The sequence below is a fragment of the Xenopus laevis genome, chromosome 8L, assembly GCF_017654675.1.
Source record: "Xenopus laevis strain J_2021 chromosome 8L, Xenopus_laevis_v10.1, whole genome shotgun sequence".
Taxonomy (NCBI): Eukaryota; Metazoa; Chordata; class Amphibia; order Anura; family Pipidae; genus Xenopus; species Xenopus laevis.
This window is the reverse complement of record NC_054385.1, coordinates 129,308,514-129,596,871: the sequence shown is the minus strand read 5'-3', so window position 1 is coordinate 129,596,871 and position 288,358 is coordinate 129,308,514. Positions and strand designations below refer to the sequence as shown.

Genomic DNA, 288,358 nt, shown 5'->3' with positions numbered 1-288,358 from the left:
TAATAGGCAGTTTACCTAAAAATAAAATTAGTATTTGTCTTCCTTTATTCTTTCATAAATTGGCAATTTTTTAGTTAGCTCTCTAGGTTGGAATCCAATTGCTAGGGTCCAATTTAGACTAGAAATCAGAAAACAGCAAAATACTTAAAATGACAGAGAGGGAAAATGTTATGCATAAAATAAATAATAATAAATAAAACAAATATTAAAGGGGGCCCATTACGCTAAGAAATGAGTCTAAATCCTATTGAATTGTGCCGGTTAGGCAAAATATATGTAACTTACAATAAAAAATTAATTTCATTTTGTTTCCTTTCTTCTTTTGGAATCCACAGTCACCGCAAACAGGCAGCAGCCATATTGGGGAAGCTGTTATGTAGTGAAGATTTGGAACAGCCCAAAATCATGAGTATGTGCCAGAAAGGATCACTATGTCCATGCACAGGCTACAAACTTATAAACAGTGAGCAGGGAGGGTAGTGGTGTAACTGGATGTTAATGGGCCCCACAGCAAATTCAGTTTAGGGCCCAAAAAAAGTTTAGTTGATCTATTCTACCAGTTTTAAGTTTAGTTGATCTATTCTTCAGTTTTAAATCAGAATTTTAGTGCATTAATGCCATAGCCAAGTGCTGTCCAACTTCTGTGGTACCTAGGGCCAACATTTTACTGGCCTATGTGATGGAGGGCCTATAATAGAAGTCAGTGTTGGCCACCCCCCCTTTTAAACCACACCCACTGCAAACCACACCCATATTACCACAAGAACTTTTAAGATCATATCCACATTAATATAAACCAAATGGTTGGTGCTCACTGCAGGGAAATCCCTCATCTCTCATATGTGAAAAATTGAAGTCATGTTAAAATATACCCTTAAATCCATATGCCTCATCCTCCTCTGTGGATAATACAACAACCCCCAACACATGATTAAACACCTTAGGGGCCCTTAACAACAATTTCCAAATGCTAATAACCCCAAGAACAAACCCCTAACAGTCTTATATTCCATGGGTAGCGTAGGGCAAGCAGAAAATGGCACACACAAGCAGCACTGGGCAAGCAGAGAATGGCACACACAAGCAGCACTGGGCAAGCAGGGATTGGCACACACAAGCAGCACTGGGCAAGCAGGGATTGGCACTATAGAGATTAACTGTAAAACAATAAATCCAGCAGCATTTCGATATGTGATCTAATTGTTTATTCGTGCCATTAGCAAAGCGACGTTTTGGGCTATTCCAGCCCTTGATAAAGGGATGTAATATCCTGAAACAGGAACATGTATCATTTATACCAGGGGTGTTCAAACTTTTGGCTCGCCGGGCCACATTGGAAAAAGAAAAATTGTCTGGGGCCACACATGAAATACACAAACACGTTTGATTTGTAAAAGTTTTTGCCAGTTGGATAACCAGATGGAGCTATACACTGGAATATGGGACAACTGGATATTAAATAGACTTATTGTTATATTATTATTACTAACTGGGCAATGGGCAGAGTCCCTCCTCCTCCTATATCCTTTGCGACATGACGTTCCCCCCGCAACCAAGCCGGGCCGCATTCATATGCATCCTGGGCCGCATTTGGCCCTCGGGCCGCAGTTTGGACACCCCTGATACCAACATATTCTACAAAAGATATGTTGAAACCATCAAGAAACATGGACACAAAAAGACACATGGAACAATATGATACTGATCATGAGGTCCCTCTTTGCATAATCTTGATTTTACAGAGTCCTTGCATTCTGAAGATCAAAAATACTGTCTAATTTATAGATTCTAAATTCTGTCAATGGAAGGTATTGATTTAACAGAAAGTTTTCAGAGATGTTCAGTTTTGATTTTTACTTGGGTGTCGCAAAGTCTAAACTAGTCCCCACTTAGCTGGCCAAAACCTTAGAGGAAAAGTTTAAAGGCTCCAGTCTGGGTTAAGGGGATTTGAGGATAAGGATTATTAATAAGGATTATAAAACTGTAAATCTAGGTGCGAAAAAAAGCTTCAACTGTAACGAGAGATATAAGACTTTACAGCCTGCAACACAAAGGTGTGTTATTGGAACTGGATCCCATTGTTTTCACCAGTAGAGGGGATCTTGATTAGTAGATGGGTAGATGTTGGCATTCTACTTGAGAATCTGAAGATAGAGTGCAAAAAGGTTGTGATCTTCTTGACTCTTGTGAGTATCAAAATTGTATACAATATTAAGTACCAAAGGGTTTAATTGTCTTGGTTTCATAATGGTCCCATTGGTTTAAGAACCTTTGGAGCAGAACAAAGATTCAACAAGAAAATTAGTGCCTGACACCAGTCATAACACATAACACATAGTGACAATGCTAGCCTAGGACTAAACTGTATGGAAGTGTCATAAGTCTTTCTCCATATAAAGTATAGGAAATGTTAACGAGGAAAGACTATTTAAGGATTTAGAATGATTTACACTGGAGAGCAGGAGCTGGAGGAGGAATGTTTCAATTTATGTATATATAATACTTCAATGGCATGTCAGGAGAACTGTTGTACCAATCATTATGTTTTTTGAGTGCAAGAGACCATTTATGATGTAAGAGACTTGTTTGAACCACAATAACTAGGAACCGTATTGCTCAAATTCTAATAAGCGTAATGTTTGAACAAATAGAATGGGGGTTCTGTGGACACATGCAATCTGTCTGAGATGGAGCCATCCATTTATTTAATTACAAGTGGAGCAAACTATATTGGTGCAGTGAAACATAACGCTCTTTTCTATTTTACAATTGGTGTCCCAGTGCAATATGTTTCCATGTTTATCCACAATGACCTTGGCTTGACTTAGACTTGGACGTGGAGGTTCTTTCTTCACTTTAACTGGGCATACTGTATTTATAAGTACACTAACCTATATACACATATGATTGTTTCAGAACAGAAAACAGAAATGAAGGTTGATGGAGTCATACACTTTCAACCCATTCCAAGCATGGGGTTAAAAGGAATGTTCCGGGCTGTTATATGGACAAGAAAAGCAAAAAGTCAAAGGTCAAACAATTAAAAACTTTCCAACTGAAAACAATTGGTAGCAATACAGATGAACCATGTCCTACATGTGGTTCTGGTGCTGCCCACAAGTAATAATGGTTTATTAATAACAGACAATACTGGGGACTTGACTCACTCCAAAATTACATTCACTTTCCTCTATTTAGTATCCTCGGCTAGATTTTACCTAACAATTAAGACAGAGCTAGTTTGGGCTATTGACCCATCTCACATAGTTAATAGCGTAATTCTCCTGATAACAAATGTTACTAGAAGTGAGAACATGATTTTCAGTTACTCTGAAACTTTGAGATCATTTTTTTAAAAATAAAGATATACTGATATTGTCAGTGCAATTACACTCCATGTACATCTTGCCCCCCCTCCCCCTGCATCTACCTCTATAATTATGGCCCTGACCCTGATACAGCTGACTCAAGGCAATAAGAAAAAAATGACCAAGATATGGAGGCCATTCAGGGAGTTACAGCTTCTCTGTGGAAGTTGTAACTAAAAGGCAGTCATACACAAACAGATGTAACCTGCTGAATTGGTCCCTTAATACTAAATCAGTAGCTAATTGGCTGATGTATGATGCAAAACTGGTGACCTACTGTACCTGATCAACATTTAGCTTAAAATCATTATCATTTGATTATTGGCAAAGGGGTCATATGATCTGATGAGCCTCGTGTGGGTGGGCAAATTATGGAAAGATCCACTCAGATCTGTGCATTATTACTAATATTATTAACATGCATTTATAAAGTGCCAACATTTTCCGCAGTGCTGTACAGTAAATTGGTGAGTACATTGAACATACAGATTTACATGCAAAGCAGCCAATAACCAATACGAGAGGTGCTCTGCCAAAAAGAGCTTACATGTACTGTATTCCCTACCTTCTTTTTGAATAATATATGCATTCCAGATCAGGTGGCAAATTCAATATATAGTATTAGTCATGGGAATGTACCAAATAGAGAATTTGGTTTGGTATTTGGCTAGTATTCATCCTTTTCCAGCAGGATTTGTAAGAATCCTTGTGCCTGGTGGAACCGAATCCGTAAAAATGTACCCCCATGCTTAGTGCGTGGTTTTCTTGACTGATATGGAAATGAAGAAGACATGGTAGGTTTTTCTCTCCCTATGGTATTACGGGATAGGGAAGTTGAGGCTGTGGTTCTTCCTATTCTTTTTTATGGAAGGGGGTAATCTATAATAGGCAAGGGGCTATGTTGTTTGACAGGCAGTCTTTGACATGAATTGGAAAGTCCTCTTGTGATTGGTCAACTTTGACTGATATGGAAATGAAGAAGACTTTGCTAGGTTGTTCTCTCCCTATGGTATTACGGGATATGGAAGTTGAGGCTTACTAGGCACTGCTCAACACATGGCAATTTCTTGGAATGTCAGATTTGTATCATGGGGCTGCTTGGGCAATGGCTTATTGCTATAGAGGCAAGGTGAAGGGCTGTGTGACTGACAGCTCTTGTGCTAGAAGGCTTTGGGTCTGCCTATTCTTTTTTTATGGAAGGGGGTAATCTATAATAGGCAAGGGGCAATGTTGTTTGACAGGCAGTCTTTGACATGGATTGGAAAGTCCTCTTGTGATTGGTCAACTTTGACTGATATGGAAATGAAGACGACTTGGTAGGTTTTTCTCTCCCTATGGTATTATGGGATAGGGAAGTTGAGGCTTACTAGGCACTGCTCAACACATGGCAATTGGTTGGAATGTCAGATTTTTATCATGGGAGTTCTTGGGCAATGGTTAATTGCCATAGAGGCTAGGCAAAGGGCTTTGTGACTGACAGCTCTTGTGCTAGAAGGCTGGGGGTCTTCCTATTCTTTTTTATGGAAGGGGGTAATCTATAATAGGCAAAGGGCTATGTTGTTTGACAGGCAGTCTTTGACATGACAAGAATTCGGGGGTTTGGCCGAACTCAAAAATAGTGGATTCAGTGCATCTCTAGTTACTTATGTTCTGTACTGTAAATATTCCCAGGACCATTGTAATTATTTTGCCATTGTTGTACTCGGAGGACCCACATACACTCATAACAACTTGAATTTAAAAAAATGGCAACCGCTGCCATAAATGCAGATTTATTAATTTAATGATCAAAATTTGAAAAAAATGTTTGTTTAAATGTATAAATTTGAGATCACAATCCTGCAAGTTTTTTCTTTTAAAGACAGTATAGCTGCCTGAAAAATGAACAAATATCTTCATTTCCTCTAAAAATAGGCCTTGTGCTTTGTGGCTACTATTAGTTGTTGATACATCGTGCAAGTGTGAAGTTTTGTATTGTTTTTAAAAAACCTGTGAAACTAAAGACGAACGTACACAGGCTCTGAGCTCAGTTCTCTGAAAAGAAAGAACTGGAAGAATTATGGCCACTTTCTGTTAAAGTGTACTGTCGGTATAAACGTAGAGATGGAGGAGATGCATTCAAAGTTGCAATGACTTGGTCCCATTGGATGCAGCAGAAAACCCAAAGCACCCGTTGTACCTGTTCATGTGAATGGTACTGCACATCTGTAACTAACCATTTGCAGATCAGCTTTGAGTATTGTTCCCAAATACGCTTCATTTTATATCAAAACAAAGCATTTTGGGGGAAAATTTGTATTTTCCACTTTGCATAGGTTAGTAAATGAGACCTTGGGAGCTTGTAGACTAGGGGGCAGATTTATCAAGGGTCACATTTCGAAGTAATTTGAGTTTTTTTTAACTCCCATAACTTCGAAATTCAAAGAAAAAAGACCAACCAAAATTTATTTTAAAAAATAAAAGTTTTTTTTCTACAGGTGAATAGGCTGTATTCGAATTGTTTGAATCTAAGTAAGATCGTATTCCATCTACTTCGATTAGAAATTTAAAAAAAAAAAACTTTCATATTTCAAAGTGCACTAAATGGCTCCAAATAGGTTCTAGGAAGTCCCCCATAGGCTAAAACAGCAATTCGGCAAGTATTAGATGGTGAATGGTCGACCCTTAATAAATCTGCCCCTAGATATATGTAATGAAATTAAGTTTAGTTTTATTTTAGTAAGAAAAAAAACCAGGAAGCTCAATAACAATTTCTTTTTTATTAATAAGACATTGCTCAGTCTGTGTTGGGCATCAAACACCATGGCAGCCCTCGTACTGATGCCTTTACTCTGTAAGTACCATTCATTCCATTAGTCTCTTATCAGCTGAAGCTTCTGTACCACAATATGTTCCTATAATGATATATTTATCCAGTATAAGGGATCCCAGACACACATGTACAGGTAGAGCAGGAGCTAATGGAAATAACTGGCAGCTGTGGGAACCTATTTATTGCCATTTCATATCACACTCAGATGCCTCCCTCCATTGTAGCCACTGGCATTATGGGGTAAAAAAGTGAGAATATCTGCTCTGTGGTACAATGAGTGGGTTGTGGGATAATATAGAGTAACTGAGAGCTGTCCACATGTGTATTTTAATGATACAAGAAGGCAGGTAGATAGGGGTAAGGAACAGATATTGGAGGGACTGGGGTCACTGAGAGAGAAAGAAGAAGGAATATTATTATTAATATTACTATTATTATTATTATAAGTATTATTATTTACATGTATTATAGAGCCAACATATTGCCCAGTGCTGTAAAATAAATGTATATAAAAGGTGAGGACGGCCCTGTGAAAAGAGATTACAATCTAAAGGGGAAGAGAATTAGACACAAGGTTTGGGTTGTGGGTAAGATCAGAAATAAGCAGGTGAGACATGTAGCATATGGTATTACAATTAGTAGTTAAGCAGAGTGAGGGGAGGCTTCTCTAACTAAGTTTGTTTTCAGAGATCTCTTGAAAGCAGAAAGGTTGGGAGAAAGTCGGACAGACCGTGGGAGAGAGTTCCAGAGGAGGGGTGCAGCCCTTGCAACGTCTTGAATGCGAGCATGTGAGGAGGTAATGAGAGAAGAGTTAAGGAGCAGGACAGTAGAGGAGCGTAGTAAGCGGTTGGGTGAGTATATAGAGATGAGTTCAGAGATGTAGGGTGGGGCAGAGTTATGAAGTGCTTTGAATGTGAGGGTCATTAATTTGAATTTCATTCTGAAAGGTAGTGGAAACCAGTGTAGGGATTGGCAGAGTGGCAGAGGATTATGAGGGTTATGAGAATAGGGAACAACTGAGGATCCCCAAGCAATTCCTGTGCACTGACTGGAGACCACCTACAGAATACAAATAGAGCGGTATCAGACATTTAGAAAGACTCTAAAAGGGCTGCCAAAAATAAAGATAAAATTGTAATATTTAATGTAGATTCAGTAAAAAAGGAACAGTATCTCCACTGGCCCTTCACTTTTTATGCCCCCCAGGGCACTTAATCATGACTAACCCCATGACTAAGTGCCCTGGGGGGCATGAAACGAGTGGGCATTCATGTCTACTGAAATTCAAAATCACGATTTTGCCACAATTGTAAAAAAAATCACAGTTTAGTATTTTTCAATTACTATGGAAAAGCGGCCAATTTTCCTTGTAGATTAATGGGTAAGTGCAACATTTTTAAAATTAGTATTCAATAAAGCAGTAGAGATGTACAGCCTTGTTAAAAGATGTATCATACTGTGACTTAAAGGGCATATAAAGGCAAAAAAATAAAATCCCATTTTTACTTTCTTTAATGAAAAAGAAACCTATCAACAATATACTTTAATTAAAAAATGTGTACCGTTTTTATAAGAAACCTGACTGTATGCAGTGAAATTCTCCCTTCATTTACTGCTGTGGATAGGAATTGTCAGACGGTCCCTAACTGCTGATCAGGGAAACAATCATACTTATGAACAGCAGGGGGAGCCCCCGTCTTACTTCCCAGCCATGCAGAACTCAAGCAGCTTTGTTTATAACGATCCGTAAGCAGCCCAGGCCACAGTGAGAATGTGCACAGTCTTAGTCTTGCAAAGATGTATAACAAAGTTACAAGATGGTGACCCCCTGTGGCCAACTTTGAAAGCATAAATTATTTGTTTGATTAGGCTTGTGGTGCAGTAAGATCAAGTTTATATTTAGTATACAAAATACAGCATTTCTAGCCTTATTCTATTGTAGACCTTACATGCCCTTTAAAGAAGCAATGAACATTTTTGGCACAATATAAAGTGCTGGAAATAACAAATATTCAAGGCATTTTTAGTACTCCAACCCCGTTATAAAGCAAAACTCAGAGAGAAGGCAATTCAAAAATAAGTGAGGTAATTTATTAGACAAAGAAAAATAATACAAGTGTTTTGCCTAGGAAGTTGTCACAATCACCCCACAGTGTAACACTTAAGTGTGACAGGAGGACTTCCCAAAAACACTCCTCTTACAACAAGCTTTTATACCTTTTACCATAAATAAGAACAAAGGATACACGGATATACCCTACATGGTCAAAGCCCTCCTTCTATATTGGAAGGCATGTCAGCTTACTATAGTTAATATTGCAATACCTATTGCACCATCTTATGGTTCCTTGATTCCAACATACACAAACCATAAAATCTATGTCTGCTAGTTTGAGACCGGATGGGCGTCTGTAGTTCTGAAGCAACACTTCTGTCTTGATCTTTAATTTATATTAGAAGTCCTGAATACCAGCCATTGCCAGTCATGGAATAGGGTGTTATCATTATTCTATTGTCAATATCATTATTTTATGGTCAACATACAGGTTGACAACGTTGAAAAGATTTTAAAGTAATAGTATTAATTAGTAGAGTAGTAAACACAATTCAATACAAATTACACAGATGTCAAAAGTTATCCATACATGTAGTAAGAAAGTAACGTTTGACTGGTCAGTGTAATGTCAAATTATTTTTAAGACATTTCTTATTGTATTTTCTAATCATTTTGTCTTATCTATGCTATTCTCTTTCATTACACACACTATAAGGGGCACATTTACTTAGCTCGAGTGAAGGAATAGAATAAAAAATACTTCGAATTGGCTACTTCGACCATTCGATAGTCGAAGTACTGTCTCTTTAAAAAAAACTTCTTCCACCTACTTCGCCACCTAAAACCTACCGAGCATCAATATTAGCCTATGGGGAAGGTCCCCATAGGTTTCCCTAGCTTTTTTTGATCAAGGGAAAATCGTTTGATCGATGGATTAAAAAAAAAGATTGATCATACGAACGAAGGAAATGCGGTAAATCCTTCGACTTCGATATTTGAAGTCGAAGGATTTTACTTTGACGGTCGAATATCGAGGGTTAATTAAGCCTCGATATTCGACCCTAATTAAATGTGCCCTCTATGTCTATGTCCTAAACAGTAATGTCATGTTGTCAACAATTTACAAACTAAAAAATGGATTGTTGACCTTCTGCCCTCAGAGATTCCATAATATAATAACCAGATGTCCAAGTGAAAAGCTTTTGAGGCTTCTAGTTTATTGTTTACCACTTATTTTTTTCATTTCATGGTTATAAGCAGTGGAAAAGCTTCTGGAAGATCCTACTGGAAAGAAGGGAGTATGTAAGTTCAAAGGTCCCAGTCTGGGTTAAGGGGATTTGAGAATAAGGATTATTAAACCATAACTCTCTTGAACCACAATAACAGCTTTAACTCTAATGATAGATATAAGACTTTACAGCCTACAACACAGAGGTGTTACATTAGGACTGGATCCCACTGTTTTCACCAGTAGAGGAGATCTACAGATTGGTAGATGTTGGCATTCTACTTGAGAATCTGAAGATAGAGTGCCCAAAAGTAGTGATCTTCTTGTATACAGCAAAGTTTGGATACTCACAAGTCAAGAAGTTCTTGACTTGTGAGTATCTAAACTTTGCTGTATACAAGTCTTTCTCCATATAAAGTATAGGGAATATTAACAAGGAAAGACTATTTTAGGATTTAGAACTGTTTACACTGGAGAGCAGGAGCTGGAGGAGGAATGTGTCAATTTATATATATTTATGTCAGGGGAACTGTTATACCAATCATTATGTTTTTTGAGTGCAAGAGATCATTTATGATGCAAGAGACTTGTTTGAACCACAATAACTAGGAACTGTATTGCTCAGATTATAATAAGTGGAATGCTTGAACAAATAGAATGGGATTTCAGGGGCTGCATGCAATCTGTCTGGGAAGGAGCCATCCATTTATTTACACATAGATGGAGCAAACTGTATTGGTGTAATATTTGTCCATGTTTATCCCCAATGACTTTGACTTGACTTTTGACTTGAAGGTTCTTTCTTCACTTGAACTGAGCATATGTACAGTAACCTATACATGCATGTGATTGTTTCAGAACAGAAACAAACAGAAATGAAGGTTGACAGAGTCATAAACTTTAAACCAGTTCCAAGCATGGGGTTAATGTTAATGTTCTGGGCTGTTATATAGACAAGAAATGCAAAAAGTCAATGGTGAAAACATTTAAAAACTTTCCATCAGTATGTGTTGCCCATAAAACTGAAAACAATTGGTAGCAAAACAGATGGACCATGTCCTACATGTGGTTCCTCTCTGTTGAGTTTTCTTCATAAGATCTGGTGCGGCCCACAAGTAATAACGGTTTAGTAATAATAGTTGATACTGGGGACTTGACTCTCTCCAAAATTACATTCACTTTCCTCTATTTAGTATCCTCAACTAGATTTTACCTAACAATTAAGACAGAGCTAGTTTGGGCTATTGACCCATCTCCCTCCATGTACATCTTGCCCCCCTCCCCCTGCATCTACCTCTATAATTATGGCCCTGACCCTGATACAGCTGACTCAAGGCAATAAGAAAAAAATGACCAAGATATGGAGGCCATTCAGGGAGTTACAGTTGTAACTAAAAGGCAGTCATACACAAACAGATACAACCTGCTGAATTGGTCCCAACAAAGAAGAACAAAGAAGTAAAAAAAATATACCCGTGTGCTTAGTGCATGGTTCTCTTTCACCCTTTCTGTACATATTATGCATATGCAAATTAGGAAAGCAATTGGTTCAGTATTCGGTCAAATCTTTTACAAAAGATTCGGGTGTTTGGCCGAACCCCAAAATAGTGGATTCGGTGCATCCCTAGTTACTTATGTTCTGTACTAAGTATTCCTAGCTCCATTATAATTTTTTTGCCATTGTACTGGAAGGTCCCACATATACTCATAACAACTTGAATAAAAAAAAATGACAATCACTGCCTTAGATGCAGATTTATTAATTTCATGATCAAAATTTAAAATAAAAAATGTTTTTTTAAATGTATATATTTGAGATCACAATTTTTTTCCTGCTAGTTTTTCCTTTTAAAGACAGTATAGCTACATGAACAAATCTGGCCCTTAGTGTAACCAAAGGCAAATCTTCATTTCCTCCAATCATTGTGCCTTGTACTGTCTGGTTACTATTGCTTGTTGTCACATTGTGCAAGTTTTGAAACTAAACAGGAACTTACACAGGCTCTGAGCTCAGTTCTCTGAAAAGAAAGAACTTGGTACCATTGGATGCAGCAGAAACCCCAAAGCACCCATTGCACCTGTTCATGTAAATGACGCTGCACATCTGCCATTGACCAGTTGCAGATCAGCCTTGAGAATTGCACCCATATGCTTAAAAAATATCAGGAAGCTCAATAACAACTTCTCCTTATTCAATAATAAGACATTGCTCAGTCTGTGCCGGCAGCAAACCCCATGGCAGCCCTTGTACTGATGCCTTTACTCTGTAAGTACCATTCATTCCATTAGTCTCTTATCAGCTGAAGCTTCTGTACCACAATATGTGGTATATATATATTTATCCAGTATAAGATGTAGCAGGTGGTATTGCATTTGGTAGTTAAGCAGAGTGAGGGTACGCTTCTCTAAATAAGTGTGTTTTAAGTGAAAGTGGGACAGACCGGAGTAGACAATTCCAGAGCAGGGGTGCAGCTGTTGTGAAGTCATGAATGTGAGCATGTGAGGAGGTAATGAGAGAAGAGTTGAGGACCAGGTCAGTAGAGCAGCATAGTAAGTGGATGGGTGAGTATATAGAGATGAGTTCAGAGATGTAGGGAGGGGCAGAGATTTGAATTGCTTTGAATGTCAGGGTCATTAAAGGGATCCTGTCATCGGAAAACATGTTTTTTTCAAAACACATCAGTTAATAGTGCTACTCCAGCAGAATTCTGCACTGAAATCCATTTCTCAAAAGAGCAAACAGATTTTTTTATATTGAATTTTGAAATCTGACATGGGGCTAGACATTTTGTCAATTTCAAGCTGCCCCTGGTCATGTGACTTGTGTCTGCACTTTAGGAGAGAAATGCTTTCTGGCAGGCTGCTGTTTTTCCTTCTCAATGTAACTGAATGTGTCTCAGTGGGACATGGGCTTTTACTATTGAGTGTTGTTCTTAGATCTACCAGGCAGCTGTTATCTTGTGTTTGGGAGCTGCTATCTGGTTACCTTCCCATTGTTCTTTTGTTTGGCTGCTGGCAGGGAAAAGAGAGGGGGTGATATCACTCCAACTTGCAGTACAGCAGTAAAGAGTAATTGAAGTTCATCAGAGCACAAGTCACATGTCTTGGGGCAGCTGGGAAATTGACAATATGTCTAGCCCCATGTCAGATTTCAATTTGAATATAAAAAAATCTGTTTGCTCTTTTGAGAAATTGATTTCAGTGCAGAAATTTTTCCCATGACAGTATCCCTTTAATTTGAATTTTAATCTGATAGGTAGCGGAAGCCAGTGTAGGGATTGGCAGAATGGCAGAGGGTTATGAGAATGGGGAACAACTGAGGATCCCCAAGCAATTCCTGTGCGCTGACTGGTGACCACCTACAGAATACAAAAAAGAGGGGTATCAGACACACAGAAAGACTCCACAATGGGCCGCCAAAAATAAAGTTAAAATTGTAATATTTATTGTAGATTCATTAAAAAAGGAACAGTATCTCCCCTGGCCCTATGCTTTTCATGCCCCCCAGGGCACTAAATCATGACTACGCCTATGCCTATGATAAGTGCCCTGGGGGCATGAAACGAGTGGGCCTTCATGCTTAGTTTATTGCACAAAACCCTCACATTTGAGGCTTGTGCTTACACTTAGAAGTCAGACAGTACAGGGCAGCATTTTTGAGGGAAATGGTAAAATAATTGCCTCTGATTATTGTGAGGGACATAGCTACTGAAATTCAAAATCACAATTTTGCCACAAATATAAAAAAAAAATCACCGGATATATTTTTCAAATATTATGGAAAAGCAGCCAATTTTCCTTGTAGATCAATGGGTAAGTGCATTTTTTTTAAATGAGTATTCAATAAAGGAAACACATTCTTTGTTGGCGATCGCAATGAGCCGTTTCATGCCATTTGTGGGCATGTATCCCCTTTAGCTGTGTGCGCTTCTGACCCGGCATCTGTAAAAATAACCGCCTACTGTTTTTTAATTGGTGGGTGGGCGGGTCAGGCAGATGAGACAGCCGCTGGCCGTGATGGATTTCTGTACAAGTGAACTGAGCAGATTGTGGGGGAATACACTGACAGGCAAAGTAACGGCTAGTAGAGCATCAAAACCATTAAAAAATTTCATTGCAAATTACAAATAGCATTATAATCATTCCCCAAATCCTAGGAAAGATTATAGATTCCGACCATAGATCCCCTTTAATCCTTATTGGGGTTTATTTAACGTTTATATGATTTTCTAGTAGACTTAAAGCATGAAGATCCATATTACAGAAAGATCAGCTATCCAGAGTCCAGAGCATTTTGGATAACAAGTCCCATACCTGTATTTAGAAAACTTCTTATTGCAGAATATTATAAAAAAGCTTATATTCAATTTTCATTTTTGCAATAGCTCCCGTTTAAGTATTTATATTTGGGCTTTGTAGTATATATATTTAATAATTACAGCTAATCCAATTTTCAGTTTTCTGCAGGATTCTGTTTGTATTTATATACAGTTTAAACTGCATCAAACCTTTCAATGTTCTCTCTGTTTCTATTTCCAGTTATTGGCATGGACACTGCAGGTAAGAACTGTTACTGTATCATTAGTATTTTGTAACCTGCCAACAGGGCAGGCAGTTTTGATCCGGACGACCCTCTCGAAAACCGTAATGTCCGGGTCAATTCCAGACAGGTGGCAACCCTAATAATCTGCTTTACAGCAAAAATGAAATGATGTTCTTTACCCTGCCTGTGTTTGTCCACGTGAATGCAGTGCTGTCTGTCCCCTGATTTACATATCAATAGTGATGGGCGAATTTGCGCCGTTTCGCCGAAAAATTTGCGAATTTCTCGCGAAATTTGCGAAACGGCGAAAAATTTGCGAAACGCCGTCAGCGTCTCGTTTTTGACACCGGCGCCCGTAAATAAATTCGCCCATCACTACATGTCAATCAATGAGACACACAAATTAGGCAGCAGAGGAGACCACAATGGGACTGGCCTGTACCCGCTGAAGCTGCTCTCTACTCCTCACTCCAAGTTTTATATCTGGTGCTAAGTGTAACCAGTCCCCTGGGCAGAAGAGCTTGTGCATGAGGAATAACATCCCCTCTCCTGCGCTTCTTCCCAAGGGAATAGTAAATGGCCCAGCTGCCATTCTGCTTAAGATATGAGATAACTAGGGATGGGCGAATTTTTTTGCCTTGTTTCGCCGCAAAAATGCCGCCCATAGACTTGTATATTGTCATGTATCAAAATAATTTAGACACCCATAGACTTTGATGGGCGTCGGCGACATTTCGCTGGCGGCAAATTTTTGGTGAAACAAAACGGGTCGAATTCACCCAAGCCTAACGATAACCAGTAGATCAATCTCACGTGAGCCTGCAGCTTTCTTTACACAGAGGAGAAACTGCACATAGACACCATGCTTCTCTTGCTTCAAGAAAATAAAACGTTATTAAAGGGATACTGTCATGGGAAAAAAAATGAATCAGTTAATAGTGCTGCTCCAGCAGAATTCTGCACTGAAATCCATTTCTCAAAAGAGCAAACAGATCTTTTTATATTCAATTTTGAAATCTGACATGGGGCTAGACATATTGTCAATTTCCCAGCTGCCCCAAGTCATGTGACTTCTATCATAACTCTGCCCCACCCTACATCTCTGAACTCATCTCTATATACACACCCAACCGCTTACTACGCTCCTCTACTGACCTGCTACTCAACTCTTCTCTCATTACCTCCTCACATGCTCGCATTCAAGACTTTGCAAGGGCTGCACCCCTCCTCTGGAACTCTCTCCCACGGTCTGTCCGACTTTCTCCCAACCTTTCTGCTTTCAAGAAATCTCTTAGAACACACTTCTTCCGAGAAGCCTCCCCTCACTCTGCTTAACTACCAAACGCAACACCACATACAGTACCACATTTCTCACCCACTTAATTCGATCTTGCCCACTCCCACACCTTGTGTGTTACTCCCTTTCCTTTAGACTGTATGCCTATGCATAGGGCCTTCCTTACCTTGTTGTACCTGTATTGATTGTAATGTTTGTTACTCCATATGTTCTATGTATATAATTCATGTGATTTAGTTGTATAATCACATTTACTTTACAGTGCTACGCAATATGTTGGCGCTATATAAATACATGTTAATAATAATAAAAATAATAACACTTCTGCATTAGCAGACAAAGATCATGTCACATGACACTGTATCAGTATCAGATTACTATGGGGTCTGTATGAGAGCACACACATTAATCCATATCTTTACAGTCACCCCATAAACACAACACATACAGTGCCCTGACTGCAATGGAACTGAGTATAAATAGTATAAACACAGTTATTTAAATGCTTTACCGTATATACTTGAGTATAAGCCGAGTTTTTCAGCATCCAAAATGTGCTGAAAAAGTTTACCTCCGCTTATACTCGGGTCAGCGGGCAGTAGCCGAGATTGCAGTCACTTTTAATCATTCCTATACCAACAGTACACTTGGGAAGAGACTGCAATATCCCACAATGCCCTCTGTTGGTTTTATGAAAGAATAACAGTGCGCCCTCTGTTGGTTATATCAAAGAATAACAGTGACTGCAATATCACACAGCGCCATCTGTTGGTTGTATCAAAGAATAACAGTGACTGCAATATCACACAGCGCCATCTGTTGGTTATATCAAAGAATAACAGTAACTGCAATATCACACAGCGCCATCTGTTGGTTGTATCAAAGAATAACAGTGACTGCAATATCACACAGCACCATCTGTTGGTTATATCAAAGAATAACAGTGACTGCAATATCACACAGCGCCATCTGTTGGTTGTATCAAAGAATAACAGTGACTGCAATATCACACAGCGCCATCTGTTGGTTGTATCAAAGAATAACAGTGACTGCAATATCACACAGCGCCATCTGTTGGTTATATCAAAGAATAACAGTGACTGCAATATCACACAGCACCATCTGTTGGTTGTATCAAAGAATAACAGTGACTGCAATATCACACAGCGCCATCTGTTGGTTATATCAAAGAAGAACAGTAACTGCAATATCAAACAGCGCCATCTGTTGGTTGAATAAAGGATTAACAGTGATGGCAATATCACACAGCGCCATCTGTTGGTTATACGAAAGATCAGGTTTTATGACACACAGCACTCTCTGCACAATTCTCTGTCACCATCAACTTTGCAAAGAAGTCCGGTCGATCGCTGGGGGAGTCTCTTTGGCGGAAGGTGCGCTGCTGGGAGACAGGGCTGTAGTTGTGTCTAGGCTTATACTAGAGTCAATAAGTTTTCCCAGTTTTCGTAGGTAAAATTAGGTACCTCGGCTTATACTCGGATCGGCTTATACTCGAGTATATACGGTAAGTATTTTGTGATTTAGATACTTCGGGGCACATTTATCAAGGTTCGAATACCAAGGGTTAATTAACCCTCGAATTCGACCCTCGAAGTTAAATCCTTCGAATTCGAATATTGAATTCGAAGGATTTAGCGCAAATACTTCGGTCGATCGATCGAAGTAAAAATCGTTCGAACAATTTTAATCGATCGATCAAAGGATTTGGAAAAGGTCCCCATAGGCTAACATTGTACCTCGGTAGGTTTAAACTGCCGAAGTATGTAGTCGAAGTATTTTTTAAAGAGACAGTACTTAGACTATCGAATGGTGGAATAGTCGAACGATTTTTAGTTTAAATCGAAAGTCGTAGTAGTCTACGTAGTAGAAGTACCCAAAAAATTACTTTCGAATTTCGAAGTTTTTTGTATTCGAATTCTTCACTCGAGCTTAGTAAATGTGCCCCTTATTATACCAGGTCTGTACATATAAATCTGTATAACTATTGTGTGTCTGTAGGAGCTGCTGTGAGACCTGTGATTTCTCTCTCCCCAAACTGGAACCCAATATTCCCAGGAGAATCTGTAACTCTGACTTGTAATGTGGCTCCTACTGCCCAAGGGATCCTGGAATATTCCTGGTACAGGGATGGACACTGGATACCTGGGGATCAGCAGAGACTTGTCATTGAGTCTGCCGCACACACAGACAGTGGGAATTACCAGTGCCAGGCTGGTCCCAATGAGAGAAGTGATCCTGTTAGACTGGATGTGTTTTATGGTGAGTTCATCATCTCTGATCTGTTCCTACAGACTCCCCCAGTCCCTTCCCTGTAACCAATCGTATCAATAAGGGACACGAGGAGGCCCATTTACTAGGTACAATTTTATAGCTTCTTGAAACCACAATTAAACTCTGTTTCTCTAAAATCACAAGTACCATGAACGTTATGAAAGAATCAGAATAAAAAAATAGTACAAAAGAAATTAGCTGTTGGAAAAATTCTACCTGCTGATTGGTGGCTATGGGTTACTGCTCCTTTTATCACATAACCCCTCTTATTTCATGTACCACTTTTGCCCTTGATGAAGGGCTGAAACATTAGACACAAGTGGTGCCTGTTATCCATTTATTATTACAGATAAAAAGTAAATCATTTGGGATTATCTGGATAAAATGGAGTCAATAGGAGATGACCTTTCCGTAATTCAAAGCTTTCTGGATAGGGGTTTTCTGGATAACGGATCCCATACCTGTATGTCGTTTATATACTCATAGGTCGTGTGAAACAAAAAAAATGGTGTTTATTCAACGTTTTGGCGTGAGCCGTCATCGGGTAGAGCAGGCCAAATACAAACACACATATTTATACACATAGATCTTGGGGGAAAGGCGCCAAAAAACTCAAATGTCGTAAGAAGTGGGCGTGTGTGAGCTAATTGTGTCATCACCCAATGGGAAAAATAGTAACTAATATACTCCATAATAAAACACAAATTGGATAAGTTTAATAGAAAATCATAGGTTAAGGGGCACATTTACTAAGCTCCAGTGAAGGATTCGAAGTAAAAAAACTTCGAATTTCGAAGGGTTTTTATGGATACTTCGACCAGCGAATAGGCTACTTCGACCTTCGACTACGACTTAGATTCGATTCGACCTAAAAGTCGTTTGACTATTCGACCATTCGATAGTCAAAGTACTGTCTCTTTAAAAAAAACTTTGACCACCTACTTCGCCACTTTAAACCTACCGAGCATCAATATTAGCCTATGGGGACCTACCCCATAAGGTTTGTAAGCTTTTTCTGATCGAAGGAAAGTCCTTCGATCGATGGATTAAATCGTTTGATCAAAGGATTTGCAGTAAATCCTTTAACTTTGATATTCGAAGTCGAAGGATTTGACTTCGAGGGTCGAATATCGAGGGTTAATTAACCCTCGATATTCGACCCTTAGTAAATGTGCTCCTTGGTGTATAAGTGAATACAGGGACAGGTACCCTGCAGAAGTGAGAGTTAAAAACAAGAGACCCCCGAAGGAAGGTCGTTCAGCTGATATGTGTCTGTGGTATGAATATCGAAGTCGAAGGATTTACCGCAAATACTTCTATCGATCGATCGAAGTAAAAATTCGAAGGATTTTAATCGATCGGTCGACCGATTTTTCTTCGATCTGAAATAGCTTAGAAAACGTATGGGGAAGGTCCCCATAGGCTAACATTGTAGCTCGGTAGGTTTAAAGTGGCGAAGTATGTAGTCAAAGTTTTTTTTAAAGAGACAGTACTTCGTTCGAATCGAAGTCGAAGGTTGAAGTAGCCTATTCGATGGTCGAAGTACCCCAAAAAAAACTTCGAAATTCTAATTTTTTTTTCACTTCGAATCCTTCACTCGAGCTTAGTAAATGTGCCCCCTAACCTACGATTTCTATTAAACTTATGCAATTTGTGTTTTATTATGGGGTATATTAGTTACTATTTTTCCCGTTGGGTGATCAGCACTGATGACACAATTACCTCACACACGCCCACTACTTATGACATTTGAGTTTTTTGGTGCCTTTCCCCCTAGATCTATGTGTATAAATACGTATGTTTGTATTTGGTCTGCACTTCCTGATAATGGCTGACATCTAAGAGCCGAAACGTTGAAATTTTGTTTCACAGGACCTATGAGTGCGGAATCTTGCTGTTTGTATACTATGATTAAATGCTCCAGCACCCAGGCATTTATTTTTTTGTGTTCTGTGTGCACCGGTCCAGTTGTTTGTACTATATGTATATATATAGTCACAAAGAAGTTGCAGTCACACAAAAATATATTGTCTGCTTTTATCTGGTAACAAATAGTGTCCTGCAAAGTACAGCACTCAGTTGGTCTAATATACACAATAATAATTATAATTTCCTTTATAAACCCAGTTTGTAAATTAAATGCAAAAAACACCTTTATTTTTGTTTGCACGAGACCTGTTGAGTACTGCTCTCCATGGCAATATACTGTGTGTGTATATATATATATATATATATATATATATATATATATTTTTTTTTTTTTTTTAAGATCTCCATTTTGTGATTTAATCCAAAAGGTCCAATGTACCCTATCAAGCAGGAAGCTTGAATAGGTTGATTGACAGAATGAAAGATAAATAAGAAATTCAAATACTGTACATTGATGACCAAGTGCAAATTGTCTCAGAAGCTTTTCTGTTAATGTGAAATGTTCCTTGTACATGATCTTTAACTTATTCAGTAATTTAACTTTTATTTCAGATCTGCTCATCCTGCAGGCTCCCCCTGATGTTCATGAAGGAGACTCCCTGTCTCTCAGGTGTCACAGTCGGACTGGATATAGAACAATGACTCCAGTATTTTACAAGGATAATGAGATCATTGAGTCTCCAGTCAGTGAGTGTCAGGGAGCCGGGAGCCCCCTCTGGGGAGTAGTCCGGATCTAGGAGGAAGCCCCTCAGGAGGGATCAGGGTCGTGGTATCTAGGGGTTAGGCAAGAGAATAATCAAAGTCCAAGCACAGGTCAGAAGGCAGGCGGAATACAACAAAGTCCAGGGCAAGGCACGGGGTCAAAGGCAGGCAGAGTAACAGCGAAGTCCAAATCCAGGCAAGGGGTCACAACAAGGAATCAGGCAGATATAAGCAGGGAAAAACAGCAAGGGAACCCAGGAATCTCTCAGTGAACAGGATCCTATTTTCGGGCGCCATCTTGGCGTCTCAGGCGTCCTTTTATCTTTGAATTTGGCGCCCTTGCGCCAGCGTCAGCGCGCCTGCGACCATCGCGCCGTGCTGGCGTCACAACGCCGGCGTCGGAACCCACGTGGGTTCCCTGGGCGCCGCCATCTTGGATTCTTCGCCGCCGGGAGCGGACGCGACTCCTCGCGCTCCCGGCGGTCTTGACAGTACCCCCCCCCTCACGGGGGGCCTCAGGACCACCGGGACTTGGTTTCTGGGGAAACTTGGAGTGGAAGTCTCTTACCAAACGAGGAGCATGCACATCACGGTGTCCCTCCCAAGAGCATTCTTCGGGGCCAAAGCCCTTCCAATGGATGAGGTATTGAAGGGACCCTCTGGAGATTCTGGAATCAAGGATTCTCTCCACCTCGAATTCTTGTTGACCCTCCACAGAGACAGCAGGAGGAGGAGATTGGACACCAGAGAAACGGTTGGAGACGGTGGGCTTCACCAGGGAGACGTGGAACACGTTGGGGATTCTCATCTCTGGTGGGAGTTGAAGTCTGATGGCTACAGGGTTAATTATCTCCAAGATGGGGAACGGACCCAGGAACTTCGGACCCAACTTGGGAGATGGCACCTTCAAGCGAATATTCCTGGAAGAGAGCCAGACACAATCACCCACCTTGTAGGGAGGAGAGGGCCTTCTACGGCGATCCGCGAAAGTCTTGTGGACTAGAGCACACTTCTCTAGATTAGACTTGGTTGCAGCCCAAATAGCAAGCATATGGGCTGCCAGATCATCTGCAGCCGGGACGTCCGACAACACGAAGTCCTGAGGAAAGGCTTGAGGATGCTGTCCATACACCACCATAAATGGGGACCTTCCTGTGGAGGAATGACATGCATTATTATGAGCAAACTCTGCCCACGGGAGGAGGTCAGACCAATCGTCCTGGCAAAGAGACACATGGTTCCTCAGGAACTGTTCTAAGGCTTGGTTCACACGTTCAGCTGCCCCATTCGTCTGCCTACCACCCAGGTAGGCAGACGAAAATTTAAGTGTTATTCCCAAGTCTTTACATAGAGAACGCCAGAACTTGGCGGTAAACTGGGTGCCTCTGTCGGAGACGATCTCCACCGGGAAACCATGCAGGCGGAAGATGTACTTAATAAAGAGTTGGGATAATTCCACCGCAGAGGGTAACTTCTTCAAAGGGATGAAATGGGCCATTTTGCTGAAGCGGTCAATGACAACCCAGATCACAGTATTCCCACCGGAGGGAAGAAGTTCGACAATAAAGTCCATAGAGAGGTGCGTCCACGGACGAGAGGGAACCGGCAAAGGCTGTAACAACCCGCTGGGGCGGGAATGGCTAGGCTTAGAAGTGGCACAGACATTACAAGCAGCCACAAAGTCCTTTACATCCTTGCGGATATCAGGCCACCAGACTAGGCGCCTCAAGAGTTCAAGGGTCTTGGCCGGACCAGGATGTCCAGCTTGCCTGGAGCAGTGGGTTTGTTGCAGGATGGCCAGGCGAAGTTCTGGAGGGACGAAGGCCATGCCAATCGGAGTATCTTGAGGAGCCGAAGACTGCCCAGCCAGAATCTGGTCGGCAAATTGGGGATACAGAGAGGCAATGATCTTGACTGGTGGAATGATTGGTTCCTGCCTCTCAGGGTCACGGTCCACCGGAGTGAAGCTACGAGACAAGGCATCGGCCTTCAGATTCTTGGAACCTGGGCGATAAGTCAAAACAAAGTTAAATCGGGAAAAGAAAAGGGCCCACCTGGCTTGTCTGGGATTTAGCCTCTTGAGGGACTGTATAAACTCCAGATTCTTGTGATCTGTGAAAATCTGGACAGGAATTTCAGAGCCCTCCAGGAGGTGACGCCATTCTTCAAGGGCAAGCTTGACTGCTAAGAGTTCTCGATTTCCGACATCATAGTTCTGCTCTGCGGATGAGAACTTCTTGGAGAAAAACGCACAGGGGTGCAATTTTCCATCAGTGGAGTGTCTCTGAGACAGGATAGCTCCGGCTCCGACTTCAGAAGCATCAACTTCGATGCAGAAGGGTAGTGCAGGATTGGGATGTCGGAGAACAGGAGCGGACGTGAAAGCCTCTTTCAAGGACTGAAAGGCTTCTATGGCAGATGGAGGCCACAGGCTGGGTTTACCCCCTTTCCGGATGAGGGCCAGGATAGGTGCAATGCGGGAAGAGAACCCCCGGATGAACTGTCGATAATAATTAGCAAATCCGATGAATCTCTGGATTGCCTTGGTACTCAGTGGGAGAGGCCACTCCTGGATGGCCGACACTTTCACGGGGTCCATCTCAAATCCCTCTGGAGAGATAATGTATCCTAGGAAGGGGATCTTGGATACCTCGAAGACACACTTCTCCAACTTGGCGAAGAGAGAGTTCTTCCTCAAACGAGAGAGTACCTCCTTCACCTGGGAGCGATGACTTTCAAGGTCCTTGGAAAAGATCAGGATGTCGTCCAAGTATACGACTACGAACCTTCCTAGGAGATCTCGGAACACATCATTAACAAACTCCTGGAAGACGGCAGGGGCATTGCAAAGGCCGAAGGGCATAACAAGATATTCATAGTGCCCATCCCGAGTGTTGAATGCCGTCTTCCATTCGTCACCCTCCCGGATGCGAATGAGGTTGTAGGCCCCCCGGAGATCCAACTTGGAGAAAATCTTTGCCCCTTTCAGCTGGTCAAAGAGCTCGGCAATCAAGGGCAGGGGGTACCTGTTTTTCACGGTGATCTTATTCAGACCCCGATAGTCTATACAAGGCCGAAGGCCTCCGTCCTTCTTCTCCACGAAGAAGAACCCAGCCCCTGCAGGAGAGGTAGAAGGGCGGATAAACCCCCGCTGGAGATTTTCTTGGATGTACTCCTTCATAGCGGTAGTCTCTGCAGGAGAGAGAGGGTAGGTGCGCCCTCTGGGGGGCATAGCTCCTGGCAGGAGTTCAACCGGACAGTTGTAGGAGCGATGTGGGGGAAGGAACTCTGCAGACTTTTTACAAAACACATCAGAAAACCCCTGGTAAGTGGAGGGCAAAGTCTTTAGTTCCGCAGTGGAGACATTCACCTTCTCGAGGGGTTTTGGCGGAAGGCAATGTTGCAGGCAAAATAAACTCCAACGAGAGATCTGCCCAGTGGACCAGTCTATGGTGGGGTTATGCAGACGTAACCACGGAAGACCCAATATTACTGGAGTAGAAGGGCAGGGAATGATGAAGAAAGAAAGTTTTTCTTGATGCAGCGCCCCAACTTGTACGGATAGTTCCGCCGTGAACATTGTGACGAATTCAAACTCCAGGGGTTTGTCATCTATGGCGGTAATTCGCAGGGGTGAAGACAATGGAAGCAGGGGAATCTTCATGCGTTCGGCAAAGAAGGCGTCCATGAAATTGCCATCCGCTCCGGAGTCGAGGAAGGCCCTTTCGAAGATAGATTTACTTGCCAGGTGAATCTGCAAAGGAAGGAGAAGTCTGCGTGAATTTTCTTGATACTTCTCCTGAGGCCCTCGAGTGATGCCCCCTACATGAGAAACCTGAGACATACCTCGGGGTACAAAACTCTTGGCTTTGGCAGGACAGGCGTTGGCAAAATGGGAATGCCCACCACAGTACAAACAGAGACCTGCCATACGTCTTCGGAGTCTTTCCTGCTCGGAGAGGCGAGCCTTTCCTACTTGCATGGGTTCCTCCAGGGGAGACATGGACACATGAGTCACAGGGACAGCGGATGCTTGCAGAATCGGCCTTTGAAAGCGAGGGGCCAACATGGGAGAAAATCGTCTGCTGCGCTCTCTCTCCACCTGGTGTTCTCTGAGACGGGTGTCAACCTTAATGGATAGAGCGATCAGCCCTTCCAGGGTGTCAGGAGTCTCTCTGGAGACGAGATCATCTTTGATGCGGATGGATAGGCCTTGGTAGTATACGGCCTTGTAAGCGTCATCACACCAGGAAGTCTCCGCCATCAGAGTTCGGAAGTCTATAGCGTACTCATTGACACTGCGGCTTCCCTGCCGGAGCTGCAAGAGACGGGCAGGAGCGTTCGTAACCCGACCTGGAGCATCAAAGACTATGCGAAAAGCTTGGAGAAATTCTTTAACATCATAAGTCACCGGGGAATTCTTCTCCCAAAGAGACGTTGCCCACTCCAGTGGCTTGCCTTCCAATCGAGACATCACATACCCCACCTTGGAACGCTCACTTGGAAACTGTGTGGGTTGGAACTCAAATTGAATTTGGCATTGTGTGGCAAATCCCCTACAGGCTTGTGGGTCCCCACTGAAGCGAGGGGGAGGTGGAATGCGAGGCTCACCTGTCGGGTAGCTTGCGTTCGTAGAGGCTGCCGCCATGGGGGGATCTCCAGTAGGTGGAGCAGCGGAGGGCGCAGAAGGCACTTGAGCTAGCAGGACATCGAGTGCTTGCCCAATGCGAACCTGCTGGTTTTCGTAGTCCTCCATGCGGGATGCCAGTCCGCGGAGCGCTCGTCCGACATGAGGTGTGGCTTCCTCAGAAGGATCCATGGCCCGAAAATAATGTCAGGGAGCCGGGAGCCCCCTCTGGGGAGTAGTCCGGATCTAGGAGGAAGCCCCTCAGGAGGGATCAGGGTCGTGGTATCCAGGGGTTAGGCAAGAGAATAATCAAAGTCCAAGCACAGGTCAGAAGGCAGGCGGAATACAACAAAGTCCAGGGCAAGGCACGGGGTCAAAGGCAGGCAGAGTAACAGCGAAGTCCAAATCCAGGCAAGGGGTCACAACAAGGAATCAGGCAGATATAAGCAGGGAAAAACAGCAAGGGAACCCAGGAATCTCTCAGGGAACAGGATCCTATTTTCGGGCGCCATCTTGGCGTCTCAGGCGTCCTTTTATCTTTGAATTTGGCGCCCTTGCGCCAGCGTCAGCGCGCCTGCGACCGTCGCGCCGTGCTGGCGTCACAACGCCGGCGTCGGAACCCACGTGGGTTCCCTGGGCGCCGCCATCTTGGATTCTTCGCCGCCGGGAGCGGACACGACTCCTCGCGCTCCCGGCGGTCTTGACAGTGAGTCTGAGTTACACATAGGAAGAGTGGATGTTACTGCGTCTGGTACATACAAGTGTGAAAAGGAAATACGTTATTATACACAAACAACTTATGAAATCCATACAGTTGATTGGTACATCTCAGTCTCAGGTAAGATCTGGTGGAACAGAATGGGACACTGAGGGCAGTTGGACAGGAGTGAGGGACAGAATGTCCAACATGATCCCATTTATTCTCATGATAATTAACAAAAGTTTAGAAAACACAACAAACCCCTAAAGTTCTTTTTTTTATTGAAAGGAAATGGAAATTACACCAGAAATGCTACTCCTTATGATTATGTGCTTCTTTAATAGCCCAATGCAACCACATTCCTTCACTAATAATGATCACATACTCTTGGCAACTGTCAGTTTTCTGGTTTCAACTGCCAACATACAATACATACACAATATAAAAGTCACAATACTCATGTAATCAATTATTCATTTATATTAACACTACATGGCAGCTCATAAACCAGTACATTCTGCATCAGCACTACAGTATTCTTTCACAAATTCTTCATTTTCTACAACAGACTGTCCTCAATTTCTGCTTGATCTTTACTGCCCCCCCCCATCTGCTGTACAGATATGGGACCTGGGGTTTTCTAGATAACAGATCTTTCTGTAATTTGGATCTTCATACCATAAGTCTACTAGAAATTCATTTAAACATTAAATAAACCCAATAGGTTGGGTTTGCTTCCAATAAGAATTAATTATATCTTAGTTGGGATCAAGTACAAGCTACTGTTTTATTATTTTTCATTTTTAAAAATTATATTTAACAATTTGGATTATTTGGAAAAAATAAACTCTATGGGAGATGGCCTTTCTATAATTCTGAGCTTTCTGGATAAAGGGTTTCCAGATAACAGATCTCCTACCTGTAGTTATGCCACTGAACATGGAGGAGATACAGAACACATTAAATAACACTCACACTGGTTCAACTCTTTCCTCATCCAGTTCTTTAGTCTCTTTTTCCCCAATCCAAGTGATAAGATGACATCAGTGGTGTAACTATATAGGAAGCAGACCCCACTGGGGGTTTCGGGGGAGCAGGGGAGAAGGGCAGCCCAGATAGTGGGGTCACTTCCTCTATACAGTAGTATGCAATTCGGTATTCAAATTTGATTCGAGTTATCAGATCATTTAAATTCATCTGCGTATCAAACATTTAATTGTATGAATACATTTAGACTAGTCGAATTTCGAATTTATGGGAATTTGAAAAAATTTGATAAATGTGCCTTCCCATGTTCAGTAATTACTCAATGTGATTCAATCTGATTTTTATTTTCATGTTACAGAACTGTTCAGTCCCCCACAAATAAATGTGAGTTCAGATCAGGTGACAAAAGGAGGTCACATGACCATAACATGTGACACAAAGCTCAGCCCACACAGAGAGACTACAGAGCTACAGTTTGTTTTCTACAGAAATGGGCACAATGTGCAGGGATTCAGTTTATCCAACCAATATGGAGTCGCCTCAGCTCAGCTGGAGGATTCTGGGAATTATACCTGTGAGGTACAAACTCTAACCGGCAGTGTGAGGAAGAGGAGTAACATAGTACATATCTACATACAGGGTGAGTAGGAATAATTTAAAAGAATATTTAATTGGTACTATGATTAAATGTTCACCTGGCAGTGTGAGAAAGAATGAATTTCCAGATACAGGTCAAGCAATAGTAGTGTATTTGGAAATATTTAGCTGACTGTTCCTATAATGACCTCACGAGTGCAGAAAAAAATCTGCATGGGGGGGAATTATAAATGCGCCGTTTTGTGTTGGCAGGAAAAATATATATTTTGAAGTCACTGCTTTGGTGTTGTACAATTCCTTCATAGGGAATTAAATGAATGTTTACACCTGTCTTGATCCTTCATATATTTTAGAACGATGGGGTAAGCCTTTAACATATTCTTTTCTATATATTTGGAGATAGGAGCATTGTTCACTGAAGGCACATATGAACAGGGGTCCAACTGTCCCCTGGGATCCTCCTGTTCCTGGGAGATGATCATACAGATAAAATATGCAAAATACACACAGTAAACATTCAATTTACAGGTTATTTGCCATATGCTGCCAATGACATGTGTTTGACTTGCATACAATTTGTAAAGGGAACTATATCAGCTTGGTGAGAACTATACACATTTTATTAAGCAATAGTTCTATTATTACAGTGGTTCCAAGTGAATCTGGATTCAGGAGAATATTTTTTATACAGTAGGTTCCCTTGTAGTAGTCTCAAAATACTGTTGTAGGAGCACCAGGTCTCTGTAGCTAAAATAATCCCAATGTTCCCAATTGCCAATGTTCTTTCAGCAAATAATAAAGATAGAGAACCAGCGTACAGAGTGATAATCTATTTTTTATATGAACACATTTATATGACAACAGCCTATTCCAATGACGGGCAAATGGTTATGTGTCAGAGTGTAAGAATAATAAAATCTAATAACAAATGCCCCTATCATTCTGACGCAACAATAACCACATGCCCAAGGCAGGAAAGGTGAAGGGAGGGGTGATGTTCCCCCATTTATTATTTCTCTTATAAATGACACCCCGTGATGAGAGTCCACTTTGTAAGTTACTGATAGAATTCAGAGTATCAGCAGATGTTGGATGAGGCCCCTGTACAGAAGTGTTTTCTTCATTTACTGATTCCTCCCTGTGTCTGCTTTTCACAGATAAAGAACTGCAAGGCTGAGGGACAGTTGTAAGTGGGAAACTATTTTCAGTTAAAATATCTGTAGATAAGAACATTCAGTTCTCTTCCAACATTTACGTATGTATGTGTACTCCCATTTTAATCTATAAAAGTTGTGAGAAGGGGAGTGTTCTTTGGCAAAGCCTCGGTGTCACATGAATGCTTTCCCAAAGCAAAACCATTAAATGGTCTTTGCTAAACTCAATAAACCTCATTCTATTTGAAATAGCCTTATCTCTGAGTTTTGCTTTCCATATAACAAGGTCATAGCAATAAAAATAGCAACAAGAGTACATTAAGGGGCCGATTCATCAAGCTCGAGGGAAGGATTCGAAGTAAAAAAACTTCGAATTTCGAAGTGTTTTTTGGGCTACTTCGACCATCGAATGGGCTACTTCGACCTTCGACTACTACTTCGACTATTCGACCATTCGATAGTCGAAGTACTGTCTCTTTAAAAAAAAACTTTGACCCCCTAGTTCGGCAGATAAAAGCTACCGAAGTCAATGTTAGCCTATGGGGAAGGTCCCCATAGGCTTGCCTAAGTTTTTTTGATCGAAGGATATTCCTTCGATCGTTGGATTCAAATCCTTCGAATCGTTCGATTCGAAGGATTTAATCGTTCGATCGAAGGAATAATCCTTCGATCGTACGATCGAATTTTCTGCGCTAAATCCTTCGAGTGAAGGATTTGAAGGTAAAAAACTTCGAATTTCGAAGTTTTTTTGGGCTACTTCGACCATCGAATGGGCTAATTCGACCTTCGACTACGAATCGAACTATTCGAAGTAAAAATCGTTCGACTATTCGACCATTCGATAGTCGAAGTACTGTCTCTTTAAAAAAAACTTCGACCCCCTAGTTCGCCATCTAAAAGCTACCGAAGTCAATGTTAGCCTATGGGGAAGGTCCCCATAGGCTTGGCTAACTTTTTTTGATCTAAGGATATTCGATCGAACTATCTGCGCTAAATCCTTCGACTTCGATATTCGAAGTCGAAGGATTTCAATTCCTAGTCGAATATCGAGGGTTAATTAACCCTCGATATTCGACCCTTGATAAATCTGCCCCTAAGTACATTAAGAGAGGCTTACCACTGTACAAAGTGGGCCCAAGTGCACACGCCCCAGACCTTCAGCAAAGGGTCAAACACCAGGAAACATCAAAGGAGGCCGGCACAAGCCTGGAGTCGGTCAGATGATAAAAGTTAAAATTTTACATTTTATTTTCCATAATTAAGAACCAAGGCCTGACATATTTTGTTTTACCAAGGACACTTAGTCATAGGCTATGACTAAGTGTCCTTGGTAGACACAAAACGCGTCAGGCTTAACTATACTGGAATTCTGGGGGAAGCAAATGATGGTGTTTAATTTAAAACATTGCATTTTTTTTATTTTGCACAGGTTGAGCCCCTGCTACCTTTCCATTAAATAAATGTAACAAAATAAAGTTTATTTTTATTTCAATAAGAAAAATAAGAGGAAGTTCAATATCAACTTCTCATTTTTTAATAATAAGACATTGGTCAGTCTGTGCCGGCATCAAACCCCATGGCAGCCCTCATACTGATGCCTTTACTCTGTAAGTACCATTCATTCCATTAGTCTCTTATCAGCTGAAGCTTCTGTACCACAATATGTTCCTATAATGATATATTTATCCAGTATAAGGGATCCCAGACACACATGTACGGATAGAGCAGGAGCTACTGCAAATAACTGGCAGCTGTGGGGACCTATTTATTGTCATTTCTTATCACACTCAGGTGACTCCCTAAATTGTAGCCATTGGCATTAGAGGGTGTAACATTTAGAATATCTGCTCTGTGGTACAATGAGTGGGTTGTGGGATAACATGGAGTATTTCCCATGAATATTTCCTATGGACTTTATCTTTCCTTGTCATGTTTATGTGCCGTGTGGCAATGGGAAGAGAGGAGGAAGCAGCCACTGAGGAATCTTATCTCACAGGTACATAAGCCCAGAGATCTTTGTCTGAAGCACCAATCAGATGGCAGGTAAGGGGATGGGTGGGGTATGAGAGAGGGGCACACCCCTGAGGATCTCTGAGTTACTCCTGTGCTCTATAATATTATATAGAAACAGAATATACACAAAATACTTTGATACAAAATAGTTTATATTAAAAAAAAAAAACAGTTTTGACCCACACTAATTTGGGGGGGTCTTCATCAGGGGAACAGTAAAAAAAACCAGGCCATTTGTATCAAAGTATATTTGAGTTCATTGCTGTTTCTATATCATTTTCTATTTCCGTGGGGATCTGCTTTGGGAGTCTGCAGTGAGCACAGCCTGAGACTGGAGACCCCCTGCCCCATCCATACTTATACTCACACTGTCACAGCTGTAACACTCAGTACAGTAGAAAAGAGACTGATGCCATGATGTCAGTGGGTGGATGAATGTGAATATATATACAAGAATACATGAGTAACAAGAACATTATTAACACAAAGTATAGACTATATAGTGAATAAAGTACCCCCTCTTGTAAAATATAAGGATATTATAAGTTACCGAGGAGTTTCATGAGTTTTTATACAGGTCATGGAACTCAGAGGTAACTTCTAATATCCTCATATTTCACAACTGGGGGTACTTTATTTATTATAATACACATGTTTCAGTGAGTCATGTGAAAGAAATGACATCAGAACTCACCGTTTATAACTGATGACATCAGAACTCACCGTTTATAACTGATGACATCAGAACTCACCGTTTATAAGGATATAATTTACAAGATATTCATGGCTTTTGTGTATTAGATATATATATATATATACTACTCCTTCTGTGTATGGTTTCTTACTCTATTCTATGTGATTATCAGAACAAAATAATATCTAGTCGCTGTCATTTGCACCGACCCCAGAAACGTTTCCTAGATTTAAACCTACAATATTTCCCCCTTTAGTAGAAAAACAAAAAAGAAATTATACAAAACCCTCACATAATGTGCCGACTATTTATAGTGATGGGCAACACAAGGCACAACTTCTGAAGGAGCATAAAATGCCTTTAATTAAAATAGCGGGCATATGTATTAATATTTGGGATTTTGCCACATCATGGCACAAAATGCCATTTCAGATAGATTTTTCAAACACAGCAGGTTTCAGGTGGCAAATATTCGAATTAGAACTGTTTCCATGGTCGAGGTGTGATAAATCTCACATTCAAATTTACATTTGAGTTGGTACTTTTAAATTGGAATTTGTGAGTTTTGACACAAAAAAAAGTCAAAAATTCGAATTCAATTTCTAATTTACCCATCGAACCTTAATAAATCTGCCTCTTAAAGTTAATGAAAAGTCTCATGCAAAATGAAGGAAATTATTCAATTTTTGTTTGCCATCACCATGTTACCGGAAATTAAATATGAAAGCAATGAACCAAGTCAAATGTGGTTTGAAATTCGTATTTGTGTGTTTTGACACACAAAAAGTTAAAACATTCAAATTCAATTTTGAATTTACCATTCAGATCTTAATAAATCTGCCCCTTAAAGTTAATGAAAAGTCTAATGGAAAATAACAGAAATTATAAAACTTTTATTTGCCATCAACTTGTTTCCTTTTTTTTTATTTTTTATTATTTGGTGCTTTAGATGTTGCCTATAAGGTTTCCACAACAATTCTGTATAACTATTGTGTGTCTGTAGGAGCTGCTGTGAGACCTAAGATTTCTCTCTCCCCAAACTGGACCCCAATATTGACTGATGAATCTGTAATTTTGACCTGTAATGTGGCTCCTACTGCCCAAGGGAACCTGGACTATTCCTGGTACAGGGGTGAACGCCAGATACAAGATGGGGATCATCAGAATCTTGTCATTCGGTCTGCCAGTATGTCAGACAGTGGGAATTACCAGTGCCAGGCTGGTGCCAGTGAGAGAAGTGACTCTGTTATACTGGATGTGAGAGATGGTGAGTTAATCAGATCTGATCTGTTCCTACAATCTCCCCCTGTACCTTCCCTGTAACAATCTTTTCCAATAAGGGGCATGTTGACTACAGTTGCAATGACCATCTTCAGCTACCGCTAAGTAGATCAAAAAGTGCTCTAAATGACCTACTTGAGCAGGGTTCACGTTGACAATAAAGTTTGTTATGGCAGAGAAGCTTTCAAAGGGGAAATTTACCTTGAAATAAACTGGTTGTATGCTACAAATAGAAGCATTTGAAAACATTGCAAATTAGTCTTCATTTATGTGTTCTTTGTAAATTTAAAATTATATTTTTGCTTTGTTGTTCTCCACTTTGGTATGTAATCTGCTATCAGGCTGTTAGTGTCCATCCCTTGCAATGGGGAAGTGGTTACAATGACAGATGGGAAGGTGAATTAAAGGATAAGTAAACCTTTAAAATAAATGAATGTAAAATTGATGAGGGTGCTACTCTAAGGGGCATATTTATCAAGGGTCGAATTTCGAATTGAAAGAACGTCTAAATTCGAATTCAAAAAGACCAACCAAAGTCAAAGTTTTTTTTTTTGGTCGAATAGATCCGTTTTCAATCGAATAGGTCCGTATTCGCCAAATTCGAATTGTAAGAATTGAAAGAATAGCGCATTCGATTGAATTCGATTCAAAGTTTTTCCCAAAAAAAACTTAGATTTTTCAAAGTCCACCAATTGACTCCAAATAGGTTCTAGGAGGTCCCTTATAGGCTAAAACAGACATTCAGCAGATTTTAGATGGTGAATTATCCGAAGTCAAATTTTTAAAGAGACAGTATATGATAAATTTCGATATTCGATTTTTCGTTTTCTTTTTCAAATTTGTCGAATTAGGACTATTCGAAGTACACAAAAAATATCTTGAAATTAAAAAAAAAAAATTTCATTCGAAAATTCACCTCAAGCTTTGATAAATCTGCCCCTAAGCATTTTTGTAATTTACATTCATTATTTATTTTTGTTTAATTCCAAGATATTAAGGGATACATGTACTGTTAATATAAATGCATTTTGTTACAACAGCGCCACCTGCTGGTCAGTTTCCCACCAGTCTGACCAGCAAGTAGTCAAGGAAGTTGTCAGGAGAAAGAAAACGGCTGCTCTGATGCTCTTCTGCTTAGGAAAGATGTGAGAAAGGTTTATAATTTATTTACTAAGCAGAAGAACATCATATCAGCCTTTTTCTTTCGCCTGCCAACTTCCTTGACTACTTGGTGATAAGAATAGAAAACTAACCAGAAGATGGCACTGTTGTAAGAAAATTCATTCATATTAAAGTACATGTATCCTTTAATATATTGGAAAATAAAAAAATGAATAATGAATGTAAATGACAAGCGTGCTTAGAATAGAAACTCGTTGATTTTGCATTCACTTATTTTAAAGGCTTACTTACCCTTTAAAGGTTCTGTATAGAAATCTCAAATCTTAAGGTAAAATATCCCTTAAAATAGTAACACAGTAACATAGTAAATAAGGTTGAAAACGACACACGTCCGTCAAGTTCAACCTTTTAACTCTTTTTTTTTTTTATCTGCCTAACTGCCAGTTGATCTAGAGGAAGGCAAAAAAAAAAAACATCTGAAGCCTCTACAATTTGCCTCAGAGGGGGAAAAAAATCCTTCCTGACTCCAAAATGGCAATGGGACCAGTCCCTGGATCAACTTGTACTATGAGCTATCTCCCATAACCCTGTATTCTCTCACTTGCTAAACACCATCCAACCCCTTCTTATACCTATCTAATGTATCAGCCTGTACCACTGATTCAGGGAGACAATTCCACATCTTCACAGCTCTCACTGTAACAAACCCCTTCCCAATTTTTAGGCGGAACCTCTTTTCTTCTAATCGGAATGGGTGACCTTGTGTCAGCTGGAAAGACCTAATGGTAAATAAATCATTAGAGAGATTATTATATGATCCCCTTATATATTTATACATAGTTATCATATCACCCCTTAAGCACCTCTTCTCCAGCGTGAACATCCCCAATTTGGCCAGTCTTTCCTCATAGCTAAAATTTTCCCTTTACCAGCTTAGTTGCCCTTCTCTGGACCTTCTCTAATACAATAATGTCCTGTTTGAAAGATGGAGACAAAAACTGTCATTCACAAAATTTTGAATGTGATCCCTTAACAAGCCTTCAAATAATTTGTCCACCACAGATGTCAAATTTACAGGCCTTTAATTGCCAGACTGAGATCGTAATCCCTTTTTAAATACTGGAATGACATCAGCTTTTCTCTAATCAATAGGTACCATACCAAATGAAAGTGAATCTGAGAAAATCATAAATACGGGGCTGATCTAAAACTGAACTAAGCTCGCTTAGAACCCGAGGGTGTATGCCATCAGGCCCTGGAGCCTTGTTTACATTCATTTTTATTAAAGCTTTATGGATCATATACTGAGTCAGCCACTGACTAGATTGAGCTGAGCCATCAGTGCAGCTACAAAGTGAGCCTGGGAACTCAGACTCCTCTATTGTATACACTGAAGAAAAGAACTGATTTAGCACATTTGCCTTTTCTGTATCTGTTACAATCATACTGGTACCATTATTTAATGGAGCAACTCTCTTAACCTGCATCTTTTTACTATTAATATATTTAACTTTTTGAGGTTAGTCTTAGCCTCCGCCGCAATGCACTCTTCATTTCCTTTCTTTGCCTTCCTGATTGCTGATTTACAACATTTATTATAGTATTTATATTCATGAAATGCAGCTTCTGCCCCAACAGACTTGTAGTTTTTAAAAGCTTTTCTCTTCTTTCCTATTAACTTCTTTCCTTCTATATTAAGCCTCATAGGGTGATTCTTAGAGATTCCAAGATAGAGTGTCTGTGTGTTAGTCAGTTTCATACCTCCCCTTAGCCTCACACAGTAATGCTTTCCCTTATCTTGTTCTAATGTGAAGTGATGGTGGACTAGAATTGTATACTGGTTTCCATACTGGGCAGAGCATTGATTCTCTGGAAAGCAGATAGACATCAAGCCCCAGAATCCATCACTTTACAATAATACAAGGTAGGGGAGGAGTTGCATTACACTGTGAGCTTAAGGGATGATGGGGAATTATTTGTCCAAGTAACAATGGTTAAGGGTTTAGTTTCAATCTTTGGAATTAAATAGATTTGTATTCATATCTGGAGGTTCAGATTGTGTATGCACCTTTTCTATATAAGCTCAACTGAATGAGTTTATTTCCAAAAAGGCAGCATATTTTTTCTTTTGCATTTCCTTTACTTCATTCAGGAGAAGATTTTTTAAGGTTCGAATGGTAAATTCGAATTTTAACATTTATTTTTTGGTCAAAATTCATAAATTTTAATTTTAATTCACCAACTCGAATTCAAATGTGAGAATAATCCACCTCGACCCTGGAAACATTTAAAAATTTTAAAATTTGGCACCTAAAACCTGCCGAGTTCATGTACAAGTCAATGGCAGAGGTCAATTGAATCATTTGAAGATTTTAATTGCCCTCGTGTTATTCAAGGTTTTTTTGTCAGAGGAAAACTCAATTCAAATACAATTCATATTCGACCAAATGTGTATTTGATCGACGTTCAAGTTTTTTCACAAAGAACCTCCCATTCGAGTTGTGAGTACATTGGAATATTAGAATTAAAAAATTTTCACAAAACTTCAAAATTCGACCTTTGATAAATCTGTCCCTAAGTGTTTCTTCTTTTATTTCAGATCAGCTCATCCTGCAGGCACCCCCTGCTGTTCATGAAGGAGACTCCCTGTCTCTCAGGTGTCACAGTCGGCCTAAATATAAAACAAGGAACTCAGTATTTTACAAGAACAATGAGATAATTGAGTCCCCAGTCAGTGAGTCTGAGTTACACATAGGAAGAGTGGATGTTACTGCGTCTGGTACTTACAGATGTGAAAGTGAAATACTTTATTATGGAGACACAACTTATAGAGCCCATACAGCTTATCGTATCATTTCTGTCGAAGGTAAGATCTGATGGAAGAGAATGGGGCCCCCAATGCAGTTGGACAGGAGTGAGGGATACAATGTGCAACATGATTTCATTCACATCAAAAACCCATTAAGTAATTTTTTTGGAAAGCTAAATACATACAGAAGACTGACAGCATCAGAAACACACAATCACAGATACAGAGCTTGGGATAATCAGTCGTAAAGGGCAACGTTTTTTTCTCCGTTTCCATATAAAACCAGTTCTATATAAACCCAGTGCATGGGCATTACAGAAAAGGTCAACATATTCACAACTATTCCAGGACCTATCCATACAAATTCATTAGAATTAGAACTAATTTGAATGAATTCAATTAGAACATAAGAGATGGAGAAATTCACAAAAATTTTGCTTTTTAAAGCAAACCCCATGGCAACCAATCAGATTGTAGATTGGTTGATATGGGTCAGAACATTGGTCTAAAATTCTTGCAGATTTGTGACTTATCCCTTTAGAAATGGAACCTTCAGTAACTGGTATAACTGATATAGTCTGCAATATTGCATGTTTAAGCTATCAGTCTGTAGCATAAAATAATACAGGTATATCCAATTGTAGGGAGTCCCAAACCCTCAGCTTCTTCTCATTGGAACACAATTGCTCTTACTACCTAACACCATCTATCTCACACTCCAGGAGCCAGATACCACTTACTACAAACCTGTATTCTCTTATTCCCCAAAATCCAGTAAGATGATGACCAAAAATATGATAGGGAACTCTTCCACTCCACCATCATCCACCTCCTTTGTAGAGTAGCATCCAAAGAGGTACAACATGATACCAAAGATTTACCCATAACACACCTGGCTCAATAGGAACACATCCCTCCCTTAGGGCATAGGTTACACTTTACACAGTAGGGAAAGTTTACTTTTCTGGTAAATATATCTACAGACCAAAAATGGCACTTGATGCAAATATAATTATATGGGGAATAAAGATAACAGACAGAATGGCTGGGCATTTTTTTTCGGTCAGAGAACATTATAATTTGGTCATTCCCATGGGCACAGAGAAAGAACAAATCTGTGGATACAGTGTTTCCATTCAATAGGTGAACTTATGTAAGTAACAACTGAATATGCAGTTTCTATACATGGCAGTAATACTGGGGCTTATTTACTTAAATACCATGAAGCACACATGTACAATATAATAAGTGCCAATAATACATATAAATGTGTTGATATTTGAGCTGAGACATAGGGGCCCATTTACTTAGCTTGAGTGAAGGAATAGAGGAAAAAAAAATTCAAATTTCGAATGTTTTTTTGGCTACTTCGGCCATCAAATGGGCTACTTCGACCTTCGACTACAACTTCGAATCAAACGTTTCGAACTAAAAATCGTTCGGCTATTTGACCATTCGAAAGACGAAGTACTGTCTCTTTTAAAAAAAACTTTGACCCCCTAGTTCGCCACCTAAAACCTACCGAAGTCAATGTACATACTGTATGTACCCCTTAGCTATTCGAAGAACTTTTGTAATTTATATTCATTATTTTTTTTTTAATTCCAAGATATTAAGGGATACATGTACTTTAATATGAATGAATTTTGTTACAACAGCGCCACCTGCTGGTCATTTTCTCACCAGTCTGACCACCAAGTAGTCAAGGAAGTTGTCAGGAGAAAGATAGAGGCTGATGTTCTTCTGCTTAGGAAAAGAATAGAAAACTTTCTCAAATCTTTCCTAAGCAGAAGACATGAGATATGTCTGACACACATGTATTAGAGCATGTGCAATATGTTATTCCAATGCTCATTAGTGTTGGACAAATAAATACACATAAGCTTTCCATATGGGTTTTCAGATATAAATATTATGTTCAAAATATTTTTTCTAATAGATTTATATTACACCTAATTCTTCCTGCACAAAACTATAGGGTAAGGGTAGGGGAATAAGGGCTCACACACTAATATAATAATTACATAGTATCTTTCATAACCCTGTGTTCCACTGCAATCTTATGTGTCCCACCTGCCATACTGTGTGACTGCTATCTGCCCCACTGCCATTTTATTATATTTTCCTATTTCATGTTACAGAACTGTTCACCCTCCCACAAATAAAGGTGATTCCAGATCAGGTGACAGAAGGAGATCACATGACCATAACATGTGACACAGAGCTCAGCCCACACAGAGAGACTACAGAGCTACAGTTTGTTTTCTACAGAAATGGGCACAATGTGCAGGGATTCAGTTTATCCAACCAATATGGAGTCCCCTCAGCTCAGCTGGAGGATTCTGGGAATTATACCTGTGAGGTACAAACTACAACCGGCAGTGTGAGGAAGAGGAGCAATAGGATGATCTACAAGATACAGGGTGAGAAAAGACAAATGTGAAAAGTTATAAATGTTTTTCTTATTATTACATTTACAGTACTGTCTTTGGGATTTGTCTGTTTGTCTTACCTTATAATATAATATAAACATAAGAGAAGTGATCGATGAGTCTAACCCATTTTACCATCGCTACTCTTCTACCATCTACCCCACTAAAAATGTGTCGCTCCTCGCTACATAAGAGTATTTTTGTATCTAGTACTTTTCATGAATAAAATGTGAATAAAGTTGCAGCTTCCTAAATATTCACCTCCATGTAGGAATCCAAACCCAAAGCAGATGTAGTAAAATTACAAGGAAGTGCACATATCACATATAAACTATATAAAACCCTGTATGGTGCAATACGTTTATTAAAGGGGACCCGTCACCCAAAAAAATTATTCAAAATCCTATTTTATCACATTAGTCAAGCAAAATGAACTTTAATTACACAATATAAATTATTTGAATCTTGTTTCCTCCAGTCTGTGATTTCATAATTATAACAAGCAGGCAGGAGCCATTTTGTGGACACTGTTATTAAGACAAGTCTTGTATCATCTCAGAATCTTGTTTGTGCACCAGAATGGGGGACCTGATGTCCATCCCCATGTCCTGGTTACACAATTAAATGGTGAAGAGAACGGGGGAATGTGGGGAGAGCAGTGAAATGTAGGAAGTGCTGAATGGAAAGTGAAAGTAATTGCCTAAGACATAGAGGCGGGGCAGACAATATTTGATTGACAGCTGAGATTTTTAAATGAGCTTACAACAGCTATGAATGCTTTAATAAAACATAGATATTGGATTCCATGTTGAATTTGAAAAGGACTTTTATTATCGCGCCGTTTCACAAATTTTTCGCCGTTTCGCGAATTTCGCTGGAAATTCGTGAACTGTTCGGCAAAGCGAAATGCCCCAAATTTGCCCATCACTATTGGTAGGTAGTACTTATCTTCAGCTCTGGTTTAGAAATATAAATAGTTATTTCCCTTTTGTACTTTCTTTGTATGTAACTGTTATATGGTACCCTATAAACGACCAGGCATCTAGGCCTTACTCTTTCACAGATGCTATCCACCTTATGTGTATTTAGTTATTTAGTTAGTTATGCATATTTAGCCAACTGCAATTTTTTTCACCAAACTTTGGCAAAAATCACTGAGATATCTTCTCAGTATTACTGATAAAAACTGTCCAGGGGAAAATTACCCCTTTAGGCATGGTTCTCAAAGTATCACTGGAATCTTACGAACAGTGTCCATAAATTAATTCATTTGTTCATATTTAGAAGATTTACCTAATTTCTTAAATTATTTTGAATATTTAAGCATTTTTCTTCAAGGCCTTGGTACCAATAATTTTCCTTAATATCTATTTGTTCACCATAAGGATTTTAATTCACATTATCTTTCGCCAGATGGAAACCAAACAGGAGCTGTGCAAAATACAGTGAGACTGGTATTGTCTGGAGTTATATTCATCATTATATTGTGTCTTCTCTTCTACCACAAAAAGACAATGGCAGTGACATATTCCCAGGAGACAGAGGAGAATGGAGGAGAGATCAGGAATGAGGGAGAATGTTCTATATAATGGCTGCTATGCCTGAATCTTACTTGTAAAGGTTCCGTCTATGATGATATCAGTGTCCGTCAGGCCATGAAGATGCTCCTCAGCAAATACTCACGTTGAATAGAAACAGGAAAGCTCATTATTATTAATATTTTCATTATTATTAATAAGGCATATTTATAAAAGTGGCAACATTCTGCTGAAGATTTGTTCAAACCATTTCTCTGTATATAAAACCTAAATTACTTTTTGGATTCCCCAGATAGAAATAAAGTTATTCCCTCTGGTTCTTTAGATGGTATCACATTTGGATCTGTAGGATGCTTGGAACTGAGTGTCTATCTCTGTGTTTCTCTATGATTAAGTTGAGGGATGATGAAAATAAAGGATTCAACTTTGACCTGCAGATATTTTAGCCTCACATACAGTTGCAGTTGTGTTACAGTTAATGACACAGGTTAGAGCAGTGATCCCCAACCAGTAGCTCGTGAGTAACATGTTGCTCCCCAACCCCTTGGATGTTGATCCTAGTGGCCTCAAAGCAGGTGCTTATTTTTGAATTCCAGGCTTGAAGTCTTGGCTGTATAAAAAACAGATGTACTGCCAAACAGAGCCTATGTAGATTGACAATCCACATAGGGGCTACAAAATGGCCAATCACAGCACTTATTTGGCACCCAAGAACATTTTTCATGCTTGTTTTGCTCCCCAACTAATTTTTCTTCTGAATGTTGCTCACGGGCTCAAAAGGATGGGGATCCCTGGGTTAGAGTGTGAGACAGGCAGTAAGAACCAGCTCAGGACACATTTCAAGATTGTTTGTGTAACCTCTGAATAGTCTGATAACTGCGGCAGATGTTGATGCATTTTGTTTCTGAGCATTTATCCCTTGATGCACCCATAGACAGCTTAAAGAGTTTGTAACCCCTAAAATCAAATGATGTCTACGCAATATGTTGGCGCTATATAAATACATGTTAATAATAATAATAAATAAAGACTGGACCCCGGTATTCCCAGGGGAATCTAAGACGATGACTAGTGATGCACAAATTTGTCCCGTTTCGATTCGCCACGAGTTTTCGAGAATTTCCCACGAAACTGGCGAAAAATTCATGAAACTTAGATTTTGACGCCGGCAACAATTCGCCAATGTCAAAATGGGCGCCAGCGTCAAAGTTGACACTGGCGCCCATTAAAGTCAATGGGCGTCTATATGGGTGTCTGAACTGTCATCGGCGTCAAAAAAACTTTCAATTTTCACGGCAAATTCGCAAATTTATTAGCCGCCGGCAAAACGGGCAAATTTTCGCCTGCCGAATAAATTCGCCCATCACTAACGATGACCTGTAATATGACTCCTACTGCCCAAAGGAATGTATCATGTATCATGTACTTTCAATCATTCGCCATCATTTGCTGTTTTAGACTATGGGGGACCTCCTAGAACCTTTTTGGAGTCAATTGGTGGATTTTGAAAAATCTAAGGGTTTTTTTTTGTGGAAACTTTGAATCGAATTCTATCGAATGCGATGTTACTTTGATTCGTACGATTTAGATTCGAACGAAAAACACCCTATTCACCCGAAAAAAAACCTTAGATTTTTTGATAAATTTTGGTTGGTCTTTTTTATTTGAATTTTGAAGTTATGGAAGTTCAATAAAACTCCCATTTCTTCGAAATTCGACCCTTGATAAATCTGCCCCTAAGAGTCCTTGCTTGCTGAAGATCAAAGATACTGGATACATTGGGTTAGGATTAGGATTAGGTTTATGCTCTGGCAAAGGTTGATTAAACAGAACATGTCCAGGGAAGGGTAACTAATAAGACTTATATTTTATTAAAAACCCTGACCAACCTCCCATACAAAATTTGAGCTTATTTAATAATACATGTAATTTATTATTGTTTAATAATAATAAAAAAACTAAATTTAATCGGTAATCGAGCGAAAACCCATTGCTCAAATTTTTCTGCCTTTTTTCCAGAATCCCTCTAATTTTTCGAGGTTTTGAAAACGTCTAATTGAGATGCCTCTTCCATTGGCTTAAACAGAACCTTGACAGGTCTGACATGTCGGATTTTTGGATTTGAGCTTTTTGCAGTATTAGGGGTACAATAAATCTCGAAAAATTAGAGGGTTTTTTTCCTAGAGTTTTCTAGAATTTTTACACATTTTAACATTCAGATTTTAATAAATAACCAGTTGTGTTATTTTCCTTATTTTGTAACCCCATAAACTCACATTATGGGTTAGACCATTTCTGAAAACTACAGTTCAGTGATGTGATCTATATGATCTGGTCCTACCCACAAGTTTAGCGATATTGTTCTTAAATTATATTATGTCCACTTTGCTTTGTCTTTAAAGTATGCTTGACAAACTTTTACATAATACTAGTGCATTAGTCATCTTCACCCATCTGGGGCTCCTGGATTCACATAGTGAAAAGGGAAATACCCCTGATCAGAGGTGTAAGTAGAATATTGTTTTGTTCCACTTAAACTTTGAGAATAAAATTTTTTTCATAAAGATGTATTGATGTTCCTCCAAGAATAGCCACTCACTGACACTGGAAGTCCAAGAATATGCAATATAGGTCTCATTGGATACAACAGAAAACCCAATACGGGCACAAGGGATCCCTGTACATCTGCCACTGATCACTTGCAAACCATGTTTGAACAATGCGCCCACACATTTCTTTCTTTAGTTTCCAAGCAATTACGTTCCATTTACTAATCAACAAACTTTTTTATTCTCAAAAATAACTATGCTGGAGTTCTAGGAAAAAACAGAAATCAGGAAGCTCAGTATCAACTTCCCATTTTGTTAATAATAAGACATTGCTCAGTCTGTGCCGGCAGCAAACACCATGGCAGCCCTCGTACTGATGCCTTTACTCTGTAAGTACCATTCATTCCATTAGTCTCTTATCAGCTGAAGCTTCTGTACCACAATATGTTCCTATAATGATATATTTATCCAGTATAAGGGATCCCAGACACACATGTACGGATAGAGCAGGAGCTACTGCAAATAACTGGCAGCTGTGGGGACCTATTTATTGCGATTTCTTATCAAACTCAGATGCCTCCTCCATTGTAGGGATGAAAAATTGGGAATATCTGCACTTTGGTCCAATGAATGAGTTGTGAGAAAATATGGAGTAACTCCTGCTCATTCTACAATCTACTCTATTTGGGCAGAAAACAACTCACATGTGAATATTAATGATAAGAGAAGGCAGGTAGATAGGGGTAACGAGCGAATATCTTGGGGGACTGTGGGTCAGTGAGAGAGAAAGAAGAAGGACATGGAGTGAATAAGTTTATGAATATTTCCCATGAACTGTATGTTTCCTTGTCATGTTTATGTGCCGTGTGGCAATGGGAAGAGAGGAGGAAGCAGCCACTGAGGAATCTTATCTCACAGGTACATAAGCCCAGAGATCTCTGTCTGAAGCACCAATCAGATGGTGGGTAAGGGGATTAAGGGGATGGGGAGGAATTAGAGAGGGGCACACACCTGAGGATCTCTGAGCTCTGATACCTGTGCACTATAATATAATAGAGAAACAACTGGCTGCACAAAAATACTTTGATACAAAATGGTTTTTTACATGAAAAAAAAGTGTATAAATTGGAGGGTCTTCGTCATGGGCACACTGAAGAAAAACAGGCCATTTTATATCTAAGTATATTTCTAAATATATATATTTCCACATACATTTTTATTTCCTTTGGACTTTTCCAGGGACCCTGCCATGAGCATCACGTGTAAAACTTGAGAATTAATAGGGAGGGCATCACCAATCCTACATCTTATTCCCTGTGCTCTGACTGGAGGCTCCAGCCCATCCATACTTAAGTCAGCCATAGACGCCCCACTTTAGCAGAATATAAAAATACAACTTACAGAATCTTGTCTGATACGTCAACTTCTGCAGAACTTGATTTACTTCCCTTCCAGAGAACTGAGCTCAGAACTTGCCTTTAATGAAACATGGGGACATATTTATAAATATTTCTGATTTGGCCACACTTCAAAAAATCATGGATAAGTCATGGGCATTTCAAATACATTTTTCAAACACAAATTTCCAGCTTTATCAAGCAAATAATTGGAATGAAAAACTTCAGCAACTAAAATCTTTTTTTATTATTTATCATTGTTATTATTTATATTTATTTTTTTAAAGTGAAAAGTCTCATTGAAAATGATGGAAACAATATAATGTTTGTTTGGAATCAACTTGTTTCCTGAGATTGAATATGAATGCAATGAACCAAGTCAAATTAGTAAAATACGCGTGATATTCAATAACATTTACAAAACCCAGCCAGTGAGTATAATCTGTTTATGGGTCTTTCTGAGGCCCATTTTTCAAAGGTCACATTTTAGTGGTATTAAAGCTTTAAGTAAACTCTATGGGGGGAATGTAATATATTTCGTTAGCATGAAAAAAGATGCAAAGTTGCGTCTCAGCAGCCAAATGCTGGCGAAGTTTCACTAGTGTTAATTCATCAGTGTGAAATTCAAGATAATAAATCTTGAATTTTTAGAGCTCTACAGAAATGATAAAAAAAAAAACTCTTAGAGAAACAATACGACTTGTGAAAAAAAGGGATATCTGAATGTTAGTAAATCAGCTCTTAGTGTAACAGCCCTGGTGTGACAATACTCATGACACACTTGTATTAACTGAAACTCACAGAGGTGTAACAGACTGTGATCAAGTCCCACTTTTCATTGAGACAAGTGTTTATTTTGCAATGTACAAGACTGGAAGTGTGAATTATAGTGAAACCACTGGGGTAAGGATGTCAAAGCGGCATTGTATATTGATAACAAGCAGTGTCACAAGCCCCCTCCTCTGATAAGATGCCCAGTGTAATTAAGATTGGACAAATCTATACTTTGGAGAAACCAACTAACTACTCAGTTAGAGAATGGCCTAACACTGGAGGGCTAATTCCTCAGGACAAGACTCAGCAGTTTATCTAAATCTAAAGGAAAATGGACACTCCATTAGGGACAGTAATGGACACATTTTGGACCAAGAAGACAGATGCTTATGGTGATTCTCATTCATCCAGGTCATGATATACAGTATCTAGTAGAGTTAAGTCTAAAGCAACTGGACTGAATAAGTTCAATGGAACCATTGTGATTGGATGGCTGTGACTTTACTACCCTTACTAAGGGTATAAATTCCACATGCATTTAATGCACAAGGGTTTTAAAAATATAAAACTTTTACAGTGGGCTCTGAGCAGCAGTTGAGAAGCTAATCTTAGGGGTTGTCACTAATTATCCATCAGAAAATGAGGTTGGTCTGTAATATAAGCTGATGCTACAGGGCTGATTTTTAAATATTGACGCTAATTATGCTGGTTTCTGTGCTGCCATGTGTCATAAATTACTTACAAATCAGACTCAGCCTTAAATTGTCAGGTTCTTGAACAACATTTCTAGACTATGTCTTGCCAGTAACACAAAACAAGAGGCTTCAGAAATGAACGTGCAACTGCAGCCTCTCTTTCCCTTTGCCTCGAAACCTCATTCTCATTCTTATCCTGATGTGACCTTACCTTGCCCCTGCTTAACCCCCAGCACCTCCATTATGCACTATGGTCCCCAAGCCCCAGATACGTTTAATGGTAATTTGCCACAGAATTAAGTTCTGGTCTCCAGCACACACAAAGGACATAATTGATTGTAACCCTAATTTTTTAGTAGTAATTTATTTATTTTTTTAAGTAGTATGGAGTGAATGTAAAGAGGGTATAACTGTACCTCTCAGATGCTCAATACATTTTTTGGACGCCAGGAGTTCCTAACCAAAATAACAATTTATAATCAGTAACAGGGTACTCACACAGTACAGGCTTCATTGAGGCAAAGTGATCAAGGGACATTCAGTAACAGAGTGTATCACACACTGACAGATCCTCTAAGCTGATTCCCTATTCACTATTATCCCTACACTAACAGATAGTATCACCTGGGGACAATACCTCCAATCTATCCTCCTATGATGGAGTGCAGAACTGCTCTTTATACTGTAGCTCAACCTATCTGACTTACACTCCTAGAGTGGTACTGTGGCAGGAGCTACACCTATCACTACCTAATACCTGTAAGGAACACTCACCAGCTCTCCTTACTCCTTTGGCGTTGCCCGGCAAGATGGTGGCGCCCAGGGGAGCTGTGATGTTCTTACGCTGATGTGTCAAAACGTGCAGCATCAACACACATTGACATTGCCCAATAATAGGTTCAACTGTGTGTTTCTGGGTGCGCTATATTGCTAATTCTACTGATTCTGATCCTGACCTTGGCCTGTTATATCGTGTATTGAACCCTTGCTGCCTGAACCGACCCTTTTACCTGGACTTGACTTTGTTATTCTCTTAACCCCTTGGATACCTCAAACTGTGTTTGGTGCCCACTGCTTCCTCCTTGGTCTGTAATCTCTACCTGAAGCCTTCGGGCCCTGACAATACCTCACTCACTCGACCCTGTTCCCCAACTTCTCCAGAGTTTACCTCCCTTGGTTGGGGCCTAAGTTCCAGTCAGACATTCACCTTCCTGATGTGGAAGCCAAAGAGGAAGAGCCCAATGATGTGTCTCCTTTATAAACACTTACGTAATACTGACACCTCCTGGCCATATCTGCAACTGCCTGTGGAACACTTTAAATTGGAATAGTAAATACTCCCCCTCCCATCTCTAAATTAGGCCCAACTCTTAGGTGGCCAGGGAATTGCCAACTATTAGGGGATTTCCAGAACACAGGGGAATTTAACCAAATGGACCCCTACATGATATAAACAAAACTCCAAAATATGAGTTTATATCTTATTTTTATGTCTTATAAGAACCTTTTCTATCATTAAAGAAATTAGATTTCATATAAGAGATTATGAAGCTGTGAAATTCTGGCAAATATAATTGTTGGTTTCCACAGGACTGCTAGTAAATATTTCCGTAATAATTACATCTAATCCTCTGCCATTGTTATACAAGTATCTGGAATAACCTGTTTGTTTTTATATAACGTTTACAATGAATCAAACCTTTCAACTCTCTGTCTGTTTCTATTTCCAGTTATTGGCATGGACACTGCAGGTAAGGATTGTTACTGTCAGTATCATTAGTATTTTGTAACCTGCCAACAGAATATTGAGCAATGTATAGAAATGATGCTAAAAACTAAGTGCAAAGTAGAAGATGTTGGTTTTAGCGTGTTAGTATTAGTATTATTATTATTATGGTACCAACATCTGATGCAGAATTTTACCTGCTCTAATCATTCACATTAGTCCCCCCAGTGGAAATGACAATGTACAATGTTGCAGGGATGAAGCAGAAGATGTAACATTAGAGTCAGGATATAGTAAATATGTATTTCCATGGTAACCAGTGATGTCACATGTGGGTCTCACTCACGCCATGTTCCCTGCAGCCATATGGGGTTATGGGACTGTGTATGTGGAGTCTGATATTTTATTATAAAACTCTAGTAATTTGTATCCCCCCCCGATAATCTCTTTCACCAAAAGTGTTGATGCTCAGAACTCCCAGTTTCATCCTAAAATGGTATAATAATGTGAGAAATTGTCATAAATGATTTATAAATTTAAATATGCTGAGCTCTCCATGGTGCCTATATCAGATCTGTACATATAAATCTGTATAACTATTGTGTGTCTGTAGGAGCTGCTGTGAGACCTGAGATTTCTTTCTCCCCAAACTGGACCCCAATATTCACAGGAGAACCTGTAACTCTGACCTGTAATGTGGCTCCTACTGCCCAAGGGAACCTGGAATATTCCTGGTACAGGAATGGACACTGGATATCTGGGGATCAGCAGAGACTTGAAGGAGTGATTTATAAAGGGAAATACCAGTGCCAGGCTGGTGCCAGTGAGAGAAGTGAATCTGTTAGACTGGATGTGAGTTATGGTGAGTCAATCAGATCTGATCTGTTCCTACAGACTCTGTCACACACACACACCACAGATTCAGCTGTAAAGTTTAACATGTCAGACATACAGTCCCTCACTTACCTGTACAGTCACAGTCACAGCAGCAACAAGACAAGACTAGTCACACTATGGGGCACATTAAATAAGGGTCGAATTTTGAAGTTAAAAAACTTTGAAATTCGACCGTCGAATTTGATACTTAGATAATCAAAGTCTTTTTTCGAAGTTTTCAAACGTTTTAGAGCGAAGTAAAAATCGTTCGATTCGAAGGATCGTACAAAAAAAAGTGTGACTTCTAAAAACGTAACGGATGTTGGGAAATGGTCAGTAGTAATAATGGTTTGCTCTTAATAAGTGGAATTAAGTATATTTGTGTAAAACATACATTAGTATTTATATCTGGAAGATCAGACAGTGGATGTACCTTTTCTATAGAAGCCCAACTGAATGAGTTCATGTCAAAAAGGCAATATATTTTCTCTTTAGTGTTTTCTTTACTTCATTCAGTGTCTCTTCTTTTATTTCAGCTTGGCTCATCCTGCAGGCGCCCCCTGATGTTCATGAAGGAGACTCCCTGTCTCTCAGGTGTCACAGTCAGACTCCATATTACACAAGGAACACAGTATTTTACAAGAACAATAAGATCATTGAGTCCCCAGTCAGTGAGTCTGAGTTACACATAGGAAGAGTGGATGTTACTGCGTCTGGTACTTACAAGTGTGAAAGTGAAATAATTTATTATGGAAACACAACTTATAGAGATTATAAAAGAGCCAGTCGTTACATCTCAGTCTCAGGTAAGATCTGATGGAACAGAATGGGACACTGAGGGCAGTTGGACAGGAGTGAGGGACAGAATGTACAATATGATCCTATTCATTCTCATGATGGGAGAAAAACCCATAAACACAATGGGGGGAATCAATCAAAAGTGGAAGAAACATTTGTGGGGAGTAAAATTGGTGTTAAAACTTGTTTAAATAAAATCTCCACCTTCACAAGCAGAAATCTGCCACTCAACTTTTCATATTCTGGCAAAAGAAAGAACAGTTTACAGACACGTTTGTGAATATGACATTACAATGAACAAACATGTTCTCCCGCAATTTTTAAAATTGACTCAGCTCTGTATTGTTTCCTTCAGTCTCCATTCACCCCACATTTAGGTGCAGTATTGGGGACTAATTATCATATTCATGGAGACAAGCAGCCTATTGTCAGGGTAAAAACCTTGTTTTCTGTTTAATCACTAAATGAACAACAATAGGTTTCTAAACAAGAAAAACTATAAATATTATTTTTATATGTTAATGTAGTTTATTGCCAACATAAAATATATGACAAAAATATGTTTTTTTTAACCTCACATTTGCATTATTCTTGCTAATTGAGGCAATGTTAACATTTTGAGTAAATATATAAATATGACAGATCTTTATTTAAATATAAAGTAACGGCACCTTGGGAAATGTTAGTTTTTGTATCAGTAGACAGTCCCCCCCCATCATGTCCAGAACTAGAGCTGCCCAGTAGTGTTGGCCCCAGCTTTGTTCCTTCCAGCCTCCATCTTGCTGATCAGTGAGCAGCACATACACACTGGAAGCTAAAATGGGCCCATGGACTACTGAACACATTCCTATGTGAGATAAATAATGGGACTGGATATATAATAAAGTGTGTGTTCTGTATTATTGGCAAAGTGGCAGGGAATGTCTATCCTGGAGTAGAGATGTCGCGAACTGTTCGCCGGCGAACTTGTTCGCGCGAACATCGGGTGTTCGCGCTCGCCGGAAGTTCGCGAACGTCGCGCGACGTTCGCCATTTTGGGTTCGCCATTGTTGGCGCTTTTTTTTGCCCTCTCACCCCAGACCAGCAGGTACATGGCAGCCAATCAGGAAGCTCTCCCCTGGACCACTCCCCTTCCCTATAAAAACCGAAGCCCTGCAGCGTTTTTTCACTCTGCCTGTGTGTGCTGAAGAGATAGTGTAGGGAGAGAGCTGCTGCCTGTTAGTGATTTCAGGGACAGTTGAAAGTTTGCTGGCTAGTAATCGTTTTGATACTGCTCTGTTATTGGAGGGACAGAAGTCTGCAGGGGTTTGAGGGACATTTAAGCTTAGGTAGCTTTGCTGGCTAGTAATCTACCTTCTACTGCAGTGCTCTGTATGTAGCTGCAGTGGGCAGCTGTCCTGCTTCTGATCTCATCTGCTGACTGCTGCAATAACAGTAGTCCTTGTAAGGACTGCTTTTATTTATTTTTTTGTTGTTTTACTACTACTACTACTACTACTATAAGAGCCCAGTGCTATTAGTCTAGCAGTGTTGGGGAGTGGGACTGGTGTGCTAATCTGCTGCTCCTAGTAGTTCAGCAGCACCAACTTTAATTTTTTTTTTTAATATTCATTTTTTTTTTATTTTACTTTTTTTTATTTTACTACCGCTGTAGTAGTGTATAAGTTGACCTTTTAGGCATTATTTGCCCTGTAGGCATTATTTGCACACTGTTTTCTTCAACCTGCCATCTAGCTGTGTGACCTTGTTCACATTCTGTCTAAATATCCATAATATTACCGTCTCCAGAAAAAACACCGGAGTGACTTTTTTCAAGCAGCCATAATATATTTTACGTAATCCGTATCCACCGCTGTAGTAGTGTATACGTTGACCTTGTAGGCATTATTTGCACACTGTTTTCTTCAACCCGCCATCTAGCTGTGTGAGCTTGTTCACATTTTGTCTAAATATTGATAATATTATCGTCTCTAGAAAAACCACTTGAGTTACTTTTTTTCAAGCAGCATTCATATATTTTACGTAATCCGTATCCACCGCTGTAGTAGTGTATACGTTGACCTTGTAGGCATTATTTGCACAGTGTTTTCTTCAACCCGCCATCTAGCTGTGTGACCTTGTTCACATTCTGTCTAAATATCCATAATATTACCGTCTCCAGAAAAAACACCGGAGTGACTTTTTTCAAGCAGCCATAATATATTTTACGTAATCCGTATCCACCGCTGTAGTAGTGTATACGTTGACCTTGTAGGCATTATTTGCACACTGTTTTCTTCAACCCGCCATCTAGCTGTGTGAGCTTGTTCACATTTTGTCTAAATATTGATAATATTATCGTCTCTAGAAAAACCACTTGAGTTACTTTTTTTCAAGCAGCATTCATATATTTTACGTAATCCGTATCCACCGCTGTAGTAGTGTATACGTTGACCTTGTAGGCATTATTTGCACAGTGTTTTCTTCAACCCGCCATCTAGCTGTGTGACCTTGTTCACATTCTGTCTAAATATCCATAATATTACCGTCTCCAGAAAAAACACCGGAGTGACTTTTTTCAAGCAGCCATAATATATTTTACGTAATCCGTATCCACCGCTGTAGTAGTGTATACGTTGACCTTGTAGGCATTATTTGCACACTGTTTTCTTCAACCCGCCATCTAGCTGTGTGACCTTGTTCACATTCTGTCTAAATATCCATAATATTACCGTCTCCAGAAAAAACACCGGAGTGACTTTTTTCAAGCAGCCATAATATATTTTACGTAATCCGTATCCACCGCTGTAGTAGTGTATACGTTGACCTTGTAGGCATTATTTGCACACTGTTTTCTTCAACCCGCCATCTAGCTGTGTGTATTATCGTTTCCAGAAAAACCAACTGAGTTTTTGTTGTTGTTGTTGTTTTTTTAAAAATAATGCCAGGCAAAGGCAGGCCGCCACGCAGAGGCCGTGCTAGGGGCCGTGCTGCTATGCAATCCTGTGGCCCTAGCAAATTGCCCAGTTTTAAAAAGCCAATGACCCTGAACTCCCAAAATGCTGAAGAGGTAGTTGACTGGCTTACACAGCACACCCCATCCTCTACCGTTTCTAACTTTACCACAACATCCTCCTCATCCTCCACTGCTATGGCCACCCCACGTAACACTTCCTCCACCACCGGTGCCCCTTCTTCACTGGGGTCAGAGGAGTTATTTTCCCATGAGTTTCTTGAACTGAGTAATGCGCAACCATTATTGCCAGAAGAAGATGAAGGAGATGAGGACCTTACACCAGATTTAATTCTGGCAGAGAACACGATAGAGATGGACATAATGAGTGATGAGGAGTAGGTCCCCGCTGCTGCTTCCTTCTGTGATGTGTCAGAAGAAATTGATGCATCTGAGGAGAATGATGATGAGGAGATTGATGTTTTGTGGGTGCCTAGTAGAAGAGAGCAAGAGGAGGGTAGTTCAGATGGAGAGACGGAGAGTCAGAGAGGCAGTAGGAGAATAAGACTTAGAAGAAGCAGGGAGGACAGCCCGCAGGGATCAGTAGGGCAACAACATGTATCGGCACCTGTGTTCAGCCGGCCAACGCACCCGCCATTGCCGCCAATGCCGCCAACTTCTACTGTTACCGCCAGATCGCACACTTCCAAAAAGTCAGCAGTGTGGGATTTTTTTAATGTGTGTGCCTCTGACAAAAGCATTGTAATTTGCAATGAGTGCAGTCAGAAACTGAGCCTTGGTAAGCCCAACAGCCACATAGGTACAACTTCTATGCGAAGGCACATGAGCGGCAAGCACAAAGCACTTTGGGAGCAACACCTCAAAGGCAACAGGCAAACTAAAAGCCACACTCCTTCTGGTCCAGCATCTTACTGCTCTACCTCTGCTCTCCTTGACCCGTCTGAACCACCCTCCACTCCGCCTTCCACCTTGACCACCTGTTCCCATTCCCAGTCATCTGCCACCAGCCAAGTTTCTGTGAAGGCCATGTTTGAGCGTAAGAAGCCAATGTCTGACTGTCACCCCCTTGCCCGGCGTCTGACAGCTGGCTTGTCTGCACTCTTAGCCCGCCAGCTTTTACCATACCAGCTGGTGGACTCTGAGGCCTTCCGCAAATTTGTAGCAATTGGGACACCGCAGTGGAAGGTACCCAGCCGCAATTTTTTTGCTAAAAAGGGAATACCACACCTGTACCAACATGTGCAGAGCCAAGTTACCGCATCTCTGTCACTTAGTGTTGGGCCAAAGGTCCATATGACTACTGACGCATGGTCCTCCAAGCATGGTCAGGGCAGGTATGTCACCTACACTGCCCACTGGGTGAACTTGGTAATGGCTGGGAAGCAGGGAATGGGTAGCTCAACAACAACAGTGGAGTTGGTGTCACCGCCACGGATTGCACGCGGTTCTGCCACCACCTCTACTCCTCCATCGCTCTCTACCTCGTCTTCTTCTTCTTCTTACTCTGCTGCTGGGTCCTCCTTCTCCTCCTCCACACCTGTGCACCCCCAGCTCCCCCTAGGCTATTCGACGTGCCAGGTACGCCGTTGTCACGCTGTCTTGGGGATGACGTGCCTGGAAAGCAAAAACCATACCGGATCTGTACTCCTGTCATCTCTGCAGTCACAGGCCGATCGGTGGCTGACCCCACACCAACTGCAGATCGGAAAAGTGGTGTGTGACAATGGAAGCAATCTGTTGGCAGCGTTGAGACTAGGCAATTTAACACATGTGCCCTGCATGGCACATGTGTTAAATTTAATAGTCCAACGTTTTGTCTCCAAGTACCCAGGATTCCAGGACGTTCTCACCCAGTCCAGAAAGGTGTCGGCCCATTTCAGACGTTCCTACACAGCCATGGCACGCCTTGCTGACATTCAGCAGCGCTACAACATGCCAGTCAGGCGTTTGATTTCTGACAGCCAGACTCGCTGGAATTCAACGCTCCTTATGTTGGAACGTCTGCTGCAACAACAAAGGGCCGTCAACGAGTACCTTTTTGAACTGGGTGGTAGGACTGGATCTGCACAGCTGGGGATTTTTTTCCCCCGTTACTGGGTGCTTATGCGCGATGCCTGCAGGCTCATGCGACCTTTTGAAGAGGTGACAAATATGGTCAGTCGCACCGAAGGCACCATCAGCGACCTAATACCCTTCGCTTTATTCCTGGAGCGTGCCGTGCGACGAGTGACAGATGAGGCTGTAGACCAGCGTGACGAGGAGCTGGAAGCGCACGATTTCTGGTCGGAATCACCAGAACGAACCCAGGCACCTGCTGCAACGCAGGGAGAGGTGCCAGAAGTGGAGTCAGAGGAGGAAGGTGGCTTTGTGGAGGAGGAGGAGGACCAACAGGAGCAGGCTTCCCAGGGGGCTAGTGGTGACCTTTTGGGGACCCCTGGTCTTGTACGTGGCTGGGGGGAGGAGACCGTGGATGATGCAGTCCTTGATAATGAGGAAGCGGAGATGGATAGCTCTGCATCCAACCTTGTGAGAATGGGGTCTTTCATGCTGTCATGCCTGTTGAAGGACCCCCGTATCAAGAGGCTTAAGGAGAAGGACCTGTACTGGGTCGCAACGCTACTAGACCCTCGGTACAAGCATAAAGTGTCAGAAATGTTACCAACATACCACATGTCCGAAAAGATGCGGCATTTACAAACCAGCCTGCAAAACATGTTGTACAATGCTTTTAAGGGTGATGTCACTTCAGGAACTCATCAACATTCCAGGGGCAGAGGTGCCAGTAATCCTGCCACGAGCACACCTGCAAGGACAAAGCCCTTTGTAACGTCAGACATGCAAATGTTTTTCTGTCCAAGGCAGCGCCACAACCCTTCTGGATCCACCCTCAAAGAACGCCTCGACCGGCAGGTAGCGGACTACCTGGCATTAACTGCAGATATCGACACTCTGAGGAGCGATGAACCCCTGGACTACTGGGTGCGCAGGCTTGATCTGTGGCCAGAGCTGTCACAATTTGCCATGAACCTCTTGTCTTGCCCAGCCTCAAGTGTGCTCTCAGAAAGGACCTTCAGTGCAGCAGGAGGGATTGTAACTGAGAAGAGAACTCGCCTAGGTCACAAAAGTGTCGATTACCTGACCTTTATTAAAATGAATGAGGGGTGGATCTCGGAGGGTTACTGCACGCCGGAAGACTTGTTCTGACTTCTATGCAGCTGTCCTTCTCTTCAAGCCTCATGACTCCACACACAGCTGTCCTTTAGCGTCCTCCTCCTCCCTCCGCCACCGTTACAAACTAGGGTGCAAACCCTTCTGGTTTAATTTTTTCTGGCCTCTGTGCTTCAGTGGCTGCAACCAAAAAAACTGGGCAAACAATGTCTACAAGGTCAACGTATGGCAAAAAATGACTATTTTCAGCATTTATATGGCATATTTTTTCTGGCAACTGTGCTTCAGTGGCTGCGTCCAAAAAAATGCATATTTTCTGCATTTATATGGCATAATTTTTCTGGCCTCTGTGCTTCAGTGGCTGCAACCAAAAAAATGCATATTTTCAGCATTTATATGGCATAATTTTTCTGGCCTCTGTGCTTCAGTGGCTGCAACCAAAAAAATTTATATTTTCAGCATTTATATGGCATAATTTTTCTGGCCTCTGTGCTTCAGTGGCTGCAACCAAAAAAATGCATATTTTCAGCATTTATATGGCATAATTTTTCTGGCAACTGTGCTTCAGTGGCTGCGACCAAAAAAATGACTATTTTCAGCATTTATATGGCATATTTTTTCTGGCCTCTGTGCTTCAGTGGCTGCGGCCAAAAAAACTGGGCAAACAATGCCTACAAGGTCAACGACGTTGACCTTGTAGGCATTGTTTGCCCAGTTTTTTTGGCCGCAGCCACTGAAGCACAGAGGCCAGAAAAAATATGCCATATAAATGCTGAAAATAGTCATTTTTTGCCATACGTTGACTCAACGTATATGGCAAAAAATGACTATTTTCAGCATTTATATGGCATATTTTTTCTGGCAACTGTGCTTCAGTGGCTGCGACCAAAAAAACTGGGCAAACAATGCCTACAAGGTCAACGTATGGCAAAAAATGACTATTTTCAGCATTTATATGGCATATTTTTTCTGGCAACTGTGCTTCAGTGGCTGCAACCAAAAAAACTGGGCAAACAATGTCTACAAGGTCAACGTATGGCGAAAAATTACTATTTTCAGCATTTATATGGCATATTTTTTATGGCAACTGTGCTTCAGTGGCTGCGTCCAAAAAAACTGGGCAAACAATGCCTACAAGGTCAACGTATGGCAGTTGTTTAAAGAGAACAGTAGATTACTAGCCAGCAAAGCTACCTAAGCTAAAATGTCCCTCAAATCCCTGCAGACTTCTGTCCCTCCAATACAGAGCAGTATCAAGCAGATTACTAGCCAGCAAACTTACTATCATCTGTCCCTGAAATCACTAACAGCTCTCCCCCTACACTATCTCTTCCAAGCACACACAGGCAGATTTTTCAGATACATTTTTGCCCTTGATCCCCCTCTGGCATGCCACTGTCCAGGTCGTTGCACCCTTTAAACAACTTTAAAATCATTTTTCTGGCCAGAAATGTCTTTTCTAGATGTTAAAGTTCGCCTTCCCATTGAAGTCTATGGGGTTCGCGAACCGTTCGCGAACCGCTCGCGTTTTTGCGCAAGTTCGCGAATATGTTCGCGAACTTTTTTTCCGACGTTCGCTACATCCCTATCCTGGAGGGCACAATCATTAGTTTGAGGCAAATGTAGAGCTGAGAGTTACTGACAGCTAATGGGGTTACGAAGAACTAAATACAAATTTAGCAAAAATGTTGTTTAAAATTTGTGAAAAATCTGGAAACTATTCTGTTTAAAAGACAAATTCCCAGAAGTGGAGATAGAGGTTTGTGAATATAGCGGGAAATCCGACAATTCTGTCTCTACTTATTTTGTTTCAATATCAGCACTTTTATGATTTCTCCCCACATTGTCATTTATTTCATGTCATACAGTAACAACCAAAACATGTGTGTACAGTATAATGGTCAGGCCTCCAGCAACCTCATGGTCTAACTCTAGACAGTGTGACTAGTGATGGGCGAATTTACGTGATTCGCCGCCAGCAAATAAATTCGTGAAACGGCCACGAAAATTCGCTTGTGAAAATTCACCGGTGTCAATAAAATGTTGCCGGCGTCAAAAAAAACGAGACGCAGACCCCATTTTGCGAATTTTTCGCAGTTTCGCGCATTTTGCAGGATATTCACGAATTTTTCGGCAAATCGAAATGGTGCAAATTCGCCCATCACTAAGTGTGACTTCTTATATTTTGTATATAAACTCATATTAATGTAGGGGACTACATTCTAATATAAAAGCTGAACACATGTGCTCAGGGTCCATTTTGCCAATCCCCTTACCTGAGCAGGCAGGAAGGGTTGTGCTTGGAACTTAGACAGGTCAGGTCTAGCTAGTGATCGGCTACTCACTTTCATAGATCACTCTACTAAGCATTAGAGTTCACTCCTTTAAGGGAAAAGGCTGAACGCTCAGATTCTTCATCGTCATCATCCTCCTTTGTAGAGTAGCATCCAAGAGAGAAGAGCATGATACCAAAGATTTACCCATAACACACTTGAGCCAATAGGAACACATTCCTTCCTCAGGGCATAGCATGTGGTAAATATATTATCAGACCAAAAATGGTGATTGGTGCGCATATAATTATATGGGGAAGAAAGATAAAAGATAGAAAGGCTGGGGATATTTTCCAACTGTACCTGTCACAGAATATTGCAATATGGTGGGCTTTACCCACTTGTGATTCCCATGGACCCAGAGAAAGAACAAATCTGTGGATACAGTGTTTCCTCTAATTGGGCTGAGACTCAATGGAAACATATCTATTTGCTTCTAAAGGAGTCACACTGAGGGTTGCAGAGAAATGTTTGACCTTGTGTGTCTCTGGGAAACACTGCCAGTCCCCTGCTGGTGTAATTGTATCAGAGGAAATGTGTGCACCCCATAATTACCATTGTGTTTGTATCTATCTGTCCTTCCATGGTAATGCTCACTGAAACCACTGGCAAAGGAAAACAATGAACTTGATATTAAATGCACTTAATAGTTCAGTGTTATTTCATTCAACATGTTTATAGATTTTTTATATATATTTATTTTATTTTCCTAAGGGCTGTGGCACATGGGCATTTTGTCACTTGTACTTAATCTCCTTCAGTGTGTGATCTCTTTACATCAATGTAAATTATTGGTGGGAATACAAATACATCACATAGTAGCCTGAAGTTGTGATTTACATTAATGTCAGTGTGAAGGGAACATCCAACAATTTGTCGCCTGCACTAGAGGAGATTAAACATCAACAAAAAATCCAATGTAACAAAGCCAGATATGCTACTACATATATACTAGTGCGTGTGCAAGATATTAGTCTCATTAGTGTCGGACAAATGAATATATACATAAAGGTATTTTTTTTTGAATTTTGTTATATTTTCCTATTCTCTTTTTCATGTTACAGAGCTGTTCAGTACCCCCCAAATAACTGTGGATCCATACCCTTGGACAGAAGGAGATCACATGACCATAACATGTGACACAAAGCTCAGCCCACACAGAGAGACTACAGAGCTACAGTTTGTTTTCTACAGAAATGGGCACAATGTGCAGGGATTCAGTTTATCCAACCAATATGGAGTCCCCTCAGCTCAGCTGGAGGATTCTGGGAAATATACCTGTGAGGTACAAACTACAACCGGCAGTGTGAGGAAGAAGAGCGGTGTTATAAATGTTGAGATACAGGGTGAGCAAGGATCATTATTATTTTATTTGCAAACTAATCAAATTGAAATATTATTGCCAATATTTAAATGTCACTCCATTCCTATAATATGGCTGCAGATAAAACGTATAGTTGTTCACTTAAACTGATTAAATGATGTGAGCTCTGTAAGGCCTAAATCATTCAGATGGGGCCAGTGGCAAAAAAAAATAATAATCATGATTTATTAACAGTTACAATAGCAATATAAGTGACACAGTGTTTTTAAGCAACCAGAAATAATTGCTTAAAGTAACCAGTATTTTGTAGCAGAACATGAGAATTCTGACCATTGTTGTTGATCACATTGGATAATGAAAAAGCATTTGACTCTGTTGAATGGAATTTATTTTGGGCCACTTTAACAAAAATAGCCATTGTAACCAATTTCAGAAAATGGGTCCCTGCTTTATATCATAATCCAATGGCCCATATAATAAAGTTACTCCAGTTTGACACTAAACTGCAATAAATCTCTGATCTTCCCTATTGACTCCTTTCATGGAGATGCACATCATTTTCAGGCAGATTTACAGTGATCCTCCACTTTTAAATAACTTGGAGTTTACAGTTCACCAAATCCTTTTTAGAGAAATGAAAAGGAACCCACTTGTAACCAGTTATCACATTTAAAGAGTTACTTTTAAAACTATTTCTCTTCTATTTGTAAGTAACACATCAATTAATTCTTAGTTGTAATGACACTAATTACCCCACCATAATGGTGTACAAAATGCAAATGCTTATAATTCAACTGTATATCTAAGTGCAGAGCAATCATACCAATTCATTGATTGAGATAATTGATAATTCTAATTAAAAAGACATCTATTGATTTCTTCCAAGGCTTAATAGATAATAATTCATTAATTGTGAACCTAAAGTGCATAAATCAATTCATTAAAATTCATCAACTAATTTGATAATAATCAATCTAAAGTGCAGTTCAATAGGAAATTAGTAGGATTTACTTCCCAAATTGATTCTAATAAATAAGCAGAAGAGGAATCAGTAACCGTTTATATATATATATATTAGGATAAATTATTCAACCAACTTGCTCAAGTTCATGAGAAAAAGGAGAGCAAATTTAATTAAAAATGGTGGAATTGTCCCAAAACTGCTGCCTAATGTTTTTTTTTTATCCCTGGGACACTACAAAGCTGGAGAAGACAGGGTAACCGGGACTGTGGTCTCATATGATAACATAAGCTGTGAAGGAACTGACTTTGCCTAAAAAAACACAAATCAACGGCCCCTTAGAGTTTGTATAGGACAGATGTAATAGGGACAAGTATGAGAATGAACTTGAGCAATTAGACCCTTAATCGCCACCATAACATAACCACATTGAATAAAAAAGAAAGAAAAAACACTTCAAAAGGCAGTAGCCTTAAAAGTTAAAAGTTCACCAAAACCTATACAAATACCTGGAGCTAAACGTTGTCCTCTTATTGACTCTTCTAGAGACTAAGCGGTAAGTTTGGAGCAATCTCGCACTAACAACACTTGATAGAATCAACTAATATAAAATGAGTATGCTTGCCAAATGTGTTTACCACCCTCTACTGATCCACCTTTACACCTTCAATATATTTACTCTCTCTGCAATACACAGTGGATGGAGGTTGTTTGGCAGCACCCAATATATATTTTCATTATCTGGCCACTAAATTTGTGAATGTATGGAGGTGAGCTTTCCCTTCCACCCATAATACCCTCTTCCTAAAGAAATCCAAGGTGGAACAACTACCTGATACTCTGATACCAAACTTCTATTTACCCTTTGGTACATGATCTCATGATCTACTGTACATCAAGGGTCCCCAACCTTTTTTACCTATGAGCCACATTCAAAAATAAAAAGAATTGGGGAGCAACATATTCATGCAAAAAGTTCCTGGGTGCCAAATAAGGGCTGTGATTGGCTATTTGGTGATTGGACTGGCAGACTACAGGAGGCTCTATTTGGAAGTACATCAGGTTTTTATACAACCAAAACTTGCCTCCAAACCTGGAATTTAAAAGAAAGCACTGGGAGCAACATACAAGGGGTTGGTGAGCAACATGTTGCTCGTGAGCTACTGGTTAGGGATCACTGATCTATATGATACACTGTCACCCACAGGGGCTACACTACCTCTCCCACAATTACATAATTCCAGCCTCCTAGTCTCACTAAGGGGCAAATTCACTAAGATTCGAAGTTGCGCCAGGCGCAACTTCGCCTCGCTTCGCCACACTTCGCCAGGCGTAGTTTCGCCAGCGCTCCGCAAATTCACTAAAATCCGAAGTTGCGCTCAGGGGTAGCGTAAGATTGTGAAGTTGCGCTAGCGTTGATTCGCTAAGTAAAGCTAAGTTACGCTAGCGAAGGCTAATTTGCATACGGTGCCAAATTCAAATTTCAATGGAGGAATACGTATCAGCACTACAAATGGCTAGAAAACCTTCAAAACATCAAATAAAAATTTTATTTTGCCCTACACATTTCAGCCTATCACCCATAATGTAGAAAACACGCCAGCGTTTTTTGGGGCTTATAAAACATTTGCGCTTCGCCTGGTCTGAGGTGGTGAAGGAAGTCTAGCGTAAAAGGTAGCGTTCAGTACACTGCGCGTTAGTGAATTTGCGTAGTTACGTCGCTAGTGAAAATTCGCCAGGCGTAAGGGTGCGAAGTAACACTAGCGAAACTACGCCAGCGTTCGTTAGTGAATTTGCACAGTAACGAAAATGCCAAACGCTAGCGAATTAACGCTAGCGTTCGGCGCTTAGTGAATATGCCCCTAAGTTGGATCAATACTTTATGGGTAGTGATGGTCGAATCTGTCCCATATTGCTTTACTTAAAAATTCATGAAATGGCGAAAAAATCCACGAAAGAGTGAAAAATTTGCAAAAAAGGCATTGAAGTCAATGGGTGACAAAATAATTTTAAAACTTTTTATACGTGCGACTATTTTGTCCGAATGCATTAAAGTCAATGGGCATCTGAATAATTTTGATACGTCGTTGAATTTTCACAGCAGTTTTGCAAAAAATATTTGCGGTCAGCGAAACTTGGAAATTCGCTCCAAATACATGCCTGGTGAATAAATTCACTCATCACTATCTATGGGCAATAAATATCATCGTGGTTTTCTACAGAAATGGGCACAATTTGCAGAGATTCAGTTTATCCAACCAATATGGAGTCCCCTCAGCTCACCTATAGGAATCCTATAGGATTCTTGGAATTATACCTGTGAGGTACAAAATCCAGCTGGTAGTGTTACAAAGATGTACCCACTAATGGTAAAGCTGCTGTTCCAAAGTTATAAGGGTTCACAGACTGACATGAAAAACATTTATTATTTATTTAGTTACAGAGCTGTTTAGAACCCCACAAGTACTTCTGAATTAATACCCTTGGACAGAAGGAGATCACATGACCATAACATGTGACAGAGCTCAGCCCACACATGGAGACTACAGAGCTGCAGTGGTTCAGCCTACTCACAAAATTTCAACCAAAAACAGGGCAATTTAAAAAAATATGGGGAAACACGGTGCTCTGATTCACTCCATCATCATATGTGTGTGAATGTTCAAATACTCCTCCATGAAGTCACATATCACATAAAGGGAGTTATAAATTATTAGTATTTATTAGTGACCAAATGTATAAACTCAAGGTTTTTTTTACTATAAAATTCAATTTTAAGTGGAAGAAAAATCAATTTTTTTGAGGTTTATTATACCGCGAGGCTGCAAAAAGTCAGAATCTGAAAATACTCCATCTTCAACCTGTTGAGGTCCTGTAGAAGTCAATGGCAGAGGTCCTATTTGCAATTTGAAGATATTATTGTCTGTGCTGGGTTTTGTATGATGATATGATACATAAGGGTAAATTGTGGATTTCAGTTTGGTCAGATTTTAGTACATAACCCCTATAAACTATATAAAGCCCCATAAGGTGTAATTTGTTTATTAAGAGGTCAAAAGAAACCAAAAAAGGCCACTCACAAACATCCAGTTATGTACAACATGTAAGGAATAGAAGTTCAATGAGCTTCATGTGGTTAATTGCAACATATGGACAACACAAAGTGGCAAGATACATATTTTTTATTCATATTAGCACATTTACACTTGTCATTTAGACCAAATGACCTTCAGTCTTGCAATTTCTTGCCCATATTACAGGGGGACAGCATGTTCTTCAAAGTTCTTGTTTTTTATAAATTGACGTATTCATCTAACATGGGATCAGTACTCAAAGTGTGCCTTATATAAGATTGTTATGCCCCCAGCAGTGGTTGATTGTTTGCATAGCACCACCTACTGGTTTAACTAGTGGTTTATATTTATTGTTATGAAAATTCTTTTTCTTTACTTTCCATACCCCCACCATATGACCATGTATAATTCAGGAAATGATTAGTATTGCTCTCATCTTCATACTGTTAACAGCCCAGGTATTATTCCTTCTACACTATTTCTATCCTTCCAGACTCATGGTAGCATCGTTGGTAGGTAGTACTTATCCTCAGCTCTGGTTTAGAAATATAAATAGTTATTTCCCTTTTGTACTTTCTTTGTATGTAACTGTTATATGGCACCCTATAAACGACCAGGCATCTAGGCCTTACTCTTTCACAGATGCTTTCCACCTTATGTGTATTTAGTTATTTAGTTAGTTTTGCATATTTAGCCAACCACACATTTTTTAATGAAACTGCCGCAACAAAAAAAGTTGCAGAGACAAAAAAAGTGGCCACAGCAATAACGCCCATTGACTTTAATGCATTTGGAGTGAGAAAAAAAATTGCACGCGTAAAAATTTGTCAGGACAGATTCGCTCATCACTATTCAATGTACTTTATACAGTGTTTACTGTATTTTCTGAAGCTATGCCATACTGTACAGCTTCACTAAACCCTGTTTTTTATTTTCTTCAGCCTCACACCTTCCCCTTTGTTGATTAAACTGAATCTCATTAATCTGTCTCGGTGAATTCATGAAGGAAGGAAATTGGCTGAATATCAAGCTGCACACAACCCCAGGGTAACACGTAGTGAGGACAGAACAAAGATGTTTTAACCCTATTTGAGTTATCATTATGTTTCATATGAAAACAGGGTGGTTTATCCCTACCAGAGTTGCTTTAAAGTTGATCTGATTTGTCTTGCCCATAGCTAGGACCTTAGCTTCCTTCACCCAACAGGTAACATTGTCTTTTTCTTTGAATCTATCTTCCAAGATCTCACATTCCCTAAGGAAACCACTGTCTCATGTACAATTTCTTCTTGCTCTTAAAGGAAAACTATACCATGAAATGAATAGTTGTGCAAGAGAGTTTATATCATAGTAAGTGGTATATTAACAAATCTTCCAAAACTGGAATATATATTTAAGTTAATATTGCCCTTTTACATCTCTTACCCTGAGCTGACATTTTGTGATGGTCTGGGTGCTGCCTCAGAGATCACCTGACCAGAAATACTGCAGCTCTTACTGTAACAGGAAGAGATCACCTGACCATAAATACTGCAGCTCTAACTGTAACAGGAAGAGATCATCTGACCAGAAATACTGCAGCTCTAACTGCAACAGGAAGAGATCACCTGACCAGAAATACTGCAGCTCTAACTATAACAGGAAGAGATCACCTGACCAGAAATACTGCAGCTCTAACTGTAACAGGAAGACATCACCTGACCAGAAATACTGCAGCTCTAACTGTAACAGGAAGAGATCACCTGACCATAAATACTGCAGCTCTAACTGTAACAGGAAGAGATCACCTGACCATAAATACTGCAGCTCTAACTGTAACAGGAAGAGATCATCTGACCAGAAATACTGCAGCTCTAACTGCAACAGGAAGAGATCACCTGACCAGAAATACTGCAGCTCTAACTATAACAGGAAGAGATCACCTGACCAGAAATACTGCAGCTCTAACTGTAACAGGAAGACATCACCTGACCAGAAATACTGCAGCTCTAACTGTAACAGGAAGAGATCACCTGACCAGAAATACTGCAGCTCTAACTGTAACAGGAAGAGATCACCTGACCATAAATACTGCAGCTCTAACTGTAACAGGAAGAGATCACCTGACCAGAAATACTGCAGCTCCTGAAGGGAATTCCACACAAAAGTAGAGTGCTACACCTGTTGTTTAAATTACTTTTCAGGTGTCAGGTGCTAAACAGCTTCAATATTTTCCATATAGTAGGTTAACTTGTAGTAGTTGATTCTAGTTTAATATGTTGTTGTAAGAACTCCAGCAAGAGACAGGTCTCTGTAGCTAAACAAGCGCCTCTAACTGTAAGTAAACAAGTGTTTAATCAGAAATATCCATATGTTTAACTAAAGCAGAATCAGACTTTATTGACAAAGTTGTTGCACACAAGGAACACAAATCATTCATTTCATTCTTTATTGGGGAAATAATGTGGCTGCTTGTGCCAGATGCTTCACTCAAACCCACTGCACATTAATGTTTATATTGGGCTCTTACAGTAACAAGTGATATCCCTGAGCTACAATTCCTACTGGGGCAGAAATGTCATGCCAAGATTGTGTGCTGGGTGTCTTTTTGCCTGAAACTGCTGTTTTATTGGGGTTGGAGCAAACCATTCCCCTTTGGAATACTAAACTCAGGAGCAGATTTATTCATTTTCTATGTTGTGCTTCTTCCATGATTCACAATACAATAAATAGCATTTAGGCATGGTTCTCAACGGATCACTGGAATCATATGGGCATCGTGTCCATACATTTATTTATTTGTTAATATGTTCTCAAAGAAGATTTACCTAATTCTTTAAGTTATTTGGAATACCTCAGCATCTTCAAGGCCTTGGTACCGATAATTTTCCTTAATATCAGTTTGTTCACCATAAGGATATTAATTCATATTATCTTTCCCCAGATGGAAACCAAACAGGAGCTGTGCAAAATACAGTGAGACTGGTATTGTCTGGAGTTATATTCATCATTATATTGTGTCTTCTCTTCTACCACAAAAAGACAATGGCAGTGACATATTCCCAGGAGACAGAGGAGAATGGAGGAGAGATCAGGAATGAGGGAGAATGTTCTATATAATGGCTGCTATGTCTGAATCTTACTTGTAAAGGTTCCGTCTATGATGATATCAGTGTCCGTCAGGCCATGAAGATGTTCCTCACCAAATACTCACATGGAATAGAAACAGGAATGTTCATTATTATTATAATTTCATTGTTATTGGTGATTGGTGAATGTATTCACCGGGCATGGATTAGCGGCAAATTTCTTTTCTTTGCACTTTGCCACCTGCGAATTTTTCTGTGAAACTATTGCAGAAATTTGCTACAAAAAAAAGTTGCGCGCCTAAAAATGCTAATTTTTTTTTTGATGCCCATTGACTTTAATTCATTTGGACATAAAAATTGTGCATGTAAAAAAAAATGATTACGCTTCAAAATAATTTTGACGTCCCTTAACATTAGGACAAAAATGTGCATAAAAATTGTTGCACGTCAAAATTATTTTGACACCCCATGATGTCAATGCGTTTCACAAATTTTTTTGGAGATTTGCAAATTTTTTCAGCGAAGCAAAATGGGACAGATTCACTCATTGCTAGTTATTATTAATAACATGTATTTATAAAAGTGGCAACTCTGTATATAAAACCTAAATTACTTTTTGGTTTCCCCAGATAAAAATAAAGTTATTCCCTCTGGTTCTTTGGAAAGTATCACATTTGGATCTGTAGGATGAGTCGCACTGTATGTTTAGAGTCTTTTCTCTGTGTTTCTCTAGGATTAAGGTTAGGGATGATGACGATAAAAAGTGTTTATTTAAAATTCCAGCTGTGATTCCACCGGGGTATTCCAGACTTCTGTTAAGTTCAGCAAAAGGTATTAATTTGAATCTGCCCATTATTAGTTTTAAAGGTTTTACCTGCAAAATATTAACAGGAAAGGTGTTTACAGAATTTTCTGGTAAAAACTTATATAGCTGCGTCCTGGTGGACATGATTGTTACACAGGAATTCGAAAAAGTTAGTGTAACTTAAAATAAGTGAATTCAAATAAGGATGACTATTTTTTTAATTGAAAGATATTAAAGAATACATGTGCTGTTAATGTAAATGAATGTTGTTACAACAGCGCCACCTGCTGGTCAGTTTCCCACCAGTCTGACCAACAAGTAACGATGACTTGTTTCACCTGCATGGAGAGCACCTTTGACCCCATGTTGTCTGTTCAAAGCAAAATCTTCTACATAAAAGCTCCCCCCCCCAAATCAACTCCAGGACTATTATCTGCTTCATTGATAATGACATAATGAAGGAATTGCCCCCACCTGCCCATGAAATAGCCTTTGAGTCAATTGTCCACTTTTACTTTTGAGCCCCTGAAATGAAGTGATTGTGTTAAAAAAAGGCTTTAGTTCCTCACATGTTTATACAATCTTTTTGTTCAACCCACGGAATTAAAGCTGAAAGTCTGTAGTTCAACTGCATCTGAGATGTTTTATTTAAAATTCATTGTGGTCATGTACAGAACCAGAATTAAAAAAAAAGTGGTCTCTGTCCAAAGATTTATGGACCTAACTGTATACCACAAAAAGATGATGGAAGTAACAGATGTTCTACACAGTGTGTGTCATGAAGTGGTTCCTCCATTCTATAATGTTATCAGTGTTCTCCAGGCCAACTGCACTATTCACATGAAGATGCTCCTCACCAAATGCTCATTTATAATAGAAGCAGAGCAATATGATATTCTTGTAATCAGGGTCATATTTTATGTTATCGTTAGTGATGGGTGAATTTATTTGCCCGGTGCGAATTTGCAGCGAATTTGCGCGATTCACCGCCGGCGAATAAATTTGCAAAACGGACGCGAAATTGGCGAATGTGCGCCTGCGTCCAAAAAACGGATGCCGCCATCCAAAAAATTAGACATCGGGACAGTTTCTCAAATTTTTCGCCGTTTTGCGAATTTCGCGGGAGATTCGCAAATTTTCCGGCGAAGCAAAACGACGCAAATTCACCCATCACTAGTAATCTTGACAGAGGCATTGCAGCATGCTGAAAATCAATGATACTGATTGTAGATTTTAATTTCAATATGGAGTGTTAGGATTAGGGTTATAGTTAGGATAAACTCTGCCAAAGGTTCATTAAACAGAACATGTCCAGAGAAGGGTGACTACATTAATATGGCTTATGGTCTATATAAGAGAGTATGTCAAGAAGGATTCCAGTGTTTAACATGTACAGTTTTAATTCCAAGTTAACTATGTGACTATGAGAATGGAAAAGCCTGCAGGTGAGGTGGGAAATAATTCATTAAAGAAGGGAAGAGATACAAAACAACTTATAAAACTTTGTTTAGTCAGTTTGATACTCCAAGGGCCTTTTCTTCAGTGTTTTATTTAGTATTATTGTGTTACCCCATACAACCACATTCTGGGCTAGACCTTTGCTCAAAACTACAGTTCAGTGATCCGATCTATATGATCTGGTCCTACCCACAAGTTTAGCAAAACTGTTATAAAATTATATCAAGGAACCTGGATCTCTCCAAAATGATGTCGCTTCCCTTTGTCTTTTAAGTATTCTTGACCAGCTTTTAACTGATACAAGTGCATTGGATGAGACCATCTTCACCCTTCTGGGGCTCCTGGATTTAAACACTTAAATAGGAAATACCCCTGATCAGAGGTGTAACTAGAAGTTACTGTAACCCACAGAAAAATATTTTTTTGTTCCACTTGAACGTTGAGAATATAAAGTTTTTCATAAAGATATAATGAACATACTTATCAGTCAGTGCCATGGAACTCTCTGTACCTATGGCCCCTCACCCAGGATCTGCAGGGTCTTCTACCTTTATAATTATGGCCTTGACCCAGATAAAGCAGACATGGAGTCTGTGTTGGGATTAGGGTTGGGGTTATCGATCTGTGGAAGTTAGAACTAAAGCCAGTTCTACACAGGCAAACTGCTGAATTGGTCCCTGAGAGCAAATCAGTATCTTATTGGCCCATGTATGGTGCAAAACTATTGGCCTACCTGACCCATATCTGCCTGGAAATAGTCAGTTTGGTTATAATCCAATTACTGGCCTAGGGTAAAATAATCAGACGAGTCTTGTTTTAACCTTTCCTTCTCCTTTATTGGTTAATGATGTGTGCAGTCCAGCTCAGATGTCATCTTCAATATATAGTAAGTGTTACTTACGGTATGTTCTGTTTTGCCAGTATTTACTGTTACCATTTGTGTGATCAGTGTTGCATATTATTAGTGTGAGATATTGTTACTCTGGTCCTTTTTACTCAACCGGCACTTATTGACAACATTATTGTGTTATAGACTTGATGTCCCTGAATGAGCAGTAAAGGTCCCATTGGATACAGCAGAAAACCCAAACAGCCCATTGCACTTAGTAATGTGAATAAGGATCTATATATAATGAGTGATGCCCAGAGGCACAAGGGATCCCTGTACATTTGCTACTGACCACTTGTAAACCATGTTTGATCAATGCAGACACACATTTCTTTCTTTACTTCCCATAAAGCCAAACAATTGTATTCCATTTACTAATCAGCACACTATGTTATTCCTAAAAAAACGTAACTGTGCTGGAGTTCTGGGAAAAACAGAAACTTGCACAGATATTTTACACTATGCAGAGGTTAGTACACTTAGGGGCCGATTCACTAAGGGTCGAATATCGAGGGTTAATTAACCCTCGATATTCGACTAGGGATTAAAATCCTTCAACTTCGAATATTGAAGTCGAAGGATTTAGCGCAAATAGTTCGATCGAACGATCGAAAGATAATTCCTTCGATCGAACGATTAAATCCTTCGAATCAAACAATTCGAAGGATTTAAATCCAACGATCGAAGGAATATCCTTCGATCAAAAAAAGTTAGCCAAGCCTATGGGGACCTTCCCCATAGGCTAACACTGACTTCGGTAGCTTTTAGATGGCGAACTCGGGGGTCGAAGTTTTTTTAAAGACATAGTACTTCGACTATCGAATGGTCGAACGATTTTTAGTTCGAATCGAAGGTCGAAGTCGTAGTCGAAGTAGCCCATTCGATGGTTGAAGTAGCCCAAAAAAAACTTCGAAATTTGAAGTTTTTTAACTTCGAATCCTTCACTCGAAGTTAGTGAATCGGCCCCTTAAAATATGGAATAAAAACATTTAGTTTCATTTTTAATCAGAAAACAGGAAGCTCGGTATCAACTTCTCCTTTTTTAATAATAAGACATTGCTCAGTCTGTGCCGGCAGCAAACACCATGGCAGCCCTCGTACTGATGCCTTTACTCTGTAAGTACCATTCATTCCATTAGTCTCTTATCAGCTGAAGCTTCTGTACCACAATATGTTCCTATAATGATATATTTATCCAGTATAAGGGATCCCAGACACACATGTACGGATAGAGCAGGAGCTACTGCAAATAACTGGCAGCTGTGGGAACCTATTTATTGTCATTTCTTATCAAACTGAGATGCCTCCTCCATTGTAGGGATGAACACTTGGAAATATCTGCACTGTGGTTGTGGGATATTATAGAGTAACTCCTGCTCCTTCTATAATTGACTCTATTTGGGCAGAAAACAACTCACATGTGAATATTAATGATAAGAGAAGGCAGGTAGATAGGGGTAAGGAGGGGGGGACTGTGGGTCAGTGAGAGAGAAAGAAGAGGGACATGGAGTGAATAAGTTTATGAATATTTCCCATGAACTGTATGTTTCCTTGTCATGTTTATGTGCCGTGTGGCAATGGGAAGAGAGGAGGAAGCAGCCACTGAGGAATCTTATCTCACAGGTACATAAGCCCAGAGATCTCTGTCTGAAGCACCAATCAGATGGTGGGTAAGGGGATTATGGGGATGGGGAGGTATTAGAGAGGGGCACACACCTGAGGATCTCTGAGCTCTGATACCTGTGCTCTATAATATAATAGAGAAACAACTGGCTGCACAAAAATACTTTGATATGAAATGGTTTATTTACATGAAAAAAAAACGTGTATAAATTGGAGGGTCTTCATCAGGGACACACTGAAAAAAGCAGGCGATTTTGTATTAAAGTATATTTGAGTTCTCTGCTGTTTCTACATAAATTTGTATTTCCTTTGGACTTTTCCAGGGACCCTGCCGTGAGCATCACATGTAAAACTTGAGAATTAATAGGGAGGGCATCACCAATCCTACGTCTTCTTTCCCTGTGCTCTGACTGGAGGCTCCAGCCCATCCATACTTAAGTTAGCCATAGACGCCCCACTTTAGCAGAATATAAAAATACAACTTACAGAATCTTGTCTGATCCGTCAACTTCTGCGGAACTTGATTTACTTCCCTTCCAGAGAACTGAGCTCAGAGCCTGTAAGAATTAAACTCTGATTTATTGTGCAAAACCCTCCCACTTGCACAATGTGCCGACTATTTATACTGATCTGACAGCACAAGGGACAGTTTCTGAAGGAACATGAAAAACTTGCCTTTGTTGATTTGGCCACACTTCGAAAAAAATCATGAATAAGTCATGGGCGTTTCAAATAGATATTTATAATGCAAATTTCCAGCTTTATCAAGCAAAACATTTGAATGAAAAACTTCAGCAACTAAAATCTGCAAAATAGTGCAACTTTTTTTTTTTTTTTATTAGAGTTAAAGTGAAAAGTCTCATTGAAAATGAAGGAAACAATAAAATTTTTGTTTGCAATCAACTTGCTCCCTGAGATTAAGTATGAATGTAATGAACCAAGTCAAATTAGTCAAATATGCTTAATATTCAATAAAATTAAAACCCAGCCAGTGAGTATAGTCTGTTTATGGGTCTTTCGGAGGCTCATTTATCAAAGGTCAAATTTTAGTGGCATTAAAACTTTAAATAAACTCTATTGGGGAATGTAATATATTTTGTTAGCACAAAAAAAGTTTGCAAAGGCCATTGCTAATGTTAGTGGCCAAGATTTTTATTGTTTTAGTCCTGTTTGACTGATTTCAGACCTCAACAACTTCCTCTCAAAGTTTGCGGGCAAATGGGTTTTGCAAACATGTGCAGTGTATCTGTGTATCTAATAAATCAAATAAATTGGCACCAGGCCCGGATTTTTGGTGAGGCAGCGGAAATTTAGGGGAGGGCATTAGGACTGAGCAGCCTCACGGCATCACCGAAGGGAAATCCAGCCTTGATTGCCACAATCACAAAATTCTTCACCAAAATACTTAATGAAACTTCAGAGCAGGTGTCAATGCTAACCTTTGCTTGGTATATAATATAACAAATTATTTTACATTGTGAGCAGTGCTAAACGTTTGCAAAAATTTAATTTTAAACAACACTTGCAATTTTAATTACTTTCCCCCTTATTTCTCAAATGCTTGAAAAAAAATGTTAATGTTAAATATTATCACAAAAATTTCTAATAGTTTTAACTTTTGAAGCAATCCCACTTTAAAATATGAAAAAACACTGGCGGTTTTTAGAACTTTAATGACTTTCCGGCATACAGGATATGATGTCACTGATATAACATTGAGGAGGATGTAGCTCCATCTTATCAGTAAGGAAGGAAACTCTGGTGAAATAGGGTGTAAAATAAACAATGTTGCATGATTTTAGAGTCAAATTGAAAAATTGCACTATTTGATTTTATGCACGATTTTGTTGCAGCTTTTTTCCAACCTGACTTTTTCGATCTGATTTTTTTATAAATTACCTAAATTCATGGATGGGAGTCAGGTCGAGTTTGTTTTAATAAAATAATGGGAAAAATTCATAGTATGGGAAAAAACACCCCCCTAAAAGTTTGAATGGTTAAAATAAAAAGTTACAATAGGATCACAGCTCCCATTTACTTCTACTGGGCCTCAAATGCTTTTAATTGGAGAAGTTTAGTGTTTTGTGTGGATGTATTTACACTTAATAAATCTTGAATTTTTAGAGCTTTACAGAAATTAGAAAAAAAAAACGAATTCTTAGAGAAAAAATACAACATGTGCAAAAAAGGGAAATCTGAATGTTAATAAATCAGCTCTTAGCGTCACCGCCCTGGTGTGATAATACACATGACATACTTAACACATATATTAACTGAAACTCACAGAGGTGTGACATACTGTGATCCAGTCACAATGGTACCATGATTTTCATTGAGTCAATGATCATTTTTCAATGTACAAGACTGGAAGTGTGAATTATAGTGAAACCACTGGGGTAAGGATGTCAAAGCAGCATTGTATATTGATAACAAGCAGTGTCACAAGCCCCCTCCTCTGCTAAGATGCCCAGTGTAATGAAGATTGCACAAATCTATACTTTGGAGAAACCAAATAACTACTCAATTAGAGAATGGCCTAACACTGGAGGGCTAATTCATTTGACGTGTGTCTACATCATCGCGCATGGTGCAAAGATTCAAATATTTAAAGGTGTACTTTTTGTCATTGCCCAATGTAGGTCTATCTTGATAGTTCCTGGGTGCTATTTCTAGTTGTTTTTTCCATGTTTGACCTTGCCTGGCCCTGATTCTTGTTCTGATTGCTGCCTGTCCCGACTCCTGCCTGTATTTAGACTATTCTCCTGTATCCTTTTTGTAATGCTGATTTAGTGTTCTGACTCGGCTCATGACCCAGACTACGCTCCTGCCTCACGATTGTGTACTGCACTGCCAGCTTGGTATTGACTCGGCATGTCCTTTGACTATGCTTCTATTCTCTGTTTAAGTAGTACTTACAGTTCCCATGCTTGCCCAGAGTTTTCTCTTTGGTCCTCTTACATTAAGACCTGGCGGCATCCAAGTAGTGGAGGGCTCCTCCAGAAATGAAAGGCAGTTGTTAAAGGCAGAACAGTGAGCCGTAACCAGGACCTTGTGGTTTGCTCTGGGTTTGGAAGACCAAACGTAACAGCGGGCTTTGAGGGAACCGTAGAACTAGTGTCTGGTCTGGAGGTAGAGATAGCTCCACAGTTCCCTGAATTAAGAGGTGCAACAGCTCTCAAGTTGGAAAGGATACATAATTCTGCCTCTTTATAGAATCCCTGGTGAGGCCTCATCTGGAGTATGGGGGCAGTTTTGGACTCCAGTCCTTCAGATGGAAATAAATGAGCTGGAGAGAGTGCATACACAGTTCTTCACAGTCAGGTTGTGGAATGCAGATGATGTTGTGATGATGATTCTGTATGCCTTTAAGAAGAGTTTGGATAATTTCTTGGGGAAGCATAATAACAAAGGCTATCATGATACTAAAATTTGCAATAAGTATAAATTCTGATAAATATTGTTTATATACAGTATGTGAGTGATAGACAGGCCATTATGAGTGTGTACTTATATATACAGTAAATATGCACTGAGGGTTGAGCTTGATGGACTTGATGGTCACATTAACTAAAAATCTACTGTATGTTACTAAGTTGCATGACTTCATATTGGGAAATAAACAATCCTACTGGGTTTATTTAATGGATGACTAAACCCTAATTATTATTATTATTGGACCAGCAGCGTAATGATCCAGGCCTGTCACAGGAGCTTCCCATTTTGGATTTAGTTAGGAGTATCTGTGACACTCACATGCTCGGTAGTTTTGAGCAGCTGTTGAGATTGAGAAGCTAAGTTTAGGGGTCGAATGAGATTTGTCTGTAATATAAGTTGGGTTTATCAGACTCAGCCTTAAATTGTCAGTATCTTGCACTACTTTCTTGCCAGTAACACAAAACAAAAGACTTCAGAAATGAAAGTGTAACTGCAGCCTCTCTTTCCCTCTGCTCTAACCCTCGTTCTTATCCTGATGTGACCTTAGGACCTTGCCCCTGCTTAACCCCCCGCACCTCCACTATGCACTATGGTCCCCAAGCCCCAGATACGTTTAATTTGCCCATTTTTCCCTATATTTTTTTTTAGTAGTAATTTATTTATTTTTTTAAGTAGTATGGCTTGAAAGTATAGAGGATATTGCAGAACTGTACCTCTCAGCTGCTCAAAACAAGAATTTTTTTGGATGCCAGGAGTTCCTAACCAAAATAACAATTTATTATCAGTAACAGGGCACTCACACAGTACAGGCTTCTTTGAGGCAAAGTGATCAATGGACATTCAGTAACAGAGTGTATCACACACTGACAAATCCTCTAAGCTGATTCCCTATTCACTATTATCCCTACACTAACAGATAGTATCACCTGGGGACAATACCTCCAATCTATCCTCCTATGATGGAGTGCAGGACTGCTCTATATAACTGTAGCTCAACCTATCTGACTTACACTCCTAGAGTGGTACTGTGGCAGGAGCTACACCTATCACTACCTAATACCTCACTCACTCGACCCTGTTCCCCAACGTTTACCTTGGGGTTGGGGCCTAAGTTCCTGTCAGACATCCACCTTCCTGATGTGGAAACCAAAGAGGAAGAGCACAAACTGGTTTTTATACAACCAAAACCTGTCTCCAAGCCTGGAATTTAAAATAATCACCTGCTTTGAGGCCACTGAGAGCAACATCCAAGGGGTTGGAGAGCAACATGTTACTCACGAGCTACTGGTTGGGGATCACTGGGCTAGAGTCTCATTATATCAATGAATTCAGCCTTGATTTCAACTCTGATTTATATTTTGGGGGTTGTTCATAAATATTTCCGTAATAACTACATCTAATCCTCTGCCATTGTTCTACAAGTATTTGGAATAACCTGATTGTTTTTATATAAAGTTTACAATGAATCAAACCTTTCAACTCTCTCTCTGTTTCTATTTCCAGTTATTGGCATGGACACTGCAGGTAAGGATTGTTACTGTCAGTATCATTAGTATTTTATAACCTGCCAACAGAATATTGAGCAATGTATAGAAATGATGCTAAAAACTAAGTGCAAAGTAGAAGATGCTGGTTTTAGCGTGTTAGTATTATTATTATTATGGTACCAACATATGATGCAGCCACTTTGGTTTGTGTGTTTGACACAGAATAACTAAACACAGATATTCCACTTCTCCCATTTAACACAGAAAATTGCGTCACAACATCCCATCTAATTAAAGCATTCCCCATTGTGAACAACCATGCTTTGGTATGCTAATGAAAAGGTTAAATGCATTAAATGAGTTAAGATGACTTTAGATAACACAGTTTCTTCAATTAACCCTGAGTCATGACGCAATTAACTCACAAATCCAAGTGGCTTCATCTGTATGATGCAGAACTTTACCTGCTTTAATCATTCACATTAGTCCCCCCAGTGGAAATGACAATGTATAATGTTGCAGGGATGAAGCAGAAGATGTAACATTAAAGTCAGTATATAGTAAATATGTATTTCCATGGTAACCAGTGATGTCACATGTGGGTCTCATGCCATGTTCCCTGCAGCCATATGGGGTTATGGGACTGTGTATGTGGAGTCTGATATTTTATTATAAAACTCTAGTAATTTGTATCCCCCCCCCCCGATAATCTCTTTCACCAAAAGTGTTGATGCTCAGAATTTCCAGTCTCAACCTAAAATGGTATAATAATGTGAGAAATTGTCATAAATGATTTATAAATTGTCATTTAAATATGCTGAGCTCTCCATGGTGCCTATATCAGGTCTGTACATATAAATCTGTATAACTATTGTGTGTCTGTAGGAGCTGCTGTGAGACCTGTGATTTCTCTCTCCCCAAACTGGACCCCAATATTCACAGGAGAATCTGTAACTCTGACCTGTAATGTGGCTCCTACTGCCCAAGGGAACCTGGAATATTCCTGGTACAGTGATGGACTCTGGATACCTGGGAATCAGCAGAGACTTGAAGGAGAGATTCATAGTGGGAATTACCAGTGCCAGGCTGGTGCCAGTGAGAGAAGTGAATATATTAGACTGGATGAGAGTTCTGGTGAGTCAATCAGATCTGATCTGTTCCTACAGACTCTGTCACACACACACACCACAGATTCAGCTGTAAAGTTTAACATGTCAGACATACAATTCCTCACTTACCTGTACAGTCACAGTCACAGCAGCAACAACACAAGACTAGTCACACTATGATTTCTAGCGAATCCCTCTAACACTCACTGACAGGTCTAATCAATAAACCTACAAAATCCCCCCACAAACAGACAAAGGACTAAACAGACTCAGCTTTCCTTCTAATTAGCAAAAGGGATTAAGAGACATTTAAGATACAGACATCCCTTCAGATAAAAGGTTCATTTAGAGCAGTGCTGTCCACTTTATATGGTACAGAGGGCCGGAATTTTTCTAATCTACATGGTGGAGGGCCTATAATGAAAGCCAGTGTTAGCCACTCCCTATTTTAGACCACACCCACTTTAAACCACACCCATGTTACTGCAAGACCATGTCCACATTAATAGCACACCAAAAAACCAGATGGTTGGTGCTCACTGCAGGGATCAGGGCTGGAACTAGGGGTAGACAGATTAGGCGGCTGTCTAGGACGCCATCATTGAGGGAGCACTTTTTATGGGGGTTTTTTGTTTTCATTTTTTTCAAGCGTTTATTTAATTATTTGTTTCAGTAATGATGGTCACTCAGTTGGGTGGAATCCCCCTCCTTCCCCTTCTCCCTCTTGCCGGCAAGTAATAGCTCCTTCTGTGCGGTGCAGCGCGACGTGCGTATACGTGTCAATGACATCACTGATGTGTTGGGTGAGAGAGAGAGGCAGAGAGCTGGGGGGCTGCTTGGTGTGACTCTCGCTGCTCTCAGACTTGCACAGTTACACTGAACTGAATACTTTCTTTCTATTACTGTAAAGTGTGAAGCTTCCTCTGGCACAGCCACGTACAGATTTGGGGGCCATATGTTGCTGCTGGGCACTGGCACAGGTACATAAATACTTGGGGGCAACATGATGTGATCAGATTTATTTTTGGCTGCTGCTGACACAGGTAAAGATTGGGGGCAATATGATGGCTGCAGGAGGGCTGTATGATGGAGGGCTGCTGAGCTTGCTGGTACAGGTACAGGGGGCAGTAATATAAATGAAAATGTGTTGTACACTTTCTTGCTTTCTTTATTTAAAAAACCATCATGGTAAGGAGGGAAATGGTAATGCAGGACAGGGGGACACTGATTGAAGCTTTTGCCTAGGGTGCGGAGCTACCTTGTGTCTGTCCTGCCACTCATATGTGAAAACAGTTAAGTCATATAAGACATACTCATAAATCCACATGCCTCCTCCTCCCCTGTGTATAATACAGTACCCCAGCATATGAGTAATCACTTTAGGGTGAACAGGTGAACAATGTGGCAGTTTCAGTCTGGGTCTCAGGTAGAACAGTACAGGGCTTTAGGGTGTGAACAATAAAAGTGTCACAAGTGTGAACAATACAGGGGGATTACATGTGTGAATTTGAGGTTTAGACAATGCAGGGGCCATATGACTATGAAGATTTTCATTCATCCAGGTCATGTTATATCTAGTATAGGTCAATCTAAAAACAACTGGACTTGCTGAGTAATCAATGAAGACGTTTCACTACTCATCCGAGCAGCTTCTTCAGTTCAACTGACTGGTGTGGGAAATTCTCGGCATATAAACTCTTCCACTAATCCAATCACAATGGCCCATTGTAACTCTTCAAGGAGGTGACATCTGAAGAAATTCACAGAGGTGTAGATTCTGTGTAGTTACTGTGATAGGATTATCCAATGTGTCATGCAACTCCTAGATACAGGCGTTACTTGTGAGATGAAAGGATGTGTGAAGTGTTCTGAAACCGCCGGGGTACAGATGTTAGAACAGCATTGTATGTAGCAGACAGGTGGTGTCGAAGGCCCCCGCCTCTGTTCAGGGATAGTTTCTCCACCTTGACATGAATCGCCTCTTTCGCGCATAAGTTTCAGAAAATTATCTTTGTATGACATCAGTGCAGGAGATCAGGAGTTGTGTTTATTGACTTGGCCCCGTCTGAATAATCACACCTTACAGTCCCAGAGTCACACTGTCTGTCCTCACAGTCTTTAAGGGGCTATTTGTGAATTTGTGTGAGGGGTTCATGGAGGATACAGTTGTACTGACCACCTTCATTCAAGATCCCTGTAAAGTAATACTTTCTGTCACTTAGTGGGTCACAAGGGGCCCCAAATATCCTGTTTATCTAAGGGCCACATTGCCAATAAAATATGTGATGGCAGAGAAGCTCTTAAAGGGACAGTTTAGCTTGAAATATACTTTTATAATGCAGGCATAATGAACAATGCAACTAGTCTTCTCTTTATTATTCTTTGTGAAATTACAATTTTATTTTTGCTTTGTTGTTCTCCACTTTGGTATTTAATCTGCTGTTGTTAGGTAGTTAGTGTGCATTTTACCCTAGCAACCAGAATGTGCTAAACTGACTGATGGGAAGATGAATAAAATGTGATAACAGACACTAAAAACAATATATGACAACCTCAGGTTTAATCTGGTTGCCAAATTGCCCCAGTAATCAAACTCCAGCATCTGAAATTTTAAGATTAAGGTATATTAATGTTCCTTAAAGGGAAATATATCCCCATTTTTGACATGAGCTACAGCTACAGCAATTCAGTTGAGGGTTATATACAAAAGTGCATAAAAACTGTCTGAACTACCAGAACTAATTACACATTTTATTTTACACAGACAAATCTGATATACAACATAAACCATGACAGAGTGTCTGTGTGTTAGTCAGTTTCATACCTCCCCTTAGTCTCACACACTAATGATTTCCCTCATCTTGTTCCAATGTGAAGTGATGGATTCTTGGACTCCCCTCTGGTTTCCATATTGGGTGCGGCACTGATTCTCTAATAAACAGATGGACTTCAGGTACCAGAATCCATCACTTCACAATGGAAATGGAACAAAGTGAGTAAGTGTTTGCATTACACTGTGAGCCTAAGGGATGTTGGGAAATGGTCAGTAGTAATAATGGTTTGCTATTAATAAGTGGAATTAAGTATATTTGTGTAAAACATACATTAGTATTTATATCTGGAAGATCAGACAGTGGATGTACCTTTATTTAAGAAACCCAACTGAATGAGTTCAGGTCAAAAAGGGCAGTATATTTACTCTTTAGTGTTTTCTTTACCTCATGTGTTTCTTCTTTTATTTCAGATGATCTCATCCTGCAGGCGCCCCCTGATGTTTATGAAGGAGACTCCCTGTCTCTCAGGTGTCACTGTCGGACTGGATATAAGACAAGGAACACAGTATTTTACATGGACAATAAGATCATTGAGTCCCCAGTCAGTGAGTCTGAGTTACACATAGGAAGAGTGGATGTTTCTGCGTCTGGTACTTACAAGTGTGAAAGTGAAATACTTAATGGAGACACAACTTATGGAAATTATAAAACAACCAGTCGTTACATCTCAGTCTCAGGTAAGATCTGATGGAACAGAATGGGACACTGAGGGCAGTTGGACAGGAGTGAGGGACAGAATGTACAACATGATCCTATTCATTCTCATGATGGGAGAAAAACCCATAAACACAATGGGGGGAATCAATCAAAAGTGGAGGAAGGATTTTAGGAAAGTGGTGTTAAAACTTGTGTAAATACAATCTCCATATTCCCAAGCAGAAATCTGCCACTCAACTGCTACTTTTCATATTCTGGCAAAAGAAAGAACAGTTTACAGACACGTTTGCGAATATGACATTACAATGACAAAAATGAAGAAGAAAAATACAATTTTTAACAACATTTTCTCCAGCAATTTTTAAAATGGACTAAAGCTCAGTGTAAGTCTTCATTCTGCCCTCAGCTCTGCATTGTTTCCTTCAGTCTCCATTCACCCCACATTTAGGTGCAGTATTGGGGACTAATTATCATATTCATGGGGATCAGCAGCCTATTGTTTTCTGTATAATCACAAAATGAATAACAATAGATTTATAAACAAGAAAAACAATATATATTATAAGACTGAGAGCATCAGAAACTGCTAACCACAGATACAGAGATTTAGTTACTCCAGTGCCAAGGGCATTGCCTTTCCTCTGGGTTACAAGATAGTCACAACTTCTATATTTCCAGGACATATACATAAAAATGCATTGCTAGTTTATTTGACCAGTCAGATATCACTGTATATGTAGTGTTAGCAGGGCCGGACTGGGAGTAAAAAGCAGCCCCGGCAAAAAAATCAAAGCAGCCCACACATAAATGCATGCTTGTGTTTAACGTATATGCACGCATATTTTATACAGTATATTTATATTTTGATATCCTTATCATTTACAGTAGGGGGTACATTATCCCTTATAATACATGAGTGATACTCAGAGTTCCCTGTATAACTCAGCCTGCAGCCTTGTGCCTTTATATGGTCACAGAACAATCCCTCAGTGACTTCTAATATCCTTATCATTTACAGTAGGGGGTACATTATCCCTTATAATACATGAGTGATACTCAGAGTTCCCTGTATAACTCAGCCTGCAGCCTTGTGCCTTTATATGGTCACAGAACAACCCCTCAGTGACTTCTAATATCCTTATCATTTACAGTAGGGGGTACATTATCCCTTATAATACATGAGTGATACTCAGAGTTCCCTGTATAACTCAGCCTGCAGCCTTGTGCCTTTATATGGTCACAGAACAACCTCTCAGTGACTTCTAATATCCTTATCATTTACAGTAGGGGGTACATTATCCCTTATAATACATGAGTGATACTCAGAGTTCCCTGTATAACTCAGCCTGTAGCCTTGTGCCTTTATATGGTCACAGAACAACCCCTCAGTGACTTCTAATATCCTTATCATTTACAGTAGGGGGTACATTATCCCTTATAATACATGAGTGATACTCAGAGTTCCCTGTATAACTCAGCCTGCAGCCTTGTGCCTTTATATGGTCACAGAACCCCTCAGTGACTTCTAATATCCTTATCATTTACAGTAGGGGGTACATTATCCCTTATAATAAACGAGTGATACTCAGAGTTCCCTGTATAACTCAGCCTGCAGCCTTGTGCCTTTATATGGTCACAGAACAACCCCTCAATGACTTCTAATATCCTTATCATTTACAGTAGGGGGTACATTATCCCTTATAATAAACGAGTGATACTCAGAGTTCCCTGCAGCCTTGTGTCTTTATATGGTACACTGTAGTGACATTTTTAATTAATGTAATTAAGTGCAAATTCTCAGTCTTCTAAACCAGTATGTGGTGAGGTGATAAAAATTCCCACCGACAAATTCAAAGTTTGTGCAGCCCTGTCCTTCTCTCTCTCTCTCTGCTCGAACTTTACATTAGTGAGTGTCATGCCAGAGAGTGGGGGAGGATGACAGGTTTATGTGAAGCACGTCAAGGGTCAGGGATTCTTTTAAAGATAGTATAATTAGGTGACCCCACAGTGTATGCTGGTGTCAGTGATTAAAGGAGAAGAAAGAAAGAAAAAAAATCTCTAATTATTGCCCATATAATGTAAATATATTTACATAATTTTTTCCTGCAATTTGTGAGTTATTTCTGCCAAGTGTACCTTTGCTGCAGGCCATAAAATCTTCTTAGGGCACACGCATGCGCACTTCTTTTCTGTGGAGCACTGATCATGCGCACTACTGCTTAAGCTTTCCACGGCGTAGCGCGGATGTTTGGGTCATGTGACTGACAAGCGTCATCGCTGACCTTTCTGCTCCTGCCTGCTGTAGCTCATGCTGTTCCGTTGTTATGGAGATGCCCCAGGAGAAGGGAAGCTTTGAAGCTCCTATACTTGCTCGCTTCATTAGCAATGTAGGAGCTGGTGGACACTGCTAGCACACAACTTTCTCAGCAGCGTTCTGGTCTGTCTGTCTGACTGAGGTCTGTATTAATAAAGCATTTATTTTTACAGAAAAAAACGCTTGCTTTTTTTTACTTGTACGTGCGCCTGATTTATTACATCCCAGGGTCTTAGGGAGGCTCATGTGCAGTATCGATGAGGTGCTGGGGGGGGGGAAGTGACGCAGCGAGTTTAAAATGGCGGCGGTGGCAAAGTCTCAGATGTGGCCAAAGTTGCTAACAATAGTGTGCGAAAACAATAATTATATCACTCTTTTAAATGCAGCGTTTCAAGAGGGGAGTAATGGTGAAGTGTTTGAGTAAGTTTCTTTATTTAAAATTTCACGCAGGCAAGAGCACCTAGCACCGGATCTAATTAGGCAGGGGCGGCCCACTTGAAAGCAGGGTAGAGCGGCCCCTCGGGCAATTGCCCGAATTGACAGATTACCAGTCCGGGCCTGAGTGTTAGGGATTAGGACTTTGGAGTAAAATGATAGCAGATATGTGAATTAGACCTTAAAAAATGGAACCTGCAGTAACCAATATGTCTGAAATAGTCTGCGATCTATGGTAATTATAAATCTATGTTGAGCTAACACTCCAGGGCTTTCTGCTATCATTCTGTAGAATAAAATAATATAACCAATTGTACAGTCATACAGTAACAACCAAAACAAGCATGTATAATTGTCCGGCCTCCAGCAACCTCATGGTCTTGACAGTGTGACTTTTTCTAGTTTTGTATATAAACTCATATTAATGTAGGGAACTGATAAATGTATTCCCCATTTATATTGCATTTCCCTAAAGTTTGGCCACATAAGGGCCCAATCGTTTATACAGGAGCTAAATTCAATTTCCTGGTTCAAAGCATGACCCCTAATTATCCTGAGTTTAGCCATTAGAGGGCACTTTGTTCTAATATAAAAGCTGAACACAGCTGCTCAGGGTCCATTTTGCCAATCCCCTCACCTGAGCAGGCAGGAAGGGTTGTACTTGGAATTTAGTCCGGTCAGGTCTAGCTAGTGACAGGTTACTCACTTTTATAGATCACTCTAGGAGTGACAGATAGTTGGGCTATTTATCTGAGCAGCTGAGGCTCCACCGAGGAGTGTTGAGTGGAATTCGAATCCCGAGTACTAATTGCCCAGAAGTCAGTACTAAGCATTAGAGTTCATTCCATTAAGGGAAAAGGCTGAAAGCTCAGACTCTTCACCATCATCCACCTCCTTTGTGACGTAGCATCCAAAGAGAAAAGAGCATGATACCAAAGATTTACCCATAACACACTTGGGCCAATTGGAACACATTCCTTCCTCCGGACATAGGTTACACTTTACACAGTAGGGGACTTTTATTTTTGTGGTAAATATATTATCAGAACAAAAATGGTGTTTGGTGCGAATATAATTATATGGGGAAGAAAGATAAAAGAAAGAAAGGCTGTGGATATTTTTTTTTATAATATTTATATTTCATGGAATTTGACCTTTGTTCAACTTGGATGTTGCTCCCATTGTCCCATCTTCAATGCAGAACCTTAAGTCATCGACTATGACTGCAGTTAACATATTGTCTTGGAATGTCAGGGGATCTGGTTATCCAGTAAAACAAGTCTAGTATTTAGAGCCATTAGATGAGTGAAACCACATATATTGATTTTCTCTATAAGAGACAACAGCAACCCATCAAGGGTAAGTTAACCATAATATACAATGTGCCATTTACAATACAATGTGTAACTATAAAACAACCCTCCGAATCTGTAATACTTTTTTTAAGCACAAATTAACAATTTCTCGTATTAAGCATCAACAATCCCTCTAGCAAAGGAAGAGTAAGTTGAGTGATATAAAGCAGATATCCATGGCATCTTAGAAGTGAGCAATTTACTCCCATCAGGATGAGTTTACTGGAGCTTGTCCTTACTCTTTGTCCCTCATGGGGGACTGTGATACTGTTGTGATGTCAGAAACAATGGACAGACTACACCCTAATAGCAGGTCTTCCATTGTATTTACAGAATTGGTCATCCACTCTTAACCTAGTAATCTATCAAATCATACAGTTACAAGCAAAACAAGCATGTATAATGGTCAGGCATTCAGCAACCTCATGTCTTGACAGTGTGACTTCTTATAGTTTTGTATATAAACTCATATTAATGTATGGGATTGAAAAAAGTATTCCCCATTTATATTGCATTCCCCTACAGTTTGGACACTTAAGGGCCCCTTCTTTTATACGTGAGCTAGATTTCATTTCCCGACTCAAAGCATGACCCCTAATTATCCTGGGTTTAGCCATTAAATGGCACTGTGTTCTAATATAAAAGCTGAACACACATGTTCAGGGTCCATTTTGCCAATCCCCTCACCTGAGCAGGCAGGAAGAGTTGTACTTGGAAGTAAGACAGGCTGCTCACTTTCAAAGATCACTCTACGAGTGACAGATAGTTGGGCTATTTATCCGAGCAGCTGAGGCTCCACCGAGGAGTGTTGAGTTTAATTAGAATCAAGTATTAATTGCCCAGAAGTAGGGACTAAGCATTAGAGTTCACTCCGTTTAGGGAAATGGCTGAAAGCTCAGCTCTTCACCATCATCCACCTCCTTTGTAGAGTAGCATCCAAAGAGGAACAACATGACACCAAAGATTTACCCATAACACATTTGGACCAATAGAAACACATCCCTCCCACAGCGCATCAGTTACACTTTACAGAGTAGGGAATGTTTATTGTCATTTATCAGACCAAAAATGGTGCTTGGTGCGAATATAATTATATGGGGAAGAAAGATAAAAGGTAGAAAGGCTGGGGATATTTTCCAACTGTACCTGTCACAGAATATTGCAATATGGTGGGCTTTACCCATTTGGGATTCCCATGGACCCAGAGAAAGAACAAATCTGTGGGTACAGTGTTTCCTCTAATTGGTCTGAGACTCAATGGAAACACATCTATTTGCTTCTAAAGGAGTCATCAAACCTCTGTTACCGTTGCGGAGCGCTGATCAAAGCATTCTTGGAGTCTGGTAAGGTTAATATCAATGTGTCGGCTATATTTATGCACTTTTAAAATTACAAAGGAGGGGATTTACATTAGATGTAAACTTCAACAAAACATCCAATGTAACAAAGCCAGATATGCTACTACATATATACTAGTGCATGTGCAAGATATTATTCTAATGCTCATTAGTGTCGGACAAATGAATATATACACAAACGTATTTTTTATTGAATTTTGTTATATTTTCCTATTCTCTTTTTCATGTTACAGAGCTGTTCAGTACCCCCCAAATAACTGTGGATCTATACTCTTGGACAGAAGGAAATCAAATAAACATAACATGTGACACAAAGCTCAGCCCACACAGAGAGACTACAGAGCTGCAGTTTGTTTTCTACAGAAATGGGCACAATGTGCAGGGATTCAGTTTATCCAACCAATATGGAGTCCCCTCAGCTCAGCTGGAGGATTCTGGGAATTATACCTGTGAGGTACAAACTCCAACCGGCAGTGTGAGGAAGAGGAGTAATGTTATGACTGTTGAGATACAGGGTGAGCAAGGATCATTATTATTTTATTTGCAAACTAATCAAATTGAAATATTATTGCCAATATTTGAATGTTACTCCATTCCTATAATATGGCTGCAGATAAAACGTTTAGTTGTTCACTTAAACTGATTAAATGATGTGAGCTCTGTAAGGCCTAAATCATTCAGATGGGGCCAGTGGCAAAAAAAAATAATCATGATTTATTAACAGTTACAATAGCAATATAAGTGACACAGTGTTTTTAAGCAACCAGAAATAATTGCTTAAAGCAACCAGTATTTTGTAGCAGAACATGAGAATTCTGACCATTGATATTGATCACATTGGATAATGAAAAAGCATTTGACTCTGTTGAATGGAATTTATTTTGGGCCACTTTAACAAAAATAGTCATTGTAACCAATTTCAGAAAATGGGTCCCTGCCTTATATCATAATCCAATGGCCCATATAATAAGGTTACTCCAGTTTGACACTAAACTGCAATAAATCTCTGATCTTCCCTATTGACTCCTTTCATGGAGATGCACATCATTTTCAGGCAGATTTACAGTGATCCTCCACTTTTAAATAACTTTTGTTTACAGTTCACCAAATCCTTTTTAGAGAAATGAAAAGGAACCCACTTGTAACCAGTTTTCACATTTAAAGAGTTACTTAAAAACTATTTCTCTTCTATTTGTAAGTAACACATCAATTAATTCTTAGTTGTAATGACACTAATTACCCCACCATAATGGTGTACAAAATGCAAATGCTTATAATTCAATTATATATCTAAAGTGCAGTGCAATCATACCAATTCATTGATTGAGATAATTGATAATTCTAATTAAAAAGACAATCTATTGATTTCTTCCAAGGCTTAATAGATAATAATTCCTTAATTGTGAACCTAAAGTGCATAAATCAATTCATTAAAATTCATCAACTAATTTGATAATAATCAATCTAAAGTGCAGTTCAATAGGAAATTAATAGGATTTACTTCCCAAATTGATTCTAATAAATAAGTAGAAGAGGAATCAGTAACCGTTTATATATATATATTTATATATATTAGGATAAATTATTCAACCAATTTGCTCAAGTTCATGAGAAAAAGGAGAGAAAATTTAATTAAAAATGGTGGAATTGTCCCAAAACTGCTGCCTAATGTTTTATATCCCTGGGACACCACAAAGCTGGAGAAGACAGGGTAACCAGGACTGTGGTCTTGTATGTTAACAATGCCCTAAACTGTGAAGGAACTGACTTTGCCTAAAAAAACACAAATCAACGGCCCCTTAGAGTTTGTATAGAACAGATGTAATAGGGACAAGTATGAGAATGAACTTGAGCAATTAGACCCTTAATCGCCACCATAACATAACCACATTGATTAAAAAAGAAAGAAAAACCACTTCAAAAGGCAGTAGCCTTTAGGGCTAGTCCACACGGGGAGATAGCCACGCGTTTGCGGTCGCGGCGACAAAGCGCCGCGCCAGTCGCTGCGACCGGCGCAGGCGACAGTTTTGTATGGGCGCCTATGTAAAAACGCCTGTGCTAACCACACGAGGCGATGCGCTTTTCAACAGTCGCCTGAAAAAGCCTGGCGAGGCATTTTCAGGCGACTGTTGAAAAGCGCATCGCCTCGTGTGGTTAGCACAGGCGTTTTTACATAGGCGCCCATACAAAACTGTCGCCTGCGCCGGTCGCGGCGACTGGCGCGGCGCTTTGTCGCCGCGACCGCAAACGCGTGGCTATCTCCCCGTGTGGAATAGCCCTAAAAGTTAAAAGTTCTCCAAAACCCATACAAATACCTGGAGCTAAACATTGTCCTCTTATTGACCCTTCTAGAGACTAAGCCGTAAGTTTGGAGCAATCTCCCACTAACAACACTTGATAGAATCAACTTATATAAAATGATTACGCTTGCCAAATGTGTTTACTTGTTTAGACAGCCCCCAGTTTTGATACCCCGAGGGTTTTTCTCTTAGTTCATTGGTTACCACCCTCTACTGATCCACCTTTGCACCTTCAATATATTTACTCTCTCTGCAATACACAGTGGATGGAGGTTGTTTGGCAGCACCCAATATATATTTTTATTATCTGGCCACTAAATTTGTGAATGTATGGAGGTGAGCTTTCCCTTCCACCCACAATACCCTCTTCCTAAAGAAATCCAAGGTGGAACAACTACCTGATACTCTGATACCAAACTTCTATTTACCCTTTGGTACATGATCTCATGATCTATAGGGATGTAGCGAACCGCCGATAATGTGTTCGCGAACGCCGTTCGCGAACACCGGCAAAAAATGCGAACAGTTCGCGAACTTCGAACATCCGAAAATCGTTCGATTCGAACGATCGAAGGATTTTAATCGTTCGATCGAACGATTTTCGTTCGAATCGAACGAAAATCGTTCGATTTTAGCGATCGAATGGTCGAATGGTCGAACGATTTTGACGCGAACGCCTATTGGCGAACGTCGCGCGCCGTTCGCGAACTTGCGGCGGACGCGAACAGCCGATGTTCGCGCGAACAAGTTCGCCGCCGAACAGTCCGCGACATCCCTAATGATCTACTGTACATCAAGGGTCCCCAACCTTTTTTACCTATGAGCCACATTCAAAAATAAAAAGAATTGGGGAGCAACATATTCATGCAAAAAGTTCCTGGGTGCCAAATAAGGGCTGTGATTGGCTATTTGGTGATTGGACTGGCAGACTACAGGAGGCTCTATTTGGAAGTACACCAGGTTTTTATACAACCAAAACTTGCCTCCAAACCTGGAATTTAAAAGAAAGCACTGGGAGCAACATACAAGGGGTTGGTGAGCAACATGTTGCTCGTGAGCTACTGGTTAGGGATCACTGATCTACATGATACACTGTCACCCACAGGGGCTACACTACCTCTCCCACAATTACATAATTTCAGCCTCCTAGTCTCACTAAGGGGCAAATTCACTAAGATTCGAAGTTGCGCCACACTTCGCCAGGCGTAGTTTCGCCAGCGCTCCGCAAATTCACTAAAATCCGAAGTTGCGCTCAGGGGTAGCGTAAGATTGCGAAGTTGCGCTAGCGTTGATTCGCTAAGTAAAGCGAAGTTACGCTAGTGAAGGCTAATTTGCATACGGTGCCAAATTCAAATTTCAATGGAGGAATACGTATCAGCACTACAAATGGCTAGAAAAGCTTCAAAACATCAAATAAAAATGTTATTTTGCCCTACGCATGTGCCCACTGTCTAGGTAAGTTGCCATGAGTCAGGAAATGTAGGGGGGAAGGAGGGGAGCCCCAAAAAATTTTTCGATCTTTTTCAGCCTATCACCCATAATGTAGAAAACACGCCAGCGTTTTTTGGGGCTTATAAAACATTTTGCCTTTTTTTGAAACAATCCCTATCTACTCTATTGCGCTTCGCCTGGTCTGAGGTGATGAAGGAAGTCTAGCGTAAAAGGTAGCGTTCAGTACACTGCGCGTTAGTGAATTTGCGTAGTTACGTCGCTAGTGAAAATTCGCCAGGCGTAAGGGTGCGAAGTAACACTAGCGAAACTACGCCAGCGTTCGTTAGTGAATTTGCGCAGTAACGAAAATGCCAAACGCTAGGGAATTAACGCTAGCGTTCGGCGCTTAGGCACTTAGTGAATTTGCCCCTAAGTTGGATCAATACTTTATGGGTAGTGATGGTCGAATCTGTCCCATATTGCTTTACTTAAAAATTCATGAAATGGCGAAAAAATCCACGAAAGAGTGAAAAATTTGCAAAAAAGGCATTGAAGTCAATGGGTGACAAAATTTTAAAACTTTTTATACGTGCGACTATTTTGTCCAAATGCATTAAAGTCAATGGGCATCTGAATAATTTTGATGCGTCGTTGAATTTTCACAGCAGTTTTGCAAAAACATTTGCGGTCAGTGAAACTTTGAAATTCGCTCCAAATACATGCCTGGTGAATAAATTCACTCATCACTGTCTATGGGCAATAAATATCATCGGGGTTTTCTACAGAAATGGGCACAATTTGCAGAGATTCAGTTTATCCAACCAATATGGAGTCCCCTCAGCTCAGCTATAGGAATCCTATAGGATTCTTGGAATTATACCTGTGAGGTACAAAATCCAGCTGGTAGTGTTACAAAGATGTACCCACTAATGGTAAAGCTGCTGTTCCAAAGATATAAGAGTTCACAGACTGACATGAAAAACATTTATTATTTATTTAGTTACAGAGCTGTTTAGCACCCCACAAGTACCTCTGAATCAATACCCTTGGACAGAAGGAGATCACATGACCATAACATGTGACACAGAGCTCAGCTCACACAGGGAGACTACAGAGCTGCAGTGGTTCAGCCTACTCACAAAATTTCAACCAAAAACAGGGCAATTTAAAAAAATATGGGGAAACACGGTGCTCTGATTCACTCCATCATCATATGCGTGGGAATGTTCAAATACTCCACCATGAAGTCACATATCACATATAGGGAGTTATAAATTATTAGTATTTATTAGTGACCAAATGTATAAACTCAAGGTTTTTTTTACTATACAATTCAATTTTAAGTGGAAGAAAAATCAATTTTTTTGAGGTTTATTATACCGCGAGGCTGCAAAAAGTCAGAATCTGAAAATACTCCATCTTCAACCTGTTGAGGTCCTGTAGAAGTCAATGGCAGAGGTCCTATTTGCAATTTGAAGATATTATTGTCTGTGCTGGGTTTTGTATGATGATATGATACATAAGGGTAAATTGTGGATTTCAGTTTGGTCAGATTTTAGTACATAACCCCTATAAACTATATAAAGCCCCATAAGGTGTAATTTGTTTATTAAGAGGTCAAAAGAAACCAAAAAGGCCACTCACAAACATCCAGTTATGTACAACATGTAAGGAATAGAAGTTCAATGAGCTTCATGTGGTTAATTGCAACATATGGACAACACAAAGTGGCAAGATACATAATTTTTATTCATATTAGCACATTTACACTTGTCATTTAGACCAAATGACCTTCAGTCTTGCAATTTCTTGCCCATATTACAGGGGGACAGCATGTTCTTCAAAGTTCTTGTTTTTTATAAATTGACGTATTCATCTAACATGGGATCAGTACTCAAAGTGTGCCTTATATAAGATTGTTATGCCCCCAGCAGTGGTTGATTGTTTGCATAGCACCACCTACTGGTTTAACTAGTGGTTTATATTTATTGTTATGAAAATTCTTTTTCTTTACTTTCCATACCCCCACCATATGACCATGTATAATTCAGGAAATGATTAGTATTGCTCTCATCTTCATACTGTTAACAGCCCAGGTATTATTCCTTCTACACTATTTCTATCCTTCCAGACTCATGGTAGCATCGTTGGTAGGTAGTACTTATCCTCAGCTCTGGTTTAGAAATATAAATAGTTATTTCCCTTTTGTACTTTCTTTGTATGTAACTGTTATATGGCACCCTATAAACGACCAGGCATCTAGGCCTTACTCTTTCACAGATGCTTTCCACCTTATGTGTATTTAGTTATTTAGTTAGTTTTGCATATTTAGCCAACCACACATTTTTTTAATGAAACTGCCGCAACAAAAAAAGTTGCAGAGACAAAAAAAGTGGCCACAGCAATAACGCCCATTGACTTTAATGCATTTGGAGTGAGAAAAAAAATTGCACGCGTAAAAATTTGTCAGGACAGATTCGCTCATCACTATTCAATGTACTTTATACAGTGTTTACTGTATTTTCTGAAGCTATGCCATACTGTACAGCTTCACTAAACCCTGTTTTTTATTTTCTTCAGCCTCACACCTTCCCCTTTGTTGATTAAACTGAATCTCATTAATCTGTCTCGGTGAATTCATGAAGGAAGGAAATTGGCTGAATATCAAGCTGCACACAACCCCAGGGTAACACGTAGTGAGGACAGAACAAAGATGTTTTAACCCTATTTGAGTTATCATTATGTTTCATATGAAAACAGGGTGGTTTATCCCTACCAGAGTTGCTTTAAAGTTGATCTGATTTGTCTTGCCCATAGCTAGGACCTTAGCTTCCTTCACCCAACAGGTAACATTGTCTTTTTCTTTGAATCTATCTTCCAAGATCTCACATTCCCTAAGGAAACCACTGTCTCATGTACAATTTCTTCTTGCTCTTAAAGGAAAACTATACCATGAAAATGAATAGTTGTGCAAGAGAGTTTATATCATAGTAAGTGGTATATTAACAAATCTTCCAAAACTGGAATATATATTTAAGTTAATATTGCCCTTTTACATCTCTTACCCTGAGCTGACATTTTGTGATGGTCTGGGTGCTGCCTCAGAGATCACCTGACCAGAAATACTGCAGCTCTTACTGTAACAGGAAGAGATCACCTGACCATAAATACTGCAGCTCTAACTGTAACAGGAAGAGATCATCTGACCAGAAATACTGCAGCTCTAACTGCAACAGGAAGAGATCACCTGACCAGAAATACTGCAGCTCTAACTATAACAGGAAGAGATCACCTGACCAGAAATACTGCAGCTCTAACTGTAACAGGAAGACATCACCTGACCAGAAATACTGCAGCTCTAACTGTAACAGGAAGAGATCACCTGACCATAAATACTGCAGCTCTAACTGTAACAGGAAGAGATCACCTGACCATAAATACTGCAGCTCTAACTGTAACAGGAAGAGATCATCTGACCAGAAATACTGCAGCTCTAACTGCAACAGGAAGAGATCACCTGACCAGAAATACTGCAGCTCTAACTATAACAGGAAGAGATCACCTGACCAGAAATACTGCAGCTCTAACTGTAACAGGAAGACATCACCTGACCAGAAATACTGCAGCTCTAACTGTAACAGGAAGAGATCACCTGACCAGAAATACTGCAGCTCTAACTGTAACAGGAAGAGATCACCTGACCATAAATACTGCAGCTCTAACTGTAACAGGAAGAGATCACCTGACCAGAAATACTGCAGCTCCTGAAGGGAATTCCACACAAAAGTAGAGTGCTACACCTGTTGTTTAAATTACTTTTCAGGTGTCAGGTGCTAAACAGCTTCAATATTTTCCATATAGTAGGTTAACTTGTAGTAGTTGATTCTAGTTTAATATGTTGTTGTAAGAACTCCAGCAAGAGACAGGTCTCTGTAGCTAAACAAGCGCCTCTAACTGTAAGTAAACAAGTGTTTAATCAGAAATATCCATATGTTTAACTAAAGCAGAATCAGACTTTATTGACAAAGTTGTTGCACACAAGGAACACAAATCATTCATTTCATTCTTTATTGGGGAAATAATGTGGCTGCTTGTGCCAGATGCTTCACTCAAACCCACTGCACATTAATGTTTATATTGGGCTCTTACAGTAACAAGTGATATCCCTGAGCTACAATTCCTACTGGGGCAGAAATGTCATGCCAAGATTGTGTGCTGGGTGTCTTTTTGCCTGAAACTGCTGTTTTATTGGGGTTGGAGCAAACCATTCCCCTTTGGAATACTAAACTCAGGAGCAGATTTATTCATTTTCTATGTTGTGCTTCTTCCATGATTCACAATACAATAAATAGCATTTAGGCATGGTTCTCAACGGATCACTGGAATCATATGGGCATCGTGTCCATACATTTATTTATTTGTTAATATGTTCTCAAAGAAGATTTACCTAATTCTTTAAGTTATTTGGAATACCTCAGCATCTTCAAGGCCTTGGTACCGATAATTTTCCTTAATATCAGTTTGTTCACCATAAGGATATTAATTCATATTATCTTTCCCCAGATGGAAACCAAACAGGAGCTGTGCAAAATACAGTGAGACTGGTATTGTCTGGAGTTATATTCATCATTATATTGTGTCTTCTCTTCTACCACAAAAAGACAATGGCAGTGACATATTCCCAGGAGACAGAGGAGAATGGAGGAGAGATCAGGAATGAGGGAGAATGTTCTATATAATGGCTGCTATGTCTGAATCTTACTTGTAAAGGTTCCGTCTATGATGATATCAGTGTCCGTCAGGCCATGAAGATGTTCCTCACCAAATACTCACATGGAATAGAAACAGGAATGTTCATTATTATTATAATTTCATTGTTATTGGTGATTGGTGAATGTATTCACCGGGCATGGATTAGCGGCAAATTTCTTTTCTTTGCACTTTGCCACCTGCGAATTTTTCTGTGAAACTATTGCAGAAATTTGCTACAAAAAAAAGTTGCGCGCCTAAAAATGCTAATTTTTTTTTTGATGCCCATTGACTTTAATTCATTTGGACATAAAAATTGTGCATGTAAAAAAAAATGATTACGCTTCAAAATAATTTTGACGTCCCTTAACATTAGGACAAAAATGTGCATAAAAATTGTTGCACGTCAAAATTATTTTGACACCCCATGATGTCAATGCGTTTCACAAATTTTTTTGGAGATTTGCAAATTTTTTCAGCGAAGCAAAATGGGACAGATTCACTCATCACTAGTTATTATTAATAACATGTATTTATAAAAGTGGCAACTCTGTATATAAAACCTAAATGACTTTTTGGTTTCCCCAGATAAAAATAAAGTTATTCCCTCTGGTTCTTTGGAAAGTATCACATTTGGATCTGTAGGATGAGTCGCACTGTGTGTTTAGAGTCTTTTCTCTGTGTTTCTCTAGGATTAAGGTGAGGGATGATGACGATAAAAAGTGTTTATTTAAAATTCCAGCTGTGATTCCACCGGGGTATTCCAGACTTCTGTTAAGTTCAGCAAAAGGTATTAATTTGAATCTGGCCATTATTAGTTTTAAAGGTTTTACCTGCAAAATATTAACAGGAAAGGTGTTTACAGAATTTTCTGGTAAAAAACTTTTATAGCTGCGTCCTGGTGGACATGATTGTTACACAGGAATTTGAAGAAGTTAGTGTAACTTATCCAAAGGCAATTTAGCTGGATCATGATGGGATTTGGCTTAAAGCAGCATTCCCTGGTTAATATGGCTTCTATTAGATCCATAGCCCTACTGTCACACTCACTGTATTTATCTCCTCCTCTTGCTTTTAAAGGATAAGTAAACCTTTAAAATAAGTGAATGCAAAAAGGATGACTATTTTTTTAATTGAAAGATATTAAAGAATACATGTGCTGTTAATGTAAATGAATGTTGTTACAACTCCGCCACCTGCTGGTCAGTTTCCCACCAGTCTGACCGACAGGTAACGATGACTTGTTTCACCTGCATGGAGAGCTCCATTGATCTCGCATGTTGTCTGTTCACAGCAAAATCTTCCACATAAAAGCACTCAAATCAACTCCAGGACTTTTATCTGCTTCATTGATAATGACATAAGGAAAGAATTGCCCCCCCCTGCCCATGAAGTAGCCTTTGAGTCAATTCTCCAATTACTTTTGAGCTCCTGAAATGAAGTGATTCTGTTAAAAAAAGGCTTTAGTTCCTCACATATTTATGAAATCTTTTTGTTCAACCCACTGAATTAAAGCTGAAAGTCTGCAGTTCAACTGCATCTGAGTTGTTTCATTTAAAATTCATTGTGGTCCTGTACAGAACCTAAATTATAAAAAAAGTTGTCTCTGTCCAAATATTTATGGACCTAACTATATACCACAAAAAAATGATGGAAGTAACATATTCCCAGGAGACAGAAAAACATGAAGGAGAGATCAGGAAAGAAACTGTCATCTTAACTCATTTAATGCATTTAACATTTTCATTAGCATACCAAAGCACCATTGTTCACAATAGTAAATGCTTTAATTAGATGGCATGCTGTGATGCAATTTTCTCTGTTAAATGGGATAAGTGGGATATCTGGGTTTAGTTATTCTGTGTCAAACAGACAAACCAAAGTGGCTTCATCTGTATGTTATGGTGCATAATACACCACATGAAGTTGAAAGGGGAAAAGCCGACGAGGACAAATACTTTTTAATTGACACTGTATATGGTGGTGGGATCATACAAAAGGGATGCACTCAGGGCCGGAACTAGGGGTAAGGAGAGTAGGCACGTGCCTAGGGTGCAAAACTGTGGTGGCGACAGGCACGTAACTTTTCTGCCGCCTACCCCTAGTCCGCCTACCACTAGTCTAGACCCCTCTCTCTCCATCCATTCGCACTAATGTCGATTTGCGCATGAACACGAGCAGTAATTCATGCATGCACGTGAGCGTAAATTCACATATATAACATGGGGTGTCTGGCCGGACTGGCCGGCTCTGGTTGTACTTGATGGACAGTTGTTGTTTTTTAATTCCAAGTTAACTATGTGACTATGAGAATGGAATAGCCTGCAGGTGAGGTGGGAAATAATTCATTAAAGAAGGGAAGAGATACAAAACAACTTATAAAACAATAAGTCAGTTTGATACTCAAATTCAAGGGCCTTTTTTCAATGATTTATTTAGTATTATTGTGTTACCCCATACAACCACATTCTGGACTAGACCTTTGCTCAAAACTACAGTTCAGTGATCCGATCTATATGATTTGGTCCTACCCACAAGTTTAGCAAAACTGTTATAAAATTATATCAAGGAACCTGGATCTCTCCAAAATGATGTCGCTTCCCTTTGTCTTTTAAGTATTCTTGACCAGCTTTTACCTGATACAAGTGCATTGGATGAGACCATCTTCACCCTTCTGGGACTCCTGGATTTAAACACTTAAATAGGAAATACCCCTGATCAGAGGTGTAATTAGAAGTTACTGGAACCCACAGAAAAATATTTTTTTGTTCCACTTGAACTTTGAGAATATGACGTTTTTCATAAAGATATAATGAACATACTTATCAGTCAGTGCCATGGAACTCTCTTCTACCTTTATAATTATGGCCTTGACCCAGATAAAGCAGACATGGAGTCTGTGTTGGGATTAGGGTTGGGGTTATCTATCTGTGGAAGTTAGAACTAAAGCCAGTTCTACACAGGCAAACTGTTGAATTGGTCCCTGAAAGCAAATTAGTATCTTATTGGCCCATGTATGGTGCAAAACTATTGGCCTACCTGACTCATATCTGCCTGGAAATAGTCAGTTTGGTTATAATCCAATTACTGGCCTAGGGTAAAATAATCAGATGAGTCTTCTTTGGCTCTCTATGTGGGGGACCAAATCAGGAAAAGACCCTTTCAGATTTTTACATGTATTTTATGCCCAGCTTAATGGTTATGATGTGTGCAGTCCAGCTCAGATGTCATCTTCAATATTCAGTGTTACTTACAGTATGTTCTGTCTTGCCAGTATTTACTGTTACCATTTGTGTGATCAGTGTTGCATATTATTAGTGTGAGATATTGTTACTCTGGTCCTTTTTACTCAACCGGCACTTATTGACAACATTATTGTGTTATAGACTTGATGTCCCTGAATGAGCAGTAAAGGTCCCATTGGATACAGCAGAAAAACCAAACAGCCCATTGCACTTAGTAATGTGAATAAGGATCTATATATAATGAGTGATGCTCAGAGGCACAAGGGATCCCTGTACATTTGCTACTGACCACTTGTAAACCATGTTTGAGCAATGCAGCCACACATTTCTTTCTTTACTTCCCATAAAGCCAAACAATTGTATTCCATTTACCATGAACACTATGTTATTCCTAAAAAAACTTAACTATGCTGGAGTTCTGGGAAAAACAGAGCACTGTGGGAAAAAATAGAAACTTGCACATAAATCTTGCACTTTGCAGAAGTTAGTACACTTAAAATATGGAATAAAAATATTTAGTTTCATTTTTAATAAGAAAACAGGAAGCTCAGTATCAACTCCTCCTTATTTAATAATAAGACATTGGTCAGTCTGTGCCGGCAGCAAACACCATGGCAGCCCTCGTACTGATGCCTTTACTCTGTAAGTACCATTCATTCCATTAGTCTCTTATCAGCTGAAGCTTCTGTACCACAATATGTTCCTATAATGATATATTTATCCAGTATAAGGGATCCCAGACACACATGTACGGATAGAGCAGGAGCTACTGCAAATAACTGGCAGCTGTGGGGACCTATTTATTGCCATTTCATATCACACTCCATTGCCTCCTCCATTGTAGGGATGAACACTTGGAAATATCTGCACTTTGGTTGTGGGATATTATATAGTAACTTCTGCTCCTTCTGTAATTGACTCTATTTGGGCAGAAAACAACTCACTTGTGTATATTTATGATAAGAGAAGGCAGGTAGATAGGGGTAATGAGCGAATATCTTGGGGGACTGTGGGTCAGTGAGAGAGAAAGAAGAAGGACATGGAGTGAATAAGTTTATGAATATTTCCCATGAACTGTATGTTTCCTTGTCATGTTTATGTGCCGTGTGGCAATGGGAAGAGAGGAGGAAGCAGCCACTGAGGAATCTTATCTCACAGGTACATAAGCCCAGAGATCTCTGTCTGAAGCACCAATCAGATGGTGGGTAAGGGGATTAAGGGGATGGGGAGGTATTAGAGAGGGGCACACACCTGAGGATCTCTGAGTTCTGATACCTGTGCACTATAATATAATAGAGAAACAACAGGCTGCACAAAAATACTTTGATATGAAATGGTTTATTTACATGAAAAAAAACCTGTATAAATTGGAGGGTCTTCGTCAGGGGCACACTGAAAAAAGCAGGCCATTTTGTATCAAAGTATATTTGAGTTCTCTGATGTTTCCACATAAATTTGTATTTCCTTTGGACTTTTCCAGGGACCCTGCCGTGAGCATCACATGTAAAACTTGAGAATTAATAGGGAGGGCATCACCAATCCTACATCTTATTCCCTGTGCTCTGACTGGAGGCTCCTGCCCATCCATACTTAAGTTAGCCATAGACGCCCCACTTTAGCAGAATATAAAAATACAACTTACAGAATCTTGTCTGATACGTCAACTTCTGCGAAACTTGATGTACTTCCCTTCCAGAGAACTGAGCTCAGAGTCTGTAAGAATTAAACTCTGATTTATTGTAAAACCCTCACACTTGCACAATGTGCCGACTATTTATAGTGATCTGACAGCACAAGGGACAGTTTCTGAAGGAACATGAAAAACTTGCCTTTGTTGATTTGGCCACACTTCAAAAAAAATCATGAATAAGTCATGGGCGTTTCAAATAGATATTTATAACGCAAAATTCCAGCTTTATCAAGCAAAACATTTGAATGAAAAACTTCAGCAACTAAAATCTGCAAAATAGTGCAACTTTTTTTTTTTTTTATTAGAGTTAAAGTGAAAAGTCTCATTGAAAATGAAGGAAACAATAAATTTTTGTTTGCAATCAACTTGCTCCCTGAGATTAAGTATGAATGTAATGAACCAAGTCAAATTAGTCAAATATGCTTAATATTCAATAAAATTAAAACCCAGCCAGTGAGTATAGTCTGTTTATGGGTCTTTCGGAGGCTCATTTATCAAAGGTCAAATTTTAGTGGCATTAAAACTTTAAATAAACTCTATTGGGGAATGTAATATATTTTGTTAGCACAAAAAAAGTTTGCAAAGGCCATTGCTAATGTTAGTGGCCAAGATTTTTATTGTTTTAGTCCTGTTTGACTGATTTCAGACCTCAACAACTTCCTCTCAAAGTTTGCGGGCAAATGGGTTTTGCAAACATGTGCAGTGTATCTGTGTATCTAATAAATCAAATAAATTGGCACCAGGCCCGGATTTTTGGTGAGGCAGCGGAAATTTAGGGGAGGGCATTAGGACTGAGCAGCCTCACGGCATCACCGAAGGGAAATCCAGCCTTGATTGCCACAATCACAAAATTCTTCACCAAAATACTTAATGAAACTTCAGAGCAGGTGTCAATGCTAACCTTTGCTTGGTATATAATATAACAAATTATTTTACATTGTGAGCAGTGCTAAACGTTTGCAAAAATTTAATTTTAAACAACACTTGCAATTTTAATTACTTTCCCCCTTATTTCTCAAATGCTTGAAAAAAAACTGTTAATGTTAAATATTATCACAAAAATTTCTAATAGTTTTAACTTTTGAAGCAATCCCACTTTAAAATATGAAAAAACACTGGCGGTTTTTAGAACTTTAATGACTTTCCGGCATAAAGGATATGATGTCACTGATATAACATTGAGGAGGATGTAGCTTCATCTTATCAGTAAGGAAGGAAACTCTGGTGAAATAGGGTGTAAAATAAACAATGTTGCATGATTTTAGAGTCAAATTGAAAAATTGCACTATTTGATTTTATGCACGATTTTGTTGCAGCTTTTTTCCAACCTGACTTTTTCGATCTGATTTTTTTATAAATTACCTAAATTCATGCATGGGAGTTAGGTCGAGTTTGTTTTAAAAAATTATGGGAAAAAACACCCCCCTAAAAGTTTGAATGGTTAAAATAAAAAGTTACAATAGGATCACAGCTCCCATTTACTTCTGCTGGGCCTCAAATGCTTTTAATTGGAGAAGTTTAGTGTTTTGTGTGGATGTATTTACACTTAATAAATCTTGAATTTTTAGAGCTTTACAGAAATTAGAAAAAAAAAACGAATTCTTAGAGAAAAAATACAACATGTGCAAAAAAGGGAAATCTGAATGTTAATAAATCAGCTCTTAGCGTCACCGCCCTGGTGTGATAATACACATGACATACTTAACACATATATTAACTGAAACTCACAGAGGTGTGACATACTGTGATCCAGTCACAATGGTACCATGATTTTCATTGAGTCAATGATCATTTTTCAATGTACAAGACTGGAAGTGTGAATTATAATGAAACCACTGGGGTAAGGATGTCAAAGCAGCATTGTATATTGATAACAAGCAGTGTCACAAGCCCCCTCCTCTGCTAAGATGCCCAGTGTAATGAAGATTGCACAAATCTATACTTTGGAGAAACCAAATAACTACTCAATTAGAGAATGGCCTAACACTGGAGGGCTAATTCATTTGACGTGTGTCTACATCATCGCGCATGGTGCAAAGATTCAAATATTTAAAGGTGTACTTTTTGTCATTGCCCAATGTAGGTCTATCTTGATAGTTCCTGGGTGCTATTTCTAGTTGTTTTTTCCATGTTTGACCTTGCCTGGCCCTGATTCTTGTTCTGATTGCTGCCTGTCCCGACTCCTGCCTGTATTTAGACTATTCTCCTGTATCCTTTTTGTAATGCTGATTTAGTGTTCTGACTCGGCTCATGACCCAGACTACGCTCCTGCCTCACGATTGTGTACTGCACTGCCAGCTTGGTATTGACTCGGCATGTCCTTTGACTATGCTTCTATTCTCTGTTTAAGTAGTACTTACAGTTCCCATGCTTGCCCAGAGTTTTCTCTTTGGTCCTCTTACATTAAGACCTGGCGGCATCCAAGTAGTGGAGGGCTCCTCCAGAAATGAAAGGCAGTTGTTAAAGGCAGAACAGTGAGCCGTAACCAGGACCTTGTGGTTTGCTCTGGGTTTGGAAGACCAAACGTAACAGCGGGCTTTGAGGGAACCGTAGAACTAGTGTCTGGTCTGGAGGTAGAGATAGCTCCACAGTTCCCTGAATTAAGAGGTGCAACAGCTCTCAAGTTGGAAAGGATAGCAGGAAGGAGTGAACAGGGCAAATATAGGGATGTGCAAGGAGTTAATTTAATTAAACTGGTTGTGAAGGATCTGGGGATTTTTGTAGATAACACGTTGTCTAATTCCAGGCAGTGTCATTCAGTGGCCACTAAAGCAAATAAAGTTCTGTCTTGTATAAAAAAGGGCATTAACTCAAGGGATGAAAACATAATTCTGCCTCTTTATAGAATCCCTGGTGAGGCCTCATCTGGAGTATGGGGGCAGTTTTGGACTCCAGTCCTTCAGATGGAAATAAATGAGCTGGAGAGAGTGCATACACAGTTCTTCACAGTCAGGTTGTGGAATGCAGATGATGTTGTGATGATGATTCTGTATGCCTTTAAGAAGAGTTTGGATAATTTCTTGGGGAAGCATAATAACAAAGGCTATCATGATACTAAAATTTGCAATAAGTATAAATTCTGATAAATATTGTTTATATACAGTATGTGAGTGATAGACAGGCCATTATGAGTGTGTACTTATATATACAGTAAATATGCACTGAGGGTTGAGCTTGATGGACTTGATGGTCACATTAACTAAAAATCTACTGTATGTTACTAAGTTGCATGACTTCATATTGGGAAATAAACAATCCTACTGGGTTTATTTAATGGATGACTAAACCCTAATTATTATTATTATTGGACCAGCAGCGTAATGATCCAGGCCTGTCACAGGAGCTTCCCATTTTGGATTTAGTTAGGAGTATCTGTGACACTCACATGCTCGGTAGTTTTGAGCAGCTGTTGAGATTGAGAAGCTAAGTTTAGGGGTCGAATGAGATTTGTCTGTAATATAAGTTGGGTTTATCAGACTCAGCCTTAAATTGTCAGTATCTTGCACTACTTTCTTGCCAGTAACACAAAACAAAAGACTTCAGAAATGAAAGTGTAACTGCAGCCTCTCTTTCCCTCTGCTCTAACCCTCGTTCTTATCCTGATGTGACCTTAGGACCTTGCCCCTGCTTAACCCCCCGCACCTCCACTATGCACTATGGTCCCCAAGCCCCAGATACGTTTAATTTGCCCATTTTTCCCTATATTTTTTTTTAGTAGTAATTTATTTATTTTTTTAAGTAGTATGGCTTGAAAGTATAGAGGATATTGCAGAACTGTACCTCTCAGCTGCTCAAAACAAGAATTTTTTTGGATGCCAGGAGTTCCTAACCAAAATAACAATTTATAATCAGTAACAGGGTACTCACACAGTACAGGCTTCATTGAGGCAAAGTGATCAATGGACATTCAGTAACAGAGTGTATCACACACTGACAAATCCTCTAAGCTGATTCCCTATTCACTATTATCCCTACACTAACAGATAGTATCACCTGGGGACAATACCTCCAATCTATCCTCCTATGATGGAGTGCAGAACTGCTCTATATAACTGTAGCTCAACCTATCTGACTTACACTCCTAGAGTGGTACTGTGGCAGGAGCTACACCTATCACTACCTAATACCTCACTCACTCGACCCTGTTCCCCAACGTTTACCTTGGGGTTGGGGCCTAAGTTCCTGTCAGACATCCACCTTCCTGATGTGGAAACCAAAGAGGAAGAGCACAAACTGGTTTTTATACAACCAAAACCTGTCTCCAAGCCTGGAATTTAAAATAATCACCTGCTTTGAGGCCACTGAGAGCAACATCCAAGGGGTTGGAGAGCAACATGTTACTCACGAGCTACTGGTTGGGGATCACTGGGCTAGAGTCTCATTATATCAATGAATTCAGCCTTGATTTCAACTCTGATTTATATTTTGGGGGTTGTTCATAAATATTTCCGTAATAACTACATCTAATCCTCTGCCATTGTTCTACAAGTATCTGGAATAACCTGATTGTTTTTATATAAAGTTTACAATGAATCAAACCTTTCAACTCTCTCTCTGTTTCTATTTCCAGTTATTGGCATGGACACTGCAGGTAAGGATTGTTACTGTCAGTATCATTAGTATTTTATAACCTGCCAACAGAATATTGAGCAATGTATAGAAATGATGCTAAAAACAAAGTGCAAAGTAGAAGATGCTGGTTTTAGCGTGTTAGTATTATTATTATTATGGTACCAACATATGATGCAGCCACTTTGGTTTGTGTGTTTGACACAGAATAACTAAACACAGATATTCCACTTCTCCCATTTAACACAGAAAATTGCGTCACAACATCCCATCTAATTAAAGCATTCCCCATTGTGAACAACCATGCTTTGGTATGCTAATGAAAAGGTTACATGCATTAAATGAGTTAAGATGACTTTAGATAACACAGTTTCTTCAATTAACCCTGAGTCATGACGCAATTAACTCACAAATCCAAGTGGCTTCATCTGTATGATGCAGAACTTTACCTGCTTTAATCATTCACATTAGTCCCCCCCCCAGTGGAAATGACAATGTACAATGTTGCAGGGATGAAGCAGAAGATGTAACATTAGAGTCAGTATATAGTAAATATGTATTTCCATGGTAACCAGTGATGTCACATGTGGGTCTCACACCATGTTCCCTGCAGCCATATGGGGTTATGGGACTGTGTATGTGGAGTCTGATATTTTATTATAAAACTCTAGTAATTTGTATCCCCCCCCGATAATCTCTTTCACCAAAAGTGTTGATGCTCAGAATTTCCAGTCTCAACCTAAAATGGTATAATAATGTGAGAAATTGTCATAAATGATTTATAAATTGTCATTTAAATATGCTGAGCTCTCCATGGTGCCTATATCAGGTCTGTACATATAAATCTGTATAACTATTGTGTGTCTGTAGGAGCTGCTGTGAGACCTGTGATTTCTCTCTCCCCAAACTGGACCCCAATATTCATAGGAGAATCTGTAACTCTGACCTGTAATGTGGCTCCTACTGCCCAAGGGAACCTGGAATATTCCTGGTACAGTGATGGACTCTGGATACCTGGGGATCAGCAGAGACTTGAAGGAGAGATTCATAGTGGGAATTACCAGTGCCAGGCTGGTGCCAGTGAGAGAAGTGAATATATTAGACTGGATGTGAGTTCTGGTGAGTCAATCAGATCTGATCTGTTCCTACAGACTCTGTCACACACACACACCACAGATTCAGCTGTAAAGTTTAACATGTCAGACATACAATTCCTCACTTACCTGTACAGTCACAGTCACAGCAGCAACAACACAAGACTAGTCACATGATGCTTTCTAGCGAATCCCTCTAACACTCACTGACAGGTCTAATCAATAAACCTACAAAATCCCCCCACAAACAGACAAAGGACTAAACAGACTCAGCTTTCCTTCTAATTAGCAAAAGGGATTAAGAGACATTTAAGATACAGACATCCCTTCAGATAAAAGGTTCATTTAGAGCAGTGCTGTCCACTTTATATGGTACAGAGGGCCGGAATTTTTCTAATCTACATGGTGGAGGGCCGATAATGAAAGCCAGTGTTAGCCACTCCCTATTTTAGACCACACCCACTTTAAACCACACCCATGTTACTGCAAGACCATGTCCACATTAATAGCACACCAAAAAACCAGATGGTTGGTGCTCACTGCAGGGATCAGGGCTGGAACTAGGGGTAGACAGATTAGGCGGCTGTCTAGGACGCCATCATTGAGGGAGCACTTTTTATGGGGGTTTTTTGTTTTCATTTTTTTCAAGCGTTTATTTAATAATTTGTTTCAGTAATGATGGTCACTCAGTTGGGTGGAATCCCCCATCCTTCCCCTTCTCCCTCTTGCCGGCAAGTAATGGCTCCTTCTGTGCGGTGCAGCTCGATGTGCGTATACGTGTCAATGACATCACTGATGTGTTGGGTGACAGAGAGAGGCAGAGAGCTGGGGGGCTGCTTGGTGTGACTCTCGCTGCTCTCAGACTTGCACAGTTACACTGAACTGAATACTTTCTTTCTATTACTGTAAAGTGTGAAGCTTCCTCTGGCACAGCCAGGTACAGATTTGGGGGCCATATGTTGCTGCTGGGCACTGGCACAGGTACATAAATACTTGGGGGCAACATGATGTGATCAGATTTATTTTTGGCTGCTGCTGACACAGGTAAAGATTGGGGGCAATATGATGGCTGCAGGAGGGCTGTATGATGGAGGGCTGCTGAGCTTGCTGGTACAGGTACAGGGGGCAGTAATATAAATGAAAATGTGTTGTACACTTTCTTGCTTTCTTTATTTAAAAACCATCATGGTAAGGAGGGAAATGGTAATGCAGGACAGGGGGACACTGATTGAAGCTTTTGCCTAGGGTGCGGAGCTACCTTGTGTCTGTCCTGCCACTCATATGTGAAAACAGTTAAGTCATATAAGACATACCCATAAATCCACATGCCTCCTCCTCCCCTGTGTATAATACAGTACCCCAGCATATGAGTAATCACTTTAGGGTGAACAGGTGAACAATGTGGCAGTTTCAGTCTGGGTCTCAGGTAGAACAGTACAGGGCTTTAGGGTGTGAACAATAAAAGTGTCACAAGTGTGAACAATACAGGGGGATTACATGTGTGAATTTGAGGTTTAGACAATGCAGGGGCCATATGACTATGAAGATTTTCATTCATCCAGGTCATGTTATATCTAGTATAGGTCAATCTAAAAACAACTGGACTTGCTGAGTAATCAATGAAGACGTTTCACTACTCATCCGAGCAGCTTCTTCAGTTCAACTGACTGGTGTGGGAAATTCTCGGCATATAAACTCTTCCACTAATCCAATCACAATGGCCCATTGTAACTCTTCAAGGAGGTGACATCTGAAGAAACTCACAGAGGTGTAGATTCTGTGTAGTTACTGTGATAGGATTATCCAATGTGTCATGCAACTCCTAGATACAGGCGTTACTTGTGAGATGAAAGGATGTGTGAAGTGTTCTGAAACCGCCGGGGTACAGATGTTAGAACAGCATTGTATGTAGCAGACAGGTGGTGTCGAAGGCCCCCGCCTCTGTTCAGGGATGGTTTCTCCACCTTGACATGAATCGCCTCTTTCGCGCCTCGTTCAAACCAGCGGTCTTCTTTATCCAAGATTTGGACCTTGCTATCTTCAAAGGAGTGTCTTTTAGGTGTAGAAAGACAGCTGAGTTTTACCCTGTAGAGTTCTCCCTCCTATGCTGAGCCATTCGCTTGGAGAGCAGTTGTTTTGTCTCCCCAATGTATAGATCTGTGCATTCCTCGCTACACTGGACTCCGCTGGTTTGAACGAGGCGTGAAAGAGGCGATTCATGTCAAGGTGGAGAGACCATCTCTGAACAGAGGCGGGGGCCTGCGACACCACCTGTCTGCTACATACAATGCTGTTCTACCATCTGTACCCCGGCGGATTCAGAACACTTCACACGTCCATTCATGCAACGCTCACAAGTAACACCTGTATCTAGGAGTCACATGACACATTGGATAATCCTATCACAGTAACTACACAGAATCTACACCTCTGTGAATTTCTTCAGATGTCACCTCTTTGAAGAGTTACAATGGGCCATTGTGATTGGATTAGTGGAAGAGTTTATATGACGAGAATTTCCCACCCCAGTCAGTTGTACTGAAGAAGCTGCTCGGATGAGTAGTGAAACGTCTTCTTTGATTACTCAGCAAGTCCAGTTGTTTTTAGATTGACCTATACTAGATATAAATGCAGGGGCCAGTTAATCTCTGTAGTGATACCTTTTAAGGCTTACATATGGTAAACAGACACAGCAGTCAGACTTTGTGGAGGGCCACATAAGGGGGGGTGGTCACCAGTTGGACAGCCCTGATTTAGAGCATCACAGACAAACTTGTTCAGTTTTATATTTAATAATCCAAAGTGCATAAATTATATAAAAAAGAAAAAGCGGAGTAGGGATGCACTGAATCCATTATATTCAATTCAGCAAATCCCCAAATCCTTTGTGAATGATTCAGCAGAATACAAAACCGAATCCTAATTATACAAATTATGGGGGGAAAGGAAAAAGTGGGGGAAAATGTTTTTACTTCCTTGTTTTGTGAAATATAAGGCACGTGATTTCCCTTCCTTTCCCTGATTTAAATAATTTTTGATTTTACCATACTCATGTTATGGCCACACCCTCTAATTACCATGCCCATTTATGGCCACACCCTCTAATTACCATGTTCATGTATGGCCCCACCCTCTAATTACCATGTCCATTTTATGGCCCCACCCTCTGGGAGGTTTAGGGTCATGTTTTATGTGTTATTACAGTTTTGCTAATGAAGGTAAAATTGCCCTTTAAGCTGTGAGTCTCAGTTTTCTCAAGAGACCTGCTTATCTTAGTTACAATTGTATCTTTGCTTATCTTAAATTGTTACACATGTATCTAAGTGCAGTTGCTGAGTGTTTTGGGCTCTCTGCCAAAAAAACCTCATATTTAATTAAGTTTCAGAAAATTATCTTTGTATGACATCAGTGCAGGAGATCAGGAGTTGTGTTTATTGACTTGGCCCCGTCTGAATAATCACACCTTACAGTCCCAGAGTCACACTGTCTGGCCTCACAGTCTTTAAGGGGCTATTTGTGAATTTGTGTGAGGGGTTCATGGAGGATACAGTTGTACTGACCACCTTCATTCAAGATCCCTGTAAAGTAATACTTTCTGTCACTTAGTGGGTCACAAGGGGCCCCCAAATATCCTGTTTATCTAAGGGCCACATTGCCAATAAAATATGTGATGGCAGAGAAGCTCTTAAATGGACAGTTCAGCTTGAAATATACATTTATAATGCAGGCATAATAAACAATGCAACTAGTCTTCTCTTTATTCTTCTTTGTGAAATTACAATTTTATTTTTGCTTTGTTGTTCTCCACTTGGTATTTAATCTGCTGTTGTTAGGTAGTTAGTGTGCAGCTTACCCTAGCAACCAGAATGTGCTAAACTGACTGATGGGAGGATGAATAAAATGTGATAACAGAAATTAAAAACAATATAATCCACCCTTGGGTTTAATTTGGTTGCCAAATTGCCCCAGTAATCAAACTCCAGCATCTGAAATTTTAAGATTAAGGTATATTAATGTTCCTTAAAGGGAAATATATCCCCATTTTTGACATGAGCTACAGCAATTCAGTTGAGGTTATAAACAAAAGTGCATAAAAACTGTCTGAACTACCAGAAATAATTACACATTTTATTTTACACAGACAAATCTGATTCCTGAGATACAACATAAACCATGACAGTGTGTCTGTGTGTTAGTCAGTTTCATACCTCCCCTTAGTCTCACACACTAATGATTTCCCTCATCTTGTTCCAATGTGAAGTGATGGATTCTTGGACTCCCCTCTGGTTTCCATATTGGGTGCGGCACTGATTCTCTAATAAACAGATGGACTTCAGGTACCAGAATCCATCACTTCACAATGGAAATGGAACAAAGTGAGTAAGTGTTTGTATTACACTGTGAGCCTAAGGGATGTTGGGAAATGGTCAGTAGTAATAATGGTTTGCTCTTAATCTGTGGAATTTGTGTAAATCATACATTAGTATTTATATCTGGAAGATCAGACAGTGGATGTACCTTTTCTATAGAAGCCCAACTGAATAAGTTCAGATCAAAAAACGCCAGTATATTTTCTCTTTACTGTTATATTTACTTCATTCAGTGTTTCTTCTTTTATTGCAGATGTGCTCATCCTGCAGGCGCCCCCTGATGTTCATGAAGGAGACTCCCTGTCTCTCAGGTGTCACAGTCGGACTGGATATGAGACAAGGAACACAGTATTTTACAAGAACAATAAGATCATTGAGTCTCCAGTCAGTGAGTCTGAGTTACACATAGGAAGAGTGGATGTTACTGCGTCTGGTACATACAAGTGTGACAGTAAAATACTTTATAATGGAGACACAACTTATAGAAATGATAAAACAACCAGTCGTTACATCTCAGTCTCAGGTAAGATCTGATGGAACAGAATGGGACACTGAGTGCAGTTGGACAGGAGTGAGGGACAGAATGTACAATATGATCCTATTCATTCTCATGATGGGAGAAAAACCCATAAACACAATGGGGGGAATCAATCAAAAGTGGAGGAAGGATTTATGGGGAGTAAAAGTGGTGTTAAAACTTGTTTAAATACAATCTCCATATTCACAAGCAGAAATCTGCCACTCAACTGCCACTTTTCATATTCTGGCAAAAGAAAGAACAGTTTACAGACACATTTGTGAATAGGACATTACAATGACAAAAATGGAGAAGAAAAATTAAATTTTTTAACAACATTTTCTCCCGCAATTTTTAAAATTGACTAAAACTCAGTGTAAGTCTTCATTCTGCCCTCAGCTCTGCATTGTTTCCTTCAGTCTCCATTCACCCCACATTTAGGTGCAGTATTGGGGACTAATTATCATATTCATGGGGATCAGCAGCCTGTTGTCAGGTTAAAAGCCCTGTTTTCTGTTTAATCACAAAATGAACAACAATAGGTTTCTAAACAAGAAAAACCATATATATTATTTTTATATGTAAACGTAGTTTATTGCCAACATAAAATATATGACAAAAACATGTTTTTTTAACCTCACATTTGCATTATTCTTGCTAATTGAATGAGGCAATGTTAACATTTTGAGTAAATATATAAATATGACAGATCTTTATTTAAATAAAAAGTAACGGCACCTTGGGAAATGTTAGTTTTTGTACCAGTAGACAGTCCCTCCCCATCATGCCCAGAACTAGAGCTGCCCAGTAGTGTTGGCCCCAGCTTTGTTCCTTCCAGCCTCCATCTTGCTGATCAGTGAGCAGCACATACACACTGGAAGCTAAAATGGGACCATGGACTACTGAACACATTCCTATGTGAGATAAATGTGAGATAAATAAATTTTTCGCAGTGTCACGCATTTCCCGGGATATTCACGCATTTTTCAGTGAAGCAAAACGGTGCAAATTCGCCCATCACTAAGTGTGACTTCTTCTATTTTGTATATAAACTCATATTAATGTAGGGGACTGATAAATGTATTCCCCATTTATATTGCATTTCCCTAAAGTTTGGACACTTTAGGGCCCCTTAGTTCATGGAGCTAGATATTGTTTCCTGGGTCAAAGAATGACCCATAATTATTCTGGGTTTAGCCATTAGAGGACACTGTGTTCTAATATAAAAGCTGAACACATGTGCTCAGGGTCCATTTTGCCAATCCCCTCACCTGAGCAGGCAGGAAGGGTTGTACTTGGAACTTAGACAGGTCAGGTCTAGCTAGTGATAGGCTACTCACTTTCATAGATCACTCTACTAAGCATTAGAGTTCACTCCTTTAAGGGAAAAGGCTGAACACTCAGATTCTTCACCATCATCATCCTCCTCCTTTGTAGAGTAGCATCCAAGAGAGAAGAGCATGATACCAAAGATTTAGCCATAACACACTTGGGCCAATAGGAACACATTCCTCCCTCAGGGCATAGGTTACATTTTACACAGTAGGGGACTTTTATTTTCGTGGTAAATATATTATCAGAACAAAAATGGTGATTGGTGCAAATATAATTATATGGGGAAGAAAGATAAAAGATAGAAAGGCTGGGGATATTTTCCAACTGTATCTGTCACAGTATATTGCAATATGGTGGGCTTTACCCATTTGTGATTCCCATGGACCCAGAGAAAGAACAAATCTGTGGATACAGTGTTTCCTCTAATTGGTCTGAGACTCATTGGAAACATATCTATTTGCTTCTAAAGGAGTCACACTGAGGGTTGCAGAGAAATGTTTGACCTTGTGTGTCTCTGGGAAACACTGCCAGTCCCCTGCTGGTGTAATTGTATCAGAGGAAATGTGTGCACCCCATAATTACCATTGTGTTTGTATCTATCTGTCCTTCCATGGTAATGCTCACTGAAACCACTGGCAAAGGAAAACAATGAACTTGATATTAAATGCACTTAATAGCTCACTGGTGTTTCATTCAACATATTTATACCTTTTTATATATATTTATTCCAATTTCCTAAGGGCTGTGGCACATGGGCATTTTGTCACTTGTACTTAATCTCCTTCAGTGTGTGATTCATTTACATCAATGTAAATTATTGGTGGGAATACAAATACATCACATAGTAGCCTGAAGTTGTGTTGTACATTATTAATGCCAGTGTGAAGGGAACTTCATATATTTTGTTGCCCACAAACTAGAAGAGATTAAACATGGGAGACAAAACATCCAATGTAACAAAGCCAGATATACTACTACATATATACTAGTGCGTGTGCAAGATATTAGACTAATGCTCATTAGTGTCACACAAATGAATATATACACAAAGGTATTTTATATTTAATTTTATTATATTTTCCTATTCTCTTTTTCATGTTACAGAGCTGTTCAGTATCCCCCAAATAAGTGTGGAGTCATACACTTGGACAGAAGGAGATCACATGAGCATAACATGTGACACAAAGCTCAGCCCACACAGAGAGACTACAGAGCTACAGTTTGTTTTCTACAGAAATGGGCACAATGTGCAGGGATTCAGTTTATCCAACCAATATGGAGTCCCCTCAGCTCAGCTGGAGGATTCTGGGAATTATACCTGTGAGGTACAAACTCCAACTGGCAGTGTGAGGAAGAGGAGTAATGTAATGATTGTTGAGATACAGGGTGAGCAATGATCAATATTATCTTATTTGTTAACTAATCAAACTAAAATATAATTGCTGATATCTGAATGTCACTCAATTCCTATACTGTGACTTCCGATAAAATGGATAGTTGTTCACTTAAACTGAATGAATGATGTGAGATCTGTATGGCCTAAATCATTCAGATGGGGCCAGTGGCCATAAACAAAATTAATCATGATTTATTAACAGGTACAACAACAATATAAATGACACAATGGTTTTAAAGGTTTTAAACTAAAGCCTGAAATTTAATGTGGCTAAAAATGTCCTATTTTATATACTGAACTTATTGCACGAGGCTAAAGTTATAGCTTGTCAATAGCAGCAATGATCCAGGACTTCAAACTTGTCACAGGGGGTCACCATCTTGGAAAGTGTCTGTGACACTCACATGCTCAGTGGGCTCTGATTGGCTGTTGAGAAGCTAAGCTTAGGGCTCGTCACTAATTATCCAGCAGAAAATGAGCTTCCCTGGCTGTAATATAAGCTGATGCTACAGGTTTGCTGATTATTCAATTCTGATGCTAATTGCACTGGTTTCTGTGCTGCCATGTAGTAATTATGTGTATTAATGACTAATCAGCCTTATATTGTGACATTTCTATTCTATGTGTACTGTATATTGTGAGTGGCTCCCTAAGCTCAGTAAGTGACAGCAGCACAGAGCATGTGCAGTGAATCAGCAGAAAAGAAGATGGGGAGCTACTGGGGCATCTTTGGAGACACAGATCTTTACTGCTAAAGGGCTGTGGTTGCCTTGGGCTGGTACAGAAGCACAAAACATAATCATACCTCTCAACTGTCCCGTTTTTCACAACTATCCCGTTTTTCATGGGACAGTCCCAATTTTGACAGCTCAACCTGTTGTCCTGGGTCTGTTACTGAAATACCCTCACTTTCTCTTTGATCTCCTGCACTGAACAGTCAGAAAAATATACAATGTTTCAAACTTAATTGGCTTTTGGCAAAGAGCCCAGAACAGACACCAGGTGCACTTGGATACTTTTATAACAATTTATAACAATTTAAGATAAGCAAATAAGCAAGTGTAACAATTTGAGATAAGCAGGTCTCTTGGGTAAACTGTGAACTGCAGCTTAAAGGGCAATTCACCTTCATTAGCAAAACTGTATTAGTAATGGCAGTGTCGGATCAAGCCGCATTGTTGATGTGATGCGACATGACTGTCGGATGCAGACGCAGCGTGCAGCATCTGCATCCGACAGTCGTGTCGCATCAATGCTGCAACATGATCTGACAATTGAATTACTTACCATATTGCTTTGTGGTGTCCCAAAGTTAGCAAAAAATGAGTTTGTTTCTTTTGAGACAGCTCCACCATCTATAATTTCCTTTTCCAACCTAATTTCCAATGAATTCAAGCCTTATCAATTTAAGGGTGATATACAATTCATTTTTGTAGTTTATTAAGTGCTTTAATTGATTAGGTATAGGTCATTCGAATTGAATCAACTTAAGAAGCACATAGCATTTTTATTATTATAAGCACTTTGCACTTTTGTTTTTTTTTTCAGATAAAAAAATTAAAATAATCCTTTCTAAGAATCACTGCTACTCCATTAATTCTTGTTAGCTATTAATTTCTTCGAGATTTGATTCTATTAATAATCAAATATTTATTTACAACGCACTAAGCACCTTATTCATCATTTTTTAAGAAGGAATATTAATACCGCTTTTTAGAACAATTATATTAATCAAATGTGGTAGTTACTTATGTAATGATATTTGGAAATCGATTGGGAATTAATGAATTGGTCTATCTGAAAATATTAATACAAGTTTACATCTAAACTACATCGACACTACAAATAGGGAATATACGGAGTTGGTTTTCATCTTCAATCTGTTTAAACCAGTTTTTAAATTACTGAATATACTGAGACACTCTATACTAAAAAATTATTTGATAGATGCTTATAGGACATCCCCCATCTTACTCTAGAAATGTGGAATTATGTTCTGGAAAGACAATTAGTTGATTATCTCCAAGGACAATTATAAAATGTTGATACTGTCATAGAAATTACCAAACTGTGCATAGACTTTACTCATGTAGTCAAATCCTCATTCATGGAGTCTTCTTGCCCTTAGTGAGTCTTCCTCATGAAACGCATCCTAAAGGGACCTAATCAGCCTGAGTAGAAGGAAACACATTTTCCCTCTTCCTGAGGAGGATCCAATGGAAAACAACTATATCCTCACCCCAGCCCTTCATACTTTCTGGGAGAGCTGCCTGATACTGATACTCTGATCCCAAAATGTTATTGACCCTTTGGTACTGTCCTGATCTACAGGATACACTGTCAGAGCGACTACAGAGCTGCAGTTTGCTTTTTACAGAAATGGGCACAATATGCAGGGAGTCAGTTTATCCAACCAATATGGAGTCCCCTCAGCTCAGCTGGAGGATTCTGGGAATTATACCTGTGAGGTACAAACTACAACCGGCAGTGTGAGGAAGAGGAGAACATATCATGACACATATCTAGATATCTACATACAGGGTGAACAATCGAATGGCAAATATCTTAATTCTCCTTTAATCAAGTTAACAAAGTACCCACATATACAGCATATAATTAGTGATGGGTGAATTTATTTGCCAGGCATGGATTCACAGCGAATTTCCTTGTTTTGCCACCTGCAAATGTTTTCTAAAATTCGGCTGTAAAACATTTTCAGAAAAAAAAAAAATGGTCACACGTCAAAATTGTCTTGCGCATTAAAAAATGCAAATGCTTAAATGCAAACAGGGGTATAACAATTATAAGTTATACAGCAACAATAGATAAATCTATGCTTATGCATTTAGCTGTTTCAAAACAGAATTGGGATGAGGTCCCTGTCCCAAAGAGCTTACAATCTATTAGTAAAAGTAAACAAAAAGGGTTAGGGTATAAGTGTGTAGGTCAAGGGTGTGTTGCTGCAGAGGAAGACTATTGAAGTGCTTCATCTAGACGGTGGTTTTTGAGGAGCTTAGAGAAAAATGTTAGTGTATGAGCTTTGCTAATACAAGTAGGTAGAACATTCCAGGGGCTGGGGCAATCAGTGAAAAAGGTTTTATATGCTTTTTAGATGACTTGTATATTCAGTAGATTGTCCTGAGCTGAGCGCAGGGCCCTAGAGGGAGTTTATGGCAGATGAAAGCTGATCTATAGAGAAGAGCAGAAGGATGGAGGGCTCTGAAAGACAGGATAAGAATTTTATATTTAATACACCATTTGATCAGGAGCCAGGAGGCAGATTTTAGTATTGAAATGGTGGGGAGTGAGTTAGATGCAAGTGAGATCATATGGGCAGCAGCAGTAAAGATAGATTGCAGTGGGTGGAGATGTGATCTAGTTGTGTAACTATAGAGGAAACAGAACCCAGAGATACAGGGTGAGCGGAACAACTGGGCTTCCTCTATATCTGAAAAGGATACTCCAGCTCGTATCAGTGGGCAGGGAAGGGGACACATGCAGACAGGAGGCATGAGACAGTAAGTGGGCGTCCAGGTCCTTCAGAGAATGTAAAGAGAGAACAGAAGTGGCCCAGGACAGACACTTGGGGCACACCAACAGAGAGATCAACAGGAGGAGATGTATTGTCAGAAATTGTTACACTATAGGTGCACTTAAAGAGTTAGACCAACAAACATACTAAAGCAGAACCACAAAGCATTTGGAAAAGTAGATGGTCATCTGTATCTAGTGATGAAGAGCGATTCAGGAATGTGAGCATTAAATAGTGTCCCTGGTCTTTAAAAACATGGATCATTGATGACCTTTATTAGAGCCATTTTAGTAGAGTGACCTGTGAAGAAAGTCAACTGAAAGGGGTAAATTAGCAAGAAATTTAGTCCAATATAATTGGATTTTCTCTATTGCAGAACTGTTCTCTCTGCCCCAACTTAAACAGTTCCCGGATCCAGTGACACAAGGAGAAAACATGACCATAACATGTGACACAAAGCTCAACTCCAGCACAGAGACTACAGAGTTACAGTTTGCTTTCTACAGAAATGGGCACAATGTGCAGGGATTCAATTCATCCAACCAATATGGAGTCCCCTCAGCTCAGCTGGAGCATTCTGGGAATTATACCTGTGAGGTACAAACTCCAACCGGCAGTGTGAGGAAGAGGAGCAACATGATACATATCCAGATACAGGGTGAGAAAAGAATAAATGTTTACTTCTGTATTGTGTATGTATTAAAGGGCACCTATCACAGCCAAAATCAAACACATATTAACAATCTGACCAGTACAAGCTAAACACGTTTAATCAAACTACATATATAGTTTTTGGAAAAAACTGCAGGTTTTAAAAAAATCCCTTACTTTGTCAAATGGGTTCTTTCACTGAGGGAGGCCATATTGAGACTCTAACAGAGACTCTAATATGCAAATTTCAGGAGCATGCTCAGATTGTAACACTGCTTTGAGTATTCTACCCAGAATGCCTTGTTTTAGTAAACTCCTCCACTAGAAGTATCCACTAGAAGTGCTGCCACCTGCTAACTTCCAGCAGGGGGCAGCACTACTGTACAGCAGCTAACACACAGGTTTGGCTGATTTGAAAATAGCTTAGAAGAGTTGATAAGCAAACAAGGAATTTGAACTGAGCATGTGCGAGATTTCAGAGCTACAGTTGGCTGGGAAGATATAGGTAGGAGGAGCCAGTAAAATCCAAGATGGCTGCCTCAGCTAGAACTGCAGGGGAGATAGGGGAGATCTTGCAGAAGGAATAGTGAGCTGATCATTTACATTATACAAACAATTCTAACTGTTTTAAAAATCGGATTTCTTGAACTTTCACATAGTGTATTTACTTAGTAAATGATTTTGGTCATGATTGGTGCCCTTTAAGGATAATGATGTAAGGTAAAGAGGACTGAAAATAGGGAACTTTTTGTCTATATTATAAAGTACCGTGACTCTTTTCTCTCTCAATAAATGATTCTCTATTGTATTGATAGTGAATCGTGTTGCCACACGAGACCTCTGCTATTTTATAATTTCAGTTTTAAAAATGAAATTAATGTTTTTCAGATATTTGTGACCACGTTTTTTTTAATTAAAGTTTTGCCTTAAATTTGAGTTCCAGAAAAAAATGTGTAAATCGCCTTAGCTTTTGAAGAAGTGGCCTGTTTAGCTACAAGGCCTGTTAAACTCCCCTGAACCCCTTGTTTGTTATCACAACTCTGGTGCACTTTTATATTGTCACATTGATGTTTTGTTCCAAACGGTCCTCACCCACCTCACCTAAAAACAGTGGAATGACTTCAAACCGTAATGTAGTTGGGCAGGCACTCAAAGAACCATTCCTCAACACAGATATAATACAATTCAGGTATATTTATTAGGTGCTATGTAGGCATCGCCTTATGCGTTTTGTATCTCAGCAGATACTTAATTATAGGCTAGTGTGGAGGAATGGTTCCTTGAGTGCCTGCTCAACTACATTACGGTTTGGATCCACTCCCTTAGCTGAAGGTTCAAGACGGTGCACCTGAACCTCCTCCTATACTTGGTGAGTTAACGTTGTGACCTTATTTCCATTTGATTTAGTGGTATGATTTCCCTTTGTTTTGTTATATAATAATTTTGCAGCTTGATGTTTGTTTACACAAGATACAAGATAGTACTTTAACATTCATTTCTAAACAGCCAGAAAATAATATAACAAGAGCAGGGGAAAACATTTCAGACAATCAGATAAGCAAAATATACTAATATACGTAATATTAATTATACTAATGTTGTTGTTTCTTACAGACAGAAGTGGGAGATTCATGATCCTAGTACTTTCTGGGGTACTACTAGTGGTATTTCTTATCACTGCTGTAGTGTTGGTGTTCATGTTCCGACACAAACTTGCCTTGTTACCACTCTGCCAAAATCGGTATCCAAAAACAGGTAGATGCATCTTTACTTCTCACATCTGATCATTTCAGTTGATCCTATCAAAGGTCAGTTTCTTCAATGTCAAAAAGATTAGACTGCTCCAAACTCACCCCACATTTGTACACCTCAAAAAAACTCCACTAGGTATACCGGGTGCTCAACCACCAGCGTTCCCACTGTAAATGCACTGTTCTTGAAAAGATAGAGTAGGCGGCACTCCAGATAAAAGAAGGTGGTTTATTGCAAAGGTCACAGACCAACATCACCTGATGCATTTCGGGAGCAACTCCCTTAATCATAGTCTATGATTAAGGGAGTTTCTCCCGAAACGCATCAGGTGATGTTGGTCTGTGACCTGTTGCAATAAACCACCACCTTTTTTCTGGAGTGCCGCCTACTCTATTGTTTCAAGAATGGTCAGTTTTGGTCAGTCTTGTATTTTGAGCCAAGCTGCAATAAATATTATAAAAATCAATAGGGCACATGAGAGAAGGGGTAAACTACATTCTGGTTCCTATGTGGCGTCAGTAAGCCTGACCCTTTGGTTTCTGGGTAACCAAAAAATAGTCCCTGGTGGGGTCCCTCAATGATTCACAATTCAGAAGAAAAATTAACTCAATTACCGTATATACTCGAGTATAAGCCGAGTTTTTCAGCATCCAAAATGTGCTGAAAAAGTCTACCTCGGCTTATACTCGGGTCAGCGGGCAGTAGCCGAGATTGCAGTCACTTTTAATCATTCCTATACCAACAGTTCACTTGGGGAGAGACTGCAATATCCCACAATGCCCTCTGTTGGTTTTATGAAAGAATAACAGTGCGCCCTCTGTTGGTTATATCAAAGAATAACAGTGACTGCAATATCACACAGCGCCATCTGTTGGTTGTATCAAAGAATAACAGTGACTGCAATATCACACAGCGCCATCTGTTGGTTATATCAAAGAATAACAGTGACTGCAATATCACACAGCACCCTCTGTTGGTTATATCAAAGAATAACAGTGACTGCAATATCACACAGCGCCATCTGTTGGTTATATCAAAGAATAACAGTAACTGCAATATCACACAGCACCATCTGTTGGTTGTATCAAAGAATAACAGTGACTGCAATATCACACAGCGCCATCTGTTGGTTATATCAAAGAATAACAGTAACTGCAATATCACACAGCGCCATCTGTTGGTTGAATAAATGATTAACAGTGATGGCAATATCACACAGCGCCATCTGTTGGTTATACGAAAGATCAGTGATGGTTTTATGACACACAGCACTCTCTGCACAATTCTCTGTCACCATCAACTTTGCAAAGAAGTCCGGTCGATCGCTGGGGGAGTCTCTTTGGTGGAAGGTGCGCTGCTGGGAGACAGGGCTGTAGTTGTGTCTAGGCTTATACTAGAGTCAATAAGTTTTCCCAGTTTTCGTAGGTAAAATTAGGTACCTCGGCTTATACTCGGATCGGCTTATACTCGAGTATATACAGTAAAAGTTTCTCAAAAAAACTTAGTTGACGGGGGCACCATGAAGTTATAAACTTTATGTGCAAATCCTTACACATATAATAACCCAGGCAAAAATCATAAAAAATATGTTTAATTAAAAAAAGAATAATAACCAGATTGGGTATGAATACCCTCCATCGGTGTTATTGATATATTTGAAGCAAAAACGTAATTCTGTATGTTTAGAAACTTTTATTATGGTTCTCTTTCTGCTGATTACTCTTAGATTTGGTATATGATCCTTTATCCAGAAACCCAGTATCCAGAAAGCTCAGAATAACAGGAAGGCAATCTCCCATAGATGCTATTTTGGGGAAAAACCCAGGTCCCGATCATTCTGGATAACAGATTCCATACCTGTATTCAGGGCCACCCTCAGAATTAGCAGGCCCCTGTATGACTAATTTATCTGGGCCCCCCCTCTACAAGTTAAAAGAAACCATTGGTGGCCAATGATGAAGGCCCCTCCGACAAATAAAACAAAAAACTTCACTGGCCAGGGCTCCCATCACAAGTAAAAAAAAAATGGTGCCCAGGGCTTTAAAAAAAAAAAAAAACATTGAAGTTCAGTGGAAAAAACCCTCCTGGGCCAGACCCCCTCTCCCACTATTCAGTTTTGCAATAAAAAACATTTCGGGCGCCACGCAGTCCGCACTTGCGCGCCTTATCCTGGGCCCGCCAGTCCTACCCTGCTTATATCCGCGGCTTGGCTCCTTTCGTCATTGGTGGCTTGGCTCCTTTCTGAGGCTGCGGATCGGCTCAGCTTGGGTCCTACTTGTCATGGCTCTTACTTCAGCAGCTGAGTGACTCAAGGGGGGCCCAGATAATCCAGGAAATGCAGCATGGCCAGCCCCCCTTAACATATAAAAGCCACGGGCCAGGGAGGATCGTCCCCCAGTCCCCTCCTGATGGCTGCCCTGCCTGTATTATTAATCTCCACTATACGCATCTAAGGACATTAACTTACTTAGACCAAAAGAATATTCACTAATCCTTTACTTTATTTGTCTTTGCCCTGTTCTTTCAGACCGTGAATTGAATAAACCACATAATAGGTAAGTATTTGCCCACAATGACTTGCTTAGACCCTTATCATCTTTAAGTCATCATCTTAAATAATATACACTAATAATATTTTGAGTTTTTCTCTTTTATAGCATCTTTACTCTAACTCTACTCCATGTAATATACTGTATTTTATGTGCTGTATGCAATATTCACTCTAATACAGATGAAGCCACTTGGATTTGTGAGTTAAATGCGTCATGACTCAGAGTTAATTGAAGAAACTGTGTTATCTAAAGTTATCTTAACTCATTTAATGCATTTAACCTTTTCATTAGCATACCAAAGCACCATTGTTAACAATGGTGAATGCTTTAATTAGATGGGATGTTGTGACACAGTTTTCTGTGTTAAATGAGATAAATGGGATATCTGTGTTTAGTTATTCTGTGTCAAACAGACAAACCAAAGTGGCTGCATCTGTATAAACAATTTATGGGGATTGTAGGCTCTTTAATAAAAACCATGGCTTATTTTATATCACTGAAATAAAAGAATGCATTCATTATTACTGCAACCAACATAAAGACACAGAACAAAAAAGGACACAATGCAATATAATGTATGGCATAAACCATTCGAGTTAATAGGAAAAAATAAAGGTAATACAATAAAAGTCCAGCATAAGAACTGGTGTAAGATGAGACATTAATAAAATGGCTACGGAAACACCGGATTTGACAAAACATTACTTGAGTGGATGTTGCTTTTTTTTACAGGAAGGTTTGGCTTTCAGATACGAAAACAGTGTGTTTTTATATGTAGTTTTTAAAGGGGCAGTTTTACAGAATACAGTTTATTGCTCCCTAAAACTTACACCATCGACTTGGTAAGAATAAACTTGTTGTTCTTTAGGGAAAACAGAGAGACACAACCATCTGGGGGAGACCCTTCCACTCCCCAGCGGAGGGCAAGAAAGTAAAAGCTGAGACATGTTGGGTAGAAAATTTAGTTTCAATTCTCTCCCTGAATTATTAACAAATGCTTCACCAATAACCCAATTTCATGACATATATTTATCCAATCAGTGAGCAATTTCTACAGGATCTTCATAAACACTGGTTAAAAAGATGTCTGAAATATTTAGCAATGGAAATATTTCCTCTGCAACACAAAAATGTATTGGGATTTGTGTCCTTACTTGTGAATAAACTTGTGAATAAACTAAGCAGGTTTTGAAATGTACCCTTTCTAGCATGTCCCAGAGAGGAACCAATGAAAAGGAAGCAACACTTTATGAGGATCCATCAGAGTTGAGTGTGGGTAAGTAAATAAAATATAGATTTTATAGCTTGATATTAGTTAGACTTCAGGGAAAATGCTGCCCCACCTAGTTGGCTGACAATCCATCTGCATTTCTCATTGGAAATTAGTTTTTGTTTTTTTAAGAACAGGACTATATATATATATATATATATATAGGTAAGAAAGGCAAACAACTTTGTTAGACAGTTAGTCCAGGTTGATGTACATAGTTCATATGTACCAAGAACACTCTATATCCACTTTATATTTGTTCATAGCTTGTAGAGAATGATACAAATAATATTTCTCATGTGAAATGTAAGGGAAGTAAAGAATGGAAAGTGTGGAAGAGATGTGGTTCCTACTCTAAAAAAGATGAAGGACACTATAATTATTTCTCTTTGGAATGTATCTTAAGCAGAGAGGTAGATGTTCTGGAGGGTCTGAGCCAGGAGGAGGCTTTTGGTAAAGATAAAAGACTGGAAGCCTAAGCTAAGTCTGACCCCTCAGTCAGGAAATTATATTATTGAGACATTTTCTGTCTTTCTCTCTGCAGTTGACGCATGTCCCCCAGAGAGCGATGAAGTCTGTTACACTGGGATCTGCCACACTCAGAAAGGTCCGTTACGTAGGCAACTGATTTTTCTTAGTTATTCCTCCAGAATTCTTAAATAATAAACTCTGTTTATTTTTTTGTTTTCCCCTCTCAGTTTTTCCTATAAAGAACTCTCAGAATGTAAGTACGTTTGCATTAATATCGATATAACGCTGTCACCAGTCTGAAAATAATGAAATGGGCTATACGCAGAATTTTACTAACACAATAAAAGAAACCATCTGAGAAATGTGACCAAAAACTCCAACAAAGAGGCAGATTTATCAGACATTGAAATGCAAGGCGTGCAATACTCCAATGTTTTCGAAATTTTCATAACGTAAAAATCTGATGTAAAAATCACAAAAAACCGTGAAAATCATATTGTTTTCCACAAAGCTAATTTTAGGGAAAGTTTTATAATAAATAAGCATAAAAAACTCGAGCGGATTTGATCAAAGTTTGTAGCAGAAAATATTGAGATAAATTCAGACATTGGTAAATAACCCCCTAACGGGCAGATTTACTAAAGGGCTAACCATAGTAAAAATTTGCCAGTGTGATGTCATTTGTTACTTCGCCGATTTACTAACGGTCACTGGTAATTCGGTCCCTTACGCCTGGCGAATTTGCGCTCTGGTGAATGGACGTACAGATGCAGCCACTTTGGTTTGTCTGTTTGACACAGAATAACTAAACACAGATATCCCATTTATCTCATTTAACACAGAAAACTGTGACACAACATCCCATCTAATTAAAGCATTCACCATTGTGAACAATGGTGCTTTGGTATGCTAATGAAAAGGTTAAATGCATTAAATGAGTTAAGATAACTTTAGATAACACAGTTTCTTCAATTAACTCTGAGTCATGACGCATTTAACTCACAAATCCAAGTGGCTTCATCTGTAACTGCGCAAATCACTAAGAAGCAGATTTTACTTGCGCCAGACTTGCCTTCACCACCTCAGATCAGGCAAAGTGCAAAAAAGTATATAGGACTTCCTCAAAAAATTGTTAAAAATGTTCTAAGTTCCAAAAAACGCTGGCGACTTCATTTTTCAGGGTGATAGGCTGCAAAAGAAAATAATTTTTTTCTGGGCTACCTGGCTTCCCTCCTACATTTCCTAACATATGGCACATAAACTATACACTGGGCTCATGTGTAGGGCAATATAACAACTTTATTTTATTTTATTAAGGTTCCCTGGGCTTGTGTAGTGTAATGTATTTGCTGCAACATATACGTCCATTCAACTTTAACTTAACGCTGCATGCAAATTAGGCAGCACTAGCGCTACTTCGCCAGCATTTGTCGCCCTGAACGCAACTTCGCATTTTAGTCAATTAGCGTTGTCCTGGCTAATCTACGCCTGGCGAAGTGTTGCGATGTCAACGAAGCCGTCGCTGGCGAATTTTCGGAGGTTAGTGAATTTGCCCCTAAGTCTTAATGCTTGCAAAAATATTGTTTTTGTTTTCATTTTTTTCAGGATACAATGTGTGTTACCTATGCGGTGATTCAGAGGGACAAATAATTGCAAGAGACCACCCAACTCAGAACTAGACAGCGCTTCATCTATTTATCAGAACTGCGGCACTAAGTAGATCCTTGAAGATCCCTGAAATGCAAATCTCCAGCGTAGTCTGAGAAGGGGACAGACATGGGAACGTGCAACAAAATGTTGTTATTTTTTAATGCTGAACCTAATCATTTAATAATGCATTTGAGCACATGATGTCAAGATGGAAGGGTTTGCTATGGGAGAGTGATGTACTCTGATTGCAAATACTTTTTTTTTATATTTTATCTTTTAAGATTAGTTTGTAAATTTGTAACAATGTGTTAAGAAGGAGAAAAAAGCTTTACGCTCAGATTTGCTGCACCAAAAACTATTTAAAAAAAAAAAAGAAAGTAAAAAAATACTTAATGGGGAAGAGAAAATATGCAGAAGGGAAACACTAGGATTTAAAACAGGCCAGTTGTTCAGGAGAGTCAGACACAAGTCCATCAACAGGCCAGAGGTCAATACCAGTAGTAAGTAGGACTGGGACTGGAAAGAAATCACACGCACAGCAGCACAGGCAACAGGAACAGGATACCGCACACAGGAAGTCAAGGTGTCAGTAGTGATGGACGAATTCATTCAACAGGCACGAATTCCACATTTCCCCACCAGCAAATAAATTTGTGAAACTGCGCCACAACAAAAAAAATTTACTTTGACGCCCATTGACGTCAATGCATTTCACAAATATTTTGCTGTTTCGCAAATTTTTTGGTAAATTCTCAAATATTTGGGCGAAGTGAAACGTTCCATATTCACCCATCACTAGCACAGGAAGGAGGAAAAAGCTGGGGAATTGTCTGTAACGAGACTAAATATGTTCCAGGTGAGAAACAAGAAAGGCAAAGTAGAGTGTTATGAATGTTAATCACATATTCAGCTTCCTGTGGCTCAACCAAGAGGAGTTCTAGACCTGGTAGTAGTGGCATTATATAAACCTTTTGCCCCTCCATGTGCCTATAAAGACTTTACCAGACTTCCTACTTTAACTATACCTAAGTCTGTGTTCATATAGTATCTGGTCACTGCCTGAAGTCCCTGGTCTGTCTGATTTATGTCCACCTTGTAAATTACCCTACATTCCACTGGCTTCTTGGTTCCACTGTATTCTTCCTCTTCTCTTAAGCTATGATTTTAAACCCCTTAATTATCTCTCTACTGTCTTCTACCCCCTCATACTATGTCATGCTTTGTGTTACCCAAGTTTTGCCTTTTGTTTCTGTGCTGCTCTTTCCAATATTTGGCACATTCGGCATAATTTAGAGTATGTCTGTGATCTGTCTGTGTATTAAATTAATCCTTTTTTACATTGTTCATAACATTGTTGTAACACTATTTTGGGCTAAAATAGGTTATGTCCTAAAACTAAATCTAAACAGCAGAGTAAGAGTCAGGTCCCTCTAGGGCAAAACTGCTTTACTGGGCCTTGGTGTGTACAGGCTCCCTGGAACACACCCAGTTGGGTCAGCAACCAGAAGCCAAAGAGAAAGATCCAAGCGTAACCAAGCACTATGTTACAGTGTGACAGGAACTGCTTATAGGCCAGTAGACCAATGATACAAATATTTAAATTAGTAACTAGATACATGGACATCTGCCCAGAAACTAGGGACATAGGATAGTGTAAGGATTTAAAGCAATAGGGACATACTAAACCTATGGGTCCCTACATTGTCTTTGTATGCTATTTTATTTATTTTTAAATAAAAATATTTGCCCGATGATTTTACACTACCAATCTGACCTCCCATGTTCCTCCCATGAGAAGACTGCCATATTTGTGTAGCAGTAGTCCGTTAGCATTAGAAACTCTCATAGTTTCAGAAGGGACAGTCACGTTGGCAAAACAATCAGGGTTATGAACTTCAAGTAAAAATTAGCCCTAACAGTGAAAAATGATCAACATGACCTATAGGTACATTAATATTTTGAAGAGTCATTTTTAGTGTCAGTATCACTTTAAGACTGAGAGGCAGTCAAGATCATGACTTCTAAGTCTAATGAAACTGTTAAGAATAGCTTGCCAGGATAAGACTCTCACTGCTTCTGCTTGTCTAAAAGCTTGTAAACACATGTACGATAAGAAGGGAATATTATTGAAATCTTCAAAACAAGAAGCACTGTACCAAGACGAAGGGGAAGTCAGTACAAATTAATAACAATTCTACATTCTGGTTTGTTCACACGGGATCAATGATCAGAGGGTTTCAAATAAATGTTTATTGCATTGATCATTGAAGTAGTTGCTAATGCCCTGGAGAGGCTTGACGAGAATTGGAATGGGAGATACAAATAGATAGTTGCAGATAGTTGCTGGAAAGTTAATTACATGATTTAAAATGAATAACAGGAGATTTTGGAGAAATGGGTAAGTAGTTCATTTGTAATGGCGATAGTGCTTGTTATAAAAGGGAAGGGGGATTCTTGAAGTCAAGAAGAATGTGGAGAGAACAAAATCTAGTTTTCAGGCCACTAAGAGTATCTAGATTGCATCTGTTTGAAGGCAGTTAAAGGAGAATTCACGTCAGCCATTTTCGCCTGTGGTTCTTCTTCCTGTATTCGCCGGCATTTGGTGGCGCATGAACAGTAGAGGGATTTACCAGTAAGGATCTACTGCGCATGAGCCCGAAAGTCACAAAGTTACTATTTCTTTTTTCGGAAACTTTGCGAACATGTCTGCAGTGAACTCAACAGGAGAGGAACTACACGGAGGGGTCAGTAACAAGTTAGGGGCATTTGCCCGGGGTGGGGGGTTTAGGTCGGGGGTGCAACGTAGGGGAGGGGGGAGGGATTTTAGCGCTGAAGGGGTTGAATTCTCCTTTAAAAGGAACTTAGTGCCAGAAGGGTAAGTAGGATTCACAGTTGGGGGTAAAATCACGAAAACATTGAAGGGGTGTTAAAAGGAGAACTAAAAATAATTATGTCTACAAGGAACCATATATATTATGCACTACTAAACACTATTAAATAAATAAAAAAACATGAAAGTCATAGACGTGAAAACAAGACTGTAGCCCATACTAGCTAATGAGAGGAAATAACATGAAGATTCAGGTTTTGTTTAGTAAACAGCAAATTAGCTTCTAAAATAATTGATGAATAACAATGTATTTACTTTCACAATGTAGGTAACGTAGAGATGACAAACGCTGGGGTACAGAAGAATACAGACACGGTTGCTGGTCAATGTGAGCAGTCGTGTCTGACAAGGGATAAGAGATAGTCACTAGTATCCAGTAACTGTATATCAGGGGATAGAAGCAGTGTAGGGGACAGGTTTGTACAGACGTTTCTTTATATAGACAGGGAGCTCCATTATTCACTTCCTGAAAAGTATTCAGGCTGCATCTTCTGCACTTGTTAAAATAGAAATAGTTTGCTGTATATAGAGTTTATACTTAAATACTTATCTGGGTATTACTAATGGCAGAACCTCCTAAATAGCTTATTTGAGCTTATTTGTGTTGCTATCTATATATATATATATATATATATATATATAATATATATATATATATATATATATATATATATATATATATATATATATATATATATATATACAGTATATATGTTGTGTGTGTGTATATATATTTATCTATGCTCTCACTCTTTTACTATGATCACTGTTAGAATTCTATTATTCTGTATTATCTTGAATATATTGAATATAATGTATTACTTTAATATAATGTAGTCCCATCCTGCTCAATATAATCTGTAGACAGAAACAAGTATCATAGATTCTAACAGTTAAAAGTGACTTATAATGAACAACATTGGAACCCAGTGGGTCATCTCAGCAACTCCCTGTGGCATTCTGTTGTTTCACTATTAATCTATTGGGGATATCATTCATTTTATATAGAAGAAGGTCACTAGCCCTTACATTTCTCTGCCTCAGGGGTAGTTTCCCTTTACATTAAGTGACATTGTAAGACAATTTGCAAAGTGGTCTTCATTTTGTGGGGTTTTTTTTTTGGATGGTTTAGATTTTGTTCAGCAGCTCTCCAGTTTGGAATTTTAGCAGTTAGCAACTAGGCAGCGATTGGCTTGAATAAAAGGAGATGTCCCAAAAAAGTAACAGTAACAATAAATCTAAAATCTGAAAGACCCCTCCTCTCTCTCTCACACACACATACAAACACTACAAAGAGACAGAAGAAGAAGGCAGTTAAAAAAATTTAAAAAATTACAGGTTATAAGAAAAAAAGACCAAGTGAAAAAAAAAGACCATACTAACATTTAATTTAATGGTGAACCACCCCTTAATGTTCTACTAATCAGTGTCTGTTGATTTATGACTGAGAAGAATAGAACTTGACAAAGTCCATCAAGTCCAACCCCTCCAAATGAAAACCCAGCCCCATACACACACCCCTCCCTACTGTCACATAAATGATATATACCCATATCTATACTAACTATAGAGCTTAGTATCACAATAGCCTTTGTATTATGTCTGACCAAAAAATCATCCAAGTCCCTCTTATAGTCATTAACTGAATCAGCATCACAACATCACCCGGCAGTGCATTCCCCAACCTCACTGTCCTGACTGTGATGAACCCCCTACTCTGTTCCTTTAAATGAAACTTCTTTTCTTCTAGTCTGAAGGGGAGGCCTCTGGTACGTGATTCTCTTTATGGGTAAAAAGGTCCCCTGCTATTTGTCTATAATGTCCTCTAAGGGATTGAAGCGAGTATGATGACTTGGTGGTTATCATCACATTACTCACACCACTTGCATAACTGGCTTCTTGTTGGTAAAAACACAACACAACCTTTTTAAAAAGAATACAGTGAAAACATATAAAGTCAAACCAGTTATTACTATTACTATTTGATGTGATAAGCTCTGTATCCATGATCATTCCCAGTAAATATAGTTAAATGCACCAAGTTCCTTCCAGTTTCACACTAGAGAATACAAACTTAAAGGCTCATTATATTTACTTTCATGGTAATGTTAACACTTTTTCATGTTAGAGTCTGTGGGTTGAGGTTACCACATCAAAGTCAGCCTGGCTGGTCCCACTAATATACAATGACCTGTATTGTGTGAATATATGTTTTAATGAAGTTTTTGTGGGAGTTCAAGTGACTAGGGATGAGCAAATATATTTGCCTGATACAGATTTTGAGGTATCAAATCTAATCTGTGCTGAAATTGCACCATTTGTTTTGTTTCAGAATTGCTTGAACATTCCAGACAGATTTAATTGGTTTGGGCACAGTAATTAAAAATAATAAACATAGTTGAAGGAGGGGGACAACTTGGTGGGCATCATCACGTTACAATGAGTATGCTCCAAGTGTATAACTTGCCTCTTGTTATTAAGGAACTAAAGCTTAACAACAAGCTAAGCTTGAACATTATGGGGCACATTTACTAAGCTTGAGTGAATAGTTGGAATCCAAAAATATTCGAATTTCAAAGTCATTTTTTGGGTATTCGACCATTGAATTGGTCAAATTAGATCGAATTCAATTGAATCGAATGATTCGAACGAACGATACTCGAAGTACTGTCTCTTTAAAAAATCCTTCAACGCAATACTTCGCCACATAAAAGCTACCGAATTGAATGTTAGCCTATAGGGACATTGTAGATAGGTTTTGGGCACTTTTTATGATCGAATAAAAATCATTCGATCGATTAAAATCGTTATAATCGAATGATTTTTATTCTATCGTTCGATCGAACCTTTTGCACTAAAATCTTTCGAATTCGATATTCGAATTCAAAGGATTTTACTTCGAGGGTCAAATTAGATGGTTTTTTAACCCTCAAAATGTGACCCTTGATAAATCTGCCCCCTATGTGTTGGGGTTCTGTATCAGCCCAAGACAACCACAGGCTTCTGAACTCAGACCAGTTTATTATTCACACCTTCATTATTTCCTTTCTAGACTATTGATGTTGCAGCGTTTAATAAGATAGATCATATCACTTCCCCTTTTTCTTTTGCTGAAATGTTCAATAAATAGAAATGTAGCTGAAAGCAGATGAAAATAAAGAGAGAGACACAGGAAATCGACTCTATCTGTTCTCTATTCTGGCTTTGGTCAAGAGTCATTATACAGCAGGAGCAAGTCACAATGACAGTCCTTGGAATGATGATCCTAACCAGTAAGTACAGCTACATACACCGTGATCCTTTCACTTTATCTTTAGAGAATACAATCTTAAAGGGCCCTTATATTATATTTAACAGCTATGGAGTTATAAAGTAATGCACCAATTAGACAGCTTCTGGTACTCCCATAACCAAGTGATTATTTGTTTAAACATCCTTATATAAAGATCACAGGTAAGATCGATGCATCTTTTCTTTCACCGTTGTCATTTCTCTTCTGCTTTGCCTTTTCATCTTCTTCCCCTTCATTTTTTCATGCCCCATTCTGCTCTGCAATCCTTCCCCCATTCATCTTTATATTATATACGGAACTGCTTTCAAGATTAAAGCTCCCAAACTTGGTTGCCTTTTTATTGGCTGTTACTGGGATTACCTGACTATAGCTGTAAAGGGTGGGAGCTAGTATCTTATCTATCACATAGCACTAGGTACCAAGAGAAAACATCCTAAATATGAATGCGTGAGATCTACTGAATAGTTGATGCCCAATATGCATAGCTTTACCAAACTATGTGGCGTACACAAACCCCCAAATGCAAATAGTGCATATACATTTTCGATACAAGCACCCAGTATGTGTATTATGTGCCATAAGACCACCAACAGTATAGAGAACTTAGAAAACCATATATTTTCAGAGAACACACATTCTGATGAATCTAAAATAGGTAAACACATCTTTCTACTTCAATATACCAAGCTGAAAAGCTATGCTGAATGTAGCGGGGGGTTTTATGAAATTTCATCACAAAGCTTGAATTTTATGCCCTATTTTACCCAATTATATGCCCTACTTCCCATAACATATCAGCATAAAACATCCTAAATACAAATGCAAGGGGTCTGCTGACCAGTTTGATGCCCAATATGCATAGATATACCAAACTATGTGGCACACAGAGACTGCCAAATGGAAATATAGCAGACAAAATCTACATGGGCAAAACGAAAAGTGTGAAATGCAATAAAACCATTAATATCCAATAAAACCACAATAATCAATGTTTTTTTTGACTAGTGTAATCAGCAGTCAGAATCACACTTTGAATATTTTAGCTTGGCCAAATAGTTTTTACGGACAGAAACAAGTAAACAACCGCTGAAAATGCAATAAAATGGCTAAAAAGGCACAAAAGTCACCAGAATTGCAATAAAATAACCAAATGTACACATAAAATGTATTGCACAGTATGGTAAGTGAACACACTCTTTGCATGTGCAATAAAACATTTTATTCAGGCACAAAATCATAAGATGCAATAGAAAAAAAAGCCACTAAATAGTGTAAGTGCATATGTGTGTGTACCCTTGGCAAATTGTGTGTTATGTGGAAACATAATCTCTTTGATTGCTTGTTGTTATTCAGAAGTATGTGAATATATAGAAAGAATCAGCTCATGGAGAAGAAATCTGTCTGGTAATAAACCTATTTCAGTATTCAAGATTTTTGTTATCTTCCCAAATAAGGAATATAAATGTTGAAAAGGAGAATCCTACATCACATTTTGAGTGTATCATCAATGTACTGTATCACTATCATGGAAAGTAGATAACAAAGAACTTAAAGGGGTAAAATAACAACAAACAATATTCTTGTTTATCCTGAAAGCACATGGGTACCAAATGTATAGTTTGAATATTGAGTAGGGACATGTGCTGTGGTCATTTGGTGTTGTCAGTCAGTGGTTCTCATGGGGGGGAGGTTGAATACATACATCCAAGGTTATAACTTATAACTGCACATGAAACTGTTATACCTTTCTGAGCTAAAGTTCCCAATTAGTACAATGACCCAGGGGCACTAACACTGTGGTTGGCACTGTCCACTGGGCAATCTGTCCTCTTGTAATGTTCCTCTGTAAATCTGTGCCCTCTTCTTCTGTCTCACATCATCTGTCCTGGTTCCCCAGCATACAGTCCTTTAGTTGGACAATTTAGGCTTTATTTAGGCAATATATTTCACAGCCTTTCATCTCCCTGGAGTATTGGTTGTAGCTCTTTTTTTCCTAAGGACTTCCAGGTAAGGTTTGTAGGTAACCGCTAGGTCCATTCCTTATAGAAGGCCCCCCCCCTCAGGAGTCTCAATATTTGTGGGCCTGTATCCCTGGTTAATAAAGGTTTGCCAGAGATTGCTTAGGTTCCGGTACCTTTCCACTTCTTCAAAGCAAATATATTTGTATGTGTCAGAACCACCCGGGATTCGAACTCTGAGGTGGATGTTCCTGTGAGTCACCAATTGAGCCACTAGAGGCTCTCAAGGCTGCTCCTGACATTACTCCTCCCTTGAGCCATGAGAGCCTCCAATGACTCAATTGGTGAGTCCCAGGAATATCCGCTCAGAGTTTGAATCCTGGCTGGTCCTGACAGTATAGTATAGCATAGCTATAAACTATGGAGTGTTTGGGGTGGAAACTATCCCTTGTAAGGTAGGATGATTGATCAGTTACATATGTAGGTTTGAATGGCGTTGTTTCTAATGCAAATAGCAGTGCCCAATATATGTATAAAAAACATTTTTTTGAGGCAGAATGTTTATTACAGACATTTATATTGCAAAAAAATGTTTAAATCCTTTTACCCTAAACACATTAGAGTCTTCTTTTATGTTCTTTGATCATTGAATTCCAACCAACTGTACCACAAAATGGTACCCTAATAACATTAGTGGCTCCTCAATTCTGTGTATCCCCACTTGAGGGTTTCACTTTCCTTACTGCAAAGAACAGTGCTGTGCTAGAACATTCATGAAACATCTAAATCTTACCTTGGAGTCATAACTAAGCAAATGTGAGCCTATGACTAAGTGTCCCTGGTAGACACGAAATGTGCCAGGCCTTGGTTCTTAATTATGGAGAATAAAATGTAAGCTTTTTAACCTTTTACAAACTGACTCCGATCTTACGACTGTGTGGGTCCAGGCTTGTGCCAGCCTCCTTTGATGTTCCTTGGAGTAATAACCCCTAAAGTGCTATTAGCAGCTACAGTGGAGATGGACATGCAGAGTGTGATTGTCTGAAGAGTCATAATACAAACCTTGGCCGAAGTGTGAAACGAGAGGATCAGAATGATTTGCATAAACACTTGGGTATCTGAGCCAGCAACCAATATGTTTGGCAAACTAAGCATGGACCTTCCATTTACATCAAATATATGATTGACCTGCTAAGAATGCCCTCCATGTGCAAGTTTTGTTGCTATAAATACAAATGTACCCATGTTAATTGCATTTATGTGGCTTTAATTATTGAATAATTGTTCTCTTCTTATTTGCAGCACTTTTTATAGGAAAATCAGGTAAGAATCCACTTATTCCTATTTATTCAATCTGTTCAAAGAACAGTTATTCAACATTGGTGGTTTCTGGATGTCTGATGTTCCCAAAGAGCTGCAGTGAGGGAGTGTAAGCCCTAAATAAGCTGAGAAATGATTCAGTGGGTTAAATACACACTCCCATATTTTCTCTGCTAATGTTTTTTGTTCCCGTTGTATTTGTCTAATCCAAAAACAATGTTTTTACATTTACCCTCATAACATATAACCTGGTAGCCTGTACATAGAGATCCCAAAAAAACTGGGAAGTTATGGGTACTAAGCTCAATTCTACTGGATAATGGGAAATTACAGTGGCCTATAGAATATTTGCACAACCGCAGTGATCCTTCACCAGATCCTTCACTATGGGGAAAATGCTGCATTTTGGGGAAAATGGCAATTTGCTGCCAAGAATTGTGCTTTTTCACATTGAAGTCCTAAATAATCTCTATAGTGTTCAGCTGTTGAGACCCAGGAATATCTTTGTTTTCTTTCGTAGGATCTGAAATAAAACCAATTATACATTTATATCCCAACTGGGCCTCGATATTCCAGTTTGAATCTGTCACACTGACGTGTAACGTGACTTCTGGGGCAGAAAGAAATCTGAATTATTATTGGTATAAAAACAACAAACTAATCACTAAAAAGAAGACCCTGGAAATTATTTCAGCAAAGTTGAAAGACAGTGGGAGTTACCAGTGCCGGACCAATAAAAGTGATAAAAGTGACTCTGTTAGACTGAACGTTAGTAAAGGTGACTTTTTGATATTTCAAATGTAAAACTATATAAATATATATAAATACATGTTAACAATAATAATAATAATTTAATAACTGCATAAATGATTGAGGTTTCAAAAACCACATATTAGTCATGGTTTCATAGACTTACTTCACAGCAGGACTTTACTGCTTTTATCACATAGGTCACTATGAGCTGTTCCCCATCATGACAAATGTGGGCACAGATGTTTGTGCTTGATACATAGGCAGATAAGGAAGTGGACAAAAGCCACAGCTTCTCTTTATTTTCTATAATTCTGATCATTGTGGCCGTCAACCTGAACTAAATACACATGAATGCCCACTAGCATGATGTTGGATCTGTAATTGGTCAACACCATCAGCCATTGCATGGGCACCTACATCCTTATTTATTCTAAAATTCTACCAGTTTGGTATAATTCTTTTTCAGTCTACAAAGCTGACCATATGAAATATTTTCAGTCCATAGCAGGTGTTGGCTAAAACATGATTAGAAACATCTGTGTTCATTAATTTGTTTTAAAATGTATATTTCTTTGATATACCTTAGAATCAAATTCATATTAATGACACTGATTTTCAAAGCACTTCATAACTCTGCCCCACCCTACATCTCTGAACTCATCTCTTTATACTCACCCAACCGCTTACTACGCTCCTCTACTGACCTGCTACTCAACTCTTCTCTCATTAGCTCCTCACATGCTCGCATTCAAGACTTTGCAAGGGCTGCACCCCTCCTCTGGAACGCTCTCCCACGGTCTGTCCGACTTTCTCCCAACCTTTCTGCTTTCAAGAGATCTCTGAAAACGCACTTCTTTCGAGAAGCCTCCCCTCACTCTGCTTAACTACCAAACGCAACACCACATACAATACCACATTTCTCACCCACTCAATTCGATCTTGCCCACTCCCACACCTTGTGTATTACTCCCCTCCCTTTAGACTGTAAGCTCTTTTGCATAGGGCCTGCATCACCTTTTTGTACCGGTATTGATTGTGATGTTTGTTACTCCATATATTCTATGTATGTAATTCATGTGATGTAGTTGTATAATCACATTTACTTTACAGTGCTACGCAATATGTTGGCACTATATAAATACATGTTAATAATAATAATAATAATAGTAATAATAATAAAACAATGTTATCCTTTAAATTAATATTAGAAGAAAAGTCAAATCTGTTTTAAAGCTTTTAGACTGGTTTATGAAAACTTGAGTGTAATAAAAAAAAAAACCATTGACCCTGCGATCAACATTCCATGCTTTTTTTCTTGGAGACTCTCTACATGTTTTTTTCTTTTATTAATCCTAATTATTCAAGGTTTCAGAAAATACTTGCACTTTTTTGCACCCATATTTTTTCACCTGTATTTTTCTTGAATCTAGAGAAAAATACCAACTGGATTATTGATAAATCTGCCCTTTGTCTGTCTGTAGTCGCACACAAGGTCAGAAACACAAGATCATGAGAAGCTCCAAGATGAGTACTGTAGGGGCAAGTTTATCAATGTTCAAATTGTGATAAAACTTCGTGGTCAGACAGGCCTGGTCGAGGCAGGCAGAAAGCAAGAGTCGTCAGGCAAGCAAAGGGTCAAACCGGGTGATCAATCAGGAGGGTTAAGCAGAATCAAGGTCGGTTTCAGGCAAGGGTCAGGTTTCAGAGATAAGAGTAGTCAAAATAGCCAGGCAGGGAATCACGGGCAACCACATAGTAACCAATGCCCCTTTAAATATATTTGAATTTGGCGCCTGTGCCTTTAAATAGCGAGAATGCGCGCGGCGCGCACACTAGGGAGGAAGCTGGCAAAAGGAGCGCCGGGCGTCCCCACCGCACCACTAGACCACCAGGGTAAGAATTCCTGACACTAAACTTCAAATTTTTCTGATCAAGCTTTTTGGGACAAAAACTAATTTTATTGGTGAAAAAAACGTTATTTTTTTTTAGATTTATTATACCCCGATGCTGCAAAAAGTCTGCATCCAAAAATCCATCATCTCAGACCTGACGAGGTCCTGTATAAATCAAGCACCTATCCCAATTTGAAGTTATCGTGGTCTGCGCTGGGTTTCGCCTGAAAATCCGACTTTTTCGGGGGTTTTCAGGCAAAAACCTCAAAGAATGTGGCTTTTCAGGAGAAAAGCCAGAAAAATCATATGATTCGGGTTTTCCCACATTTTTTTTTACCAATCTGATTAAGTAGAGTTGATTTATTAATAAATAAGGCAAAAACAGGCATGAGAGTTTGGTCAAGCTTTTTTTATTGGCATAATGAGATACATTTTGATTTTAGTAAATAGCCCTTTGTGTATATTTAGCAAGTCAGTACATTAAAATGTACGTAATTCATTTAATAGGAATAAATGGAAATGTGTAAAAGCTCCTCCAAACACATCCATTAATCCAGTGTCTTTTATTTTAGGAGAGCTTATCCTGCAGGTACCCCCAAGAATAAATGAAGGGGATAACCTGCTTCTGAAATGTCACAGCCGGCTGGAAATAAATGCAAAAAACACTGTGTTCTACAAGGGCAACATGCCTATACAACACTTGGGTGATGATTCTGTTCTGCATGTTGAAAAAGTAGATAGAAATGCGAGTGGTTCATACAGATGCACAAAAAGAATTGGTCACCAAATGGATCTCATCTCTAATGAAGAATTCATTTCTGTCACAGGTAAAGGAGCTTTGATAAGTTGGGTTTAATATATTATAGGAAACTTTCCCATCATCAGTATAAATGCTGGCTAAGGATTTTTCTTTATTAAGTAGAAAACATTGAGGAAAAATTCAATATAGAGATTTTTTTTTTTAAATGTGCTTTGAACTTTAGTCCAAAAGGAATTCTATATATGTCTCTATATTATGGAGTCCATAAAGTTTACATGCATCTTTCTGTGTTTTGATGAACCTTCAACATTAGTATTATTTCACATACTCTTGTTGCAAACAAAATACGGTAAAATGTACAATATATCCACAAGCTCACACTTAAGCTGGCCATAGACGCAAAGATCCGATCGTACGAATCGTGGATTCGTACGATTTTCGGACCATGTGTGGAGAGTCCCGACATTTTTCGTCCGTCGGAGATTGGTCGTTTGGTCGATCGGACAGGTTAGAAAATTTCTGTCGCCTGCCGATAATATCTCTGCGTGTATTGCCGATCGTACGATTTTCAGAGGGAGACTGTCACTAGTGTTGTCAGACATAAGTATCATACGATTGTTGTCACGGGCAGAACATTGGGTGATCTGTTCTTATTTGGTCGGAATGGTAAAGACTTTGATCTGAATGGTTAGTGGAGGGTCGGGAGATGGGAAAGTCCGATCGTACGTTGATTCGTACGATCGGATCTTTGCGTCTATGGCCAGCTTTAGGGGCAGATTTATCGAGGGTCGTATTTCGAGGGTTAAAAAACCCTCAAATTCGACCCTCGAAGTAAAATCCTTCGAATTCGAATATCGAATTTGAAGGATTTTAGCGCAAAATGTTTGATCAATACTCCGCCAAATAAAAGCTACCGAATTGAATGTTAGCCTATTGGGACATTGTAGATAGGTTTTGGGCACTTTTTATGATCGAATAAAAATTGTTCGATCGAACGATAAAATCCTTCGAATCGAATGATTCAGACGATTTTAAGCGATCAATGGAATGATTTTTATTCGATCATAAAAAGTGCCCAAAACCAATCTACAATGTCCCCATAGGCTAACATTCAATTCGGTAGCTTTTATTTGGTGGAGTATTGAGTTGAAGGATTTTTTAAAGAGACAATACTTCAATTATTGAATGGTCGAACGATTTTTACTTCAAATCGTTCGAATCATTCGATTTGATCGAATTCGATCAAATTTGACCAATTTCATGGTCGAAGTACCCAAAAAATTACTTCGAAATTTGAATATTTTTGGATTCAAACTATTCACTCGAGCTTAGTAAATCTGCCCCCAAAACTCAAGTTACACAGATTAAGCAGGTGGTTTCCAATCAGTGTTGGACTGGGACAACAGGGGCCCACCCAAAAACCTTTGACTAGGGGCCCCCCAATTAATCTTAGACCAGGGGCCCACTCTTAGTAATATTATTCTTTCTCTCCTCACTCAACCTCTATTCTCCTAGTCTCTTCTCTTTATATACTACAATCTATTATTCCATCTATTTCTCATAGAAATAGGGAATGGCCATGAAATAGGCCAATAGCAGCATAAGGGCCCACTGACACCTGGGCCCACTGGGACTTTTCCTGGTATCCCTGTGGGCCAGTCCGACACTGATTCGAATATTAAGTTTTTAGTTGGCTAGTGCTTTTTTTCTTTCTTAATAGATCTAGTATCATTGTGAAATCCTTTCAATTAAAAATGTCTGTGAATGGAATTCATGCGCCATACTTGTATCTACAGAAGACAGCCTCACACCACTGATCTCCCTCTCACCACAATGGGCCACAATACTCACTGATGACTTTGTCATTTTAACCTGCAATGAGGCTTCCGCTGCTGAAGGGACATGGACATATTCCTGGTACAAAGATGGCGACTGGATAAGTGGAGATGAGCAGAGTCTGGAAATGAAGAATGCAGAAGTGAGAGACAGTGGGAATTACCAGTGCCAGATCGGTGCCAGCCAGAGAAGTGACCCAGTTGGACTGGATGTGAGGAATGGTAAATTACTCATTCAGCTTTTGCCAAAGCCCTGAGAGCTGCCAATGTATTTTATATAAACTAACAACATTAAAATAATCTACAGGATATTTAAGTTGTTTGCACAATCAGATCTCCTTAATGCTTATGAGAGACTCCTGCTTGTCTACTTTAGTGTTGGGCGAATAAATTCACCTGGCGTGAATTCAAATTCCATGTTTCGCCGCCAGCAAATAAATTTGGGAAACTGCGGCAAAAATTCGCCCATGAAAAATAGGCCGCACATAAAAATTGTCATGCGTCAAAATTATTCGGACGCCCATTCACTTTAATGCATTTGGACAAAATAGGTGCACATATAAAAATTGTCGCGGTCGTCGAAATTGACGTGTGTCAAAATTATTCTGTTACCAGTGACTTTCACGATTTTTTTGCCGTTAAGCAAATTTCGCAACAAATTCACTAGTCTTTTTCTAAGGTGGTGAATATTATTTAAAGTAGAGGCTTTTGTCAAAGAACGCAATTTTTTATTAAAGGACCAGTAACATTAAAAAAAATGTAAAAAAATAGTTTCTACTTAACAAAAAAAACCACCAAGACACTTTTAACTTTAAATTCGCAACGTCTTTATTAAGAAATAACTTAGAGATTCTCCGCTTGTGCTCCTCTTCAGAAACGGTGACAGGGTGACGATCCATCATGCGGCACTCGATTTTTCCTCCTTGGCTATCTCTTATAGAAGGCAGGGAGGAGAAATCGAGTGCCGAACGATGGATCGACGCCCTGTTGCCGTTTCTGAAGAATCGCTAAGTTATTTCTTAATAAAATCTTTGCAAATTTAAAATTAAAAGTGTCAGTGTTTTTTTTTCGTTAAGTCGAAATACATTTTTTTTTAAAAAAAAGTTTATGTTACTGATCCTTTAAAAACTTGAGATTTAAAGGGCATGTAAAGGCAAAAATATAAAATCCCATTTTTACTTTCTTTAATGAAAAAGAAATCTATCTCCAATATACTTTAATTAAAAGATGTCTACAGTTTTTATCATAAACCTGACTGTATGCAGTGCAATTCCCCCTTCTTTTACTGCTGTGGATAGGAATTGTCAGATGGTCCCCAACTGCTGTGCAGGTAAACGATCATACTTTCAAATGGCAGGGGGAGCCCCCCCACCTTACTTCCCAGAACTCGAGCAGCATTGTTGGATTCCCTGTAGAGATTTGTATCCAGAGACGCAGTGCAGTCTCTATATTATGATTATTAATCAGTCTTGCTGTATTGGCTTCTATGGCAGATATTATTTGACTTGTGCTGTTTTGATAATTTATGACGATCCCTAAGCTTAACCTCCCAACTGAAGCCCAGACCATACTGAGCATGTGCGAGTCTTGATATTGCAGAAATGTCTAACAAAGTTACAAGATGACAGCCCCCTGCGCCAACTTTGAAAGCATAAATCATTTGTCTTATTAGGCTGCTGGTGCAGTAAGTTCATGTTTATATTTAGTATACATAATACAGCATTTCTAACATTATTCTATTTTAGACTTTAGTTGCCCTTTAAGAAAATTACTTAATTGTATTTTATTGACTTTGGATACATCTTTAGGAGGAAGAGAATCTCTATGATTTCCTTTCCTCCTTCCTAAAAACAAATTCTCATACCAGCCCACTATGAGATTTGGGGGCAGATTTATCAAGGGTAAATTTCGAAGTACAAAAAACTTAGAAATGCGACCATAGAATTAAAAAACGTTGAATTCCAATATCGAATTCGAACTTTTTTTTAATCGAATTTGGCCATTGAATGATCGAAGTAAAATCGAACGATCGAATATCGAATTCAAAGTTTTTTCAGCAAATTTGGCAATCCTGCGATCGAATAAAAATTGTTCGAATCAAACGATTTTAGCGTACAATCTACCGATTTTTATTTGATGTGTAAAGACTTAGAAAAATGTTGTAGAAGGTCCCCATAGGCTAACATAGCACTTTGGCAGGTTTAATTTGGCGAAGTATTGAAGTCGAAGTTTTTTTAAAGAGACAGTACTTCGATTATCGAATGGTCGAATATTCGAAAGATTTTTACTTCGAATCGAAGTAAATTCGAAGTCGTAGTATCCCTATTCGATGGTCGAAGTATCCAAAAAATTACTTTGAATATCTAATTTTTTTACTTAGAAAATTCCCTCGAATTCACTTCGACCCTTAGTAAATCTGCCCCTTGATGTTGAGAAATTTGAGGGAAGAAATACACAGCTCTACCTTTGGTAATGCATCAATATGAATTTGTTTAAAAAATGTTGTAAATGTTCTGGAAATATACTTTTAAAAAAATACAGTAGTTAATTTAAATATATCTGTTTATACATTTTTAAGTAAATCCAGCCTAAAACGTTTCTTTTCTATTTCTGTTTATATCTATTTAGCCATATTTTGTTTTTTTACCTTAGACCTTAGCCAACATTTTCAACACACAACTTTGTATGTTAAAATTCTGAGTAAAAAAGTCTGTTTTTTATCATTTCTATTTTGTTTTTAAATCCATAGGTCCTGTTATCACAGTGAATAAATACAACTACACATGCATTTACTATATGTTTGTTTTCCAATGACTCGAAAATACATTAGTTGGTTAAATACTTTAGGATAGACCTTTTTACTGTAATATTTACTCTTCTTTCTTTTCAGATTTTGTTATTCTACAAGCCCCCTCTTCTGTCTATGAAGGGGACTCCTTGTCTTTGAATTGTTACAGCCTCCCTGGATATAATGGAAGAAATACTGTATTTTACAAGGATAATAATGTATTCAAAACTCAACCTTCAGACTCTTATTTACATATAGGAAGAGTGAACGTGAATACATCGGGCACATATAGATGTGAAAAAGAAGTCAATTATTACCATTATTTTTATCATTCTTATGGTTTTTATACCCATAGTGCCAAAGTCATTATTTCAGTCTCGGGTAAGAACAAATGGAAATATGTGTCACTTACACTGGGTGCTAATTCTATGTAACAATTACCTGCTGGAAAGTCTCTCTATTTCAAAAATGGACAAATAGTTAAACTATAAGCTTTGTGTCTTCATTTTTGGCTCACAGTTGTGATGTACCACTTTACTCTGCTACACTAAGGGGTTTATTTACTAAAAACTCTGAATGCAAAAATCACGAAAAAAATCTTGATTTTTTTTTTTTTTAGAAAATCAGACTTTTAAAAAATCATGAATTTTTTCAGAATTTATAAAACCTCAAGGATGGAAAAGTCTGAATCTCAAAATAGGGCATCTCAGACCTGTCAAGGTTGCATATAAGTTAATGGGAGAAGTAAGAATGATTTTTTTTTTATGTGCGCTGGGTTTCGTGCAATATCTAAAGAGTTTTCGGGTGAAAATTCAGAAAACTTGTAAAAATCTGATTTTTTTTCCCCACAAATCAAATTTTCGGGAAAATGTAATAATAAATAAGCGTAAAAAACTTGAGCGGCTTTGATTGGAGTTTGTAGCAAAAAATTTTGAGATAAATTAGGACTTTGATAAATAAACCCTTACATTTACATGTGTGGAAAGCTTTATATAACTTAGATCTAGAAAGAGACACTTAGGGGGTGATTTATCAAAGTCTGTATTTATCTAAATATTTTCTGCTACAAACTCTGATCAAATCTGCTCGGGTTTTTACGCTTATTTATTATTACATTTTCCAGAAAATTTGCTGGGAAAAAAATCTGATTTTTTCATCCAATTTTCAAAATTTTTTCAGAATTTTCACCCGAGATTTTTTAAAAGTCCAATTTCATAAAAGAAAATCACAAATTATTTTAGTAAATAACCCCCATAGTCTAGGAAGAGACTATGTGGATTAAAGTCACACACTGAGCCTAGCAAACTAATAGAGAGTAGAACTGTTACATAGAAGCCAAGCAAATCTATTTCTCCCTCTTCTTCTCATGAATGACATTTTCATCTCAGGGTAATCCTATGTCATGCTTCTTACCCTAGCTTTCTTATAAACCCCATTCACAGGCTCTTGCCTGCCCCTGTGTATCAGCATATTGAAATTAGATTGTTGGCATCATCTTGAGTAGAATACTTGTATTTGTGTCGAAAGGAAACCACATTGATGTGGAAGTAATATCTGATACACAACATCAATTTGTTGTAGAAAACAGATTTTGATTTGTCACATAGCATCTCTAAAGCGCAAATTTGTTAAATTTTGAGTTTTTGCCACAATTCAAAAAATTCAAATTTGAGTTTGTGCCATAATTCAACTTTACCAAACATGAATTTTTCATTCCGCAACTAAAACCTGGCAACAAAAAGACAGAATTTACAAAGTTTTTTTCTGTGATTTTATGAGATAGGATTTTTCCAGTTCAAGTAAATATGTTAATGGTCAAAAAAAAAAACGGTCAAGTTTAATTGCAATTTTTTTCTTCAATCCCGTTTTGGGTGGAAAAAAACAGAATTGGAAAAATGTATAAATTGCTCTCTCTATATATTCTATATACCCAATAACATTGCATTTACATAACATTATTGTGCATCCATAACAGTACTGAAACTATCTGACTCTCTGGAGCATGTCGAGATGGAACAAACTTTAGACAAACATGGTCACATCTTTTTAATGAAATGCAGTGTACATAATGTACCATGCGCCTCAAAAACATCCTGTACACCTTGGGGCATATTTATCAAAGGTTGGGAAAAAATGAAGTTCTTTGAAATTTTGAAATGAATTTGAGTTTCGTTGTTAACATTCCTTCCTAGCATTTTTCCTGTATTAAAAGAGAAGAGAGACAAATTTGCAACAGATTTGCATGTTTTTCACAGGAGGAAAATGTGTTCCAAACTTTTCACCCTGAATGAGGGAATTTAGGACAGAGTTAGAGGTTTTGGTCCCAAAGGATATCATTTTTTTCATGATCTATGTTGGTCAACACTTTTTGGAGATAAAAAATAGCAGGGAGTGGGAAAATGCTTTGATAAGCCCAGATTCTTCAAAAATGTTTTTTGATTCGGGAAGATAGTCATGAAAAAAATCATATTATTTTACTAGGAAATAAACTTTCTTTAAAAAAAAAACCATGTCCCTGAGTGACTCTTCTGGTTAAAAATATCAGTCAATTGTATGGCAGTCAACAAATGGTCCCAGGCATCTCCAGTGTTGATGCACATATTTTGATAATACGTAACCTGATATGCATGGAAAGATACATGTAATAAACTTGTTTAATAAAGTAATACAAATAAACAGGAACCTACATGTTGTATTATAGTTGTATAAATATACTGTATAACAACAATGCTTGTGGTTTCATTTTGATTCTTTCTCTTTTAGAACTCTTCCCTGTCCCACAAATAAAAGTGAGCTCAGATCAGGTGACAAAAGGAGATCACATGACCATAACATGTGACACAAAGCTCAGCCCACACAGAGAGACTACAGAGCTACAGTTTGTTTTCTACAGAAATGGGCACAATGTGCAGGGATTCAGTTTATCCAACCAATATGGAGTCCCCTCAGCTCAGCTGGAGGATTCTGGGAATTATACCTGTGAGGTACAAACTTCAAGCAGAAGTATAAAGAAGAAGAGCGGTGTGGTAGTCATTCAGATACAGGGTTAGTATGAAAAATTTCGCTTTGATTTGCACTAATTTTACTGTTTTTTTTTAATTTTAGGCTAAATTCTTGAAAGATCTAATGGTAATTGTAAATTGTACAATCCCTGGATCTGTTCTTTATTATTAATTAATTCAGTGTAAGTACATTTATTTTTAAACACAGGGATCACAATTTTATGAGTCAAGGTAAACTCCATTTGGTGGTGCTAAACTAAGCAGATGTGGGCAGGTTGTCAAACCTCCATTATATTTTTGCTTCAATACATCTGTAAGTGCTCTTTGTGCTCTCTTTCTCAACTACACAATCTACAGCAGAGGGGATTAGCCTGTGAGACCAATGCACTGGTCATGAGACACCTTTACAATAATAATGAAAGCAATAAGAAATGCACCTGTCTATGAGAAATATGGGCAAAGGTAAACAGTTACAGTAGGAGCACAATAAGGGATATCCTTCATTTGGATGGTGTGATCATAAACATAAAACAAAAACAGAAAAAAAACTGTTTTTTGTTGAACCATGTTGTCCACCATGATTTTAATGAATAAATTAATAGGGTGTGGGCAATATATAAAGTAAAGGAGTAGCAAGAAAGTAAAGGCTTTGTCTATATTCAATATACTGTGTTGTTCATAACAGGGAAGCATTGGATGCAACTGGTACTGGGACTCACTGGGATGTTCCTAGGAACAACTGTAACTGCTGCTGTTATTGTTATGCTGAAATTCAGACACAAAGTTTCCTTGTTTCCAAACAATAACCCACAACAACAAAACACAGGTAAGGCCATTTGTTCATGTTGCACCGTTCACTGTTATTCATCTCCTTTTTAAGACAAGAATTTACTTTAATACAGGATGAGGCTTATTTATAAAAGGTCGAATTTAAGTGGTTTAGGAGGTTTTTGAATGTTATTGAATTTATTAAAAGATCCAATTATAAAAGAGCTGAACAATGTTCAAAAAATAAGAATATCTCTAAAAACGTGAGTTTTTCAGACAATTCCCAGCAAATAAAAAATCCTCTAAAATTCTGATTGGATTAAAAATGGTCCAATAGAATAAGCGCAACTCCCATTGACTTCTATAGCACCTCGACAACTTTTACTTGGCAAATTTTTTTATTAAAGTAACAATACTTTATCACCATGTGTTTTAGGAGCAGTTCCCAACCTCCCATCTGGAGAAGACAGCGTTTACACTTACATTGATTTCAGTCTTGCAAGGAAAGGTAAGTTGTACTGATACACAGTTGGATTCTGATGGCGTTTCAGTCAGGATTTCAGTAAAAGGTTGATCTAGTATTTTTGTATAAACTCTTCTTTTTGATGTAACAATATGTGTGTGTGTCTGGACAGAGAGGAATATCAAGATGACTAAAGCTGGACATAGACGCAAAGATCCGATCGTACGAATCAACGTACGATCGGACTTTCCCATCTCCCGACCTGTCACTAACCATTCAGATCAAAGTCTTACCATTCCGACCAAATAAAGTAGTTTAAGAACAGCCGATGTTCTGCCCCTGACAGCAATCGTACGATAGACAAAGCAATACACGCAGAGATATTATCGGCAGCCGACAGAAATTTTCTAACCTGTCTGATCGACCAAAAGACCGATCTCCGACGGACGAAAAATGTCGGGACTCTCCACACACGTTCCGAAAATCGTACGAATCGCGGATCGTTGCGTCTATGGCCAGCTTAAGACATGGAGGACTAGGTACCCCAAATTATATAATTTTTCTCCAGTTAGACTCCAATTAATTAATTGCATTTCAAAGATGATAATATTTCAATGATGATAATATGATACCCAAGGCATTTCCGCATATTTCTTATTCATCTCAAGCAAGTTAAATATTAGTAGCCCAGCTGTTAGGATTCAGCTTCAGGAAGGGTAGGAGTTGAAAGTGAATTTTTAGTCTGTTTTGGAATGGAGAATTCTAGGCAACTTTTCAATTGGTCTTCATTATTTGGACCCTAGCAATCAGATAGCTGAAATGGCAGACTGGAGAGCTGCTGAATAAAAAAGTTAAATAATTCAAAAACTGCTAATAATAAAGACTGAAAACAGATTGCAAAATATTTTAGAATATATCTCTCTACATTATACTCAAAGTTAACTCAAAGGTCAACAGACTAGAAGAAAAGAACTTTCATTTGAAGCAACGTAGGGGGTTCATCACAGTGAGGACAGTGAGGTTGGGGAATGCACTGCCGGGTGATGTTGTGATGCTGATTCAGTTAATGACTATAAGAGGGACTTGGATGATTTCTTGGACAGACATAATACAAAGGCTATTGTGATACTAAACTCTATAGTTAGTATAGATATGGGTATATAGAATTTATGTGAAAGTAGGGAGGGGTGTGTGTATGGGGCTGGGTTTTCATTTGGAGGGGTTGAACTTGATGGACTTTGTCTTTTTTCAACCCAATTTAACTATGTAACTATGTAACAACCCATGCTGCTTTCCTTCAATCAGCTGCTCAAAGAGTATTTTTATACAGCTCACTGCCCGAGCAAACAGGTTCTATAAGTGAGAGGAAGGGTATTCCTGCAATTTAGCTTAAAATATGTGATTTATGCCACTGGGATTCAGTACATATTCTGATCAGTAATCCTAAAACCAGTTGATGAACCATATCATTAAAAAATCACTTGAGATACGGAATGCTCAGTCTGTAGCGTTGTAAACCTGGTTCCATTTTACAGAACTGTTAGTTAGACCACTGAGAAAGCATCTACAATAGGGAGGTCTATCTTCCATTGCTGAGATCTTTTCATCTTTAGGACCATAGGATACAGAACCTTGTGATCAAGTATCGGTAAAGCCACTGTTGGTAAAGTGGAAAAGAGGAGATCTTAAGATGCTGTATGGAACACAATTTAGCAATTGACTGTAGACAGGGTTACCACATTACTTCCCTAATATTTACTACATAATTTATGCTTTTGTGTATGTTTTCTCCCATAGTTGGCCAAGGAAATACCACCATGAATGTAAGTACTTAGGAACTTAGAATACATTTGGCATAATAATAAAAACATTAAAGGCAAATACACTGTCTGTCGAGGAGAAATATTATAGGGTGAATATATAGTTATGTTCCTTTTGCTTTTTACCTAATTTTCACAAGGTGACACTGACTTCACTGTCAATTTTAACTTGCCTCAGCCATTGGTTGCTCTTAGTGACTATCTTATTGTTACTATATAACACTTATATAGGTGCTGTAATAAAAGTAGCACATTTGCACCAGCTCTAGGAACTTAAATCAACCATTCAGATATTTGCTTTTGCCCAATACTGTCCAGTCTTATTTTTGAGCATAGACACAATTTGGCCTATGCAGAATAGTAGAAATCTTGTTCCTTAAGCCACACCTTGTGACTTTTTCTCAGCCTTCCTCCTGCATTCAAACCATACAGGAGTCCACAACTGTACCTCAACTAATATTATGTTGAAGGGTGGGTCATGATCATTGGGTTTCTACAGAGACTTTACCGGCCATATGTTTACTCTTGCAGAAACCTTTTTCTTCTTCAGTCTCCTTTCTTAGGAGTTTGCTGCCCATTAATAATCATTAAGCATCAGCTCTAAACCCCTCCTCAAGTGACAGATCTATTATTGACTAACAAATACAATTGGCCATTGTACCATAATATGCCTCTAAAGGGTCACTCTGAAGTAGGTTACATTGTAATATTACAATAGAAGAGGAAGACACACACTAGGGGCACATACCAAATATGAAGCTGGAATTTCAGTTAAAAAAATGAGTAAATCTTTATTTCATGGCTCAGAGCATAGTGTGTAACAACATGTTTGGGGCTGATGCCACCTTTCTTCAGGTGAAAACAACACATCTATATTGTTTTTTCCTGGTTATGTACAATTTGAAATGATACCAACTGCAATGTAACTTTATATTATATTTAATATACAGTGACGTTTTTTTTGTTCTTTTCTTGGTGACATATACAGGATATACAGGACACAGTTTTATACTCTGTGGTTAAAGTGGAAAACTGAGAAGAAACGATGTTCAAGGGTTTCCTAATGCAGAGGAACCAGATATCGAAGACATTTATTTGGTCTAAAGCTCCACTTGGCTTTAAGGAGAGCTTTACAATCAAGTCCAATGACTGGATTTCTAGTTAACTATCTAACAGACCCAACCACTGCTACAAGGAAAACTCATCCTTAACCCAATTTTCTTCTGCATGCATAAAGAGTCAGATCATTCAGTGAATATGACTATGGATGACATGTATCATGATTGTGTTGCATGAAGCTGGTAGGCCTCTAACCCTTAATTCCCATACAAGCTCCCACTTTCCCATCAATACAATACCTTGCCTTTTGGGACAGTGGAAGTTTTAAAATTTTCTCAACAATCTCTCACTGCCAGGCACATAAAAATCATGGATTTGTTTTATAACAGATGTATAATTAAAAGTTCACCTGAAGGCTTAATATAGGGGTTATTTATCAAGGGACTTGCCTATTAAATCCTAGAAAACATTCAGGATCAAGTGGAACATCAGAAGCATCCGATACCAACTGTAAAGCCTGGTGCTGGAAATTTTATAGTTTGGGCTGCATCAGGTCCTGGACATCTCACCATCACTGACTGCACTATACATTTTTCATTGTACCCAAGGGCGCTTGAGGTTAATGTGAGACCATCAGTCCGAAGACAGAGGCTTAAACAAAAGTGAACCTTGCATATGACAATGACCCCCAAGTAATAGCTGAAAAAAGAGAACTAAAGGGTTCTGTAACACTGAACCCCCGAGGCAGGGTTTAAAGTGGACCTGTCACCCAGACACAAAAATCTGTATAATAAAAGTCCTTTTCAAATTAAACATGAAATCCAATTTCTATTTTTTATTAAAGCATTCAGAGCTGTTCTAAGCTCATCTAAAAATCTCAGCTGTCAATCAAATATTGTCTGCCCCTCCTCTATGCCAGTGGCATAGAGGCGGGGCAGACAATTACTTTCAGTTTCCATTCAGCACTTCCTACATGTCACTGCTCTCCACACATTCCCCCGTCCTCTTTCCCATTTAATTGTGTATCCAGGGCATGGGGATGGACATCAGGTCCCCCATTCTGGTGCACAAACAAGATTCTGAGATGATACAAGACTTGTCTTAATAACAGTGTCCACAAAATGGCTGCTGCCTGCTTGCTACAATTTTGAAATCCCAGACTGAGGGAAACAAGATTCAAATAATTTATATAGTGTAATTAAAGTTCATTTTGATTGACTAATGTGATAAAATAGGATTTTGAATAATTTTTTTGGGTGACGGGTCCCCTTTAAAAAGGCTTTACATGTAAGTCATTCTACTAGCTTCACACAGCTAAATTAATTTTGCATGGAGGAGGAACAAATGTGTTCACCCAGAGATTGGTAGAGATAAGAGATGCCTACCTGAAGTTGCTGTCTCTGCCAGTGAGGGTAATATCAAGTATTAGAGCCAAGAGAGTTACTTGTTTCATAGAATGAAATGGCATAGTTGTTAACTTTTTTATTGTATAAATTATTGCAAACGGGTCTTTGAATTTTTGATCAGTTACATCATCTTTATATACAATTTGAATGAAGATAAAATATTGATACTGTATGTCCATATGTTACAAAAGAAGAATAAACTACAAAATTACATAGAGTTATATTCCTGTACATAGTATGTTAGTATGATGGAAATATTCAAAGTATTTAGTTTACCCCATCAAAGTATTGTGCTACCATTTTGATATTAATATCCCTCTAGCATGACAATGAACTCAAAGTCAAATCTTATATCAGTCAAGTCTTGTAGAGCTTCCACACCAAAATGTGCAACAACATGTCAGACCTTATCAGTCTCTATAATGGCTTCATGAAGCATTGGTAGGACTGTCCATGGAGCAGAACAGCCATTAAGTAGACCAGTGGACAATTCACAGCATATTAATTATCAACAAATGTATCATGGTGACCAAGGACAAACTTCTGGTGACAGTGATGCCAATGGCAGTGCAGTGCACAGGATCTATAACAAGGTAAACAGAAAGATTCTGACTTTACTCAAATAATCAAGATATATATACACTCCTTTCTGAGATACTGTATCTATAAATTATGCTTTTTCTTGATAAATGATGAATAACATTATTATTTATAATTATCAGCTTTTCCTATATGGTATGTTCATTTGTGACATCTCCCTATTAATTCAGGTCATTTCCTTTCAAATTTTACCTGTGATTTTCAAGACTTTGGGGTAGAATTCATTCCAGAATTTACATTGTTTGATTCGCATTTTTTGTTTTGTCAATAAGTCCTCTGTATCTATCATTATGTAATGTTGATGATCAAGTGTAAAAGCAGGCCATTGGTTTTGCACAGGCTCCTTCCCATTTGGGTTCCTGAAAAATGAGATGAACGAGGGAGAGACAGAATATTGGACTGTAGAACATCTGCTACCCTTTGATATCACTTTCAGATGATGATGATGATGCATGCACTCACATTTCATACGTTCAGTTGACTATTAAAGTACTTATATGTCTTCATATATTTTCCCTTTGTATTTATCTTAGTAAAATATTAATGGGTATTAGGAACATATAATTATTTTCGCTATGGTATTACTAGATAGTAGGCTGTCTGCAAGCTTCTCATCACCTCCTACAATAACACAGTCCAGGGGTAATGACATACCATCCCAGAGAGTTGACTGGATTCTTCATTGCATGGTCATAAACTGGTAAAGACTGTAAGGAGTGGTCCCATTTTTATTCTGTAATCTATACAATTATTTTATGGCACCATGAAGTGTAAGTTGCTGTACAAATAAATGATGCTATATGGTGTTGATGGTATAAAAGAAAAATATATTAATACAAATCCTGAAAGATTATAAAACTTGCCATGCATATACAGTAAAACACTGGATTAATTATAAACTAGTAGAGACTAGATGAGAAATTAGAATGACTTTAATTGCGCCAACAAATATTTGAAAATTGTAATTTGTGCCAAAGAACTTGAAAAGAAAATACACTGAACCCTTATTATCTTACTCTGAAGCTGTAAGCAATCACATATCATTATAAATGTCATGTTTAAGCCTGAAAACTTTGAAGATAATATCAGTTGTATCACTGAAGTGTGACCAGAGGTAACTAAACTTTTTGCAGCCACCATAACATAACTACCCCAAATAAAACTTCAAAACCTAGAGCATAACAGGAGCTATTTATTACAGCAGGCTCAAAATAAGTAGCTCACTATGCAGTTGCATTACCTCTGCTTAATCTGCACAGTCCAATAAGTTTCTAGTTCATTTCTTTGTTGTCCTTGAGTTTTCATGTAGTCATAGTCTGCTCAACTGTTATTAATCGTGTCATAGGTACTCTAATTTTACCATCAGCCCTTGTATAATCCCCCAGCTCTGAGCTAATTCCTTGCCAATTGTAAGTATGCTGGTAACTGGGTGTTCTGTTTCCTATTTATTGATTCCTGATGCCCACTCTACCCTAGTCCAGCCATTGTATTTTACCTCCTGCCTTTGGTTCCTGTTTACGAGTTTACATAACCATGACAAGGGGACTCCTCAACTGACCCTTCGCTTTCAGCCATCCCACTGAACCCCATTTTGCAAAAGTTAATAAAACACCAGGAGCTAGACATGGGGTAAAACAGCCACAGCATTTATTGACATTTTATCAAATAAATAGAACCTTGCCAGCCTCACCCCAAGGCAATATTCAAAGGCAGAATTCCATAAGAGCTTAAGACTCTGGTGTTCCTCATTGAAGACTTGAGATCAGAAAATTGTCATTATTCTATTCTGGACCCTGTAGTAGTACAGAATATGTTCTCAGCAGCTGGGAGTAGAACAAACTTTACTAGGGAGGAAAGCATGGCTGAGCTGCCAACAAGTTGGGAGAAATAACAGATGCTGCTGCTCCAGAATCTGCAGTGTCTCTATGACCAAGCAGGTTGTCACGTAGCACAAGCAGTAGTAGCATCTGTATCAATCAAACAACCGTGCAGTCACTGGAGAGAACCTTCTTTCTCCCTCTAAATTTACTTGTGCAATACTCTGGCAAAGTCCTCCCACTGCTGTGACACATAAAACTTGAAATTCATTATCATATTTCCATTATTTTGATCCAGAGGAAGGCAAAAAAAACCAGCCTGAAGTCAGTGCCAATTATACCTCAAGAGGGAAAAAATTCCTTCCGAACCCCAGTGGCCATTGGAAACATTCCCTGGTTCAAGCATTTGACATTCATTAACATGAATACTAATACTAATGCACACTCTCACGTTTATACTGTATAATAGTACCAAAACCACAATATAACAGTACATGCAGGAAAACACCCACATTTGGTTAATAATAGATAATATGAGAACATAAAGAAGAAAAACTCCTGACATTTCACAAAATATGCAAAAAGGGGAGAGGGTGGTGGGATGTATCTACTTGCTCAGCAGGAAGTGAACTTTAAACTGTAATTTGGTTTATAACTCCAGGGCTTTCCATTCTTTCAAGTACAAAGCCAACGGTTATTTGAAGAAAATAGCCTAGGACAGAATCCAGTTATTCAGCTGGACTCTAAGATTGTCTTATAGTATGTGACATATAATCACAGTCACAGTGGAACATACTGCATAACACTGAAACACCTGAAAAAGGCCCCAACCATTCTTGCCTATTGCACCTTTCTTGTGCTCCGTAAGAGATGATTTCTACATCCTGTGCATATACTATGCTCTTCTGGCACACAGATGCAGCTTCAAGTGGTGGAACTCCATTCTGGGACACCAAAGAGTTGTTCATGTCAATGGAAGACACAACCACCCAAGGGCAAAGGCTCATTGTAGGCAAAACATTGTATGTTGCACCTGTTTTTTGGCATTTTCATGGCTTCATACTCATGATAACGGAGCCCCATGCTCTTATGCTTTACAGTTTCAATATCTGATTTGCCGAACTATGAGATACCACCTGGTATTAATCTCTATATTTAATACGCTAAGCTCCACTAGTAAATATGTGCTGAAAATGTCTTGGTCTCGGTGGTATACTGAGAAGGACACTTAGGTGCACATTTACTAAGGGTCGAATTTCGAAGTGGTAAAACTTCGAAATTCGACCATCCAATTGTAGAAATTCGATAGTCGAAGTTTTTTTTTTGAGTGAATTTACACTTCACTTGCCGTTTCAAATTCGAATTCAAATCGTTCGATCGATCGTAGAAATCGTTCGAAACTAACGATTCGAACGATTTAATCGATCAATAGAACGATTTTCAAAAAAAAACCTTTGACTTCTAAAAACTACAAATACTTACTATAGGTTCTAGGAGGTCCCCATAGGCTATAGCAATTCAGCAGGTTTAAGGTGGTGAAGTGTCGAAGTTTTTTAAAGAGACAATACCTCGATTTTCGAATGGTCGAATATTCAAAGTTTTTTCAATTTAAATCGAATTTTGGCCTATTCGATGGTCGAAGTACCCAAAAATGACTTTGAAGTTCAAAGTTATTGAATTCGAAAATTCACTTTGAATTCACTTCGACCCATAGTAAATGGGCCCCTTAGTATTTAAACTCTGTAGATTAGGTTAGTGTATCTTGGCTGTGGGATGACATTCCCACATCCAAATAAGTTATACAATATATTATTTATGGCTATAACAATAAAAATATTAATTAAAATTATGATAATAATAAGAAAGCACTCACCCTGTTTTTGCAAAATTTGCCCAGTGTCTCATAACTGTACTGCTAAGCGTTTCCTCTTTTTTGGTATAATTAAGTTTCTTGTCCAATGGCTTTCCAAATACAAACTCAATCTCGTAGCCATGCATGACTCCCATCCATTCGGGCCATGCAATCTGGGAAGATCTGTGTTGAAAGTAGTATAAATAAACATTGTTCCCAAGGTCAGAATTTCTCTTTGTGAATTCCAGTAGAGGACATATAAAATTGTAATCTCCAACAATGTCATCCATGGCATCTCGATAAAGAACTGGATTCTGTTCATCTTCCCAGTTTGTATAATGGAACAGGATGGATTCTATTGCAAGTTCTGTTGCTTTTGGGAAAGATAATCTGACACTTTCTTCAAACTGTGTCCTATTTATATAACTCTCATGATCTTTACTGAATCCCGGTATCCCATATACAAGGAAATATGATCCCTCATCTTTATTAACTCCATTTAAAATATCTGTGTTCTTTTTAAGTTGACCAAGTTTTAACAATTTTTCTGGCATGTCTGTGAGAAAATCTCCATCGACAGCAGGAGGGAAAGTAATTTCTATTATTGATCTCTCATTGGATGGAATAACAGAATAAGCTTTCTCGGATATCTCTATTGGTGTCTTAGTTCGAAGGCAGGCAATGATTTTGTTATCAGTCTTGTAAGAACAACCAATCTGATTGGCTAATATCAAAGCTCGGTGCTTGGCTTCTGTTTTATTCACAGCACCCCAAGGCGCATTAGCTGACCCACTTTGCATAATGGCTCTTGTAAAATATGTATGGCTTTTTGGGGAAAGCAAATGATAACTTACTGAGGCTGCTCCAGCACTTTCTCCAAAAATGGTTATGCTTTGAGGATTCCCACCAAATGCTGCAATATTCTCATAAACCCATTGAAGAGCCAATCTCTGGTCAAAGAGGCCAACATTTCCCGGAGCTTCAGAATTTCCCGGAAATGACAGAAAGCCCAGTGCACCTAATCTGTAGTTCATTGATGCCACAATGACCTGTTCAGACTCTGCCAAAAACTTGCCATCATACAGATCAAGAGAAGATGTCCCAGTTTCAAAGGCACCACCATATATCCAAACCATAACACTTCCACCTTTTGGCTGTGGATCTGGAACCCATATATTAAGGTACAGGCAATCTTCACTCACTTCAGTGTTTGGATTCCACATCTCAGAACCAGAGAAACCAGGGTGTGTTTGATCTGGTATTTGAAAGCAGGAATTTCCATATTTTGAAGCATGAAGTACATCTGACCATGGCTTCGGAGGCTCAGGCTTTTTAAATCTTAAACTACCAATTGGGGGCTCTGCATATGGAATTCCAAGAAAAGCTGTTACTGTACCAGAGAACCCTGATATCTGCACCCCTTTTACTTTTCCATGTTTAGTCATGACAATATGATCCTCAGAAGTGATGCAGTCCACGAGAAGTAGACACAATGTGGAGAAGCAAATTGTAGACATGGTCTTGATTGTCTTCAAATTATACATCTTGTTAACTGCAACATGAAATACATTTTTTAGAAGTAAGAGAAGCAAGGGGTCCTTGAGAAGTGCCCTGGGAAAGTGCATATTTAAAGAAAAGGTTTTCCAACCCTGTTTAAAACGGTTGCAATTTTAGATACTGGGGGGTGCCTAACATATAAGCACCCCCAGTGTTTTAGGCTTTTTATTTCATCACTCACACTATATTAGACAATAAATATATTCCCAATCCTATTACAGGAGATCCAATAAATAAATGAAAGTCTTAGAAAAAACTGTAGAGGACTTTGGAATGGGCTGGGAACTAGTTTGTTAACCAAATGTGATTTAATTTAAATCAGTTAAATCAAGGACTTTGTTTGAATGATGAATAGCTTTATAATTTGTATTTCATTTGTTTATTTAGCACCACACAGTGCTTTGCAAGTTGTAAACACAAAGCAGTGGCATTGTTAGAAATTACTGTAATACTATTCAAAATGTGATGACCAAGATGTGTCTGTAGATGATATATATATATATCTCAATGCAAAGATATTTCCACTGAAAATATAGATTTACAACTGGAGCATGGAATAAACCTGCACAAACTTTGCACCATTCAGGGCCGGAACTAGGGGCAGGCAGAAGAGGCACGTGCTTAGGGTGCAAGGGTGAAGGGGCCCCAAGCACGTTCCTCTTCTCCCTGGCTGCCCCTAGTTCCTATCTCCTGAAGTGGAGGATGTCCTGCTCTCCTGACTCTGATGGCCTCTCCTGCCCCTAAAACACGGGAGAGCGCACGCGCGAATGTGCGCACTCAGACATATGTGCATAAAGGGGGGACGGGGGATGCGTGTGCCCTGCCTTGGGCCTTTAAGCAACTTGGCCCGACGCTGGCACCATTGATTACATTACCCCTTCTTCTTGTAGACTGTAAGCTTTATTGCGCAAGGACCTCTTTACCTCTTGTACTGACTAATATTTGTTTGTATTCTGTATGTTTTATATACAGTACATACCCAGCTATTGTGTTTATAAATATGTAATGGTATTTCATTGTTAGTTGTCCAGCTAATTGTGTCAGAGCACATACACACGACTTTGTTTTCTAGTTATATCGGCTGCTTTTCTCTGCAATTGTAGGAAACGAGACGCCATTACATTCTGTATTGTTAGTCTCATACAGATCACTAATAAACAAAAGGCAAGAAAATTCCATTGCCAAATCAAATCACCAACATAAAAATTGTAGTGTTATTTTATTGTTTTAATTACCTGTTGTCATGTGCTGTTTCATCCAATTCATACAGATTTCTCACTAATGGCAATAGCTCCCTGCTCAGTTATCTTCTCCGACGCCACAAGTAAATAAAGTCTAACGAAGTGTTTGTTTTTCAGAAGAAACAACTAATCCCTCCCAACCACCCTGTATCACATACTCGCACTCCGACATGAGAATAAAGTGCTGCACCCTGCCCAAACCCAAATTAACAAGAAAAAAAAAGTAAATATCTAGAACAATATTTGGACAGTTCCCAAAATGTATAAATGGGGGCGTGCGCTGGACATAAGCAGAAATCCAAAGAGAAGAATTGCACATTATTTTACAGGTGCTGAAATGTCATTTTCAAAAATAATTCCATCCGTTTTATTTAGAAATACAGTTTTTTGAATTTTTGCAATTTCACATCAATTTACACAATACTATTTGATTACAATTTTAAAAGTGAGTTGACATTATATATCCAAGCACTAACAAGAGCAGAGAATAAATACCCCTTTCATGTTAGTGGGAAAGTGATAGAGTTTATGGCCAATTATACTTTGTTTAATCACATTAAGACCTTTGCTCTTCTGCAGGGCATTAATGTTAGGAGTCCTATCTCTTCTACATTTATTGCTATATCATGTGGTAATTATTGGTTGAGTACAAAGTTTTATTTTACATAACTGTAATCTGTAATTTCACTTTATTTCTAGGAAACATCTGTCGCTGTATAAGAGAATAGTGAACGTTAAGGGGCCAATTTACTAACAATCATATTTCGATGTCTTACACGAATCTCTAAAAATTTGTGGTTTTGCTAGTTTTTTTCAAAGCTCTAAAAAGTTGAGATTTATTAAGTGCAAAAGACACGAAAACCTCTAATACAAAACTTCACCAGGTACAAGTTGTTAAGGTCCTATAAAAGTCAGTTCGAGCTGATCCTATTAGACTGTTTTTAATCAATGTGGACTTTTATGGCAGAGACACACGCTGCAATTCGGGGAGATTAGTCACCCAGCGACAAATCTCTTCTTCTTCAGGGTGACTTACCTCCCCCAAACTGCCCCCCGCCATCTAGAATCTAAATGCCGGTGGGATGGCACTTGGATCACTTCGTTTTCCAAAGTCACCAGAGGTTGCCTCACAAGGAAACTTTGGGAGACTTTGGAAAACAAAGCGCTCCGAGTGTCATCCCACCGGCAATTTAGATTCCAGCTGGTGGGAGGGCAGGGGAGGCAGTTCGGGAAGATAAATCACTAATCTCCCCAAATTGCAGTGTGTGTCTCTGCCCTTAGAGGTTTTCAGATTTTCTTTGCTAGGAATTTCTAGAGGTTTCAGACATGTTCAAATTGATTTTTTTTGAATAGTTCAGCATTATTTTCTGTTCGTATTTTGTAAAATAAATTTCATGATATTCATCGTTTTAGAGAAAGTGAGTTTCTTCTCATTTCAACAACCACAGCATAAGCAGTTATCTATCAAATGTCGAATTTTAGAACTTTGTGAGGTTTTTATACCTCGAATTAACTCACAACTCAAATGGTTTCTAATTTAAAGGGGAATTCTGGGTTCCAAATCAAAATTTATAAAGTTGCCCACATAACACAGAAACCCCTAATATACCCATCAAAGTTACCTGTTTCTTCAAAAAGTATCAATAAATGCCATTTTCTATGCTGAAATCCAGCTGTTTAACAGTTCTTCTCTTTCTGCATCATTTGAAATCCTGGGAAGGAGGGACTAAACACTGATGTTACACATTGTAACAACTTCTCCACAGCTTACAGACAGCATACAGGAACTACATAACCCACAATGCATTGCACTTGGATGTTCCTTTCCTTATTGAAATCATGTGTGCAGGGAATTGTGGGGTTTGGAGGATGCAGGCTGAGGATAGATGGGTGTTGATATAAAGTAAAAGTAGTCAGACAGCTCAGCAAAGTAGTCAGACAGATCAGCAGGAGATGAAAAATCTGCATATTTTTTAATTGATGTATATTGCAAAGTTGCTTGAAATTATGTTTGCTTTTTAAAAAAAAAAATTTTTTTTTTGTGGAGTTCCCCTTTCAGAAAAGACTTGAATGGAAAAAACTTGATTCAGTGAATTTGGGGTTAACATCCCAAAACTTCAAATTAATCAAGTTTTCCATGGGGAAAAACTTGAATTGCTGGAAATAATGAAACCTCAAATCTTCAAATGGTTCAAGGGACCTCTGCCATTGACTTTTACATGACCTTGACAGTTTTTTTGGATTTAAGTTATTTCAAGGTTTGGGGTATAATAAATCTCTAAAAAAAATTGGATTTTTTTTAAAAAATAACTAAATTTTTTGAGTTTTTTTTAACCTGAAAATCAATTTTTGACTGAAAAATACCCTTGAAAACTGAAATTGTTAGTGGAAAAAAACAACTTGACCTTTGATAAATGTGATATACAGACCAATCAGACCAATAAGCAGTGAGAATCCTGTCTGTAAGGTGTCTATAATGTGGGGGCAGAGGGCTGACCCTAAATTGGGAGGATAGCCTTTGAATCCATAGTCCAGGCTGCACACCCTTGCCTTACAAAGGTAAGTTACTTAAGCATACCTAGTAATATTGTAAAACATTCCTCAATACCTAGTGGGGGGAGGGGATGGTAGGGAGGGATTTGCTTTGCCCACTACAGCAGCAATTTATTTAACTTTATTTAATAGTCTGTAGCTCCAGCCACAGAGAGAATCTGTTTTATGGGGTCCATTATTTATTTTACAAAGAACTATGCAACTATCTGTATCCCATGAAAGCTTTCAATCCTATGGTTGTACCAGGCACGGTATGATTATTATGAAGTATTACAAATACCATATGACTTACTATGTATATTTTATACTGTTGAACTTTAACTGTTTATACCCCCCATAAATTAGTCTCTGAATGTAATAATTCTTAATACTGGTATGGGATCCGTTATCTGGAAACCTGTTATCCAGAAAGCTCTGAATTACAGAACGGCCATCTCTCATAGACTCCATTGTATCCAAATTTTTAAGAATGATTTCCATTTTCTGTGTAATAATAAAACAGTCGCTTGTACTTGATCCCAACTAAGATATAATTAATCCTTATTGGAAGCAAAATCAGCCTATTGGGTTTATTTCATGTTTACATGATTTTCTATCATTAAGGTATGAAGATCCAAATTACGGAAAGATTCTTTATCCCCAGGTCCCGAGCATTCTGGTTAACAGGTCCCATACCTGTACTAGCAAAAATTACATTTGTTCTTACAGTATATAAAGAGAACAAGAAGAGGACCAAATTGTTCAAGGGCCTCCTGGTCCCTTCATCAATACTACAGCACATACAAACATTGCCATTACACAACCCATTTTATCAGCAATACAGACCATCCCATGTGCAGTAGTGTCTGACTTCACGCGCGTGTCATGTCAACAAGCATCATGACATCACGTGTCTTTGTGCAAAACATCAATTATCAAGTGGGTAAATTGGATATTGTACTGTGGATTTGTATGCCAACCGCTAGTTGGGGGCATTCACCATCTTGCCAACCAGGTGACCCATACCCTATATGCACAAAAAAAACCTCTCATTCTATCACTTTATATAACATTAAATGAAAGACAGTGATTATTTATTGTGTGATCTTAACTACCTTACAATAGTACATTAATTATACTGTGTAATAATAATTACTCGGCCACCTCTGTAAAGAAAGTATATGTAAATTTAATATTAGTATGACAAGTATTAAGGTAATTTAAAAAAAAAAATTAACAGTTCAACAGAACCCATCCAAAACATCAGGCAGTCATCAATGTAGTACTGTACATAGATGAATTGGTCTTCAAACTGTGCCAAAAAAAATATTGGCATAGACAGGTGCCATGTTATCACCCATCGCCGTGCCTTGGACCTGTTCATAAATGATGGATTAATACTGAAAATGATTTTAGTTAATACTATCTCTGATAGCGTCACTATAACTGTGACAATTGACAAAAAGTTACTAATAAATCCTAGTACTAACAAAAATTAAATGTGCTTACTTACAGTAAGTAAAGGGAACAAAAAGTGACTGAAACACTTTGCTGTCCTCAGTCTCCTATCCTGATACTTGGTCTCTCCAGGGCTGCTTCTTGCAGTTCATATGATTAATTAGCTTTTATCATGAGCTAGTTAGCTTTTACTTTTATGGGTAATACAAGTGCCAACAATCAGTAGATGGGAGTGCCCTCATTCCACTTACCAAGAGAAAAAATAAGATCATGGGATTGTGTGTGGGACAAGAATCTCCCTCCTCCACAAATGATAGAGAACTACTAAGGTGCAAAGTTTAAGTACATAACGTACAGAAGCCAAGTGATATAAGGAATGGACTATGGGCTACTCAACTATAACTATAATTATAATAGGTGCAACATCTTGCTTCCTTCCACCCTTATCCACACCAACACACCACTGACTTGCATAAAATAAATCACACATTAATGGCAAACATGTTGGCATACACACTAAAAACACTGTAATATGGGTTGTGTTCTGATCTTATGTTTAGCACCAAAATAATATGATAAGCCTGATTTGTCCCTTAATGTAGGTGGACAAATCAGGGAAGGACTCCTTTGCTTTGTGGCATCATTAATCAACTGGAGTTTTATATGTTTACCCAGCTTTACTATCTATACAGAGGTGGAGTACTTTCCATTGAGCTTTGTCAAGGCAGCTTCGAGTAGTAGACACCACGAAAACCATGCTTCATAAAGGAGGTCATAAGTCTTAGAAAGTCCTGTTGGCTGAATTGTTTCACAATTTTCACAACTTCTGGTTTCACAACTTCTGGTTTGTTCTTTCTTGTGTGGTAAATCTGATAATAAGATCTGTGTTATGGAAGGTGGCAAACCACACATGTTGGAAACATTTCTACATGTCTACACGAGGAGGATAAGTCAACAATGATGCAGTTCAAAGTTGGAAGTTGTTGAAAGGTGCCAGTGTCAGTCACATTTTTATGACAGTACTAGCCCCTACTAGGAGTTATATTCACAGCTACTGAAAGATAACACAACAGTTTAAATTTAAATAACTTTAAAAACTTTAAATAAGAGCTCTCACTACTTTGAAATGATTCCAGGTGATGGTATGAAGTTGCTGACTTCCTGTTAGTAAACCAACGCAACTAACTAGATGGTAGTTTCAGTACTATTGTCTATCTGTTTTCCTAATGAAGCTACAATTCTCAAAATAAAAACCACAATACAACATGGATGGGGTTCACAACTGGTGCTTGAGATTTTATGCAAATAACCCAGGTTAGTGGACCTCCATTAACCAAAATGTAGTGATAAATATTCCCATTTATGACTCCTTTACTGAAATGCTTGAAAAAGCATCTAATGCAGGAAACATCAAAGCCAATATGCAATAATAAAGGCATTTTAACTTTGGATTAATGGATGGTGCTGTTCATCACTACATTATGACATCATGATATGATGGTCCTTGACCATTAAGGGGCCTATGTCTTGAATATATTGGTGCTGATTCAAAATGTTTCTACAATAGTCAGGTGACCCTCTTTGTTTCTTTTTTATTAATAGTGAGTGTGTCTAATTAGAGAGGTTGGGTGCTGATGTTGGGTGATCAAGCCTGCCCCACAGTTGGGGTTCCAATTTATCCTACATGTGTTCTTTTGGGTTAAGATTCTGGCTCTGTGTAGGCCAACCAAGTTCTTCCACTCCCATCTCACCAAGCCAATTCATTGGCATTGACTCCAGGGTTTAGCCTTTGTCGATAGACGCAATGTGCTGGAGCCTAAAGAATCACGATGCCATTTTGAAAGGATGCAATCCCAATTATGAAAATGTTCAGTAATTTGTGTAGAATGCAATAACATTAGAGCATTGAACTTAATTATGATGGAAGTATGGGAAAATTATTTAAAAATTCCTACGTTAGTATGCGATATAACACTCAATAATAAAAAAAATGTATTTCACAACCAGGAGAATGAACAACATGGCTTCCTATTGATTAAGGCTCTGCAATAAAAAAATATTTAATAACACAGCAGTAATCATGTAGCCTAATTTTCTGAGCATAACTTTGTAGCCTAATTGTCCCAGCAAAAGCATTGCATGTGTGAGGTTATTTTCATCAGCAAGTTCCTCTGGCAAAGATAATAATAATGATAGGGCAAAAGACGGTATGAAGCTCCTGCTCTTAATAATATACTGTAAATCATTATCTTGTGATAGAGGCACCACCATGTCACCGCTGACTCTGATGCTCCTACTGTGTAAGTACAGTTTTTTTTACTTGTTCTTTTCTCTCATTTTACCTTCACATTTTAGTCTTTGAAGGACTGGGGATCCTTTCAATGATCTATATACCCCTGGAACTATATTATTATATCAGGAACTGTATTGCTGACTTTATATGAATTGCCCTGGGTACCCCTGGAACTATAGCAGGGTGACTGTTACCCCAATGTTTCTATATATCTGTAACCTTGTTATGAGCTAAGGAGGCCCAGCCTGAAGGCCAGTTAGGGTGAAATTTGGGGTGAGTGCTTATTTGTGCCCTGGGTACCCCTGGAACTATAGCAGGGTGACACCCCAATGTTTCTATATATCTGTAACCTTGTTATGAGCTAAGGGGGCCCAGTCTGAAGGCCAGTTGGGGTGAGATTTGGGGCGAGGGCTTATTTGTACCCTGGGTACCCCTGGAACTATAGCAGGGTGACTGTTACCCCAATGTTTCTATATATCTGTAACCTTGTTATGAGCTAAGGGGGCCCAGTCTGAAGGTCAGTTAGGGGGAGATTTGGGGTGAGTGCTTATTTGTGCCCTGGGTACCCCTGGAACTATAGCAGGGTGACACCCCAATGTTTCTATATATCTGTAACCTTGTTATGAGCTAAGGGGGCCCGCCTGAAGGTCAGTTAGGGGGAGATTTGGTGTGAGTGCTTATTTGTGCCCTGGGTACCCCTGGAACTATAGCAGGGTGACACCCCAATGTTTCTATATATCTGTAACTTTGTTATGAGCTAAGGGGACCCAGTCTGAAGGTCAGTTAGGGGGAGATTTGGGGTGAGTGTTTATTTGTACCCTGAGAACCACTGGAACTGTAGCAGGGTGACTGTTACCCCAATGTTTCTATATATCTGTAACCTTGTTATGAGCTAAGGGGGCCCAATCTAAAGGCCAGTTAGGGGGAGATTTGGGGTGAGTGCTTATTTGTGCCCTGGGTAACCCTGGAACTATAGCAGGGTGACTGTTACCCCAATGTTTCTATATATCTGTAACCTTGTTATGAGCTAAGTGGACACAGCCTAAAGGCCAGTTAGGGAGATTTGGGGTTTATTTGTGCCCTGGGTACCCCTGGAAGGCCAGTTAAGGGGAGATTTGCTCTGCTGCCAAGATATCTAGCAGGTTCATGGAGCACTCTTCTACTTCTCCTGTATAAACAGTAAAAGTGCAGAGCGAGTCGTGAATTAAGTGTGGCGTTTAAAAATAAAAAAGGTTTTTGTGAGATATTACACTTGAGAGACTGTAAGTACCAGTGTAAATATGAGTGCAAGTGGGTTTGCTGGTATTACTCAGTGTGTGTCACATGTATGTGGTGTTGGAGCAGCAGTTCCATGTATTATTTACATGTGAGAGATGTCCGTGGGTTTTCATCTTGGAATCTGAACTGCAGACTCTAAGGGGAGAATGTGCAGCATTGAGGGGCAAATGTGGGAGAGGAAAGGAGGCTCACAGAGAAACCACTTAAATGAAGTAACACTTAATGCTAATTAAGAATTATCTAACTGTTATATCAGTAAGAGATAGAATGCGAAAATTACTACATAAAACCCAGTTTGACTGACCAGGAGAAGCTGAATAACATGGCTTCATATTGTTTAATGATCTGCCACTGAAAAATATTAATCATATGGTAGTAACTTTGTAGTCTAATTGTCTCAGCAAAAACATTGCATGTGTGAGGTTAAATATCATCAGAAACTTCCTCTGTCAAAGATAAGAAAAATAAATTCAAGATATGATAGGGCAGAAGTTGGTATGAAGTCCTGCTCTTAATATTATAAATCATTATCTGTCTTGTGATAGAGGCAAATTACAAATTGAGTTTCTTGTTTTTTCCACACCTTCTAACCACCCATCATCACTGTTTAGAAGTCCTTTAATCTTAGACATGACGACAGCTCTTACAAATGAACATGAATTTGTACCAGAAAGAAAGGAACTGCAAAGAAGAGCTTATGAGGTTGCAACCTTTGGATGATTTGAATAAGGAGCATATGATGAGAATTTCTGGATCATCTCTTCTTTGGTTAGTATTATAGAGTTATCTCTAGTTCTAAAGACCCATAATTAATAGTCAACTGCTGCAATCTATAAAGGCCTGTCAAAAAAGGGCCAAACGTCGGAATATACAGTAGCCCCCAGCTCAAAAGGGCACATAAGTCAAGTCCAAAAAAATATATTCCAAAACATTCTTTCAAAGTTAAAAAAATGTTTTTCTTTATTCAGCATAAATATTAAAAAGTAGGCAAAAAGTATTAAAAAGTAGGCATACAGACCAATTGATGCTCCGCCCGGAGCATCAATTGGTCTGTATGCCTACTTTTTAATATTTATGCTGAATAAAGAGAATGTTTTGGAATATATTTTTTGGACATGACTTATCTCTAGTTATGTCTTTTATTAGTCTCAAATTTTGATTTTGCCAATCAGATAGTGTCTTGAATTCCCAAGCCATCTAAGATAAATGGAGTACTCGGGTGTCAATTTAAATCTACGTCTTACCGTATAGATCTAATAAGGTTTAAAGAGAACTGTGGCTTCCTACTTCCTCTACTTCCTGGAGTAATAAATTGTCACATGATTTTAAGTATTCGGATTTGCTCAGAAAGGCATTTGGCACCACATCAATTCACCAATCTCTCGGCACCATGCCAGACTTCCTGAAAATTCCTGAAAGCTTAGTTAGAAGTAAATAAGTTTCACAATCACAGAGCTACGCTCATTTAGTACCCAGCGATGGATACCATCTGGTCCTGGACCTTTTTTTTCTTCTTCTTCATAATTTAGTCTCTTTGAAATTTCCTCCTTACGCATCCATCAATAGTTATTCTTATTTCCTTTCTAAAAAATATTGTTGTATTGCTTTTGGGAAGGATAGTCATGCAAGATCTTCAGAATGCGTCCTGTTTATAGAACTCTCATGATCATTACATGGATGTATTCTGAAGATCTTGCAGTCCATAAGGTAAGAAATATGATCCCTTGTCTTTATTGACTCCAATAAAAATGTAGGTTTGATTTTTGAAAAGATCTTGTTGTATCAATACTTCTGGCATTTCTACATGAAAATCTTCATCTACAGCAGGCGAAAAATGAATTTAGTATTTAAGGAACATTCAATAATACAGTGTATCACACTTGCTTGAGGGTAGACATCCCAGTTTACCTTTGTGACCACCTTTAGCAGACTTGGATCACCTCCAGTGGAACCTCAGAGGACATTCCCTAATCTATTTCCCTATCCAATTTAATCCCTACACTATCAGGCAGTATCACCTGGGAATAACCCCTCCAATCTACCACTACTACATTACATTTCAGTGAACACGGGCTGAATTTAACATATATGCTAAACTCTACCAGCGTTTAGCACAAGTTTAATATCTAATGTGTAGTAGTCAGAGCAAAATGAATTGCTTGATGGTAACTGCTTATTTTGAATTTTGGGCGTCTATTCTTCAAATTGTAAAATAATCAGAAGTTGATGTTGATGGAGCTGATAGGAGACTTCAGGGGAAATGACTGTTGCCTGAATTGTGTCACAACAATAATTTGTTTGTTCTTTCCCATGTGGTAAATCTGATAATAAGCTCTATGCTCTTGAATGTGGCAAACCACACATGTTGGAAACCTTACTTACTATCTACACATGTAAATTAAGCTGAATGATACAGATCTTTATGATAGGGAGAGTTATTGCAGGTTTTTCCATTACTCGTGTTCTGCATCGCACACATTCCAGTCTCTTGCAATTGCACAACATGTACACTGGGCTACACAAACAGCAATAGGAGTTTGTCTTAAAGGTAAATATATGAATACCAGTCCTGAGCTTAAAGGGGTTGTTCACTTTAAAATGAACTTTTAGTATGATGTAGAGAGGGATATTCTGACACAATTTGTAATTGGTGTTCATTTTTTATTATTTGTGGTTTTCGAGTTATTTAGCTTTTTATTCAGTATCTCTCCAGTTTGCAGTTTCAGCCATCTGGTTGCTAGGGTCCAAATTAGCCTAGCAACCATGCATTGATTTGAATAAAACTGGAATATAATTAGTGGGTGATCTGAAGAGTAAAATAAATAATAAAAAGTAGCAATAACAATACATTTCTAGTCTTACAGAGCCATTTGTTTTTAGATGGGGTCAGTGACCCCTATTTGAAAGCTGGAAGAAGAAGAATTAGAATTAGAAGAGTCAGAAGAAGAATTCAAACAGGAAATTATGACATCCAGTTAAAAGGTTCTTAGAATTGGCCATTCTATAACATATTAAAAGGTGAACAACCCCTTTAATTATAAGGTGATTAGGTAAGAGTTAAGGGGTTATTTACTAAATGCAAATGATCAGAATGCAAAAATCACGAAAAATTCGTGATTTTTTTTTTATAAAAGTGACTTTTAAAAAAAACACAATTTTTTCAGAATTTATTAAACCCAGACAAAAGTCTGAATCGGAAAATCCGGCATCTCAGACCAGACGAGGTGGCATATAAGTCAATGGGAGAAGTCTGACTGATTTTTTGATGTGCGCTGGGTTTTTGGCAATACCCTGAAGTTTTCGTGCAAAATTCGGAGTTTTTGGGTGAAAAATCTGAATAAATCATGAAAATCAGATGAAAGATACGAAAAAATGTGAAAATCTGATTTTTCACGATTTTTTCCTGCAAACAAAATTTTCGGGAAAGTGTATTAATAAATAAGTCCAAAAAACCCATGCAGATTTGGTTGGAGCTTTTTTCAGAAAATATTGAGATAAATTCGGACTTTGATTAATAGCCCCCTTAAAATGGGCTGAATCCTCTAATCATAAGCATAAGGAGCAGCAATATTTTTTGCAGAGCCCCTACATAGAATCACTCATGTCATGTAGATATCAGGAAAATCAAATGATAAATAGTGATGGGCGAATTTGTGCTGTTTTGCACAACGGCGAAACTGAGAAAAATTTGGGAAATGCATTGAATTCAATGGGCATCAAAATAATTGTAGTTTTTATACGTGCGACTGTTTAGTCCAAATGCATTAAAGTCAATTGGCCTCCAAATAATTTTGACGTGAACAACAAATTCTGAGGTGCACCAATTTTTTTTGACGCTGTGGATTTTTTTGGCAGAGAATTTTCACGGCAGTTTTGCAAATTAATTTGCTTGCGGCGAAACATGGAAATTCTCTGCAAATTTGTTTCTGTCAAATTTATTCGCCCATCACTGATGATAAAATACTGTATGTAACTGTATCAGATATTAGCAATTAATATTATACTTTTTTCGAAGAAAAACGCATCTTTTTTAATTTTTACAAAACAGTGATTTAGGACCCACAGGACATTAGTGTTATTTATTGTAGTGTTCTGCACCCTCCAAACATGCTCTGCCACCATTGTTGTTTCCATCCATACAGTATATTGCTGATTATGCTTGGATCTTAACAAATCTGAAGAAGGTCACAATTGTCTAGTAGGATATACTTTTTGTTAGGAATGGCAGATGTTTGGTAGACCTTGTGTCCATTATGTAGAAAGAAGCCGGTGGCCCTCTCCTGTCAATCAAGATGGGCAGTGATGGAGATTCTACTGGTTGCCATCTCCCATTTAGAAGGTACTCTAGACAGAGTGAACAATGATGTAGTGAAGTCCTTGAAGACAATGGTAGTGATGGGCGAATAAATTATCCAGGAGCGAATTTGCAGCGCATTTTAATTTTTTGCCAGCGGCGAATAAAACCATAGAGAAAATTTGCAGATGAAAAAAAATGTGGTCATGCGCCAGAATAGTCACGCACATAAAAATTGCCGCAAGTCAGAATTATTTGGACACCCATTGACTTTAATGCATTTGGACAAAATAGGCCATGTATAAAAATACTTGCGGGCTCCATAATTGAGGCGCGTCAATATAATTTTGCTGCCCATTGACTTCAGTGCATTACGCAAATTTTTTGGGACAGATTCGCCCATCGCTAGACGGAAGGTACCAGTGTTATGGCAGCGCTAGCCCCTACTAGGAGTTGGACAGACTTTACAGCTACTGAAAGATACCAACATGTAACTTTAAATAAGAGAACCAGCTGCTTTAAAAATAATTTTGGGCAATGAAATGAGGTCGCTGACTTTATCTTAGAAAACCAACTTTATCAAGTAACTAGATGGTTGTTTGAATAGTGTTGTTACATATCTTCTCCCAGGTGATTTCCAGTTTCTAAAACCACTCTTTAATGATCTACAACATGGATGGGGTTTACAGATGGTCCTTCATATCTGACACAAATAACTTGTGTCCAATAACCAGATGATCATCATCCACCATCGCTTTTATTAACAGTATATATATATATATATATATATATATTAGTGAGATTGGGTGCTGATGGTGGGAGATCAGGTCTGCCTCACTGCACTGAAGATTTATCCCACATGTTCTCATTTGGGTTGGAGTTGGGACATTGTGTAGGCCAGTCAAGTTCTTCAGTCTCAGTTTCAGTTGCTCCAGGGTTCCCTGTGTCAATAAACTCAGTGGACGTGAACCTAAGTAATCACATGCAGGTGCCAATTTGACTCTGAGCGCATTAAATAATGGAATCCCAAGTATGAAAATTTTGGTGTAGAAGTTCAATTACACAGATTTTGCAACATTGCCAGATTGCAATGCATTCTGGATAAAAAAGTATGGACATGCATTCTCTTGCATACCCTCCACTGATAAGCTATACAACTGACACAAAAACAATACAAATAACACACAGGGCAGAAAGCAAAGGGAACCCAGTACTTAGGGGCCGATTCACTATGGGTCGAATATCGAGGGTTAATTAACCCTCGATATTCGACTGGGAACTAAAATCCTTCGACTTCGAAGGATTTAGCGCAAATACTGCGATCGTACGATCAAAGGATTATTCCTTCGAATCGAACGATTTAAATCCAACGATCGAAGGAATATCCTTCGATCAAAAAAACCTAGGAAAGCCTATGGGGACCTTCCCCATAGGCTAACATTAATTTTGGTAGCTTTTAACTGCCGAACTAGGGGGTCGAAGTTTTTTTTAAAGAGACAGTACTTTGACTATCGAATGGTCGAATAGTCGAACGATTTTTAGTTCGAATCCTTCGATTCGAAGTCGTAGTCGAAGGTCGAAGTAGCCCATTCGATGGTCGAAGTAGCCCAACCCAAAAAATACTTAGAAATTCTACGTTTTTTTACTTCGAATCCTTCACTCGAAGTTAGTGAATCGGCCCCTTAATGTCTGTTCAAAGGTGGCTATAAAGTACGGGGCTTGACTTTCACTGTAGCACTATATCTAGCCACTGTACCCAAAGCTTTAAGGAACTTAAAATATGAATGTATTATTAATTGTAATATCTAGATATAACCTTGTATAAATTCTTGTATCACATGCTAATGTGCAAAATAGCATAGCATTATTTTTTGTTTAATACATTTTGACCGACCATGGAGAAGCTGAATAACGTGACCTCTAATTGGTTAAGGGTCTGCTTAACCAATTAGAATAAAATTATTTATTACACGGCAGTAATGATGTAGCCTAATTGTCTCAGCAGTAACATTGCATGTCTGAGGTTAAATCTCATCGGAAACTTCCTCTGGAAAAGATAAGAAAAATAAATTCAGCGTGCGTGATCGGGCACAAGTTGGTATGAAGCTCCTGCTCTTAATATTATAATTCATTATCTGTCTTGTGATAGAGGCACCACCATGTCACTGCTGACTTTGATGCTCCTACTGTGTAAGTAAAGTTTCTTTTACTTGTATGCCTTTTGTTGCATTATATACCCTTTAATCTATAGCAGGGTGACAGTTACCCCATTGTTTCTATATATCTGTAACCTTGTTATGAGCTAAGGGGGCCCAGTCTGAAGGCTAGTTAGGGGGAGATTTGGGGTGAGTGTTTATTTGTACCCTGGGTACCCCTGGAACTATAGCAGGGTGACTGTTACCCCAATGTTTCTATATATCTGTAACCTTGTTATGAGCTAAGGGGGCCCAGTCTGAAGGCCAGTTAGGGGGAGATTTGGGGTGAGTGTTTATTTGTGTCCTGGGTACCCCTGGAACTATAGCAGGGTGACTGTTACCCCAATGCTTCTATATATCTGTAACCTTGTTATGAGCTAAGGGGGCCCAGTCTGAAGGTCAGTTAGGGGGAGATTTGGGGTGAGTGTTTATTTGTGTCCTGGGTACCCCTGGAACTATAGCAGGGTGACTGTTACCCCAATGTTTCTATATATCTGTAACCTTGTTATGAGCTAAGGGGGCTCAGTCTGAAGGTCAGTTAGGGGGAGATTTGGGGTGAGTGTTTATTTGTGTCCTGGGTACCCCTGGAACTATAGCAGGGTGACTGTTACCCCAATGTTTCTATATATCTGTAACATTGTTATGAGCTAAGGGGGCTCAGTCTGAAGGTCAGTTAGGAGGAGATTTGGGGTGAGTGATTATTTGTACCCTGGGTACCCCTGGAACTATAGCAGGGTGACACCCCAAATGTTTCTATATATCTGTAACCTTGTTATGAGCTAAGGGGGCCCAGTCTGAAGGTCAGTTAGGGTGAGATTTGGGGTGAGTGCTTATTTGTACCCTGGGTACCCCTGGAACTATAGCAGGGTGACTGTTACCCCAATGTTTCTATATATCTGTAACCTTGTTATGAGCTAAGGGGGCTCAGTCTGAAGGTCAGTTAGGGGGAGATTTGGGGTGAGTGCTTATTTGTGCCCTGGGTACCCCTGGAACTATAGCAGGGTGACACCCCAATGTTTCTATATATCTGTAACATTGTTATGAGCTAAGGGGGCCCAGTCTGAAGGTCAGTTAGGGGGAGATTTGGGGTGAGTGTTTATTTGTGTCCTGGGTACCCCTGGAACTATAGCAGGGTGACTGTTACCCCAATGTTTCTATATATCTGTAACCTTGTTATGAGCTAAGGGGGCTCAGTCTGAAGGTCAGTTAGGAGGAGATTTGGGGTGAGTGATTATTTGTACCCTGGGTACCCCAGGAACTATAGCAGGGTGACTGTTACCCCAATGTTTCTATATATAGTTGTTACAGCAATATGCAATTACAGAGTGTATTAAACACTGACACTCCACTGAGGACAGACTTGGCACTTTACCACTGCGGCATCTTTAGGGAACTTGGATCACCTCCAGTAAAACCTCCAGCTCTCTGACCTGATTCTCTTTCCACTGGGATCCCTACACTAACAGGCAGTATCACCTGGGATCACCTCTAATCTATCATCCTACAGTACATTAAAGTTCAGAGCTGCTCTATCTAGCTCACCCTGCCGGCTCACTTAGACTATTCTACAAAAGGAGCTCACCTACCACTAACTACATACCTTACTCACAGGACCCCTGTGACTGCAACTTACACTAAAGGGATTGTTCCTTTAAGGTGCATCTTCTTTATTGGAGCCTTGAATGCCAGGCTCCTCATCAGGCATCTATCCCGTTCAACAGGTGGCCAAAAAAGAAGAGTCTAATGCTCCCTCTTACTTTATCAAACCTTGCAGGAGACAGCCATAACTTTACTGGGCCAATAGGGAATACTATCTCACCCAAGTATCTACTGTAAGTTACAGGTGCCAGGACTTCCTTAGATAATAGAGGAAAATCATACTAGTAGGGGAATTACTAAACCAGTAGGGGATTTAACAGTATGAGTCCTTACCTATACATATATGAACATTACTGTGAACAAATTACTGCTTGGTCTTATTTCTGGCCAAGGTTTACTTGGTCAATAAAAAAAAATCACATTTCCTTATCATTAAAAGAACATTCATTAAAAAATAAAGTAAAACATCAATCATATACTGTATTCTTACACGTGTTTCTTTGTGTGATCAGTCTGTGAGTTTCCTGCTGAAGGTTCTGTCCGATCTGTGGTTTCCTTCTCACCCAACTGGGTCCCGATTCTCTATAATGATTCTGTAACTCTGACCTGTAACCTGGATACCAACCCTAAGAAGGAGAAGAGATATTCCTGGTACAGAGATAACATAAGATTAAGTCATTATGAGAAGAATTATACAATTCAGGCTGCCAGGCCAAATGACAGCGGGAATTATCAGTGCCAGGCTGATACCACTAAAAAAAGTGATGCGGTACAACTGAATTTTAGTGTTGGTAAGTCACTTATGTCACCTATAAAAATTAGACTGTATAATATTCCTCTGATTTTTTATATTATCAGCAAAATATTTATGAGAATCTTCTCTATGGTATCTGGGAGATGGGATACTGATACTTATCATAGAAACCCAAGTAAAGAACATGATTTATACATTGTAATACACAAGGCAACAGACCTACCAGTATTTTGGTGTGGACAAGAGGAACATCTCAAGCCATGACCTTGATCCACCACAGTTACACCCACTTACATTCACCTATGCACCCCCAATCCAAGTTTATGTAGGCTCTGACTCCTTTTGAATTTAGAAAAACTCTCTTAGATAAAGGACAACTTGAAAGAAAATTCATCCTGTGATGTTGACACTCCCATGCGTTAGCTTTGCTGTATTATTTTACATAACTGTCACCTTTTTTTGGTTTAAAGGCCCAGTCATCCTACAGGCTCCGCCTTCTGTCTGTGAAGGAGATTACCTGTCTCTTAGATGTCACAGTCGATACAACGATACAGAATATTCTAAGTTTTACAAGGACGGCACCGTCATGGAATCCCCAGGCACTGGTTCTATTTTTCAGGCTGGAAAAGCAATTAAGAAAATGACTGGCACTTACAAATGTTCTAAAGAATACGATCAATACAGTTCTACAAAATTCAGTAACGAGGAATTTATTTATGTCGCAGGTAAATCCCCAATCTATACATTTGGGCCCATTAAGCAAAATTGTGAAAGCAATGAAGGAGGTGACTGAGAAACTAAACATTTCTGGCAGCCTTGATCATATGGCGTACAAACAGAATCTTTTAAGAATAATTTAAATTTGAATAGAACATAATGCATCCCCTACTGTAAATGATAAGGATATTAGAAGTCACTGAGGGGTTGTTCTGTGACCATATAAAGGCACAAGGCTGCAGGCTGAGTTATACAGGGAACTCTGAGTATCACTCATGTATTATAAGGGATAATGTACCCCCTACTGTAAGTGATAAGGATATTAGAAGTCACTGAGGGGTTGTTCTGTGACCATATAAAGACACAAGGCTGCAGGCTGAGTTATACAGGGAACTCTGAGTATCACTCATGTATTATAAGGGATAATGTACCCCCTACTGTAAATGATAAGGATATTAGAAGTCACTGAGGGGTTGTTCTGTGACCATATAAAGGCACAAGGCTGCAGGCTGAGTTATACAGGGAACTCTGAGTATCACTCATGTATTATAAGGGATAATGTACCCCCTACTGTAAGTGATAAGGATATTAGAAGTCACTGAGGGGTTGTTCTGTGACCATATAAAGGCACAAGGCTACAGGCTGAGTTATACAGGGAACTCTGAGTATCACTCATGTATTATAAGGGATAATGTACCCCCTACTGTAAATGATAAGGATATTAGAAGTCACTGAGGGGTTGTTCTGTGACCATATAAAGGCACAAGGCTGCAGGCTGAGTTATACAGGGAACTCTGAGTATCACTCATGTATTATAAGGGATAATGTACCCCCTACTGTAAATGATAAGGATATTAGAAGTCACTGAGGGGTTCTGTGGCCATATAAAGGCACAAGGCTGCAGGCTGAGTTATACAGGGAACTCTGAGTATCACTCATGTATTATAAGGGATAATGTACCCCCTACTGTAAATGATAAGGATATTAGAAGTCACTGAGGGGTTGTTCTGTGACCATATAAAGACACAAGGCTGCAGGCTGAGTTATACAGGGAACTCTGAGTATCACTCATGTATTATAAGGGATAATGTACCCCCTACTGTAAATGATAAGGATATTAGAAGTCACTGAGGGGTTGTTCTGTGACCATATAAAGACACAAGGCTGTATGCTGGAGTCTTGTAGATAATAAACTTGGCTGTAGCAAGCAATGCCAGTCAGCAGCATCAAGGACAAATAAGGTCTTGAGCTGTATTAATAGGGGCAGAGATTCACTGGATTCGCGGGTTCTTCTTCCACTGTACAAAGTACTGGGAAGGCCTCATCTAGATTATCCCATGCAGTTTTGGTCTCCACTGTTCAAATGGGACATTATTGAATTAGAGAGGGTCCAGAGAAGTGCAAAGAAACTGGTTAAAGGTATGGGAAATATCATCTATGAGGTAAAGATGGCCAAATTGGGGTTGTTCACGCTTGGTCCTTCTAACTGACACCTGGGCACCCATTGCGATTAGAAGAAGTGAGAGCCGTGAAGTTATGGAAGTCTCTCCCTGAATCAGTGGTACAGGCTGATACATTAGATAGGTATAAGAAGGGGTTGGATGGTGTTTAGCAAGTGAGGGAATACAGGGATATGGGAGATAGCTCATAGTACAAGTTGATCCAGGGACTGTCATCTTGGAGTCAGGAATTCATTTTCCCCATCCTGAGGCAAATTGGGGAGGCTTGAAATTGGGATTTTTGTCTTTCTCTGGGTCAATTAGCAGTTAGGCCAGTTTTTATACAGACTTAAAAGGTTGAACTTGATTGATGTGTGTCAAACTAGCTTAGTATATTACTATATTTTTATTTTGCCACCCACATTTAGTTTCCATTTTCAGCTCCAGGCCCACCATGTGTTTTTGTTCACCTTCCCTGTCATACACTCTACCAGTCCCAGCCAGGAGTGCCCTTTCCCAGCTGTAATGTCTGAGCAGGGAGGGAGGGAGTGGAAACGTTATCTCTGAATTTGTGACCACCAGCCTCCTCCAACAGCTCCAAATCGTTTTTTAGGAGGCAGGGTTGGCCAACTGTAATGGAGGGTCAGGTGACATCGCAGTTGGAGGCTCACTGCCACAGCTGATGTTTTAGTTTTTAACAGAGTTGATTTCTGATTTTTGTTTTTATTTCATGCTTTAATGAGCTTTAATTAACAGATCACATTATCATTTTGCATTCTGTAATGTTTGCAGGAGCTCGAAAAAAACCCGACATTCAACCAAAAACAGCAAATGTACTATTAAATGACCCTGTAACACTGAAATGTGATAAAAAAGCGGCATCGGCCATAAGGAAGAGCTGGAGGTATGTCTGGTACAAAGATGGAGACTGGATACCTATAATACAGGAGACCTTTACACTTCAGCATGCCCAAGAGAAAGACAGTGGGAATTACCAGTGCCAGATACCAGGAAGTAAAAGGAGTGACTCTGCTAGAATAGAAGTTAAAAGTGGTAAGTTTAAATGAGCAAAATGCTCTGTAACAGACCCTAAAACATTTAATTGGTTATTGCCATGGTATCCAGTATTCTGATTAGACACTGGGTCTCATTTCTCCTCATTGCCTTTGCCCATTTGTAAGTGCTACTGTTTATAAGAATATTGTTGAAGACAGAGGTATAGCGATGGTGGGGTAAAAGATCAGAGACCAAGGAGAAGTACAGTTGCCTCCTGGTTGTTATTTGACTGGCCCAGACGGTAAATCAGCAGCTATAGCCGGCACCGGTATTTGAAATATATTGACAGTGTAGTTGCAGGTAAAACACCTTCAGACTCGTCTTCTAACAATAGATCTGCCCGTTTCCCACCCAGACTGCCCATTTCCCCCACCCAAGCCACCCATTTCCCTGCCCAGACTGCCCATTTCTCCACCTACTTTCCTGCTCCATCCACCTTTTCCAACCCAACCCATTCATTTTCCCACCCCGATGTGTCATAATCCCACCCTCTACTGATGCCATGAGAAAAAAGGGTGGCAACTCTAAGGAGAAGTTTTGGAAGGGTTAATACCTGCTCTGCTCCTGTTTTCTTGGTATAACTAGATATTTGCTTATATAGTCACAGGACAAGAGAGTTACTGTCCTCTTGGTAGCAGCAGATAGGCAAAATATATAAACAAAGACAGTGATAAGTACTGGCACCTTTATGCGGTGAGGAAGGGCTGTTTGACTGTGTTGCACTCTAACTCTTATTAAATTTCACTTTAATTCACATTAAAGTGTAGTTTAATGAATTGTACACATTCCTCATATGTATGGTATTAGTCTTGAATTTTAGAATCTTACCAAACTGGAATATATATATATCAGTAAATATTGCCCTTTACATCTCTTACCTTGAGCAGCCATTTTGTGCTGGTCTGTGTGCTGCCTCGGAGATCACCTGACCAGAAATACTGCAGCTCTAACTGTAACAGGAAGAAGTGTGGGAGCAAAAGACACAACTCTGTCCAGTCAGCGTCGGGCTGGGCTGGCAGGATGCTGGGAAAAAACCTGGAGGGCCCCGCCGGCCCAGAATCCCTCCACAGAGCCTGCGCTCCTGACCTCTGCCTACCTGCCTGATTGCCGATCGCGCATGAAGATGGTACTCGCCAGTGGCAGGAAAGGGACAGAGGGTGGGTTTGTGACTTGGGAGGAGGGTATGCTACTGGGGAAGAAACTCAGGAGGATTTTCAACAAACACCATGTCCCTGTGTTTTTCAAACCTAGCAACACACTGAGAAAAAAACTGGTACATCCAAAGGATCCAACCCCTAAAGCAAAACAAAGCAATGTGGGATATGGAGTCCAGTGTAGCGAGGAGTGCACAGATCTATACATTGAGGAGACAAAACAACTTCTCACCAAGCGAATGGCTCAGCATAGGAGGGCGAACTCTACAGGGCAAGACTCGGCTGTCTTTCTACACCTAAATGACAAGGGACACTCCTTTGAAGATAGCAATGTCCAAATATTGGATAAAGAAGACCGCTGGTTTGAACGAGGCGTGAAAGAGGCGATTCATGTCAAGGTGGAGAAACCATCCCTTCAGCACCACCTGTCTGATACATACAATGCTGTTCTAACATTTGTACCCCGGCAATTTCAGAACACTTCACACATCCATTCATGCAACTCTCACAAGTAACACCTGTATCTAGGAGTTGCCTGACACATTGGTAATCCTATCACAGTAACGACACAGAATCTACACCTCTGTGAATTTCAGATGTCACCTCTCTGAAGAGTTACATTGTGCCATTGTGATTGGATTAGTGGAAGAGTCTAAATGCCGAGAATTTCCCACACCAGTCAGTTGAACTGAAGAAGTTGCTCGGATGAGCAGTGAAACATCTTCAATAATTACTCAGCAAGTCCAGTTGTTTTTTGAATTACTTGTATTAGATATACCATGACCTGGATGAATGAAAATCTTCATAGTCATACATCTCATTATGCTTTCATTCTTATTCAAATGGTGTTTTGGGAAAGCATTTTGTAGCACACCATTGAATGTACTTTAGCTAAGTGGATTAAAGTGTGTGACCAGGACTATGTCTGTTTGTATCGTGCCACTGACTCACCTGTCCCTAAGCAACTACTAAATAACAAATTTGACTATCACTAATTGGCCTAAACTAAACTTAAATAGCTGGACCCTGGGCCTGTATCAACCTCCCAAAGAGGTGAGGTCCCAGGAAAGACCTTGAGCACCTGGCAAAATACCTCTTTATACCACTTCCACCTAGTGGGCAAACCTTAAACTACAATGGACCCAGAAAAATGGACATAGCTTCCTGGGTATATCAAAGGACCATTTAGGTGTCCGTATTATATAGGGGAACTGCCTGAGAAAACCAAACCAAAACCTCAGGGTCCCTCAGGTTAAAAATAACCTGCTGTATGCATCAATCTGGAGGTTTAATTCAAGTCATTCCTTCCATTCACAAGAAATTCTGTTGCAATGGTCCAGCTAAATTCAGTTTAAAAGACAAGTACTGCTCAGTATTTAATTTGTTCTTCTACGAAGACTTCAGCCTTCCATTTAACACTGAATACTAAAAATAGAGGAAAGGTGCTTTTAATGCTAACAATTCTAGGGTTTATGAATAAAGAAAAAATAAAAGAAGAAACCCCTCTTCTAATAATTCGATGGTTCAAAATTCAAAATGCATCCACTTGCTAGATACTTTTAGTTAATTGTGTAGGGATGTGAAAATTTAGACACCCTTACTCATTGTTGACAGGCACATTCTTAGTGATATTGACGCCTAAGTGGGTCCTTATGGGGGCCTTGTGCTTATGGCAGTTCTCACAGTGGATGCTAGATGGCACTGTGGTATAATATAAAAGGCTTGCAAACCATGAGGTCAGGGCCATTGCTGCTGAACCTTTCCTCTGTTAGGCCACAGAGGTTAGGGGTGGTGGAACTCAGCCTGAGTATAGGTAGTGATAGTTATACCCTTTAATAGATCACTCTAGGAGTGATAGATAGGGTATGTAGTTGAGCAGCTCAAAGCTCCGACGAGGATATTAGAGAGATTAAGATCCCGGGTATTACTGACCCCATAGTAGGGCCTAAGTGTTAGGCTCAGGGAAGTATGTAGTCTTCTGAGTTCCACCTAAGGTAATCCTGAAGATTGGGGAAATACCTTCTGACAAGCTGCCCAGTTCTCTACGTGTACTCTTTACTTTGCAGAGAGTCATTCAATGTTTGATACAGTGAGTATACCTTGTTATATTGATCGATCCATGTGTTACTCTATGTTCCATGCTCTATTGTAAACTCTGGTTTTGGTTAATAAATAATCAGTTTATTGTTTAAGCGAAAAAAAACTACTGGCGCCCAATCTCTTGTGCATTGCAAACAGTTACAGTTGCACTACACCCTGCCTCCACCCCGCTGCGAGGGCTTGCCCCTGAGAAAAGAGTTTTATTGCTGGTGTTAATCCACACAGAAAGTAGCTAAAACAGACTTCCATAAATTCCGTTTATTATAGCGCTACAATTGTATGATACGTGCTCTTTAAAAATATAAATAGTGAATAGCTCAATGAATTAAAATTAATGAGTTACCAGATTATAATTGTTAAATTAAGGTGCTACTTCTGTGCTAATTCATTAATTTGTTATAAAGGACAGACTTAATCAAAACATTGCTGCCATTATTTCATTCCTTTACAACTACCGTATATACCCGAGTATAAGCTGAGTTTTTCAGCATCCAAAATGTGCTGAAAAAGTCTACCTAGGCTTATACTCGGGTCAGCGGTACCCGACCCGAGTAGCTGAGATTGCAGTCACTTTTAATCATTCCTATACCAACAGTACACTTGGGGAGAGACTGCAATATCCCACAATGCCCTCTGTTGGTTACATGAAAGAATAACAGTGACTGCAATATCACACAGCGCCATCTGTTGGTTATACGAAAGATTAACAGTGATGGCAATATCACACAGCGCCCTCTGTTGGTTATATGAAAGAATAACAGTGACTGCAATATCACACAGCGCCCTCTGTTGGTTATACGAAAGAATAACAGTGATGGCAATATCACACAGCGCCATCTGTTGATTATACGAAAGAATAACAGTGACTGCAATATCACACAGCGCCCTCTGTTGGTTATACTAAAGATTAACAGTGATGGCAATATCACACAGCACCCTCTGCACATGGTAGTGGCACAGTGGGACAATGCACACAGTAATCCGTTTGGCAATTCTCTGTCACCATCAACTTTGCAAAGAAGTCCAGTTGATTGCTGGGGGGGTCGCTTTGGCAGAATGTGCGCTGCTGGGAGACAGGGCTGTAGTTGTGTCTAGGCTTATACTAGAGTCAATAAGTTTTCCCAGTTTTCGTAGGTAAAATTAGGTACCTCGGCTTATACTCGGGTCGGCTTATACTCGAGTATATACGGTAATTCACTACTTAAAGTGCATAGGTGTTAAAAAATAATAAATGAATTGAAATACTTAAAGTGCAAGTGCATTAGTCCAGCCAGGGACTTAATAAACTGTGAAAAATAATTGTGGAACCAAATTCATTAGCGATATAACGATTACCCAGCAACTCAATCCGATAAAAGAGCAGGAAAAATGATATAAAAGAAGGTGGAGTTGTCCCAAAACTTTCTACCTATTATTTTTCTATCCCTGGGACACCACAAAGCAAAGAAAGGCAGGAAAACCAGGACTGTGGTCTCAATATTTAACTCTGGCCTTGTCTCATTAAAGAACTATTGAACCTCACAAAACCATAAATCCTGGTCCCCTTGAGAATCCCAGTGCGGGATACAATAGACAGGGAAGAGAAGAGAGTAGGATATGAGCGCTGATTTCCAACAGCCGCACCCCCCTGACCAATTCTAATAATTAGTTACAAGGCTTGAAGCTAAAATTGTTTAAAAAAAGTCTTATTTAAAGTCCTTTTAAAGGGTTATTTTAAAAAAGCAGAGTTCGCCAACGAGCTTTTCGCAAGTAATGCTTTCTCAAGGCGAATCAACAACAATTCTAGAGTTATTCTCACTCCTATTTTCACAATCAATGAGACTAGAAGAAAGGTGGTAAAGAATGGCATTATCAGGTTGGCATTCATGAGACATAACAGATGTTACAAGTCATTGATGGTTTATTCAGATACAGGACAAACTGAAGTCTGGCTTATGATTGTTTATATTCTTGGTGACAATGAAGTTCTGGTTATAGGTTGTGCTGAGGCTGATCCAGGAATCAGGCTGAGAGTAATTAAGAAGAGACAGAGCCAGCAATAGAAGGTTCAGTTCTTAGAGGGTTTGGCCAATATTTTCAAATACTGAGACCAGCACTGTGCATATCTGTCTGTCCCATCATAATGTGAGACGTGAGTGTAAACAACATGGCAGTTTACACACATTTTTAGCACTTTTGAACCCTGCCATGCACTTTGCAAAATGATGTCTATTACAGACTTATTATATACAGTACATTTGAGAGAAAAAGAAACAGCCACCAGATGGTGCCAACTAACCAGATGTTTTCACCTTAGTGTTGTACACTGAAAGCCTACAAGGTAAAGTCTGGGTACTCACAGAATACCCACAAATCTCTCAGAATTTGGGTGGGAAAATCCAGATGCCGTCACTGTTGCAGACAGCTGTAAAACTTTACAAAAACAGGTTGCAGAGATGTTCAGCAGGGTGCGGGGCAGGTTTGGTTGGGGAAGACATCATAGTTATGTCGTTTGGCTGTGAAAATGACTCCCATAGACTCTAATGGGTCGGAAAAGTTGTCACGTGTCAAAAAAAATGTTGTTGCCCATAGAATTCAATGCATTTCCGCAATTTTTGCCATTTCATAAATGTTTTCGCGAAGCAAAATGGGTGAAAAGCCTTTTGCACATGCCAACATAATTGACTTTCTTTCCTCTCTACTTTTATTCATCCATTATTAGATTTATGTATCTATAACGTTCAATGTGACTGAGCTTAGGGAGCCACTCACAATATACAGAACACATAGAATATGAATGTCACAATATAAGGCTGATTAGTAATTAATCCACATAATTACTACATGGCAGCACAGAAACCAGTGCAATTAGCATCAGAATTGAATAATCAGCAAACCTGTAGCATCAGCTTATATTACAGCCAGGGAAGCTCATTTTCTGCTGGATAATTAGTGACGAGCCCTAAGCTTAGCTTCTCAACAGCCAATCAGAGCCCACTGAGCATGTGAGTGTCACAGACACTTTCCAAGATGGTGACCCCCTGTGACAAGTTTGAAGTCCTGGATCATTGCTGCTATTGACAAGCTCAAACTTTAGCCTCGTGCAATAAATTCACTATATAAAACATGGCATTTTTAGCCACATTCATATTTAGGGTTTCCTTCTCCTTTAAGGCCTTACAATTTTCCTAATGCTTCATCATCCTGGGAATTCAAGAACTATTTTTGCAAACTGAAAAATAAATAATTTGAAGCACTTTCTAATATCCACTGTATGGAGCATTTTGCTTTGCTTTTTGGCCCTGCCATGTTTCAGGTTACTTGTGGCACAGGGGTCCTTAACTGTCAGAGTTACTGGGTAACAACCAACCAGTATGTAGGGAAATATGTTGTTCCTCGCAAAACTTTCTTTATGGATGAACCACCTTGACTTTCATTCGTAAATGAACCTAAGGGACTCAGGTTAATTTACTAAATGAAAGGATTCTAAAGAAGTTACCCTTTTATTTGGCTTTGAATGAAGATTTCTGGGCTCCATCAGTGCTCCGGTAAGGTTTTCCTCTACAAATGTGCAATAGAGATGCCTTTATCCATATCTCCCTAATGGTCAAACTGTATCAAATGTTTATAAAGCCGACTGGTTCAACCAATCACTGCCTGATAATCTCCAACAGACACAACACAATGGAGGGAACACTGGCCCATTTACAGGCGCACTACTGGAGAATGGAGTAAAGAGGTTATTCTGTGTATTCACTTTCTGTGTCCTTCTTTATAGAGAGAAGACACAAGCACCACCTGGTACCAGTACTCATTGGGATGCTGATAGTGGTACTAGTGGTTGCTGCCGCCATCCTAATCTTCAAGTTCAAGCACAAATTAACACCGCTAATCATTCAGCGTTGTTCTAAAACAGGTAAATGAACAGAATGCACTATTCGTTTCATAGCATGGCTTTGCACACTTATCTACATCAACCAACAAGGTTCATTTACCAAAACAGCTCTTGGTGCAAAGTCCCACTGCAGAGGAAGCAGACCCTACGGTTGCAGGGGGCCCGAGGATGATAGAGGGTCCATTGAGGACCTCATTAAAAAGCAATTTAAATATATCTAACTACAGAGGAAGCAGACCCTACGGTTGCAGGGGGCCCGAGGATGTTAGAGGGTCCATTGAGGACCTCATTAAAAAGCAATTTAAATATATCCAACTACAGAGGAAGCAGACACTACGGTTGCAGGGGGCACGAGGATGTTATATGGTCCATTGAGGACCTAATTAAAAAGCAATTTAAATATATCTAACTACAGATGAAGCAGACCCTACGGTTGCAGGGGGCCTGAGGATGTTAGAGGGTCCATTGAGGACCTCATTAAAAAGCAATTTAAATATATCTAACTACAGAGGAAGCAGACCCTACGGTTGCAGGTGGCCCGAAGATCTTAGAGGGTCCATTGAGGGCCTAATTAACAAGCAATTTAAATCTATCTTGGCAGAATTGGTCAACTTAGCAACATTTTAGGGCCTTAGCTTGAATTTCCTGTGGAGCCCTAGTTACACAACTGCAAAGTGTGTAACAAAGTGTGAATCACCATGTTTTTACACATACTGTAATACTCTCACAATTCCATTGTCATTCTAGGCAGGGTCAGACTGGGGCTACTGCCCCAGGGCCCCCCCAGTTGAACCAGCACTACGAGTGTATGCGCATTCGCCGGTGGGCTGCGTGTGTGCACAAGCATTGGCACGCACAGTGTTTTTTCCGCAACCTGCGACAAATGGAGGTTGCAGCATTAAGAAGCCTTGGCATCGTGTAGATGTGCGTGCGGAACTAGGCTGGAGGAACCCACAGGAGCCAGGGGCCCACCGATTTTTTTCCCGGTGTCCCGGCCCAGTTCGACCCTGATTCTTGGCACCCGCTAAGTAGCTTGCACCCAAATTGCATTCAGTTCCCCAAGCATCCACTTTGCTACATTATATACCAGTTGCTGTGCAAGTTGCTCAATTTGTGTGCAAACACCAGTGCATAATTAATCCAGCACAGGTGCAAGATGCTAAAGGAAACCTTGTTTTATCATTCCCATTGCACCTTCATCTGAACAGGTTTAATATGCACCTTGGTGCCCACTGCCCAGCAGAAGGTGTAAGCCACATGTATGGATGCACACTGTTAGCACTTTTTTGCTTGAGTTCACAAATGAACCTTTATTACTTTCAGGATCGCAAATGACATTTTCAGGCCAGTGTTAGATAACTTTTCTGTGTTTTTTCTAGAAAACTGCAGAACTTCAGGCAGGTGAGTACAAAAAGACCCCTTTTGTTTTATCCTCTCATATTTATCGTCAAAAATTTGAACTTATCTTCAAAATGATGTGACATCTAATAGGACACCCACTTAGCCAAGATATTCAGACTTTTTATGGAGGGGTTGCACACGCTTTACAATCTATCATCTATCAGAGCTTTCTATTTATTGCAGTCATGGACACATTTTTAGAGCCTACCTAGAATTCAGGGCCCATGTTAGTGGTCTGTTCTGGAATCACTGCATGTTCTACCACACAGGCCCACACAACAGAGTTGGACAAAAGCAGAAGAGAACCACCTACCAAAGATGTTTAATCCCCTATTACCACTATGGCATATCCTGAGCCACATTGTCCATATTTAGTTCTGTCCAAACTAGAAGCTCCTTAAGGTTTCCAGGACTAACTTGAGTCTCCTAGTTGTTTTATACATATTCCCTTGAGTAATTCCCTCACCAGCCCCCTTGCCAAAGCAACAGTTGATGACCATGTTTTCTAACTTCTTACCTCCTTCTCACATCTGAGATTACAGGTCAACACTTTTTCAGTGGAAATTATTTTGGTTTGGCAAGAAAAACAATTGCTTTAGAGCTTCAGGACATGATTGAATCTTTTACCCTTATTGGCAAAACAATGCTGCGTTTTTTTGTCCCTGTGGTTAAACCTCTATGGAGCTAATCATCTCTTTCATTTATAAATGACAGTACCATCCAGAGATCAGACAATGAAGGCGATTTGTATTCAGCAGAACTGGATGATGATCAGCCAGTCAACAGCACTGGTAAGAAATAAACATACACAAGTATATTTGGTGACACTAAAAGCTAGATAGAAGAAAGGACTGTAGTGATGGGCGAATTTGCCCCGTTTCGCTTCGCCGAAAAATTCGCGAATTTCGCGCGAAATGGCGAAAAATTCGCAAAACGGCGCCGGCGTCTTGTTTTTGATGCCGGCGCCCGTTTTCCGACGCCGGTTTTTTCGAAAAAAATTTTTTGACGCCGGCGAATTTTTGACGCGAATTTTCGGGGCGTTTCGCGAATTTATTCGCTGGCGGTGAAACGCGCAAATTCGCCACGAATTCACGCCTGGCGAATAAATTCGCCCATCACTAGAAAGGAGGTTCAGACCAAATATTCATAAGGAGTTTTTTTTACATTGAGGGCTGTGAAGATATGGAATTCTCTCCCTGGATGGTGTTTAGCAAGTGAGGGAAAACAGGGATATGGGAGATAGCTCATAGTACAAGTTGATCCAGGGACTGGTCCCATTGTATCTTGGAATTTTTATCCCTTTGAGGCAAATTGGAGAAGCTTCAGATGGGGCTTTTTGCCTCTGGATCAACTGGCAGTTAGGCAAGTTATAAATAGACTTAAAAGGTTGAACTTGATGGGCGTGTGTCTTTTTTCAAACTAACTTACTATAATATGATGTTACTACTGTATGTTAGATATTGGCTGTGAGTTCCAAACTGTCCCTTGAGCCATAACTGACACTCAGCTCCAGTCTCCGATTCCGTTTCTGCTCCAAAGACCTGCTCTACCTCGATGATTAAGCTCCTGCTACTTTTTGCAAGTTTGGAGATTAAGGGTTATTTTCAGTAAAATAAAAATACCAGCCACTTGGGCAGATTTCATAATGACTTTACTGTAAAACTGGCTCATGTATGGACCCAAGAACCTTTTTATTTATTTGTATGCCTCGCATGCAGAACTGAGTCTGAGGGGGTTCCATTTCATTCAGTGGAATGAATCTCTCGGGTGATGGGATAAGCAACACAATCAGGGAATGGATTCACAGCAAAATTAGCAATTTCTCAAGTGGCATAATTTAAGTTTGGAAAATATGATTTCAAAAATATTTAAATTTGTGGGGTTTATGAAATCATGCCTATGGATGAGTGAAATATTTCACAGCAAAAAAAATGGCCAAACACAAAAAACGTGTTGCATGAAAAAACTCCCATTATCTTCAGTGCGTTTGGTAATTTTTTTGCCGTTCACGAGTGAGATTTGCCCATCACTTATCATGGCCTCTGGCCCGGATTTGCGGCAAGGCCGCATAGGCCCGGGCCTAGGGTGGCAAAAAATAGGGGCGCAATGCCGCCCAGCCGCATTATGGGGACGTTCTCGTCCCCATTCAACTACACCAGCTGCGCCGGCGTTTTTTCGCTAGGACCGCGAGGCCTCCTGGTCGGACCGCGCGGCCTAGGGGCGGCCGGGGAACAAATCCGGCCCTGCATGGCCTTTGTTTGTAGAACTAACTCCATTCATTTTACAGTTTTCTAGAAATGTAAAGGTGACTGGAATGCCCCCACCTACTACATATTTGAACCAACCAGTCACACAGATATTCTGATTCACCCTTCTTTATTATTTACAGGAGACAGGAATGCCTCTTTGATTGAGGACGATAATCATTTTGTATATGTTAATATCGATCATTACTGGAACCGTGAGTATTACTGCTAAGCAGAATGAAATGTACTGTATAGTTAGACCCACCTGATTTTTTATAGAGGTTCGTTTTTGAAATTTTTGGCTTCAGCTCCCGTTTGTAGTCCAGAATTGATCATGGTTTCACCTGCAAATTACTTTTCATCCCAGCGGTCAACTTTATTGGCCTTTAGAGTAATTCAACAGACTCACCCTGACTCCCTTCATAAATTATCCCAGAGGGACTGCTGAGAATTCAATGAGCTCACGACCATTCAAAGCTCCTCCACTGCGTAACTCCAAACCAAACGAAATATTGGGAGTGCATACCACCTCATAAGTTAAAAGCAACTGTTTATTAAAGTATTAAAAACAGGTGGCTGGCGTGTAATGGCTGCCTAATGCACTTCGGGAACACTCCTTATAGATATATATATTAAATTACATACATAGAACATATGGAGTTAGAAACATCACAACCAGTACAAGAGGTGAGGAAGGCCCTGTGCAAAGGAGCTTACAATCTAAAGGGAAGTGAATAAGACACAAGGTGTGGGAATGGGCAAGGTCAGAATTAGGTGGGTGAGAGATGTAGTACTGCATGTGGTATTGCATTTGATAGTTAAGTAGAGTGAGGGTAGGCTTCTCTAAATAAGTGTGTTTAAGAGATCTTTTGAAAGCAGAAAAGTCAGACAGAGTGTGGGAAAGAATTCCAGAGGAGGGGTGCAGCCCTTGCAAAGTCTTGAATGTGAGATTGTGAGGATGTAATGAGAGAAGAGTTGAGGAGCAGGTCAGCAGAGGAGCGTAGTAAGCGTTTGGGTGAGTATATAGAGATGAGTTCCGAGATGTAAGGTGGGGCAGAGTTATTGAATGAGCTTTGAATGTCAGTGTCATTAATTTGAATTTAAAGGAAAACTATAACCCCCAAACAATGTAGGTCTCTATTAAAAGATACTGAGTAAAACAGCTCATGTGTAAAATCCTGCTTCATGTAAATGAACCATTATCATAATAATATACTTTTTTAGTAGTATGTGCCATTGGGTAATCATAAATAGAAAATTGCCATTTTAAAAAATAAGGGCCGCCCCCTGAGATCGTAAGATTCACTGTGCACACATACAAACCACATGTAAGGTCACATGAGCCAATTAACAGACAGAGTTCTGCCTTTTGCTTCCTCACTTCTTCCTGTTACAGTTAGTGTTGTAGTATTTCTGGTCAGGTGATCTCTGAGGCAGCACAGATAGAGTCACGAAATGGGGGTTCAAGGCAAGAGATGTAAAAGGGCAATATTTATGTAAATATATATTCCAGTTTGGTAAGATTCTTTAATATGTCATTCAATTTGATATAAACTATCTGTTGCTTAAGTATTCATTTTGGGGGTATAGTTTTCCTTTAATTCTGAAAGGTAACGGAAGCCAGTGCAGGGATTGACAGAATGGCGAGGCAGAGGAGGAGCGGTTGCTGAGGTGTATGAGCCTCGCAGCAGTGTTCATTATGGACTGGAGAGGTGACAGTCTCTGGAGGGGGAGGCCAATTAAAAGAGAGTTACAGTAGTCTAGACGTGATATGATGAGAGAGTGAATAAGAATTTTGGCAGCATCTTGGATGATAAATGATCGTATTTTGGATATGTTCCTCAGGTGGAATTGACATGATTTAATAAGTGACTGGATATGAGGAGTGAATGACAGGGCAGAATCTAGGATAACCCCAAGGCACCGGGCCTGGGGAGAGGGGATGATAGTGGAATTGTTAACTATGATGGATACTTCAGGGATGTTTACTTTTAGTATGATGTAGAGAGTGATATTCTGAGCTAATTTGCAATTGGTTTTAATTTTTTATTATTTACAGTTATTTAGCTTTTTATTCAGCAGCTCTTAAGTTAGCATTTTACGCAATCCTGTAGCTAGGTCTAAATGACCCATGCATTGATATGAATAAGAGACTGGAATATGAATAGGAGAGGCCTGAATAGTAAAACGATTAATGAAAATTAGCAATAACAATAGATTTGTAGCCTTACAGAGCATTTGATTTTTAGAAGGGGTCAGCGACGCCCATTTGAAAGCTGCAAAGAGTCCGAAGAAAAAGGCAAATAAATATAAAACTATAAAAAATAAATAATGAAAGCCGAATGAAAAGTTGCTTAGAATTGGCCATTCTATAACTATATAAGTGTAATATACAAAATATATGCATTGAATTTTTATTTTTAACTCCAACAGCAACTCCATCAGAAACTCCTAAACAAGTAAGTACAGCTGCAGTATGGGTTTATTTATTATCTGTTATCGTTTCATTTTTAAATGAATTGAGTCGAGTCAGAATAAAAGAAATAAAGTGTAGAATAAAACAAAGCAACAGTTACAGTTTTATTGATTGTGCATTTTAAAGGGATTCTGTCAAGATTTTTATGATGTCGTTTTTATTTCTAAATTACACTGCAAATAATTCAGTCTACAATATAAAATGTCATTCCTGAACCAGCAAATGTATTTAGTTGTAATATTGGTGTGTAGGTGCATCTCAGGTCATTTTGCCTGGTCATGTGATTTCAGAAAGAGCCAGCACTTTAGGATGGAACTGCTTTCTGGCAGGCTGTTGTTTCTCCTACTCAATGTAACTGAATGTGTCTCAGTGGGACCTGGATTTTACTATTGACTATTGTTCTTATATCTGCGGAAGAGCACTGGGGCTGGAAAAAAATTCTGATGAATTATGACTTTTAATCTCATAATTATGACTTTAAAAAATGAAATTATGATTTTTATTCTCATAACTATGAGTTTTACATTTATAATTATGACTTTAAAAAATCGAAATTATGATTTTTAATCTGATAATTATGATTTTTAATCTGATAATTATGATTTTTAATCTGATAATTATGACTTTAAAAAGTCGAAATTATGATTTTTAATCTAATAATTATGACTTTAAAAAGTCAAAATTATGATTTTTAATCTGATAATTATGACTTTAAAAAATCGAAATTATGATTTTTAATCTCAGAATTATGGCATTAAAAAGTCGAAATTATGATTTTTAATCTCATAATTAGGACTTTAAAAAGTCACAATTATGATTTTTAATCTCATAATTAGGACTTTAAAAAGTCACAATTATGATTTTTAATCTCATAATTAGGACTTTAAAAACTAATGTCAATTGGCGTCTGTTAATCATTGCTAGCATCTAAATTGTCACCGGCATCAAATTTTCGCCAGCGAATTATTGCTGCACATTCACAAATTTAAACGCAGAAATTTGGTGCGAATAAATTCGCCCATCACTAATCATGACAAAACATAATCCCACTTATCCCAGAGTAGTACAGAAGGCTATGTCATATACTCATGTTTATGTGAATGATAGGCCACAAATAGGCATAACAATGTCAAGGTATTAGGGCTGATGATCACATGTTTTTCAGGACAAATGTTCTGTTGACTATGCGGTTGTTAAGAGAGGCACCAGAGAAAAAGGAATCCAGGAACGTTCAGACCAAGAAAGTGTGGAGGATTCATGCATCTATGAGAACTACTGTGCCGCAAATCCAAAAAGACCCTTTAAGTGATGGAAAAACCTTATTCTGGTGGACTGGGGAAGCTGGACTCTCACCTTCCAGGACACACACTATATGGAGTTTCTGAACAGATGGAAAGTATTAATGACCATTGTTATCCAGCACCTCGTCTTTTTAGTGACCCCATTCCTCTGATTTGAGATGAGGTCTGTAAGTTGCTTTATAAAGGGGCTCCATGTGTCCCTTGGTCAAACTTGTACAGAAATATCGACAGAGACTTTGCTTTTATTTTTGAAATCAGTGTTGAACTTATCTACCAAAGTATTAAAAGCTACATTTTTTGTTGCCTGGAAGATCCCTGTATTTATCTGAGGCAATGGCTAAACCTAACAGCTGGTTGTCTTTTTTTTAACCTCGGTGACTGTTACTCTGATAAATTCCCAGTGTTGGATTCGGACTTCTTTGTCTTTTCAGAGGACAGAAAAAGTCATAGAAGATACAATGAATAATGATTTCATCTCAAAACCAAATCAGCCAATCATAAAGTTACATGATAGTTAAAAAGCGGTGTGAAGGCAATGGTACATGAGAATTTTTTAAGTGTTTTGTCCATCATGGTAGTAGTGGACACATTGCTTAAAGGAGAAGTAAACCCCTTATTAAAAAATACCCTACATAGACCCCCCTCCCACTGCCCCCCCCCGCCTAGCTGCTACCCTGGGCAAATGCCCTGAACTTTTTATTTACCCCTTGGATGCAGATTTACAGCATTATAGTTCACAGCAGCCAACTTCTTCTCTTCGGTCTTCATTGGGAAGTAAGTTCTGTATCTCTTGTCTATGTAGGGGGGGGGGGTAGGGTTTTTTTTAACAAGGGGTTTACTTCTTCTTTAAAATGATTCTTCCATTCAAATTGCCCCCTGGCTAGAAGAGGCAGAGATCTTTTGAAAATGTGCCAGGCTTCATGTATCAATGGAGCGGAAAATAATGAAAATTATTATAAAAAAATGATAAATAAATATAATCATATTATATAATAATTTTTGTTGAAATAACAGGCCCACCTGCCTTGATGGCCATACCCCCAGATGTTGGTGCAAATGCTTGAAGTGGCCACTTCTTATTACAATTGTCCAAAAAAGCAAAACAAGGACAAAAGAGATCCTCTAATATCTTAGACATGAGCCCATCCTAAAACGAATGTAGTATGCCCCTGAAATGGTTGGAAAAAAAATGTTAACTCAAAAAATCTTTAATAGTTAGGACTTTTGAAGGCAATCTTGCTTTAAAATATCAAAAAATACCAGTGTTTTTTAGAACTTTTATGACTTTCCAGCATACAGGATATGATGTCACTGAGTGAGGAGGATGTAGCTTCATCTTATCAGTCTGCCAGGTCTAAGCTGGAGAAGGAAACTCTGGTGAAAGAGTTAACATTCTGTCAAATTCGCGAAATTTGTGGAGTAACAACGTTTGATTGATCGAAAATTCGCCTGGCGATAGGCGCAAAACTTTCGCTAGCGAATTGTCCTCTACACCTGTTAATAAATTGGCAATGTCCCTGCGGATTGGACTTCTGGCTTTGCTCTTTAGTAAATGTGCCCCTAGGAGTTAGTGAGCAGCCTGAAGCTCCAACAAGGAGAGTAGAAGGATTTGTTTCCTAACAGAATTGTATAAAGGCAAAGATTGCTTGGTCAAGAGCCGTGACAGGCTCGAAAAAGTTGCTGTGAATGTTGCCCTGCTACTGAAAATAAATAATAATTTTAATTCAACTCTGGAGTGCTGCCCATTTCAGAATTCTATAAAGGGAAAGATTCACAACAAAGAGAACAGACTGCCCAATGTTTTTTCATTTGTGACCAGTCTAAGCACACATTTGGGGTCAGTATCCAAAAAAGGACACTGCATGATTAAAATGCAAAAAGTGTATTTATTCACACACCAATAGTGATGGGTGAATTTGTCCCGAAAAATTAGCGAAACGTCAATAGACGTCAAAAATTATTTTGTCGCACTTCAATTTTGGAGCCCTGGACAATTTTTATACGCGCCTATTTTGTCCAAATGCAATAAAGTCAATGGGCTTACGAATAATTTTGATGCGGAAAATTTCTTATGCGAGCGACTATTCAGACACGTGCTGCACTTATCACTAGGTAACACTTGCATAGACCCACACACATTACACCTATGACACTCCACATTTAGCTTTTCCTTTTTCATCTCCCTCTAAATCTATACTCACACCTGTATTTATACTTATACTCACACAATGGGCGTTGGTCTGGGCAGTCTCCCCTACAAAAGCCGCATATGCAGGTGGTGGGGGAGGATCTAGTCCAGATTGAAACCAAGGTTTTAAATCTTGATCACAGGTAAACAGGTTAGGGACCGCCGTATGGGGTTTACCTTGACGTGGTATGGCGGCTTACCAATTTTATGATCATAACTTTGTAACAAAAAACCCTGTTTTTCTTTTTTTAGACAGGGGATTATTGTATTTATATATATTTTTATATGGCCTTAGGAGTGCACCCACAACCCCCCTCTTGTACCTATTCAGACACGTGGGCAAATTTTCACCTCAGTTTTGCAATTTATTTCCACTGGTGGGGAAACGCAGAAATTCGCTGCAAATTTGTGCCGGCCAAATTTATTCACCCATCACTACACATCAACATACTTAGCAGTGTAATATTGAAGTGTGTCTTGATTTGGAGATTTAGGAATAATGGCGGAGAACTTGTACTGTGGGATTGGACACTTTGGAGTGTGTACTATCCACTGGTTATAGCCAATACATGAAGAGCATTTAATTGTGATCTATTTATTGACTAATATTACTATATAATTTCCACCAAAGACCTGATGTATGAAGTATGTTATATGTTCCAGCAAACAGTTCACTCTTGTTTAAGAACCACTGGTGCCCAAGGTATTGAGACGTGTGTGTGTTCAGAGTGAATAATCTTACTTGATTAGCTGGGCCTCTCTGCTGTCAGCCTGCTGCAAAGTTTAGGACGGGAGATCCGGTGTACCCTCATTGGTTGAAGTCGGATTTTCCCCTCCTGCCTATCCAATCCCAATGCAGCTTCATCCAGGACTTAAATTAATTGACCAATGAGGGTACAGAGAACTGAATATTAAGTACTGTAAGTGAAGCATGGCCAGGCCCCCTTTAAGAGCCAAACTTATGGGGGACCCTGACTAGCAATTTTTTTTAAATTTTGGGTGAGCTGGCAACCAATGTTTTTTTTTTTTTAACTTAAAGGAGGGTCCTGGCCACCAGTGGCTTTTTATAACTTGTGAGGGGTCCAGAACATCAATATTTTTTTTACTTGCAGGGGGGGGGGCTGATCAATGGCTTTTTATAACTTGTGGGGGGGGGGGCCCAAGCCATCAATATTTTTTTTTACTTGCAGGGGGCTCCTGATCTCCAATGTCTTTTATAACATGTGTGTGGGGGGGGGGCTGGCCACCAATGGCCTTTTCTATCTTAGAGGGGTTACTGTTTTAGCTCTGATGTTTGTTAGGCTTTATTACTGTGGGGGTGGCTGAGATATGGGGTGGGGCTTAGGGGCGGGCAGGGACCAGGGGGCCCAGAAAATGTTGCCGTACAGAGCCCCGGGATTTTTGAGGGCGGCCCTGCAGAGTAGTACAAAACATAAATAATAACATTAACTCCTGCCCACTGGGCTCTACCTTGATGAGTTCCCTCACTAAACAAGGTCCGTTGTGGTCAGTAAAAAAAAATACACATGTTCGGGTTAACCTGTACTCATGATACTTCTTTGGGGGATTGCTTAGCCCCATGACTTTCTTCACAATTCCTCAGACTTTCAGTCACTTGGTCAAAAGCTCCCGCTGCTTCTTGCAGTGACCGACAGCACCCCAAGCCCCTCTGAGAGTTCCTAACAAAGACGGGGATCCTTCCTATTTTGTCCCCTGCTCAGAGAGAGATTCCTAAGATGTTAACTATATTTTAATACCTTTCCACAGTGTCAGGGCCTAGTGGCTTTAGTAAGGTTGGAGAGGGGACCAAGGAGGAAGCTGTAGACAATAAGTCCAGTTTGTGGTATCCGAAGGCTTAAGAAAGTTCATAGTCGTTTCCTGACAAGAGATCAGGCAGTAAATAAAAAAGTCAGAATCAAGTCAGGAATAGAAGAATCAAACCAAAATAGCAATTAAGGAGCACCCATGACCTAAAGACCTATATTCGGCCATTGAACCCTGGTCTTTGGCGTTCTTTCATTTCAAATGGTGGTGTGGTTACATCATACGTCGGCACAATGACATGTCTACACCATGCCATGCCCCAGGTGCCACCATCTTGAGTGTGGTGCAGAAGTGGAGAGTCATCAAGTGCTCTTTTCACACAGGGCAACCACTCTGTATAGCTCCAATATATGAGCTGGACCACTGGAATGGATTGTCTGGATGTCTGTATGTTCCTTCCAGAATACTATAGCTTCCAGGGCCAGACTGCAAAATTCTTTAAATAGAAAACATGCTCTGTTTAGCAACCTGTTTCTTAAAGCTGACATCTCCCACTATTAAAAACTAAGAGTCAATTGTAGAACTTTGGTCACTCTCTCACAACAAATGTTTTAATGGTTTTAACAAGTTCCTATTTGTCCAATTAATAAAGCACGGCCAGTGATGGAGTTCTCTTTTTATTATTATAAGTTATATAGAGCCAATATGTGACATGTAAGGCCCGGACTGGCAATCTGTGGATTCTGACAAATTCCAAATGATGCCATAGACAGTCAATATTTATTGGGCTGGTGGGGGAGGGCTGTTTGGGCCTCTATTTACCTGAAATGCCAGGGCCTATTTTGACTCCCTGTCCATCCAGACCTGAACATGTTGCAAGAATATAATATATTAATAGGGGAGTCCAATGGAACTGGAGTAGATTTTACAGAATAATTATAAAACATGCCAACCAATCAGATTTTAGTTTGTGCTGTTTCATGTGGTGAATGACAGTAGGCATGATGTTCTTCATTGTGGCTAACCACTCATTGTAAATTGTTCTTCCTCTTTAGACACGTATATCACACTGAGATGATGTCTCCACCTTTGATGTGTTTTAGAGTTCAGTGAGTTTTTCCATTCCCCCTGCATAGAACGCACTCTTGCAATTGCACATCATGTACACTGGCCTACATACAGTAACAGTAAGTTGTACATGTATTCTCTGAAGTGAAAGGCATGGAAGATCTGTGCTTTATTATAAGGGAAGGAATTTTCATTTAGGCTGCCGCTCTTTGGGCTCAATCTTATAATTCAACGTAATTAAATGAGGGAAAGGAGGTTTTTAAGGGGCTGAACATGGAATATGAGGGAGGTCCTACTGGTTGTAGCCAACTATTGAGAAGATACTCAAGATAGAAGTAACGACAGCTGAAGAAACATGTGTTTATATGTGAACATTAGTGGTGTGCGGGTCAAGAAAATCTCGACCTGCACCTGATCCTAGCCTGCCCCTTCCCAACCCACACCTGGCCCGGTCCACTGTTCCCCCACTATTTATAGTCCCATGCCCGAGTCTAAAAGTTTAGGGGGCGGAAGCCAGCAGTGCCAGATTGCAGACGGGGAGAGCAGGAGAAGAGCTCAACCCGGACCCGCCTGCAACATGAAGATTTTGTGTAGAAGCAAGCCTGAACCTGCCCAACCTGTGGGTTTCGGGCCAGCCTGCACATCACTAGTGAACAATTACCTGTTTGAAACAAAACATTTTTAAAGTTCTAAAAAGCGAAGGGAGTAAAAAGTGGTCCAAATCGAAATTATGTCCCATCTTTTACCAGATCACCCAGGTCACTCACAGTCCATAAGGATCATCTGTGTTGCCAATGAATACAGATCAGAATAGTTTTTATTATCCAATATGTTAATAGGTGGTTCATATAACACCCCCATACCCTGGAAGGCCATCTTGGGTCTTTAGCATGTCAGCGAGGAAAGTGTAGGTGCAGCTGTTATTGGTAAATAATCTAAAGAAATTACTAATGACTAAACTAAATCAACAACATTATGATGCTTTCTTAACTTGTTCCATTTAGAACTTTTCCCAAATTTGGTCAGTGAGAAGGAAACAAAATAACAATGAGGCAAATTTACTGACTTTGGTAAGAAGTAGTTATGTGAGCATTGGCTTGAAACCAGCAGGGCCCATGGGTTGGGCAGGTTTGGTTTAAACTTTGATCCACCATTGCAGGTTCTAGTTGGGTGTGGATCAGACTGGGCAGGTTCTGGTTGGGTGTGGATCAGACTGGGCAGGTTCTGGTTGGGTGTGGGTCAGACTGGGCAAGTAAACTCTTCTTCTGCTCCCTGTTTTGAAAAACAAAGGTGTAAACAAAAGTAGCATAAGCATTTGCGGGTTAATCAGGAAAGCAGGAAATTGGGTTCTGGCTATTATATTAGACATCTACTCACTCCAGCCTTCTTGGCCAACTAACAGTATAAGAAACATTTTCTTATTTTACACAGCCCATCTATTTACTCAATTGCTTTAAGGTTTTAGGGAAAATTGTATCATACTTACCGTGATTTTCCATTCCTGGACATTCCATGTCATATTCATGGGACAGCCCTGCCCCAGTGCTTCCATTAGGATGACTCTCCCCAAAGCTTTAAAAGCCCAACCCCACCCTTAATCTGGTGTCTATTATAAGATTCTAGAAACTGCCTTAAAAAGGGATGTGAACTATGACATGGACTGTCCAGGAAAGGAAAATCAAGTAATTATACCATTTTTCCTGGACACTCCATGTCATACTCATGGGACATAGTAAGCTTATATTAAATTTTCATTTTCACAATTATTTTTCAGGCCCCCAAAATGTCTAGAGGTTGACTTGTTTTATCAATGTTTATTGAAATTGTATATGAATTAGGGCCCCCTACTTACTTACTACTTGCGATATATAAACAGACAGCCTTGGATTTGCACTACTTACTTACTACTTGCGATATATACACAGACAGCCTTGGATTTGCACTACTTACTTATTACTTACAATATATACACAGACAGCCTTGGATTTGCAGTATTTACAATATACACAGACAAGCATTCCATTTGCAATACTAACACAACAACCAAACTGACCCACCCATTGTAAGAATAAATAGACTCTGGAAATAAGGATGGCACTCGAAGCTTCTGACTGCTAGCCAAATGGAGTCACCAGGGGCTTTTTTTTTTTAACTTTACCTCAACCTTGGAAAAGACTTGTGGGAGAGGCATTTGGCTCTGACACCTTATTTCCTTCATTTAAAGAAAAAAATTATACCCCACTATAGGAGTAAAGAGAAAAGGACGCCATAAGGGTCAGGCCACTTACTAAACATAACTACCTCCAGAGATCTCTGTTAGCCTCAATCCACCAGGGCAACCATGGGACTCCAAAAGGAGTGATTGGCCATCACCCCAATGGGCTGGGCCAGCCGAAAATAACAGATTATATTGAATCATCCATTACGAGTCCTACCCGAAGGCATGGGCTCCATTGCCAAAGTGTCCCAGGCTCCGCCCATGAACAGCTTGCCCCTTTGCCGAAGCTAGGGAGGGCCCACCATCCCCGCCCCCCGAAGGGCCATTTGGACTCCCCTTGGCTGAAGCTAGGGGGAGTCCTGTCTACCCTGGGTTCTGCCGAAGCTTCCCCCAGGGGCAGGGTCCATGTCTGGGCCTGGGGTCAAGCCCAAAGGACTATGACACCCATCCAGGGTGCTCAAACCAAACACAAAAAAGGTACTGGAATGTGCGGGTGCAATGCCATTGATTGCCTTGGTAAGGCTCCAGCTGGTGGCTGGAAAAATAACAGATACCTTAGCCAACAGTCACCTTCCATCTGCAAAAATCATACACACCACTGTCATCTGATGCTTTTTCACACAAGCCCAGTGGACAGAGCACTTGCCACTGGACACACTGTGAGCAGGCCAGGAGGACACATGGAACAAGGCCTCAGTACCACTATGCCCACCTGATCCAGAATATGGAACCCTGAGGACTAGAAAAAAATGAGGTAATGTGCTTAGGAGGAAAAAAGATCTCAAGGACCAAAAAACCCCAGTCCCTATGACTCCCAGCAAGCCCTAATGCTTTCCCAAGGCTAAAGAGAAAAACTTGCATCTCATGGTAGCAAAAAAGTAAAATGGAAAAAGACAGCGGATTGGGGGTGGGGTTGGGCGTATAAAGCTTTGGGGAGGATCCTTCTGATGGAAGCATTGGGGCGGGAGAATCCCATGAGTATGACATGGAGTGTCCAGGGAAGTCTTTTGAAGGCTCTACCCTACACAGTAAAACTCATGGGCACATTCTAAAACACCTGTTACACCAATGCACTCAAATTGTCTCAGCAGAAATGTCTGTGCTGCTAAATGTCAGCTTCCTCCGGCAAAGATAATAAAACTAAATCCATTGTGTGACAGAAAGAGGAAGTTGGTATGAAGCCCTCATCTGCTTTTGATATTATAAATCATTATCTGTCTTGTGATAGAGGCACCACCATGTCCCCGCTGACTCTGATGCTCCTACTGTGTAAGTACAGTTTCTTTTACTTGTTCTTTTCTCTCATTTTATCATCAGATGAAAATGCGACATTTGATGTACATTGTAAGTTTTGTAGAATTGTGTCCAATTTTGGTATTTTATATAACCCAAAACTATAATACTATATCAGGAACTGTACTGACGACTTTTATTAACTGCCCTGGGTACCCCTGGAACTATAACAGGGTGACACCCCAATGTTTCTATATATCTGTAACCTTGTTATGAGCTAAGGGGCCCATTCTGAAGGCCAGTTAGGGGGAGATTTGGGGTGAGTGCTTATTTGTACCCTGGGTACCCCTGGAACTATAGCAGGGTGACACCCCAATGTTTCTATATATCTGTAACCTTGTTATGAGCTAAGGGGACCCAGTCTGAAGGTCAATTAAGGGGGAGATTTGGGGTGAGTGCTTATTTGTACCCTGGGTACCCCTGGAACTATAGCAGGGTGACACCCCAATGTTTCTATATATCTGTAACCTTGTTATGAGCTAAGGGGACCCAGTCTGAAGGTCAATTAAGGGGGAGATTTGGGGTGAGTGCTTATTTGTACCCTGGGTACCCCTGGAACTATAGCAGGGTGACACCCCAATGTGTTAAATATATCTGTAACCTTGTTATGAGCTAAGGGGGCCCAGTCTGAAGGTCAGTTAGGGGGAGATTTGGGGTGAGAGCTTATTTGTACCCTGGGTACCCCTGGAACTATAGCAGGGTGACTGTTACCCCAATGTTTCTATATATCTGTAACCTTGTTATGAGCTAAGGGGGCCCAGTCTGAAGGTCAGTTAGGGGGAGATTTGGGGTGAGTGCTTATTTGTACCCTGGGTACCCCTGGAACTATAGCAGGGTGACTGTTACCCCAATGTTTCTATATATCTGTAATCTTGTTATGAGCTAAGGGGACCCAGCCTGAAGGTCAGTTAGGGGGAGATGTGGGGTGAGTGCTTATTTGTGCCCTGGGTACCCCTGGAACTATAGCAGGGTGACACCCCAATGTTTCTATATATCTGTAACCTTGTTATGAGCTAAGGGGGCCCAGTCTGAAGGTCAGTTAGGGGGAGATTTGGGGTGAGTGCTTATTTGTACCCTGGGTACCCCTGGAACTATAGCAGGGTGACTGTTACCCCAATGTTTCTATATATCTGTAATCTTGTTATGAGCTAAGGGGACCCAGCCTGAAGGTCAGTTAGGGGGAGATGTGGGGTGAGTGCTTATTTGTGCCCTGGGTACCCCTGGAACTATAGCAGGGTGACACCCCAATGTTTCTATATATCTGTAACCTTGTTATGAGCTAAGGGGGGCCAGTCTGAAGGTCAGTTAGGGGGAGATTTGGGGTGAGTGCTTATTTGTACCCTGGGTACCCCTGGAACTATAGCAGGGTGACACCCCAATGTTTCTATATATCTGTAACCTTGTTATGAGCTAAGGGGGCCCAGTCTGAAGGTCAGTTAGGGGAAGATTTGGGGTGAGTGTTTATTTGTACCCTGGGTACCCCTGGAACTATAGCAGGGTGACTGTTACCCCAATGTTTCTATATATCTGTAACCTTGTTATGAGCTAAGGGGGCCCAGTCTGAAGGTCAGTTAGGGGGAGATTTGGGGTGAGTGCTTATTTGTGTCCTGCATACCCCTGGAACTATAGCAGGGTGACACCCCAATGTTTCTATATATCTGTAACCTTGTTATGAGCTAAACACCCCAATGTTTCTATATATCCATAAACAATTTAAATCCAATTACAAACATATTTTCTTAAGATTTATAGAGCATTTAGAACCCATACCAATTTCTCTATTTTAGGCCAGTGATAACATATAGTGATATCTTAGGATCTCATATACATCACACATCCCTGGATCCAAGTCTGCAGACCAATAAGTAAAGTGAGATGGTTTAACATAACCTGATTCCTTTTCAGTTAAGTGCAGCTGCATCTCTACATTACTTTCTTATACAAGACTGGGAGTCTCGTCAGAGTATCACATCCTAAAATATGATTGATATTCTATGTTATGGTAAATCGATATTTACATTTCTCCCTCATCCAAAAAGACGTTAGAGTAAAAGTAAAAAATCTGAAAAAAAAATCCCTTTTTAATTAAATTTACTGTTAAAACTACTTTCAAAAATTATATATTAACAGGAAAATAGTTACATTTTAACAGATTTCTTTTTCAACCATTTTAAATCCTTCTAACTTATTTCTAAAGATTTTCAACAATTTATCTCATGATGTTTCTTCTCCGATGTAGACTTTGTATATCCATTCTCTACTGGGGAATATATTTTATTCTTTTGATGTATATATATATAACCTTCAAAATGGACTAGCACTCCAAAATTTTAAAATCAATGATTTATTGAAACATCACTAGTGCCATATATTGCAATATATTTAAGCTGAACAACTACGTCAAAGTCATCCCATATCTGGCCAGTCCTATGCTCAATTTTCATGATTCATTAAGAATTATATTGCTTCATTATACATATATATATCACTCACCTTCAGAATAATCGCCAGGTGCTAACCAAAATGTAATATATTCATACGAAAATGAAAGCACTCACGGCAAATGTTAAATGAAAACAAGTTTTTCTTATAGATCAGTAGATTCGGACATCTATGTTTTGGTCCACATCCTGATGACAGTCTCTAGTGGACCGAAACGCATAGATGTCCGAACCTTGAAAACCCTTTATCCAGAAAGCTCCGAATTACTGAAAGGCCATCTCCCATACATTCTATTTTATTCAAATAATCCACATTTTTAAAAAATATTTCCCTTTTCTGTGTAATAATAAAACAGTAGCTTGTACTTGATCCCAACTAAGATATAATTAATCCTTATTGAAAGCAAATCCAGCCTATTGGGTTTATTTAATGTTTACTTGATCTTCTAGTAGATTTAAGGCATGAAGATCCAAATTATGGAAATATCCGTTAACCAGAAAACCCCAGGTCCTGAGCCTTCTGGATAACAGGTGCCATACCTGTACTCTATAGTTAATGTTGTACAATTTATAATCTGCAATTTTTTTTGCTGAGTTTCACTGCAGAAATGACGCCCATACATTCCAATGGGAGAAAAAAACGGTTGCGCACCAAAAAAAAAATTGCTGTGCGTAAAAAAAAAAAAAATTGTCGTCCATAGACTTCAATGCATAATGGCACAATGGTAATATTTTAGTCAAATCTATCCATTGTATAAAAATCTATCCATTTGTGATCACTGTGAAATAGCGATAAAATGATTTGTCTTGAAATGCTTTTCCCAGATCACGGTGCTCATTGTTACTCCTACTCCTAAGTAGAGCGATTAACACATATATAAGAAATATTCCAGGAACAGGATAGGAATTGGATTCATTAAATAAATAAACTATACAATTTAGAATTTGTGTAATCCAAACAATTTAAAAAAAATATTACAAACCTGGTTGATTTCAAATCTTGGGGAATCTGTGATTTGATGTAAAAAATCAGTGGCTTGTGTTAATAAATCAGAAGTGGGTTATATTTATTTGTGGCTTGCTTTTAATGAAATGTAATTAAAAGATTTTTTACTTTGGACGATTTAACGGCAGTTTCACTATTACTGAGTAGAACACTTGGAAAGGAGCAATAACTGCAGAAATATATTATAATATATATATATAATATTCATTGTTGTAAATAAGTTGAACAATAAAACACCGTGAATGTTACACAGCGATGACAAGAAACTCAAGAGAAATTTCTCAAACAATAATTTTATTTGTTCATTGGGAGTGGATGTATTTATTGGGGGCATCTTTTCTCAATCTTATGTTACAATTTGTTACCGTAAACTGTTGCACAAAATCTGAACAATCTCTAAGGAATATTTGCAATCTATGAGATAGAAGAAGATAGAAAAATGATTGAAAACAAGAATATATAAAGTACATTTTTTGGAGGTGCTTGGCGACGGGGGCTGATGTTTTGTGCCAACAAACCCAACCCATAGTAGTCTTGACTGGGTCAACTGAATAATTGGGACACTTCTAATAAACGAATGAAAACCTCAAAAGTAACTGCAGATGAAATGTTTGATTGAAAAATAATTTGAAACCTGTTCTGACCAATGAACTTTTCCATGTGGTTTTTAGTAGAACAGCACCTGGGGAGGCTGCAATAGTTTTCGAGCATCCAAAGAATGAAAACAATTGCTGATTGCAGCTGAATTAGGGCAATGGCTCACCAGGAGATCAATCTCTGCTTCTGCAGGTGACTAGTCTGTAAATGCTTTTCCACTGGCAGTAATGTGAATCGCTGGTGGTAAAACCCATTGTGAACAGGTAACTGGAACACAGTGTGAAGGGAGATATATTTCCCCTAGGTTCATGTCTTACTCCCATATGTACAGCAGTTCTGAGTGGGTTAATTCCCCTAGAAAGTCTCACCTGGGGAATAATTAGCAGGCTAGATCTGTTAGCTGCTAGAGGGTTAGGGCTCAGAGAGGAAGATTGAGACACACTGAGGAGAGCTGGGAGCTGAGTGTGGCCATTGGAAGCGGCTGTTTATGTTTCCCCAAAGGGAAAGGACTTTTGCAAAGCTACTCTGACTCTGGGGAGTTGTACTTTTTGTGTTTGACCGGAAATCCCAGTAGGGGACCGGTAGTAGAGAGGGAAACTACTCTGTGTATTAGTTGGAGCCCAAGTGGGGCAAGGATTTTGTTTTTTTTATTTTGTTTTATGATGCTTTGCTCCCAGAGTCTTTATATGTGAACAATAAATGGACTTTACCCTGTACAAGACCCGTCTGTTCATATGATCCTGCTCACACCATGTATTGCTTTAGTCTCCCAAAATCTCTTGAAGTTGCACCATCTCTCGTACAGGTAGGAGCTAGAGCACTGAGAGCTTGCCTCATCCCTGTGAGATGGGTTTCCTACATGTATGAACCTTGCCATCCTGGCCTGAAAAAAAAACATGCAAAAAAATAAATATGGGACTTGTGTGTATTATATTTTTCAGAGACTTTAGAATGACATGTGGCTGTGACAGGACACCCCTCCTTTCCACCTCCTTGCAGTGCACTCTAGTTGCAATATGGACATTCTCACAGCAAACTGATCCTGTGCCCCAAGGAGCTGTTCAACTGTGGATTTTTGTAGCCGGCTTTTACTCCCTCCACAAAGCCATTCAACCCTAAAGATGCAATAAATACCCTGTCTGAACCCCAATAATGAAGTGTGGCGTGTCCCTGCCAATTTCCAACACGTCTCACTTGGTGTGACAGTTATCATTATGGTAGGGGCCCAGGTGTTAAAGGAGCAATGAATGGTCTTTAACTTGTTGGTGTCAAAAGTTAGACACCCCCAAGTAGTCGTATGTACTTACCTCACACCCGGGGGCCAGTGCTCCTATCAGCCTGCGATTCTTCCAGCGAGCACCATGGAGCGACCAACTTCTTCTTCTTTTTTCTTGCGGCTGCGCATGCTCATTAGCGAGAAAAGACGAACGTTAAGGAAACAAGTCATCTATTGTGTTCTACTGCGCATGCGTCTGCCCCAGGAAATTGTAAGATAGAAGAAGCGAAGAAGAGGATTGTTCCATGGTGCTCTCTGGAAGAATCCCCAAACCGGTGCAGTTTTCTGCTGATAGGAGCACCGGCACGGTGTGTAAGGTAAATACAGTACATGTGATCACTTAGGGTTGCCAAACTTTTGGCACACCAAAGTTAAAACAACTTTCCTTCTCCTTTAAGGAAAGTATTAGCTATCAGTCTTCTGGAAATGAGGATGTTATTGCTGCACAACAAACCAACGTGTTCTCTGTTTTAGAAGATGTTACAGTATTTTCTCCATCTTACTAAGTGTATACAGGGGCTTCAAGTTCTCTATTACCAGATTACAGGTTCTTCCAACCCATTCAGTGTAGTTTAATGGTTTGCCATTACAGTTTATAAAGCTGCAATTATACATCTTATAGACCTAAAGTGATGTTTTTTTCATATCTGGTAGTGATGGGCGAATTTGCGGCGTTTCGCTTTGCCGAAAACAGCGCCGGCGTCTCGTTTTTGACACCGGCTTCTGTTTTTTCGACGCTGGCGTCAAATTTTCGCTGCGAATTCGCGTCTGGCAAATAAATTCGCCCATCACTAATTTCTGGTCCCTTTACCCATTTCCAACTTCTTACAAGCGTTTTTTTTTGTCAGTCTATGAATGTTTTACAGGAGCTTCTGTCCGACCGGTGGTTTCTTTCTTACCAAATTGGGCCACGGTTTTCTATGATGATTTTGTAACTCTGACTTGTAACCTGGATCCCAACCCTGAGAAGGAGATGAGATATTTCTGGTACAGAGATAATGAGAAAATGAATCAATATGACCAGAGCATTACAATTCAGTCTGACAGGTGGAAGCACAACGGGAATTATCAGTGCCAGGCTGGTACTAGTGATAAAAGTGATGCGGTACGACTGGCTATTAGTAATGGTGAGTCAGTTATCATTCTGTAACATTCTTCTAATTGGTTTGTGACTATTTGTTAGTTAGCATTTATTAACATGAATAGAATGTGGAGCTGCTGCTTCCAAGGTAAAATGATACATCAGATGACTATTAAAGGGGTTGTAACTGTTAGTATGATGCAGAGTGATATTCCGCTACAATTGATTTCCATTTTTTATTATTTGTGGTTTGTGAGTTATTTAGCTTTTTATTCAGCAGCTCTCCAGTTTGCAATTTCAGCCGTCTGGTTGCTAGAGTCCAAATTCCCCTAGCAACCATGCATTGATTTGAATAAGAGACTGGAATATGAATAGGAGAGGCCTGAATAAAAATAGAGGTGGCTATTTTACACAGGTGAAGGTGAAGCAAAGTGGCACAGATTCGCTCATCACTATTCTGAGGTATTGATCTAGCATTACCTTTTTATATAAAAACCCTGCATTCACTAGTAATTTGGCTATTCCACTTACTATTCCATCTGGATCCTTGGAATTGGATCACTGTCCGGCCAACCCCATGGAAAACGAATGCAGAACCAGCTCTTAGCTAATCGTGTATTAACTCCCAAAAGGAAACCAGCCTTTTCATTATTTCACATAATCTTCAATGTATGTAATGTATGTGTCCAGGAAATACACGGGATGGAATAAAAGTCTCCTTGGCTTCATTAGGTTGGAGACTGATAAGTACTATCACTATCCTGTTGCTTAAAAAACAATAAAAGAAAGTGGCATTTGCAAGGAACATTTTAACACACTTTAATAATAAAAGAATAACACTCACAAATGGACAGTATTGTTTATAAAAAGTACCGATAAGCAGATCTTTCCGTTGCACTCTAGAACATTGGCAGTATTCCTAAATGCCAACGGCATCTCCTCTGAGTTTGCCGGGCCTCCTTGCGCCCACTGACGCGTTTCGCTTCCTCCTTGAGCTATGTTTTGTCATTTAATATTGCCACCCTTTATTCTTCTTACACAAATCAGTTTGGGATTCAGTATTGTCATCTTAGACCACATACACAGCAAAAGATGAAGTGGGAAGAAAATCACACACAGAACGTTTCAAGCAGAGCTGTTTTACAAGTGGACAAGGTAAACAGTACACACACTTTAGCGAGAAGGTTTGTGGCCACTGCAAAGGTGTTTTTAAAGGGAAACTTTTTTTCAGTTAATAGTGCTGTTCCAGCAGAATTCTGCACTGAAATCCATTTTTCAAAAGAGCAAACAGATTTTTTTATATTTAATTTTGAAATCTGACACGGGGCTAGACACATTGTCAGTTTCCCAGCTGCCCCCAGTCATGTGACTTGTGCCAGCACTTTAGGATGGAACTGCTTTTTGGTAGGCTGCTATTTCTCCTACTCAATGTAACTGAATGTGTCACTGTGGGACTTGGCTTTTACTATTTAGTGTTGTTCTTAGATCTACCAGGGAGCTGTTTTCTTGTGTTAGGAATCTGCCATCTGGTTAACTTTCCAGTGTTCTGTTGTTAGGCTGCTGGGGGCGGGGGGAGGGTGATATCACTCCAACTTGTAGTATAGCAGTAAAGAGTGACTGAAGTTTATCAGAGCACAAGTCACATGACTGGGGGCAGTTGGGAAACTGACAATATGTCTAGCCCCATGTCAGATTTTAAAATTAAATATAAAAAAATCTGTTTGCTCTTTTGAAAAATGAATTTCAGTGCAGAATTCTGCTGGAATTGTGCAGAGCACAAGTCACATGACTGGGGGCAGTTGGGAAACTGACAATATGTCTAGCCCCATGTCAGATTTTAAAATTAAATATAAAAAAATCTGTTTGCTCTTTTGAAAAATGAATTTCAGTGCAGAATTCTGCTGGAGCAGCACTATTAACTGATGTGTTTCGAAAAAAACACGTTTTGCCATGACAGTATCCCTTTAAGACAAAAAAAAACCCTGTTTTGTAAACACATGCACTTGCATTTATATTGAATTACTTATGAGACAGGGGACCAGGGAAGTGCATTGTAAGTAGCACTTCCATTATACTGAAATATACTTTAATTTAGCCTTAAGAGTGCTTCCACAACCCCCCCCCCCATTTTGTATATTCCCTTTAAGCCTAGCCTCAGTGTGAGCCAAAGAAAAATACATCAGTCAATGTCTATTGAAGAAATGAATCCATAGTGTCTTAAAAAAAGTTTGTAGGTGTCAAAAAGTCTCTGAAAAACAATCCACATGGTGAAAACACTTGACCCTGTCTTTGCAAATTCATGGCTATGGCTCTATGCAGGCAGGCAGAGTATTGCACACACAGGGAGTATAGGGCAGGCAGAGTATTGCACACACAGGGAGCATAGGGCAGGCAGAGTATGACACACACAGGGAGCATAGGGCAGGCAGAGCATGACACACACAGGGAGCATAGGGCAGGCAGAGTATTGCACACACAGGGAGTATAGGACAGGCAGAGTATGGCACACACAGGGAGCATAGGACAGGCAGAGTATGGCACACACAGGGAGTATAGGGCAGGTAGAGTATGACACACACAGGGAGCATAGGACAGGCAGAGTATTGCACACACAGGGAGTATAGGACAGGCAGAGTATGGCACACACAGGGAGCATAGGACAGGCAGAGTATGGCACACACAGGGAGTATAGGGCAGGTAGAGTATGACACACACAGGGAGCATAGGGCAGGCAGAGTATGGCACACACAGGGAGCATAAGGCAGACAGAGTATGACACACACAAGGAGCATAGGGCAGGCAGAGTATGACACACACAGGGAGTATAGGGCAGGTAGAGTATGACACACACAGGGAGCATAGGACAGGCAGATTATGGCACACACAGGGAGCATAAGGCAGACAGAGTATGACACACACACAGCGAGCATAGGGCAGGCAGAGTATGGCACACACAGGGAGTATAGGGCAGGTAGAGTATGACACACACAGGGAGCATAGGACAGACAGCGTATGGCACACACAGGGAGCATAGGGCAGGCAGAGTATGGCACACACAGGGAGCATAGGGCAGGCAGAGTATGGCACACACAGCGAGCAAAGGGCAGGCAGAGTATGGCACACACAGGGAGCATAGGGCAGGCAGAGTATGACACACACAGGGAGTATAGGGCAGGTAGAGTATGACACACACAGGGAGCATAGGGCAGGCAGAGTATGGCACACACAGGGAGCATAGGGCAGGCAGAGTATGGCACACACAGGGAGCATAGGGCAGGCAGAGTATGGCACACACAGAGAGCATAGGGCAGACAGAGTATGACACACACACAGCGAGCATAGGGCAGGCAGAGTATGACACACACAGGGAGCATAAGACAGACAGAGTATGCCACACACAGGGAGCATAGGACAGACAGAGTATGCCACACACAGGGAGCATAGGACAGGCAGAGTATGGCACACACAGGGAGCATAGGGCAGGCAGAGTATGACACACACAGGGAGCATAGGGCAGGCAGAGTATGGCACACACAGGGAGCATAGGGCAGGCAGAGTATGGCACACACAGGGAGCATAGGGCAGGCAGAGTATGGCACACACAGAGAGCATAGGGCAGACAGAGTATGACACACACACAGCGAGCATAGGGCAGGCAGAGTATGACACACACAGGGAGCATAAGACAGACAGAGTATGCCACACACAGGGAGCATAGGACAGACAGAGTATGCCACACACAGGGAGCATAGGACAGGCAGAGTATGGCACACACAGGGAGCATAGGGCAGGCAGAGTATGACACACACAGGGAGCATAGGGCAGGCAGAGTATGGCACACACAGGGAGCATAGGGCAGGCAGAGTATGGCACACACAGGGAGCATGTCACAAATGTAGTGTTTCCACAGGGACAGGCCCGTGCCCTGTCTCATGGATCACAATGAGAACTCTTTCCAGAAACATTGAATGACAAAGCATCTCTCAAGGAGGAATCCTGTTTAAGTCAAAACGCGTCAGCTGGGACATCAGGGTGCAAGGAGGCACACGCAAATGAATATAGGCCACGGTTGGGAATACTGGCCATATTCCAGAATGCAACTGAGAGATCATCTTACCGCTATGATTTATAAACATTTTTATAAGTGTGTTCAAGTGTTCCTTGCACATGCCACCACGGATGTCAAATTCGCAAATTTATTCGCCTGCTGAATAAACGTGGAAATTCTCTACAAATTTGCGCCTGCCGAATAAATTAGCCCATCACTTCATGCCACTTTCTTTTGTTGTTTTTAAGCAACAGGAGAATCCTAAAGGTAATGTTTTAAAGGTATGTGATAAGCTTAACGAGTTTTAAAGGGTTGTGAGAATAATTGCTGCCACAAGCATTGGAATAATTCCATTTGCGTCGTTGTGGGATTGTGAATACACTTGAATCACCTAACACTTAGGGAGTTATTTACTACAATCTGAATGTATCTCATTTATTAAATAAAAAAACCACTACCAAACTTTTCTGGATTTTTCCCTGAAAAGCCCAAATCTTTCAGATTTTTGGGCTAATTCCAGCTCAGACCACAGAAACCTCAAAATTAGATCAGGACCTCTGCAATTGATTTATACACAACCTTGGCAGGTCTGAGATGGTGGATCAGCCTATAGTAAATCTTAAAAAATTTGAGTTAAAAAAAAAAAAGCCAGAACAGAGTTTAATAAATAACCCCCTTAATTGTTAAGCACTCAGCTTTCAGTAATTGTGAAACTCATTTACTATATAGTGGCTTTCTATAAATCCATTAGCAGTTGCACAATTTATATTGAAATACTTCACTATCAATCAGCATAATCTTTATTTGGACTATGTATCGGGACTATTTCACATAAATAGGAGACATTATAAATGTCATGTAGCAAATGCAAACTCAACATTCTGTGATGTAGCCCTGCAATATTAATCTGCATATCTTTTTTTTTTTTTTTAAAGATCTAGTCATCCTACAGGCTCCACCTTCTATTCGTGAAGGAGATTCACTGTCTCTTAGATGTCACAGTCGGCTCGAAAATAACAGAGGCAAAGATCAATTTTACAAGAATGGTAACCTCATAACAACCTTAGCCTCTGGTTCTGTTTACAGTCTGGGAAATGCAGCTCCTCATATGACTGGTACTTACAAATGTGCTAAACTAAGTGTATCCTCTTCTGTCAGGAACAGTAAGGACAAACGTATTTATGTTGAAGGTAACTCATAAAAATTGTTCTACTTTGTTATAATTGTCTTCTGGTTCTCCTCTGTTATGGTTCTCCTACTTATCCCAGCAGTCTAATGAGACTGTCCTTCTAAGCATGTTCAATACTGGTTGCTAGACAAAGTATCCCTGCTGTGCCTCAGATTCTAACCTAATATCACCTGATAAGTCAAACTAAAATAAGCAAAACTGAAGCAATTATTGAGTTAATACTATCATCCAGCTGTGATATCTGAACAGGAAATGGTGGAAAGTTTACATGAAACTCCAATCAGCTGATTCTCCTTATGTTACAGGAGAGGGGTCTGGAACAACCAACACCCATAAGTTGTTTTTATCTTTTAAAAAGAAGGGTTTTTTTGCCCATGCTCCTATATTATTATCATCCCAAAACTGATAACCCTACAGAGATGAGTCAGTGAAAAGTGTCTATTGTAACATCCCAAGACTGACATTGACCTGGTTATGTAAGTAGATATGAGTTTGGTGTTGAAATTGAGAAATACATTAAGGGCAGACACGCGGTCAGATTCAGGAAGATTAGTCACCCGACAACAAAATCTTTTCAGGGCAACTGATCCCCCGAAACTGCCTTCCCGTTGGCTAGAATCAAAATCGCTGGCTGGATGGCATTTGGATGCTTAGTTTTCCGAAATCACTAGAAGTTGCCTCACGAGGAAACTTCGGGCTACTTCGGAAAACTAAGCCATCCGAGTGCGATCCCGCCTTCGATTAACATTCTAGCCGGCGGAAAGGCAGTTCAGGGAGATTAGTCGCCCCGAAGAAGAGGAGATTTGACGCTGCCCTTAGGGATGGTATTCAAAGGTTTGAAAAGCAGCATCTGATAAGGATTCAAGGCAATATATGGCAATAATAGAATACACCCAGAAATATATGTATTTCATGCTTTCATTTCCTTAAATTAACACACCCCTAAGCAATATTCATTCTGTAATGCTTCCAGGAGCTGGAACTAAACCTGTGGTGTCCATTAAGCCACAACGGAGTACAGCATTATTAATGAACTTTGTAACATTGACCTGTATTGTGACTTCTACTGTGCCAGAGAGATGGTGGTATGTCTGGTACAAAGATGGAGACTGGATACCCAAAGAACAGAAGACCTTTACACTGAAGCATGTCCAAGAGAAAGACAGTGGGAATTACCAGTGCCAGACACCCGGCAGTGAAAGAAGTGACCCTGTTAGACTAGATGTAGAATGGGGTAACTTTTATTGGGAAAATGCTCTATAATAACCAACAAATATTTTGCATACAGGCTAGACAGTGGGTCACATTTCATGGTTCACAGCAACCAGTCCATGACTTTCATTTTAACTTGCACTAGACTGATCTATGATAATGTCTGTGGTATTAGGGCACCACTTTTCAACTGACAGATGGAGCCAAGGTTACCTCTAAGTGATACTGCCCCAGGCTATGGAGTTAGCTCAGGATGACATGGTTCTAGAGAACAACAGATTCTCCTCAGGTTCTTTATCCATTAGTTAGTGACCCTGGTGGTTTATAGGGATACTTTTAAACACCGGGACAAGGACAAAGGAAGTACTGGATAGTTTATGCCTAATATTTAGAGATAACTAACTAATTAGTGAAAATATAAAATCAAGATGCCTAAGGCTGTCCATATTAAAAGGTTATCTCATCATTATGAAAACCCACCCAGGTCCTCCCCAAGTGTCCATTCAGTTTTCAACAAACCAGACCCCCCCTTAATCCCATCACCCCTCCAAAGAAAATGACCAAAAGCCATAATTTAAAAATATAATAAATAGACTTCCTCCAAGGTATCCACTCTGTGATGTTTTGAAATAAAATTCTCTAACCGAGCCATCTGGAAAGAATAAAACAGAGCAGTATCACACTCCCAAAGAGACAGGAGTTCAATATCCACAGAAATAAAGAGACAAAAAATCAAAAACTTTCATCAGAATTTAAAAATACAAAGGCCCTGCCCTGGCCACATTTTAAAAAAAAAACTCTAGTCCTTGTTTTTAATTCAAACTGCCAAAACAGTAATTCCAAGACAATGGAGAGTCACAGTTACCCCAACTTTGATAGAAAAAGGAATAACCCTTTATCTGAATTAAATCAATTCTTTTTGAGGAGTAAAGGCAACCCTGTTGTGTAGGGCCAAGATCACTATGTATAAAAGTCTCCTCCATCAAAAGCAGACATGTCTTTTAATATCAAAGTACAGCAAATATATTATGTAAGAGTAAAAACTTGGTTATTTGTCTACAGAGATAAAGACTAATCATTTATTTAAATCTTACTTTATTTCTCTTCCAGAGCTTTTCAATATTCTCCATATAAAAGTGAATCCTGGTGACATTTTAGAAGGAGATCACGTGACCATAACATGTGACATAGAGCTCAGCCCACACAGAGAGACTACAGAGCTACAGTTTGTTTTCTACAGAAATGGGCACAATGTGCAGGGATTCAGTTTATCCAACCAATATGGAGTCCCCTCAGCTCAGCTGGAGGATTCTGGGAATTATACCTGTGAGGTACAAACTCCATCTGTCAGTGTGAGGAAGAGGAGCAGTGTGTTACATCTTTTGATATTGGGTGAGCTTTTGTCACAGAGGTCACTAGTAGTGATAAGCAAAAATTTTTCGACAAGTTTCACAATGAAAATTACGCCCATCAATGAAATAAATTTTGCATCAAAAAAATGTTGTCGCCTATAGACATCAATGTATTTTGGCAAATTTTCTCAATTTCACAAATTTTGTCCAAAAAAGGTCAGATTTGCCGATCGCTAGTCTCTGTGAGCCACAGAATTACTGCTTAATATGTTGTAGATAAACTGAAAAGTGTGTGTTGGAACCCAGATCTCAGTATCTCAGTCCCTCAACGTTTCACTTTAAACCCAAAGCACAATATATAAGTTACACAGAGTTACTTCAAGGATATCAGATATATTGTAGAATATCCTATATATATAGGACTTAGAAGGCATATAACACCACCCTTATGGCCAACATTATTTCCACATACTCATTTGTGTGATCAAATATATAGATTGACTCTACTTTTCCATTAGAACATCCTGGGTGTCTTCCTACTCAAAAGGTTCTGCCTCTATCTCTACACTCCTTCTGTAGCCCCAATGCAGGAAATGTTTAAGGGTTCTGCCATAACAATAATTTGTGCTTTCCCTTATACATTACACTATTGCCTTTCAATGAGAGATCAAAGTAAGGGGTGTGTGGAGTAAAAACAAGTTGGTTGATAAAATACTGTAAGAAAAGTACCTGTGCAGCGGGGTCGCATGTCGCATGGTCCTTAGCACCGACGCCATGTTGTTTTAGGCGCCAGCACGTTTAGGCGCGAAATTTGAATGCAATTTAAGGGCCATTCATTGTACAGCCCTTTACCCGTGATAGAACTTTGTTCTTGTGGTTTCCTGAGCCTTGAGCGTCTGTTTCATATTCTGATCTGATTATCTGTGTTTGACCCAGCCTGCTTTCTAACTATCCGACAATCTGTATCCTGACCTTTGCCTGCCTACGACAACTCTCCTGCTTAACCCCTTGATTGACAACCCGGTTTTGACCCTTGCCTGCCTGACCATCCTTCTGCCTAATCCTGTTGTACTGTGACCTTCAGCCCAAAAGATTCTGCTACCAGCCGTGCCCCTTTGCCAGCCAGAACATCTCGCCTTGTACTTCTCGTTAAGTCCAGGTGGCACCCAAGTAAGCTGAGGGCTCCTCCCAAAGCCCAAAGATGGTCACACTACTGGTGAAGCTGAGCCGAGACCAGGGTGCTTGGCACTTGTTCTGGTATTGGGTGCCGGTCGTGACAAGTGTATTGTGTTCACAACAAGTGAGTGGCACCCTTCCTCCACAGCACAGTGAATCAGCCTACTCACAACAGTTCAACCAAAAACAGAGCATAATAAAAAAAATGGGGAGAAGGGGTTCTCTGCTTCACTCCATCATCATATGTGTGGGAATGTTCAAATACTCCACCATGAAGTCACATATCACATATAGGGGCAGATTTATAAAGGGTCGAATTTCGAAGTAGAAAAAGCTTCGAAATTCGACCATCGAATTGGAATATTTCGACTTCAAATATCGAAGTCGAAGTTTTTTTACATCGAATTCGACGATTCGAAGGATTTCAGCGATCAATCTAATGATATTACTTTGTCTGCCAAAAACTTGGAAAGATGCTCTTGAAGGTCCCCATAGGCTAACATAGCACTTCGGCAGGTTTAATTTGGCGATGTATTGAAGTCAACGTTTTTTTAAAGAGACAGTACTTCGATTATCGAATGGTTGAATATTCGAATGATTTTACTTCGAATTGAAGTCGAAGTATCCTATTCGATGGTCGAAGAATCCAAAAAATTACTTTTAATTATTAATTTTTTTACTTCGAAAATTCCCTCGAATTCACTTCGCCCTTGATAAATCTGCCCCATAAACTATATAAAGCCATATATGGTGCAATACGTTTATTAAGAGGTCAAAAGAAACCAAAAAGTACCAATTGCCAGAAGTCCGGACTAAGCATTAGAGTTCACTCCATTAAGGGAAAAGGCTGAAAGCTCAGACTCTTCACCATCATCCACCTCCTTTGTGGCGTAGCATCCAACATCCAACATGATACCAAAGATTTACCCATAACACACTTGGGCCACTAGAAACACATCCCTCCCACAGGGCATTGGTTACACTTTACAGAGTAGGGAATGTTTATTGTCATTTATCAGACCAAAAATGGTGCTTGGTGCGAATATAATTATATGGGGAAGAAAGATAAAAGATAGAAAGGCTGGGGATATTTTCCAACTGAACCTGTCACAGAATATTGCAATATGGTGGGCTTTACCCATTTGAGATTCCCATGGACCCAGAGAAAGAACAAATCTGTGGATACAGTGTTTCCTCTAATTGGTCTGAGACTCAATGGAAAAACATCTATTTGCTTCTAAAGGAGTCACACTGAGGGTTGCAGAGAAATGTTTGACCTTGTGTGTCTCTGGGAAACACTGCCAGTCCCCTGCTGGTGTAATTGTATCAGAGGAAATGTGTGCACCCCATAATTACCATTGTGTTTGTATCTATCTGTCCTTCCATGGTAATGCTCACTGAAACCACTGGCAAAGGAAAACAATGAACTTGATATTAAATGCATTTAATAGTTTAGTGTTATTTCATTCAACATGTTTATAGATTTTTTATATATATTTATTTTATTTTCCTAAGGGCTGTGGCACATGGGCATTTTGTCACTTGTACTTAATCTCCTTCAGTGTGTGATCTCTTTTCACCAATGTAAATTATTGGTGGGAATACAAATACATCACATAGTAGCCTGAAGTTGTGATTTACATTAATGTCAGTGTGAAGGGAACATCCAACAATTTGTCGCCTGCACTAGAGGAGATTAAACATCAACAAAAAAATCCAATGTAACAAAGCCAGATATACTACTACATATATACTAGTGCGTGTGCAAGATATTAGTCTCATTAGTGTCGGACAAATGAATATATACACAAAGGTATTTTTTATTGAATTTTGTTATATTTTCCTATTCTCTTTTTCATGTTACAGAGCTGTTTAGTACCCCCCAAATAATTGTGGATCCATACCCTTGGACAGAAGGAGATCACATGACCATAACATGTGACACAAAGCTCAGCCCACACAGAGAGACTACAGAGCTACAGTTTGTTTTCTACAGAAATGGGCACAATGTGCAGGGATTCAGTTTATCCAACCAATATGGAGTCCCCTCAGCTCAGCTGGAGGATTCTGGGAATTATACCTGTGAGGTACAAACTCCAACCGGCAGTGTGAGGAAGAGGAGTAATGTTATGACTATTGGGATACAGGGTGAGCAAGGATCAATATTATTTTATTTGCAAACTAATCAAATTGTAATATTATTGCCAATATTTAAATGTCACTCCATTCCTATAATATGGCTGCAGATAAAACGTATAGTTGTTCACTTAAACTGATTAAATGATGTGAGATCTGTATGGCCTAAATCATTCAGATGGGGCCAGTGGCATAAACAGAATTAATCATGATTTATTAACAGTTACAATAGCAATATAAATGACACAGTCGTTTAAGCAACCAGAAATAATTGCTTAAAGCAACCAGTATTTTGTAGCAGAACATGAGAATTCTGACCATTGATATTGATCACATTGGATAATGAAAAAGCATTTGACTCTGTTGAATGGAATTTATTTTGGGCCACTTTAACAAAAATAGTCATTGTAACCAATTTCAGAAAATGGGTCCCTGCCTTATATCATAATCCAATGGCCCATATAATAAGGTTACGCCAGTTTGACACTAAACTGCAATAAATCTCTGATCTTCCCTATTGACTCCTTTCATGGAGATGCACATCATTTTCAGGCAGATTTACAGTGATCCTCCACTTTTAAATAACTTTTGTTTACAGTTCACCAAATCCTTTTTAGAGAAATGAAAAGGAACCCACTTGTAACCAGTTATCACATATAAAGAGTTACTTAAAAACTATTTATCTGTTTGTAAGTCACAGCCTTAAAATAGCTAAATCAATTAATTCTTAGTTGTAATGACACTAATTAACCCACCATAATGGTGTACAAAATGCAAATGCTTATAATTCAATTATATATCTAAAGTGCAGTGCAATCATACCAATTCATTGATTGCGATAATTGATAATTCTAAATAAAAAGACAATCTAGTAATTTCTTCCACGGCTAAATAAATTGATTCTAATAAAAAAGTAGAAGAGGACTCAGTAACTGTATATATAAATTAGGATAAATTATTCAACCAAATTGCTCAGGTTCATGAGAAAAAGGAGAGAAAATGAAAGATGGTGCCTAATGTTTTCTATCCCTTGGACACCACAAAGTTTTAGAACACAGGGTCAAGCTGTGAAGGAACTGACTTTGCCTAAAAAAACACAACGGTCCCTTAGAGTTTGTATAGGACAGATATAATAGGGACACGTATGAGAATGACCTTGAGCAATTAGACCCTTACGCAACCATTTCCGGACCATTGATTAAAAAAGAAAGAAGGAAAAACCACTTCAAAAGGCCGTAGCCTTAAAGGTTCACCAAAACATATATAAATACCTGGAGCTAAACGTTGTCCTCTTATTGACCCTTCTAGAGACTACGAAGGGTAAGTTTGGAGCAATCTCCCACTAACAACATTTGATAGAATCAACTTATATAAAATGATTATGCTTGCCAAATGTGTTACTTGTTTTAGACAGCCCCAGAGTTCATTGGTTACCACCCTCTTCTAATCTACCTTTGTACCTTCAATATATTTACTCTCTCTGCAATACTCAGTGGATGGAGATTGTTTGGCAGCACTCAATCTATAGTGTGAATGTATGGAGGTGAGCTGGCCCTTCCACCAACACCTCTTCCTAAAGGGATCCAAGGTAGAACAAGAATATCCTCACCCCAGCCATTTATATGTTCTGAGAGAACTACCTTATATTCTGATACCAAAATGCTTTTTACCCTTTGGTACATGATCTCATGACCTACATGATACACTGTCATCCGCTGGACTACACTAACCCTCCTACAATTACATAATTCCAGCCTCCTTCTCACTAAGTTGGATCAACACTTTATGGGTAGTGATGGGCAAATCTGTCCCGTATTGATTTGCAGAAAAAAATGCGAAATGTCGAAAAAATCTGCGAAAGGGTGAAAAATTTGCAAAAAAAAGCATTGAAGTCAATGGGTATCAAAATAATTCTGATGTGCGACAATTTTGTCACGAGTGACAATTTTTATACGCGTGATTATTTTGTCCAAATGCATTAAAGTCAATGGGCATCTGATTAATTTCGCAAAAACATTCCATGCCTGATGAATACAAAATTGCCAATCACTATTTATGGGCAATAAATAGGGGTTTTCTACAGAAATGGGCACAATGTGCAGGGATTCAGTTTATCCAACCAATATGGAGTCTCCTCAGCTCAGCTGGATGATATTTGTAATTAAAATCCAGCTGGTAGCATTAAAAATAAGTAGCAACTAATGGTATAGCTGCTCTTTCAAAGTTATAAGGGCTCACAGACATGAAAATCCACTGGAACCCTAGGCGCTCCCCTGACATACTGTGCCCCCATTTTATTTTATTATAATAAAATAATAAAATATTAGTTGTTTAGAACCCCACGAGTAATTCTGAATCAATACCCTTGGACAGAAGGAGATCACATGACCATAACATGAGACAAAGAGCACAGCTCACACAGGGAGACTACAGAGCTGCAGTGTTTCAGCCGACTCACAAAATTTCAACCAAAAACAGGGCAATATAAAAAAATATGGGGAGATATGGTGCGCTGCTTCACTCCATCATCATATGTGTGTGAATGTTCAAATACTCCTCCATGAAGTCACATATCACATATAGGCGATTATATATTAATGTCCAAAAGTATAAAATCAAACAGTTGAGTTTTTTTTACTATAAAATTAGATTTTAAGTGGAAGAAAAATCTAATTTTTTGAGGTTTATTATACCCGAGGCTGCAAAAAGTCAGAATCTGAAAATACTTCATCTTCAACCTGTTGAGGTCCTGTAGAAGTCAATGGCAGAGGTCCTATTATTGTCTGCACTGGGTTTTGTATGATGAAATGATACATAAGGGTAAATTGTGGATTCCAGTTTGGTCAGATTTTAGTAAATAACCCCCATAAACTATATAAAGCCATATATGGTGTAATTTGTTTATTAAAAGGTCAAAAAAAAAACCAAAAAGGCCACTCACAAACATCCAGTTATGTACAACATGTAAGGCATAGAAGTTCAATGAGCTTCATGTGGTTAATTGCAACATATGGACAACACAAACTGGCAAGATACATATTTTTATTTATATTAGCACTTTTACACTTGTCATTTAAACCAAATGACCTTCAGTCAGCATGTTCTTCAAAGTTCTTGTTTTGTGAATAATTCATCTAACATGGGATCAGAACTTAAAGTGTGCCAGTGCTTATATAAAATTGCACAAAAAGGGCTGTTTTATTGGAGTTGGAGCAAACCATTCCCCTTTGGAATACTAAACTCAGGGGCAAATTTATTCATTTTCTATGTTGTGCTTTTGCCATGATTCACAATACAATAAATAGCATTTAGGCATGGTTCTCAAAGTATCACTGGAATCATATGGGCATCACCTCCATACATTTATTCATTTGTTTATATGTTCTAAAAGATGATTTACCAATTTTTTTTAGTTATTTGAAATACCTCAGCATTTTTCTTCAAGGCCTTGGTACCTATAATTTTCCTTAATATCAGTTTGTTCACCATAAGGATATTAATTCACTTTATCTTTCCCCAGATGGAAACCAAACAGGATCTGTGCAAAATACAGTGAGACTGGTATTGTCTGGAGTTATATTCATCATTATATTGTGTCTTCTCTTCTACCACAAAAAGACAATGGCAGTGACATATTCCCAGGAGACAGAGGAGAATGGAGGAGAGATCAGGAATGAGGGAGAATGTTCTATATAATGGCTGCTATGTCTGAATCTTACTTGTAAAGATTCCATCTATGATGATATCAGTGTCCGTCAGGCCATGAAGATGCTCCTCACCAAATACTCACATGGAATAGAAACAGGAATGTTCATTATTATTATTATCATTTTCATTGTTATTATTAGTGATGGGCGAAGCAAAGCAAAATGGGACAGATTCACTGATCCCTAGTTATTATTAATAACACATATTTATAAAAGTGGCAACATTCTGCAGAAAATTTGTTCAAACCATTTCCCTTTTAATGTATTTCTCTCTATATGAAAACTGAATGACTTTTTGGATTCCCCATATAAAAATAAAGTTATTCCCTCTGGTTCTTTGGAAAGTATCACATTGGATCTGTAGGATGTGTTGCACTGTGTGTTTCTCTATTCTCTGTGTTTCTCTAGGATTAAGGTGAGGGATGATGAAGATAAAGGATTTAACTGTGACCTGCAGCATCTCCTACAGATATTTTAGCCTCAAATACAGTTGCAGTTGTGTTACAGTTAATGGCACAGGTAAGAGAACAGTCCAGGACACATTTCATGGTTCTTTGTGTAACCTCTGAATATCTGAAAACTGGGGCCGGCGTTGATTCATTTTGTTTCTGAGCATTTTATCATTATGGACAGCTTAAAGAGGTTATAACCCCTAAAATCTTATAAAAGAAAGGTCATTCTAACCAACAGATTTCCTGAAAACAAAAGAGATGCATATAAAACCCTCATGCTGCATGATCTCCCCATCTTCTTTTCTGCTGATTCACTGCACATGCTCTGTGCTGCTGTCACTTACTGAGCTTAGGGACCCACTCACAATATACAGTACACATAGAATAGAAATGTCACAATACAAGGCTGATTAGTCATTAATTCAGATTCACGTTACAGGGCAGCATATAAACCAGTGAATTCTGCATCAGAATATAGTAACCAGCCCTGTAGCATCAGCTTCTATGACAAATCCAATTTCCTACTGGATAATTTGCAACTACCCCTTATTAAAAAATACCCTACCCCCCAACCCTACATAGACCCCCCTCCAACTGCCCCCCCGCCTAGCTGCTACCCTGGGCAAATGCCCTGAACTTTTTATTTACCCCTTGGATGCAGATTTACAGTATTATAGTTCACAGCAGCCAACTTCTTCTCTTCGGTCTTCATTGGGAAGTAAGTTCTGTATCTATGGTCTATGTAGGGGGGGTAGGTTATTTTTTAACAAGGGGTTTACTTTACTACTTAAAATGATTCTTCCATTAAAATTGCCCCCTGGCTAGAAGAGGCAGAGATCTTTTCAAAATGTGCCAGGCTTCATGTATCAATGGAGCGGAAAATAATGAAAATTATTATAAAAAAATGATAAATAAATATAATCATATTATATAATAATTTGTGTTGAAATAACAGGCCCACCTGCCTTGATGGCCATACCCCCAGATGTTGGTGCAAATGCTGTAAGTGGCCACTTCTTATTACAATTGTCCAAGAAAGCAAAATAAGGACAAAAGAGATCCTCTAATATCCTAGACATGAGCCCATCCTAAAACGAATGTAGAATGCCCCTGAAATGGTTGGAAAAAAATGTTAACTCAAAAAATCTTTAATAGTTAGGACTTTTGAAGGCAATCTTGCTTTAAAATATGAAAAAATGCCAGCGTTATTTAGAACTTTTATGACTTTCCAGCATACAGGATATGATGTCACTGATTGAGGAGGATGTAGCTTCATCTTATCAGTCTGCCAGGTCTAAGCTGCAGAAGGAAACTCTGGTGAAAGAGTTAACATTCTTAAAATTCACAAAATTTGTGGAGTAACAACGTTTGATTGATCGAAAATTCGCCTGGCGATAGGCGCAAAACTTTCGCTAGCGAATTGTCCTCTACACCTGTTAATAAATTGGCAATGTACCTGCGGATTGGATTTCTGGCTTTGCTCTTTAGTAAATGTGCCCCTAGGAGTTAGTGAGCAGCCTGAAGCTCCAATAAGGAGAGTAGAAGGATTTGTTTCCTAACAGAATTGTATAAAGGCAAAGATTGCTTGGTCAAGAGCCGTGACAGGCTCGAAAAAGTTGCTGTGAATGTTGCCCTGCTACTGAAAATAAATAATAATTTTAATTCAACTCTGGAGTGCTGCCCATTTCAGAATTCTATAAAGGGAAAGATTCACAACAAAGAGAACAGACTGCCCAATGTTTTTTCATTTGTGACCAGTCTAAGCACACATTTGGGGTCAGTATTCAAATAAAACAAATAAGGAAAAAAGGAAACTGCATGATTAAAATACAAAAAGTGTATTTATTCAAACACCAATAGTGATGGGTTAATTTGTCCCGAAAAGTTTGCGAAACGCATTGAAATCAATGGACGTCAAAATTATTTTGCCGCATGTCAATTTTGGAGCCCGGGACAATTTTTATACGCGACTATTTTATCCAAATGCATTAAAGTCAATGGGCTTACGAATAATTTTGATGCGCAAATTTTTTTATGCGAGCGACTATTCAGACACATGGCCAAATTTTCACTGCAATTTTTATACGCGACTATTTTATCCAAATGCATTAAAGTCAATGGGCTTACGAATAATTTTGATGCGCAAATTTTTTTATGCGAGCGACTATTCAGACACATGGCCAAATTTTCACTGCAGTTTTGCAATTTTTTCCCATGGGGGGGAAACTCAGAAATTCGCTGCGAATTTGTGCCGGCCAAATTAATTTGCCCATCACTATACATCAACATACTTAGCAGTGTAATACTGAAGTGCGTCTTGATTTGGAGACTTAGGAATAATGGTGGAGAACTTGTACTGTGGGATTGGTCACTTTGGAGTGTGTACTATCCACTGGTTATAGCCAATACATGAAGAGCATTTAATTGTGATCTATTTATTGACTAATATTACTATATAATTTCCACCAAAGACCTGATGTATGAAGTATGTTATATGTTCCAGCAAACAGTTCACTCTTGTTTAAGAACCACTGGTGCCCAAGGTATTGAGACGTGTGTGTGAATAATCTTACTTGATTATCCGGGCCTCTCTGCTGTCAGCCTGCTGCAAAGTTTAGAAGAGAGGATGGGAGATCCAGTGTACCCTCATTGGTTGAAGTAGGAACTTCCCCTCCAGCCTATCCAATCCCAATGCAGCTTCACCCAGGACTTAACTTAATTGACCAATGAGGGTACAGAGAACTGAATGTGAAGTCAGTGAAGCATGGCCGGTCCCCCTTTAAGAGCCAAACTTATGGGGGACCCTGACGAGGAATTTTTTTTAAATTCTGGGTGAGCTGGCCACCAATGTTATTTTTTTAACTTTAACTTTTATAACTTGTGGGGGGCCCAAGCCATCAAAATTTTTTTTTACTTGCAGGGGGCTCCTGATCTCCGATGTCTTTTATAACATGTGTGGGGGGGTCTGGCCACCAATGGTTTTTTCACTCTTAGAGGGGTTACTGTTTTAGCTCTGATGTCTGTTAGGCTTTATTACTGTGGGGGTGTCTGAGATATGGGGTGGGGCTTAGGGGCGGGCAGGGACCAGGGGGCCCAGAAAATGTTGCCGTACAGAGCCCCGGGATTTTTGAGGGCGGCCCTGCACAGTAGTACAAAACATATATAATAACATTAACTCTTGCCCACTGGGCTCTACCTTGATGAGTTCCCTCACTAAACAATTTTCCTTGTGGGTTATTAGTAAACAAAATACACATGTTCGGGTTAACCTGTACTCATGATACTTCTTTGGGGGATTGCTTAGCCCCAATTCCTCAGACTTTCAGTCACTTGGTCAAAAGCTCCCGCTGCTTCTTGCAGTGACCGGCAGCACCCCAAGCCCCTCTGAGAGTTCCTAACAAAGACAGGGATCCTTCCTATTCTGTGCCTTGCTCAGAGAGAAATTCCTAACATTTTAACTATATTTTAATACCTTTCCACAGTGTCAGGGCCTAGTGGCTTTAGTAAGGTTGGAGTGGGGACCAAAGAGGAAGCTGTAGACAATAAGTCCAATTTGTGGTATCCGAAGGCTTAAGAAAGTTCATAGTCGTTTCCAGACAAGAGATCAGGCAGTGAATAAAAAAGTCAGAATCAAGTCAGGAATAGAAGAATCAAACCAAAATAGCAATTAAGGAGCACCCATGATCTAAAGACCTATATTGAACCCTGGTCTTTGGAGTTCTTTTATTTGAAATTTTCAAATGGTGGTGTGATTACATGATACATCGGCACAATGACATGTCTACACCATGCCATGCCCCACATGGTGCCACCATCTTGAATGTGGTGCAGAAGAGAGAGTCATCAGGTGCTGTTTTCACACAGGGCAACCACTCTGTATAGCTCCAATATATGAGCTGGAACACTGGAATGGATTTTCTGGATGTCTGTATGTTCCTTCCACAATACTATAGCTTCCAGGGCCAGACAGCAAAATTCTTTAAATAGAAAACATGCTCTGTTTAGCAACCTGTTGACGTGAGTCAATTTTTGAATTTGGTCACTCTCTCACAACAAATGTTTTAATACGTTCCTATTTGTCCAATTAATAAAACACGGCTGTTTGAATAATCACTCACAGGGCCAGTGATGGAGTTCTCTTTTTATTATCTTATTATTATAAGTTATATAGAGCCAATATGTGACATGTAAGGCCCAGACTGGCAATCTGTGGATTCTGACAAATTCCAGATGATGCCATAGACAGTCAATATTTATTGGGCTGGTGGGGGGGCTGTTTGGGCCTCTATGTACCTGAAATGCCAGGGCCTATTTTGACTCCCTGTCCATCCAGACCTGAACATGTTGCAAGAATATAATATATTAATAGGGGAGTCCAATGGAACTGGAGTAGATTTTACAGAATAATTATAACCCATGCCAACCAATCAGATTTTAGTTTGTGCCGTTTCATGTGGTGAATGACAGTAGGCATGATGTTCTTCATTGTGGCTAACCACTCATTGTAAATTGTTGTTCCTCTCTAGACACGTATATCACACTGAGATGATGTCTCCACCTTTGATGTGTGTTAGAGTTACAGTGAGTTTTTCCATTCCCCCTGCATAGAACGCACTCTTGCAATTGTGCATCATGTACACTGGCCTACATACAGTAAGTTGTACATGTATTCTCTGAAGTGAAAGGCATGGAAGATCTGACCTGTGCCTTATTATAAGGTAAGTAATTTTAATTTAGGCTGCTGCTCTTTGGGCTCAATCTTATAATTCAACGTAATTAAATGAGGGAAAGGAGGCTTTTAAGGGGCTGAACATGGAATATGAGGGAGGTCCTACTGGTTGTAGCCAACTATTGAGAAGATACTAAAGATAGAAGTAACAACAGCTGAAGAAACATGTGTTCGTATGTGAACATTAGTGGTGTGTGGGTCAAGAAAACCTCGACCTGCATCTGATAGTAGCCTGCCCCCTCCCAACCCACACCTGGGCCGGTCCACTGTTCCCCCGCTATTTATAGTCCTGTGCCCGAGTCTAAAAGTTTAGGGGAGGAAGCCAGCAGTGCCAGATTGCAGACGGGGAGAGCAGGAGAAGAGCTCAACCCGGACCCGCCTGCAAGATTTTGTGCAGAAGCAAGCATGAACCTGCCCAACCTGTGGGTTTCGGGCCAGCCTGCACATCACTAGTGAACAATTACCTGTTTGAAAACAAAACATTTTTAAAGTTCTAAAAAACTAAGGGAGTAAAAAGTGGTCCAAATCTAAATTATGTCCCATTTTTTACCAGATCACCCAGGTCACTCACAGTCTATTAGGATCATCTGTGTTGCCAATGAATTCAGATCAGTTTTTACTATCCAATATGTTAATAGGTGGTTCATATAACACCCGCATACCCTGGAAGGCCATCATGGGTCTTTAGCATGTCAGCGAGGAAAGTGCTGTTATTGGTAAATAATCTAAAGAAATTACTAATGACTAAACTAAATCAACAACATTATGATGCTTTCTTAACTTGTTCCATTTAGAACTTTTCCCAAATTTGGTCAGTGAGAAGGAAACAAAATAACAATGAGGCAAATTTGCTGACTTTGGTAAGAAGTAGTGATGTGAGCATTGACTTGAAACCAGCAGGGCCCATGGGTTGGGCAGGTTTGGTTTAAACTTTGATCCACCATTGCAGGTTCTAGTTGGGTGTGGATCAGACTGGGCAGGTTCTAGTTGGGTGTGGATCAGACTGGGCAGGTTCTGGTTGGGTGTGGATCAGACTGGGCAGGTTCTGGTTGGGTGTGGATCAGACTGGGCATGTTCTGGTTGGGTGTGGGTCAGACTGGGCAAGTAAACTCTTCTTCTGCTCACTGTTTTGAAAAACAAAGGTATAAACAAAATTAGCATAAGCATTTGCGGGTTAATCAGGAAAGCAGGAAATTGGGTTCTGGCTATTTTATTAGACATCTACTCACTCCAGCCTTCTTGGCCAACTAACAGTATAAGAAACATTTTCTTATTTTACACAGCCCATCTATTTACCCGATTGCTTTAAGGTTTTAGGGAAAATTGTATCATACTTACCGTGATTTTCCTTTCCTGGACACTCCATGTCATATTCACGGGACAGCCCTGCCCCAGTGCTTCCATTAGGATGACTCTCCCCAAAGCTTTAAAAGCCCAACCCCACCCTTAATCTGGTGTCTAGTGATAAGATTCTAGAAACTGCCTTAAAAAGGGATGTGAACTATGACATGGACTGTCCAGGAAAGGAAAATCAAGTAATTATATAATTTTTCCTGGACACTCCATGTCATACTCATGGGACATAGTAAACTTTTATTAAAGTTTCATTTTCGCAATTATTTTTCAGGCCCTCAAAATGTCTAGAGGTTGACTTGTTTTATCAATGTTTATTGAAATTGTATATGAATTAGGGCCCCCTACTTACTTACTACTTGCGATATATACACAGACAGCCTTGGATTTGCACTACTTACTTACTACTTACAATATATACACATACAGCCTTGGATTTGCAGTATTTACAATATACACAGACAAGCATTCCATTTGCAATACTAACACAACAACCAAACTGACGCACCCATTGTAAAAATAAATAGACTCTGGAAATAAGGATGGCACTCGAAGCTTCTGACTGCTAGCCAAATGGAGTCACCAGGGGCTTTTTTTTTTTAACTTTACCTCAACCTTGGAAAAGACTTGTGGGAGAGGCATTTGGCTCTGACACCTTATTTCCTTAATTTAAAGAAAAAAATTATACCCCACTATAAGAGTAAAGAGAAAAGGAGGCCATAAGGGTCAGGCCACTTACTAAACATAACTACCTCCAGAGATCTCTGTTAGTCTCAATCCACCAGGGCAACCATGGAACTCCAAAAGGAGTGATTGGCCATCACCCCAATGGGCTGGGCCAGCCGAAAATAACAGATTATATTGAATCATCCACTCCGAGTCCTACCCGAAGGCATGGGCTCCATTGCCCAAGTGTCCCAGGCTCCGCCCATGAACAGCTTGACCCTTCGCCGAAGCTAGGGAGGGCCCACCATCCCCGCCCCCCGAAGGGCCATTTGGACTCCCCTTGGCTGAAGCTAGGGGGAGTCCTGTCTACCCTGGGTTCTGCCGAAGCTTCCCCCAGGGGCAGGGCCCATGTCTGGGCCTGGGGTCAAAGGTACTGGAATGTGCGGGTGCAATGCCATTGATTGCCTTGGTAAGGCTCCAGCTGGTGGCTGGAAAAATAACAGATACCTTAGCCAACAGTCACCTTCCATCTGCAAAAATCATAAACACCACTGCCATCTGATGCTTTTTCACACAAGCCCAGTGGACAGAGCACTTGCCACTGGACACACTGTGAGCAGGCCAGGAGGGCACATGGAACAAGGCCACAGTACCACTATGCCCACCTGATCCAGAATATGGAACCCTGAGGACTAGAAAAAATTAGGTAATGTGCTTAGGAGGAAAAAAGATCTCAAGGACCAATAAACCCCAGTCCCTATGACTCCCAGAAAGCCCTAATGCTTAACCAAGGCTAAAGAGAAAAACTTGCATCTCATGGTAGCAAAAAAGTAAAATGGAGCAGAAGGACAAAAAGAAAGCGGATTGGGGGTGGGGTTGGGCGTATAAAGCTTTGGGGAGGATCCTTCTGATGGGAGCATTGGGGTGGGACAATCCCATGAGTATGACATGGAGTGTCCAGGGAAAAGTCTTTTGAAGGCTCTACCCTACACAGTAAAACTGATGGGCACATTCTAAAACACCTGTTACACCAATGCACTCAAATTGTCTCAGCAGAAATGTCTGTGCTGCTAAATGTCAGCTTCCTCCGGCAAAGATAATAAAACTAAATCCATTGTGTGACAGAAAGAGGAAGTTGGTATGAAGCCCTCATCTGCTTTTGATATTAGAAATCATTATCTGTCTTGTGATAGAGGCACCACCATGTCACCACTGACTCTGATGCTCCTACTGTGTAAGTAAAGTTTCTTTTACTTGTTCTTTTCTCTCATTTTATCATCAGATGAAAATGCCACATTTGATGTACATTGTAAGTTTTGTAGAACTTTGTCCAATTTTGATATTTTATATACCCCAAAACTATAATACTATATCAGGAACTGTACTGACGACTTTTATTAACTGCCCTGGGTACCCCTGGAACTATAACAGGGTGACACCCCAATGTTTCTATATATCTGTAACCTTGTTATGAGCTAAGGGGGCCCAGTCTGAAGGCCAGTTAGGGGGAGATTTGGGGTGAGTGCTTATTTGTACCCTGGGTACCCCTGGAACTATAGCAGGGTGACACCCCAATGTTTCTATATATCTGTAACCTTGTTATGAGCTAAGGGGCCCATTCTGAAGGCCAGTTAATGGGAGATTTGGGGTGAGTTTTTATTTGTACCCTGGGTACCCCTGAAACTATAGCAGGGTGACACCCCAATGTTTCTATATATCTGTAACTTTGTTATGAGCTAAGGGGCCCATTCTGAAGGCCAGTTAGGGGGAGATTTGGGGTGAGTGCTTATTTGTGTCCTGGGTACCCCTGGAACTATAGCAGGGTGACACCCCAATGTTTCTATATATCTGTAACCTTGTTATGAGCTAAGGGGACCCAGTCTGAAGGTCAATTAAGGGGGAGATTTGGGGTGAGTGCTTATTTGTGCCCTGGGTACCCCTGGAACTATAGCAGGGTGACACCCCAATGTTTCTATATATCTGTAACCTTGTTATGAGCTAAGGGGGCCCAGCCTGAAGGCCAGTTAGGGGGAGATTTGGGGTGAGTTCTTATTTGTGCACTGGGTACCCCTGGAACTATAGCAGGGTGACACCCCAATGTTTCTATATATCCATAAACAATTTAAATCCAATTACAAACATATTTTCTTAAGATTTATAGAGCATTTAGAACCCATACCAATTTCTCTATTTTAGGCCAGTGGTAACATATAGTGATATCTTAGGATCTCATATACATCACACCTCCCTGGATCCAAGTCTGCAGACCAATAAGTAAAGTGAGATGGTTTAACATAACGTGATTCCTTTTCAGTTAATTGCAGCTGCATCTCTACATTACTTTCTTATACAAGACTGGGAGTCTCGTCAGAGTATCACATCCTAAAATATGATTGATATTCTATGTTATGGTAAATCGATATTTACATTTCTCCCTCATCCAAAAAGACATTAGAGTAAAAGTAAAAAATCTGGAAAAAAATCCCTTTTTAATTACATTTTACTGTTAAAACTACCTTGAAAAATGATATATTAACAGGAAAATAGTTACATTTTAGCAGATTTCTTTTTCAACCATTTTAAAAACTTATTTCTAAAGATTTTTAACAATTTATTCTAAGAATATCTCATGATGTTTCTTCTCCCATGTAGACTTTGTATATCCATTCTCTACTGGGGAATATAATTTATTCTTTTGATGTATATACATAAGCTTCAAAATGGACTTACACTCCAAAATTTTAAAATCAATGATTTATTGAAACATCACTCGTGCCATATATGGAAATATATTTAAGCTGAACAACTACCTCAAACTCATCCCATATCTGGCCAGTCCTACGCTCAATTTTCATCTGATTCATTAAGAATTCAATTGCTTCATTATACATTTTACAAAGGGACTATTATTCACCTTCAGAATAATCGCCAGGTGCTAACCAAAAATTAATATATTCATAAGAAAATGAAAGCACTCACGGCAAATGTTAAATGAAAACAAGTTTTTCCTATAGATCAGTAGATTCGGACATCTACGTTTCGGTCCACATCCTGATGACAGTCCCTAGTGGACCGAAACGCATAGATGTCCGAACCTGGAAACCTGTTATCCAGAAAGCTCCGAATTACTGAAAGGCCATCTCCCATACATTCTATTTTATTTTATTCAAATAATCCACATTTTTCAAAAATGATTTCCCTTTTCTGTGTTATAATAAAACAGTAACTTGTACTTGATCCCAACTAAGATATAATTAATCCTTATTAGAGGCAAAACCAGCCTATTGGGTTTATTTAATGTTTACTTGATTTTCTAGTAGACGGAAATAAAAAATTGATGTGCTTAAAAAAAAAAAAAAAAAATTGTCGTCCATAGACTTCAATGCATAATGGCACAATGGTAATATTTTAATCAAATCTATCCATTGTATAAAAATCTATCCATGATTTGCTTTTCCCAGATCACGGTGCTCATTGTTACTCCTACGTAGAGCGATTAACAACTATATAAGAAATACTCCAGGAACAGGATAGGAATCAGATTCATTAAATAAATAAACTATACAATTTAGAAGTTGTGTAATCCAAACAATTTAAAAAAAAAAATATTACAAACCCGGTTGATTTCAAATCTTGGGGAATCTATGATTCGATATGAAAAATCAGTGGCTTGTGTTAATAAATTAGAAGTGGGTTATATTTATTTGTGGCAGAAACTGTGAAAAAAACTTGCTTTTAATGAAATGTAATTAAAAGATTTTTTACTTTGGACGATTTAACGGCAGTTTCACTTGGAAAGGAGCAATAACTGCAGAAATGTAATATTTATTGTTGTAAATAAGTTGAACAATAAAACACAGTGAATGTTACACAGCGATGACAAGAAACTCAAGAGAAATTTCTCAAACAATAATTTTATTTGTTCATTGGGAGTGGATGTATTTATTTGGGGGCATCTTTTCTCAATTTTATGCTAAAATTTGTTACCGTAAACTGTTGCACAAAATCAGAACAATCTCTAAGAAAAATTTGCAATCTATGAAATAGAAGAAGATAGAAAAATGATTGAAAACAAGAATATATAAAGTACATTTTTTGGAGGTGCTTGGCGACGGGGGCTGATGTTTTGTGCCAACAAACCCAACCCATAGCAGTCTTGACTGGGTCAACTGAATAATTGGGACACTTCTAATAAACGAATGAAAACCTCAGAGATCCTAAAAAAGTAACTGCAGATGAAATGTTTGATTGAAAAATAATTTGAAACCTGTTCTGACCAATGAACTTTTCCATGTGGTTTTTAGTAGAACAGCACCTGGGGAGGCTACAATAGTTATTGAGCATCCAAAGAATGAAAACAATTTGTGATTGCAGCTGAATTTGGGCAATGGCTCACCAGGAGATCAATCTCTGCTTCTGCAGGTGACTAGTCTGTAAATGCTTTTCCACTGGCAGTAATGTGAATCGCTGGTGGTAAAACCCATGTATTGCTTTAGTCTCCCAAAATCTCTTGAAGTTGCACCATCTCTCTTCCAGGTAGGAGCTAGAGCACTGAGAGCTGTGAGATGGGTTTCCAACATGAATGAACCTTGCCATCCTGGCCTGAAAAAAACATGCTGAAAAATAAATATGGGACTCGTGTGTATTATATGTAGATGCTACTGATCGAAGTCTGGCCCTGGTAGAAAGGCTAGACGTACTTTATGTTGCTCTTCAGGAATATCAGCCTGGAAGCTTGAGCTCCAGAACCACAGTGGGGCCTCCCACTTCACAGCAGCCAGTGGTGAAACTAACCCATGCTGTGGTCTCTACAGTTGATGAATGGGTATAGACAACTGAGTGGGTGATTATCTAGGCTTATAAAATCACCAGCAAAGCTAGTTATGTCGATTTGGAAATACCATACTCCAGCAGGCAAATTATGGGTGAATGCAACGGATTTTCCTACCCAGCTCTCTTGACACCTACAGGAGGACTCTCCACACCCCCAGGAAATGCACCAGGATCAGGGTCAGACTGGACCAGCGGGACACCAGGAAAAAACCCAGTGGGCCCCGGCAGGCCCCTGGATTATCTTCCTGCCGTCCTGCAACCTCCCTTCTAGATCATGGCAAAAGTAAAAAGTGTGTACACGAGACAAAAAAACGTACACGCAAGCGGGGGGGCAGGGGTTGGAGGGGGGCCCTGGGACAGCCCTGACACCCAGGGGGTCAGGCAAAATCCACCCCTTCTAAAACAAAATACAGAGGGTCTGGAAAGGAGTTGTTGTTGTTGATGCAGCAGAGTAATCTGCATGTGTAGCTTGTGACCAGGGGGCATATTTTTCAGAGACTTTAGAAAGCCTTGTGGCTGTGACAGGACACCCCTCCTTACCACCTCCCTGCAGTGCACTCTAGTTGCAATATGGACATTCTCACAGCAAACTGATCCTGTGCCCCAAGGAGCTGTTCAACTGCAGATTTTTGGAGCCGGCTTTTACTCCCTCCACAAAGTCATTCAACCCTAAAGATAAATCCCCTAACTGAACCCCAATAATGAAGTGTGGCGTGTCCCTACTTGTGCCAGTTTCTGACTCGTCTCACTTGGTGTGACAGTTATCATTAAAGTAGGGGTCAAGGTGTTAAGGAGCAATGAATGGTCTTTAACTTGTGGGTGTCAAAAGTTAGACACCCCCAAGTAATCGTATGTACTTACCTGACACCCGGGGGCCAGTGCTCCTATCAGCCTGCGATTCTACCAGCGAGCACCATGGAGCGACCAACTTCTTCTTTTTTCTTGCGGCTGCGCATGCTCATTAGCGAGAAAAGACGAACTTTAAGGAAAAAGTCATCTATTGTGTTCTACTGCGAATGCGTCTGCCCCAGGAAATTGGAAGATAGAAGAAGCGAAGAAGAGGATTGTTCCATGGTGCTCTCTGGAAGAATCCCCCAACCGGTGCAGTTTTCTGCTGATAGGAGCACCGGCACGGTGTGTAAGGTAAGTACAGTACATGTGATCACAAAATTTTGGCACACCAAAGTTGAAACAACTTTCCTTCTGCTTTAAGGAAAGTATTAGCTATCAGTCTTCTGGAAATGAGGATATGTTATTGCTTCACAACAAGCCAACGTGTTCTCTGTTTTAGAAGATGTTACAGTATTTTCTCCATCTTACCAAGTGTATACAGGGGCTTCAAGTGCTCTTTTACCAACCCATTCAGTGTAGTTTAAAGGGATACTGTCATGGGAAAAAACATTTTTTTTTCAAAATGAATCAGTTAATAGTGCTGTTCCAGCAGAATTCTGCACTGAAATCCATTTCTCAAAAGAGCAAACGATTTTTTTATATTCAATTTTGAAATCTGACATGGGGCTAGACATATTGTCAATTTCCCAGCTGCCCCAAATCATGTGACTTGTACTCTGAAAAAATTTAATCACTCTTTACTGCTGTACTGCAAGTTGGAGTGATATCACCCCCCTCCCTCCCCCCCCAGCAGCCAAACAAAAGAACAATGGGAAGGTAACCAGATAGCAGCTCCCTAACACAAGATAACAGCTGCCTGGTAGATCTAAGAACAACACTCAATAGTAAAAACCCATGTCTCATTGAGACACATTCAGTTACATTGAGAAGGAAAAACAGCAGCCTGCCAGAAAGCATTTCTCTCCTAAAGTGCAGACACAAGTCACATGACCAGGGGCAGCTGGGAAATTGACAATATGTCTAGCCCCATGTCAGATTTCAAAATTGAATATAAAAAAATCTGTTTGCTCTTTTGAGAAATGGATTTCAGTGCCGAATTCTGCTGAAGCAGCACTATTAACTGATTCATTTTGAAAAAAACATGTTTTCCGATGACAGTATCCCTTTAATGGTTTGCCCTTACAGTTTATAAAGCTGCAATTATACATCGTATAGACCTAAAGTGATTTTTTTTCATTTCTGGTCCATTTATCCATTTACAACTTCTTACAAGCGTTTTTTTTTGTCAGTCTATGAGTGTTTTACAGGAGCTTCTGTCCGACCGGTGGTTTCTTTCTCACCAAATTGGGCCACGGTTTTGTATGGTGATTCTGTAACTCTGACTTGTAACCTGGATCCCAACCCTGAGAAGGAGATGAGATATTTCTGGTACAGAAATAATGAGAAAATGAATCAATATGACCAGAGCATTAAAATTCAGTCTGACAGGTGGAAGAACAACTGGAATTATCAGTGCCAGGCTGGTACTAGTGATAAAAGTGATGCGGTACGACTGGATATTAGTAATGGTGAGTCAGTTATCATTCTGTAACATTCTTCTAATTGGTTTGTGACAGGAAAACCTGTATTTAAGTCTAAATCAGGGGTGTCCAAACTACGGCCCGCGGGCCAAATGCGGCCCGATATCCATTTTATATTGGCCCGCAGCGTGCAAAAATCCCTCCCCCCTCTCAGCATCTAGAAAAAAAAAGTTTCCTACCACGTGTCATTGGGGGGCGGAACCTACAGTGCTTCAGTGTAGACTCGAGGAAGCTTGTCCTAAACTCCGCCCTCCCCTCCCCGTGACTGGAGTTTAGTGTAGTGCGGGGAGGGAGGGGGCAGTAGTGCGGGGAGGGAGGGGGGCAGTAGTGCGGGGAGGGAGGGGGGCAGTAAACAACTGAAAGCATGGCTCCATTCCCCTTCTACACTGCTGCCTAACCTGGCCTTGATTTCGTGCATCTGATGAACTGTGAGTAACTGCTCAGTGCTTGGCTTGGGGGAGGTGTGGATTTAGTGAGGCTGCAGCCGGGCAAGGCAGTCCGTTACAGATCTAGTGTGTGATTTACTGTGTGTGTGACTGTGTGTGTGTCTCACTGTCTGTTTGTGTGTGTGTATCTGTCTGTATGTGTCACTGTCTGTTTGTATGTGTCACTGTGTGTGTGTGTCACTATATGTATGTGTGTCACTGTGTGTGTGTGTATCTGTCTGTATGTGTGTCACTGTCTGTATGTGTTTCACTGTGTGTGTGTGTGTGTGTATCTGTCTGTATGTGTGTCACTGTGTGTGTTTCACTGTCTGTGTGTGTGTGTTACTTATTTACAATTTGTAAAATGAACATGTTAATCAGGGGGTGTGGCCACAAAATGGGCGTGGCCACAGTGAGTGGCCCGGCTGTTTGTATATTTTACCGCATATGGTCCTTGGAGAAAAAAGTTTGGACATCCCTGGTCTAAATGATCAACAAAATACAAAGGCAAAGAGTATCTATTTCTACTATTTGTTAGTTAGCATTTATTAACATGAAGGTAAAATGATACATCAGATGACTATTAAAGGGGTTGTAACTGTTAGTATGATGTAGAGAGGGATATTCTGAGACAATTTGCAATTGATTTCCATTTTTTATTATTTGTGGTCTTTGAGTCATTTAGCTTTTTATTCAGCAGCTCTCCAGTTTGCAATTTCAGCCATCTGGTTGCTAGGGTCCAACATACTCTAGAAACCATGCAATGATTTGAATAAGAGACTGGAATATGAATAGGAGAGGCCTGAATAAAAAAAAGAGGAGTAATAAAAAGTAGCAATAACAATACATTCCTGGCCATCCTCCGCCAACATGAGAAAAAAACACGAATGGGTTATTTCCATGACCTTTAACCTGGACAGAAGGATAATTAATTAATTAACATCTATAAAGCCCTCCCCGTCCCGGGCCCCAATCAGTCTTTTTCCTTCTGTCCTACCTGGGCAGAGCGTTGGGGGAAGAATTTTTTCTTTCCCCATATACGTTTTCTTTTAACACTCACTCGATCTCTTTTGGGATCGGATTACCAGGCACAGTTGTTCTAGAGGAGTTCTCTCTGCCTGTAGCCCTAGCCCGTTATGGCAACTGCGTTGCTTGGGCAGGGACCCCTCTGCGGCTGGGGTTTTGTTGTTGTATTCCACAGCTCCGGTTGGCACTATTCTCTTCCGCGTGTTGAAACGTATGCGCGATGACGTCATTTTTGCGCGCCAGTTCAAAGGCTTTAAATTAACCTTTTACGAAAAGGAGTTTGCCCTTGTGCTTCCTAGCGTTGGTCACTATGGACGTCGCTGCCTCCAAGAGAGCCGCTCCCAAGGCTACTAAGTGAGTGTTTTGTTTGTTATTTTATTTTTTATTTTTTATTCCACTGCGAAAAGAACTCCTCTTATTCAATACTCTGCTCTCTTTCTCTTAGTGGTTCTGCCCATTCTGAAGAGCCCACTACGAAAAGAGACAGACAGGAATCTGAGAGACGCTGTAAAGCCTGCCATAAGCCTGCCATGAGGGATAAAAGAGTGTGTGGAGACTGTTTTTCCGACTTTATGTCTAGAGAAGTAGAAATTCCCACTAACAGGGACCCACAACTACTGGAATCCCTAGCGGTTCCTTCTACATCAGCTTCTCAGATGCCTGATCAACATTTGCTACTTAGTTGGATTAAGGATGCAGTTTCTCAGACCCTTAAAGAGACAGTACTCCCTAATACTCAAACTGCTCTAACCAATGTTCCTGTACAGGAAATTTCTTCAGATGATGAGGTTTCTTCTCAAGAAGAGGATGAGGATGAGGTATCCTCTGTTTTTGACCAAAAACATTTAAATCCCCTTATCAAAGCCATTAGGCATACTTTGTGTGTTGAAGAACCTGAGCAGCCTTCTACTTCACTTCTCTTCACTAAAAAGAAGAAGCCTGTATTTCCTATCCATAAGGAAGTAAAGGATTTAATACAACTGGAGTGGAATAAAGTGTACAAAAGAGCTCCTGTGGAGAAAAGAATTGAAAAATTGTATCCTTTTACTGATGAGATGCTGGAAATTTGGGATACTCCTCCCTCTGTGGATGCTCCTGTTGCCAGGCTATCAAAAAAGACTGCATTACCAATCGATGATGTGTCAGCCCTTAAGCATCCCATGGATCGCCGTATTGAATCTGAGCTTAAAAAGAGCTACATGTCCTCAGGAGCAGCATGTAAACCTGCAGTTGCCTTGATTTCAGTTACTAAGTCCCTATCTATATGGGCAGAAAATCTGGAAATAACAGTCAAAGAAAAGACTCCAAGAGATAAAATTCTGGAGGCTCTGGAAGATCTTAGACTTGCAGCGAACTTCTGCCTTGAAGCTGCCTTGGACCTGACCCGCCTATCAGCACGTTCCATGGCCTTTGGGGTAGCAGCCCGCAGGGCTCTTTGGGTCAGGTCATGGTTTGCAGACACAGCTTCCAAGAACACTTTATGCAAGATGCCCTACGAAGGCAAGAGGCTGTTCGGGAAGAATTTAGATGATCTCATATCTAAATCAACAGGAGGGAAGAGTACATTTCTTCCACAAACAAAACGGTTTTTTCGTGACCCTTCCAAGAAGCAATCGGACTCTTTCTTCAAAAGACGAAATGACCCCAGAGCCTATCGCCCTGGAAGAGAGTTTAGACCTGCCTCTTGGCGTTCTGGACAAAGTAACTTCTTCAGATCTGCCAAGGGTAAAACTCCTAGATCCCCCAAGCAACAACCTAAGCCACAATGATGGTCACTTTGCCCTACCTCCTGTAGGGGCAAGACTCCTTGTCTTCCAGGAGGTTTGGGCAAGAGAGATTCGGGATGCATGGGTTGTCTCTTCTGTTTCAAGAGGCTATCGCCTAGAATTTCTTTCTCACATTCCTTCAGATCATTTCATTGCTACAAATCTGCCTCGCGACAGAGAACAGGGTCAAATCCTACTTCAGTATGTTCAACAGCTCCTAGCAAAACAGGCAATAAGCCCGGTGCCTACTCCAGAAGAAGGAAGAGGGTTTTATTCACCTCTATTTTTGGTAACAAAATCTACTGGCGATCTAAGGCCAATTCTGGATCTCAGGAATATAAACAAATTTCTAAAACGTCAGACATTCAAAATGGAGACTCTTGTTACCATAAAGAAGTTCATTCACCAGGGAGATTGGCTAGCATCCTTAGATCTGAAGGATGCTTATCTCCACGTTCCCATTGCCAAGGAACATCAAAAATTTCTACGTTTTTTCATCGCCAACAAGCATTACCAATTTCGTTGCCTCCCCTTCGGGTTGGCCTCCTCTCCAAGGACATTCACGAAGATTCTGGTAGTAATAGTAGCAAAGCTGAGAGAAGAGAACATCGAAATCTATCACTATCTGGACGATCTTCTCTTGATTGCCAGAGATCCTTCTACCCTTTTAACTCATCTCAACAGAGCCAGAGAGGTTTTGGGAGAGTTTGGCTGGTTAATAAACGAAGCAAAGAGTCAAGTTTCTCCTTCACAAAGAATGATCTACTTAGGGGCCCAAATAGATACTCGTTTGGGACTCCTTTCTCTCCCCCAGGAGAAGATACACCACATCTCCCTCAGAGTGACAAATTTTCTGAAGAGATCAGAAGTCCCAGCCAGAGTTTTCATGAGTCTCCTAGGTCTTCTAACCTCTACGATAGGTCTAGTCAGATGGGCCAAGTGGAGAATGAGACCGATACAGCTCTCTTTTCTAAGGCAATGGGATCCACTTCTGCAGAACTGGGCGCAGATGATCAAAATTACCAGGAGGTGCAAGCAACATCTATCTTGGTGGCGGATAGCCAGCAACCTTCGAGTGGGATTCTCCCTGAGGGAGCCTACATGGCTAGAAGTCTTCACGGATGCCTCGGGGAAAGGTTGGGGAGCTCATATCTTGAGCTATCATGCTCAAGGTGTCTGGAGTCGAGATCTCTCTCAAATTCCATCCAACATACTAGAGCTCAAGGCCATATATCAAGCCCTTCTTGCGTTCAAGGATCTACTCTCAGGGTCTGCAGTCCGGATCAGGTCAGACAATGCCTCAGCAGTTGCATATATCAGGGGCCAGGGAGGAACTCGGAGTTCGGCCCTGTTCAGGGAGACAATACCCATAATGGAATGGGCACAGAAGCATTTATTGAATATCACGGCTCTCTACATTCCGGGTCCCCAGAATTTCCAGGCAGATTTCCTGAGCAGGCACTTCCTATCCAAGGGGGAGTGGGGTCTGAATCCCAAGGTTTTTCACCAGATAACAATGATCTGGGGTTGCCCAGACATAGATTTGATGGCCACAGAAACCAATGCCAAACTTCCAATCTTTTTTTCCAGGATTCCCTCTCCACATGCAGCAGCAGTGGATGCATTCTCCCAGAATTGGGAAGGTCTATTTGCCTATGTCTTTCCCCCAATTCCAATGATCCTGCAGGTTCTTCACAAGATATCGTGTTCCCAGACGGAGGTGATTGCCATAGTACCCAACTGGCCCAGGAGGCCTTGGTACCCACTTCTGAAGCGTCTTGCAGTAACGGAGCCACTGGATATATCCCACATTCCAGATCTTCTAGTCCAGGGAACATGGGCACATCCCAGTCCACAAGTCTTCAGCCTGATGGCGTGGAGGTTGAAAGGAGGGTCTTGAAGCAGTATGGATGTTCTGAATCAGTAATCAATACACTTATCAAAGCTAGAAAGACAAGTACTCAGGCCAAATACCATAAGATATGGGACTGTTTTTCTTCCTGGGCAGCACAGAGGGACGTCAATCCACTTTCTCCATCTGTGGCAGAGATCCTGGAATTTCTTGATTGGGGGCTTCAGAAAGGCCTCAGTTTAAGTACCCTTAGGGGTCAAATCTCAGGTTTATCTGCAGTTTTGGAGAAGAAGTGGTCAAAAGAACCCCTGATAGAGCGTTTTTTTCAAGCTGTCCTTCGAATTCGGCCACCGATCAAGGCTATTTTCCCGACGTGGGACCTTCCTCTTGTGTTAAAATCTCTTTCTATGTGTCCCTTTGAGCCCCTGGAACAAATTTCTGTATGGCTTTTAACTCTCAAGGTTTTTTTCCTAGTGGCACTTACCTCAGCCAGGCGAATCAGTGAGCTTCATGCCCTTTCTAGTGATCCTCCCTATTTGGCATTTCATGAGAAGAAAGTTGTTTTGAGGCCTGTTCTGGAGTTCTTACCTAAAGTTATCTCAAAATTTCATGTTAATGAGCCAATTGTTTTACCTTCCTTAGACTCTCCTGATGGAGCTCAAATGGATCTCTTTAATTTGGATGTTAAGAGAGCTCTGGAGATCTACATTAGAAGGACCAAAGATTTCAGAAAATCTAGAAGATTGTTTATCATTCCAGCCGGGAAGAAAAGAGGCGAAGCAGCAGCTAAACCTACTCTGAGTTCATGGGTTGTAAAAACCATATTGAGAGCTTACAAGGAACAGGGCAAACCACCGCCTATGGGAGTTAAGGCTCACTCTACTCGCAGTATTTCGGCCTCTTGGGCAGCAGAGGCGGGAGTTTCGATGGAGACCATCTGTAGGGCTGCAACTTGGGCTACCCCCAATACATTCATTAAACACTATAAGTTGGATGTGATTTCTTCTTCTCAAGCCCAGTTCGGACATTCAGTTATTAGTTCTGCTATCTCCTTGAATTAAAGTTGTTTTGTTCAGCATATTTGCCCAGCCCTTATTTTATTATATTGCTTGGGTATTTACCCATTCGTGTTTTTTTCTCATGTTGGCGGAGGATGGCCAGGAAAGGAGAAAATTCCTACCATACTTACCGAAATTTTCTTTTCCTGGTCATCCTCCGCACCAACATGCCCTCCCTATTTCTGGCTTAATATAAGACTGATTGGGGCCCGGGACGGGGAGGGCTTTATAGATGTTAATTAATTAATTATCCTTCTGTCCAGGTTAAAGGTCATGGAAATAACCCATTCGTGTTTTTTTCTCATGTTGGTGCGGAGGATGACCAGGAAAAGAAAATTTCGGTAAGTATGGTAGGAATTTTCTCCTTTCGTAGCCTTACAGAACATTTGTTTTTAGATGGGGTCAATGACCCCTATTTGAAAGGAGAAGGAAAGGCAAAAATTAATACCCATTTCCCTGTAATCTACTCCCCAAGACCTACCAAATCGCTATGTTTGTAACTCACATATATTAATCCTATCGTGTATAATCCATCTGCTTCTTCTGCTTGCATAATCAGACACACAGGAGCCATATTGGTAAGGTAGCGTAGGCTTCCTAGTCTTCTTCACCTTACTGCGCATGCACGCATTTCACTCCCTTCCCGTGCTGCTTCTGTTACACAGCAGCCAGTTGTTCCCGGCCCCTTCAGCCTGCTCTCCAGACGGCTTTTAACTCTTTCCCCCCAACCCCTCCTTCTCCAGAATACTAGCTGTTTGTGTCTAATCACACAGAACGGCATCTTGCAGCTTGTTGAAACTCTCTGGCCCCCACCTTCTTCAATCGAGCAGCCGCTTCCCCTTCCTAGGAGTGTTGTTTTGTCCCGGTCCCTTCTGCTCCTCCAGCACAGCCCCTCCCATGAGCGTGCCAGTACACACATGCGGCAGCAGGCTAGAAACTTTGCAGGGATGCTCAAAATAAAAGGAATTTTGCAAATAAAATTTGGCGCTTGGCAAGGGAGAGGGCTGATTTAGCAAAGTAAAATCTAGGAAACCAAGATATAAATCCCAGTGATAGACCCCATACAAATGCATATGCAAATGACAGCTCCCCAGTACATGCGCATAACAACTGAATTATGCCCAATGCGCTTCAAGGCTGCCTCGGGCAGCAGGGAGCAAGAGCCTGAAAAAAAAGTGACGTCACCCAACTCACAGCCTGCAGTGTTCAAACAACTTAGCTGCTTCTACATGAGACCACAGAGGAATCTTTAAAAACGGTCAGTGATTTCTATGTCCACAAGACTTCGTTTAGAAGGCTATTTCTGTTTTGACTTTCCTTCTCCTTGAAAGCGGGAAAGAGTCGGAAGAAGAAGGAAAGCTCTAAAAAATAAATAATGAAGACCAATTGTAAAGTTGATTCCAATTGGCCATTCTATAACATACTAAAAGTTAATTTAAAGGTGAACCACCCCTTTAAGCATTCCCCGCCCTGGGCAACTATGAATTATGAATATGAGAACAATTCAGATGTAGAGATGGGCGAATAAATTCGTCAGGCATGGATTTGCATCAAACTTTGCCACCCGCAAATAAATTCACGAAACGGACAAGAATCCGCTACAAAAAAAAAAAACAGTTGTGCGCCAAAAAGAAATTTGTTGCGTGTCAAGCTTGTTGTGCGTATAAAATTGCAGTGCATCAAAATGATTTACTTTAATGCATTTGGACAAAAGAGCCGCATGCATAAAAATAGACAAATAGACAAATTTTTTTGCCATTTGGCGAATTTTTTTTGCACTGCAATTTTTCAGGTGAAGCAAAGTGGCACAGATTCGCTCATCACTATTCTGAGGTATTGATCTAGCATTGCCTTTTTATATAAAAACCCTGCATTCACTAGTAATTTGGCTATTCCACTTACTATTCCATCTGGATCCTTGGAATTGGATCACTGTCCGGCCAACCCCATGGAAAACGAATGCAGAACCAGCTCTTAGCTAATCGTGTATTAACTCCCAAAAGGAAACCAGCCTTTTCATTATTTCACATAATCTTCAATGTATGTAATGTATGTGTCCAGGAAATACACGGGATGGAATAAAAGTCTCCTTGGTTTCATTAGGTTGGAGACTAAGTACTATCACTATCCTGTTGCTTAAAAAACAATAAAAGAAAGTGGCATTTGCAAGGAACATTTTAACACACTTTAATAATAAAAGAATAACACTCACAAATGGACAGTATTGTTTATAAAAAGTACCGATAAGCAGATCTTTCCGTTGCACTCTAGAACATTGGCAGTATTCCTAAATGCCAACGGCATCTCCTCTGAGTTTGCTTGGGCCTCATTGCGCCCACTGACGCGTTTCGCTTCCTCCTTGAGCTATGTTTTGTCATTCAATATTGCCACCCTTTATTCTTCTTACAAAAATCAGTTTGGGGTTCAGTATTGTCATCTTAGACCACATACACAGCAAAAGATGAAGTGGGAAGAAAATCACACACACAACGTTTCAAGCAGAGCTGTTTGTAAACAGTACACACACTTTAGCGAGAAGGTTTGTGGCCACTGCAAGGGTGTTTTTAAAGGGAAACTTTTTTTCAGTTAATAGTGCTGTTCCAGCAGAATTCTGCACTGAAATCCATTTTTCAAAAGAGCAAACAGATTTTTTTATATTTAATTTTGAAATCTGACACGGGGCTAGACACATTGTCAGTTTCCCAGCTGCCCCCAGTCATGTGACTTGTGCCAGCACTTTAGGATGGAACTGTTTTTTGGTAGGCTGCTATTTCTCCAACTCAATGTAACTGAATGTGTCACTGTGGGACTTGGCTTTTACTATTTAGTGTTGTTCTTAGATCTACCAGGGAGCTGTTTTCTTGTGTTAGGAATCTGCCATCTGGTTAACTTTCCAGTGTTCTGTTGTTAGGCTGCTGGGGGCGGGGGGAGGGTGATATCACTCCAACTTGTAGTATAGCAGTAAAGAGTGACTGAAGTTTATCAGAGCACAAGTCACATGACTGTGGGCAGTTGGGAAACTGACAATATGTCTAGCCCCATGTCAGATTTCAAAATTAAATATAAAAAAATCTGTTTGCTCTTTTGAAAATTGGATTTCAGTGCAGAATTCTGCTGGAGCAGCACTATTAACTGATGTGTTTTGAAAAAAAACATGTTTTGCCATGACAGTATCCCTTTAAGCCTAAAAAAAACCCTGTTTTGTAAACACATGCCCTTGCATTTATATTGAATTACTTATGAGACAGGGGACCAGGGAAGTGCATTGTAAGTAGCACTTCCATTATACTTAAATATACTTTAATTTAGCCTTAAGAGTGCTTCCACAACCCCCCCAGGGGCACTTCGCCAATGAGGCAAGTTAAGGCTATCGCCTCAGGTGGCAGCACCCCACTGGGTACCAGGGGCAGCAAAAATGCTGCTCCTGGTACTTTAAGAGCAAATTTCTGGGGGAAGGGGGTCAGCAGCAACTGCTGCTGCCTCAGGCGGCCGAGGGGCCAGGATCGCCCTGAACCCCCTCCCCCCAATTTTGTATATTCCCTTTAAGCCTAGCCTCAGTGTGAGCCAAAGAAAAATACATCAGTCAATGTCTATTGAAGGAATGAATCCATAGTGTCTTAAAAAAAGTTTTTAGGTGTCAAAAAGTCTCTGAAAAACAATCCACATGGTGAAAACACTTGACCCTGGCTTTGCAAATTCATGGCTATGGCTCTATGCAGGCAGGCATAGTATGGCACATACAGGGAGCATAGGGCAGGCAGAGTATGGCACACACAGGGAGCATAGGGCAGGCAGAGTATGACACACACAGGGAGTATAGGGCAGGTAGAGTATGGCACACACAGGGAGCATAGGGCAGACAGAGTATGGCACACACAGGGAGCATTGGACAGACAGAGTATAATACACACAGGGAGCATAGGATAGACAGAGTATGGCACACACAGGGAGCATAGGACAGGCAGATTATGGCACACACAGGGAGCATAGGGCAGGCAGAGTATGACACACACAGAGAGCATAGGGCAGGCAGAGTATGGCACACACAGGGAGCATAGGGCAGGCAGAGTATGACACACACAGGGAGCATAGGACAGGCAGATTATGGCACACACAGGGAGCATAGGGCAGGCAGAGTATGACACACACAGGGAGCATAGGACAGGCAGATTATGGCACACACAGGGAGCATAGGGCAGGCAGAGTATGGCACACACAGGGAGCATAGGGAAGACAGAGTATGACACACACAGGGAGCATAGGGAAGACAGAGTATGACACACACAGGGAGCATAGGACAGACAGAGTATGGCACACACAGGGAGCATAGGGCAGGCAGAGTATGGCACACATAGGGAGCATAGGGCAGGCAGAGTATGGCACACATAGGGAGCATAGGGCAGGCAGAGTATGGCACACACAGGGAGCATAGGGCAGACAGAGTATGGCACACATAGGGAGCATAGGGCAGGCAGAGTATGGCACACACAGGGAGCATAGGACAGACAGAGTATGGAACACACAGGGAGCATAGGGCAGGCAGAGTATGGCACACACAGGGAGTATAGGGCAGGCAGATTATGGCACACACAGGGATCATAGAGCAGGCAAAGTATGGTACACAGAGGGAGAATAGGCCATGGTGCATACAGGGAGCATAGGGCAGGAGACAGAGAAACTCTATCAAGGAAACTTTACATTGAACAGTTCATACTGTGCTACATACAATAACACAATGCTAGTGCCACTCCATCAGTTTGTATTCTGAGGTGTGGTGTGAACAGTATAGGGCTTTAGGGTGTGAACAATAGAGGTGTTACAGGCGAGAACAATGGAGGAGTTTAAAGTCTGAATTTAAGGTGAAAGCAATACATTTTAAATCTTACACAAGGTAAGCAGTCACAGCAGGCAGACTATCATGTGGGGGGCACACAAGGGTCTTCATTTAGCTCGCAGGCTGCCAGTTGGACAGAACTGATCTATCTTATTACAGTTCATTCTAATATGTCTGAACTGTCCTACAGTTCTGCTTTTAATCCAAACTAGATTATGATTTCTGGAGGACAATACATAATTATCAACATCTACAAGTTTAAAGAAGGTGTATGTGTGTTAATATTCCTTTTAACTATGAAAATGTGAATATCTAAAGAGTAAATTGTGGTTGAACTATAATTTAAAGTGAATTCTCAATTATGATCATTATTTTTTTTTTTAAGGGATTTTATTTTTGCATTTTAAACATAAAAGAAAAACAATAAAAATTAATAATAATAATAATAATAATCGTACTTGGCATTTGCAGAGAAGACTGGGTACAATTGATATCATAACACAGTGATTGACACATTACCAACTCAATATATCACAGCTTGCAGTCAAAGTTTAACTGTCTGACAACGATACCTGGGGGTTTACATCCAACCAAGGGGTCCATACTTTCCCAAACTTGTCAGGAGTTCCCCGAGCATTATAGGTTAACTTGATGAGTGGAAGGGTGACATTTATTAAATCAATCCACTGCTGGAGAGTGGGGGCATTAGGACTCATCCATTTCATAATAATTAGCTTTTTTGCATATAACACTATAGAACGTAGTAAAGTTCTTGTTTTTTGTAAGGGCACCACTTCGTCAATTATACCTAGAATACAGACTTCAGGAGTACAAATTCCAGGGAGAGACAGATGTTCATTACTATATCGAATTACCGCCCTCCAATATGACAGTACCCTGGGACAGTCCCAGATTAAGTGTAGGAAGCCTCCCTCTGCTGTACTGCATTTAGCACATTTAGCCCCTTCTAGTCTACCCATAACTTTGAGTCTCTGGGGCGTGATATATATTTGGTGAATCATCTTGAATTGGATCATTTTATCCCTTAGGGAGATTATAAAGGAGTAAAGGTTGTCTATAGCCTCCTCCCACTGTTCCTCCTCTAATGAGGGAAGCCTATCCAACCATTTCCTTTTGGCTTTGTCAAACGGCACAGACTGTGATGCCTGGATTATATTGTATAACTGTGATACCTGTTTAGCTGGGGCAGGGTCCCAAAGTCTGGCCTCCCACACCTGCTGCGTTGGTGAAAGCTGGTATGATTGGAATTGGGCAATAACGATTACGAAATAGTTGTATGTCCTGTCGGTTAAATTTAGTTTTTAACTGTGCCAGGGAGGGGAAGGATCCATCCACTAATAGGTCCTCTAAATGTCGGATCCCAATAAGTGGCCAGTAATGAAAATCCGGTAGTTGTGACAGATGAGGCAGATTTGAATTTCTCCACAGTGGTGTTTTCCTTGATAATTTAGGGTAAGAGATAGCGCCTTTAGCTTGCACCTTTGTCCACACTTTAATAGGAGTAACGAGTACCCCTGGCAATGATGGACGGTCCCCCCCCCCTTTCTATAAGGGGCATTACGAATAGCTTCCAGAGAACCCATGATTGTTGCATGCAAATTTGTCAATGAGTTGCTATCGTCTGGGTTAAACCAGTTATGGATATAAGATAGTTGGGACGCATAATAATAATTTTGCAAATGTGGAAGGGCAAGTCCCCCCTTATCCCTAGATGCAGTAAGTGTGAGCCATGATAATCTAGGTGTTTTGTTGGCCCAAATAAATTAAAGTAACTCGCTGTTAACTAACTTTCTTAAAGAATGGGATGGTTATGTAAACCGGTGCGTTCCAGAGTGGGTAAAGAAACCTTGGGAGATATAGCATTTTAAAAAGGTTGACTCTACCCCATAATGTCAGAGGGAGTTTAACCCAATGTGGAGTTGTGTTTTTAAATTTTACTAAGATCGCGTCCAGATTCTATGCTATATATGTTGTTGGGTCTGTACTGATTATTATGCCTAAGTAGCGGAACCTAGTCACCGGAGTGAGAGTAAGGGTCCTGTCTGTTAGATTAGTATTTCCTAAGGGAAATAACACTGATTTTGTTGTATTGATCGAAAGGCCGCTAAGCCTTCCAAAACTTCCAAGTATATCTAATGCAGCTCGGTGTGATGAACCTGTATCCTCCAAGAAAAGTAAAACATCATCTGCATACAAGGCTACCTTTTCTACAATATTGCCCAATGTGATACCTTTGACCAATGGTGCCTGCCTCAACTTTGCCGCCAGTGGCTCGATTGCTAAGGCAAATAGTAGAGGCGATAAAGGGCAGCCCTGTCTGGTCCCCTTCCCTAGTTCAAAGGCTACCGATAGGGCATTATTAACCCGGATTTGAGCAGTAGGTTTTTTATATAGTAGTTTGATCCAAGCAATGAAGTTGGGACCACAACCAAATTTCTCCAGAACCTGCCACAGATAGGACCAGTTGACCGAGTCAAATGCTTTGGTTATATCCAATGATGCCACTACCCCAGTGCTTTGATATTGCCTTGCCAATTGAATGTGTGTGTGCAAACGTCTTAGGTTAATGGAAGTTGTTTTATTGGGCATAAAGCCTGTTTGGTCCGGAACATAATAACTTTTACTTGTCTGTTAGCCAGTATTTTTGCCAGTATTTTGGCATCGGTATTATTCAGTGATATAGGTCTGTAGGATTCACACGAGTATGGGTCCTTTCCCTCCTTAAGTATCAGAGCTATTATTGCCCCATAGCACGAGGAGGGAAGTTCCCCTTTCAGAGTTGCATGGGTGAAAGTATCTAACAGCCGGGGGATATTTGATTATTAAGTAATCTATACCAAGCAGCTGGTAAGCCATATGGGCCTGGTGTTTTATTCGCTGGGAGGTCCGAGATCACCGATGAGATATCAGTCATTGTTAGCAGGTTATCAAGAAATTGTCTTTCATCTGGTGAGAGTCTCGGAAGATCAATGCCTTCCCAGAACCGGCCAATATAGGTATCTTGGCTACTAGGTGTAGGAGAGTAAATCTGTTTAAAGTAATCTGCAAACACATTGGCCATAGCTAATGGTTCCGTAACTAGGTCCCCCCTGTGGTTCCTAATCCCAGGTATGACTGTAATCTGGTCTGTTAGCTTCGCCATATATGCAAGAGTTTTACTGTTTTTGTCCCCAAGATCAAACCCTCGTTGTCTAGTATATAATAGCTTTTTCCTAGTGTTATCTGACACAAGGAGGTCTAGTTCCCTTTGAGCTCTGGATAGTGTATCATGATTTTCTCTGGTTTTAGAATGACAATAAGTCTGTTCCGCCTCCTGCAGCGTTCTCTCTGCTGCTGTGATTTCAGCCTTTTTTGCCTCCCTAGTTGTATGGATGGTGGCAATTAATGTACCCCGAGATACCGCCTTGGCAGCATCCCAAACCACTAAGGGCGAGGCTGTATTTTGATTACTTTCCCAATAATCTTCAAATTCTTTCACACAGGCCTCCGCTACTGCTTGGTCTGCAAGCCATAACGGGGAGAGGCGCCATAGCTTCCTACCTGAGGGTAAACCTAATTGAAGCTCCACCCATACTGGAGAATGGTCAGAGTGTGTCCTAGGGAGATAGGAAATATTTTGTACCAAAGGAGCCAGGTCTGCTGAGCCTAACGCCAGGTCTATTCTCGACAATGATGCATGAATGGAGGAATAGCAAGAAAATTGCTTTTCCTGGGGGTGTTTCTCCCTCCACATGTCAGAAAGGCCCACTGCCTCCATCCATCTAACAAGCTGTGGGGCTGCTGGATCTATTGCTGAGGTTCTATCCAGTGTAGGATTGGTAGTGGCGTTAAAGTCCCCCATCATGCACAATGGATCAGGAGGGAGTGCAGCTATCTTTTGAAAAATGGTGTGTAAAACTTCTATAGAGAACGGAGGTGGAATATACACATTTACTAAAATTAACGCTTGATTATTAATGAGGCAGTGTATTATGACATAACGGCCATAAAAGTCAATGTGGACCTGTAGCAATTCAAATGTCAGTGATTTCTTGACCAAGACCCCTCTAGAGTAGCATGAAAACGGTGCATGATACACATGACCAACCCAGAATTTCTTTAAGGTTAGCAGCTTCTGACCTGTTAAGTGGGTCTCCTGAAGCAGTACAATATCAGGTTTAAATTTATGAACATGGTTGAGAATTAAAGCTCTCTTAAACTTGGAGTTAAGCCCCTGTACATTCCAGGACAACAGTTTAACTATCCCCATTGTTGATTACATTGTATAGCATTAGCACAATCACTGCATACTCATAGTATGCGACTCCAAGAGAGTCACCCCAGTAGCCAAGACAATTCATTGAAGTACGATTAAACAAATGCCAGTATGATAACAAATAAAAACCCCACCCTGCCCACCCCCCAAACCTGGGTGAGCCTAAACCCATAACTAATAATTAACATGGGGAGTGTTACCGTGGTGGCCTAAGCAACACTCCTTGTCAACGTATAACTTCGATATACATTTGTAGCTTGTAATATGAAATAATAAGAAATACAATTAGAACAATCCAAATACTTAATCAGATTAATGTAAACTGTGGTTGTCCATACACCTATAGTGTTGACCAGTACAGGTTGCGACAAGTGCAAAGTTCAGCATAACTTAAGAAAGAGTTGAATCCTTAACCAGGAGCTTGTGATATAGTTCCAGCCCAAATAAGCCCAGATATATGTCAGCAAGAGGGCTTTGCGGGTACTCTCAGGTACCTCTTAAGTGTAATATGAAATGAGTCTTACCCTGACTGTACTTCTCAGGTGGGAGCCGCTGCCGGTTATTAAGCTGGTTAGTTGAGAGGCAGCTCCTTGTAGGTCCGTTGTCAGGTACTGTTCAGGGACCCCCGAAGAGAGAACAGGGAGTAATATGGCCGACTGGTGGGGAATGAAAAGGCAGCTACTCATCAGAAATACATCACATTAGTGTGCTCAAATAACAAAAACAGGACTGAAGATATGAAGGATAAATTCCGGTCTCTAAAAAACTCCTTCCTCTTAGTTGTGTGGTGGTGACCTTCTGGGTTTGTTCCGGGTGAGCCATTCATCAGCCTCTGCAGAGGAGTTGAAGAGTTGGACTCGGTCCCCATCCTGCACTCGCAACTTCGCCGGATAGATCATACTGTGTGGGATCTTGGCGTCCCTGAGCCTCTTTTTCACGGCATTATAAGTAGCTCTTTGTTTCTGTATAACCGGGGAATAGTCCGGGTATAATGACACAGTGGTCCCATTAAAGGAAAGAGGACCTTTTATTCTGGCTGCCCGTAACGCTGCATCTCGGTCTCTGTAATTTAACATACGGAGAAGAAAGGGCCGAGGAGGGGCTCCAGGTGGTAAAGGTCTTGAAGGCACTCTATGCGCCTGTTCGACCACAAACATGCTGGAAAAGGTGTCTTCACCCAGCAATTCCTTTAGCCAGTTTTCTGGGTGTTGGCCCTCAGACTTCTCCGGCAGTCCAATAATACGCACATTATTCCTGCGCAATCGGTTCTCCAAGTCATCTGTTTTGTCCAGTGCTTTCTTAAGTTGCTGCTTGATCCCCGAGATGTCATTTGGAAGAGGGGACACTGTGTCTTCCAGAGTAGAGACCCTCGTCTCCAGTTCAGTAGTACGTTCTCTAATGTTTTGGAGATCATGCCTTAAATGTGAGATATCAACCTTTATGTCTTCAAGTTGTGTCGTTGTTGCGGTTCGGCTTTCCATTATTGCAGCCAGCAGCTCAGATGCAGTTGGTTCCCTTGCCTCCTGATCCATAGGATGGGAAGCCGGAGATGATGGGGGTGAGGTGCTGTCAGAGTCCTGTGAAGGGCCCTGGGACGCCTTTCTTGCGAAGCGTTCCAACTTCGCAGCTGTGTCAGATTTTTGTTTTTGAGAGTGCTTTCCCATTATTATAGTACTTTGTACACAATAAAGTGTTCCACCACAATTGTATTATAGTTCTGCAAGTCAAAGCCAGAGGAGGGAGTACAGCTAGGATGACTGATGGTACATGGGTCAACCACGAAGTGTGGTAAATCAAATTATCATATCGGTAAGTTCAGTGGTGTCTGTACATCAAGTATTGCTCCATTTGTTGCTTAGGTTAGCAAGGGAAAACAAGAATCCAGTGTAGCAGTTGCCCTTTAAAAGGAGTGGGATAGTGGTCCTTTTCTTAATTGCCTGCACTACTCACAACAGTTCAGCGACTGCCTAAGCTGAAGGTATAGGTAGACACTTATAAGAGGTACAGTCCCCAAGTAATATTTCAATAGTGCTGGTACTAAGGGTTAATGAAGGGATCCAGTGATCCTAGAAGCAGTAATGTCCCCTTTACATGTGTCGCAGTCTCCTTTAAGTAGTGTCTTGGGAGCACGTGTTATGCTGGACTCAGAGTTGATAAGCACTTGTATGGAATGAGGCAGGCTCCCTGTCACAGCAGCTCAGCTGGGTGCTGTAAGTTGTGGTGTGCTGGAGGTGCCTGTTCTGGGGATCTATTGGAGGAGTAGAGTGTGAAAAGAAGGGCCCCTAGGGCTCTGAAGTCACTCACCCCTGGACACAGCACCAAGGCCCTCAGCTATGGGATCGGATCGCAGTCCCAGCGGGGACCGCGCTACTGGGCCGCCGCACCTGGGGAGCCGTCCGCACAATTATGATCATTATTAATCAATTTATTTACAAATTCTACTAGTACTGTCTCCCTTTTATTCAAAATAATGAGCATGTCACAAATGTAGTGTTTCCACAGGGACAGGCCCATGTCCTGTCTCACGGATCACAATGAGAACTCTTTCCAGAAACATTGAATGACAAAGTATCTCTCAAGGAGCCTGTTTGAGTCAAAACGCGTCAGCTGGGACATCAGGGTGCAAGGAGGCACACGCAAATGAATATAGGCCGCGTTTGGGAATACTGGCCATATTCCAGACCGCAACTGAGAGATCATCTTACCGCTATGATTTATAGACATTTTTATTAGTGTGTTCAAGTGTTCCTTGCAGTGATGGGCGAATTTGTCCCTTGACACTGGCAAATTTATTCGCTGGTGAATAAACGTACAAATTCGCGCCTGCCGAATAAATTAGCCCATCACTACATGCCACTTTCTTTTGTTGTTTTTAAGCAACAGGAGAATCCTAAAGGTAATGTTTTAAAGGTATGTGATAATCTTAACGAGTTTTAAAGGGTTGTGAGAATAATTGCTGCCACAAGCATTGGAATAATTCCATTTGCGTCATTGTTGGATTGTGAATACACTTGAATCACCTAACACCTAGGGGGTTATTTACTAAAATCTGAATTTGTCTCATTTATTAAATAAAAAAAACCACAACCAAACTTTTCTTGATTTTTCCCTGAAAAGCCCAAATCTTTCGGATTTTTGGGCTAATTCCAGCTCAGACCACAGAAACGTCAAAATTAGATTAGGACCTCTGCCATTGACGTATACACAACCTTGGCAGGTCTGAGATGGTGGATCTTTAGTAAATCTTGAAAAAAATAACCCCCCTAAATCGTTTGTAGTGATTTCACTTAATGGTGGAACAGAAGCACTCAGCTTTCAGTAATTGTGAAACTCGTTCACTATATACTGTATGGGCTTTCTATAAATCTATTAGCAGTTGAACAATTTATATTGAAATACTTCACTATCATTTCAATTTTTGGAGGCAATTAGCATAATCTTTATTTGGACTATGTATCGGGACTATTTCACATAAATAGGAGACATTATAAATGTCATGTAGCAAATACAAACTCAACATTCTGTGATGTAGCCCTGCAATATTAATCTGCATATTTTTTTTTTTTTAAAAGATCTAGTCATCCTACAGGCTCCACCTTCTATTCGTGAAGGAGATTCACTGTCTCTTAGATGTCACAGTCGGCTCGAAAATAACAGAGGCAAAGATCAATTTTACAAGAATGGTAACCTCATAACAACCTTAGCCTCTGGTTCTGTTTACAGTCTGGGAAATGCAGCTCCTCATATGACTGGTACTTACAAATGTGCTAAATCAAGTGTATCCTCTTCTGTCAGGAACAGTAAGGAGAAACGTATTCATGTTGAAGGTAACTCATAAAAATTGTTCTACATTGTTATAATTGTCTTCTGGTTCTCCTCTGTACTGGTTCTCCTACTTATTCCAGCAGTCCAATGAGACTGTCCTTCTAAGCATGTTCAATAGTGGTTGCTAGACAAAGTATCCCTGCTGTGCCTCAGATTCTAACCTAAACCTTAATATCACCTGATAAGTCAAACTAAAATAAGCAAACTGAAGAAATTATTGAGTTAATACTATCATCCAGCTGTGATATCTGAACAGGAAAGGGTGGAAAGTTTACATGAAACTCCAATCAGCTGATGTCACAGGAGGACCTCCTTATGTTACAGGAGAGGGGCTGGGACAACCAACACCAATGATTTATATTTTAAAAAGAAGTTTTTTTTGCCCATGCTCCTATATTATTATCATCCCAAAAGTGATAACCCTACAGAGGTGAGGTGGTGAAAAGTGTCTATAGTAACATCCCAAGACTGACATTGACCTGGTTATGTAAGTAGATATGAGTTTGGTGTTGAAATTAAGAAATACATTAAGGGCAGAAAGACATCAAAGACATGCTGCACTCCGCCATGACCGAGATACGCAGTGACCTCCAAGGCATCAAACAGGATATGGAGAGCATTGGCAACAGGACTGACACGCTGGAAAGAAATCAAACAAAACTTGTAAGTAACCAGAAACAGCAAAACGAAGTAATGCATAAACAAACCCAAGAAATAGCAGAGTTACGTAGACATGTGGAGGATTTACAGAATAGAAGTCGTAGGAATAATATCAGAATAAGGGGTATACCAGAGACTGTACAGAAGGAAGATATCATGCCGGCCCTTACGCAGTTATTCAATGGCATTTTGGAACGTGACCAGAACACAGAAATAGCAATAGACAGGGCCCACAGAGTGTTCAAATCAAGGAACGCTCCTCCTGAGGCCTCCAGGGACATTTTATGCTGCATTAACAGCTTCCCGCTGAAGGAAGAAATACTGTCTAAAACACGGGCCGGGAAAAAGCTGACATATGAGGGACACCCCATTCTATTCCTACAAGATTTATCGCTTTCCACACTATTAAAAAGGAAGCAATTAAAGCCTCTGACTGACCAGCTTAAAGAGAAAGGAATACAATTCCGTTGGGGCTTCCCCTTCAGTTTGTCGGCTAATAAAGATGGAGTACAGGCCTACATAAGATACCCAGAGGATACAAGGGACTTTATACAGAAATTTCAACTTGAGGAAGTACAGATTCCAGGATGGCTGGAACCATTCAACGATCAGTCAGGAACCTACCAGGAGTTGGATAACACCTGGAGAGTCATTCCACAGTTACAAAGAACCCCCAAGACACCAAGACATAAGATAAGCAAAATGCTAACACCCAACAAGAAAATGCCGAATAATGACTGGTCGGAGACATGAATATACCGATGTTGGTGTAAGTTAAAAACATCACAGATCTTAAGGAGATTGAAACATACCTATGCTCACATGTTTTTTTTTCCTTTTCTTTTCTCTTTATTGATGGGTTAATGTGTTAATGCTTTCAATTTACCGAATGTTTTGCTGTTTACTATTTACTATTTAATATTTTCTATGTGAAATGCTTGAAACAGGGAAAAAAAAAGAAGTGATTTCTTACCCCCCAGAAATGTTATCACTATTGTTATATTGTGGTTATAACAGGTCAGTGGGATGTACTACAGTGACCACTTCACTTTACTGCCAAACTCCAGACAACCCACCCCCCCCTAGTGGTTGACACACCTAGTCTCATCTAGGTGGATTAGACCCAATAAAAAGGAACACATTCACCTCTGTTTTGTGTTCACTTCTTCTTTTTTTTTTTTTTTTCTTTTATTACTGTGTTTTCTTTGAACGGTTTTTACCAAAAGGAAAGTTCACAAAATGTTACAAATGTTTATCGGGAATTACTCCCCAGTTCAGAATCTACTATTCTATCTTTTCTTCCCTTCTCCCCGAAGCAGACTTCAGAAGATATATAGCCCAATCTCAACTAAAGATGGGTCGCAACATACAAATCAAAATATGGTCACAAAACGTTAATGGATTAAACAATCCACGTAAGAGAGCTCAAATTATCAACAACTGCCACAGACAGGGTACAAAAATTTTATTTATACAAGAAACGCATATTAAAAGTTCACATGCTGCAATAATCAAAAATAAATGGTTCCCACATGTGTTTTTAAGTACGAACCCCGAAAAAAAAGTCAAAGGCACAGGTATATTACTACATAAAGATCTGCCTATTAAAGTTTTGGATTCCAAAACAGACAAGGAAGGGCATTATACAATGTTGAAAGCACAAATCTATAACACATGCATGACTTTATGTTCAGTATATTTACCAAATGTCAATCAGGCCAAATATGCAAAAGAAGTAATATCCCAACTTCAGGAATTCGCTGAAGGGATCATCATACTTGGAGGAGACCTCAATGTAGCTCTCAACCCTCTAATAGACTGTTCATCCGGGAAATCCGCCATTGCCTATAAGACGTTGAAGAAAATTAAAACCTATTTAGGACAATTAAACATGATAGATATATGGAGAACGCACAACCCTACAACAAGAGACTATACCTTCTATTCAGCTGCAAAAAATACTTACTCAAGAATAGATAATATACTAATTAATCAGAGATGGCTGCACTTCATAAAACATGCTCAAATTGACACTATGATTTTTTCGGATCATGCCCCATACATTATTGAAATAGAAATACCAAATACATTGAAAGAAACCTACAGCTGGAAATTTAATGAAAGGCTCTTATTAAGGAAACAACATAGAGATAACATAGCTAAATTTATTCAAGAATCCATCCAAAACAACAACTTACCGGAGACAGACCCCTCAATCTTGTGGGAAACGATAAAAGTAGTAACTAGAGGAAATCTCATAGCCTTGTGCGCTAAAATTAAAAAAGAAAGAGAAGGAAAAATTAAACAACTAATAACTGAGATAAAAACATTGGAAAATAAACATAAAGAATCACTAATGAAAGATGTACAGGAAGAATTAGATAATAAGAGAATCTCGTTAAAACAACTTTTAAACACATATACGGAACAAGCCTACCTGAGATGTAAAAAAGACTATTATGAATGGGGCAACAAACCTTCCAAACTACTAACCAAAAAGATAAAAGAGCAAAAAAACAAGACTTACATAAATCAGATGAAAGACTCTAAACAACAAATTCATTGTACCTATCCGAAAATAGCCAAATGTTTTCAGGAATTTTACCATGCCTTATACAATCTGGATACAGAGCTACAAAAAGAAGAGAAAACAAAGATAATTGAGTCTTACTTACAACAATTATGTTTACCCAAAATTACCGAAACGATAAAAAAACAGTTGGAACAACCATTTACATTAGCAGAGCTAAACAAAGTCATTACAGGGGCCCCAGCCAACAAAAGCCCAGGCCCGGATGGCTTTAGCGCAGGCTTCTACAAGGAATTTTACCAGCAATTATCAACAGTATTGCTAAAACATTTCAATAGCATTTCGGCAACCAAACATTTTCCCAAACAAGCACAAGAAGCCCAAATAACTGTTCTACTTAAACCAGTGAAAGATCCGGCTATATGCAGCAGCTATAGGCCCATATCTTTAATAAACCTGGACCAAAAATTCTACGCTAAAATATTGGCTAACAGACTCCAACTGATTATACCCACTCTTATCCACCCCGATCAAGCGGGTTTCGTGAAAGGCAGGGAAGGTAAGGACAACTCGACCAAACTCATAAACATCCTACATCATGCAATTCAACACCAGAGACCAACACTCCTTTTAACAACTGATGCTGAAAAAGCCTTTGACAGGGTGGATTGGAATTTTTTGGAATTGACATTAACGAAATTTGGTTTTGGCCCTAAATGTGTGGCGCAAATAATGGCTCTCTATCAAGCTCCGCATGCAAAAATAAAAGTCAACGGAATCCTATCTCAGCACTTTGATATTACTAACGGAACCCGACAGGGGTGCCCCCTATCTCCAATTCTCTTCATACTAACTATGGAAACATTTATAACGGCCATCAGACAAAATAAAGATATAACCGGAATGAAAATGGGAATCCATGAACACAAAGCTGCAGCGTTTGCGGATGATCTATTATTAATAATCTCACAACCGGAACTATCTCTACCAAACATCATCCTAGAATTCAAGAAATTCAGTGAAGTCTCTAACTTTAAAATAAATTATTCCAAATCAGACATTCTAAATATTACTATACCACAGAACCAAACAGAACTGTTAAAGAGAAAATTTCCTTTTAAATGGGCTACAAAATCAATTCAGTACCTGGGAATCAACATCCCATCACATCCCAACAAACTATACGAAATGAATCATCTACCGCTACTATCCGACATACAGACTCTACTCGCCAAATGGAAAACACAATCCTTATCCTGGTTTGGGAAAATTAATATACTAAAAATTATGATTATGCAGAAAATTTTATACTTACTACAAATGATTCCAATAAAACTCCCCAAACAATTCTTTTTAAAAATTAACTCTCTTTTCTCACAATTCATATGGGCTATGAAAAGGCCTAGACTTAAACTTTCTACTCTTATGACGACAAAACCTAAAGGAGGACTCTCTATACCAAATGTGGAAAATTACTATTTAGCCACTCACCTACAGAGAATCTGGACTTGGAAACAAGAAGGATCTTTTAAGCTGTGGAAAGAAATAGAGCAGAATGAGATGCAAATTAATACAAGCAACATCATGAATATACATTACGACAATATACCGACTTCAATCAAAACACATCCCACTATAGGAGCAACGTTGGAAATATGGCATGGTTTACAGAGGAAGTATGATATCTCTCCTTATCCGTCTCCAGAGACAGAGCTAATAAACAATCCGGACTTTCCACCAAGTTGTGATAGAGGCCAAATTGATAGGTGGGCCTGCACAAAGGGTAAACCCACTAAACTCAAACAATTTATTAAAAGAGGACGAATAATTCCATTAAATAAAATCCAATCTAGATGGGGATGTCACCCCAGGGACCAGTGGAACTATCGTCAAATCTATCATTATTTAAGCTCGTTAGATCCCAAGAACATCACCAGACCATTGTCAGAATGGGAGGTATTGTTGAATCAACCCGTAATTAACCACCCTATAGCCAAATTTTATAAGAAGCTATCAGAGGAAGATAAAACTAGTAACCAGAAAACCAAAGAGAAATGGGAACGAGAATTGAACATTAAAATTGGGAGGAAAACATGGGAAAATATAATGCTGACAGCACATAAAGGATCGAGAACGACAAATACACAAGAAGCCAACTACAAACTACTCAGTAGATGGTATAGAACACCAGTATTCTTAAACAAAATTTACAACAATGTTTCAGAGAAGTGTTGGAGATGCAACCTTGAACTAGGAACATATAGCCACCTCTGGTACAAGTGTGCTAAACTCTCTACATACTGGAAGGAAGTATTCGAAATAATAGAAATTCTAAGACCAGGAACTTATAAGAATTGTATAGAAACAGTAATCCTCACCGTCAATAAACATACTGAAGAAGTTATAAAAGATAAATTAATAATACAGATCATACAAGCAGCCAGAAACCAAATCCCAAGAAAATGGAAAATAGAAGAGCCACCAAGTAAAATAGATTGGATTAGAGCACTAGAAGAAGTTAAAACAATGGAAGAACTTATAGCTTTAAAGCAAGGAACAATGAAACGTTTTGAAAAATTATGGGAGTCATGGAATGAATACAGACACGGAAACCATACAAGCCAAAGACAGGTGGAATAATGCTATTCAACGACTGGAAACAAAAAAAAAGAAACCGAGCTAAAAGAAATCATTAATAACAAAATTACTTACCTTTACTCTTACGTATCAAGTAGTCTCGAACTGGAACAATATTGCTGGAAATGAAAGAAAAGAAAATTTAATCTGCTTCCCTCTCTCTTGTCCCTCTTTCACCCACCCCTATTCTATCTGTTCATCTCCCACCCCCTCTATAAAATACAATAACTTAGTACTAAACAAAGATAGATCCTACGTATTAAAGTGATTCTAAAGATAAATAAAAGAGAATAGAGATGGTTAGGACTTAGATATAATATGTGTGGAAATGTACTTTGATATTGTATATATATATCTGAAAAACATAACTGTATATTATTACTCATTCCCCCTCCCTTTTTCCTTCTGTACCCTTCATTTTTCTTTAAAATTGAAAATAAAGACTTACAAAAAAAAAAAAAGAAATACATTAAGGGCAGAGACACGCGGTCAGATTCGGGAAGATTAGTCGCCTGACAACAAATCTCCTCTTCTTCGGGGCAACTAATTTCCCTGAACTTCGATGAAAATTGATGGCTGGATGGCATTTGGGGTGTTTCGTTTTCCGAAGTTGCTTCACGAGGAAACTTTGGCGACTCCGAGTGCCATCCTGCCTTCGATTTACATTCTAACATGCTTACATGCTTGATAAAGAGTGGAGTGCCACTCGAAACGTTGCATGTTGCTGTCCTAAGAAAAATAAAGACGGTTTTATGGAAAAAGGAGTGCTGTCCATTGGATGGAATTCGATTTACATTCTAGCCAGCTGGAAGGCAGTTCAGGGAGATTAGTCGCCTGAAGAAGAGGAGATTTGACGCTGCCCATAGGGATGGTATTCAAAGGTTTGAAAAGCAGCATCAGATAAGGATTCAAGGCAATATATGGCAATAATAGAGAGTAGTGTGACAAGTCAGCAGTGCCATGAAGAATACACCCAGGAGTATATGGAGATCCAAGTGGAGAAATGTAATTTATTTTATTCTTTCATTTCCTTAAATTAACACACCCATAAGCAATATTCATTCTGTAATGCTTTCAGGAGCTGGAACTAAACCTGTGGTGTCCATTAAGCCACAATGGAGTACAGCATTATTAATGGACTCCGTAACACTGACCTGTATTGTGACTTCTTCTACACCAGAGAGACGGTGGTATGTCTGGTACAAAGATGGAGTCTGGATACCCAAAGAACAGAATACCTTTAAACTGAAGCATGCCCAAGAGAAACACATTGGGAATTACCAGTGCCAGACACCCGGCAGTGAAAGAAGTGACCCTGTTAGACTAGAAGTTGAATGGGTTAAGTTTTATTGGAGAAAATGCTCTATAATAACCTACAAATATTTTGCATACAGGCTAGACAGTGGGTCAAATTTCATGGTTCACAGCAACCAGTCCATGACTTTCATTTTAACTTGCACTAGACTGATCTATGATAATGTCTGTGGTATTAGGGCACCACTTTTCAACTGACAGATGGAGCCAAGGTTACCTCTAAGTGATACTGCCCCAGGCTATGGAGTTAGCTCAGGATGACATGGTTCTAGAGAACAACAGATTCTCCTCAGGTTCTTTATCCATTAGTTAGTGACCCTGGTGGTTTATAGGGATACTTTTAAAAACCGGGACAAGGACAAAGGAAGTACTGGCTAGTTTATGCCTAATATTTAGAGATAGCTAACTAATTAGTGAAAATATAAAATCAAGATGCCTAAGGCTGTCCATATTAAAAGGTTATCTCATCATTATGAAAGCCCACCCAGGTCCTCCCCAAGTGTCCATTCAGTTTTCAACAAACCAGACCCCCCCCCCCTTAATCCCCTCACCCCTCCAAAGAAAATGACCAAAAGCCTTAATTTAAAAAAAATAAATAGACTTCCTCCAAGGTATCCACTCGGTGATGTTTTGAAATAAAATTCTCTAACAGAGCCATCTGGAAAGAAAAAATCAGAGCAGTATCACACTCCCAAAGAGACAGGAGTTCAATATCCACAGAAATAAAGAGACAAATATCAAAATACAAAAACTTGCATCAGAATTTGAAAATAAAAATGTCCTGCCCACATTTAAAAAAAAACCCCTCTAGTCCTTGTTTTTAATTCAAGCTGCCAAAACAGTAATTCCAAGACAATGGAGAGTCACAGTTACCCCAACTTTGGTAGGAAAAAGAATAACCCTATATCTGAATGAAATCAATTCTTTTTGAGGAGTAAAGGCAACCCTGTTGTGTAGGACCAAGATCACTGTGTATAAAAGTCTCCTCCATCAAAAGCAGACATGTCTTTTAATATCAAAGTACAGCAAATATATTATGTAAGAGTAAAAACTTGGTTATTTGTCTACAGAGATAAAGACTAATTATTTATTTAAATCTTACTTTATTTCTCTTCCAGAGCTTTTCAATATTCCCCATATAAAGGTGAATCCTGGTGACATTTTAGAAGGAGATCACGTGACCATAACATGTGACATAGAGCTCAGAGCGACTACAGAGCTGCAATTTGCTTTCTACAGAAATGGGCACAATGTGCAGGGATTCAATTCATCCAACCAATATGGAGTCTCCTCAGCTCAGCTGGAGGATTCTGGGAATTATACCTGTGAGGTACAAACTCCAACCAGCAGTGTGAGGAAGAGGAGCACCATGACTCTTATCTGGATACAGGGTGAGCAGAAGTGACTTTAACTAGTAATATTCTTTGAAGTCTTCTGAAAATCAAGGCCACTATTTCTAGTCTTGAACTAAGAGTTCAATCTGAAATAAAAACCATGTCATACTACATAATTGTTTTTATTTTTCAGAGCTTTTCCTTAATCCATTGATAAAAGTGAGTCCAGATCAGGTGACAGAAGGAGATCACATGACCATAACATGTGACACAAAGCTCAGCCCACACAGAGAGACTACAGAGCTACAGTTTGTTTTCTACAGAAATGGGCACAATGTGCAGGGATTCAATTCATCCAACCAATATGGAGTCCCCTCAGCTCAGCTGGAGGATTCTGGGAATTATACCTGTGAGGTACAAACTCCAACCGGCAGTGTGAGGAAGAGGAGCAATGTGGCACATTTTTGGATACTGGGTGAGCTTTACCAATTGTCACAAACATATTTCATTCTTCTTGAAAGGGATAGCTTTATGTCTATCCTCATCATTATTTGTTTATGTAGGTCCAGCAAACTATGCAGCCCATCGGGATAATTTATAACTAACCGGCATCTTACGTAATTAATCAGAGGTCCCTGCTCACAACAGCTTCATCTCAATTGATTCTATTGGAATGCTTAGTTTAATGGGTCAAGTAGGAATGTACTTGTTATAAAATGTCCTGAGAGTGTCTCCTGGTAAATGATTAGATTACTAATAAGGATTTTGTGGGTGAGTTTATATTAACTACACGTATTGTGTTTTGAAGACATGGCTATTGGAATGCACACACAGAAAAAAGATCCTGGTCCTAATGAAATCTGGAATATCCAAAACAAAAATCATTGTTCCATTACAACACAATACACACAAATCCTATAAATGTCCTAGTTAGCACCAACCCTCAAACTACCTGTATAAAACATAATGTTAGGATACAGTAGACTTGAAAGAGACCATATGGTAAAGTAGAACGTGCCCGGCTGGTGTACAGAACTGTAGTTGCAAGCCATTAAAGGTTTGGCTTATGGATGACCTTGGTGACAATGCAATGCTGGTCAAGGGTTGCGCTAAGGCTGGTCCAAGTGGCAGAAAAGTACTGAAGAACAGGCAGTGATAGAAGGGTGAGGTCTTTTCAGGTGAGGTTTTGCTAACAATTTCCTGTAATGCATTTATACCTGTTCCATCATGATATGAGAATCCTAGTGAACAATGTGTAAATCCATGACCATCCTTTTGCAAGTGTTAATTAATACATTATAGGGGTCATTTACAAAGTAAACAGCAAAGTGCAAAGGATCTTGCACCCTGCCCTGCAATTTGCAGAGTAGTCTCGGGTCTTTACAATCCTAAATTGAGTGCAATTGCTTCTTGATTGGACAACAAGGGTGCAAATTCATCTGGCACTTACAGTACACCAGGGCCATTCTCAATAACCACCCCTTGTATGTTTTGAGCAAGTCAGGGTTTTGTAGCTTTCTTGCACAAATGCATATGTCCATTCAAAGTTATTCTTGAAAGCAGATACATCACTAGAGGCCATAAACTCTTTACCATATATGGAACATCTCCAATTCTACCCTAGCTGTCTAGCTCCATGGCTACAACAGGCCTAAACTCTCAGACATACTGGGTAAACAAACCAGCTTGCTGGGAAATAAGTTGATTTTTATGGATAAAACACTTTGTACTTTATTCATAAACAAATGCCTTGGGGATTTATACAAATAAAAGCTCTAAGAGTCTAAGGTGGCCATTAAATAATTGGGTTTGGAATGAACAGTCATGCTCTCCATCAGGAGACTAGTGAGTTTACATTGCTCATTTAGGGTGTAGCATGGACTGACATGACAAGGTATGTTTGGCTCAACTGCCAGTCTCCATATGTTGAATGAGTTGAATGAATGAATGATTTATTATGTTTTTTTTCCTATATATTTATGTTTGCCAGTTCTAATCTACATGCTTTGCTTGGTGAGGTCAAGCTTGAGTGACAATAATGTTTTTTAAGAATGTTCTAGGTGCATCTAACGTGCCCTTAACATTATTCCACATTCACTATGTCCCCTCGTTAATCTTGGACTTGCCGGCCCCAGGTTCTGGATCACACTGCCTTTCCCAGGAGAATGGTGGAGGAAGATATAGCTATGAACTATATACAGTATAGGCTTATAAAACTGACTGCTTAAACATTATAGAGCTCAGTAGGGCTAAACTTCTTGGTTAATATGGAAATTAAAATCAATGGAAAACTAACCCTGCCAGACACGGTATAATGCACCAAACAAAGGTTGCTTAACAGTTACAATAAAGAGTAATAGGATAAGAACTGTGAGTATCATTCCTTTGACTAGAAAACTGCACTGGTTTTATACACTGTAAATCAGTTTTCGTACACATTTCTCAGTAATACTAAAGCAATGATGCAGCACATTCCATGTTCTTTCCCTACAGAGAGAAGACAAAAGCACCTGATACCAGTTCTCATTGGGATACTGGTAGGGGTACTAGTGATTTCTGCTGCCATCATAATCTTCAAGTTCAGGCACAAAATATTATCACTCCTAATGTCTCAACACCTAGAACCCAAGACAGGTAATATATCATGAGAAAATGGCACAATATAATCTACATACAATAATCAATGTTGATGGAATGTGTACTTATCTAAATCAAGGCTCATTTACCAAAGCAGCACTTGGTGCAAAGCATTGACTATTGGTGTGAATTGTCATGTTCATTACCCACAGTACTGTCCAAATTCGTGTAGGCCCCTGCTATAAAAGAATGAAGTCACTTCCAGGGTTCCATACTGCACAAACAATGCATTAGTGTGTTATTCATTAGGCACAAATCAGTTGAGAATGTATGGGTGCAACCATGGAATTAACTTCTCTTCAAGGCAGGAGTTGATTTCAGGGACACACAACTGTGTGCATATTTAGCTCCTTGCAATTGTCTTTGCATTAGCAAATAATATGCCTTAATAACGTTCAGGATCACAACCAAAGTATTCAGGGTCGTGTCACATAATGTGTCTGTGTTTTTCTAGGTATAAATGTGTGCAGAACTGCAGATAGGTAAGTAAAAAAAGACTACTTCCATTTTATCATCTCATATTTATCTTTAAAGATATGAACTGGCAACTAAAGGCTGATTAAAAACAAATCATTAGAAATAAGGCACCAGTTGCAAAGATTGGTAGCCCTCTACTAAACTCCAGTTTTCTGCAACAAACTCCTGTGTCCTATGTACCTGTTCGCCAGTCATATTTATTGTAACACCTGCTTAGAATAGACCCTTTTTAGTCTTCAAACATTCTCTTTAATGCAGCACTTCTTCCCTGTCATAGACACATGTCGAGTCCATGTTAGTGTTCTCTTCTCGAATCCTCACATGTTTTTGAACATGGGACCCACAACTGTTTCCAGCATTAATTTCCTTTCCAGGACTAGCTTGAGCTTAAGTGCTGCTCCCTCGTTGGATACCACATTCTCCCAACAACCTCTTTGCAAGGGCAACGGCTTGCCATGTTATCTAACTTGGCTGCCTGTAAGTTCTAAGGTAAACTCGTACAGGTCTAACCTACTGTATATAGTCTGCACCACCCTGCCATTGGCTGCAGAAGAAGCAATTGCTTCACAGCTTCTTAGATGTCCAACTTGATATTAAGACAGGCTCAAAAGTCCTTCTCTCTCCACAACCTCTTTATATAGGTTCCAGGCTCAGGGCCTCCCCTCATCTGGAAAATTGCCAGGGGAAGTCTAACTAAGTCCACCCTTAAGGACTAGAAATCACACTTAATCTTAAAAGGGAACTATGGCGAAAATGACAATTTAATATAAGCTTCAGCATACTGAAATAAAAAAACTTTCAATTGCATCATTTCTGAAATAATCAAGTTTATGTTCACTATTCCTCTCTCAGCATCTGTTTCTCTTCATTCTGTCTTCATGCAGCAGTTGGGTGTCAGATATTCACTGACAGTTAGATCCAATATATCTTATAGGGGGGGCTTCCTTTCCTAGCAGATATATTAGAGCTCATTCAAATAACTAATTACAGTACAAACAAAATTTAACAAAATAACTGCCGTTTGCACAAATCCTGCATGTAGAGAGACATGATGTCTGGTGATTTTAGTAGACTAAGCTCTAATAAATCTTCTAGGCAAAAGGAGCCCCCTATCAGATATTTTGGATATAACTGATTATTTCAGAAATTATGTCGAATATTTAATTGATTGTATTGGAAAGTTTCTTATTTCAGTATGACGAAGCTTATATTTTCATTTTCACAATAGTTCCCCTTTAACATGACATGAAATCAACAATTTATCCTCTTGCTCAAGAAGTAAGTAGCTGCCATGATGTCAAATGATTGCCAAATAGGCTGGCCAACGCTTATGTTCAACACTTGAAGGTTCAATTTTGGTGCTCACAAGGAACTGAACAGCCGAGTAAGTCTGGGATACAACAAGCTGTAAGCTTCTTTCTTTACTTCTGTGTTTTTCATGGGGCATTGTGCAAATTTTCCAAAAGAAAGTCAAAAAAGAGATGACTGATCTTCATGTGATTTAAAAAATAGTTATAATGAAAATTCATCAAAAATGTATTGGAAATTAAATATTTTTGAAAAATAGGGTATTTACGAATTGCAGAATTTTACAGTAAAATTTTACTAAATATTCAAATAATAAAGTTTTATAAGCAGGTCCCGTGATACTGGTGAATAACTTTTGAGAAACCCTTATTCCTTGGCTCATATTTTTTGTCAAAGGAATCCATGTAAAAGACAGGACACCTAAAAAATTATTCTTCTCCTTCAAGATCTTTTAAACGATCTCCAAACTTGTTTCATAAACATGTTGTCTATGGACAACAGTCAAGGGCCCCATTGGCCATCAACAAATGTTGATCTTATGATTCTTTTTTAAAAACCTCTAAGTGACAACAATCTCTTTCATCTATAAACTACAGAACCCTACAAAGATCAGAAAATAAAGACAATTCAGAATTGGATGATTATCAACCAGTCAACAACATTGGTAAGAAAATAAACAATATGTTAAATATGGTGACACTTTGTGCTAGATTGGGCAGTGGTCTGGGTTTTGCAACTCATCCTGTTAGATTACTGGTGCACAGATAATCCTGCTGCATAAATGGACTCCTTATTATGTAATGTAGTGTCTATCTAATCTCTTGCAAAACAGATTCTAGCCTCAATATTACTTTCTGTGAGCCATTTAGAATTAACATTAGTTCATTTTAAAAGTGACAATAATTCCCTATCTACCATGCATTTGAACCAACCAGTTTCATAGTTACATAGTTAAATTGGGTTGAAAAGACAAAGTCCATCAAGTTCAACCCCTCCAAACGAAAACCCAGCCCCATACACACACCCCTCCCTACTTTCACATGAATTCTATATACCCATATCTATACTAACTATAGAGTTTAGTATCACAATAGCCTTTGTATTATGTCTGTCCAAGAAATCATCCAAGTCATTCTTATAGTCATTAACTGAATCAGCATCACAACATCACCCGGCAGTGCATTCAACAACCTCACTGTCCTGACTGTGAAGAACCCCCTACGTTTCTTCAAATAAAATTAATTTTCTTCTAGTCTGAAGGGGAGGCCTCTGGTACGGTGATCCACTTTATGGGTAAAAAGGTCCCCTGCTATTTGTCTATAATGTCCTCTAATGTACTTGTAAAGTGTAATCATGTCCCCTCGCAAGCGCCTTTTTTCCGGAAAAAACAACCCCAACCTTGTCAGTGTCCTCTCATAATTTAACTCTTCCCTCCCTCTAACCAGTTTAGTTGCACTTAGTCTCTGCACTCTCTCCAGCTCATTTATATCCCTCTTAAGGACTAGAGTCCAAAACTGCCCCCATACTCCAGATGAGGCCTCACCAGGGACCTACAAAGAGGCAGAATTATGTTTTCATCCCTTGAGTTAATGTCCTTTATTATACAAGACAGAACGTTATTTGCTTTAGTAGCCACAGAATGACACTGCCCAGAATTAGACAACTTGTTTTCTATAAAAAACCCTAGATCCTTCTCATTTAAGGAAACTCCCAACACACTGCCATTTAGTGTATAACTTGCATTTATATTATTTTTGCCAAAGTGCATAACCTGCATTTATCAACATTGAACCTCATTTTCCAGTTTGCTGCCCAGTTTTCCAGTTTAGACAGATCACTGTGCAAAGTGGCAGCATCCTGAATGGAACCTATAGTTCTGCACAATTTAGTATCATCTGCAAAAATAGAAACAGTACTTTCAATGGCCACCTCCAGGTCATTAATAAACAAGTTGAAAAGCAAGGGACCTAGTACAGAGCCCTGCGGTACTTCACTAACAACACTGGTCCAATTAGAAAATGTTCCATTTACCACCACTCTTTGTAGTTTGTCTTTTAGCCAGTTCTCTATCCAGGTACAAATACTATGTTCCAGGCCAACATTCCTTAAATTAACCAGTAAACTTTTGTGTGGCACTGTATCAAATGCTTTAGCAAATCACATCCACTGCCATCCCAGAATCGAGGTCCCTGCTCACCTTCTCATAAAAAGAAATTAAGTTAGTCTGGCAAGATCTATTACGCATAAAACCATGCTGGCACATATTCATAGTATTATGATTTGCTATAAAGTCCAGTATCTTATCCTTTATTAACCCTTCGAAAAGCTTTCCTACCACTGATGTCAGACTAAATGGCCTATAGTTTTGAGGCTGAAAACAGGATCCTTTTTTTAATCGAGGCACATACAGTTTATTCTGATGCTTCCCTCTTTACCCTCTATAGGTGGCAGGAACCCCTCTTTGACTGAGGATTCCACTTATGTCAATATCAAACATGTCTGGAAACGTGAGTGGCACTGCTTTGGGACATTATAGATATATCTATTTCAAATTATTGGCCTCATTATTCTTTTGTAATATATTATTGGTCAAAATGTCACTAGGAACATCTTGATGGGCAATTGCCCCAAGTCTCACCTTTATTGGCCTCCTGACTGAACCCCAGCCCCAGAACCCCATATCATAGTCTTTATAATAATTATTAACTACATATGGCCAGCCTTCAATTTATTATATCATAGATACTATGCTGTTCTGTTTTGTAAAGGTCAACAAAAATGATGAGCATGTTATATGCATGTAATACAAATTCCACATAATAATGTTCATATACAGTAACATTGCTTAGATTTGTATAACTTGATCCTTTAAGTATAATACACAAAATATTCACACTGAATTTATTTTTAATTCCAACAGCAACTCGGACATTACTTCCCAAACAAGTAAGTACAACTTGTGAAAGATTCATTGATAATAGTGATACAATGTAGAATCGTTAATTATTCTTTTTTTTTTCCATGTTAGGAGTAGGAATTTGTGATTATTTATTTTCTTCTACTGCTTATAAAAGACTTGTGTTAACAAGTACAGTAATAGTAATGTACTGGAGCCAGTTTCTCCAGAGCAGTACAATAGACTATGTCATAAAGTAATATCCGTAACCAACTGCTAGGCTTTGTTACTAGATTTACTAGAGTACGATGACTGAAAAGTGTGGGAGAGAGTTCCAGAGGAGGAGTGCAGCCCTTGCAAAGTCTTGAATGTGAGCATGTGAGGCGGTAATGAGAGAAGAGTTGAGGAGCAGGTCAGTAGAGGAGCGTAGTAAGCCTTTGGTTGAGTATCTAAAGAGTGCTTTGAATGTTAGGGTCATTAGTTTGAATATTATTCTGAAAGGTAGCAAAAGCCAGTGTAGGGATTGGTCAAGTAGCATGGCAGGGGAGGAGCCATTGCTGAGGTGTACATACCTGACAGCAGTGTTCATTATGGAGTTATGGAGAGATAGTTCTGAGTGTCGTCAACATAGAGGTGGTATTGGAAACCATATGAGTTGATTAGTTTGCAGAGGGAGGAAGTTTAGAGAGAAAATAATAAGGGGCCCAGGACAGAGCCTTGAAGAACCCCAACAGAAAGAAGAAGGGGAGAAGATGATTCTTCATTGTAATAAACACTGCAGGTATGATGAGTAAGGTAAGACGAGAACCACAACATACCTGAATCAGGAAAGACAAGAGAATGGAGGGATTGGACGAAGGAATGGATGATTCACAGTGTCAAATGCAGCCGATAGATCAAGAAGTATTAGTAGTGAGAAGTGGTTGTTGGCTTTCGCTGATGAACCCCTTTTTTATATCTTTTCAGGACAAATACTTGGTTACCTATGCTGTTGTAAGGAGAAGCAGCAGAGGAATTGAAATACAGGAACCTTCAGGCCAAGAAAGTTTGGAATCCTCCTGCATCTATGAGAACTTTAAGGCTACATCATTTCAGGTTGATTCGTCCCATTTTTAAGAGCACTTAATATTAAGAGTTCTAAACTATTGAAAGACAAACAGCAATGCGTCATAGCACATGGGTGATTTAGCCTGTTTCTTAGTTCATGGAGGACCAAATGTCCAAAGACAATTATTGGCTCAAAATTGTGTCAGTATTATTGTATTGTTAATACAGGGGAAATGGTCAAACCATTAGAAAAATAAACTATAATTAGTGATGGGCGAATTTGCGTCTTGTTTTTGACACCAGTGCCCGTTTTTTTGACGCCGGCGTCTGTTTTTTTTGACGCGCCTGGCGAATAAATTCGCCCATCACTAACTATAATTCATGAAACTTGTGATTCTCAACCTTTTCCTCTAAGGTCTCACTCTCTTCAATAAGCACGTCTAACTTCTATTGTTGTATGTATTTTTACATTGCATTTAATCCAAAAATTGGAAAGCTGTTATAGAAGTCTATCATGTCTCCCCAATGATGCTTACCTTACAGTTTGAAAAAGAATAAAAATAATAAATTAAAGTGTCTCCAAAGATAAAATTGCTTCACAGTCATATCCACCATTGCTCATGAGTGCATGCCCATGTAATGCAATATAATTAAGCTGGCCAACTGTGTCAATGTCATCCCTGGTCTGGCCAATTCTACGCTGACTTTTATCAGATTTATTACCAATTCTACTGCTTCATTATACACATCACAGAGACCAAGTTTTACCTGTAACTTGCTTTAAAGGTTAAAACTGCCACATGGTTGACCTATTGATTGAGCACCACTGGAATCACCTGACTGCAGTTAGGGGTGTGGGAGCTACAACTGCTACAACATGGAGCTGATCACTGCTCGTGTATGTATCAAGGCAAAAAAGTCAAAGTCGGGCTCACCACAAAAGTATTTTTAATTATTAGGTAGCAATGCAATGAGGGTGTGACCACAACATCCATACAAAGACCTGATAAATATAACCCATTATAAATAAATTAAGGACACTGAGAAAATTTGTACAATAAGTTACTAAAATGCCTTACCCTTAAGAAAAACAAGGGTGTATCTCTATAAATAGCAAAATAGTCTGTTCTAGTCTATATAAAAGTAACTTCAACATAAAACTGCCTAAAAGGGAAAGTTGTGCTCGCCACTAAATAATTTGAAACCATTATGTGGGGTGCAAGCGGGGTGTGTTACTTTTTTTTTACTTTTAGTTGTGTTCGCGACAATTGTATCCAATGTGTCAAACCAAATACAATTGTGGTTGCACATTTTAACAAATCAAACACAATTGCCTCCAAAGTTTACCAGAACAGCGATTGCATTTCTGATTGTTGGCTCTAATGGGATGTTTGAATGTGATCCAAATATGTAACTACTAGGGGGGCAAGTGCTGTTGCAGTAAGTGGGGTGAAGATAGAAGATGAACGGTGAAGGAATTCATGCAGCTTTTTTTTCTGAAGATTGATACCTGGAGGAGGTCATCTGGGGGTTTTTATCCAGTCATTGGAGGGGCCGGCTGAAAATCCTGCAGAATTATTCCACTGCACCTAACAATTTAGATCTTTTGGCGACCTTGCTAACCAAGTGGATCTGGGGTGGATGCTTATAACCATCTCAAAGCCCAGTAAGATCCCAAGTGCCCCCTACATTCACCCCTCACATGTCCTCTGATTTCCCCATTTTCACTGAGTACGTGGGTGGTGGCAGGGGGGCACGACATGCTGCTATGAGTGGCAGGTGGACCTGAGGACCTCAAGTTACATTCCTACCATTATTTTAGTGCCGTGTGCCATGTATTTTACAAAACTTCCTACTCATAAAAATAGAATTTTAGCAAAAAATACTTCATCAAATGTCATTTATGCAGCCAAAACCCAAATATACAATTTTTTTTATTGCATTCCCCATTAACCTTCTCAGCTGAATAAAAGCTGCAATTGAGCTTTGTTCTGATGATGGATGCAGTTAGCTAAAAATAAAAACCCGTTTCAGTAGGAAACCACTGTCATGTCTGTGCTCTGCAGGGACCCGGATACCTGCCTACGTAGGTAATATTCTACACAATAATCACAATCCGATGGTGCCAAGAAAAACTTCCCTCCCTTTTATAGCCTGTGGAAATAAGGGACTTTGTCTTGGGCCTAATGGTGTGTCATTACTTAATGATTTCCTCCGAGTGGCTTCTTGCTGAACTCTCGTTAATGGAGTGTTTTTTCCTATTTTAGCATCTTTAAAACAAGGTTAAATAGCAGTTGAGATTATTTCCCTGATAAAAAAAAAAGAATGAACTGGATCTGCATTATACAAAAAGGTTTTTGTCACGGCCGGCACCCAATACCAGAACAAATGCCAAGGACCCTGGTCTCGGCTCGGCTTCACCAGTAGTGTGACCACCTTTGGGCTTCGGGAGGAGCCTTCAGCTTAATTGGGTGCCACCTGGACTTAACGAGGGGTACAAGGCGAGGAGTTCTGGCTGGCAAAGGGGCACGACCGGATAGCAAGAGTCTTTGGGCAGATGGTCAAGGACAAGGCGTCCGGTGGAAATGGAACAGACCGGATCAGGACAGGCAGATAACAGAATCGTCAGGCAAGCAAGGGGTCAAAACCAGATAATCGGACAGACTGGATAAGGCAGAAGGATGGTCAGACAGGCTGGGTCGAGGCAGGCGGATATCAGAATCGTCAAACAGGCAAGGGGTCAAACCGGGTGATCAAGCAAGGGGTTAAGCAGGAAGAGTTGTCGTAGGCAGGCAAGAGTCAGGATACAGAATGCAGAGTAGTCAGGAACAGGCAGGGTCAAACACGGATAATCAGTCAGGATAGCAAATTCAGAAACAGGTAGCAAAAGCGCAGGAAACCACAGGATTTGATCCTATAACGGGCACTGGCTACATGTCTGAATGGGCCTTAAATAGGGAACCAATTGGCGCCAAAACGTGCGCAATTTCGCGCCGTTGCGCGCTGGCGCAATCACGCCAGCGCCTTTAAGCGGCGCGCAGGCGCGCGCCATAGTAATCCAAGATGGCGCCGGCAAGGGCAGGATAGGAGCGGCGGAGCGGGCGTCCACGCCAAGGATGCGGCGTGGACCCCGCTGCCCACTAGACCACCAGGGTAAGTTTCTTACAGTTTTTTTGCATTTTCACATGGCTCAAACTCTACATTCAGTCATTCTTTGAAACTATATAATTCAATTAGATGCGCTGCAAAGTCAAACAAGTAAATACTATATATTATTATTGTATTATTATGTTATAGCAAAAGTCAGCAGTCTCAGTTCAGTGCCACTGTACAGTTCAATGGTCCTATAATAATGTTTCCCTTAACCACCTTAACCAAAGCAATGGGTAAGGATATCTGGTGATTCCAGTGACTAGAGGACCTCCATTTGGTCCCCAAATCTTCATTATACTGTAGTTCATAGGCTTATAGCCTATGAGCCTAGGCTTAAGCCTATGATTAAGGGGCAGATTTATTAAGGATCGAATTGAAAATTTTAATTTTCTATTTTTTTTATGGTCAAAACTCTCAAATTCGAATTGTGAGTAATCCAAACTCGATTCTGGCCCATTAAGAACTCGAATTCGACTATGTGCCACCTAAAACCTGCTGAGTTAACATATAAGTCAAAGTGAGAGGTCCAGGGACCAATTTGGGCATGTTAGTAGCCTTCCTGACATTCGAGTTTTTTTTTAGAGAAAAAACTCGAATCGACTTTGGTCGAATTTGATTTGAGTTTTCAAGTCAGTAAAATTCCGATATTCAATTTTTTATTAAATAACCCCCCACATTGAATTTCAAGTATATTCAAATTTATTACAGTTTAAAAAAACTCATGAATTCCAATACAACCTTTAATAAATGTGCCTGCAAGTGTCTGTGTAACGACTCACCCTGGTGGTCTAGCGGGAGGGGTAGACAGGGACGCCTGTCGCCCCCTCGGCGGGGACAACCGACACGAGGCTTTTCTGCCTCCAGGCCTGGCTTCTCTTAGGGTGCGTGCGGCATGGCGGCATCCGATTAGCCGAGGGCTCCGCCCGAGGAGAAAGGCAGCTGTTAAAGGCAGAAGCAAGAGCCGAGAACAGGGTGCTTAGCATTTGTTCTGAATTTAGGGTGCCGATCGTGACAATCTGGACATATGAAATATGTAAGATGATGCTGTAAATACCAAATAAATACTACTTTATTTTAATTATCTGTGTGGAGGATTGGTCCTTGAGTGCCTGCTCATACTACAAATACGGGTTGAATCTGCTCCCTTAGCTGAAGGTTCAAGGCGATGTACCCAGGGGCGATCCTGGCCCCTCTGCCGCCTGAGGCAGCAGCAGTTGCTGCTGCCCCCCTCCCCCAGAAATTTGCTCTTAAAGTACCAGGAGCAGCATTTTTGCCACCCCTTGTACATAGTGGGGCGCTGCCGCCTGAGGCAACAGCCTCAACTTGCCTCATTGGCGAAGCACCCCTGGATCTACCTGAACCTCCTTCTATACTTGGTGAGTAAAAAACACTTGAGACATGTTTTTATCTTGGTTGCATTCATTGTAGTTCACCCTTCTGCAAAATATCATGGATATCTTCATAGGATTAGATCTGACCTATGTATATTTGAGGGGACACTCGCTCCCAGCTTGGATAGAAGGCTCACCTCCTGCAGTGGTCATTCAGCTTTGGGACACTACCATGGTATGTTCCACTTATTAAATTGCCTTGCCTTATCTGATCTTCTGATCCTGCCTTTCTCGCTGGAAGACTTGGAAACTACACTTGCAGACATAGGTGTACATAAAACATCACCAAGTGAAGCTAATCCCATTAATATACATTATATAAAGACAGTCACAAGGGACAGGCAGCAGTGAAAGGGTTACTTTCCTCTGCAGAATTAGGACTTTACATACTTTAAGTGGTGCCTAATTAGAGAGGAAAAAAAGGAATTTCAGGGAAGGAAAGTTGGCATTGCAATGTGGCGTTTTCTTTAAAAAATGCTGCCATTGTGTATGAATACATATTTTTGTGTTTTTCTAAGATCCTCCCTTCCTCCGATTCTTTTTTTTTTGGCTTTCCTGCGTCTGTTCAATATGAAAGTGAAACTGCAGAAGCCCCATGCACTTGTCTGAGCCAATAATTATTTGCAGTCCAAATCTGTATACCGTGTGGGGATATAAACAGTATATACAAAGTGTAGTTGGTGGATAGAGCAAGCCTCAGCAGCCCACGAGAATTCGATTTTTGTGAAGTTTTGTATCTGGTTCATAATAAAGCCCGTAATGTAACATCAGGTTTGGCAGATTGGCCATTCATGCCACAAAATCAAATTAGCACATGCTTCATTATGACTTCTGTAGCCCAACCATTGCCCTGCCTCCCCCAAATTGCACCACAAGCCTTTTCTGCATACCCCAGATACCAGCCCTGATAGTGGCATAGACATTTACAATACAATAGTAATTAGTGATGGGTGAATCTGCTTTTATTTGCTTTGCCAAAAAATTCACAAAACAGTGATAATTTGAAGTCAATGGGTGTTTTTTTTGTGGCAACCTTTTCCAAGCCACTAGTGATGTGCAGGCAAGTCCAACACCTACGGATTGGGGCAGGTTCGGGCCAACTGCCAAACACATTCTGTGGGTCACAGTTAAGTACTTCTTCTGCTCTTCCCGTCCGTGACTCTATTTATAGGCAGACATTTGTCCTGCTCCACCCTCTTTCATGACATCAGGGATTGGTGGGTCAGGTACGGGTCTATATGTAAAAGGGGTAACAGTTGCCATAGGCATTGGGTGTTCTCCATTTCTCCTCTTGGTTTTGGTTCTGCTGGAGGCAAGGGGGGTGCTACGGTGAGAGAGGGAGTGGTAGTTGGCCAGTGCACACTGCCAGTCCCAATATGGCTGACTGCTGATGTCACTGGTGACCTCAGCAGATGAGCCAAACAAAGTTCATGTGTTTCATCTAACATAAAAATAGCATCATTCAAAGAGCCTTGCCTGGTCTGAATTACTAATACCAATACACCTTTTTTAAATGTATGTACAAGAAATGCGACTTAGTCCCCAATCATAAGCCCCTGAGTAGCACAATACTATGAATAGTCGAAGCGTTAAAATAAAAAGGCAATATTTATTCACAACGTGCCAAAGTGTACAAATTAAAACTTATTTAAAGATATTGCAAGTGGGAGAAGGGATCCCTCTCATATAGATGCTTAACCTCACCACCTGATTAGTGTGAATCAGATGTGAGGAAAATGCATATGTGCTAGAGCAGTGATCCCCAACCAGTAGCTCACAAGCAACATGTTGCTCTCCAACCCCTTGGATGTTGCTCCCAGTGGCCTCAAAGCAGGAGCTTATTTTTGAATTCCAGGCTTGGAGGCAAGTTTTAGTTGCATAAAAACCAGTTGTACTGCCAAACAGAGCCTCAATGTAGGTTGACAATCCACATAGGGGCTACTAAATGACCAATCACAGCCCCTATTTGGCACCCCAAGAACATTTTTCATGCTTGTGTTGCTTCCCAACTCCTTTTACTTCTGAATGTTGCTCACGGGTTCTAAAGGTTGGGGATCCCTGTGCTAGAGTATACCAACTTCTGTTGTATCAATATTGATAATGCGCAATAAAAGGCAGATGTGCCTGTATTATATAGTATACATTATGACCACATTAATAATGCACAATAAAGGCAACACAGCATATATAGCGTATTGTATTGATTATTTGTTGGCATGAAAAACAATTATTCCCAGAATCTAGAGGCCTTGTAATGCACTGGGTCAAGTATTAGAGTAATGACTCAAAGTTATCCAATATGGATATTCATCCAGCAATTGCATATATTAAAAATATTGGATGGTGATCCCAGTGAGTGTTTTGGAGCTTAACCAAGTCCCAACTTGCCAGGACTAAAAACCCGGTATGGTGATTATGGCAGTAAAGTCTGCGTATAATGATTTATGCTCAATTTGATTAGGTAACTATAGGCAATGTTGTGTGTTCGGTCCAATGGCAGAATTAGTGACTTAATAATCACAATGGTGCGAACAACAATTCAACAGTCAAACCCAAAATTGTGGATAATTGGCCAAGGGAATTCCAAATACTTGCAGTGTCCTGCTCGAGCTAAATAAGGATTTTTACAGACCGCATGTCCAGTTGGGCCCATTCCATATCCATTGCACCTCGGATCCTGAAGTTTTGTATGTACTTAACATTACGAAAAAGGTAAAATTTCCAAATCTCACTAGGGATGAATCCTCGGAACAATGGAAAGCTAATTCCAATATAACAGTAAAGCCCTCAGATAAGGCCTCCATCATTGTTATCATGAATTCCTCCAAGTATATCTCCATGTGTAAAAAGATCTTGGAAAATAAACAATGGTATCAACCTCTTCTACTGCCCCAGTTACAGGGGTTTAGGGACAAACTATTAACATGAATTGACCAAGCACATCAGGCTGGTGTTATTGACCAGAATACATGTGATTTTCTCAAGGCCAATCACTCTAGAACTCCAACCTTTTATGACTTAACGAAGGTTTATAAATCTATTGATGAACATCCGGGAAGACCTATCGTCTCCGGCTGTGGATCACTTACCGAACCCATTAGTGCATTTATTGATATGGAATTACAACCCCTGGTAACCCAACTGGATTAGTTTGTGCTGGACACATCCCATTTGCTGAGGGAAATTAATGGACTAACTTTAGATTCTGACTGTATATTCGTAGGCCTAGATGTGGAGGCTCTGTACATGAGCATACCACATTCTCTTGGAAGCCATCAAGTTGGCATTTGAGCGAATCCACAAACCCATCACTGAGGAACATAGTTTTGCAAGCTTTAAATTTTGTCCTGCGTCATAATGTTTTTTTGTTTGATGGCATTTATTACTTACAACACCAGGGTGTGCCCCCAGTTAATCAATCTGTACCTAGGTGAATGGGAACGCCATATATTCTCAGCAGAAGTTTACGTCATGTACCAGTGCCATATTCTCAGATGGCACAGGTACATTGACGATATCATGCTAATTTGCCAGGGATCTGAACAATTGTTAAAAGTGTTTTGAAAAAATTCAATATTAATAAATTTAAACTATCCTTCACCATGAACTATAATAGTTCAAGATTAGAATTGTTGGACATTGAGATCAAAAAGGGGGTCTAGTATCCACCACCTTATTTAGGAAAAAGACAGCAAGCAAGTTTCCTTAATGCCAAATCGATGCACCCCTCTAAATGCATTGGGGGTATCCCCGTGGGTCAGTACCTAAGACTGAGGAGAATTTGTTCCTCAGATGAGGACTTCAAGCAGGAGGCCTACAAACTATATCAGAGATTCAAGACACAGGGTTATAAAACACGTTCCCTCCACAAAGCATATCAATGGACACTGGCCCAGAATAGGGAGGACCTACTTTATACATTCAATAAATCTAAGACCCATAGAGAAGGAAGAAGCAATCAGGGTCAGTATAGACTTATCTTGACCTTTAATGACAATGATAGAGACATTCGGTGCATAATCCATAAACATTGGGACATTCTATCTAAAAACCCTACTTTAAAGCGGACCTGTCACCCTTACGCTTACATTTGTCCCTTGCATTTTGGGTTTATATTACAGTCATAATTGCCTGTACAGGAAACCGGCGATCGTTTGCATTTGCTGCTATTCTTTGTAGTTCCAGAGATATTTTCATTTATTTTTCTGCGCTGTCAATCAAATGTATTCAGCAACGCCTTTACACGGGCATAGAGGCGTCTCCTTGTATTTTACGTCACCGCTGCTTCTCCTCTCCCCCTCCCAGTACAGATGAACAGTCTCGCGTAGGTTACAGGAGCACGCGCGCATGTGACTTGGCTTGAGACGTGCTTGTTAGTGATGGGCGTATTTATTTGCCAGGCGCGAATTCGCAAAAATTTGCCGGCGTCAAAAAATGTTTTTTCTAAAAAACGGGCGCCGGCGTCAAATTTTTCGGCGAAGCGAAACGGCGCAAATTCGCCCATCACTAGTGCTTGTGAGGCTTGAGATGCGCTTGTGTTTTGTGCGCGCGCTATCTTTATTACTCATTGCGCTTCAGGTAAAACATCTATGAAATACATAAAAATCCCATATGCAGTTCATGGGGTTCTTTAACAAAAACGGTTTTTCAATAGTACGTATTATTTTATAAAAGCATATAAATCCATTATAATATTTGATACTATTAAACAATCCTTATGCCATTGAAGTATATTAATAGTGATGGGCGAATTTGCGCCGTTTTGCTTCGCCGAAAAATTTGCGAATTTCGTGAGAAATTCACGAAACGGCAAAAAATTCGAGAAACGGCGCCGGCATCTCGTTTTTGACACCGGCGTCCGTTTTTTTGAAAAATTTTCTTTTGACACCAGCGAATTTTTGCAGCGAATTTTCGCGGGCGTTTCGCGAATTTATTCGCTGGCAGCAAATTTGCTGCGAATTCGCGCCTGCCGAATAAATTCGCCCATCACTATATATTAACAGTTCAAAGCATTTCAGATAATTTTAAATTTTAATAAATCACTTGCATTTACAATATCATTTCTCCACTCGTAGATATAATCAGATTATTGATGTGATCATTTAGTTTGACAATGTATCACAGTCATAATACAGCTATCCATAAAGATAATGTGTAATAATGTTATACCCCTGTGTTTTTAATTCATCATTACTAAAACATATTTATTATGTACAAAATTCAAATGAATCCTTTTATTTCATACATTAGACCCATTGCTAAACATTGTTAAACTTTATATTACAGAATGTCCAATTATAAGCAACTTTTCAATGTATCTTTAATATTTAATTTGATTAAGTTATTATAGTTTTATTTTAACTATTTCCATTCGACTCTTCCTGGCCGCCAATTCTGGGTTAATGACCCTATAAATTTGTTCTTATTGCTGCTATTTGTAAGCTATTATTAGTAGCATCTATTTAGTCCCTCTTCTATTCATATTCCAGTCTCTTATTCAAATGAGAGCATTGTTGTTGTTAGGGTAATGTGGAACCTAGCAACCAGATTACTAAAATTTGCTAACTTGAGGACCGCTCACTAAAAGGCTAAATACCCATAAATAATTAAAAATGCCAAGCAATAGCAATTTATCTAACGCTACAACCGGTCTTTATTATTTATTTTTTGTAGTTTTTAATTTATTTACTAACGTCTTCTGATTCTTTCCAGTTTTCAAATGTTGTTCACTGACCCCATAGAAGAACAAATGTAGGGCTATACATTTATGTTATTGTTACTTTGTATTACTAATTTTTCTATTAAGGCCTCTACTTTTCATTTAAAAGTCTCTTATTCAAATCAGAGCATGGTTGCCAGGGTCATTTCAACCCTAGCAACCATACGGCTGAAACTGCAAACTGGAGAGCTGCTGAATAAAAAATATATATATATAAAATAACTCAAAAAACACAAATAATAAAAAATGAAAACAAATTACAAATTTTATGTGAATATCACTCTCTAAGTTATTAAAAATTAATTTAAAGGTGAACAACCCCTTAAAGCAGTTATTATAACAAATTAATTATACCTGCCTAAAGGGGACCTGTCACCCAGACATAAAAATGTGTTTAATAAAAGTCCTTTTCAAGCTAATCAGGAAATCTAAATACTTTTTTTTTATTATAGCATCCCATGCTGTTGTAAACTTATTTAAACATCTCAGTTGTCAATCAAATATTTTCTGCAGCTCCTCTATGCCATAGGCATAGAGGCAGGAAATTAGTTTCACTTTCCATTCAGCACTTCCTAGATGTCTCTACTCTCCCCACATTTCCCCAGTTTCTTCACCATTTATTGTGTAGCCAGGACATGGGGATGGACATCAGGTCCCCCATTCTGGTGCACAAACAAGATTCTGAGATGATACAAGACTTGTCTTAATAACAGTGTCCTCAAAATGGCTCCTACCTGTTTGTTATAATTATGAATTCCCAGACTGATGGAAACAATATTAAATTAATTTATAGTGTGTAAGTTATTTTGATTAATTTATTGAAATTAAATCCATTTTTTCTATCCATAGAATGCCAAAGTGTTTGGTAAACAATTGTCCACATAAAACAGGAAACAAAGAATCTTTTCCAGATGTGGTATTACACAGTTTTCCTAGAAATTTAGAAAGAATAAAAATATGGCTTAAGTTTACTGGACCAAATTTTCAAGACTTCGACGGTTTTGCTCAAAAGATTCTAACTCATCCAAACATTAGCAATTACAGAATATGTTCTGTTCATTTCACAGAAAATTCTTATTTCTTTAAAGGAACTGTAAGATTGCTTCGAAATGATGCTATACCAACTCTCGTATTCGACAACACTCAAAGGGCCAAATTCATCAAGGGTCGAATTTCGAGGGGTTAAATCCCTCGAAATTCAACTGGGGAATAGAATCGAATAGGCAATTCGGGTGAATTTACGCGCTGGCGAATAGTCGAATTGGCGAACATTCGCCAGGCGAATAAGCGCTCGATCAAATATTCGCTCGAAGGATTTTCATTCGATCAAATGCCTTTTTATTCGATCAAAAACTTGGAAAACAAGCCTATGGGACTTTCCCATAGGCTTTTAAAGCAATTCGGTAGGTTTTAGGTGGCGAAGTAGGCAGTCAAAGTATTTTTAAAAGAGACAGTACTTTGACTATCGAATGGGCGAATAGTCGCAGCGTTTTTGCGCTCGATCCAGTACTTCGACTATCGAATGGGCGAATAGTCTGATCGTTTTTGCGCTCGATCTATTCGAATCATTCTACTCAGGCGAATTTACGCCAATTTGATAGTCGAGGAGCACAAAAAACCACTCGAAATTCGAAGTTTTTTAACTTCGAATACTTCACTCGAGCTTGGTGAATTGGCCCCAAAGTGTTTCTGAATCTTAGATGACTAAAAGACCTTTACAAAAGAAGTTACACCTTCAACCTCTACTTCAGTAGCACAACCCTGCCAATGCAATTGTCACGTGGTTAAATTGCAATTGTCACGTGGTTACATTTTCAACTGCTACTCAAGCAACCCAAACTGATTTGAATATGTTTAATAACAGCCAGGAAAGACAGATTCCAGAAATGATGGAATCTCTATATGCTGATGAAGATAATGTCAATCTGGATCACTCCTATGTCCGTCATTTCAATTCCTGAGTGTACACACTCAACTCTACATAAAGGAAAGGACAAATTGTCTTTAAAAGTTCAATTAACACCAATACCTTCAAATCGAGATACTCTTTTAATTGAAGAACGTGATGAAGAACGTGATGAAGAACTTTCGCCAATGGGTACATTTGATGAAGAAAAAGATGAGGATGTGGCTCCTGTCCCACAAAGTTCTAATAGCAAGTTATCTGTTATAGAAGAACTGCAAACTACCTGTGAAAATTCTACTATCCTAACTACTGATAAAAATACCAAAGATGAAACATATTATCCTGTCACAACCCCATCAGATTTCTCATTTTTGATTCAGCCAGAGGAGACAAACACACAAAAATCAATGTCGATTGAAGAACAAATGGTTCATGAACAGAAATTTTTAGTCTTTGAAAGTTGTCTTGACACACTTATTCGGATGATAACCTGTCACTCCTCAGTGCCTTGTAATGCAAAAATAGAACATATCATCAAGAACTTTGGAGCAGAGGAAAGTCAAAGAAGATATTTCTGAAAAGGCACTTTGTTTGGGAGGAGATGGACAATGCGATAGTCCTGGATACAGCACAAAGTACTGTGTCTATACAATGATTGATCTAACCTCCAAAAGTGTTTGATTTTGAGGTTGTACAGGTCACACTGGAGAAACTGGCTTTTGAGATCTGCCTTGAGAGAATTCTAAGTGAAAAACTGGACGTTCATATTATTGCCACGGATCGTCCTTGTATGATGAGGGAGAAATATGGCAAAATAAACCATCAGTTTGACGTACGGCATTATGCAAAGTCTCTAAGGAAAAAAATTGCAGCTGCGAGTAAAAAACGCTCGTGTGGGGATTTGAAATTTTGACACAACCCCATTATTAATCACTTCTGGTGGTGCTGCAGGAGATGCAAAGGGAATGAGCAAGATCTCAAAGAGAAGTGGCAATCACTACTTTATCATGTCCAAAACAAGCATAAGTGGAAAAAAGGAAGAAAACGTCGGAAATGTGCCCATCAACCTCTCTCAAAAGATGACATTGAATCAACTCAGTGACTTGACAAGTTTTCTCCTGCCTTTGCAAATTTGCAAGAGATTGTGGAAAATGATCAAATTGAGAAAGACCTGCAACATTTGACTTACTTTCGTCACACTGGCATTCTCGAATCATAAAAGTAAAAGAATCCACTATGGAATTGACTCAATGGAGGCAAGAACTAAACTTGCTGCACTCACCCACAATTTCAATGTTGGCAGACAACAGGCTGTTGTCAAAGTTCAAACTGAAAAAACAGAAGCAGTAGGAGAAAAGCGAACAAGAATGGAGTTCCGCAAATGCAACAAAAGATGGACTGTTCATAATGTGTATGAGACAATGTCAAACAAATATTTCTCAGTAATGTCTGCAGACATAATTCGAAAGGCGCAAGACAGGTGGCACTATATAAATTATTTGAATCTTGTTTCCATCAGTCTGGGGATAATTGTAGCAAACAGGCAGGAGTCATTTTGTGGACACTGTTATTAAGGCATGCCTTCCGTCATCTTAGAATATTGTTTTTGCACCAAAATGGGGGACCCGATTTCCATCCCCATGACCTGGTGACACAATTTAATGGTTAATCGAACTGGGTGAATGTGGGGAGAGCAGTGACATGTAGGAAGTGCTGAATGGAAAATGAAAGTAATTGAGTGCCCAGCATCTATGCGCAAGGCATAGAGGAGGGGCATGCAATATTTGATTGACAGCTTAGATTTTTAAATCTGCTTTAATGAAAAAAAGAATTTAATTTCATGTTTAATTTGAAATGGACTTTTATTATACAGCTTTTCATGTCTGGGTGACAGGTCCACTTTAATAACAGTATCCACAAGATGGCTCCTTCGTGGTTGATTGATTGATGATTTCCCAGACTAAAGGAAAAAAGATCCAAATAATTTATATTGTGTAATTATAGGTCATTATCATCGATTAACATGATAAAACAAGATTTTTAATAATTTATTTTTAAGGTCTCCTTTAAATAGACTAACATGGAGAGTGAAATTCATTGACAAATCGCAATTGAGTGTAAAAAACCTACCCTGGTGGTCTAGTGGGCAGCGGGGTCCACGCCGCGTCCTCGGCGTGGACGCCTGCTACGCCGCTCCTGTTCTCCCCCTTCTGGTGCCATCTTGGATCCCTAGGGCGCACGCGGCGCGCCTGCGCATCTCTTAAAGGCGCAGGCGAGCTGGCGTGATTGCGCCAGCGCGCAATTGCTCATGTTTTGGCGCAAATTGGGACCTTATTTAAGGTCCATTCAGACCTGTAGCCAGTGCCCGTTATAGGATCATATCCTGTGGTTTCCTGAGCTTTGTGCTAACTGTTCCTGAATTTGTTATCCTGACTGATTATGCGGGTTTGACCCTTGCCTGCCTGACGATTCTGATATTCGCCTGCCTCGACCCAGCCTGTCCGACCATCCTTCTGCCTTATCCAGTCTGTCTGATTATCTGGTTTTGACCCCTTGCCTGCATGATGATTCTGTTATCTGCCTGTCCTGATCCGGTCTGTTCCGTTGCCTCCAGACGCCTTGCTATCCGGTCGTGCCCCTTTGCCAGCCAGAACTCCTCGCCTTGTACCCCTCGTTAAGTCCAGGTGGCAACCAAGTAAGCTGAGGGCTCCTCCCGAAGCCCAAAGGTGGTCACACTACTGGTGAAGCCGAGCCGAGACCAGGGTACTTGGCATTTGTTCTGGTATTGGGTGCCGGCCGTGACATTGAACTTAATTTTTTCAGCTTTTTGAGTTATTTAGCTTTTTATTCAGCAGCTCTCCAGTTTGCAATTTCAGCCATCTGATTGCTAGGGATAAAACAACCCTGGCAACAATGGATTGATTTGAATAAGAGACTGGAATATGAACAGGAGGGGGACAGAATAGAAAGAAGAGTAATCGAATTTAGCATTAACAATAAATGTGTAGCCTTAGTGAGCCATAGTTTATAGATGGGTTCAGTGACCCCCCCCCTTTGAATTAATTAGAAATAAATAACTACAAAACTATAAGAAATATATAACAAAGACCAATATAAAACTTAGTTCATATTGACCAGTCTATACCATACTAAAATTTAACTGAAGGGTGAAACACCCATTAAGTATAAAAAAAAATACGATTTCATGTTTTATTTGAAAATGACTTTGATTAATATACAGCTAATTATGTATGTATGTATTATGTTATGATAATTATTTAATATAAAAATATGTTAAATATTAATTTACATTGCACACGTTTCACACAAACATGCTCCTGACTGGATGCAATTTTTTTTAAAAAACGTTATCTATGAAATGTAGTTATATAAAATATCGCTATATTCGCTATAATGAATTGAAAATTTGCTTAGATAAAAGTATCACTACGATAAAAGTATTAAAAGCCAAATGTTAAATTTATAAATTGGTTTTACTGTGTGTAATTGGTGTCCCTTTTTGTCGTGTAGTTCTCGGGCACTCAAAGTTTTTCAAGAGCGCGTGACCGAGCCTCTGTTTGATGGCGGAGAACTATGCGCGTCACTTCTTTTAATGCACATGCGCGAGATTGCGCTAAAAAGACTGATGTCATCGCTAGAGACGGAGGAGTAAAATGGCGCCTGGAGGAACAACGCTTCGGAATACAACGGCGGGTTGGGGGAGAACGGCTTAGCATTGAGAGGTACAAAATATGGCGTTTAACTTATTCACTGATGTGGATTACATTTCTGAGGTTTATTTTAGTTTGTTGAAAGGTCCCCTTTAAGCCAACTGGTTACCCCCCACCCATTATTTACTTAGAAAAGAAAAACTAGCATTGGGGATTTACTGACACAAAGTCATTTTCAAAAACATTTAATTTAAGGGCCACCAGGAAGCTTTAGATGTGGTACTTGTGAACAATGTCGGTATATAAAATTGTCCAATACTTTTGGGACTGATGGCTCTAGGTTTGATATGCACCACTACACTTGTACTACCACACATGTAATTTACTTGTTTACCCGCCATTTTGGCAGTCTATATGTCGGCAAAACTAAAAGGCCATTCAGAAGGCGGATTATGAACATTTACTAGACATAAAAAACTGTAATTTCTTGTCAAGCATTGCAAAGCATTTTTGCATGCATAATGGACAATATGCAGGCTCCTTTTTTTAAGGCATAGACCGACTCCGTGGGCACCTAAGGGGAGGAAACATTGATAAGAAAATTACAAAAACCACTTGGATATTTAAGATCAATACTTACAAATTGGAGTTTGAATTGAATGGCCATTTGAACTTCCAAGCTTTTGACAATAAGTATGTCTATTTACATGTGGTGCATGTCCAACCTTATTCCATTCACCCCTCCTTTTTGTATTTAATTTAATTTTGTTTAGTTTAATTCTGTTCAGTTTAATTTGAGTTTTGTAAATTTTGATTTGCTTCTTTCTATTTCTTTATACTAGTTTAATGATCGCTAGCAAGCTTTATAATTAAGTTTGGAAGTGTTTATCTTCTATTTATGATGTCATTACCATGCCATAGGGTGATACAGCCTTGGTGATGTTGTGTG

At 39.6% G+C, this 288,358-nt stretch overlaps 10 protein-coding genes and 1 long non-coding RNA gene across 11 annotated transcripts; 9 read left to right on the top strand and 2 right to left on the bottom strand.

The window, feature by feature from the left end:
- The first annotated feature begins 13,273 nt into the window (after window positions 1-13,273).
- On the top strand, window positions 13,274-29,726 carry LOC121397351 (high affinity immunoglobulin epsilon receptor subunit alpha-like). Its single transcript, XM_041573989.1, has 5 exons — window positions 13,274-13,277; window positions 14,004-14,024; window positions 17,324-17,584; window positions 20,078-20,212; window positions 29,722-29,726. Exons 1-5 carry the CDS (start codon window positions 13,274-13,276, stop codon window positions 29,724-29,726), a joined length of 426 nt encoding a protein of 141 aa, XP_041429923.1.
- Window positions 29,727-29,732: 6 nt separating this feature from the next.
- LOC121397244 (Fc receptor-like protein 4) lies at window positions 29,733-40,505 on the top strand. The gene is made up of 5 exons (XM_041573714.1): window positions 29,733-30,335; window positions 32,003-32,266; window positions 36,002-36,268; window positions 38,353-38,634; window positions 40,057-40,505. Exons 1-5 carry the CDS (start codon window positions 30,329-30,331, stop codon window positions 40,230-40,232), a joined length of 996 nt encoding a protein of 331 aa, XP_041429648.1. The 5' UTR covers window positions 29,733-30,328; the 3' UTR covers window positions 40,233-40,505.
- Window positions 40,506-43,038: 2,533 nt separating this feature from the next.
- Window positions 43,039-66,167, top strand: LOC121397243 (high affinity immunoglobulin gamma Fc receptor I-like). Its single transcript, XM_041573713.1, has 6 exons — window positions 43,039-43,119; window positions 47,327-47,347; window positions 47,936-48,184; window positions 48,735-49,004; window positions 58,515-58,796; window positions 65,733-66,167. Exons 1-6 carry the CDS (start codon window positions 43,089-43,091, stop codon window positions 65,906-65,908), a joined length of 1,029 nt encoding a protein of 342 aa, XP_041429647.1. The 5' UTR covers window positions 43,039-43,088; the 3' UTR covers window positions 65,909-66,167.
- A 3,921-nt stretch (window positions 66,168-70,088) lies between these two features.
- Window positions 70,089-76,863, top strand: LOC121397350 (Fc receptor-like protein 4). The gene is made up of 3 exons (XM_041573988.1): window positions 70,089-70,145; window positions 75,591-75,611; window positions 76,460-76,863. The coding sequence occupies exons 1-3, from the start codon at window positions 70,115-70,117 to the stop codon at window positions 76,861-76,863; spliced, it is 456 nt and encodes a 151-aa protein (XP_041429922.1). The 5' UTR covers window positions 70,089-70,114.
- A 2,796-nt stretch (window positions 76,864-79,659) lies between these two features.
- On the top strand, window positions 79,660-94,365 carry LOC121397349 (Fc receptor-like protein 5). The gene is made up of 4 exons (XM_041573987.1): window positions 79,660-79,675; window positions 79,928-80,194; window positions 85,870-86,151; window positions 93,931-94,365. Exons 1-4 carry the CDS (start codon window positions 79,660-79,662, stop codon window positions 94,104-94,106), a joined length of 741 nt encoding a protein of 246 aa, XP_041429921.1. The 3' UTR covers window positions 94,107-94,365.
- Window positions 94,366-97,947: 3,582 nt separating this feature from the next.
- On the top strand, window positions 97,948-126,140 carry LOC121397241 (low affinity immunoglobulin gamma Fc region receptor II-like). The gene is made up of 12 exons (XM_041573707.1): window positions 97,948-98,003; window positions 103,622-103,642; window positions 104,491-104,739; window positions 109,338-109,607; window positions 112,041-112,322; window positions 116,241-116,522; window positions 118,130-118,270; window positions 120,795-120,822; window positions 122,028-122,095; window positions 122,634-122,696; window positions 122,788-122,813; window positions 124,166-126,140. Exons 1-12 carry the CDS (start codon window positions 97,973-97,975, stop codon window positions 124,208-124,210), a joined length of 1,506 nt encoding a protein of 501 aa, XP_041429641.1. The 5' UTR covers window positions 97,948-97,972; the 3' UTR covers window positions 124,211-126,140.
- A 10,918-nt stretch (window positions 126,141-137,058) lies between these two features.
- On the top strand, window positions 137,059-272,142 carry LOC108699440 (Fc receptor-like protein 4). The gene is made up of 12 exons (XM_041573986.1): window positions 137,059-137,142; window positions 138,802-139,132; window positions 141,801-142,079; window positions 144,462-144,743; window positions 217,226-217,507; window positions 263,398-263,679; window positions 265,698-265,838; window positions 266,296-266,323; window positions 268,223-268,290; window positions 270,071-270,133; window positions 270,547-270,572; window positions 271,489-272,142. Exons 1-12 carry the CDS (start codon window positions 137,059-137,061, stop codon window positions 271,636-271,638), a joined length of 2,016 nt encoding a protein of 671 aa, XP_041429920.1. The 3' UTR covers window positions 271,639-272,142.
- On the bottom strand, window positions 150,080-156,034 carry LOC108698834 (cholinesterase). Its single transcript, XM_018230684.2, has 3 exons — window positions 154,507-156,034; window positions 151,009-151,175; window positions 150,080-150,799 (listed from the first exon to the last, which is right to left on the bottom strand). Exons 1-3 carry the CDS (start codon window positions 156,027-156,029, stop codon window positions 150,708-150,710), a joined length of 1,782 nt encoding a protein of 593 aa, XP_018086173.1. The 5' UTR covers window positions 156,030-156,034; the 3' UTR covers window positions 150,080-150,707.
- On the top strand, window positions 173,389-192,535 carry LOC121397245. Its single transcript, XM_041573716.1, has 9 exons — window positions 173,389-173,723; window positions 174,157-174,411; window positions 176,635-176,895; window positions 183,910-184,047; window positions 185,406-185,427; window positions 186,142-186,218; window positions 187,817-187,888; window positions 190,107-190,132; window positions 191,315-192,535. The coding sequence occupies exons 2-9, from the start codon at window positions 174,273-174,275 to the stop codon at window positions 191,456-191,458; spliced, it is 879 nt and encodes a 292-aa protein (XP_041429650.1). The 5' UTR covers window positions 173,389-173,723; window positions 174,157-174,272; the 3' UTR covers window positions 191,459-192,535.
- On the top strand, window positions 199,919-213,067 carry LOC121397246 (Fc receptor-like protein 4). Its single transcript, XM_041573719.1, has 4 exons — window positions 199,919-199,957; window positions 206,150-206,428; window positions 211,366-211,620; window positions 212,593-213,067. The coding sequence occupies exons 1-4, from the start codon at window positions 199,927-199,929 to the stop codon at window positions 212,880-212,882; spliced, it is 855 nt and encodes a 284-aa protein (XP_041429653.1). The 5' UTR covers window positions 199,919-199,926; the 3' UTR covers window positions 212,883-213,067.
- LOC121397251 lies at window positions 256,621-260,942 on the bottom strand. The gene is made up of 4 exons (XR_005963607.1): window positions 260,632-260,942; window positions 259,411-259,452; window positions 257,588-257,659; window positions 256,621-257,234 (listed from the first exon to the last, which is right to left on the bottom strand). It is a non-coding gene; the product is annotated as an uncharacterized LOC121397251 (long non-coding RNA).
- Window positions 272,143-288,358: the final 16,216 nt, after the last annotated feature.

Coding starts and splice junctions, on each gene's coding strand:
- LOC121397351 (XM_041573989.1), top strand. Junction 14,025..17,323: donor TATTGGCATGGACACTGCAG/GTAAGAACTGTT, acceptor GTGTGTCTGTAG/GAGCTGCTGTGAGACCTGTG. Junction 17,585..20,077: donor TAGACTGGATGTGTTTTATG/GTGAGTTCATCA, acceptor CTTTTATTTCAG/ATCTGCTCATCCTGCAGGCT.
- LOC121397244 (XM_041573714.1), top strand. Junction 36,269..38,352: donor TCGTATCATTTCTGTCGAAG/GTAAGATCTGAT, acceptor TTCATGTTACAG/AACTGTTCACCCTCCCACAA. Junction 38,635..40,056: donor GATGATCTACAAGATACAGG/GTGAGAAAAGAC, acceptor ATCTTTCGCCAG/ATGGAAACCAAACAGGAGCT.
- LOC121397243 (XM_041573713.1), top strand. CDS start 43,089: ATGGCAGCCCTCGTACTGATGCCTTTACTCT. Junction 48,185..48,734: donor TAGACTGGATGTGAGTTATG/GTGAGTCAATCA, acceptor CTTTTATTTCAG/CTTGGCTCATCCTGCAGGCG. Junction 58,797..65,732: donor TATAAATGTTGAGATACAGG/GTGAGCAAGGAT, acceptor ATCTTTCCCCAG/ATGGAAACCAAACAGGAGCT.
- LOC121397246 (XM_041573719.1), top strand. CDS start 199,927: ATGTCCCCGCTGACTCTGATGCTCCTACTGT. Junction 199,958..206,149: donor GACTCTGATGCTCCTACTGT/GTAAGTACAGTT, acceptor TTTTTTTGTCAG/TCTATGAATGTTTTACAGGA. Junction 211,621..212,592: donor CAAACGTATTTATGTTGAAG/GTAACTCATAAA, acceptor TAATGCTTCCAG/GAGCTGGAACTAAACCTGTG.
- LOC121397241 (XM_041573707.1), top strand. CDS start 97,973: ATGGCAGCCCTCGTACTGATGCCTTTACTCT. Junction 104,740..109,337: donor TAGACTGGATGTGAGTTCTG/GTGAGTCAATCA, acceptor CTTTTATTGCAG/ATGTGCTCATCCTGCAGGCG. Junction 122,697..122,787: donor GATCTGCCACACTCAGAAAG/GTCCGTTACGTA, acceptor TTCCCCTCTCAG/TTTTTCCTATAAAGAACTCT.
- LOC108698834 (XM_018230684.2), bottom strand. CDS start 156,029: ATGTATAATTTGAAGACAATCAAGACCATGTCTACAATTTGCTTCTCC. Junction 151,176..154,506: donor GCAAATTTTGCAAAAACAGG/GTGAGTGCTTTC, acceptor CTCATTTTTCAG/GAACCCAAATGGGAAGGAGC. Junction 150,800..151,008: donor CAAAGTCTTGAAAATCACAG/GTAAAATTTGAA, acceptor ACCTTGTTATAG/ATCCTGTGCACTGCACTGCC.
- LOC121397245 (XM_041573716.1), top strand. CDS start 174,273: ATGGAATCCCCAGGCACTGGTTCTATTTTTCAGGCTGGAAAAGCAATT. Junction 176,896..183,909: donor TAGAATAGAAGTTAAAAGTG/GTAAGTTTAAAT, acceptor CCTTCTTTATAG/AGAGAAGACACAAGCACCAC. Junction 186,219..187,816: donor TCAGCCAGTCAACAGCACTG/GTAAGAAATAAA, acceptor TATTATTTACAG/GAGACAGGAATGCCTCTTTG.
- LOC121397350 (XM_041573988.1), top strand. CDS start 70,115: ATGGCAGCCCTCGTACTGATGCCTTTACTCT. Junction 70,146..75,590: donor CGTACTGATGCCTTTACTCT/GTAAGTACCATT, acceptor TTCTATTTCCAG/TTATTGGCATGGACACTGCA. Junction 75,612..76,459: donor TATTGGCATGGACACTGCAG/GTAAGGATTGTT, acceptor GTGTGTCTGTAG/GAGCTGCTGTGAGACCTGTG.
- LOC121397349 (XM_041573987.1), top strand. Junction 80,195..85,869: donor TCGTTACATCTCAGTCTCAG/GTAAGATCTGAT, acceptor TTCATGTTACAG/AGCTGTTCAGTACCCCCCAA. Junction 86,152..93,930: donor TATGACTGTTGAGATACAGG/GTGAGCAAGGAT, acceptor ATCTTTCCCCAG/ATGGAAACCAAACAGGAGCT.
- LOC108699440 (XM_041573986.1), top strand. CDS start 137,059: ATGCGAGTGGTTCATACAGATGCACAAAAAGAATTGGTCACCAAATGG. Junction 137,143..138,801: donor AGAATTCATTTCTGTCACAG/GTAAAGGAGCTT, acceptor TAATAGATCTAG/TATCATTGTGAAATCCTTTC. Junction 266,324..268,222: donor GTGTGCAGAACTGCAGATAG/GTAAGTAAAAAA, acceptor TATAAACTACAG/AACCCTACAAAGATCAGAAA.